The sequence below is a fragment of the Aulonocara sp. 'chitande type north' Nkhata Bay genome, linkage group LG16 (assembly GCF_057382095.1).
Source record: "Aulonocara sp. 'chitande type north' Nkhata Bay isolate Kocher_YH1m ecotype deep benthic linkage group LG16, A_spYH_male_GT1.1, whole genome shotgun sequence".
Classification (NCBI taxonomy): Eukaryota; Metazoa; Chordata; class Actinopteri; order Cichliformes; family Cichlidae; genus Aulonocara; species Aulonocara sp. 'chitande type north' Nkhata Bay.
In genome coordinates, this window is record NC_141359.1 from 22637290 (window position 1) to 22923639 (window position 286350).

At 40.0% G+C, this 286350-nt stretch overlaps 18 protein-coding genes and 1 long non-coding RNA gene across 38 annotated transcripts; 7 read left to right on the plus strand and 12 right to left on the minus strand.

Annotated features, from left to right (window-relative positions):
- Nucleotides 1-266: 266 nt before the first annotated feature.
- Nucleotides 267-30309, plus strand: gpm6bb (glycoprotein M6Bb). Of its 3 annotated transcripts, none has more exons than XM_086267104.1 (7): nt 267-421; nt 23815-24001; nt 24710-24866; nt 24974-25142; nt 25755-25828; nt 25944-26009; nt 28250-30309. In XM_086267104.1, the coding sequence occupies exons 1-7, from the start codon at nt 418-420 to the stop codon at nt 28397-28399; spliced, it is 807 nt and encodes a 268-aa protein (XP_086123230.1). In that variant the 5' UTR covers nt 267-417; the 3' UTR covers nt 28400-30309. The 3 variants fall into 3 exon arrangements, with proteins under 3 accessions (XP_086123230.1, XP_086123229.1, XP_086123231.1); XM_086267103.1 differs by lacking the exon at nt 267-421 and adding an exon at nt 15466-15927; XM_086267105.1 differs by lacking the exons at nt 267-421; nt 28250-30309 and adding exons at nt 15709-15927; nt 26422-27852.
- On the minus strand, nt 26499-39458 carry ofd1 (OFD1 centriole and centriolar satellite protein). The gene is made up of 23 exons (XM_086267101.1): nt 39357-39458; nt 39079-39194; nt 37905-38108; nt 37758-37826; nt 37633-37660; nt 37438-37542; nt 37208-37344; nt 36936-37109; nt 36453-36559; nt 36231-36350; nt 35738-35811; nt 35562-35653; nt 35202-35391; nt 34343-34473; nt 34092-34203; nt 32984-33694; nt 32633-32789; nt 32441-32532; nt 31583-31702; nt 31251-31405; nt 30951-31130; nt 30786-30856; nt 26499-30531 (listed from the first exon to the last, which is right to left on the minus strand). The coding sequence occupies exons 2-23, from the start codon at nt 39172-39174 to the stop codon at nt 30486-30488; spliced, it is 3171 nt and encodes a 1056-aa protein (XP_086123227.1). The 5' UTR covers nt 39175-39194; nt 39357-39458; the 3' UTR covers nt 26499-30485.
- Nucleotides 39459-39504: 46 nt separating this feature from the next.
- Nucleotides 39505-41416, plus strand: trappc2 (trafficking protein particle complex subunit 2). The gene is made up of 5 exons (XM_086267107.1): nt 39505-39654; nt 39881-40017; nt 40311-40453; nt 40958-41045; nt 41141-41416. Exons 2-5 carry the CDS (start codon nt 39925-39927, stop codon nt 41237-41239), a joined length of 423 nt encoding a protein of 140 aa, XP_086123233.1. The 5' UTR covers nt 39505-39654; nt 39881-39924; the 3' UTR covers nt 41240-41416.
- Nucleotides 41417-41564: 148 nt separating this feature from the next.
- Nucleotides 41565-43961, minus strand: rab9a (RAB9A, member RAS oncogene family). The gene is made up of 3 exons (XM_086267106.1): nt 43758-43961; nt 43297-43417; nt 41565-43188 (listed from the first exon to the last, which is right to left on the minus strand). The coding sequence occupies exon 3, from the start codon at nt 43145-43147 to the stop codon at nt 42539-42541; it is 609 nt and encodes a 202-aa protein (XP_086123232.1). The 5' UTR covers nt 43148-43188; nt 43297-43417; nt 43758-43961; the 3' UTR covers nt 41565-42538.
- A 713-nt stretch (nt 43962-44674) lies between these two features.
- Nucleotides 44675-55526, minus strand: egfl6 (EGF-like-domain, multiple 6). Of its 3 annotated transcripts, XM_086267995.1 has the most exons (14): nt 55414-55526; nt 55130-55308; nt 52200-52306; nt 51763-51855; nt 51497-51616; nt 51273-51392; nt 49021-49155; nt 48817-48939; nt 48301-48363; nt 47575-47823; nt 46160-46234; nt 45806-45901; nt 45449-45711; nt 44675-45259 (listed from the first exon to the last, which is right to left on the minus strand). In XM_086267995.1, exons 2-14 carry the CDS (start codon nt 55201-55203, stop codon nt 45158-45160), a joined length of 1620 nt encoding a protein of 539 aa, XP_086124121.1. In that variant the 5' UTR covers nt 55204-55308; nt 55414-55526; the 3' UTR covers nt 44675-45157. The 3 variants fall into 3 exon arrangements, with proteins under 3 accessions (XP_086124121.1, XP_086124120.1, XP_086124122.1); XM_086267994.1 differs by having other exon boundaries at nt 55130-55499; XM_086267996.1 differs by lacking the exon at nt 48301-48363 and having other exon boundaries at nt 55130-55499.
- LOC147311509 (uncharacterized) lies at nt 45505-55551 on the plus strand. The gene is made up of 4 exons (XR_015125547.1): nt 45505-45719; nt 52232-52334; nt 55065-55189; nt 55484-55551. It is a non-coding gene; the product is annotated as an uncharacterized LOC147311509 (long non-coding RNA).
- An 11666-nt stretch (nt 55552-67217) lies between these two features.
- tmsb4x (thymosin beta 4 X-linked) lies at nt 67218-68364 on the minus strand. 3 transcript variants are annotated; one of them, XM_086267997.1, is made up of 3 exons: nt 68220-68364; nt 67671-67784; nt 67218-67584 (listed from the first exon to the last, which is right to left on the minus strand). In XM_086267997.1, the coding sequence occupies exons 2-3, from the start codon at nt 67768-67770 to the stop codon at nt 67553-67555; spliced, it is 132 nt and encodes a 43-aa protein (XP_086124123.1). In that variant the 5' UTR covers nt 67771-67784; nt 68220-68364; the 3' UTR covers nt 67218-67552. The 3 variants fall into 3 exon arrangements, with proteins under 3 accessions (XP_086124123.1, XP_086124124.1, XP_086124125.1); XM_086267998.1 differs by having other exon boundaries at nt 68216-68347; XM_086267999.1 differs by having other exon boundaries at nt 68235-68268.
- Nucleotides 68365-68874: 510 nt separating this feature from the next.
- Nucleotides 68875-81044, minus strand: LOC147311511 (toll-like receptor 8). Its single transcript, XM_086267991.1, has 2 exons — nt 80929-81044; nt 68875-72243 (listed from the first exon to the last, which is right to left on the minus strand). Exons 1-2 carry the CDS (start codon nt 80929-80931, stop codon nt 69139-69141), a joined length of 3108 nt encoding a protein of 1035 aa, XP_086124117.1. The 5' UTR covers nt 80932-81044; the 3' UTR covers nt 68875-69138.
- Nucleotides 74301-81063, minus strand: LOC147311512 (toll-like receptor 8). The gene is made up of 2 exons (XM_086267992.1): nt 80929-81063; nt 74301-77826 (listed from the first exon to the last, which is right to left on the minus strand). The coding sequence occupies exons 1-2, from the start codon at nt 80929-80931 to the stop codon at nt 74725-74727; spliced, it is 3105 nt and encodes a 1034-aa protein (XP_086124118.1). The 5' UTR covers nt 80932-81063; the 3' UTR covers nt 74301-74724.
- Nucleotides 81064-92980: 11917 nt separating this feature from the next.
- On the minus strand, nt 92981-95461 carry LOC147311513 (toll-like receptor 8). Its single transcript, XM_086265666.1, has one exon. It carries the CDS (start codon nt 95300-95302, stop codon nt 92981-92983), a length of 2322 nt encoding a protein of 773 aa, XP_086121792.1. The 5' UTR covers nt 95303-95461.
- Nucleotides 95462-96890: 1429 nt separating this feature from the next.
- Nucleotides 96891-103175, minus strand: LOC147311514 (toll-like receptor 8). Its single transcript, XM_086267742.1, has 2 exons — nt 103081-103175; nt 96891-100895 (listed from the first exon to the last, which is right to left on the minus strand). Exons 1-2 carry the CDS (start codon nt 103081-103083, stop codon nt 97788-97790), a joined length of 3111 nt encoding a protein of 1036 aa, XP_086123868.1. The 5' UTR covers nt 103084-103175; the 3' UTR covers nt 96891-97787.
- Nucleotides 103176-103651: 476 nt separating this feature from the next.
- LOC147311515 (toll-like receptor 7) lies at nt 103652-108261 on the minus strand. Its single transcript, XM_086267741.1, has 2 exons — nt 107077-108261; nt 103652-106805 (listed from the first exon to the last, which is right to left on the minus strand). The coding sequence occupies exons 1-2, from the start codon at nt 107089-107091 to the stop codon at nt 103659-103661; spliced, it is 3162 nt and encodes a 1053-aa protein (XP_086123867.1). The 5' UTR covers nt 107092-108261; the 3' UTR covers nt 103652-103658.
- A 184-nt stretch (nt 108262-108445) lies between these two features.
- On the minus strand, nt 108446-147252 carry LOC147311516 (FERM and PDZ domain-containing protein 4-like). Of its 4 annotated transcripts, none has more exons than XM_086267736.1 (17): nt 147163-147252; nt 126399-126515; nt 121775-121935; nt 121395-121497; nt 120684-120729; nt 119676-119780; nt 118652-118759; nt 118152-118283; nt 117584-117703; nt 117301-117437; nt 116864-116990; nt 116534-116623; nt 116243-116425; nt 115938-116070; nt 114889-115851; nt 111861-113066; nt 108446-110319 (listed from the first exon to the last, which is right to left on the minus strand). In XM_086267736.1, the coding sequence occupies exons 1-17, from the start codon at nt 147234-147236 to the stop codon at nt 109064-109066; spliced, it is 5061 nt and encodes a 1686-aa protein (XP_086123862.1). In that variant the 5' UTR covers nt 147237-147252; the 3' UTR covers nt 108446-109063. The 4 variants fall into 4 exon arrangements, with proteins under 4 accessions (XP_086123862.1, XP_086123863.1, XP_086123864.1 ...); XM_086267737.1 differs by lacking the exon at nt 147163-147252 and adding an exon at nt 141943-142181; XM_086267738.1 differs by lacking the exon at nt 147163-147252 and adding an exon at nt 133415-133806.
- A 3040-nt stretch (nt 147253-150292) lies between these two features.
- LOC147311517 (rho GTPase-activating protein 6) lies at nt 150293-169699 on the plus strand. 2 transcript variants are annotated; one of them, XM_086266862.1, is made up of 13 exons: nt 150293-150612; nt 161250-161409; nt 161992-162063; nt 162829-163091; nt 163290-163485; nt 163967-164022; nt 164112-164262; nt 164375-164523; nt 166664-166843; nt 167338-167435; nt 167605-167855; nt 168353-168421; nt 168506-169699. In XM_086266862.1, the coding sequence occupies exons 1-13, from the start codon at nt 150466-150468 to the stop codon at nt 169072-169074; spliced, it is 2361 nt and encodes a 786-aa protein (XP_086122988.1). In that variant the 5' UTR covers nt 150293-150465; the 3' UTR covers nt 169075-169699. The 2 variants fall into 2 exon arrangements, with proteins under 2 accessions (XP_086122988.1, XP_086122989.1); XM_086266863.1 differs by lacking the exon at nt 150293-150612 and adding an exon at nt 156734-157071.
- A 1745-nt stretch (nt 169700-171444) lies between these two features.
- mid1 (midline 1) lies at nt 171445-204727 on the plus strand. 8 transcript variants are annotated; one of them, XM_086266034.1, is made up of 11 exons: nt 171445-171463; nt 192598-193319; nt 194526-194585; nt 198393-198488; nt 198930-199037; nt 201291-201439; nt 201536-201663; nt 202286-202429; nt 202979-203140; nt 203231-203438; nt 203715-204727. In XM_086266034.1, the coding sequence occupies exons 2-11, from the start codon at nt 192654-192656 to the stop codon at nt 204061-204063; spliced, it is 2070 nt and encodes a 689-aa protein (XP_086122160.1). In that variant the 5' UTR covers nt 171445-171463; nt 192598-192653; the 3' UTR covers nt 204064-204727. The 8 variants fall into 8 exon arrangements, with proteins under 8 accessions (XP_086122160.1, XP_086122154.1, XP_086122156.1 ...); XM_086266028.1 differs by lacking the exon at nt 171445-171463 and adding an exon at nt 178500-178648; XM_086266030.1 differs by lacking the exon at nt 171445-171463 and adding an exon at nt 182274-182389.
- Nucleotides 204728-207335: 2608 nt separating this feature from the next.
- On the plus strand, nt 207336-224611 carry cog3 (component of oligomeric golgi complex 3). Its single transcript, XM_086266698.1, has 23 exons — nt 207336-207542; nt 207786-207932; nt 208033-208094; nt 209925-210090; nt 211130-211204; nt 211525-211617; nt 212618-212743; nt 212845-212925; nt 213012-213055; nt 213177-213303; nt 213936-214027; nt 214300-214439; nt 216462-216622; nt 218503-218611; nt 218704-218822; nt 218927-219016; nt 219631-219751; nt 220051-220139; nt 220265-220399; nt 220839-220914; nt 221024-221151; nt 221636-221734; nt 221901-224611. Exons 1-23 carry the CDS (start codon nt 207375-207377, stop codon nt 221928-221930), a joined length of 2478 nt encoding a protein of 825 aa, XP_086122824.1. The 5' UTR covers nt 207336-207374; the 3' UTR covers nt 221931-224611.
- Nucleotides 224612-234925: 10314 nt separating this feature from the next.
- ednrbb (endothelin receptor type Bb) lies at nt 234926-241470 on the plus strand. Of its 2 annotated transcripts, XM_086266915.1 has the most exons (9): nt 234926-237105; nt 237732-237769; nt 237920-238371; nt 238497-238609; nt 238796-239000; nt 239208-239348; nt 239437-239570; nt 239710-239818; nt 240529-241470. In XM_086266915.1, exons 2-9 carry the CDS (start codon nt 237754-237756, stop codon nt 240694-240696), a joined length of 1338 nt encoding a protein of 445 aa, XP_086123041.1. In that variant the 5' UTR covers nt 234926-237105; nt 237732-237753; the 3' UTR covers nt 240697-241470. The 2 variants fall into 2 exon arrangements, with proteins under 2 accessions (XP_086123041.1, XP_086123040.1); XM_086266914.1 differs by having other exon boundaries at nt 234926-237769.
- Nucleotides 241471-250983: 9513 nt separating this feature from the next.
- Nucleotides 250984-253973, minus strand: cnmd (chondromodulin). Its single transcript, XM_086267176.1, has 7 exons — nt 253914-253973; nt 253609-253752; nt 252904-253044; nt 252673-252786; nt 252387-252540; nt 251785-251975; nt 250984-251227 (listed from the first exon to the last, which is right to left on the minus strand). Exons 1-7 carry the CDS (start codon nt 253971-253973, stop codon nt 251000-251002), a joined length of 1032 nt encoding a protein of 343 aa, XP_086123302.1. The 3' UTR covers nt 250984-250999.
- A 7896-nt stretch (nt 253974-261869) lies between these two features.
- LOC147311522 (protocadherin-8-like) lies at nt 261870-265804 on the minus strand. Of its 2 annotated transcripts, XM_086267641.1 has the most exons (3): nt 263198-265804; nt 262893-263091; nt 261870-262598 (listed from the first exon to the last, which is right to left on the minus strand). In XM_086267641.1, exons 1-3 carry the CDS (start codon nt 265661-265663, stop codon nt 262285-262287), a joined length of 2979 nt encoding a protein of 992 aa, XP_086123767.1. In that variant the 5' UTR covers nt 265664-265804; the 3' UTR covers nt 261870-262284. The 2 variants fall into 2 exon arrangements, with proteins under 2 accessions (XP_086123767.1, XP_086123768.1); XM_086267642.1 differs by lacking the exon at nt 261870-262598 and having other exon boundaries at nt 262913-263091; nt 263181-265804.
- Nucleotides 265805-286350: the final 20546 nt, after the last annotated feature.

Below are 286350 nucleotides of genomic sequence, written 5' to 3' on the forward strand. Positions count from 1 at the left end.
TAATAGCTCGTTATTCTGTATTTTGGGGCTCAAGAGTAGGTTGTTATCATGATTGAATTATTTATTTAATCAGTTAATCGACAGCGTTGGCGATAACCCATCCACTATGCGCAATATGGGGCTTTATGCGCACAAATACGTCAAGATAAAATTGCTCACCGAGAGTAAAGAGCTAACTTTTTTTTAATGCTCTGCACTGAGGAGAGATGAGGGAGGGGGCAGGCTGAGTGAACTCCGTCCTCCCATCAGTAATCCCCTCTGTGGTGACGTAAGCCGGGCTGTCTCCAGAGGGACAGCCTTGAGTTTTGGAGCAGCCAGGCGGTCAGTGTGTGCATCCCAGGACGCAACATCAGTGTAGCTGGGGCTCAACTTTCAGCTGATAGCGAAACTTCAGACAACCAAGGAAAACTTGGAAAAATGGGTAAGTTTTACCAACAGATGTTCGCGACGGATGTAATGAACGCCTGTTGTTTTTGTTTTTGTTTTTGTGATGACAGCATAGATCACACTTGGCTCTAACTTTCGAGGTGCACGGATTGTTTAAAAGTACGCATAAGTGAAATTTTACTATTGCTACTAGTGCCACAGAAGGACGTTGTTTACCTGACCCGGTTGCATGAGAATCGGCATTAGAGCAGCCTGCTGAAGCAACTTGTGGAAAGCGATTAGACAGATTAGGACTGTCAGGATTCCTGCAGTCAACTCTGAGCGAGTCTGCGGAGGTGTTAAATCCAGTTCAGTTTTCTGCCTTCACTGTTTCTCTTTTAACTTTTTTTTTAAAAAGGGCCACAGAGGCTGAACTGTTTGGGGAAAACGTTTGATTAAAAGTTTTCACTTGGCCACGCCCTTCATTATCAGTCCTCGATTATCACATTGGTCAGCGGTGATTGATCACGTTGCGCTGATTGAGGTGAAAGGTTGTCATTGTTGTCCCGTCTCCCATCCAAACAGCTCAGCGTGTTTTACTGGCAAAGCTTGATTAAAATGTACTGGAAGCAGCATATTGCATTTGTCAGACGCTCCATGATCGGCTGTTGTGTTGTGCCAGAGCTTGTAATTGCTATCTGAAGGGCTGAGCTGAGACGGTACCAAGTGTTTGCCATCTGTGCTCGCAACCTGGGGGTGCGGGGCTCCAGGGAGGAATGAGGCGCTCATGCCATGGATGTTTAATAACGTTAAAACTGTGATAAATTGGCAACACATCCAAAACAATTAAATGTTAGTTATGAAATGTTCTCAGCTTGCACTGCGCTGGATATTAAACAGCTAAATAATTGTGGCCATTAATGCCATTTTGAGCTGCTGGATTGGGTCTGTGTAACATTTAATACCATGTGTTGTTTGTCACAGTGCAGCTGAGGCCAGGGAAGGACACTGTGTGAGAATGTGTATCAGTGCTCATTAATTCGCTATGAAGCTATCACAGAAGCGCCTTTGTGCTCCTAATTTGGAGCTGCTCCTTTGTGCGACTTCAGTGGCTCTTAATGTAGAGAGAGAAGTTCACTGAATTGCAAGTTGCCTAGCGGATGCCCTGTGAACTAATTCCCCACAGACCCTTATTCAGTGTCTCACAGAGGACATTACTCTGCATGGCAATCAACCTTTATGCATTGTCCACTAGCTAAAGCTCTCATTTTATATTCAAATATGCTCTGTGGCCCTTTCAGAAAATACACGACAGCCTGTTGTGCGCATGAGGAGATTGATTTGGAGACTTGTTAGATGCTGTAAAAAGTCCCCTTTGGTTGAATCAGAGAAGTGCTTTGTGCTCCTCTCAGTGATTTGCTTTGTTTCGTGTCAAGAAGAATTGCAAACACAAAAAGGATCACATGTAAAAAGCCTCGAATAGATATCATGAACCGAATGTGTGTAAGACTACGGAGTGTAGCGGTCATAGAGTGGTTGTGTAACTAAATGTCTAATTTGGTTTTTCTGGTGAACTCCACCTGACAAGTTTTTCAGAGAGATCCTCCTCTGTCCTTGCCCCCGAATGATTTTAACAGTGAACTGGGTTGTGTGAAGACTGTGGGAGGATGACTTGGCTTTCCTCCAGCTCTATTCAGAGGAAGACAGGAAGACATTTTCCGCAAATAACTTGATAAGTTCTTGGTGTTAGTTCTGTGACTATTACCCCAGCGAGCAGTAGTTGGCTGCTATTAGCTCCCTTGATAACTAAACAGGAAGAAACTGTAGTGTTGGCTCTGCTGATTATTTATCATTGAGCCAAACATCTAAAAGAAGAGTGCTGGCATGAAGATGACAGACGTCTATCACGCATGTGATGAACACGCACTTGTTTTTAGCAAGAAAAGCATGTCATGCATAAATGTCCGGTAAACTTTCTTTAATGCAGATTGTAGGCCTTGAGCTATTGTGAACAAGTATGTCAAGCAAAGATTATTTTTATTTTTCACTAAATTTACTGGTCGGATTTAAGACATGTTTGGAAAAACATTTTCGCTTTTGCAGTTTATTTGATTAACATAACACAGTGTCTGTTCTTCTTGGAGCCTGATCCTGATAGCAAAAAAAAAAAAAAGAAAGCAACTTTTTTTTTTTCCTTCTTGTGGAAACTTGTGAAGCTTCTAGTCTCCGTGTCCTGTTTTCACTGTGGAGGCCTTGTGGAAAAGTTCATCAAGGCTGGTCGCTAAACAGATCCAAATGTTACGTCATTGTTATTGAGAAATTCAAGAAAAGAAGAGATAATCATAGCAGACAGTTTTAAATGTGTCTTTAGTTAAATTCTTTGCTGTACTTTCATGGCTCAGTTTGCACTGACTCACATGAACATTTAACGCTTTCAGGAAGTTTCCAGGCTTAAACAGAATCGATCCTGTGTTTTGATGACCCAAAAACACGGGAGCTGGGTGTGACTTGTGTGTGCTCTGTCTACATCAGACCTAGGATGCTGTTTGGAAAGTGTCTAATTACACATCAGCAGTGTCACACATACTGTCACAAACCCATGTGGTGAACTGTGTGCGCTGTGACCTTGCATCCGGAGTCTGAGGAGGGAAAAGACCCTTAAACTACTAATCCCGTGCCAGCAGAGATGTTTTTTTGCACTTTCTGAACCAGAAACTTGTCAACTGATGGTTGAGCAATAACAGAAAGTTAGATTTCTATTTTGCCCCTAATTTTAGTTGAGTCACGGTCGTGGTGGTGGTCATATACACATCCTTCTATTCCCAAGATATGCACAGAAACCCCCCCCCCCCCCCCCCCCCAAAAAAACCCCAGAGGACTGTGAGAATGAGTCACCGCAAAGATGTTCAAAGAATGCTGAGAGCAAATTTGAACTTTGCTGTTTTGTGTTTGCTTGTGTAAGCCAAAGCATTCTGCTGTTAATTCCCATAGATTTTCACTGTCTGAAGTGCAGCTCAGTCTATATAAAGTTTGTTGCTCAAACATTACAACTAATCCCACATTTTATATCACCATCAGAAATTAAATATCCCTTTGTCTTCAGCTTTCAATCTTTAATTACTGTGAATACCCTGCATAATGAGGCAGTTGCTGTCATAGTTACATGATTTCTGGGCTGCTTTCCATTTGGCGACGCATGTGACTGAGCATCTTTGGTAATTGTACAGCGGTTGAGGCCCATGAAGCTCACAAAAGATGCCTTTTTAGTGCAACCAAGACTCCATCTGTTGTCCCCTTTTCCTGGTTTAATTTGTGCCCTCTGATATCTCCAGTTCTTCTCATCTTCAACCCATTTATGTCCCTTTTTAGTTGCTTTTAGTTTGCTTCCTGACAGCCAGGTTAGCCCAGGCACTCATGTTAATTTGTTGCGCTAATAAGTCCTTCGACTACAAAGAGAGCCATTGACTATTGTGACACTAGATGTTAAGAATAGACGTTCATGAGTGGGGATCCTTGTTCAAGCATGTCCCTCGCCACTTTTTACTAAAAGCCTATTCACAGTAAAACAGAAGGGGAAGGCAAGTGTATGTGTGTGTCATTCTGCCATATGCTTTAAAAACTCTATGGCATTGAAAATACTCTCTATGTGCAGGGGGGGAAACAGCTTTTAAGATATGCACAAGCAACAGTGTTGGAAACAAAATATGCCAAGGATACAATCTGGCCTTTATCTATTCTGCTAGACTTCAGAAAGACACCCATGATTAACAAAGTTAAACTGGAAATGCATTATGCTGGCATTAGTGCATGTATGCAGAGTGTAGAGGAGATATTTGCCAGTGGAGTAGCAATCTGTATCAGTGTTTTGTTCAGAGTCAGATGACTGTTCCAGAAGGCCTTTGGGAGATAATGGCTCGGGGAAAGCAAAGAGACGCTGCAGCTGATGAACATTTACTCATTGATCCAGTAGGCATTTGGCCCCAGTGCAGCATTTTCTGCTATCTACAGTAAACCACACCATACTGCTCTAGATGGCCACATTTTCCACAGCACATTAAAAACAAAAACACTCATTGCATGTGGTTTGATACACTTTCTATGTGTCACATGAGCAGGGAATTGAAATAGTCAACAATGCTTTCCCAGAATAATCAATTATCAATGCGAGTTATGGGTAAAAAAGTGAATTGATTGTAATGCAAGTGAGGTGGAATGGTGACTGATTACTTTACACAGAATAGTATGACTAAGCCTAGATATCTACGCTAGCTCTGAACGGTGACCAATGAGCTCGTTGTTTGGAGCCATGGGTTGATCACTAAAATGAAATTTTAGAGCAGGACATGAACTCAAAGGACAAATTCAGTCTGTGCTTTAGAAGCTGTATTGGCAGTTAAATATGGAGATGCCAAACATACAAAACGGAGGGCTCATGCGTGCAAAACACGGTTGTCTTGAGTTGTTTTGACAGAGGGCTATTTTTTTGTCTTAACTAATGTTTCAGGCATGAACATTTTCCAAACAGCATGTGAAACCCATACTTCTTGTCTTGTCTCTAAAGTGTGACTTCTCACCCAAACATTGCTCGTGGAAATTTGGAACGGCTAGAAACAGTTTGCTTTCAGGTGCCATAGCTACTTTGAGCACTCCACCTTTGAGAGATGTTGGATTTTTCCAGGCTCACTGAGTTTGTGGTTTAAACAAATTTATCTTGTTTAATAAGATATTTGGACTATGTAGACATGTTTGGTTGATCACAAGTGTCTTAGCCTGCTGTAGCTTTGGAATACTATTTCCATTCCATTTGTCCAAACCAGTACAATTAACTGAAAGGTGGCAGTGGGGGACTGAACTTCAGATCTATATATATATAGATATATATAGATAGATCTATATCTTGAGTGTATAAAAGATTTGAGTTAGCAAGTGTTAGAAAGTGTACCAGTTAAGGACACTTAAGTGCAAGTTCCTTTTCTATGTTCTCTCCAAGGAGCGATCACTATAAAACACCCATTAGTTAGTGATTCTGTAATTAAAACCCTCACAGTTGCTGTCTTGGAGCCAGAAGTTACCATATTTGAAGGAGTGGGTGAAGTTATCATTTAGCTAGTGAGCTTGGTTGGTGAGCTGTTTCCATAAACCATATGGATGCCATGCACAGGCACACATACCTGATAATTTTAATCCTAAATAACAACTAATAAAATACTAGAAATTAACTCATGAAAAACTCAAGTTATTGACTGCTTTTAAATGCTGTAACTTTGGCCATTTTAACATTTGAAGTCTGCATTTGTTGACTTTTTGAGCCAGTGTTGTGGTCATTAGAGGAACTGCGTTAGGTTTGATTTTCAACCTACAGAGGTTATCACTTGGGGGAAAAGCCAATGTATGGTTTTAGTGCTATTTGCTTGCCTAGATTGTGCCAAAACTAGCAAACCAAATTTTGTGGAACTTAGTGAAGAGGTATGACATTGGTTACATTTTTCAGTGTTTTTACTTCTCTTAAACTTGGAAAGCAATTGGGAATAGGCTTTTGTGGGCCACGGTTTAAATGTAAAACTACTTAGATGAATTGAAAAGAAATAAAGGTGCCTCCAGCTAATTTCACCGTAAGATCATCTGTCAGGAGTGAGAGTTGAATATATTAGTCCGCTTTTCAACTGTGGGAGCCTATAGGGTTGAGCTGTTGGCTGTGTGCCCACTGAGTGTATTCAACCCTCCACAGATAGGCCTTTGTCCTCAGTGCTTTTACGCAGCTGCTAAACAACCGTAAGACAAAAGCATCTGGGGTACCCCAGCACACCAATGAGAAATGCTCACCATATGAAGAGCCTTGCCAGACAGCCTGGGACCACTGGGATGCAGCCAAGTGCTGCGCTTGGGATGAATTAAGCAGGAATTTAAATGAATACTCATGCAATCCTTTATGACTTTTTATTGGCCTTTTAGAATTATGTGTAAAGTCATATTTAATATACCGGTATTAAGATTTTTCCATCGTGCTGCTGTTGCAGAAGAAAATCTTGTTCAAGCTGATTATCAAAGCTTGTTGCTTTCATGTAAGATGCAGGAGATGCACATGACTCCTCTTTGCTAATGTTGTTTTGATTGGGTGCCACATGTGATAAGAGGAGTCATTCTTTACTGCCAGGAATCATTTTCCTGACCAAGTGAAAGATTTCCAAGTGAGAGTTTGCATTGTCTGCTTATTATCCTCCAGAGAAAGGCATGATAGATGGGAAGAGGCACTTCTGCCAAGCAAATGAAAATCAGCTATGGCTGATCTTTTATGAAGCGACAGCTGCAGGAAACCCAGTAGCTCGGGGAGAATGTCGGGGAAGGCTTTTTCTTTTCACACTCAGACTGATTGAAGGTTTGAAAAGATGGATTTCAATTTGACTAAATTACTGAAGTTTAGATTTGACATTAATTTAACTTGAACTACACAACTTGAGTCTTTTACCATGTGCACATTTCATTGTTTTTCAAGAAGCCAGTCGTAGCTTTACTATATGTGGAAAAACAATAGAGAACAGCAGCTTTGGGGTAGAGGAAATCCCAGATGTTTCTGTCTGAAAAACAGCTTGACCTTATAACCACACGCAGACCAGAGGAGAGATCAGTTCGCTGTATGAATATTATAGCTACACCACTGAGAGGTCTCATAAGTCATCTTAGCTTTTGGCCTCTACCGTATGGGAAAACAGTAGTGTAACCATAGAGCAGCAGAAAGTGGAAATAATGTTGGAAAAAATCCTATTTAATGTACAGAGTAAACTTTAAGCAACTGAACCTATGAGATCTCATGTGTTTATGTGTGAAAAGTTTATGAAATACTTGGTGTATGCTTAACATGCCTCATATTTGGAACTAGACCCCCTAGTCACATGGATCACATTTATATGTGTTGCATTTTCATAGCCAATATTTCTGCTTTTATTGTTGTAATTTGACTTGAATGTGTTCAATAACATGTGAGTAACTCGTCTGGTTTCCTGCTGCACTGAGAGCTCTCATATCTCCAAAAACAAGGTGCCAAAAAAGTACAAGAAAAGCACTTTAGACAGTTATTAATCTCTAAAATAATGCAAAGTTATAGAAATGAAAAGCGCAATATGTTTAATGATCAATTACCAAAGCATTATGCATTATTGGTTTGCATAGAGCAAAACATAATCATGGGATAAAACATTGGAAATGGTTAGTGTTTACTCACAGATAATAAGATAGCGTCACAAATGGTGCCATAGATAATACGCTGAGACGCATTGTAATGTCCAGTTGGATCAACAGGATGTTGCAGGATGCTGGTGGAAAACTGCTAATTAGTGCTTAAAGCAATAAAGTAATGGACTGACCCTTGCTCACAGAGGTCAGCAAGAATGGAGTGTATACAGTTACTAGAGAGATTAACTTCTCTTCCTTTCCTGTGATACTCTGTACTTACTGCATATTGTTAAGCACTTAGCCCACATAAGGAAGAACACATCTCTGCGGGGCTGGAAGTATCAGATTCAGGTTGCAACCAACTTTCACATCCTTCCAGGATTCAGCCTAGGATGTGGGACTTTGAGACAGTGGAGGAGCCTCATGTAACAATGGTATTAAAGTAGTGTGTGTTCTGGCTTCTCTGTTGTCATAGTGCTCACAGTGAATCCTGACATGAAGGGGTCTGAATGAGCTGAAAGAAGAAGGTTCCATCTAATAAGGGTTGGAGGGGGCGAAGCAAGAGAGTTTGAAAAGGGTAAAGTCTTGGGTCAGGGGTTGGAGGTTGGCAGCATGAGGCGGAGGACAATAGGATTGGTGGGAGTGATGCAAAGCAAGAGGTCCCAGCCGCCGGGGGAGACACAGAGGAGGGTAGGAACTGTGCACAGGAGGCAACCCCAGAAATAGCTGTAGAGTCTCGTCTGCTGTCTTCGTGTTTCTTTATGTCTCTATTGTGTCCATGTGCGTGTGTTCATATGCGTATACTCTATGCAACAAGTAGGAATACGAAAGTCTCCAGCCACGGTGCTATTTGCATCACAGCAGCTGAAGTGTGAGAACGTTTGTGTTGTCAGGTCCTCACCAGTTTAAGAGGGACATATGGACCATGAAACATCAAAAGGGAAAATCTATTGCTGCTTCTAGACATCCTTACAAGATGGGCTTGATTTTCCTGACAAATATCCTTTGAAGTAATACTCTAAATTTTGTGTGCATCAGCATTTTCCATTAATCTCAAAAGATATGCCTTTGTCAGTTTAGTCATGCATCTGATCGTCAATAACTAAAATAACTGTAGCTGCTTGTTCATTTTCAGGAAAAATAATTTCATTTATTTTAATGTAATTCATATAATTCAATTATACTACTTGTAATTATATTATATTACATATTACAAATAAAATGATATTTGCCAATGTCTGGCTAATATTTATGTCTTGCATGTTTTGTGTACTGACTAAATGTTCAGAGATGAAACGTTTTGGGGGTTTTTTATAACGGGGATTTCATTATTTCCTGGTACAAAGACACATGCAGATGACAGCAAATACAAAATAAACAAACAGAAGAAATATCATCAGTATCATCAGTCATCAGCAGAATTGTTCCAGAATTTCACTACCATATTAATTTCCTTATAATTAAACTTAACTGCTGTCTAGTCACTTAAGTAACAAAGAAAGCATCTTAGTAGTTTTTATTCTAGGCTAAATATAAACATGCTTACAGTGATAGGCATTGTATTTAAAGGACTAACACCCCTAAGAGAAGTCCTGTGGGATTTATTTTTAATCTTAGCGCAGTTTAATGGACCTTTCAACTAGCTTGGTTCGATAAGATTAGTAGTATACACCTTTGGAGCCATAACTGCATTTAGTCTATAAGGAGAATCTTAAAGAAGCTGCTGCTCAAGCCTAAGTGATGAGCTCAGTGATTTTGGTTGTGGTTTTCTGCCCTAGCATACTGCCATTTTCAGCAAATGGCAGCAAAAGATTGCCTGGAAGACTTGATTAGGAGTAGCTAACAACTAAACATGTAGACATTTTTACTTAAGGTTTGGCAGAAATCAAAATTAGTTTGAAAAGTAGATCAAATATTGTGATTAGAATCATTATTTTATTTTTTACTGGGGCATCTTGAACTACTACTACCAACTGCTCTTGGTCCTCAACTAACTTTTTCTATTTGTTTTATTTTGTCTTGATTTCTATGGTAATTTCCTCTTGTAATTTTTAGTTTCTGAATAGTTCAGATTTTTGCGTATATAAAGCACTTCGAATTAGAGCCTGACAGATTTATTTATTTGCTAATCTGTTAATACCGGCATTTAGAGTAGCCAATAAATTGACATTTAAAAAAAGAAGTAAAGACGGACTGGGAAAAACACCCTTCAACCATGTTATAATGCTAATGCTAATGCTAACATCAGAATCAGAATCAGAATCAGAATACTTTATTGATCCCTGGGGGAAATTATTTTTTGTTACAGTGCTCCATTTTAAACCAACATTAAGACAAGACAGACAATACGCTAACTAAGAATAGTACAATATATACATATATATACATACATACATACATAAGTCACTTATAAATAAATATTTGGAAAAGAAACATGTGTAGTTGTAGCAGCAAACAGTGTGTTAAGTGGATGCGTTGTACAGGGAGATGGCCACAGGCAGGAATGATTTCCTGTGTCTCTCACTGAACGAGCTCCTGTGACTGACCAGCATGTCATGGAGTGGGTGGGAGGTGTTATCCAACATTGTCTTTATCTTGGACAGCATCCGCCTCTCCGACACCACCTTGAGGGAGTCCAGCTCCATCCCCACAACATTGCTGGCCTTACGGATCAGTTTATTAAGTCTGTTGGCATCTGCGACCCTCAGCCTGCTCCCCCAGCATGCAACAGCATAGAGGATCGCACTGGCCACCACAGACTCATAGAAAATCCTCAGCATTTTCTGGCAGATGTTGAAGGACCTCAGCCGCCTCAAAAAATAGAGACGACTCTGGCCCTTCCTGTAAAGTGCTGTGGTGTTTTTAGCCCAGTCCAGTTTATTGTCAATGTGTACTCCAAGGTATTTATAGTCCTCCACAATGTCAACACTGACCCCCTGAATTGAAACAGGGGTCAAGTGTTTCCTGGTCTTCCTGAAGTCCACGATCAGTTCCTTGGTCTTTGCCACGTTGAGCTGCAGATGATTCTGCTCACACCACATGACAAAGGAGTCGACCACAACCCGGTACTCTGTCTCATCATCCCTGCTGATGCATCCAACCACCGCAGAGTCATCAGAAAACTTCTGAAGATCAATTTATGTCATTGAGATTACATTGAGTTGAATTTAACTATTAAAATGATTATTTCTTAAATCACAACAGCTTGTTTCACCTCCTCCCGAGGAGTCAGGTAATGAGAGGCATGCACTAAACAAAATGTTACTTTAGTGTCAAAGCAAATTGCTTAATGGTGTTGTTATTGTATCATTTGAAAACATGGAAAACCTCAACAGCTTTTTAAAACTTTTTTGTCATATAAAAATGTTCTGGGGAACTCTTGGTGTTCTCATTACTCCCTGGAATATCCGTCTAGGAAACTAGATAATGGAGGTTGGAGTTGAGACTGGACATACCTCTTGTTGGTTGACTGGGTTCATAACTTGATTGAGGCAGAACACAAAGATAGCAAAGCCTCTTCCAGACCACAGATATCATTAAAAGTTTTAGTGCACGCTGAAAGAAGAACAAACAGTAATGCCAGCACATATCGTTAAAATATGATGTGTATGTGTTTCTGTATCATTTTATCATTGGTTTAAGGTTCCTGGCACTGATTTACTGTTTTGACTCCAGACTGAAATTATAAAATTCTTAAGGATTTGATACTGCCAAGATAACGGTAGCCAAAGTACTGTACGCTAGAAAGCCTGGATAATACAAAGAATCTGTGTCTTTTACTCTACCTCCAACACTTAGGCCAAAACCACATAGGCTACGGAGGTGCCAGAGAGTCAGGGTTGTGTAGTCACTTTTAGAGGAAAAACATGGCTGCCAGGCTTCTCTGAGTGAGTGCTGCTCCATATCCAGCCCTGACACGATAGTAACACAAACATGCAATTAGAGAAGTGCTGAGTCAAAGACCAATGGACATTGTTTGCTTGCAATAAATACAGAGAGAAAAAAATAAATCTGGAATCTGTACGATGGCATTTATACCAAGATATTAAGTATGTCTCTGACAGTGTTATAAATTGAATGGCATGGTTGAGTTTTTGCTACCGTGCTGCACAAAATATGAACAGCTGTATTCTTGTGGTGGAATTCCTGCGTGAGGAACAATGCATTGGTCCATGGGATGGTATTTTTAAACCACCAATGAATGCAGGGATTGGTTTTAAGACCTTATTTTTGAGGTTTGGTAATGGTTGGTTACAGAAACGAAGTCTTGTGTTCATAAGGTCAACAAATTAAGGCTCAACTTCAACAACATCTGGTAAGAATATCATCTTAAACGCTGTTTAAATGAGATTGCAGAGTATCTTTGTTTATCAGTCATTGTGTTTAAAGGAACCTATGGATTGGTGCCATTTCTGACATTTAAAAACCCCAGGATTTGGATTATTATCAAAGGATTAATTGATACAAAGCCCTAGACACAAGTTGTCTTTGGATCTTACTAATTACTACAGACATTTGGAATGACAGAAAACATCCAAGACCAAGATGTTATTTAAGAATTGCACCATTAAAGAATTTGATAACTTTCAAATTTGAACCTGCTCAAACACTGAATTTATTAGGGGGGAAAAAATTGATTTTCATTTGTTCAAAAAAGCCAAGAGGAAGTAAAAAAAAAAACACTGTGGTTTCCCTGTTTTGTGGAGAGCATGTCTTTCTATAATGAGTTTTGGTTAAAATAATTTTTTCCACTGAGGTTTTTTTTTTTTTTTTTTTGTAGAAGTAGTAGTAGTAAAACAACTCAGAGCCTTATATAGATTGAATTGTCTCATGTAATCATAATATGGCAGGAGCAGATGTACTTTTAGATACAAAACTTTGGATTTTCAAATAAATCATATGTTTGATTGTTCAGTAAATGTCAGAGAATTTGTATGGCTTTTGTTTCTCTGTAGACTCCCAGAGCAGATGAAAATGGGTCAGTAAACAAATGAATGGATCTGCATAATGGGTTTGCTGTGCCATGCTTCTGTACCAATCAATAACCTGGATTCATGCCATACATAAAGGGACACATACAAACCAGATTGAGATACGAAGAGGGACTGCGGTTAAAACTAGGTCACTAATGCCACTAGAAAAGAGAAACTCACTGACTACAACAAATGACCAAAACAAAGTTCACAAGAATCTCAAGCTTAAAGATGTTGATTGTTGAAGTTTTTTCCATGAGCACCACAAAATACCAGCTCGCCATTTGGTTTTGCTTTTCTTCACCTTTACAACAGATGTTAACCTTCACAGTTAGTTATTTCTGACATAGTTGATGCCACATGCCCATTTGGTTTAAACTGTCTTCCTCTGTTCTCGTGTGGTGAGCCTGCTTTCTCAGGCCTTTGATGGGTGTAAGTAGTGCTTGAGCCTGGGCACAGACCTGGTTCCATGAGAACTCCTTCCATAGTGTGAGCCAAGCAGGGGTGCAGGTCTTCATGGGTGACTGAACACTGGCGAGCATTCACGATCCGAGTCTCACACCATGAAAGGTTGACCCACAATGAAGCCTCCCACATTTGTATGAGCTTCATCATCATTCAGATTGTGTCCTCAAGTAGGGGCGTGGCGCTGTGTCCACACTGAATCTGAGCTTGCAGCACTCAGGCTTTCACATGATTATTCCCACAGCCTGCTAGTATTTTAGGTAAAACTGAGTGCAGCCTTTCTTCTGGGCTTTATTCATTTGGTTCAGCTCATATACTGAGTTCTACTTTGTATGACATTTTTTTTTATTAAATTTAATTGCTGTAAAAGCACCACCAGTCAACATTCAAAGGATTGACACTATATCGTTTCTGATGATAACTGCAGTATTTAAGTAATACTAATCGTATCTCACTCACTTTGTAATGTCATAATTCCAGTACCGGTATCTGGTGGACAAACTAAATGACCTTATGGCACCTTAACACTGGTCATCGCCCAGTTCTCCCAGCTTCTTTAAGGACATTCAAATGTCTTCTTTGGATGTTGGTTGTCATTTATTCTGTTCTCTGTCAACATTCTGAAAATGCTCAGGTACAAGGAGTGGACTGAAAATGAGTGAAAAAAGTGCAGACAATGTCCAAAGAAAAGCCTTCAGAAGGCCTGAAGAACTATGGCTCAAGACCACTTTAAAAATTACGACAACGTCTGGCTCCTTGGAAGCAAAATGTAAAAGTATGAGGTGAACCTCAAGACCTTTGCACACCATCTTTGTATTTCAAGCCTCTATTTTAACATCTAGGCTCCATTTCGGAGCCACAAGTGACCAAATTTGATAAGTTATCAGCTAAGCTTGGTTAGCATGCTTCCTTAGATTTCACACGTACTGTCTGTTTTGGTATCCTCCTATTGAAGAGGCCATGTCCCCAATAGTACATAACTTTAAGCTATAATTAAATTTAAATGAGTGAGTACAGTTTTCAAAAAGATGGAATTTAGATATGTTCATTTCTGCTGGAGTTTTTAGCACTTTGCTTCATTTTTTTCGTCCTGCTTTAGATAAAAGAAACAAAGAAACAAACAAACATTACAAAAGACATGTGTCAGTAAATACTATTTATACTACTTTTTGCCCGATAGCACTTTTTCACCCAAGTAATGGATGCATTTGCTGTGATAACTATGATCTTTATGCCAAAACAAAAGTTTATTCACAGTCAGAGTTTTTAATGAAAGGCACATGTTTTTGGTACTAAAATCGAGAATTTATTAAAATAAGTCCTAAAGCACATTTTGACCTGTTCTGATCACATGTTTTAAATTTCCTTTCACACAAATGATATAAACATGTTGTTGTCCAAACACTCTTAAAGGTTTGCAGATGGATCACTGGATTGATCTTGACTTTTTAATTTTTTCTCAGTAACGTGAAGCATCCAGTGTCGACCACTCCAGTACATTTAGTCCTGCACATAATCAGGCTCACTGGATGCTTTACTTGAGCTCCTGTTATACCTAATGTGAATCACAAGTGTGGAATCCACTGAATCAGCTGTTAATGCACATATGCAGAGATCAAACACTTCAAACATAAGGAACATGTTGGTTCTTCTTGCTTTAATGGGGCTGATGGTAAAAACGCTTGAAGATTAGTGCAGCATTTGTTGTTGTGGGATCCCTGCTAAGTTCACTTCCCTGACCCCCGAGGCTCCCCTCCCCTGTTGTTCCCCCTCATCTCTGAGGTCTGGTATCCGTGAGAAGACCCCACTCCAACTCTACTCCACCAGCCCCCCCTTCCTCAGCTGAAAGGCCTTTCTCTCATTAGCATGCCCCTGGGGCTTCTCGGCCTGCTGTTGCCAAACAAACACAGCCAATATCTTCCTCACTGTCTCCTCTGGTCATCTCTCATCATTCATTTTGGCCTGGCCCTGTTATTTTCATGAGTTGTTTCTCATGGTGTCGTCGTCTTGGCTTTAATTTCTCCCTCTTTAAGTTTTTACAGGTCTTTTTTTTTTTTTTCTTTGTGATTTTCTGTTTCTTCAATTTTCACATGCTGTTTCCTCTGTTGTCTCTATCAGCCCAGAGGATGCTCTGCGTCCCCGTGTAGGAAATGTAGACGTGCCTTCCTTTCATGTGTCCTCTTTATGATTTAGAAACCACCAGATGTAGGGAAGAGACCGGTCAGAGGTTGCTAATGTATGCTGCAGGAAAGAGGGCATATGGTGCAAATCAGAAGATGAAGGGTTTACCCTTGACCACAACACAACCACACAGCATGCACTCTCGCCCTCTCTTGGACTCTGGTCACATGGGAGATAGACAAAGATGACTGTGTGCATATATGCTTTCAGCCTAAGCTATAGTTTTCACCCACAGCTAAAGTAGTGACTTCCACTTTCTTGTTGTCACCAGATTTCCTCCCATTGCTTTTCTTTCTGAGACAGAGATGCCCAAGAGGAGGAGAATGAGGAGTGTGTTCATGGCATGGGCAAAGATTTCTGTGTCATTATGAGGAAACTTTAATTTAACTGTCGGTTAAGAAACTGTTGATTTATTCAAAGAGAATATATAAAAGTTTTGGTCAAGGAAGGCATGTAGTAAGCTCAAGAAAGTGCTTACCTGACAAGATCTCAAACAAAAGCTGTGATTTACTGTGGAGAGTTGCCTTAACAAGGCAGGACACAATTAAACGATGGAACATAGCAGCAAGGCAAGTGAGAGACGGAGATACAGAAGGCAGAGCCATGCAGGAAGGAAAGAGAACGAGAAACGAGACTGTCAGGGGGAGAAAGGAAGAGAGAATCTGCTGAAAAAAGAAGAAGAAGAAAAAAAAAACATTTTTGCTGGGTAGAAGAAAAACAACCATGGAAACTCAATCAGACGAAAACCAAGACCAGAGGCAGGACAAAAGAGGTACCAATGAGCACTTACAAAGAGCCAGTTCAGTTCTTTTCATTGCTGTGTTTGCTGGGGCTTTAACCTTCTCCAGCATGCTTGGTTTCGTTTCAGCTTTTGCTCTTTGGGGGATTTTAAAATTTTAGACCAACATCCATGCTTCACTGTTTTGTTTGAACCAAAGTTTTCAGTTCATTTGCAAAATTGCCTGTGCATGTTGTGTGATCTAATTAGTTTAAATCTGTGGGCTGCTTTCAGCAGACTCCACTCCTGCAGCAGGAGGGACAATGTGTTGCCGCAGGTCATCATCGCACTAGCGTCACAGGGTGCGTTTGAGTTGTGTTTTCGGGGAGGACTGATGATTAATGAGGCGGATGAGGGGCGAGGACAAAGATAAATGAACCTGACATTAGCAGTGTTACATCAATAGCCTTGAGTAGTTTGTACACTAAAGGGGGAGAGAGAGCGGGTCATTAACTTGCTCATCACCTTCTTGTAGGAATCAACAGGACTCCTTGAATTTTCTGTCGCGCTTTGTGAAATAAGACAAGCAATTTAAAAAAAAAAAAAAAATACAGTCATATGTCTCAGGTTGCTGACAATGTGATGAGGTCAGTAGCTTTGCAAGCAGATTCAAATTATCATGTTTTTTTTAGAAACAAGAACTAGCCTTTGCATTTTTTTTAAAAGTATTTTTGGTTGATGCATAGCTTAGCTATTTTAACCCAGTTAAAGAATGAAGAAAAAGAGACTCAAACTGATGACACTACAAATGACATTATAGTTAGATGACAGAGCTTCCCAGAATTCCTTATTTCCCTTCTCCCCACATGTACATAAAAAATGATGAGCCTTTACAGTCAGCACTGCCTGTTAGCGTTAATGAACACATCCTATATGTTTGTAAGTCTCCCCTAGCATGTGCAGTCAGGGGAATTGCAATCAGTCTTTAGGTTTCTCTTCTGAAATCGGCACAGTGAGACCACCTCTAACGAATTTCCATGCTCCCTCATCTCTTGAGAATTACCATTATAGCCATTAGAGCAATTTTAACTATCGCTCCACTCAGCAGAGAGTGTGGAAAAATAAGACTCTTTTTCATAAGTGGTGTTTTGGCAGTTTGCCCCAATGGAGCAACAAACAACAATACTTAGCATTAGCTGTAAACAAACACATCTGTTAGCAATGAGCCTAGATTTTTTTTCTTCTTTTTTTAAATTGAAACTGGATGGTGTTTTTAATGGAGCTGGAAGCCAGCTTGTTGTTTGGGGAACTGGGAAGAAATTGAGGGTTTGCAAACTGTTCACTATAAATTGTGTGTATCCAAGTATGTTTATATCTCTGTGGGGGTTTTGCTTGTATATCATATGCATACTTTTCTATGTGCATATGATTATGCAGTGCTTGTTTATGCTTGTGCTGTGTGTTATTCTTTGTTTGGATAGGTGCAACTGTGTTTGTGTCTGGTATGTACCAAAAAAAAAGAAAAGTCCTCCAAAACACCGCTCACATGTGGTGCACATTTCTCTGTTCAGCTAAAGCAGAAAATAGGCATTATTCCACATTTACCAAGCATCCCAGCTAAAGATTTTGATTATGATTATGTTGGCTTGATGACTGTGGCTGAGGGATTGAGGGTGGCAGTGATGCAGCAAGGTTAGCTGAAGGGGTTAGTGATGACTCAGATCTCAGTGGGCAGTGTGTGGTAACTTCATTGGACAGATAAATAAAGGAAAGACTGGTAATGATATTACTCCCTGTATGCCTACTGGTATGTGGTAATTTGATGAAACTAGATTTTGCCCTTTATAATCCCTTAACAAAATTTACAAGTGATCAAATTATTTGTTATCCAACTCCAGAAAAACAAAAACAAACATATGAAATAAGAAAAAAATATAAAAAAAATAAAGAATCAACCTGAAGGGTAATCTGTGAATCTGCCAGTCCAGTGAGACACCCAAGTTTTCTTTCTCTTCTCATTTATTGTCTCGAGCTACTGCTGGCTATCAAACAAAGGAATGAAATGCTCAAAAAATGAAGTAAAAAACGCCCAAGCAAAAAGACAAAATAACAAAACTGACACCTAGTAAATTGTGGTGCTTTTGGACCCCTGGAGGTCTTGGACCCAGAAGCAGTTCCACACTTTACTCTCATTAGCCGTATGTCTCTGTCTGTCTTCGTCTCGGTGTGTTAGAACTTCAGATTCCAGCTTGCTTTGCAAATCATGTTGGTCTTAAAACGCTATCTCATTCACACGCTGACAATCTGAGATGCTTTGACAAACAGGATCCTCCTGGAGTGTGAAGCGGCTGCTGTGGCCCATTGTGACTACGCTGTGTACAGTGCTGGAGGGGCACACAGGATGGAGCTCAGTGGTGAGCTTGTCCTGGGCCTGCAGCCTGTGGGCCGGAAGAGCAAGGCCGTGGTTTAGTGCTATTCTGAATGGCCCCTGAGAGTCCAGTGTGATGGACAGTCTGGGGCTGCACACACTGGCTCTTTGTATCCAGCCTTCTTGGACTCTCGCTTTCTTTTTTCTTTCTTTTCATGTTTTTTTTCTATTTCTCTCACACAATGTCACCCACACAGACACTTTAAAAGAAAAATCACACAAACATCTTTTTCTCCCTGTATCCTCGTGATACAAATGTGTCAAATATAGCTTCTGTTGTAAGGCCAGACTACTACTGCTGTCGCAAAGAGATGGACAATAGAGTGAGAGGAAGTGGTTGGATGCCTAACTAGGAGTATTAGTCAGGGAGCAGGAGCATGTGAAAGTCATCAGAGGAAAAGGGTCCAATGTGATTTTCATTTAAAGTCATCCACCCAGAGCCAGTGGGATCCCTTCATTACAAGCTTGTTGTTTAGAGAGTCACCAGCTCCTACTGTTATCCCCCTGTGGAGGAGGAGGACTTTAGCTAACACAGGGATTTGCAACATCCTGTAACATCCTGTATTCAATGTAATCCCGCACTGTACTCTCAGATAACAATCTATTTTACAATAAGATACACAGATTACAGAACTCTGTAAAGTTTTGTGTGATTCGTTTGTTGGCCTTTGGACTTCTTTCATGGAGTTAGATGCAATGATCCTCTAAACTGTCCAATAACATTAAACAGGAGTTGTAGCTATGAAGAAGTACTGCTTCTTGTTCCCAGCCAAGAACTATTGTTTGTACAGTTGACCAAAACCTTTGAACACCACAACACGCATCTCCATCATAATCTTGGTTACTAACTAGTGACAGTAAACAAAAGGAAAACAAGTACTTGTTTAACATCTAAAAATAGTGAGACTCTTGTTTACTTTGCCCGACTTAATGGTTATTACTTCTTGAGAAAGCTCATAATAGATTTTCCAGTATCATTGTTTCCTTAGAGATATTTTAGAAATGCTGTTAACATTAACCACCATGAAATGCCTTCTTAATAGATTAAGTGGTTACATTTTAAAATGCATTTTACTATATATTTAGCAGCATAAATGTCCTTTAAGCAGACTCAGTTTCAAGCCTTTAACCGAGATATTTTATTTTCCACAGCAGTTCCACATAGTTATCTCAAAATAAAACAATATGAATTCACATTTCCATAGCACATTTTTACCCACTCTGCAGGATGAATTAGGTGCATAATAACAAGTGATTACATAAATCTCCAGTGATGACAAACAGGGATGCTTGCTTGCATGCCATTGGCTTGCATTTTTCAGATAAAAGAAATATCACCAACAATATTTCACCACTAAAACCAGCCTGAACCTTTGACAAAAGGCAGGATAGAGCCATGCTTTCCTGTTGTGCATTTAGAGATGCTCTTTTACATATCTTGGTTTTAAAGAGTGTTTATTTAAGTTACTATTACCTTATCAGCTCAAAGCAGTCTTACCATTCCCCTCTGACCTCTGACATTAAAGGACACTTTTGCCAAGAGAACTGCTGCTCATGGGATTTTTTTTCCCCCCAAACAATTCTCTGTAAACACTAGAGATGGTTTTGGGAAAACCCAGCAGTTTGGGAAATACTCAGACCAGTCACTAACCACGTGACATTCAAAGCCGTTTAAATCACCTTTTTTCCCCTATTCTGATGCTCAGTTTGAAGTTCGGCAGGTCATCTATGGCCACATGGTGCTGCCTTGTGATTGACTGATTAGATGTTTGGATCAATGTGCATTGGTATACCTAACAAAGTGGCCGGTGAGTGTATATACATTATTGAACTGATGCTGTGCTACTGCGTCAACAATGCTAACAGGCTGTTATACAGTTTGACCTGGAATGACTATCTCAGGATTCTGTCTAATAAGTAAAGCTTTGACAGAAGCCTTTGTGAATAGAGAAATAGAGCACTATAACAGTCAGACAGAACATAAATGACAACCTAAGTAGTTTAGCTGTGTAAATACCACCCATGATTCATTGTGTTATTAAATGGTAAATGGCCTGTATTTATATAGTGCTTTACTAGTCCCTAAGGACCCCAAAGCGCTTTACACATCCAGTCACACACCCATTCACAAACTGGTGATGGCAAGCTACATTGTAACCACAGCCACCCTGGGGCGCACTGACAGAGGCGAGGCTGCCGGACACTGGCGCCACCGGGCCCTCTGACCACCACCAGTAGGCAATGGGTGAAGTGTCTTGCCCAAGGACACAACGACCGAGACTGTCCAAGCCGGGGCTTGAACTGGCAGCTTTCTGATTACAAGGCGAACTCCCAACTCTTGAGCCACGATCGCATATTAAGCATAACTTAAGTGATAGCTTAAACATATCAACATTGTCAGTTCTGTTGGATAGCTGCTTAAGGACAGTGATTAAACAGACTGTATAATGTAGATTTTCTCTCTTTAATTGCACTTAGTTGGATAAGCAGATTCCTGCCTTGGCCATGTCAGGTTAATATGAACCTTTTGCATATATTAATTTGACTGAAGATTGCCATGATATGCCTATATGATTTTTTGCATTTTATAATTTCAGATTTCCTTATGTGTTTGGACTTTCTTCTCATTTTCAGATCTAGTAAGGCAATTAATAAAACTATTATACCATGGCATCTGGTGGTATGTTGCCAGATCTTGATCTAATATGGGGAGAAAAAGGTTCACAATATGGCATTTACTACTACTTTTGTCAATTTGTTTCTAGTATTTAGTTGGTTTTGCACTTGGAAACACCTGCATGCCACAGAACTGTAAACATTACAAAAGAATAGGGTGGTGCATAGTTGTGAATAGAGACTTACGTAGTCTTGATTGGGGCTCGGGAAGTTGATTTTTAGCCAACATTTCCCAGTGTGTCAGAGCTACCTGACAGTACCCTCTCCTTCTTTATTTAAGTGGACTGTATTTACTTTGCAGCTGGGCTCAATATCCTGTCGAGCTTTGTGATCTGACTCCCAGCAACCCACTCTCCCTGCCTGACATTTTCATTACAGAAATGTGGGCTATGGGGGAAGCTAGCGACTCTGCTGTGGGGTATGCTCATTGAGTTGTGGTTAACATGCTGCCATGGCAACTCCTATTCATTCACTGTGGGATAGAAATGTTTTTAATCGCCCTGTACTACACAAACAGTCTGACTGCAAAAGTATTGACCTAGCAGCCATATATCTGTAAATTTCTTTTGTCAAGGAAGGCAAAGCACATGGACACAAATCAGCTTTCAGTATCCCAATAGACATTTGGTCTCTTACCTCAAGAAAAAGATAAAAAAGGAAATGGACTGGTTCCTATATAGCACCTATTTACTCAAGTTGAGCACTCAAAGCGTTTCTTACTTTTCTCTCTGATATTCTCACACACGCCAATGGATGCATCGGGGGAAACTCGGGGTTCAGAATCTTGACATATGGACTGGAGAAGCCAGGGATTGCTCCAGTGACCTTCCCACTGGCAGCTGACCTATTCTGCCACCTCATCTACTGCTGCCTTTCTGTTGTTGGATGTTTACAGTTAACAGATACTCACAGACTGGCATAAATCCCTATTCTAATGAATGCACATATAAGAGCTTTCTTATCGTTTATAAGTATTAGCTTAAATACGAAAGCTAACTGGTGAAAACCAGCCCAAAGAACACTTTGCAGAAAAATGTGACAATTGCAATTCTACTGCAGAAATGAGTACGAGTAGACTGTGTTTTTTGGCTGGGGTCAGCATGTGCTAAGCTTTAACATCATTCTGGGTGTGAGGTTATAGCTTTATGCTAGCTTGTTTTTTGTAGATCGTTGTAGAGCTGGTGTTGTGTTCGCAGCAGTGGATAGATTTGTCTGCCTGGGCACAATATTCATTTTACCATCATGCCATTATCCTGTTCATATCTATCTCCCTATGCAAATACTGAAATCTGATGATTGTAGGGCAGAGGGCATATTTGTTTTTGTTTTTTCCTTCTGATTAGCCAGTATAATTGATGAATTTGATTGAAATGTTAATATTGAAAAAAAAAAATAGATCTGCAAACAGTGCTTAAATAATACCAATACATCAGTTGACCAGTAGCATTGGACTGGCGGATAATTAACTTCCAAAAAATACATCAGTCTTAGACCATATGTTGCCTAGAACGTATCAGTATCAATATATGCAACACATGCTTCGGGGAAACTGGGTATAGTGTCACCATATTGTGTGTGGTACATGGTTGCCCTGATTTCTTTAATGGACATTGTTGTGAAGATAATTAATCATCTAAATGTAGACAGTGTTAATACAGTTTATACAGAATTGTTGTTTTGGGGACTTTGTGACAGTGCAGTTTGCTTATTGTTATTAACACTGGACACATAGCAACATGGACATGTGTCTGTGGTTACCTGACATATAAATCTAAAATTCCTTCTACATCTGGTTTGATGTCCAGAAAAATTTGACTGGTTAGCTGCTAAATATTTTACTGGTTTCATCAGCAAGTCACTAATCTGGTTAGTTGCTGCTGCTTGATGCCCAATGAGTGATCGGTACTGTAAAAACATTCTTTCTAACAGCGTTAAATGTATTAAATAAAGATGGGAAATCAGGCATAGGCCCAGGTGTGGGATTCAAAACATGAACAGACAGTGACCTGGATGTCCTGTGGCTGTACAACATCCTGTCATACACATGTGGATCTGATTGTAAAAAGGCTGCGGCTTGTTTGCGTTTTTCCACAGACAGTGTGTTGTGATGACTGGGCTCCGTTTCACAAGGCACAAGAGCACATAGGATCAAACAGACTCATCTAGGTCACTTCATTTCCCTCATGTTTAGCTGCCATTGATTTCCTTTAAAGCTTGATACACATGCATCGCCCTGACCTGCTGGATAGCCATTAGTGGCCTGTGAGTGAAGTGATGAATTGTCAACTGAAACGTTACAGCAGTGCAGATTTAAAAAAAAAAACAACAAAAAAACAACCCCTCAGTGGCACCGAGCAAACTGTTCCTTTTCCTCATGTGCTTTGCATTGCAGTTGTTTTTGAAGGAAGTGCATTAACCACAAGAACATGTTTTGAAAGTTGTTTTGAACAGATGTGCTGGGACTGCCTGCACCATTTCCTTTTGTAGCAATGACGATGAAACATCATTATTTAGAAAATTTAAATTGTAATTGATTACAAAATGATTGTGGCAGACCAGTAATAAGTTCAGAGTATGCGCTGCCTCTTGGGTAATGTGCCCTGGGATAGGCTTCATGGATGAATGGATGATTAATGTAACGAATCATCTCATAATTAATTTTTCTTTGATTCGTATTCCACAAGCGAAACACGCTCCCTTTTATGGAAGTGGGGTCTGATGCTGACATTAATTCATTTCATTGCCTTTCAAAGTGAAATGATTTGGAATAAAACATGATGCTGAATAACACCCGCTTTTCTTTCTTTCTTTTTTTTTTTTTTTTTTTTTTTGCACAGGTTGCTTTGAGTGCTGCATCAAATGTTTAGGCGGCGTGCCCTATGCATCTCTGGTGGCTACGATCCTCTGCTTCTCTGGTGTCGCCCTATTCTGTGGATGTGGCCATGTGGCCCTCACTGGCACTGTGACCATCCTGGAAAACCACTTCTCCAAGGTCACCAGCGATAATGCCATGCTCACTGACATGTAAGTGGCCTCATACTCTGTGTGCTCTAAATAGCTGCATCAAATGTTTGCCAGAGTCTGACAGATGGATTACTTACTTGGCAGTTAGTCTGATTTTTTTTTTCTCTTTTAATATTATTTCCCCTTTAATATCAGATGTATTGTACGTCATGCTCACTGGTAAAAGTGTCTCTGCATAAGCATTGCAGTAAACACAAGTCCAAACCATAAGATGGATAGCGTTTTTAATGAGGTTGACTTTATGTAGGCTATTTTTAGATGACGTTGTCTCCCACATTTACCTTATCCATGAGAGCAGTCCTAATATGGACCCTTTTTTTTTACAATGCAGTCCATTAGTCCTGACAATAAAAGACGAATAACATAAAACAGGACTGCACATATGTTTTGTGTTTGGGTGGATTTAGAGTGCACTGTTTAATTTAAGACGTCCTCAGTCTGTCTCTTGGTAGATGATTTGCAGAGACACGCATCACCTGTTGTCTCCACATTTGGGCTTATTGTCTGTCCACACTGAGAAACTGTCTGTCACAACAATAAAGATGAACCTTCTCTGTATAGAATACATGCATATGCATTGTATGGAACTATTTTTAGCTTCTTTTCTTTTTTTTCTTTTTTTTTAAAGGCCGGTTTTGGCCAACGTTTTGAAACTTATCCCAGCTTTATTGGCACAAATAAACTCATATGTAATATTTCCTTTAACAGAATACAGCTGATGCAGTATATCATCTACGGCATTGCTTCATTTTTCTTCCTCTATGGGATCATTCTGCTTGCTGAGGGTTTCTATACAACTAGCGCAGTCAAGGAACTGCACAGCGAGTTCAAGACCACCATCTGTGGACGATGCATCAGTGGAATGGTATGTAAATACCACACTTTTTTTTTTTTTTTTTTTTTTTTTTTTTTTTTAAATAGAGCACACTTTAAAAAAGGTTTAATGACACTGTGACATTCCTGTGTCTTTAGTTTGTGTTCCTCACATACATCCTGGGTGTGGCATGGCTTGGTGTGTTTGGCTTCTCTGCTGTGCCCGTCTTCCTCTTCTACAACATGTGGTCTACCTGTGCTGCCATGAAGTCTCCAATGGCCAACTTCACAAACATTGATTCCATCTGCGTGGATGCCCGTCAGTATGGTGAGAGAACAGTACTGTTTTTCTTCATTGAGATACTCAGTGAATAGCTTCCTGTTAGTATACAGACCAATACCGTATTATACACACCACTGTTACTCCTTATAAGAAAATCAGGTCTGTGTGGGGCCTCATTATCATTTAAAAGGTCCTACAAGGTTCATTTATGCAGTTATTTACAAGAAAAAGGTAAGAGGACAGTACTGATAAAAATGAGCCAAATTTATTATTTTTGTTTTAGTCTACAAAGTTCAGACTAATAGACAAATAAATGCATAAAATAATATAGCCTACTTATACATACTCTCAAATGGCACATGATAACTATATAATTTATATATAATTTTAGGTAGGTTACCCCCAGGGTTATAATATGTTTCCATTATAACGTTAAGTGCACAAGTTGAGCCTAATGACTGCTGTCTTTGCAGTTCTTATGATGGTGAGGAAATCCTCATGTTTAAAGTTGAGCATGTCTCTGAAACACTGAATTGTTATCAGCTTAGTAGTACTGCAGCTCGGCGTTGTGTTTTTTAGGTTTTGATCATGATTTGCATGAGACAAGGCTACTATTGGTTGCAGGTGTAAAGGTGCTTTTTAATTTTATGACAACAGGAATTATCCCGTGGAATGCCACACCAGGCAAGGCCTGTGGATCAACGCTAGGTGACATCTGCAACACCAATGAGGTAAGGCGTGCTTGTGCAAACATCACTCATCCCGGAAGTGGCACACAGAGCAGGGTGACATAGGATTCTGTTTATTGAAGACTAAACACTGTTAACGCTGCCTGTCTTTTTTCAGTTCTACCTGTCTTATCACCTGTACATCGTAGCGTGCGCCGGGGCAGGAGCCACTGTCATCGCTCTGGTAAGCTTCCGTTTGGTCTCTCCATCCTCACGTTTTAGTCCATCTTCACATGGTTTGTATTAGCAGGTCATGTGTCCAGTGCTTTTCTTCTCATTCCCATATGGTTAATGTAGCCAAACCAATGATGATAACATAGTCTTTTCCAAAGCTCCAACTTCATTTTGCTGTTTACCCTCAGCTTAGATGGACATGACCCTATTTTGAACAGTTGCTTTTTTGTGCCATGATTAGGATTCTTTTTTAGAAATGACACTTTAAAAAAAACTGTTAGAATTCTATAAAATTATACTTCATGATCTTTAACATTTTACTGCTGCAAACTTACTGGCCACTTTACTAACTTGTCACAATATTAGTGACGAGGAGGTCACTGGCATGTACTCTTACCACCTTTTCTGTTCTCTTCCACCAGCTGATCTACATGATGGCTACTACTTATAACTTTGCTGTTTTGAAGTTTAAGAGTCGAGAAGACTGCTGCACTAAGTTTTAAACCGTTTTAGGAACACAGTGCACCATTCAAGGCTGTGCTGAGTAGACACCGTTGCCACTGACAACAGTTGAACTAAAAAAAAAAACAACAAAATCTGAGAATAGAAAAAAATCAACATCTCTCCATTAGTAATCACAAGACATGTAAATAGCTGACTGTATACTTCTCTTAGCATTTGGTATCCAGGGATAATGCTCGTCTGAGGACACCTGATGAGAGTTGTCTTCAGAGTGGGATGATGGTGTTTAGTTGACTGGTTTGTTCTGCTTTCCTTTATACTTACTTATTGAAATATGTCACCAGCAGAATTTTTTTTTTTTTTTTTTTTTTTAAATAGAAATGTGCGCAGCTAGAAATCCACAATAGTGTTATTTATATTTGTAATTTGTGAAGGTGGTTTTGGCCTGCACAAACCACATGAGTAAGTTAGATTTAAAAAAAAAAAGACACACACGCAGCATTAAGAATGCAGTTATTCACCTTCCATTAGCTGGCGAGCTTCAACTCCTGAGACACTTGTAAAACAAGTGTGCAGGTTTTAAAAAAGCTGCCATTCTGAGATCTGATAAATACACTAGACTGCACGTGGCTCATATAGACGTACAACACGTGGGCATCTGATGACGAATATTGAAGGTGTTCTCAGGCTTAATATTTTTTGATTGACAGATTAGCATTTTGGTGTGGATGGATTTTAGTACAAACAATCTGTAAAATGAGCTGTGATGGCGGCAAAAGTGCCTTGTCCTTGTATTTCTTTGGTTTATTTGCTTAGCCTTAAAATCTTTCAGAACCGATGTGTGAAACACGGAAAACCTTCAGTATTATTAATTTTTTGGGTCATGAGTTAGATTCTAAACTGAACTAAAATGTTTTATTCAATGTGTTATGCTGATGAGTATTACCACAACCAGCTGTGTATTGTAGAATTCAAAGTAACTGCACATATGGAAAGTAGCAGAAATAAAGGGTTAGGCCAGTACCGTGCATATAGATCTGCATGAGGCCCTATTACTCGGATTAATTCCATGTATTTTATAAAAAGAGAAATGATCCTATTTTAGAGTACAGTATTTTTTTTTTCTATGAGAGCTGATCCTGATATTACCCCAGCTACGAAGTTGGCGTTTTGTTTCATACATTTTCCTTTATTCTTTCTCAAAGTGCCATTAAAGAGCCATTTGTTTTTATCTTAACACTGAGCCTGCATGCTTACAGTTTTCAGATACTTTGATCTGTTTATAGTTACTTATACTCCATATTTCATATATTTAAATTTCTCCTAAGTTTTTCAAAGACTGTAGCTTTTACTTTCTTTATAAAATAAACAATCTTTGTTTACAAAAAGAATCCCCACCTGGTCTATTTATTATATATCCTACAGCTCAGATTTGCAAATTTCAGAATCTTGTGCTTTGCACTAACCTAAGCTTTTACAGCTCTGCTCATTTTGCATGTACAGCCTCTCGCTATCTTCCTCCACTCATCACCTCATCTTTTAAGTGTCATTTCTGTAGTATTGTGTGTAGCGAGGTAATAACGCCGAGTATTAGTAATGATTGTAACAGCACTGTTACAATACCCGTAACATTTCTTTTTCCACAGTGTCCTTTTTTTGTTAAAAAAAAAAAAGCATAACTTTACGTTCGTGTATGTCCGTAATGTACGTACTGTAGCTCTGACTCCTGTAGCTTGCTTTGCATCTTTGACATGCTCACCGGCCATCCACCTCACCCTTCTCTTCCAGATCCACTTCCTCATGATTCTCTCAGCAAACTGGGCCTACCTTAAGGATGCCAGTCATATGCATGCCTACCAAGACATCAAAATGAAGGAAGAGCGGGAGCTGCAGGACATCACCTCACGCTCAAAGGAATGCCTCAATTCCTACACATAAGGATATTTCAAGCTTACAATCCACACGCACACATACATAAGCACACATACTTACAATAACAGACACTGTGGCCAACCACTGTGGGCCCTCTGGACCAAGGCGACTCTCAGCTAAAATAACATGCCAACTGACACTGTGCAGTACTAACCAGGCTCCTAACAGACTAATGCATCAGTGTTGCTTTCTGCACTAATTGTTTCACAACTGCTCTGTGAAGTTTCATTCATGCTAATTTTTATTTTTCATTTTCTGTAGGGAAGAGTGATCTGAGTTCTGATGTTCGTGTGTTTTTATAACCTTTGTTGTATTTTTTGCTGGTGAAGCTTGTGACATTGCACTATTCCTACACAGCACACCAGTGTTTCACAGTCTTGCTCGATCCTTCTTTAGTTTTCAGCTAAGGAAGATGAAACATTTTGGTTTTTGTTCTGTTTTGCAGATGTATTATACAAATGAACAGCCTTACATCCAGAGTTGTGCATCACACCATACTGACCTTTTTAGGGAAAGTAAACCAGATTCTTTTATAAAATAGTTGGTAATACATGCACTATAAATCTATAATCCTTGATGATTATGAATTTACTTGCATTTCCATCTCAGTTGGTGATTGTCTGAATGTTGTTCATTAGTTATGGATTTTTCCTGTACAGCTACTTAAGTCATAGCCTACATTACCTCTACCTCAGGTGAGCACTAGAGCCTATGGACAAACAATTCCCATTGCAAGGTGTAAAATAAACCAATTCCAGTTGTAAAAAGATGTCTCAAAGATATAGTAGATGGGGGTGTAGCTACACCCCCACACATGCACAACAGTTCAACTGATTCACAGTACTATAGACTTTGGATAATGCTACAAGAAAAACTTACTCTGACCTGTACGTATTCATTTAGGCACATAGGAGGGAAAAAACAAAAACATCAGTAATTGCCAATGAAGAGTTGTGATGGCTAATAATATAGCAGTGATTATCTGCAACATGCACAATATGATCAAAAATGACTTGATTTAACGGAAATCCTATTGATAAGCATAACTATGTCACATGTGTTTGTTACAATTTGAAAACAGAACTGAAGAAGTTCAGTTAAATTTATTACAGGTCAAATTTTTTCATTTCTTACCTTTTTTCACAATTTTCTATAATTGTATATTAATGTGCAATTTTCACAATGTTAAAATAACAACTTGTAATCTTTATTAGCTGAGTTACAGGGATAATTCGAGATGTTACTTTGTTGTATAAAGACGACCACTTCTGTGGTGACCTGTGATGTACAGTTATGTACACTGACTTCAGTAGTTGGCAGTGTTTGCCCATTTCCTGTTTTTCTAACAGAATATAAAGCTATGTAGCACATTAGTTATAGATCTTTTTTTTAGGTTCTTTTAATCACTTGAGAAGTATACTTTATTGTTTTGTTGCCTGATAGTATGCCTGTATTTTCTATGTATGTCAAGGGCTTCCTCATGATTAACTGATACTTAACTTTCCAACTGTCAAGCAACAATTAGCCACAACAACAGTCCTTTAAACAGTTGTATAAAATTATAAATGGTAAATTCAGCCAAAGTATGAATGCCAGTGTTAAACAGTATCTGTTTGATACAGTGGTACAGACCCTACAGTGCTTTATGTAGGACTGGCAATAGGTGTGGTCGAGCGGATAGATGACAGATGAAGGTAATGTACGCCACATCTTGTCTTTGTATGTTGTGTTTCCTGTTAAATGAACCAAAAAAGTAAATACAAGGCTATCTATCAATCACCAGGAGGACAGTAATCAGTTAAAAGAAAACAAACAAAAACCATCCTGTCTGACTGGAAACCCCTTTATGAAACAACTTCACCGGCCTGTTGACTGTTTTTATGAAAATAAATAAAAATGTTTTTTTTAAAAACGTTCTTCCAATTGTGGTGCTTTTGTTCTTTGCATGATAGAATTGATTGGTATACAGATTTAAAAAATGCATTTATTTGAATTTCATACAAAAAAGAAAACATGTAGGACTGATAAGTAAATTCTTGAAATATCTGTTTTTATACACTTCAGATTATGATGCCACAAACTGATGGTCAGCTCACCAAAAATCATCATCTTCATCCTTGTGTGAATATGCTGCAATGCTGAGACAAAATTGAGTTTATTAGTGAAAGCCTCGAGGGACAGAGTTAAAAAAAAAAAAAAAAAGTAAAACAGTTTAAAATTAACAACATGAATCCAGAACAACAAAAAAAAAAACCCTCAAGTATAAAGTACGACCATGATAAACCACAAAAGCAATTAAATGTTATTGAAAGAGGCTTATGTAAGTCCTGCACAGCTTTTGAATTAGAAAGCGGAAATAGTTTGTCTAGCCAAGTCAACGGTTTTAATTTACCTGTCTTCTTTATCCTCAGTCAAACTCTTGGCCTCTGGGCTTGCATATTCTGCCTCTTCTCTTCGAGAGCTCTGTAGAAAAAAACAATCCCAAAGAACTCCAGTCTGCATCGAGTCTCCTGTTTCATTTGTACAGAAGCCTCAGACAAACATGGATGCAACTTACCTGTGCATGTTGCTTCCCTCTTGCTTCCAAGACCATCTTCATGTATTTGTCCAGTGGATTTTCACTTTTAGACTCATTATATTTCTCTCCACTGATTTCTTCATCTACTCCTTTCTTAACCCCGGTTTCTTCTTCTTCTTCTTCTTCTTCCTGTTTTGGATTTTCCACCTCTTGCAAAAGCTGATTAGAATGGGATGTTATCACATTAAACATTCATTTAAGGTCGCCTTTATGAGAAGTTTAGATAGTTTAGCTTATAAAAAGGATTTCTGCAGGAAGTGGGTCTAAGATAATCATTACCATCTCTTTCTCTAGTCGCTCAAGTTCTTGCAGCTCTCTCTCTCTGGCTTCTTCCTGCTCCCTTTGTCTTTTTTCTTCCCTTTCTTTCCGCTCTCTTTCCCACCTTTGTTCTTCATCTTCTTCCTTTTCAGATTCAACCAAACTTTGTGGGAGTTCTAGAAATAACATGAGTCATCCTTTGGGTTTAAAGAGCAGTTTACTGAAAATTGGCGGCAAAATGAGCCAACTGATTTTTACAGTTTGACTTATGATGTACAGTAAAAAAAAAGGCTTGTATTGTCATTGGAAGTCAAGAAAGATTATGAATCGTTGATGAGAGAACTAAGACTCACCCGTTTGGCCCTGTGAGTCTATTAGGTCTTTTGGGAGGTCTTGTGGGTGGGGGCCAGCAGGGGCCTCCTCGGAGAGAGGGACAGCAGTGTCCAGGAGAAGCTCTGGAATGTGGCCGGGCTCTGGAGGGAGACATGCACAAAGAGATCTTTTATGCCCCACCATAATGCAACAGGGCCAGAGGACCAGCACAGAATACATAATCAGCGGTCCTTCATCTTCACCATTGTGCAGGGCCACTGAAAGGCCAGTCACACACTCATTAAAAAACAGCCATCCAAAAATTCTAGGCCTCCATACTGGATACATTACACATTTTGTTACATTAGTGATTAAACACTGTCAACATATAGTTAATCATTTTCTAGAAATATATTCTAGTGACAGATGGAGCAAACAGAAATTAATCACACAGCACACTTTTCAGCACTCGCATCATGCACAGCAGTCATGGAATTAAAATAAACAGCACATAAACTATGAGTGTTTATCCTGGGATACAGTGAAGATTTTCCAGTATAAGAGGAGAGCTATACTTCTACAATAGATCCCCAGGGAACTTGTCATCTCCACTGAATGTCTTGTAGCTAGTCAAACAGCATGAAGCACTACTATAAAAGAACTTTATGTTCTAACAGTTTAAAAGTTCCCCTTTGATCACAATTTATGGCCCAGAACCTCTTCCTCAACAGCAATGACGCGACCAGACTGCTGAAGCTCAAAGTCGGTTGTATGAGTCACGTACACTGCAAACATTGGCTTCAGAAATACATGACCACATTCTATTTGATTATGCTTTAAACAATAAGGGGAAAATACTAAACAAAAATCAACTAACAACAATGAACAACACTGAGTACCTGATAATCCTCCAGTGAGATCTTCAAGGCTTATCTTCTCAGGCTGTGGGGAAGACTCTGAGCTGGAGAAGACTTGCTGTAGCTTTGGTGGACTGAAGGACACAGTGGCAACATAGGCATTGGTATTCACTGTCTCATCATAAAATGTATGCGAAACACTGCACTGTCCTTGAAAGTGATGCCAGATGATACCTGGAATGGTCGCGTGCTGTGCTCCTGAGCTGAGGACTGCGAGGTGGACTGAGCTCGGAGGACAAGTCCTCTGAGGTCACCACCTCATTGTGGAGGGCAGGAGAGAGCTGCCTGTCAGACGACAGCTGTGGAAGCAGGACTGCAGACACGACTGGCCCTAACAGAAGGAAGGACTTAATATTAAAAAACACATCTGAGGTAGAAACGTGCTCAGAGACTGATGTGTAAAGATCTGGACAGACTGACCTGAATTTTCAAATAATTTCCATAGAAAATATACAGTTTACATGCATGTGTGCAGCATATAAGCACTGAGAACATAAATCATTATTCAGTTTTTTGACATATTACCTTCTGTAAGCTCTCTTTGAAGATTATTCTTGAAGGAAGATTGTGTTGTAGGGGATGGGTGCTTGGATAGAGCCAAGCTTTCATCTGGAGCGTTTCCATTTTTTAGGAACAAAGGCTCGGTCAGCGAATAGAGACTGTGGTCAACAAAACATGTGGCCTGTGGCTGGTTATGATCTTCTGAGAAGGTAACTCTTGATTGTGCAGATGGTAAAGTCTTTCTGGTGCCATTGGAGGGGGATTGGATAGACTGAGGAGACAGTGGTCTGTGTGAGATCTTTGGTTTGTGGGCTAAGTGACTGTGTGAACGGAGAGGGTCGTGTTTTCTAAGAGGAGAGTCAGGGAAATGAGAAGGATGTGGTTGTTGTGGGGAAAGAGGTCTTGGGGGAAGCATGTGTGAGATGGTGGAGCGCACTGCCCTCTGCTGGTAGTTCCTGTAAGCTTCCTCTAAAGTCTCAGCCTCCCTCTGCAGCTCCTTGATCCGAGTCTTAGCTTCAGCTACCAACTCCAAATCAGAATCTGGTACATCACTCCAAGGCGATTTGCTTCCTCCCAGATTGCCATCTATTTCACAAACATCATAACCCACCCTGGCCCTCAGCAGAGTTCTGTCCACATAGATGTCAGGAGGAACCAGCTTGTCAGCGCCGAGCTCTAGTACAGAGCGATCAACAAGAGATGGTTTGGGATTACGCAGCACTTCATTTTCAAGAGCTGCCGGGATCACATGAGTCGCACAAAAGGAAGAGAAAGGGGAAAGGCAAACACGATGAATGTTGAGTACTACTACAGAATACAATCCACCATGAAAAATCAGAAAACCCCCCCAAAGCTAATTAGAAATAATTACATGGGGCTACACCAGAAATAGGCAGTTAAGACTAGAGTGTTGATTTCTTTCTTGCTTTTACTCAGTTTTCTATAAAGACCATCAAAAATACAAATAAAAGGATGAATCAATATGTGCAATGTGTAACTGTGTACAGAACTGTATGAGCTAGAAAAGAAAGCAAGCCTGCTTATGAAAAGCAAAAATAAAGTCAACTGTACTTAAAGCAAGATCATCTGATGTGATTAGCCACATTAACAGGGATGCCACATCAAAGTGTACCTTGCTGAGTTTGGTGAAGCTGCATTTTAATGTCCTCAACATGGTTAGCCATCCACTGGGATTTCTCTTTACACTCTATCAGCTGAGCTTTGAACTGGGCACATTGCTCCATCTGCAGAAAAAAATGGACACAAAAGTGAACGACATGTATATTTTTTGATAACCAGAGATTTGAGGGCATACTGCGAACACAAATTCTTCAAGGTGAAGAAAAATTGTTTCCCACAGCAAGGAGCTGTGATGTAGCTGACCTCACTCTGGAGCTGTGCCTGCAGCACCTGTTTCTGGTTGTCAAATTCTTCCGCATCCAATCTGCGAGCACTCTGTAGCCTCTGAAGCTCCAACTGCAAGGATAGTTGCTCTTTGGATGGTTTGCCCAAATCTGAGACAGGATATATACGACTTAAAACATAACATAAAAGTACAGCTCATTTCCCCCAATGCATTTGTCTTCAGTGGGAAAACTGTCAGATGAAAAAGCATCTGGTTTTGTATGGAGCAGTTCTTGACCAGCATGACATTACAGCACATGGGGCCCATTATCATGTCACTGCCTTTTGTTAGCATTGAGGAGAGAGGCCCACTGCTCCTTTGCCCCATCTTTAGACAAGATGAATACTGTAAGCCTCAGAGAGAGGTAAGATTTTCTTTGCCATGGGTAAAAGGACCTCTGTCTCTGCTCCCATTCACTCATCCCCCTTTCCTCATTGGCTGTCTGCAAAGCTACAAACAAGACACAGAGGCCCTACTTTGGCAGGCGAGACACATTCAAGAAGACTCAGCTCAGCCAGAGGCAGTGGGATAAGACTACCAAAAATGCTTCACAGTACACTGCACCTTACACAGTTCACAATGAGCCTATACTCATGCACTCTGAATGCAACACAGGAACTTCAAGAACCTCGCTTATGGCAAAGACTGCAAATATTCAGACTTACCAAAACTAGGATTGCATTTTAGACACAATAAATCTGGTTATATAGTCCCAGGCTATAAGATAATCAGATGTGCATTATTATAAACAGAGTATGCCTGATTGTGTTTTTCATGTTTTTAACTGAATAGGGACACTCTCCTGGTAGACACTCGAGAGCAACCACCACTCTCTACCTGCATGAAGAAGCCGTTTCTCCTCTTGGGCCTCCTCCAGCTGTTTCTTTAGCAGCTGCAGCTGCCCCTGCAGCTCTGCTTTCTCTTTTGTTAAGCGGGGGTAGTCACTCATGCTCTCCATTCTTTCCCTTAACAGCTCCTTCTGTTGAGTCAGCAGAGAAATCTGCTGCTGTGCTGTGTCTAACTCGATCTGGAAAAACAATCCCGCGAGGGATATTAAAAGCATGGGAACCGAATCGCACTGGATGGCATGCATTTATCACAGAATTAAACTGAATGCTAATATAATTATTTATCATTTTGCCTCACGTCCACTGAAAAGGGTGAAGTTAACAAGGATGGATGGATTTGGGTCTTTACCTGCAGCCGCTTCAGCTCTGAGCATGTTTTACTGTGGTCCTCCAATTTGGCATTAATTGCAGCTGACTCCTTTTGGATACGGACAGTTTCCACTGAAAAATACAAAGATGTGAAAGCAGACAAAGCACAGGCAACAGAAAATTGGTCATAAATCCTTCACTGACTGACATACTTGCCTTTGTTTCTGTTCTCACTTTCTGTGAGCTTTTCTGTTCTCTTGATGTAGTCCTCCTTTAGTTCAAGCTGATACCTGATTTAAAGACAAGATGAGACATTTAAAAGCAGGACTAAAACTAAACAGTACAAGACAATGTGACTTGTTGTTCTTTCTACATTACACAAAGCAAATACTCGACCTAGTGATCAACTACAGATTTGCAAAAGCAATGTTGTCCTCTGTCAAATACATGGTAAAGTCCTCTTGTGTATGTTACTCTATTAATTGCTGTTGCTGCTGATAGCTCTATTCTTTTGATAAAAAGAAAATCACTTAAGTTAAATAAAGGTTGGTACATTAATTAACTCAGTGTCATTGAGATATATTTACTGCTTTATTTAGCAGGAAAATATTTGAAATTCACCAACAGGATTACTGTATTGATTTTTATGTCACAGATAATGATGATAATGTATACTGTATAGTATACACACAGTACTGACAGCAAGTACCTGGAAAGTTCATTCTTCAGCTTCTGGTCATACGTGTCCTCCATGGTTTTCACAGCCAGTTCTCTCCTCCTCAGCAGCTCTTCAGCTGTCTTGATCTTCTCCTCATGGATTTGACAAGTCCTATTACCATAAAAAGACAACAGCAATAACTATGAACCTGTGACCACAATGGAAGAGTGCAGCATCATTTCACTCAGATAAATAGTCATAAAAAATTCTTACTTTTCGAAGGCTTCTCTTCTCATCCTCAGCTCATTTTCTCTGCTACGTAGTGTTTCAATTTCCTTCAGCACTGACTGTCTCTCAATGTATAAGTTCTTTTCTTCAATCTATAGAGAAGCGAAGTGGAAATAAGAGATAATTAGTCTATCTTAAATTTAAGGAGAAATAATTTGAATGTAAACTGTAATGCTCAGAACCACCCATAATCAAATTGCAGTGGGATATAGAAGCCTGATGCCAAATCATACATACAGCTCAGGAAATGAGCAGCAAGGTTTGAGGACTGAGAACAATTTAAAAAGATCAAGTGATAGCCAGTAAAAGAAAGTTAGGTAAGAAGGCCAGAATCCTCAAACTGACACCAGAACTTTAAGGTGATATTATTAGTAAAATATTCATCTGGGTGTCAGACCTTTGAAATCTTACATTACATGTTCAAGGTTTATATGAGAAAAAGAGCACCTCATTGTAGCAGCCATTTACCTCTTGCTGTTTTTGCAACCGATCAATAGCATTTTTCTCTCGCTCCATCAGGGCCTTTGTCTTCATTTCATAAGTCCTCTCCAGCTCCTGCTTCAGCCTTTCAAATTCTTTATGAAATTTGGATTTTTCTTCCATCCTCACCTTGGCAATTTCAACTTCTTTAAAATGTTCTATCTACAAAAGAAGATGAAGAAAAAAAGACAACATTGAGGCGACCCAACCTGGAGGAAAACTATGTGACCAAATAAACCATGTTTGTTACGAGTGTGTACCTTTAAGTTCATTTCTGTTTCCATCTGCACTTCAATGTCTTTTCTATACGCAGACAGTTTTGACTGTAATGGAAACACTTTGTCCTCATTGTACCCCAAACCCTCGTATTCCCGATCTATTGTTTTCATCTTCTCTACTGTGAATGGAAAGACAGGGAGAACACATTAAAACTCTTTGTTGGAGGGCATGAATATAAAAAGGCCAGTCACCGTCAGACATCAGTTCATACCAAGAGACTCTCCATAACTTGATAAACTTGTCTGAGTGTCGGCATCGTGGCACAGGTTCCGAGTATAATGATCTGTTAGCTGTGTTAGAAGGCTGATCAGGAACCCTGGTAAATAAAGACATAATAAATCACTGGAGAGACTCTCGAACAAAAGCAGTTTTATTAGAAGTAGAAGGAACAGGACACTGTACATACCCCTATCATGGTTTTCTTTATTTGAAGACTGTAAGAAAATAATAATGGCGCTTTTATTAGTAATTACACTATGTCTTAATACTTATATCAAAAAGATGTTCGAGGTTCAAAATAATTATAAATACCAATGACTTGTAAAGGTTTGATTCAGGGCGTATTTTAAGAAGCTGAAGAAGGTCTTCTTTTGTAAAAACCTGTAAAAGTAGATCAGAGACCTTCATCTCCATCTTCTTGACACCTCAAGCTACATGTACATAAAAAGTCATACACACCTTGTCTTTAGATAATCCGCTTTCAGGATAGAACACAGAAAGTGTGTACTCATACCCAGAGTTCTGGAGATGATCTGCCACTATGCTGTTACAGGCTGAAACTAAAATGGGTTCATGTTTCACATGTGCTGGCCTGGGAACTGGTTCTTGGCCTGCCAAAGCTGGGTACTTTAACTCCTGGATGAGCTGATTTCGCAGCTGTGCCTAAATAAGATCCGAATAGTCAAAGAGAAGGATGAAGACCAAACACTGAACATTGCTACAGTGCTGTGAAAAAGTATTTGGCCCCTTTGATTAACTGTAATTTAACACCTTTTTTTGTAAAGTCGAGCTCAATTTCACTATCCACACCCTGGCTGATTACTGGCAGACCTGTTGAATCAAGTAATCACTCAAACAGAAGCTGTCTCACAAAGTGAAGTAAGCTAAAAGATCCCAAAAAGCAACACATCATGCAACACGCTATCAGTGTGGAAAGAGTTACATCACCACTACTAAAGCCAGTCTCACTATCCAATTGTTAGAGCTATAAAAAGTGGTGACCTTTCTGAAGAATGCCCAGCCTACCAGAATTACTCTAAAAGCAAAATGACAACTCATTCAAGATGTCACTGAGTTCCAAGGAGAAAACCACTGAGCAAAAGGCTCAGCTCACATTTGCCAAAAAAACGTATTGATGATCCTCAAGACTTTTGGAGAAAGCGGAATAATGAGACGAAAGTTTCACTTTTTGGAAGGTTTGAGTCCCATTACATCTGGCTTAAAACTAACACAGCATTTCATAAAAAGAACATCATACCAACAGACATGGTGGTGGTAGTGTAATGGTCTATGATCTAGAAAGTCCTGAAGGAAAATGTCTGGCCATCAGTTTATGCCCTGAAGTTCAAGCACACCTGGGTTATGCAGCAGGACGATGATGAGAAACCTGCCAGGAAGTCCACCTCTGGATGCCTCAAAATAATGCCAGATGAATGTTAAATTCTAATTGCTTTGACATAACCGTAAACAGTCCATAAATGCTTAAAAACCTTTCAATGTGGATGAATTTAACAATTGTGCAAATAAGAGTGCACTATAAGTCCTCCATGGTGATGTGAAAGAAATCGAGAAAGGCAAATACTTTTTCACAGCAATGTATAATAATAACAGCACCGTTATTAACATTGCTTACCTTGAGTGTATCAAGAACTCCTTTACTTTTAAAAGTCTGATAGAGTCTTTTCCTCAGCTCGTCAGGGGATAACGCATCTTCCTTAGAGGAGGACATAGCTGGGATCTTTGCGAGACCTGACATAAAACAAACAGAAGCAGACAATTGGACGACGAGTGTGAGAATAAAAACCTTCGCTTTCAAAAACTTTCCCAAGTATTATTGGTTGTTATCAAAATTGTATTCCTCTATCTTCGCAACATGTGCACCATGTGTATCTTAAGAAGAAGAATACTCACCTGCCTGACGACCACAAACCTTCGCGTCTCTTTTCTTGTTCTTGAAACATTTAAATTCACCGTCAACGGAAAAGCTTGGTTCCGTGCATGCGCATAATTATGACGTCACGTCGAAAAACCAAAAATTTATTTATTATAATTTAATTATATGCATTCAGTGTTTCATATAGCATTGTTTCTAAAAGTGCGTTAGAAAATAATTATCATTTAAAAGATTTAGTACAAAAAAGTTTCGCTACTTTATCATGTCATCATTTTGCGACTGCTGTTCTTGCGATCCAGGAAACGCAACTAACAGGTAAACAAACACCGGTTTTATTCCTTTAAAAACAGATATATGACATACCTTTCTATTGTTTCTATTCATATAATGCTTATCTTGGTCTTACAATAGTCATGTAGTTTCTTTAAGCATCCGTGGAGCTCCGCGGTTAGTGCTAACTTGCTATCCAGAGGGTTTACAGTCATTTTAGGTTACGCTGTCACTATTTTCTACTTATAAGTTTGCTTATTTCGTTGTGGAGGGATTAATTTCAGATCAGTTTATCTTTGCTGAGAGGAGAAGACGATGTCTGGAAGCTTTTACTTTGTCATGGTTGGTCATCATGACAATCCTGTGTTTGAGATGGAGTTCCTGCCAGCTGGGAAGCCCGAATCAAAGGTAACCTCGCTTAATTTAATCACTCAATTACTGAGCTACAGCGCAGTATTTGTCTCTATTTGTGTATTTGACACACTTACACATTTCAAATAATCAAACAGGTTTCAATGTTAGACAAAGCTAATCTGAGTAAATTCAAAATGCAGTTTTAAACGATTAATTTGTTTATTAAAGGGAAAAAAGAAAGTTAATCAAACCCACCTGGCCCTATGTGGAAAAAAATAATTGCCCCCCTCTTAATTAAATCATGAAACAACTGTTCTTACTTACATTTACTTACATCATACTTACAGGATGATCATCGTCACCTAAACCAGTTCATTGCACATGCAGCCCTGGATTTGGTGGATGAAAATATGTGGCTGTCCAACAATATGTACTTGAAAACTGTGGACAAATTCAACGAGTGGTTTGTTTCTGCATTTGTCACTGCAGGACATATCCTTTTGTTCTGTTTCATGTGATAATTATTTCCTGATGCTGTGTCAGTTGCCCGATGAAAACACATTTTTTCTTTGCTCAGCATTAATTAAGATATTACTGTTTTTAGACTGATAGCAAGCGAGCAAGCAATTTATTTATATAGCACCTTCAGACAACTCCCAGCTGAAAACAAAGGGCTGTACACTTATGAAAGGGGTAAGTTTGTTAAATAATCTCATTTCAGTGGTGTAGTTTATACACAGTATTTGTAATCGAAACAGCAAGTTGAATAACCAAAATCAAGCACAAGTTTTGAATCTTCTATTAATCTACATCTTAAAAAACATGTTAATTCATTTAAATCATTGGGATTTAAAGCTATGATCTAACATGTAATATAAATATGGAAATCAGGGCCACCAGTGTGATTATTTTGGGACTTAATGAGTTTGTTATCATTGTTTCCGGGCAGATTCAGTGTATGGGCATGTCTTCCTTTTCTTTAACTATTTGCAACACATATAAGATTCATCATGCTGCACGACATGCGACAAGAAGATGGAATCAAAAACTTTTTTAACGACGTCTATGATTTATACATCAAGGTAAGTCGTTATCCAGGTGATAAGAGTATCTTAGCATGATGTGACATTTGGTATATTTTGCTTTTAGCATTTAATCTTATCCTGCTCTCTTTCAGTTTGCAATGAATCCATTCTATGAAATCAACGCGCCCATCCGCTCAACTGCTTTTGAGAGGAAAGTCCAGTTCCTTGGGAAGAAGCATCTCCTGAGTTAATCACTTCACACAAAAATTTCAATAGTGTCTTTATGTTGTATATAGTTAATGCAGTTGTTTCTGTTCTTCTTTAAAAATCTTCAATGTGTTCAGAACAAAAGTGGATTTGTATAAACAGTGTTTTGCATTGTGCGTGTTTTGTTTTTTTAATAGAGTGGATGTGGCTGCTTTGTGTAACATTATGGCTTCAAATTTCATGTGCACTGCAAAAATATCCAGAAAGAAAATATCTGTAAGTTACTGCAGAGCATAGTCCAATACGTTCACAGGAAATATTAAACTGATTTATCAGCTAGATTCCAGTCTACAAAACATGCATAACAGGCAATTTTCAGGGGGTTTATTCATCACTTGGCATGCCAGTAGTACAACTTTGAAAGAAAAAAAAAAAGACACTTAAACATATGGTTCACAGTTTTAAATAACTATGGGGAGACTTTCAACTTGAAAATATATTTAAAAAATAAGTGCATTCATTAGCTAAATAATCCCATCAATGAAAAAAAAATGTCACTACTCCATTATTTATTCTGCTTATAGTTAGATTCATGTTTTTTTCCAATGATAAAAAGAGCTTACAAAATACAAAAGTTTCCAGAAACAGAAATATTCCAAATGCCATGCATGTTAAATCTGTTTTAATATTTCAGGGAATTAATTCATCCCTCATTGCTTTCAACACACAGCCATAATCTATCCACAATGCAGAATGTGCACAAACAAGACCTAAATGTGCATTAATAACAAGCTTCCATTTGTTAGTCATACAAAGAATTTCCTTAGCTACCTCATAATTTTCAGAAATAAGTTTATTGGTAGATATATGTTATTTCAATTCTGCAGTTATTTCATTACTATCATGTCACCATTCTGCATTTCAATATTAGGGAGTGGAGTGTAGAGGCCCTACAGTAATTGCACTCTCCAGGTTGCACATATCTAAACAAATAAAAAAAAATGGAATCATTTAACCTTTTGAAAAATACTCTAATTTATAACTATAAGTTGTCTTGGGTCAACACAAAATGTTTTGTTTTTTTTCCCGTAAGCCTGACTTAATGGCCTTTGGCAGTGTTGAGTCAAGTGCTTTTAATTGTATTTGTAATGCCACTAGCATTAATTTAGTGTTTTTTCATTGTTTTTCTCCCCCAAACAAATCCAACACTTTGCATTATCAAACCATCAACAGTATAACAGTAGCGTAATTTGTTTAAATAAGATGTTACTACAGAACTGTACACCTACATCCTCATTTAATGGGCCTAATAGTGAATTCATGTTGGTGATAACTCCTGGGTGTTACGAACAGCAAGTGGCAGTGGAGCGAGGCTTTCTGTGAAGCTTGACTGTGTCTGTAGGGATGAGGTGGTCCGTTCTTTCATCCACTGCCAACACTCTACGCACTGCCTCCTCAAAGGCCACTGCTACATTGATGGCATCCTTGGCACTGGTCTCATAATAGGGGTAGTCACCATTCTCCTTGCACCACTGCTGCGCCTCCTCGGTAGACACCTGCCTCTCCGTCACATCCACTTTGTTGCCCAGTACTACGAACGGGAACTTCTCTGGCTCCTTGACATCCGCATAGTAGATGAACTCCTTCTTCCAGTTGCCCAAGTTCAGAAAACTCTGGTTATCATCAACACTGAAGGTGAGCAGACAGCAATCAGAGCCACGATAGAAAGGAGTCCTCAGGCTGCGGAAGCGCTCCTGGCCAGCTGTGTCCCAGATCTGGAGGGTAACCTGGTGGCCATCTACCTCCAGGTCCTTGTTGAGGAACTCAACCCCGATGGTGTGGAAAAGGTGTGCATCAAACTTGTTGGTCACGTAGCGATTCATGATGGAACTCTTTCCTACACCACCGTCACCGAGCAGAATGACTTTCAACAAGGATGTCTTTGTTGTCATGGCTATTTACTCCCAAATCCACCACTTTTGAAATAGTTTACCTAGTAGAAAGAGTGTGTGATGGATACTGTTAGTATTTGTACACCATTACACACAAAAAAAAAGTTGCAGCAAGAAGAAGTGTGGTATTGAAAACATATTGTTCTCACCCTAGGTTGATTTTGAGCTCATCCACTGGTCTGGATCATGTGCTGTTAAATCCCAGTCCCTGGTCACATGCTCATTTCTTTAATGTTGAAGAGTCAGGCCATTCAGGTAGCGTTCAGCTAGCTGTAATACAGAGATAAGAGCTCAGTTTTTCTGTTGGCCCGGGACAGCAGGTACACTGCAATAACGTATTATCTGCCACCAAACATGCGATAACGTTACATTAAGATGCAAACAAGGTATTAAAGTTTAGCTTGTAGTTACATGGTACACAATACGAAACATATTTTTAACGTGCTGTAACATAACAGAGTCACCAAGTTGGTACTACCGGCCAGTTAGCCAGTTAGCTGAGCTGGCTATCGTGAAGAAGGAAAACAAGATAACAGCTGGAGTTAGGTTAATGTAGGGTACCAGATCAGCTAGCCTGGTTTTCATGCAGATAAGAGTGTAAGTCACGTACCTCACAGTTAGATCCAGGCAGCTGTTGAATAAAAATAATAAGCCACCAGATAACTTAAATGATCTTAATACATCTGTTTGGCAGCTCCTTCCCTTGGCGTGTCTGGAGGTAACGTCAGGGCTCTCCGTTTCCTGGTAAAGTCTGGCGCTAACGTAGCTAGCTGCTAACAAGCTGGTAACGTCGGGTCATGTGATCTGGTCAGGACGAAACAACCAACGAGCGCCGAGATACGCTCTCAGGCCACCACTACTTATACAACATGTACATTAATATTTTATCACAGCGTACACATGACTCTTAATGTTCAAAATATCACAGACTTTAAAGTCATTCGTGTTTTTGCTTTATTTGAGTGAGATTAGTAAGCCGTAACATCGCTTTATTTTACGGTAGTTAACCGCAACATCTTTGCAGTAGTTAAGCTACACCAACAGAGGGCCACATGTAGCTGTCATCTGTTACCACACAATACTTTTACCCAGTTTGTAGAAACCTGCAGTAGATAATAGGAGTTTGGGGCTCTCGTTTCTTTATATTTTACTAGGAAAATGTGCATTTTTTTAAGGACACTACACCCCCTGCTGGGTTATGCCGGATTTTGTGATAATAGTTCTTTGGGAATAACTTTGTTAAAATTATATTGTATGCTCGTTAATCCGTGTTAGCGTTGTCCGTTTCATAGATGTAACTAAATATATGGGAGTAGATGATGTGTTTTTGTAACTGATTAAAAATGGTTAGGTACAAGGTCTGGACTTAAAATTTGTTTTAAAAAAGTAGCCAGAGCCTGAAGCAAACTGTAAAGAAATTAGTTGCAGCTCAAAACCTTTTGAACATTTGGTACTGTAAAATAATCATCATTATGGAATCTGTACATGGAAAAAAATAAATGATAGGAAGTTAGAAAAAAACATTTAATGTAATAACATGGTATAATAATACAGCAAATCTTACACAATTGTATGCACTGATAGTTTTTTTTTAATTGTTTAAACTAAACAGCCTTCAAAAACGTTGATCAATTAAAATTGCAGATATAATTAACCTAACAATTCACATTACATATTGTGGACTATTAACTTTTTAACTATTAACTTCAGAAATGCATTGTTGCAAACATAACAAAGGTTTAAGCACAATACTGTTGGACCAGACTAACAAAGTTAGCATTTTCACCTTTTCCTGAGATCTGAGTTATCTGTACCATAAAAGATGATTTTGAAAATCACAAAAAAACTATAGCAGGGTGCTTCTATGTAGCAGCTTTGTGATGACATGAATTTCTCTGCACTTAGTTTATGTATTGTTCCCTGTAGACTGTGTGTCTGCACTGAGGGAATAATGGGAAAAAATCCACAAGAAACACACCATAACATGGATAAATGTCAAGGCATATGTTCTTAAAAGACTGGATCCTCTTGACACGTTCCTGATGTCAGCACAACAGTGTCCAGCCCAATCTCACCTCCAAGACCTTTCCCGCGCTGAACTTCAAAGATAACCTGAAACACAAACCGACATACAGTTGTACATTAAGGTTGTTGATCTGAGTAGTAAATTAGTAATGTGATGGCTGCCTTTTCAGAACATCAAAGGAATTTACTTTTTAGGCCAAGATCCCATCATAGCTAGCCACAAGTATTGAAGAAGATTTTAAATATAATGTTCTAAAATGTGTGTAAATGACTTACAGACTCTGGGGCCTTCTCCTTCCAGGTTACTGTGAGAAACTCAGTCTGCCAGCCCTGCTCCCTGCTCTGACTCTGCTCCCATACTGGGTAAACATTGTTGTCCAGCAGTACCCTGAGCGTGCCCACATCAGGGCCAACCACACGGTAGTCAAAGGTAAGGCAGAGGCTGCCATACTGGGACCGGTCACCAAGAAGCAGTTTCAACCTGGCCACATCCTCTTGCTCCCCTACAAGCCCGCTCAAAGCCATGTAGTACTCACCACCTGAGAAGGTTTGTAGCTGATGTAAGTTACAGTATCTGAATGCACAAAAATGAATACCTCTCCTTTGAAAAAGTAACATTCATCAGGTCGTTACCATTGTCATGGTATGCTACACTCCAGTCCATGTCATCAGACTTGTCTTGGATCCATTCGCACGCCCCTTTGTCAAAGTTGCAATCCATGAAATACTCTAGAAAGTAAATGTTAGGAACACATTTTTAAATTAGCTGAGTAGCGATTATACAACAATAACACGTCTTAATATATGCTAAATCATCCAGGTAAGGAAATCCCAGAAAATTAATTCTGTTCATCTGGACGACTTTGGTCTTGAGACTAAAGAAGTCACTTGAATTATTGACAAAACTTTTCTCTCAATGAAAACGCAATGTGATGAACAAAATCAACTTCCTGGGAACAATGAAACATGAACACACTTTTTGATTACCTTCTTGAGCTGGCGCTATGTGGATCTCTTCGACTTCTGTGGCTGGTCCGAACACTGACTCAAAGTCCTCTGATACTGTGTTTAGAGATTAAATTTAAAAAAAAATGGAGTGAATTCATCTTAATATACACATTTAAGCTTTCAGCTATTAGGCATGCCTAAGTTAAACTGGTATTCATTGGTTCAAAAGTTTTGCTCTAAATCCTAAATTCATTTAGATTATACCTTTCAACTTTAGCTGATGGCGTGATTTCCTGATGGATTTTGTATTAGACTTGAACTAGACTAAGATAATGAGTGCAAAAACTGACACAACTCTGATACTACTCTTAAAAAATATGCAATGGAAAGAACTTAATGCATAAATAATACAGCAAAGAGATTTTTCAAGATGACAGGTAGAAAGGGGTTTTTAACCAACAGGTAAAGACCTGCCCTGCTGTCACTCATACCATAAAATGGAGCTACAACTTTAGCATATATCCCCTCCAAGCAATTTAAAGCTCTAGCAGAAAATCACCCCCATGAAATGCAGCCACAGACAGTCTGATGAGTGACAGCTGGGATTATTGAAGCTGCTCAGTCAGAGTAGGCCTGTTTTAGAGAAGTCTAGAGTGCTGATGACAGACCTTCCTACAAGGAGGCAAGTCTGTTTGCACAACAGCTGTTTTGGGGAAAACATAATAAAAGGTTTAGGGGCTTTGTAAATTCCCATCCCGCCTCCCCCTCCACCTGAGGGATGGGGAAGCAGGCCCAGGATGAGTTGTATCCTTGGGCTCTCACATGCCAGCAGACTAACATTCCTCCCTGGAGGTGATGGATGTCTTGGGGCCTGTCTCCTCTTGCTTTCTGAGTTCTTACACAGGCTCTGATCTTTCCATAAAATTCAAGATTATCAGTGAAAGACAACCTCATTCATGGGGATTTGAAGGTTTTAAATGTAAGCTGGTAAGTCTTGATTTTACAGTGTTGGGTTATTATTGGGAATTTACATTCAGTCTGTTGTGACCAATAGTTTAATATAGCAGAGTAAGTAAGAATTCAAGGATTTTGAGAAAAAAAATTAGGTTGACAATTTATTTTATTTATACCAGTATAATCATCATAGTGCCTTTGATCCTTTATAGATAAGTCAGTGAGACTGGGATAACTCTGGGTTTGAGGTTAACAGCAGATCTGAAGCAACACCCCCTTTTCTTCTTTGGTCAAGGCCTTAATCCAGAGCTGCCCTTTCAGACAGTTATTTCAGCTGAAAATCCATAATTACATTCAGATGTCATGTAAACATGAGGGGACAGTCTCTTTTGAATCACACTGAGTTTGTTTAGTCTGTTTATGGTTACTACTTACTTTGCAGACCACCCAGAATAGTGGAACTCATTTATCATAGCGCTGCCAAACAATATGCCCCTTACTGAAAACGTCTCCTCTTGGATTGAGCTGGTTGTCTTCCTCTTCCACCTCTTCCTCTTCTTCCTCAGGAAATCCCTCCTCTTGCGTTCCTTTAGTCGTAGTGCCAACATAGACCTCCCCGTCATAGTCAAAAGGTTGCAGGGGGATGTTGGGAGGTGGCGTTGCGACTGGTTCGAGGATTACATTTTTGATGTCCTCGTCAGTCAGTTTACCTCCCAGAATCCTAGGCTTCACCTGGGAGTCTGGGATGGCTGCAGGCAGGAAGAGGAATCAGAATAGACATATGGCTCTGCAATCATGACTGACAAACATAGTATTTGACTTCAGATGTCTTTCTTGTTTGTCATGTATTTTGCAGATGCAGTTCTTATTTATTATTTCCCTGCAGTGACTTACCAGGCCATTGATAATATGCTTTCCACAGGAGCAGAGCTGTAACAAACTAACATGCTAAGACAACAGATCCTCCTACTGCATGCAGATAAGACATAAGCGGGCACAGCTTAAATTAGTTTCTTAAATGCTCAAGCAATTTACTGTATAAGGCCATGCTGAGGATTTAAGGTCTCAGACTGCGGGTGCTATGGACATACATTTTCAGCCATGAGCAGGGGAGAGAGGTGGGGGAGGTGCTCTTATATATAGACAAGAGGAAGGGATGAGTGAATGGGGTTGCAGGGCAGGGAGTGAATAGCAGAAACAGAGTCTTGGATTCTATACAATCTCACCATTCAGGGAATCATCTGCACTGCCTTTTTCTCCATCCCACGAACTCTGATAAAACGGCTTAACTACAGAAAATAAAGGCATTTTCATTTACGCAGAAAGCCCTGACCTCTTTTTTGTTATTTGGCTGCATGAGATTTCACCTGTTATTATCTGGGTCTGGTTCAAAGAGTACAGCACTATCTTTATTTCTCCTTTTTCAGTTGGCTAGCTACAATGCAGTGTCGTATTTACACAGGTGTGTTTTCAATCTGTGCCTCTCTGGTGTTAACATCTGTGAAGAGGAGGGGAGTCTGAAGGCAGGAAACTAGCCTTGGCAGGACTGCTGTTTGCAGATGTTTAAAGAGTCCAAATGAAATATGTGGCTGTAAAACTTCTCCTGACCTACCTGACTGATTACCCTCGTCTGTTTTTTAAATCAAGCGTGAATGCCTTAATTTGACAAATCTCAGTAGAAATGAAAGGCTTTGCTAAAATTATTTTATTCGTAATTCTCTGCAGCGAATCTCGGATCTCACCAGAGCATTCAAAGCCATTGCCTCTGAAGCCAGACTTGCACCTGCACCTGTAGGATCCTTGAGTGTTCACACAGACAGCGTGGTGGCTGCACTTGTGGGTGCCGGCTGCACACTCATCAAGGTCTGGAATTGGAAGAAGCCTATTTGTACCTTTAGGAATTGAAGTGAGGAGATGACTCCCCTTAATGATCATGTATACCTTACCTACACAGTCATATTTGCCGTTGACATATTTCAGATCGTAGCCTTCCTGACACTTGCAGTAGTAGCTGCCAAAGGTGTTCACACATTGTCTGTTGTATGGGCAGAGGTTCTTCCCAGTTACACACTCATCAATATCTAAAGAGAAACAAAGCAGGAGAAAAAATAAAGAGCCCATGTTTTTTATAATTATCAAGAGTTCTGTAGTCTTGTGAAAAAACTAAGTACACCCTTACCGATTCCATAAAAATCAAGAGGGTAACTAGCAGCCAAAGGCTGTTAATCAAATGCACTTAATTAATTGTTCATCACTAAATGTGACCACTGATATAAAAGCAGATGGTTTAGCAGTTTGCTGGTCTGGACCATTCAGGTGTGTGTGTTAACAGAATGTCCCTGTTTTCTTAAGAGTGGATGTTCAAGCAAATTTACCCCAAGATCAGATGGTTCAATGTAGGAGAAACTGCAAAACACCCAAGAGCTACAGGTCTCACTGAGCATGTTAAATGTTAAAGTTCATAACATTAAAATGAGAAAAAGACTAAATAGATATGGCTTGTTTGGGATGGCTGCCAAGAAAAAACACCTTCTCTCTAAAAAGAACATGGCAGCACAGTTTAGGTTTAAAACAAACCACAAGACATCTGGAATAATCTTATTTGGACAGATCAGACAAAAGTGAACATATTTGGTTATAATGCATAGTGCTATTTTTCGTGAAACCTAACCATAGCATACAAGCTCAAAGGCTCCATACCAACTGCTAAGCACAATGGTGGAGGGGTGATGACTTGGGATTTTTTGCAATCATTTGCCCTGGGCAAAAGGGAATCATTGAGTTGACCATGAACTCCACTGTATACCAAAGTATTCTAGAGTCAAAGGTGAGGGCATCTGCCGACAGCTAAAGATTAGCTAAAACTGGGTCATGCAACGGGACAGTGATCCTTAGCACAGCAGCAAATCTACAACAAAACGTCTGAAACAGAAAAGAATCAACGTGTTGCAATGGCCCATTTAAAGTCAATCTACATGAAATTTTGAGTGATCTTAAGAGATCAGTGCAAAAACAGAAGCAACATTGCAAAGAAGAGTAGCAAATTTCTCCACAATGATGTGAGAGATTGCTAAAATCATACGAAAAAAGCCACTTAATAATGGGGCATACTTAGTTTTTCAAAGCTGCATAGAGTCCTTCGAAAACCTTTTCACATGCAGTCATATCCAGTACCTTCTGGTCAATAACACTTCCTCTTCGCTATTTGCTTTGCCAGGGGTGTGTTACCAGTTATTTCTATAGATTTAGTTACTGTTTTTGGGGCTTTATCATTTTGATAATCGTAAATAGGAACTCTCAAAGCCTTGTAGCATTGCTGAATTGTGTTTGATTAGGAGCTCAGCAAGCAGCTAAGCAGCAGTCTGTGGTGAATAAGCATATAATTATTAACAGCTCAACATAACAGGACATATGCACAAGAAGGGTTTTATTTTAAATTGTAATAGTAATTAATGTAAAACCTCATTCCCCAAAATTCAGGCAAGTGTGCAAAATTGAACTAAAAGCAAAATGTTTTACATTAGATTTTTTATACCCTATGTTTAATCAAATATAGGGCATAGACATTCTGCAAATTATTTGCAATTCTATTCTGCTTTTGCTTACATTTGACAAATGATTGTCTTTTACTGCTATGGCTTAAAATGTTTCTACTATATTTGTGGTTAGCAACTGAAAGTGTGGACCTAAAGCCAGTTGGGGTCTATAAAGTATATGGAATGTCACATTGAATACAATCAGGATAAATGTGTCTCATCAGAATTCATTTTTTGTACAGTACATGTGGTAAAAATAGAATTTGGCTGCTTTTGGAATAGAAAGTATGTTTTTGTTGTAAATCTGTTTCTGAATGTGTTGCATTCGTGGCAGTCGTGAAATTTAATGCCGCTGAACTTGTATATGACCTCCCCTGTGTGATCATGACAGACTGGTGCAGCCACAGCTCAAGCAGTTTTGTTGGAAGATATATAACTAAATTGCATTCAGTTGATTTACAAGCAAAACATGCCAAAACCATGTAATATAATCCTCACACAGTGTGTCCAGTATGCAGTTACCTTCAATCTGTGTGACATAGAAAGAGTCTCTGTGTTTCTTATTTCATATAAAGGCTGTTGCCTCATATAACACATTGTTTGTATAAGACTAACTTCTTAAAACATTCATTTTTCTGCACGTATGATCTGTTACCGCTCACCTACACAAGTTCTTCCATCCTGCCCCAGTTGCAGCCCTGCAGATGGGCAGAGGCATTGAATCTCTCCTTGTACTTCCTCACAGCCATACTGACAGTGAGCAAGTGCACAGGTCCTAGAATCTACATGTCCAAACACAAAATAACACAAATTATCAGATATGCATCCTGATATGCAGCTGTTCTCTGCATTTCCACTCAGTGTATGTATCCACATTGGGACTCACTGGCACAGGATCCGTCGGCCATTAAGGTGTATCCGTTGAGACAGTAGCATTTGTAACTCCCATAGGTGTTCATGCAGCGATGCTCACATGGACGAGGTTTCAGGCCGCACTCATTCAGGTCTAAGAATAAGAAAGATCTTTACTTTTTGTAAAGCAATCAATCGAGCAGATAAACATTTTCTTTCTGGAAAAGTCAATCCTTCCATAAATTAGTCTGTGTACCCGGTTTGCTTTCCAGACATTATTTAATGACCTCAAATACCCACCTTGATTACATGTCTTTCCGGAGTATCCTGGAAAACACTTGCATTTGTTGGGGCCAACGCACTCTCCGTGCTTGCACCCGTGCTCACACTGGGCTGGTAAAACATTTAAGATGAAGAAAATACCACCAGAAATATCAGTGGTGGAAAATGATGGATTGCAGTCAAAACCACAAATTTCTATTGTACAGGCAAGGTTTTTAAATCTAGAATGTAATTTCCTCCACATTTTTGGGGGTTAGAAAAATATCCCCCATGAAAAGACTAACAATAGTCAGGATACAGTTTTTTGGCAGTAAAGCTTGTTCTCTCTAAATATTTGTTTATTGAGAAAGCTTTTCGTGTTAGTTTAAATGTCTCAGCCTGCTTGCTTTTTAAGTGCCTTAATGATTTTTATCTTACTGATTATAAACTGGCCTTTGAATGCATACTGTTCTTACCCTCACACTGCCCTTTACTGTTTTTCCTCCAGCCATAGCAACACTCCAGTCTCCTACCATAGCGACACACACCTGGTTGGTTTCCAGTAAGGACTTGCCTGTAGTGCCTTTGCAGAGGAAAAAGAGAAGTCAAAGGTAAGATATATACAGTGGGGCAAAAAAGTATTTAGTCAGCCACCGATTGTGCAAGTTCCCCCACTTAAAACGATGACAGAGGTCAGTAATTTGCACCAGAGGTACACTTCAACTGTGAGAGACAGAATGTGAAAAAAAAAAATCCATGAATCCACATGGTAGGATTTGTAAAGAATTTATTCGTAAATCAGGGTGGAAAATAAGTATTTGGTCACCTCAAACAAGGAAAATCTCTGGCTCTCACAGACCTGTAACGTCTTCTGTAAGAAGCTTTTCTGTCCCCCACTCGTTACCTGTATGAATGGCACCTGTTTGAACTCATCATCTGTATAAAAGACACCTGTCCACAGCCTCAAACAGTCAGACTCCAAACTCCGCCATGGCCAAGACCAAAGAGCTTTCGAAGGACACCAGGAAAAGTATTGTAGACCTGCACCAGACTGGGAAGAGTGAATCTACAATAGGCAAGCAGCATGGTGTGAAAAAATCAACTGTGGGAGCAATCATCAGAAAATGGAAGACATACAAGACCACTGATAATCTCCCACGATCTGGGGCTCCACGCAAGATCTCATCCCGTGGGGTCAAAATGATCATGAGAACGGTGAGCAAAGATCCCAGAACCACACGGGGGGACCTGGTGAATGACCTGCAGAGAGCTGGGACCAAAGTAACAAAGGTCACCATCAGTAACACACTACAACGGCAGGGAATCAAATCCCGCAGTGCCAGACGTGTTCCGCTGCTGAAGCCAGTGCATGTCCAGGCCCGTCTGAAGTTTGCCAGAGAGCACATGGATGATACAGCAGAGGATTGGGAGAATGTCATGTGGTCAGATGAAACCAAAGTAGAACTTTTTGGTATAAACTCAACTCGTCGTGTTTGGAGGACGAAGAATACTGAGTTGCATCCCAAGAACACCATACCTACTGTGAAGCATGGGGGTGGAAACATCATGCTATGGGGCTGTTTTTCTGCCAAGGGGACAGGACGACTGATCCGTGTTAAGGACAGAATGAATGGGGCCATGTATCGTGAGATTTTGAGCCAAAACCTCCTTCCATCAGTGAGAACTTTGAAGATGAAACGAGGCTGGGTCTTCCAACATGACAATGATCCAAAACACACCGCCCGGGCAACAAAGGAGTGGCTCCGTAAGAAGCATTTGAAAGTCCTGGAGTGGCCTAGCCAGTCTCCAGACCTCAACCCCATAGAAAATCTGTGGCGGGAGTTGAAAGTCCGTGTTGCTCGGCGACAGCCCCAAAACATCACTGCTCTCGAGAAGATCTGCATGGAGGAATGGGCCAAAATACCAGCTACTGTGTGTGCAAACCTGGTAAAGACCTATAGTAAACGTTTGACCTCTGTTATTGCCAACAAAGGTTATGTTACAAAGTATTGAGTTGTATTTTTGTTATTGACCAAATACTTATTTTCCACCCTGATTTACGAATAAATTCTTTACAAATCCTACCATGTGGATTCATGGATTTTTTTTTTTCACATCCTGTCTCTCACAGTTGAAGTGTACCTCTGGTGCAAATTACTGACATATATATATATATATATATATATATATATATATATATATATATATATATATATATATAGCAAATTAAGCCTTTAAACAAAATCTCATGTCAGGAAGCAAAAAAATAAAATGAAAAATAAAACCCCCACTGATTATGAATTTAGGTTATTATAGAATCATGTTTAATTAGGCCCACACACACTAACTGAGATGTCTCAATTGCAGGCATTCTGGCATCCACTTTTAATTATGGTCCAAACAACAAGCAACCTAAATAAAGTGTCTCCTCACAAGGCTTGCTTAGCACTAGAAGCTGGGCTCCCCATGGTGCAACAGCCAGCTGACAGGATGTAGGCTACAGATGGAGAAAAACATACTAATCAGACACTGGCACCCTCACACTATATTTCCTCCTTTTAAAAATCGGCTTTGATCTTTGTCTTGTTTCTGGAGGCTGATGCATATCAACTGGAAGGTTATTCTGACTTGTGGTTAAAGAGTCAGCGGTGTGCTCAAAATAACCTGTGGTACATATAGATTACATTGCATGTGTACATTTTAACTTGTAAATTCGATTAACATTTCTACCATAACTTAGTTGAGCAAGTGATTCCAAAAATAGCAGAATCTTGCATTCAAATCTGACTGCACCTTTCAGCATCGTTAGCTTTGCTTTTAGGCTGACAGCCAAACGCTTAAATCCCAGGCAGGACAAGAGGAATCCGTGTCTTTATAGAAATCAACCAGAATAGCCCACAGGAGACGGTCTCCTAAGAGAGACAGGTGCTCTTCAGTTATTAACAGTTGCTGTGCCATATTTAGAAGTTGCACTCTCTTAGTCTTCTGTTAGCAGGGGCAAGGTTGTGTGTACATATTTTCAAAATAACAGTTTCGACTGTTAAAGGTTTATGTATATTCTACACTGCAAAATAGAGGGATTTGTGTTATTCCTTAAGCCCCACTTAAAATAACAGTGTGTGGAGAAACTAATATTCCAGTTGTTAGAGATTCCACCTTTTTTAAGAGGAAGCAGGTTGAATTGTATATTATCCGATACTATAATTAACATTGCTGTGTTATTTTTGGCATTCAGCCTTCCTGAAATGTGATTGGAATTCTTTGGTACGTAAACATCTGTCTGACATCATACTTTAACTTATTTTTGAATCTTGACTTAGCAAAGTTTTCACCTGCTGCAGATTTTTCAGAGTAGAAGCACACCATACAACATCACACGGCCTGTTGCTCGACTTGATTGACTTACCTATAGGCGTCTGTGCTACCAGCAGAGATGTGGAGCAGGAGAAAAAGAGCACCGACCAAAGTAAGTGGCTGCATGTCTGTCACAGTGAGCAGCCGTAACGCCTTGTTTCCCACGGGGCTGACTTTGGTTGCTCTGCGTTCTGACTATTCCTCCCAGGGGGATTACGCTCATTAAATTGCCTAGACAGAAACAAGTCTCAGTTTTTCACAAGACACACCAGATTTCATGTATTTCCAGAGTGCAAAGTCAAAATCTCCTCTAGGGAAAAAATATCTCTGTCATACTCTTTTCAATGCTGTTGCTATACTCTGTGCCCCATGATTTGCTTCTCTTTCTTCTGCACTGAAATTCCAGAGGTTGGCTGTCACTGTGAAATGACACTGGACTGAGACGGATGAGGTGGTGACTTCTGGAGGTAGGAGTGGGTTTGTAAGGGGGGTGGGGAAAATGTTAAGGGGTAATCCTTTCTTTACTCAAACCCTGCAGAAGCTCAAATGAAAAAAAAGAAAAGAAAATCAAATGAACTTTATTTTTCTTTTCCTTGATGAATTTTACGTGCATTAGCTGCTTTTTATGATTCTGTTTTATTTAATAATCAACTGTATCAAATAACTGTCAAACTCAGACATGCACAGGCTTGTGCTTAGCAGCTCTGTACCCTTTGGTGTCTTGCTCTCAGGTAGCACATAAAGCTTTGCTCTCTCACACACGTTTATTTCAAGTTCAGCCATAAAAGTGTTTAATGAGTTTGCACACTCTCAGGGTACGCTCTAACATCTGGTCCTGCTCGTCTGCTTGCTTGGAAATGAAAAGGTCTTGTTCCTTTTGGAGCTTCAGGCTTTAGTTTACATTTGTTGTTGAAATTCATTTGAGGGGGTTTGTTTTTCTTGTAAATCCAAAATCTGCTTTATTTACACTTTAGATTTTTGCTCAGAGTCACATCGGGGAAAGAGGTTTAACATGATTTGAAAATTGCAATGGAAATAGCTTTCAGATGAGAAGGAAGTGTGCAGTTAAATACTGTGGTCGAACAATAGAAGCCTGTGATTATTTTTCCAGACATTTGGTACTCATGTCAGGAGGGAGAAACGTTTCAGCTTGCTAAATAGATGTTATAGCTCGTTTAGCTTGCATAGAGAGAAGGGTAAAATAAATTCAGTCTGGACTCTCCAGTTGTTGCATAGATTTATTATGAAAATAATAAACATTCATGGTAAGCGTGGCTGTTTAACATAGACATATCTATGTAAACAACAATCCATTACAGAGTAGAGGATACGCAAGATTAACAAGAGGCCAAGTAGCAATGCTGGATAGGAACCAGTACAGTTTTTCATACATATTCTTCATCATTCCTCATCATTTATCATTCTTCTTCTTCTTCTTCTTCTTCTTCTTCAACAGTCTTCTTCTTTATTGCTGTATAGGGGAAAAAAAAGGCTTGAAATTTGGCACACTGATGGCGTCCCCTGATTGTGATCAATTCCACAAAGTTCAGTCCAAGTATGATGAATAAGCTTGATGGATGATCAGTTACAATCTGGAACTGACTGCTTAGAGTAGAAGACCTGGCAGTTTGCTCCAGTGGATACAGTAGTTAATGATTAGACCTTGTCCAATAACACACACTCTCACACACACACTGCCTTTCATTTGTAGTGTGAAATGTGACTCTAAATGTGACTCACATGTCAGGCATGTAGGCCATGCGTGCTATACAGGACATTAGCGCTATTTCTTTGGTGCTGTTCTGTTGACTCTGTGTTTAATTTGATAAAGCGGGCATTTCCGTGACAACAGCGCCCTCACCTGTCTTGGCAAAAACTCTGAAGTTTAGCCCAAGACACCAAATTAATCTAGTGGAAGTTTAGGGGCTGAAATTTTAAACACTTCTCTGAAAAGCTGGATGTGAATATATTTATCATGAAAAACACAGGAGAGAGAGAAAAAACAAAAACACATAAAATGCTTCATTTGTGTTTGGTAAATAAAACACACCACGCTGTTACATAATAACAGCGCATTTATGCTATTGAAATTATACTAAACTACTATAAGGCCTGCAAACACTGGCTATTTTTTTTCCTTTTTTAAAAAAATTACAAGTATAGACAATATTATTTATAGGATATAAAATTGAAACCTTTCTTCAGGTACACAGGTTTTACCAGAAGGTGGAGCCAGTTACTAATATAAAGAAGCAGGAACTGAAAAAAGATGACAAGTTCCTATGTCTACTGTTGTAATCAGAAAGTTAAAATGCGTTATCTGTGTTCCTTTGTTTTTTAACCATTACCTAAAGTCTCTGTTTGTATATGATTTGGAATGAAGTAAGATGCATTATACAAAGTTAAGGCAGTTTAAAAAAAAAGGGACAGTTATCGGTTGATCAGGAGTTTCATCTTTCCCTCTTACTAATAACAGGACCATCTCTGCAGCATATCATTAATTTGATCATTTCAAACGCATGTGTTAGATCATGCACAGAAAATAAAGACCTGAATTATTTTTACATATTGTCTTTGTTTATGTGTTTGTCTCTTAGTGTTTTAAAAGTGGTTCTGTAATCTTGCTTCATGCAATGCAGAACCTTGTTTCAGCATCGGTGATTTTCAGGAAGTGCACCTCCCAACTTCCTAAAAACCTCTCAGGCCAGCACTCCCCTCTCATTAGAAGTTTTTAGTGCTGTTAGTACAGGGCATAACAAACCCCTGTTTGACCCTCTGCCTGTAAGATACATGCCACTTTTAGAGAAAATCAGCTGCTTCTATGTGGGCACGCACATTTCATCCAGTGAGTCCCTCACTGTGGGCTATGGTGCAATAAGCACGGCCTTTACTATAAAAGGAGAGACAAGGCTGTTGAAGAGTTATTTTGAAAGTGATGTGTGTACACAACCACATCCTGCCTTGAGTGGAAGATGCCATGAGCAATGAATGCACTGCAGACAATACTAACTGCTGTAGAAATGGGCCGCTGCCACAGCGCTAATGTAGTTTGAGGTAATACATCTTTGAGCGCTGTTGTCCAGATTTGGCCAGAGTCTATATATGAGTCATGTTTAAAAACAAACATTTGCTTCCTTTTAAAATAGCTTAATTAGCTGCTTACTTTATAGTGTGGTCTCTCTAAAACTCATCAAATCTGATAACTTGTGAAGTTCTGCCACGGTTCAGGAAGGGAACTGTTACTTCCCCCTGCAGTAAGCGAAGCGATCTTGAGAAATCATTTTGACAGGCTGTGTAGAGTTCTGATTAGAGAACCTATTATTCGCAGGGCTAGTGTGATAAATTTGAAACTTAATACTGAGCTTGTGCATAAAGTATCACCTTGCATGAGTAGAAACCTAATACAACAAATCTAGGAGGTATTGCTGATGGTCACATTCCAACTAGTAGCTTAAGAAACTCAAACATTTAGTCAAAGAAACTTCCACCTCTGATATTTTGTTGCTGCAGCTGTAATTTAATGGCACTGTTTGTTTTGCGACCTGACAGAAATCTCCTTTTACTTGCAGACAGAAGATCTTAGGTGCAGGTGTTCCCCCTAAAATGATGGCTGCATATAGAATAAACAATGAACTGATGTTAAGGGAGTTTGAACCCAGTACAACTAGACAGACAGACCCTAGGGAATTCAAGCTGTCTGGGAGACACTTTCACTCATGCACCTCAATTTGATTAGCAGGATGAGGTAAATGCAAGTATTGACCTCAGCTGGACACCTCCTGTTCTCCTTTTAGCGATAATGCAGGAGCAGACGCAGCTGTGCCATGCTCTCAGGCTGGCTTGATGGGTAGCACCAGATGTCTCAAGAGGGTCAGTGTGTGCGACTTACCATAATTTATTAATGGGCTTGCCTGTTCAGAACATTGCAGTGGAATAGTAAGTCTGCCACAGTCTTTTGCAGACCTGATGGAGGTGCTTTGCATATTGCCAGACATGTAGGAAATTCATTTCTCAGTGTTTCTCACTCCTTGGCAGATGCCGACTCCACATACAACATTAGAATGAAAACTGTATGTACCTGTACTGTGCCTGCAGAAGCTGCATTATGTTCTTTTGAGTTGTTCTTCAAAATCTGTGGTTACTTAATGGGGAACTTTCCTCTTGCACTTCCTGCCATGTAACTATATTTTAACACTGTTTTAAACTGCCTTTTCTAACCTTCTAAAATAATAATTCGATACTTTAAAATAACTCATGCATTTGCTGTGTTTATTTATTTATTTTTGTGATACCCCTGACAACAGATTTTTCTAAGCAAAAATCCCTAAACATTACTCCATTGACAAAACTAGGTCATACTTGCTGTTTTCTCTTTGTAATATGAGAGATATGGAGTCAAAGGCACATGTTAATATGATAGTTACCTCTTGTCAAGATAATACGGATTTGTACTATATCCATTTTTTGCATTATTCTTTGAAGCTAGTAAGAAGTTAATTTACTGTTAAATCATTTGACCCTAAAGGTCAGAGTTTAAAGCTCTCCTTTATTCCTTTTAACTGTGGAGGTTTGTGCTGGATATAATTACACAACTATGTACCCTAAGAAGACAACAGCCTCACCTTGGTGTAGTGATTATGTAAACTGCATGCCTAACATGATAGGACATGCTGCAGTATCACTTTTACCTCCTGCTATGTCTTTGTACAAAAGCTGTAATGTTCCTGCACTATGGTAGGGCCACTGATAATACCTTAAAAATGGCTGTGCTGTTATTACAGACTTTTGTTGCTATCAGCAAAAGTCTATGAAAATGAAAACAACCAGATTTCATTTCCTGTTTCTGGTTAGAATGAGCTCTAAAGCTGTTGCTGTACGTATGCAGAAAAGACAGGGATAATAAAAATCCAGTCATGGATCTTTTCTTTTTTTTAAGCACACTTATAATTATAGTTTTGGGGGCTTGTATATAATATAATTGTTACACACATTCATTTGATGCAGACTTCATTCATTCCCTTTTTTTTTTTTTAGCCGTTTAAGCATTTAAGTGGTAAATGTTTTAATAGTGCTCGATATATGTGCAGAAAGAGGTGAGGCTTGTATGTTACTCTATGTAAATGCAGATTCCTCTGCAGGGGTGCACAGCGTGACGTGGAAACAGCCCACTAGAAACAGAGAAAAAAGGAAGAGAGACATTGTCATAAATAGCAGAGGTCGGAAATTACAGCGCAAAAACTTAAACCCTGCTTTGTCTTGACAGCTTCCTCAGACCCACTTTGAGCTGTACGCTCAAAAACACACACACACACACACACACACACACACACACACACACACACACACACACACACACACACACACACACACACACACACACACACACACACACACAACCAGAGCTTATCCATATTAATTAAGGGGAGATTAAACTAGACCAAATCTGAATGCCATGGCCTCAGATGCCTTGTTTCTCAACAAGCTGTTATAACTTCTACATAGCTGTACTTTATATGTACTTTATACATTAAACTTCCTGAGAGTTTGTGTGTGTATATGACATGGTCACAAATGTTAAAACAGCTGTGAGGCTTTTTGAAAAATCAATATATCGATCCAGGCATTTAGCCACTTTACTGTGCATCCGCTATAGGAACACTATGCACATTCCTCAGAGATGCTGTCTGAATTTCCAAACATTTGAGCTTTTGCTAATGAGTTATCAACTTTGACTTTACTTTTCACAGATCATTGTACTTCCTGGTATGATCCACTGACCTGGACATAATAGTTTTATGACTGTCTGACATTTGGGGCAGTTTGTGACATGGTAGAGAGTATAAAATAGAAGTGCACACAGTAAACATCCTGATGGCATCACTTTAAATGGCTTTAAGTCACTGCACATGCCTCTGTCTTAAACCTCGTGTGAACAGAGAACAGAAGTGTTCACAGCCCATGTCGAAGTTGCAAACAAGCACATTTTTAAAAATTATAATACTTTATAGCTACTGACCTGTTTTACAAACAATAATTACAAAGTTCAGCAAAGAGGAATCAGGTCAGTTGAAGCTTATGTTTTATTCCAACACTATATTAGTGTATTTATGCTTTAAGCCCATCAGCTCAGTTAACTCAACTGTGGAGTTTTGCTTCTTCAGTTTGGTGCTGCAGCTCTTTAACCACATCCTGTCACACACCTTTGAAACTCAGACAAATTCACAATTGAGCTACTTTAACACAGCTATAAATTGCCCAACGTGGGATGCGAAGGAGATTTAACAGTTTGGGTATGGTAAGACGTTTCTGTCTTCGATGGTGATCTTTCTTTGCCACCTAAAGTGCGATTGCTTGGCCAGTATCAAATGTCACCACAGACACAAAATAACAGGTGCCTTGCAGGTTTCCAGAAGCATACTTTGAACCATTTCAGAGAAATGCGAATCTCACCAGTTAAAAAAGCTACAATGTAAGTTACAGAAGCTTAATTTACTGTGTAAGACGTAGAAGTTGGTATGTGGAGCTCAGGGGACTTACTCTGCTTTTTTATGTGTTATCAAGTAGCTGGTCCATGACGGGCCACACATCTGCAGACATCTGGACTACAACTTGTCCAGGAGCTGCTTTTTGTTGTGTTTTTTTGCCCCTTGAACAAAAACACTCACTTCCTCTGCTTACATCCCACTATTGGTGCTGCAAAACTTCTGTCTCCCTCTTTAAAAACATGCAAACTGGCATTCACTCTATACTTAGTCCTCTCACTTCCTGTCTCAGATGTTGCACATGATTTTGTAACCACAAGTTAGCTTGATTACAGTTATCATAGTAGCCTAAACCCTCACCTTGTTCATTTATTCTGCTTATGTCACATAGGGCTGGTGGGGCTAAAGTCACAACTGGCACCACAGTGAAATCTTTCTGTTTATAAGCATTTACCACGAGGATAGTGCCGCTGAATGCGGCGACATTTGAAGTGACAGACTCACATCTGGTGAGCTACTATGCACAAGAGGCTGACTCTCCTACAGCTGCAGGGTTGCATGCACATGTCACATTGAATCACTTCTACACTCCCTACATCTCTGCACCAAATCTGTTTGCAGACACTATTCTGCAAGCTAGCATAGTCACTAGTTAGTTAGAGCTGGTTTTATGTTTTCTTTGTGCAGCTCAGCCTAAAACATTTGTATTTATCTTTAAATGTTCTGAAATAACAAATTAATATATTGTGGTCATTTTAGTGTTGATGTTTTACATCTGTTTTAGAAGTTACTTATCTACCAGAAGTTACTTTACAGATGTCTATATTAGCAGCATTTAGAATGCAGTTGTGGGGAAGACGGTTGAAACCACTTATACAATTAAATAAAATGTTAACTGTTTTGAAGGGGGTTTTTGTTTGCTTGTTCACCAGTTGGATTGACAGCTTTTGATCTATCATTGGTTTGACAGCTCTTGACCTCAGTACTTTAAAATAGGCTGCTGGATGTATTAACTGCCAGCAGGTTAATTTCAACTTCCTGTTCCTTATTTTGAGCATACATTTGTCATATGATGTCGTTGCTTTGTAAACTGTTGGTTGATATCTGTACACAGGCCTGTTGAACTAGTAGAGAAATGAGTTGATCTCAGGGGTCAGGGGATGGGTAAGGCACTGGGGGTTGGAATAGTGATACTATTGTTAGTTTGTTCTTGTTGATAAAGGAGAAACCTCTAGGTTTTCCTCTGATGATTTTTAATTTTGCTGTGTCATATGATTACTCACTCGTGCTATCAATAAGTGTTCCTTTCCATTCCTCCCACCTGTATATTTTAATTGTTTGTAGAATCTTTAAATATAATGTCAGTTAATATTTTTGCAACATTTGAACTACCTGCACTCAGTTACGGAGTCTGTGTGCTTCACTAATCATGTACATACACTCAAACTAATGATAGAAAGCCTATAAGAAATTGTAAACTATCCCAATACCCTTTTTTAACTCTTTGCCATTTTATGTGCTCTATTTCAAAAGGATTTCAAATAAATGAGTAAAAAGTCGTTCTTTTTCCTGACCTTCCTCTAAAATTCTGCAAGATATTTTAGCTATTTCCACAACATTGTTAATCAATTATTTTGTTCGATGTGCAGACAGATATCTTCTCTTGATTACAGCTATAGCACAAGACTGCTTCTGTGGGTGTCTTTGTCACGCACAAGAACCATTATTGTGTGTCACTGCCTCGGTCAGCTCACACCCTCAGCTTTTGTGTCTACCTTTCACACAACTGCTTTTTCCCACCACGGGTATAAAAAAGAAGACAAAGAAGAATTGTCCCCTCTTTTATGCGTTCTGAATTGACAACACAACGAGGCAGATGACCAAACTCTTTTGTCCCAGCTTCGGCTTTGTATAGTCAATGGTAAAAATGAAATAAAAACGTCTTCTGTCGGTTATACTGGTAGATTTTCTGATATTAAATAACAGTATAAGAAAATGAATCAAACAATTCAGATACTTTGGTGTTATCTGCTGTGTTTGCCAGTATCTGTATTCTGCCAGAAGAGAAAGACATCCATGATAATTCAAAAAACAATACTAGGTTGGTGCTACTGTGGGACTATCTAAATTACTTTAAATAATGGCTAACTCTTAATATGCTCATAATATCACTTTATGGCTGACTTTTCCAAACCCTTCTTTTTACTTTGTGCCATACTGACAATAATAAACAGTTTTATTGCCTGTAAGCTTGTCTTCCTGACTGCTAATAGGTTTTATCATTATTCCGAAATAAATCATGTTTGTTTCTTCATCTGGTGGAATACAACACAATTATATATTGACAGCAGTGTACGTAGGTAATGTATTACATAAGAGCGCAACGGTAAACTGTGCTAAACTGTGCTAAACAGTGTTTACGCTTTGCTTCATACCTGAAGCCCTAAAAAACTGCAAGGCTGTGTCTTAACATGAGAGACATGCTGTGGCATGTAGACACATTTTTACATCATCGCCTGAAGGAAGATAGTCGAGCGTTTGCTGTGAACACAACAGAAAATATTTCACTGTGGAGTTGAGTTTGTCTTGTTTTATGTCTGCTGTCCGTAGCAGCTGTTCTCAACAGAGTCGACTCATTATATTCCTAGCTGGGCATTCATTTCCTACAGGAATATCCTTTATAACCTATTGGTACACCACAATAAAAACCTCCAGGTGTGGTCATTTATTTTCAGTTCTGATATTAATGCAAAAAACAGAAAGGTAAAATAAAGCTTGGGTAGTGTGAAAAACAACACATAGAGCAAAACCATCATACATGAACAAGATAATTCCTGAAATCACAATTGCTTGCACTGATCAAGCAATACTTTTCAAAAATTAGTTCCTCTTGAGAATTGAATAGATTTAGAGCTTTGAACAACACTGTTTGATCCACAGTGGAAAATCTCATCTGCTGCCATGGAAACACAGAGAAAAGTAGAAGTTCAGTCTTAAACCTGACTGGTTTTTTTGTGAGCAGCAGAAACACAGAAACAAGTCTCACCATACAGCTGAAATTCTGTCACTTCCTCCTGAATGTAAAAATAAAACTTATAGGAACAGGCTTGTTTCACTATTTTAGCATTTCCTCTTAAAAACACAATGGGACCTAGGTGATAATTCCCTAAGTGATACAAATAAGGGGTGTTCATTATTTGTGTTGTTTTTGTGTTACATTGGTTTTAATATTATATATTCACTGAAAAATATTTTTTAAAGTAAAAGCTAAGTGCTTTGCCTAAATTCCAAAAATTAAACCAGTCCACTGTTCAGACAAGTAAAATGATTTCATGGGGTTTGCTTTATTTCCCTTGTGATGTCTCATTGTTTAGTAACTGTCTGAGGTGTGATTATTCCCATGCCATTACTTCGAGGTTCATCAGCCTATATAGACTTACAAAGGACAGCAGCATACACTGCGTCTCTTAAAATGTATCAAAGGAATCATTTGAGACAAATGTGTGCATCAGTTACACACAAAAATAAAGTCATTCAACTCTGACTGCACTGATAATGGAATTGGCTGCTTAGTTGTAAAATAAGCATAAATACAACATATTTGTCTGAAAGTAGACTTCACAGTTCATAATAAAATAGGAAAAAAAATGTGATCTTTATAAAACAGATTTTTTTTTCCCTTTCATGATACTATGTTTTCCAGCTATATGAGACAAGGGCAAGATGTGCTTATTTTTTGTGTATTCTGTACAATCCTGCATATCTTTTGTCGAGTTATTCATATCCACTCAGTCCAACAGTACAATACAGTCGTTGGCACTGTACAATACAGCTACTGGAGCAGGAACACTGTCAGAGTGGTCTCATCGTCCTAGCACATTATGTACAGTATGCAGCTATAAGCAGTCTCAGGGATATCTGTGTTCTTTGTCAGTTACCCCTGAGTCACAGCCATTTCAGAGGGTGTCCATCACAACAGTGGCAGATGGCAGTTTGGTCTCTTACGCCAAGTTCAACTCAATCAGCCATTTCATGTCACTTGCATTCCTTTTCAAAGACTTCGTCAGGTCTCAACTTGTCAGACACCGTCATGGAAACCAGAACCATAAAGGCAGAATTAGTAAAAATATAGAAAGACTTAGATTTTTATCGCATGAATATGGTGCTTTCCTTATTAAACGGACACATTTTGTATTTTTCCAACATTCGATCTAGTGCTAAACCCTTACAATTTATCGCTATAAAGTACTTTTGTCTGTCTAAGAAAGTTTAAAAAAAGAAAAACATGAAACAGTCCAGTGACAGAGTATTGTCTTGAAATCCATAAATTCTATATGGTCTGTCTCACAGTACACACTATTATAGGACACAGAGTTCTTGTCAGACCAGACTGCACATACAGATGGTAGATGGTGAAGAGGAGGGCCTGGCATCACAAATGTCTACATGAGCTCCTTAAAAACAGCAAATACAAAATAAACTAACATGTCCTGTTCCCTTATTAAAAACAAATGTAGCCTGAATATGGCCTTATGGGAAAGAGGATGAACTTGTGCCAATCCCCCAGCAAAGCCTATTGTTGTTTCAGCACAGCTGTTATGGTCTGTAGACACATTGCATTATGTAACCACTTTCCAAACATAAGAGACAACTGATCTGTGTAAACAGCATAATTAGTTCCTTTTTGTTTTAGTTCAGTTAATTTGAGAAAAAAAAAAAAAAAAAAAACACCCTTTACATTTTTTGGAGGTGACAATCTCCAAATACACCTGCCGCACCAGTACTGTGGTTTAACACATTAAACACCGTCACCATGATTAAGGGTTCTTGAATATGGTTTCCAGCTAAATGTAGAATTTGTTAGATCCTAAAGCTTTCTTTTTCATGTGCACCTCAAGGCGCAGCAGCTTCATTTCAAACACCCATTTCGCACAGACCGGTATTAAACTTCTCTTGCAAGGTAGAGATTAGTAACTGGACCTACAAGTTTAGAGTTTTGCATCTGCAGGTGTAAATAACTGGACAGTTTCAATTGCATGTCACAAAATAGAGAGCCATGGCTCTTATTCCAAACTGGCATTTTAAAGGAACTAGTCCATCAGCTAGTGGCTTTGGATGCGTTATTGCATACTTTAACACAGGGGCCTAGTGCAGCTGCAAGGTAGAAAAACCAAAAAAGTGAACTATGTAGGACTAGTCTTGAGTACAATTGTGGCAGATAGAGCAGCAATGTTTTGCACAACACCTTTACAGACCACAAGGTTGAATAACTGGCTTTTTTGGATGTTGACGAAGGCTTCCGAAAAGTTCTGCATTGTAAAGTTGTGTTTTTGAAGCCCACTGGGATGACATACAATTTCTGCAGTGCTTAAGATGCACAATTAAATTAAAAAAAAATATAAAATAAAATAAAAAAGAGACAGAGCCAATATATTACCAGCTTCTGTTGGACCGGTGCTCAAAAGGAACCGGCTGATCAAGCTTTAGTTCCAACTGTTGGTACAGATTCAGTTTAGCTAGCAGACAAGCTGAAACGCCTATAGAGAGCTTCCATCCAGTCAAACCTGCTCAGGATAAAAGGGCATTCAATGTTAGCTCCCAAGGCTGAGCAAAAGTTACACCGCCACCCCCCCAAAAAACCAAAACACCACATGCACGTGAAATTTACATTTTTTTTTATTGTGCATATTAAACAAATCTTGCGCATTTCAGGTTTTACAACAGCTTGCTTGTGAGCATTACAGGTGACCGGAGTAGGGCTACAAATTGCCAAGTGCAGATTTGTCAGTTGTTTCCCCCCTGCTCATTGATGCACACAGATGACCAGATCCTAAAGGTGACATAAAGCCACACTGCCATACTGTACAGAGGGTCATCAAGCCAAGTGAATAGTGTGAGTTGTACAGCCATTTCTCAAGTAGGTTATGAAACTTGAAGTGCATTTTGATAGAGACGAAGCTTGTCAAATGTACAGCACGTAGGAGGCCTGGTCTTCATGATGACTCTGCCTTCTCCTGTTCGATGACTGCAACAGGAGGTAGAAGGTTAGGGTCTCAGAGTTCCAGCATAGCAGACATGCTCTGGATTAAAGTCAGACGGTGTAGTACCTACCTTCTTTGGTTGGCAGTGGGTTTTTCTCTTGAGTCTCGGTCTTCTTCAGCTTGGTCTTGTCAAAGGTTGTAACCTCAGTGACGTCAGGCTTGTCAGACATGTTTGCAGAAGGTTCTAAAACAAAGAGACCCTTCTTATTAGGCTAATCAGCACACCCGAGCATGTGTAGTCAGACAGTTAAATTTCAAGGCATTGAGAATTTGAATACCGCCCCCCCCCGGACTCATACAGTCGCTAGCGATCTCGATGCACACAACACTTTCAAGTACGGATGCTGCTACGCCGAATGCACTCCACAGTGAACTTTAATTTTAAACAGGCGTTCTACAAATTCGTGTTTAAAATAATAATTAAAAAAAACCCCACAAAGCAGTATGCTCATAAATTCCGCAGCTTAGGTCATTTACACTTTTACTTTGTTAAACGTCATGATGTAGTCATTGAGCCAAGAAACTGAAACCAGAGGAAATAAGGGCACATCAAGCTAAATTTAAGCGCCGGTCAACTTTAACAAGAAACAAAAAAAAAAAAAAAAGGGAACTTACTTACAAGAGCACGACTCACAGAAATCACAGGCTGCGCGTCCGGTTGTTGCAGGAGCAGAGTGCTAACGTCAGCCTCAATCACACAATAAATACAATACCGTATGCAAATGAGCCTCTGACGTCACGACAAGGCTGCTTCGATACAAACGATAAAAAAAGAAAAAGTGAACATTTTTTAATCTTATATATAGTCTTGAAAACAAACGCTGATATCCCGAAACCATAGCGCAAGTAAAAAAAACAAAAAACAAACAAACACCTCAGAACATTCATTCAAATCGAGTGGCCATTAGCAACAGCTGTGTGCCATTAGCTTAATTAACGTCGTTTATTGATTTTCTCCGAACTCTACAAAAGGTGTCTGCATCACTACAGCGCCTTGTTTGCTCTTGTAAGGAAAAATAAATGTAGCCGACAGTTAGTGAACAATGACTTGAGGGTTTATTTGCAAACGGCACTCCCATTAAAACTGAATCAGTGGTGACACCGTATGGACAAAGTAGGTACTAACCAAACGTGGTGTAGCAGATTCCCTGGCTTCAAGAATTTGTATTTTTGTTGTTGTTTTTTCCCCCTAAACAGTAATTACTAAGTCCTAAAATGTCAGTAAAAACCCAAATGAAAGAGTAGGCTGTGCATAAGTTCAACTTGTAACCCATAAAATATTTATTTTCTTATACAAAAACCAGATGGTAGTCTGCCAAAATTTACATCCACAAAATGGAACACATTTTGAAAAGGCTTTATTTGATAATATACAGCACATAACAGTTTCACATTTACAAATATTCGGTAGGCTGTGCTCTCTCAGCAATTATTAGCAAATAAGTTTTGTAGTTTCTTTGTTTATAAGTCGAGAGAAGTTTTAAAAGAACCAAGCAAGCAATGATGCATAAATCAATAGTTTTAAAACAAGACCTTCTTCACTTGGTGGTGAAGTATTTTGAATAGGTCTTGTTGTACATCACTTGATTATCTACTCTTATGACACTTTGCAGGTTTTGCCAAAACCAGGGCTCTGCGGCTGCTGTTCGCGGCCACTCTACAACACTGCTCTCGCACAGTCGCTTCCTCAAGCGCAGAAAGTGAGAATGCTGCAGGACAGGCTCCAGCATTAGCAGTACTATCACATCCACATTTTCATCCAGCAGTCTTTGGTGGGCCAGATACATTGCTAGCTTGAAAGCACCGGTCTTAACGTAGCCCTTTGTTAAGACAAACAGAGTCTTGCGACTGTACTGGATGCTCTGGGTGAGGTTGTCCACCAGTGGGACTCCTGGGGGCCAGTCCCTCTCTTCCAGACACAGTGGATGTATCTTGTCTCCCTCTTCCTCCAGTTGCACCCGCAGATTGCTCATCACCCACTCAGAGACCTGTGGGTCTTTTGTATCATATGTCACAAAGACATCATAAATAGTATCTGGCGAGTTCAAGGATCTGTACCCTTTCAGCTTAGCTTTCATATAGTGTAGGACATAGGAAGCATCCCAGTAAAATAAGTGAGCAACTGTTGAAACAACCATGAAAAGAATAATGATAGAAGTTGTTAGAGTGTAGATCTGAAATGCCTGACTGGGATTTATACACTGATGAATGCTAAAATGTATCAATCCTTGTCCCTTTAAGTTCACTGGTGTGTTACATGTCACCTGAGTGGTGAGTCTTGGGATCTTTACATCATTCTGTTCAATCCATAAAATAAAGTCTATGGAATCACAAGTACACTCGAATGGATTTCCTTGTAGGAACAGAGTCAGGTTTGCAGGTCCTGATTTGAAGGTAGTTTCATTGACAATAGTCAATTTGTTGTTACTCAGGCTTAGAGTCGTGAGGCTTTTTAGACTCTTTAAAAAACAATTGTCTGCATGGAAAATGTGATTATGACTCAGGTCAAGGAAAGTCAAAGTTTGTGTGATGTTTGAGTTAATAGTTGTTAAAGTAGACAGAGAATTGTAACTTAGGTCCAAAATTTGAAGTTGATGGAAAGGCAGTTTGTCCCAATTAACATCACTGAGTGAGTTATGACTTATGCGCAGTGTGGTGAGGTTATGTGGCAAATATTCATAAACATCATCTGGAATCTTTGCAATGCCATTAAAGGATATATCTAAAATTGTCAAATTAGAGAGATTAGTGAAAAGTTTCTTGTATGAGCTATCCCTATCTTTCCAAAGTTTCCCTAGATGATTTTGTGCAAATATAAGTTCTGCTAATGATTTGCTATACATCTCTTTTGTTGTCAGTGTGGAAATCTCATTATGACTCATATTAAGGACTCTTAGCACAGGTAGATTTTGTGTAAAATTTAAATTGAGCGTTACCCCAAATGCTTCAAAGTAGTGTGAATTGTAACTGAGGTCTAGTACTTGTAATTTCTTTAGTTCTTTGAAGGCGTTGTTATAGGCCAGATCAACCCTATTGAAGGATAAGTCCAGATATGTCAGATTAGGCAACATCTTGAACTCTGTGCCATTAAGTGCCTGTGAAAATCCATTTCTGGAGAGGTTGAGACATGAAATATTTCCATAGCCCACAAACTGCTTTGGAGAAATGAAGAACAGATTATTTGAGCTGAGGATGAGCACTCGTCCAGAATTGGCGCATTCTTGCTTTGTATTCCTGTGTAGTACTTCATAAATTGAGTCTTTTGGAGTGAGTTTTACGAATGGTGACATAGAAACTTCTGAATTCTCATTATTTCTGTCTCTTAGAGTTGGTAGACTTTCTACTGTAGTGGGATATAACCTGTTTTCTCCGAGATATATCATTCTTAAGTGGGAAAGCTTGCTGAACACGGTAGGGTCAGAGTGAATAATGAAGTTAGTGCTTAAGTACAAATGAGACAGATTTTTCAGATTGTACAGAGGTGTGAGTGTGTCTGGTCCAATACTTTGGAATACCAAAGCATTCAAATGCAAACTTTTCAGTGACCTGAGCTGTGAAAAGTCTTTTGAAAGTGTTAATTTTTCTGGGTACAATCCGATAGCATAATTGAAAGACAGGTCAAGTTTTTCTAGCCTGTGAAGATAACTGAAAGCTTTAACCGATGTGTCCTCACCAGTTACGGCTTTTTGTAAAAAGTTAAATTCCAGAAACAATTGTGTAAGATTCGTTAGCGTTTGAAACCAAGAGGGATCAAGGTAATTTAGTGAGTTTCCTCCCAGGTTCAGTGTCTCCAGCTGTGTCAGTCTTTGAAATGCATCAGGATGTATGTCAATAGAACCGTTAGGGCAAGGAACACAAGGGTACGGAGCATTGTGACATCTTGGACAGTTGCCTTGTATATCAAGGAATTTGACATTTTCTAACCCTTGAAAATCATCTTTATATATGTTCTCTATTTTGTTGGTATCCAGACGTAAGATTGTAATTGACTGGGGTAGTCCTTTAGGAACATGGGTTAAGTTGTTATAAGACAAGTCCAGGTATTTCAGTTTTTTCAGTAGTGCAAAAGTGTTTTCGCTGATAGCGACAGACTTCCCACAAGGGTTGCGGAAGTAGCAGTTTTTAGATAACAACAGCATTTTCATGTTTTGCAAGCCAATAAAGCTATTGTTCAGTTTATCCATATTAACTTTGTTAATGTTTAGCTCAAGTCTTTCCACACTGTGGGGGAGATTGCGTGGAATTTCAGTCAGACAGTTGCCGCTCAGTCGTAGTTGCTTCAGTTTTGTCAGATTTTTGAAAGCATTTTCAGCGATCTTCAGTGCTCGGCATCCATAATCAGTCTTGGTGTTGTTTGCCCAGTTGAGATTCAGATGTGCCAGATTCAGCAGATTAGAGAGTGAATCAGCTTTAATACTCCTAATGACATTTTCTGACAAGTCTAGATCAGTGGCATTAGTAGTTATACCTTTTGGTACTTCCTCTAGATGGCGGCCTTTACAGTCAAATTTGACCGTATTTGAAGCATTGTTGGATATGACATCACAAGGAAACTGCCGTGTCATCCAGAAGGGTTTATGTGCAGCCAGCTGGACCTCATCATGGCAACACAGACAGAACAACAGCATCCAGCATTTGGTAATCTGTGAAAAATTGATGAAATCAGTTAACTGAAATAATTTAAAGCTTTTGTTTTTGGTCATATTATTTGGACTGACCCTGAATCAGTTAAGCTACTCCAGGACCCCTCGTGCCATACTAGCGCTTCTCCTTGATTACATTGTTTTCACTTCCCATTTATTTATTAGCCTTGCATTTCTGCATGCATAAAGTTTGTCTCTACTCTTTCTCAGTATTTTCTCTTGTCCTGTTTGTTGTTTTGTGGCCTCTCCATATTTCTCCCTTCCATTCAGCCCTCAAGCAGTACAGTAGCAGCAAATGGCTGCTGCTTCTTTAGCCTAGTTTACCCTCCCTCCTTTACCTAGTCCTTGGTCATAGAGTCTTGTCTGCTTGTTTGGGTTCTTGCTCTAATTTTGTTGAGTTTGTGCCTTTCTAAATTACTTCAAGGTTCAGACTAATATTTTGATCTGTGAGCCCCAGATTATACACTCACTGCAGCAAAAGATGTTCTTGGCCCAATTAGACTGTAAGTCATGACATCCAAGAACTACAGAGATGTTTTGAGAGAAAACATATTGATAAGATAAAATAAGATGCCTATTATATATTATAGTATTTGTTTGAAATAAAATATGAAGCCGACTCGCATTCCACATTCATTATATGCAGTTTATTTTTAATTGTTATTTATTTAACTGTGATAAAAGGCATTTCTTTTTTGGCTCATGATGATTTGGAGATCTGGATGGCCAAAAGAAAACAACAACTCATTTGTTTGAACGCTTGCTGTTGGGCAGTTTTAAAGCTGTTCAAGTGCAAACAGGTTTAATCACAAAAAATACAGTGGAATAAAAGATTTGTGGATATATAGTGTAAGTGAATGAGGCCCATTGATGTTACAAAGTAAGCTTGAAGAAAATTGTATGTAAGTATGGCATCACTTCTACCCAGCAGGTGCCAATAAATCGTAAATCAAATTGTAGCTGGAAAGACTGTTCCTGTTTTTTGTCACACTTGGGAAAAATATTAAATATTAAAATTACTGAACAGTTTGTGTAATTTGTGAGTAATTTTTAATGTACATTTTAATGTAATTGTCCAACAAATACCAAATACCAAAAAAACCCAAATACCAAAGGCCATTTCCAAAGTAAATTAAGTCAACTGTACAGGTTTTTAGAATCAAATAAATCTATGAAACATTTTGTCACCAAAATCCTGAAACTAGAAAAATAATCAAAAATAATACAGATAAAAGAAATTATAGCATATAAAGGTAATCAGAAATTTAATAAAATGTAAAAATGTAAGTAAATATAAAGAACAGAAACAAAATAAAACTCACCATTTTTTCTCCACTATATTGATCCCTGAATGACAATTTGCAAAATTATGCTAGTGTGCTTCAATTTTTTTTCTCAATTGTAAGACTTGAAAGTTTCTTGTCTTTTATTAATGATTTTGTTACAGATGACCCTGTTTGTTCCCTTCAAGACAAATAAAAAAGAAACACCCTGTTAAAACTACATGATAAGCTGTGTGAGGGAAGTAGCCCGTTAATTGAAGAACTGCATCTTTTTCATTTCCCTCCTTCAAAAATGCCAGTTTATTTGTCAGCCAAGATGAACACTGGAATGCCAGTAAACACAGCAACAGTGCATAGTGCCAGTCAGTTCTTCAGATTATGTGACGTAATATGGAGTTTAAAAATGACATATTTCTTAGACATTAATATGACATAAGTAATATATCGCCTCACACACTGATTTATTTTTGAGTGGGACACTGAATTTAGGGCTAATTTGCAAAATGCACTGTATTAAAACTGTGTCACTTGCACCACCTTACGGACAATCTCAAAAATTTCCAAATGTGAAATAACAGATGAAAGCATGCAAGTTATATTACACATACTGTGTCGAAATGGATTTTTAATAATGGACTGCAATTTAGGATCTGTCACTTTTGTACTAAATTTCTCTTTTGTTAACTGTTAAACCTGGTACTGGTGTCACTCAGCACAGATGTTTTCTAACATAGAAACCAGAGACTAGAGTATAAAATCTACATCTGCAAAATGCCACACATTTTATTTTATTTTATTTTTTTTTATTAATGCACTGCAGACAGATTACACAAGATTTATTATGCTTTCTCAGCAAATATAAGAAAATTAGTTTTTTATTGTTTTCTTATTAGATTCAGACAAAGAAGAAATCGTTTAAAAGAACCAAATAAGCATTGCTCTAAAGAACAGTGATTTTAAAGCAGGACCATGTTATTGTCTGCAGACTAGAATTACAAATCAGTCCCAGGCAGATAAGTGATGATTATCCTTCTTCACTTGGTGGTGAAGCATTCTGAATAAGTCAATAACTCAACAACTATAAGAAAATTAGTTCTTAAAAACAGTTCAGTCAAAGAAGAAACACTTTAAAAAGACCAAACAAGAAATGATATATAAAAGCACTGGTTATATAACAAGCTCATGTTATTATCCTTCTTCATTTGGTGGTGAAATATTTTGAATAGGTCTTGTTGTACATCACTTGATTATCTACTCTTATGACAGTTCTCAGGTTTTGCCAAAACCAGGGCTCTGCGGCTGCTGTACGCGGCCACTCTACAACACTGCTCTCGCACAGTCGCTTCCTCAAGCGCAGAAAGTGAGAATGCTGCAGGACAGGCTCCAGCATTAGCAGTACTATCACATCCACATTTTCATCCAGCAGTCTTTGGTGGGCCAGATACATTGCTAGCTTGAAAGCACCGGTCTTAACGTAGCCCTTTGTTAAGACAAACAGAGTCTTGCGACTGTACTGGATGCTCTGGGTGAGGTTGTCCACCAGTGGGACTCCTGGGGGCCAGTCCCTCTCTTCCAGACACAGTGGATGTATCTTGTCTCCCTCTTCCTCCAGTTGCACCCGCAGATTGCTCATCACCCATTCAGAGACCTGTGGGTCTTTTGTATCATATGTCACAAAGACATCGTAAATAGTATCTGGCGAGTTCAAGGATCTGTACCCTTTCAGCTTAGCTTTCATATAGTGTAGGACATAGGAAGCATCCCAGTAAAATAAGTGAGCAACTGTTGAAACAATCATGAAAAGAATAATGATAGAAGTTGTTAGAGCGTAGATCTGCTTTGCCTGTTCCGCATTTACACACTGACTAATGTTAAAACGTATCAGTATTTTGTTCCTCTGGTTCACTGGTGTGTTACATGTCACCTGAGTGGTGAGTCTTGGGATCTTTACATCACTCTGTTCAATCCATAAAATAAAGTCTATGGAATCACAAGTACACTCAAATGGATTTCTTTGTAGGAACAAAGTCTGAAATTCAGGTCCTGATTTGAAGGTAGTTCGATTGACAATAGTAAGTTTGTTGTTTCTAAGGCTGAGAGTCCTGAGGCTTTTCAAACTCTGTAAAAAACCATTGTGCACTTGGGAAATGTGATTATGACTCAGGTCAAGGAAAGTCAGAGTTTGTGTGATGTTTGAGTTAATAGTTGTTAAAGTAGACAGATGATTGTAGCTCAGGTCTAAACTCTGTAGTTGGTGGAAAGGCAGTTTGTCCCAGCTAAAATCGCTGAGGCAGTTATGACTTATGCGCAGTGTGGTGAGGTTACGTGGCAAATATTCATAAACATTTTCTGGAATCTTTGCAATGCCATTAAAGGATATATCTAAAATTGTCAAATTAGAAAGATTAGTGAAAAGTTTCTTGTATGTGCTATCCCTGTCTTTCCAAAGTTTCCCTAAATTATTGTGTGTAAATATAAGTTCTGCTAATGATTTGCTATACATTTCTTTTGTTGTCAGTGTGGAAATCTCATTATGACTCATATTAAGGACTCTTAGCACAGGTAGATTTTGTGTAAAATTTAAATTAAGCGTTACCCCAAATGCTTTAAAGTAGTGTGGATTGTAACTGAGGTCTAGTACTTGTAATTTCTTTAGTTCTTTGAAGGCGTTGTTATAGGCCATATCGACCTTATTGAAAGATAAGTCCAGATATGTCAGATTAGGCAACATCTTGAATTCTGTGCCATTAAGTGCCTGTGAAAATCCATTTCCTGAGAGGTTGAGACATGAAATATTTCCATATCCCTCAAATAGCTTTGGAGAAATGAAGAACAGATTATTTGAGCTGAGGATGAGCACTCGTCCAGAGTCAAAGCACTCTTGCTTTATTAGGCTGTGTGATATCTCGTAGCTAAAGTCTTTTGGAGTAGCTGTTATTGACGGTGAAATAGAAAGGTCTGAATTCTGGTTGTATCTGTCTGTTAGAGTTGGTGGACTTTCTATTGTTGTGGGATATAACCTGTTTTCGGCTAGATAAATCATTTTTAAGTGGGAGAAATTGGTGAATAAAGTAGAGTTGCTATAAATAATGAAGTTAGTGCCTAAATTCAAAGCAGATAAATTTTTTAGATTGCGTAAAGGCGTGAGTGTGTCTGGTCCAATTCTCTGGAATACCAAAGCCTCCAAATGCAAAGTTTTCAGTGACCTGAGCTGTGAAAAGTCTTTTGAAAGTGTTAATTTTTCTGGGTACAATCCGAGAGCATAATTGAAAGACATGTCAAGTTTTTCTAGCCTGTGAAGATAACTGAAAGCTTTAACTGGTGTGTCCTTACCAGTTACAGCTTTTTGTAAAAAGTTAAATGCCACAAATAATTCTTTAAGATTCTTTAGACTTTGAAACCAAGAGGGATCAAGGTAATTTAGTGAGTTTCCTCCCAGGTTCAGTGTCTCAAGCTGTGTCAGTCTTTGAAATGCATCAGGATGTATGTCAATAGAACCGTTAGGGCAAGGAACACAAGGGTACGGAGCATTGTGACATCTTGGACAGTTGCCTTGTATATCAAGGACTTTTAAAATTAGCAACCCCTGGAAATCATCTTTAGATATGTTCTCTATTTTGTTGGAATCCAGACCTAAAATTGTAATTGACTGGGGTAGTCCTTTAGGAATGTGTGTTAAGTTGTTGTAAGACAAGTCAAGAACCTGCAGTTTGTCCAGTATTTGAAAGGGTTTTTCCATAATAGCAACAGACTTCCCACAGGGATTCCAGAAGTAGCAGTTTTTAGATAGTAACAGGTTTGTTATGTTTTTTAAGCCAATAAAACTGTTGTTCAATTTATCCAAACTAATCTTGTTAATGTTTAGGTCAAGTTTTTCCACACTGTGGGGGAGATTGCGTGGAATTTCAGTCAGACAGTTGCCGCTCAGTTCCAGTTGCTTGATTTTTGTGAGATTTTTGAAAGCATTTGCAGAAATGTTCAATTTTCTGCAGCCATAACCATTCTTGGGCTTGTTTGCAAAGTTGAGATTGAGCTGAGTCAATTTCAGCAGATTAGAAAGTGAATCAGCTTTAATACTCTTAATAAAATTTTCAGATAAGTCTAGATCCGTGGCATTACTGGTTATTCCTTCTGGTACTTTCTCTAGATGACGCCCTTTACAGTCAAATTTGACCTCAGAGGTATTGGTGGATATGACATCACAAGGAAACTGCCGTGTCATCCAGGTGGGTTTACATGCAGCCGGCAGGATCTCATGATGGCAACAGAGACAGAACAACAGCATCCAGCATTTGGTAATCTGTGGAGAATTGATGAAATCCCTTATATGAAATAACCTTATGCTTCTGTTTTTGGTAAAATTATTTGGACTGACCCTGAATCATCACTTAATTAAGCTACTATAGGCTCAGGCCGCTGCAGGACCTCCTGTGTTATTCTACCAACTCTCCAACACTCTGTTTTCATTAACATTACCTACTCAGTCATTATAAGGTACTGCCCACACTAGAACAGCACATAGTCATGGAGCAAAACTGGGTGTCTGTTGCCAAGCAATAATTTTTTTTCTTCTGCTAAATTTAACTTTGAAAACCAAAGTGAAACTTCTTCATCAATAAAGTACTTATTTTTACAGTTGTATTCATTTTTCTTTAAGCAGTTTCAGTTTTTTTTTTGCTAAAAGTATTCATCAATTTGTCGCAGGTCTTCATTGCAGCTGAATTATCTTTAGCATTCCATATGGAATGCTAAATGCCATATGCTATATGCTTTCAATAGGGTCTTTACATCTTGCTAAAGATGTAAAGACCCTATTGAAAAGTTTGAGCTTACCTTTGAAAATTTACAATAAATATGTGACTTTGTTTTTAAAAATGAAGGAGGCTACTGATCGAGTAATCATGATGGAGTCAAAGGAGCTTGCAAAGAAAAGCGTCTGGACTTCTTTAAGTTACTTGAAGACGTTTCACCTCTCATCCGAGAAGCTTCTTCAGTTCTAAGGTCAAATGGTGGAGAGTCCCAGATATAAACCTAGTGGGAGTATCAGAGGGACAAAAGGACCCCCTGATGATCCTCTAATCGCCTGAGCCAAGGTGTGAAACTGGGTGTGGGTCCCAATCAGCCAGAGTTTCGGGTGAGCTCATTGTGAAACCTGGCACCACCTTATCATGCGAATTCCTGAGGTCAGATGGCCCAGGATGTGAGTGGGCGTTAAGGCGTCTGGGAAGGGATCTCAAAACTGGATTATAGATGGCAGAGAGTTGGTGTCGTAAACCACCGCCTCTGTTCAAAGATGGTCGCTCACAGTGGACATAGATGGCTTCTTTCACTCCTCTTTCAAACCATCTGTCCTCTCTGTCCAAAATGTGAACATTGGCATCCTCGAAAGAGTGTCCTTTATCCTTAAGATGCAGATGGACTGCTGAGTCTTGTCCTGTGGAGGTGGCTCTTCTGTGTTGTGCCATGCGCTTGTGAAGTGGCTGTTTGGTCTCTCCAATGTAGAGGTCTGGGCATTCCTCGCTGCACTGTACCACATACACCACATTGTTAAGTCTGTGTTGGATCCAGATGAAACCATGGTGTCCTTTGATGTAGCCTCTCTCTTCACTTGCATACCCAGGCAGTGGAGACTGTCAGAAAACGACTACAAGAAGACAGCTCCTTGGAGGACAGGACCAACTTCACACCCGATCAGATTTGCACACTGTTAGACCTCTGCCTCACCACTACATATTTCAAATACAACGAAGGCTTTTACAGACAAAAACATGGCTGTGCCATGGGCTCCCCCGTGTCACCTATTGTAGCCAACCTTTACATGGAGGAAGTGGAAAGGAAGGCTCTTGGCTCTTTCAAAGGAAGAGTACCCAGCCACTGGTACAGATATGTAGACGACACCTGGGTCAAAATCAAGACACAAGAAGTGGAATCCTTCACTGCGCACATTAACGCTGTGGATAAAAATATCAAGTTCACCAGGGAAGACACAAAGGACAACTGTTTGCCGTTCCTGGACTGCGCTGTGCACATTGAAGAGAACGGCAACCTCAACATCGAAGTTTACCGGAAGCCCACACACACGGACCAGTACCTCCTGTTTGACTCCCATCACCCTCTTGAACACAAACTTGGAGTAATTAGGACCCTACACCACCAGGCAGAACATGTTCCCTCTAAGCCTGAAGGAAAAAAGAAGGAACACACACATGTAAAGGAAGCACTCAAAACGTGCGGCTATCCTAAATGGGCGTTCTTAAAGTCAGCAAAGAGGCACAGAAAAGAAGACCAGACACCAGCGAGGGAAGATAAGAAGGACAGACGCAACAACATTGTCATCCCCTATGTAGCCGGTGTATCAGAAAAACTCAGGAGGGTTTTCTCCAAGCATGACATCCCGGTGCATTTCAGACCCAGCAACACGCTCAGACAGAAACTGGTTCACCCGAAAGACAAAACGCCAAAACACAGACTTAACAATGTGGTGTATGCTGTACAGTGCAGCGAGGAATGCCCAGACCTCTACATTGGAGAGACCAAACAGCCACTTCACAAGCGCATGGCACAACACAGAAGAGCCACCTCCACAGGACAAGACTCAGCAGTTCATCTGCATCTTAAGGATAAAGGACACTCTTTCGAGGATGCCAATGTTCACATTTTGGACAGAGAGGACAGATGGTTTGAAAGAGGAGTGAAAGAAGCCATCTATGTCCACTGTGAGCGACCATCTTTGAACAGAGGCGGTGGTTTACGACACCAACTCTCTGCCATCTATAATCCAGTTTTGAGATCCCTTCCCAGACGCCTTAACGCCCACTCACATCCTGGGCCATCTGACCTCAGGAATTCGCATGATAAGGTGGTGCCAGGTTTCACAATGAGCTCACCCGAAACTCTGGCTGATTGGGACCCACACCCAATTTCACACCTTGGCTCAGGCGATTAGAGGATCATCAGGGGGTCCTTTTGTCCCTCTGTGGGGGGATACTCCCACTAGGTTTATATCTGGGACTCTCCACCATTTGACCTTAGAACTGAAGAAGCTTCTCGGATGAGAGGTGAAACGTCTTCAAGTAACTTAAAGAAGTCCAGACGCTTTTCTTTGCAAGCTCCTTTGACTATGATGACGTGGATGACTGAGAACCTTCACAGACATAATCATGATGGAGCATTTTTCTAAACAGTTCTGGGTCACTTTTAATGTACAATTTAATGCAATGGTCTAACACATTTTCAAAAAAGCAAGGGCCACTTCCAAAATTGAATTAACCAAACTATCCAGGTTTTTGGAGTCAAGTAAATCTATGAAACACAACAACTAGAAAAGAATCAAAGATAAGACAGATCTCTTTACTTGTAGTAAAAATCTAAGTTACTAAACAGAGAAAATAAAAAGACTTACCATTGTGTTCCTATTGTATTGTTCCCTGAAAGACAATCTGGAAAACCTTTGTCATGCTCCAGTACTTCAAAATCTTTCAGTCATTCGTTGAAAAAAAAAAAATTAGTTTATTTTCTTTAGATTTAGTAAAGTTAAATACTGCTTGTCTTTTAAAGCATGAATTTATAACAATTTAGTCTGTTTGAAGTTTTTGCTCTTTGTCTCTAGACAGTTAAAGAAAACTCTTTAACTAAAGTCAAATAAGGAAGTAACAAACTGTTAACAACATGATAGCGTTTGTGAAGGAAGTAGCATGTTGTTATGTCCCCAAGAAGGAAGCTGATGAATTGAAGAACTACATCTGTTTCATTTCTCTCTTTCAAAACATTGTCACAGTTTCATTGCCAACTGAGCTGTACGTTAAAATCTCCAGTGAGCATACCAATGAGTGCCAGTCAAATCTCTAAAACGGTGTGAATAAAAATGGAATTTAAAATTAACACTGTATTAGTCATTAATATTAAATTAATAATCCATCTGCTCACAAACTGATGTATTTTTCAGTCGGACAATGACTTTATGGCTAAAATTGCAAACTCCATGACTGCCAGTGTGATCCACACAGAAATGTGGTCACAATTGTGAGTTAAGTGTCGTGATATATGGAGATTATTTTGCATGTTTTATTTTGCTGGTTTATTGGTGTAATTTAAAGCCACAATGTCATGTAAGTTCCCTGTTGCCAGGAGAGTGTATAACACTTTGGACAGTAGGGGGCAGCAGCGTGCTTTGGGAACTGAGTCGGGTGCATAGCTGCCGTAAGTTTTCCATTCTGGCAAGACTGACCAGGCGAACGGCAGCGTGTCTCCTGTGCTCACTTTCTCTCCTGTTTTACAGGTCAGTAACGTGGTCAAAAACATAAAGAAATACACAGCTGGACACTGTGATACTTAAACTTTCATGACATAAGACGGGTCTGTGATATGTGATGTATTATACTGTCGCTATGTGAGCTACTTTAGCTCTGTAAGATGTTATAGCTAGGCTATATGCCTGGGTAACGCTAGCAAGCTGTTGCAACTGCGTATAATACTCCATATAATAATAAGAAGCACCAACCCAGTTAGGTTTACAGTTCCTGATAAACTTGTAGCTTTGTGTTCATGACAAATGTTTTGTATAACGCGTGTGTAAAGTGTTCTGAGCTCGCCTGAAGTCATGTGTAAACTTGCTGTTTCAGTGTTAGAATCTAACTGGTCTGAAAAGGACATATGAAGCGAGAGCGCTAATAAGAGTACGGCCAACAAAAATGCTGGCAAGGAAAGTAGTGCAGTAATGTTGAAAGTAGAGTTTCCTTTCTATGATGAGACACTACCATGATGATGTGAATTATTTTGTTTATCTCATTTATGGGAAAAGAGGTGTAGTTGTCATTTGTTTCATTCATTTAAACCCTTTGTTGTTTTATGCCAGTAGTGTGGACTAATATTGAAATGTACTGGTGGAAAACAAGCCATGTGAGGGAATGAGCAGTTATTGTGAAATTGAGTTAACGAAAGAGTGGAGCAGATATGCTTGTGTTGTATGAATAAATTCTGGCAAGACTGATCAGGCGAACGGCAGCGTGTCTCCTGTGCTCACTTTCTCTCCTGTTTTACAGGATCGTAATCTGGCTACGCGCCCATCATAGTGGGGCCTGTAACAGATTTCTGGGGGCTCGTCCAGGATCGGCGGCGTCTGAGGAGCACGTCCGGCTGATCCAGTGATCATTGGACCCAAAGTGACAGTGTTGCTAAAGAGGGTGGGACCGGTAACGCCACCAGGCTGCAACAAAAGTCATGTCAGGCGACGAGAGGAGAAGACTCAGCTGGTCCATCAAAAAGAAACTCTACCAGCTAACGGCTGATGAAGCATACGACATTGCAACTCACCTTGACCCGGTGGCTGAACTGGACTCAGAAAGGCTAAACAAGGACGATGAGGAAGGTTGTATTGAGTACATCACTGCTTATATGAACAGCTCCACACTCCTACAGCTAGAGGATGAGGGCTTGGTCATGTTGTTATGTTTACAAGACACTATTGACTTGGTTATTACTAACCGGGATAAGGGTAGACCACCCCCCAAAGATCTGGCTAGTGGTGAAGGGACGCCTGTGATGCCACCAGCCAGTGATAACATTAATGGCAAACATATATCTCCCATGGGTGGCTACGCTCCCGAAGTGGCAACCCCCAACTTTGACATACACCAACTGCTCACAGATTCAGGGGAGGGGCAGAACAAATCTCACAAACACAGCATCAACGCACCTGACCCAGAGGGACCACAGTGTAGGACGGGTAGCTGCGGTCACATCAGCGGGCCTCGTGCCACTAACTCACCACCAACTGACATCAGACATCCACTGATTCCCCAGCAACACCACATGGCTGCAGGAGCACTGCCTGCCCCAGCCCACGAGAGTGTGATTGCCCTTCGCGACCTGCCCCTGTTACAGAGGAAGGAATTCAAAATACATGGTGGGCAAATAACTGATACTGCATCGGACATTAGTTTTAACAGTATCTGCAAACAGATTGATGACGGTCGCAGGGAACAACACACAGATGACGACATAATTAGAGGAGTCCTACGCATAATCAAGGGTGGAAACTTTAAAGACATGCTTGTGAACAAGGAAGACCTGACAGTTACAGAACTGAAAAGTTTCCTACAGTCCCATTTGAGAGAGAAAACCAGCACCGAGCTCTTTCAGGAACTGATGTGTGCTAAACAACACGAGAACGAATCTCCACAGCAATTCCTGTATCGCATGATCGGACTGAAACAGAGAATAACGTTCACATCCAAGCAGGCAAGTTCAATCATAAAGTATGATGCCTCCACACTCCAGGGCGTGTTCCTGAACGCAGTTTATCAAGGCATGGGAGAAAGGCACGAGGACCTCAGGCGGGACCTGAAGCCGCTCCTGGCTAACCCCACTGTTTCTGATGAAGCTCTCTTAAGACAGGTTATCCAGACCACGATGGAGGACAACGAGAGAAAACGCCAACTGGGGCGTAGCGCCAGCCGGAAGTTCACACAAGCCCACAGCACAGTTGCAGAGCCAGAGGGAATGACCGGCGTTGTGGGCGAGACTAGAGTCAAAGGTAAAGACAATGTAATTCAGAGACTGAGTGCTCAGGTCGAGGCTCTAACGGAGGCCATGGAGACACTGAGAAAGCTCACTGCTCCAGCCCTGGTGCCCGGGGCTGCCCATCAAATTGTCCAACAGAGTGCCTCTGACAAGACCAAATCGGACAGAAAGACACAAAGATCATATGGGTGTCCACAGTGTGTAGCCCAAGGCAGGCCAAGCTGTAACCACTGCTTTTCGTGTGGAGAAGTAGGCCATCGTGCTATTGGCTGCTTGAAAAGGAATATGCAGTCGGGAAACGAGTGCCGGTCAGGGCTGAGGGGCAACCCCTGACCAATCCAAGGGACAAATCCCAGCCCCATGATGCCACAGTACTAGAGTTAGGAAAGAGGGACCAGTCTATGAGCTTACAGATGGGTAACCACCTACCCCCACCTGAGAAAGTTGCCCCACTGATTGGCCGAAAATCCCTATTGAAATGCAGCATGAACGGCTATGCAGTGACTGCCATGTTAGACACAGGGGCAAATGTGAGCATCATAGACCACGCCTGGAAGAACAAGTACCTACCTGAAAAAGAGATCCGCCCACTGAGTGAACTAATGGATGAGGAACTCAGTGTAACTGCTGTCACGGGGGAGGCAGTGCCATATGATGGGTGGATGGAAGTGGTGGTAAACCTGCAAGGCAACAACGATCCAGATCTATCCATTAGAGTACCTTTTCTAGTTAGTCGACTAGATTTAGAAAGACCATTGGTTGGTTTTAATGTCATCCAAGAACTCATCAAGAGTAACGAGAGCAGACCCAAAATCATGTCCATCCTCGTCAACCTGCTGACTGGTGCCCTAGAGATCAACAGTGCAAAGGCAGAGGCTATTGTAAGCTTCATACAGACCAAACCAAAAGTAGAACAGAATGCGACTGTAAAGGTGGGCAGGAAAGGTGCCACTATTAATCCTGGTCAAGTAGCGTATATTAGGTGTGGAGTATCTTTAGACATTAGTGACTCTAGCCCACTCGTGCTGTTTGAACCTAACCTAGATGACACACCACTGTTGCCACTGAGTATAGGTGAAGGGCTATTGGCAATCCAGCAGGATGAGAGACCCTTCGTGAAGGTACCAGTTTCCAACCACTCTACCGAGACGGTGGTCCTGCCCAGCTCCACGGTCCTAGGCACCATTGAAGCTATTGATGGAGTAATAGGAACAGGCAGCCCAAGCGGCGAGCACAGTCAAGCCCGGGGCAACACTGACCCGCCACCAAGCTCCATGAGTGACCTGTCCCCTACTACACTGTGGCACCCGCCAGTGGATGTTAGTCACCTAAGTGATGAGCAACAGAGAAAGGTGAAACAAATGCTATACGAGGAGTCAGGAGCTTTTGCTTGTGATGACGAAGACATAGGGTGTATTCCAAGCCTGCAAATGTCCATAAATTTAAAGGACAACATCCCAGTACAGCGAACCTATGCTGCAGTGCCCAAACCCCTCTACAAAGAGGTTAAAGAATACATCCAAGATCTGCTTGCCAAAGGGTGGATAGTTAAGTCAAAGTCACCGTACGCAGCACCTGTCGTGTGTGTCAGAAAAAAAGATGGAACATTGAGATTATGTATCGATTACAGGCTTTTAAATCAAAAGACTGTACCAGACCGCCACCCACTGCCTCGCATCCAGGACCTCATAGACACACTAGGAGGCCACAGCTGGTTCACCATCCTGGATCAAGGCAAAGCCTATCACCAGGGCTACATGGCAGAGGGATCCAGACACATGACAGCATTCATCACTCCTTGGGGTCTCTATGAATGGGTGAGGATCCCATTTGGGCTCTCCAATGCCCCAGCCGCTTTTCAACGCAGCATGGAGGAGATGTTAGATTCCCTGCGTGATAGCTGCTGCATCCCTTATCTCGACGACATCCTCTGCTACGCAAAATCTTTTGACGAGCATGTCGAGGGAGTACGTCAGGTCCTGAGGTCTCTAAAAGCCCATGGTGTCAAGCTTCGGCCCACAAAATGTGAGCTGTTCCGGCAGGAGGTCAGGTATGTGGGGAGGCTGGTCTCAGCTGATGGTGTCAGGATTGACCCAAAAGACACTGATGCGATCAGGCTGCTGCAAGAGAAAACACCCAATACAGTGGGTGAGGTGAGGAAGCTGCTTGGGTTCCTGAGCTATTACAGAATGTACATCCAAAACTTCTCTAGCATCGCTAAGCCAATCTACGAGCTGCTGAATGTGAAAACCGCCCCAGCAGTAACAAGTGGAAAGCTCACGAAGGGAAAGGGGGCCCAGCTGCCATCAAAGACACCTATCGTGTGGACAGATGAGCACCAGAGGATACTAGAGCAGCTGATAGACACTCTGTCGCACCCACCCGTGTTGGCGTATCCAGACTTTGAACTCCCGTTTGTACTCCACACAGATGCCTCTAAGGAGGGACTAGGCGCTGTGTTGTATCAGCGCCAGGGTGGAAGAATGAGGGTCATCGCTTATGGCTCGAGAACTCTGTCCCCTGCTGAGAAAAATTATAACCTGCACTCAGGGAAACTGGAGTTCCTCGCCCTTAAGTGGGCGGTATGTGAGAAATTCAGGGATTACCTGTTTTATGCACCCCATTTCACAGTCTATACGGACAATAATCCCCTCACCTATGTGCTGAGCACTGCAAAGCTTAATGCGGTGGGCCACCGCTGGGTGGGTGAGCTGGCAGATTTCCGGTTCGATGTCAAGTACAGGCCGGGGAAGGTGAACATAGATGCGGACACATTCTCCCGGTTCCCACTTGACATCGACACCTACAGCGGGGAAAATAAGTATTTGACACATCAGCATTTTTATCAGTAAGGGGATTTCCAAGTGGACCATTGACACAACATTTCCACCAGATGTTGCCATCAAGCCAAATATTGACGTCATACAAACAAATCAGAACATATAAGTATACAAGTTAAACCACAATAAATAAAGTGAAATGACACAGGGAATAAGTATTGAATACATGGAGATAACAAGGGGCAAAATGACATAGAAAGCCAGGAGATCACCTGAAATCTGTCAGTATTGATAGAGAAATCCTGTCCCCTATCAGTACTAATTGATATCAGCTGCTTTAGTCCTAATTGATGGCCTATAAAGGCTCCTCATTACCCAGAAGGCACACAGGAAAGACTTCATGATGGGTAAAAGCAAAGAACTCTCTCAAGATCTTCGTAATCTTATCGTTGAAAAGCATTTTGATGGGAATGGTTATAGGTGCATTTCCAGAATGCTGAATGTTCCTGTGAGCACTGTGGGGGCCATTATCCGGAAATGGAAAGTGCATCAGTTCACCATAAACCTGCCACGATCAGGTGCTCCACGCAAGATCCCTGTCCGAGGAGTCCAAAGAATAATCAGGAGGGTTCTCCAAGAGCCAAGAACCACTCGGACAGAACTTCAGGAAGACCTTGCATCAGCAGGTACTGTTGTTTCAAAGAAAACTATAAGCAATGCACTGAACCGCCATGGCATCCATGCACGCTCACCACGCAAGACTCCATTGCTGAACAAAAAGCATGTCAAGGCTCGGTTAAAATTTGCGCAACAGCATTTGGAGAAGCCTGTGGATTATTGGACGACTATAGTATGGTCAGATGAAAGCAAAATTGAACTTTTTGGCAGTCATTCTACACACCATGTTTGGAGAAGAAATGGCACTGCTCACCACCCCAAGAACACCATACCAACAGTCAAGTTTGGGGGTGGAAGCATCATGGTTTGGGGCTGCTTTTCAGCAAGGGGTACTGGCAGACTTCATATTATTGAAGGCAGGATGAATGGAGAGATGTACCGGGACATTCTGGATAAAAATCTGCTGCCATCTACCAGGAAGCTAAAAATGAAAAGAGGGTGGACATTTCAGCAAGACAATGATCCCAAACACAAGGCCAAGGAAACAATGAAGTGGTTTCAAAGAAAGAAAATCAAGTTGCTTGAATGGCCCAGTCAATCACCTGACCTAAATCCCATAGAAAATCTATGGAGAGAACTGAAGATTAAAGTTCATAAAAGAGGCCCAAGGAACCTTCAAGATTTAAAGACCGTTTGTGTGGAAGAATGGGCCAGAATCACTCCTGAGCAATGCAGACGACTGGTCTATCCATACAAGAGGCGTCTAGAAGCTGTAATCACCAACAAAGGCTTTTCTACAAAGTATTGAATAAAGTGTGTTCAATACTTATTCCCTGTGTCATTTCACTTTATTTATTATGGTTTAACTTGTATACTTATATGTTCTGATTTGATTGTATGACTTCAATATTTGGCTTGATGGCAACATCTGGTGGAAATGTTGTGTCAATAGTCCACTTGGAAATCCCCTTACTGATAAAAATGCTGATGTGTCAAATACTTATTTTCCCCGCTGTATCTCACAAAGTGTACGGAAGAGCTCACGGGAGACGCTGTCCATGCTGCCTGGGAGGGTTGTGAGTCAGCAAAGACAGAGGACGTTGCATATGTTGCTGCCCTGAGCTTAACATGCCCGGAGCCACTGGTGAACGGATCACCATTTACAGTCTGTCACAGTGATCTGGTGACATCACAAAGGGGGGATCCTGTTATCAGCGAACTCATCAAACTGAAAGAAACAAAAACAGTAATAACGAATGACGACAGAAGGAGAGCCAGTGGCCCTGTGAGGAAGTTGATGCACGAGTGGGGAAAGCTCAATATCGAAAACCAACTACTGTATCGCACGGCAGGACAGCGGAGACAGCTTGTGCTTCCAACACAATACCACCCCCTAGTGCTGAAACATCTTCATGATGACCTGGGTCATATTGGGGCAGAGAGGGTCATTCACTTGGCAAGGGACCGTTTTTACTGGCCTTTTATGAAGAGGGACATTGAAGCGTATGTGACCAGGAAATGCCCCTGCATTAAGAAAAAGAAGCCGGTCAAACAGATCAGAGCCCCGATGGGATCAATCTCCACTTCTGCGCCGCTTGAACTGGTGTCTGTGGACTATATGCACCTAGAAGCCAGTATGGGGGGCTACGAGTACATCTTAGTAGTCATCGACCACTTCACCAGGTTTGCTCAGGCCTACCCCACGAAAAACAAGTCGGGAAGGACGGCGGCGGAGAAGATATTCAATGACTTCATCCCCAGGTTTGGATTTCCAAGGCGGCTACACCATGACCAGGGCAGAGAATTTGAAAATGACCTGTTCATGGCCCTACGACGCCTGGCTGGGGTTGCTCACTCGAGGACGACACCATATCATCCACAGGGCAACCCAGCCGAGCGATTTAACAGGACGTTGCTCCAAATGCTAAGGACGCTGGAGGAGAGGGCGAAGAGCAACTGGAAGGAGCACCTACCCCAGATAGTGCATGCCTACAACTGTACCAGGCATGAGGCCACAGGCTTTTCACCCCACTACCTCATGTTTGGTCGGCACCCCCACCTCCCAGTAGACCTAATTTTTGGCCTGTTAACCAGAGATCAATCTGAAACACCTCAGAGTTATGCCAAAAAGTGGGCATCACGGATGAAGGAGGCTTACCGTATTGCAGCTGAGAACAGCCAGCACTCCAGTGCAAGGGGTAAGAAGTATTATGATCGTCACATACAGAACACAGTCACTCTCCAGTCTGGTGACAGGGTCCTAGTCCGTAATATGAGTGAGAGGGGAGGACCTGGAAAATTGAGACCCTACTGGGAGCAAACTGTGTATGTCGTCAAGGAACAAGTGGGTGACAGTCCCATTTACAAAGTATGCTCTGAGGCAGGTGGTGCTAAAACCCGCATACTTCACAGAAACCTTCTACACCTTGTAAATAATCTACCTGTGGACTTACCTGACCTGCAGAGGGGGCCATTGCCATCCAGAGGGGCTCGAAGGAAAAGGAGTGACCCTGCTGTGGGACATGATGGGATGGAGACGCCCGAAAGCAGCAACTCTGAAAACTCAGACAGTGAAGCACCCAGAGTGCAGTACTGGCTCAGAGTATCACCACAGGCTCAACGCCAAACAAAGAATCTGAGACCAATGCATCAGTCCCAGAGAAATATTGAAGGAGCCCAGAATGTCCCTGGAAAACAAATATACATGCCACGGTCAGGAGGTCATATGGCAGAGCAACCCAGAGGCACTTCTCCTGAAAGAGAAGTTGAACAAGAACAAGGTGAAAACCAAATTGCAGACTGCTCTGTTGCTGATCCAGAACACCTTGATGCGGAGGAGTGTCCAGAGACAATGACTGAGGGTGATGAGGCTCGACCGCTGACTCCTCAGGAAGCCACAGTGAGGAGATCCGCCAGGGGCAGGAAACCCCCTCGGGTTCTCACATACTGTCATGGTCCTGGGCCATGTTGGCCCAGCGTTCTTAGTTTCCTTGTATGTTTGTATTTTATTCCATGCTTCCCCTGCCCATTATGTCTAAGTTCTCCCCGTGCTCTCTCTTCCCCCTGTGTGCCCTCTATGTATTTATGAGCCCTCGTCCCCTTTCGTGTTTATTCCATGTCTCCCCTGCCTGTTACGTTGGTGTTCTACTCGTGCTCTCTCTCCTCCTGTACTTCCTGTTTCTCCTCTCCCGTCAGTGTTCAGTTCACCCCGCCCTGTCTCGTTATGATTATCAGTGTCACCTGTGTTCCCCGTGTGTTCCCACTTCCCTCGTTAACCCTCTGTGTATTTCTGTCTGCGTCTCCCTCTGTTCAGTGTGACGTCGTCCCTCATGCCGTGTGTGGATCTCCCTGTGCCTCTCTGTGAATTCTTGGTTTGTGATTTCCCCCGTGTTTCCTGGTGAGCCTTATGTTAGTTTTTCCCAGTCTAGTTTTGTATCGCCTATCATCTTCTGTTACGCAATAAAGCTGCCTTTTGAGTTTATTCCCTCGTGCCTGTGAGTCCTGCATTTTGGGTCCTACTCCTGCCTGCCGCACGGCGATTCATGACACATACGAGTCCCTGGGCCAGCCATCTTACCGAGCACACGGGTCACTTAACCCCGCTGGACTTTGTACAGTACAGGCCCTGCCAGTCTGGGGAATGCCACCCCTCACTGTGCCACACTACATCCCATACCAACCATTCCCCTGCACTGTTGTACCATACACAAACCCATATTGATACACACACTGACGAAATACCTTCGCTCTGAAATATGAAGATCAAGAACTGTTTCTAGGTGAGCGAGTTAAAGTGTTAAGAAGTGTGAACTTTTTGTGTATTTTCTTGAAATGTCTGGAGCCATCTTTTTTTTGTTTGGGAGCATGTGATCCACACAGAAATGTGGTCACAATTGTGAGTTAAGTGTCGTGATATATGGAGATTATTTTGCATGTTTTATTTTGCTGGTTTATTGGTGTAATTTAAAGCCACAATGTCATGTAAGTTCCCTGGCAGGACTGACCAGGCGAACGGCAGCGTGTCTCCTGTGCTCACTTTCTCTCCTGTTTTACAGGTCAGTAACGTGGTCAAAAACATAAAGAAATACACAGCTGGACACTGTGATACTTAAACTTTCATGACATAAGACGGGTCTGTGATATGTGATGTATTATACTGTCGCTATGTGAGCTACTTTAGCTCTGTAAAATGTTATAGCTAGGCTATATGCCTGGGTAACGCTAGCAAGCTGTTGCAACTGCGTATAATACTCCATATAATAATAAGAAGCACCAACCCAGTTAGGTTTACAGTTCCTGATAAACTTGTAGCTTTGTGTTCATGACAAATGTTTTGTATAACGCGTGTGTAAAGTGTTCTGAGCTCGCCTGAAGTCATGTGTAAACTTGCTGTTTCAGTGTTAGAATCTAACTGGTCTGAAAAGGACATATGAAGCGAGAGCGCTAATAAGAGTACGGCCAACAAAAATGCTGGCAAGGAAAGTAGTGCAGTAATGTTGAAAGTAGAGTTTCCTTTCTATGATGAGACACTACCATGATGATGTGAATTATTTTGTTTATCTCATTTATGGGAAAAGAGGTGTAGTTGTCATTTGTTTCATTCATTTAAACCCTTTGTTGTTTTATGCCAGTAGTGTGGACTAATATTGAAATGTACTGGTGGAAAACAAGCCATGTGAGGGAATGAGCAGTTATTGTGAAATTGAGTTAACGAAAGAGTGGAGCAGATATGCTTGTGTTGTATGAATAAATTCTGGCAAGACTGACCAGGCGAACGGCAGCGTGTCTCCTGTGCTCACTTTCTCTCCTGTTTTACAGGATCGTAATCTGGCTATGCGCCCATCATAGTGGGGCCTGTAACACCAGCACCATTCAGGCATCGTTACGATGGAGTAAATGTGACTAAAAGTCTCAGCTTGATAAATTACAATTTTTTAAATTTGCAATAAATATGCAACTTCATAACTCATTTTCATGTAATGGATTACGAGACTTCCAAAAGAACAAAGTGTATTAATATTGCATTGTTAATATATCTACTGACAAACTGATGTGTTTCTGTGTGGGATATTGACTTTAGGGTTAATTTGCAAGCTGCAACTGCATCACTGCTGCCACCACGTGGATAATTTAATAGCAGGCAAACACAGAACATGCTAGTTCTAACCAGTCATACTGTGTGGATTCTGGGAAACTCTGTGATGGAGTAAAGTTTAGGATGTGTCAATTTCGCTCGAAATTGATCTTTTGTGGAACTGTTGAACCTGGTAATGGTGTCCCTCAGCACAGATCTTTTCTAAGTTTGAAACGAGAGTGTAGACTGTAAAATTTACATTCAGAAATTGCCTCACATTTTTATATGGTTTCATTTATTAATGTACTTCACACACATTACAAAAATTCATTATGCTGTCTTGGCAACTATACGGAAACCAGTTCTTAAAAACAGTTCAGTCAAAGAAGAAACACTTTAAAACCAAACGAGAAATTACATATAACACACGTGTTTTAAAACAAACTCGTTATTATCCTTCTTCACTTGGTGGTGAAGTATTTTGAATAGGTCTTGTTGTACATCACTTGATTATCTACTCTTATGACAGTTCTCAGGTTTTGCCAAAACCAGGGCTCTGCGGCTGCTGTTCGCGGCCACTCTACAACACTGCTCTCGCACAGTCGCTTCCTCAAGCGCAGAAAGTGAGAATGCTGCAGGACAGGCTCCAGCATTAGCAGTACTATCACATCCACATTTTCATCCAGCAGTCTTTGGTGGGCCAGATACATTGCTAGCTTGAAAGCACCGGTCTTAACGTAGCCCTTTGTTAAGACAAACAGAGTCTTGCGACTGTACTGGATGCTCTGGGTGAGGTTGTCCACCAGTGGGACTCCTGGGGGCCAGTCCCTCTCTTCCAGACACAGTGGATGATACTTGTCTCCCTCTTCCTCCAGTTGCACCCGCAGATTGCTCATCACCCACTCAGAGACCTGTGGGTCTTTTGTATCATATGTCACAAAGACATCGTAAATAGTATCTGGCGAGTTCAAGGATCTGTACCCTTTCAGCTTAGCTTTCATATTGACAATAGTCAATTTGTTGTTACTCAGGCTTAGAGTCGTGAGGCTTTTTAGACTCTTTAAAAAACAATTGTCTGCATGGAAAATGTGATTATGACTCAGGTCAAGGAAAGTCAAAGTTTGTGTGATGTTTGAGTTAATAGTTGTTAAAGTAGACAGAGAATTGTAACTTAGGTCCAAAATTTGAAGTTGATGGAAAGGCAGTTTGTCCCAATTAACATCACTGAGTGAGTTATGACTTATGCGCAGTGTGGTGAGGTTATGTGGCAAATATTCATAAACATCATCTGGAATCTTTGCAATGCCATTAAAGGATATATCTAAAATTGTCAAATTAGAGAGATTAGTGAAAAGTTTCTTGTATGTGCTATCCCTGTCTTTCCAAAGTTTCCCTAGATGATTTTGTGCAAATATAAGTTCTGCTAATGATTTGCTATACATCTCTTTTGTTGTCAGTGTGGAAATCTCATTATGACTCATATTAAGGACTCTTAGCACAGGTAGATTTTGTGTAAAATTTAAATTGAGCGTTACCCCAAATGCTTCAAAGTAGTGTGGATTGTAACTGAGGTCTAGTACTTGTAATTTCTTTAGTTCTTTGAAGGCGTTGTTATAGGCCAGATCAACCCTATTGAAGGATAAGTCCAGATATGTCAGATTAGGCAACATCTTGAACTCTGTGCCATTAAGTGCCTGTGAAAATCCATTTCTGGAGAGGTTGAGACATGAAATATTTCCATATCCCACAAACTGCTTTGGAGAAATGAAGAACAGATTATTTGAGCTGAGGATGAGCACTCGTCCAGAATTGGCGCATTCTTGCTTTGTATTCCTGTGTAGTACTTCATAAATTGAGTCTTTTGGAGTGAGTTTTACGAATGGTGACATAGAAACTTCTGAATTCTCATTATTTCTGTCTCTTAGAGTTGGTAGACTTTCTACTGTAGTGGGATATAACCTGTTTTCTCCGAGATATATCATTCTTAAGTGGGAAAGCTTGCTGAACACGGTAGGGTCAGAGTGAATAATGAAGTTAGTGCTTAAGTACAAATGAGACAGATTTTTCAGATTGTACAGAGGTGTGAGTGTGTCTGGTCCAATACTTTGGAATACCAAAGCATTCAAATGCAAACTTTTCAGTGACCTGAGCTGTGAAAAGTCTTTTGAAAGTGTTAATTTTTCTAGGTACATACCAACAGCATAATTGAAAGACAGGTCAAGTTTTTCTAGCCTGTGAAGATAACTGAAAGCTTTAACCGATGTGTCCTCACCAGTTACGGCTTTTTGTAAAAAGTTAAATTCCAGAAACAATTGTGTAAGATTCGTTAGCGTTTGAAACCAAGAGGGATCAAGGTAATTTAGTGAGTTTCCTCCCAGGTTCAGTGTCTCCAGCTGTGTCAGTCTTTGAAATGCATCAGGATGTATGTCAATAGAACCGTTAGGGCAAGGAACACAAGGGTACGGAGCATTGTGACATCTTGGACAGTTGCCTTGTATATCAAGGAATTTGACATTTTCTAACCCTTGAAAATCATCTTTATATATGTTCTCTATTTTGTTGGTATCCAGACGTAAGATTGTAATTGACTGGGGTAGTCCTTTAGGAACATGGGTTAAGTTGTTATAAGACAAGTCCAGGTATTTCAGTTTTTTCAGTAGTGCAAAAGTGTTTTCGCTGATAGCGACAGACTTCCCACAAGGGTTGCGGAAGTAGCAGTTTTTAGATAACAACAGCATTTTCATGTTTTGCAAGCCAATAAAGCTATTGTTCAGTTTATCCATATTAACTTTGTTAATGTTTAGCTCAAGTCTTTCCACACTGTGGGGGAGATTGCGTGGAATTTCAGTCAGACAGTTGCCGCTCAATCGTAGTTGCTTCAGTTTTGTCAGATTTTTCAAAGCATTTTCAGCGATCTTCAGTGCTCGGCATCCATAATCAGTCTTGGTGTTGTTTGCCCAGTTGAGATTCAGATGTGCCAGATTCAGCAGATTAGAGAGTGAATCAGCTTTAATACTCTTAATGACATTTTCTGACAAGTCTAGATCAGTGGCATTAGTAGGGGAGACCGGGGATAGTTGTAATGTGGGTCAGTTGTAACACTTCCAATTTCTCCAATCAGGGCTAAGTTTCAAATGATGTGACTCATCCTGTGCATGCCCAATTCAGTTCTGCTATCACATGTGAAAAATCAGCACATTTTGTCAAACACAGACAATTTAACATGAAAAAAAGTAATTTGTATGCCAAAAAGTAAGTTTTTCTACTTTATTTCAATTTGTAATAGCATTATCTGCTTTGCAGTTAAACTCATCAAACTTAAATTGTGTTATTTGTATGTCTATGGGGATATATTCTGTGTAGGTCTTTAGTGCTAATGTTTTAGCCGTTGGCTGGAATGTTAGCTAGTGCATGGCTATAGGAGTCTGGGTCAGTTGTAACAGCAACAGTCTGGATTAGTTGCAACAATAATGTATGTTACAACTTACCACACTATTACTTTAACTTATATTTAAGAAGTTGGGGCAACGACATCAGCAGAGAGAGGTTCACTGGTCGCATTTGTATATGCGGTTAATGCCATTGGCAACACAATTCCTCCACTGTTTGTGTTCCCACACACACATTATGCAGACCACTGTGTCAGAGATGGACCAGTAGGAAGCACTGGTAGTGGAAATAAATCAGGATGGGTGCAAGAAACAGATTTCCTCATCTTTCTGAAGCACTTTGCAAACCACACCAAGGTAAGCCATGATAAAAAGTAATGGAATTGCGATGCTGGTGAACAACTACATTTTTTCAGCTTCATTGTTATGTTCAAAATTGGTGCAAGAGTTGTAGGTTATAATGCCCACTGAGCCAATGAGGCCAAACTCAAGGAAGACCAACCAAAATTAATGAAATATTCAGTTGCAGAAAATTCCATAATTTGTCTTTTTGGGGGGTTGGAATATGTTCAAAAGCTAGATTTCTGCATTCTGTCACACACACACACAGCTACATTAATGGCTCTAAGTGCATTCATGTGTTGAATAAACAAAGATTACATGTTAATGTTTTGTTAGTACCCTTATTTCATTGTGTTACATTTTACCCCAGGATATGTTACAACTAACCCAGACTATGGGGTTAATTGTAACATTTCACTCTTTGTGTTTGAGGCCATACCATGCAATGGGTAATTGTGCTGCAGAGAAAATAGCTGCACTATTTAATAGCAGAGACATGTAAATACTTTGCATTACATTTTGAATCCACTACCTTAAAAGAGCTCCAATTTACAGACAGAAATATCAAAAATGTTACAACTATCCCCGGTCTCCCCGAAGAACTGCATCTTTTTCATTTCCCTCCTTCAAAAATGCCAGTTTATTTGTCAGCCAAGATGAACACTGGAATGCCAGTAAACACAGCAACAGTGCATAGTGCCAGTCAGTTCTTCAGATTATGTGACGTAATATGGAGTTTAAAAATGACATATTTCTTAGACATTAATATGACATAAGTAATATATCGCCTCACACACTGATTTATTTTTGAGTGGGACACTGAATTTAGGGCTAATTTGCAAAATGCACTGTATTAAAACTGTGTCACTTGCACCACCTTACGGACAATCTCAAAAATTTCCAAATGTGAAATAACAGATGAAAGCATGCAAGTTATATTACACATACTGTGTCGAAATGGATTTTTAATAATGGACTGCAATTTAGGATCTGTCACTTTTGTACTAAATTTCTCTTTTGTTAACTGTTAAACCTGGTACTGGTGTCACTCAGCACAGATGTTTTCTAACATAGAAACCAGAGACTAGAGTATAAAATCTACATCTGCAAAATGCCACACATTTTATTTTATTTTATTTTTTTTATTAATGCACTGCAGACAGATTACACAAGATTTATTATGCTTTCTCAGCAAATATAAGAAAATTAGTTTTTTATTGTTTTCTTATTAGATTCAGACAAAGAAGAAATCGTTTAAAAGAACCAAATAAGCATTGCTCTAAAGAACAGTGATTTTAAAGCAGGACCATGTTATTGTCTGCAGACTAGAATTACAAATCAGTCCCAGGCAGATAAGTGATGATTATCCTTCTTCACTTAGTGGTGAAGCATTCTGAATAAGTCAATAACTCAACAACTATAAGAAAATTAGTTCTTAAAAACAGTTCAGTCAAAGAAGAAACACTTTAAAAAGACCAAACAAGAAATGATATATAAAAGCACTGGTTATTTAACAAGCTCATGTTATTATCCTTCTTCATTTGGTGGTGAAGTATTTTGAATAGGTCTTGTTGTACATCACTTGATTATCTACTCTTATGACAGTTCTCAGGTTTTGCCAAAACCAGGGCTCTGCGGCTGCTGTTCGCGGCCACTCTACAACACTGCTCTCGCACAGTCGCTTCCTCAAGCGCAGAAAGTGAGAATGCTGCAGGACAGGCTCCAGCATTAGCAGTACTATCACATCCACATTTTCATCCAGCAGTCTTTGGTGGGCCAGATACATTGCTAGCTTGAAAGCACCGGTCTTAACGTAGCCCTTTGTTAAGACAAACAGAGTCTTGCGACTGTACTGGATGCTCTGGGTGAGGTTGTCCACCAGTGGGACTCCTGGGGGCCAGTCCCTCTCTTCCAGACACAGTGGATGTATCTTGTCTCCCTCTTCCTCCAGTTGCACCCGCAGATTGCTCATCACCCACTCAGAGACCTGTGGGTCTTTTGTATCATATGTCACAAAGACATCGTAAATAGTATCTGGCGAGTTCAAGGATCTGTACCCTTTCGGCTTAGCTTTCATATAGTGTAGGACATAGGAAGCATCCCAGTAAAATAAGTGAGCAACTGTTGAAACAATCATGAAAAGAATAATGATAGAAGTTGTTAGAGCGTAGATCTTCTTTGCCTGTTCCGCATTTACACACTGACTAATGTTAAAACTTATCAGTATTTTGTTCCTCTGGTTCACTGGTGTGTTACATGTCACCTGAGTGGTGAGTCTTGGGATCTTTACATCACTCTGTTCAATCCATAAAATAAAGTCTATGGAATCACAAGTACACTCAAATGGATTTCCTTGTAGGAACAGAGTCAGGTTTGCAGGTCCTGATTTGAAGGTAGTTTCATTGACAATAGTCAATTTGTTGTTACTCAGGCTTAGAGTCGTGAGGCTTTTTAGACTCTTTAAAAAACAATTGTCTGCATGGAAAATGTGATTATGACTCAGGTCAAGGAAAGTCAAAGTTTGTGTGATGTTTGAGTTAATAGTTGTTAAAGTAGACAGAGAATTGTAACTTAGGTCCAAAATTTGAAGTTGATGGAAAGGCAGTTTGTCCCAATTAACATCACTGAGTGAGTTATGACTTATGCGCAGTGTGGTGAGGTTATGTGGCAAATATTCATAAACATCATCTGGAATCTTTGCAATGCCATTAAAGGATATATCTAAAATTGTCAAATTAGAGAGATTAGTGAAAAGTTTCTTGTATGTGCTATCCCTGTCTTTCCAAAGTTTCCCTAGATGATTTTGTGCAAATATAAGTTCTGCTAATGATTTGCTATACATCTCTTTTGTTGTCAGTGTGGAAATCTCATTATGACTCATATTAAGGACTCTTAGCACAGGTAGATTTTGTGTAAAATTTAAATTAAGCGTTACCCCAAATGCTTTAAAGTAGTGTGGATTGTAACTGAGGTCTAGTACTTGTAATTTCTTTAGTTCTTTGAAGGCGTTGTTATAGGCCATATCGACCTTATTGAAAGATAAGTCCAGATATGTCAGATTAGGCAACATCTTGAACTCTGTGCCATTAAGTGCCTGTGAAAATCCATTTCTGGAGAGGTTGAGACATGAAATATTTCCATATCCCTCAAATAGCTTTGGAGAAATGAAGAACAGATTATTTGAGCTGAGGATGAGCACTCGTCCAGAGTCAAAGCACTCTTGCTTTATTAGCCTGTCCGATATCTCGTAGCTAAAGTCTTTTGGAGTAGCTGTTATGGAAAATGAAATAGAAAGGTCTGAATTCTGGTTGTATCTGTCTGTTAGAGTTGGTGGACTTTCTATTGTTGTGGGATATAACCTGTTTTCTGAGAGATATATCATTTTTACGTGGGAGAAATGGCTGAATAAAGTAGAGTTGCTGTAAATAATGAAGTTAGTACCTAAATTCAAAGCAGATAGATTTTTTAGATTGTACAGAGGTGTGAGTGTGTCTGGTCCAATACTCTGGAATACCAAAGCCTCCAAATGCAAAGTTTTCAGTGACCTGAGGTTTGAAAAGTTTTGTGAAAGAGTTATTTTTTCTGGGTACAATCCGAGAGCATAATTGAACGACAGGTCAAGCTTTTCTAGCCTGTGAAGATAACTAAATGCCTCAAAAGATGGTTCCTCACCAGTTATAGATTTTAGTAAAAAATTAAATGCCAGATATAATACTTTAAGATTCTTTAGACTTTGAAACCAAGAGGGCTTAAGGTAATTTAGTGAGTTTCCTCCCAGGTCCAGTATCTCCAGCTGTGTCAGTCTTTGAAATGCATCAGGATGTATGTGAATAGAACCGTTAGGGCAAGGAACACAAGGGTACCGAGCATTGTGACATCTTGGACAGTTGCCTTTTATATCAAGGACTTTTAAAATTAGCAACCCCTGGAAATCATCTTTAGATATGTTCTCTATTTTGTTGGAATCCAGACCTAAAATTGTAATTGACTGGGGTAGTCCTTTAGGAACGTGTGTTAAGTTGTTGTAAGACAAGTTCAGAGCATTCAGTTTGTTCAGTATTTGAAAGGGTTTTTCCATAATAGCAACAGACTTCCCACAGGGATTCCAGAAGTAGCAGTTTTTAGATAGAAACAGGTTTGTTATGTTTTTTAAACCAATAAAACTGTTGTCATGTAATTTATCCATGCTAATCTTGTTAATTTCTAGCTCAAGTGTTTCCACACTGTGGGGGAGATTGCGTGGAATTTCAGTCAGACAGTTGCCGCTCAGTTCCAGTTGCTTGATTTTTGTGAGATTTTTGAAAGCATTTGCAGGAATGTTCAACAGTCTGCATCCATAACCGTCCTTGGATTTGTTTGCCCAGTTGAGATTGAGCTGAGTCAGATTTGTCAGTTTAGAAAATGATTCATCTTTAATACTCTTAATAAAATTTTCTGATAAGTCGAGATGTGTCGCATTACTGGTTATCCCTTCTGGTACTTCCTCTAGATGGCGGCCTTTACAGTCAAATTTGACTGTATTTGATGTTTTGTTGGATATAACATCACAAGGGAACTGCCGTGTCATCCAGGTAGGTGTAAATGCAGCCGGCAGGATCTCATGATGGTAACACAGATAGAACAACAGCATCCAGCATTTGGTAATCTGTGGAAAAATGATGGAATCAGTTGAATGAAATAACCTTAAGCTTATAAAAGGGCTTCTACAAAATTATAACACTTTTTCATGATTATTGTGGTAAAAAAAATAGATAAAAGAACACTATTTGTACTATATATAATGTTATATATTATATTACTATAACACTTTTATCATGTCAATTAGGGGTTCACAAAATACAGTGATATTGGTCTGCAGATTAGGTTTGCTTTTAGAATCGGCTTAAAGCTTATATTTTAGATGTGACTAAAAGTCTCAGATTGATAAATTAAAATTTTTTAAATTTGCAATAAATATGCAACTTCATAACTCATTTTCATGTAATGGATTACGAGACTTCCCAAAAAGCAAAGTGTATTAATATTACATTGTTAATATATCTACTGACAGTTGTTAAAGGTTGACCCAAATTCATTCCCTCATCCCTACCAGGCTCGGACATCTGTGGGCCTTCCTGTGATGCAGTGAGCACTTCTCCTCGACTTCACTCTATTCACTCCTTATGTGACATATTAATGGATAAAAATCGATGTAATTTTTTCTGTGCATTACTGGTTTCCAAACTTTTTGTGAAACTTTTTTGTCTACTGACTTAAACTGTATATACCTAAACCGAATAGAGCCCTTATTAATGTTATCACAGTTATTTATTACACCACTGCTTTTCCTGTTTTGACATGTTAAAATATCAGCTAGGGAAAAGACAATGAGATTGTAAGGCAATCTTGAAAAAATTGTAAACCTGTCCTATTTGCAGCAGGTGGCAGTAGGTTGGAAGTCTAGTGAGAAAAAAAAAATCTTGTTCTTTCTTTTACTTATCAAAACAGCAAGTAAGGGGTATGAAATGTAAAACGATACATGTAAAATGTACAATTACCAGCCTAGAAATAATTTTAAAAATAGGAGATATCAAAAATCTTTCAGGTTGTTGTTAAAGTACTTTTCATGGGAGCACGTCACATACTTAGTGATAAGTGACATACAGTATCCCATAAATTTTCTAAATACATTTGTCCCATGTCTTCATTATACCGATCGTGGCTCAAGAGTTGGGAGTTCGCCTTGTAATCGGAAGGTTGCTGGTTCGAGCCCCGGCTTGGACAGTCTCGGTCGTTGTGTCCTTGGGCAAGACACTTCACCCGTTGCCTACTGGTGGTGGTCAGAGGGCCCGGTGGCGCCAGTGTCCGGCAGCCTCGCCTCTGTCAGTGCGCCCCAGGGTGGCTGTGGCTACATTGTAGCTTGCCATCACCAGTGTGTGAATGTGTGTGTGAATGGGTGAATGACAGGTTGTGTAAAGCGCTTTGGGGTCCTTAGGGACTAGAAAAGCGCTATACAAATACAGGCCATTTACCATTTACCATTTACCTGTGCAATTTATTGAATTGAAATACCTAAAAAAAGGGGCATCACTTTAAAATAATGTAACATTATTAAGCATTATTAAGGTATTACTAAGGTTTTACCAAGTGGTTAATTCATCATTTATATAGCATCAGTTCTCCTGTTATGCCATTTATAAATACAGGTATATTATCACTACTTTGATTATGATTACTATTAGCAGCTATGTAGTAGCAATTATAGCTGTACATGATTTCACCATGTCCAGCAGTGATAGCTGTACATGGCGTAACAGTAACAGATGGATAAACATATCTGCATCGGCATACTAAGGAAGAGCAGTGATGTATAAATGATGAATTAAGCACTTGCTAATACTTTACTAACACCGTAATAATGCTTAATAGTGTGACATTATTATAAAGTGCTACCGAAAAGAAAGTCTTGACTGCTAAATGTATCTTTGACAGTTTAAGATAAAGTGTGGCTTCATAGCTTGTGTTCTCAAGATCGCCAAGTGCTGATTTCTAAAACAAGTTAAATAAAATGCCGATAATGATGCCATGATGTTTTTCTACACATTGGCTGGCAAGTTTTATTATACCTTTTAATTGAATATGTCAACACATTTCCAAACAAGCAAAACAGATTTAAAAGCAAAACACAATAAAATGATCAGTCTGGGTTTTTGGAGTCAGATATATCTATACAAAGTTTTGGCACAAAATCATAAAATGACAAAATCATCAAAGATAACATCAGAATGCAGAAAATCAGATTATTCTGATAAGTAAGTTAAAAGTAACTATACACACACTCAGTAACTTACCATTGCGCCTGTACTGTATTAATCCCTGAATGACAATCTTGAATTCAGATTTTCTCCTCTACCATTTAAAAATAAGTGGTAGTGGTTAAAAGACAAAAAACAAAAAAACAAAACCCAAAACCAAAAAAACCCCCCAACAAGTTGCTAAAAATCTATAAGGTGCATGTCTTGTATATCATCAAGTCGAATTAGCCGTTTAAACATCTCTGCACGCTCACATACACCCATCAAAATAAGGAAGGGGACTGTTGTACACAGCAGAATGAGCTGTGGGGGGGAGCAGCGTGTGAATTGAACAAATATGTCTGTTTCATTTCCTTCTTTCATGGTATGTTGCATTTCATTGCCAACTGAGTCTGAGAATCCCCCACTGGCATCGCAAAGAGTGGCAATGAATTTCCCAAATAATTTGAATACAGAGTTTAAAATTAGCACATCATTAATTATTAATATTTCATTAATAATAAAACTGCTCCCATTACAACAGTTCAGTATTCACATATAATAATTCATATACAGGAGTACATTTAAAGCAATCTAGAGAGAAGAAACTGCATTTTTCCAGCATATTGTTCTCTTTACAGTGTCTCTTTGAAGAGATTGTTGTATTGTTTGTGACCTTCGGTTGCTAATACACTCCTCAGGCTGAACCAAAAGTATGGCTGGGCTTGAGGATTTGTTGGCCACTCTAGCACAGACCTCTTATACAGCCTCTTTCGTAATCTCAAGTACTTTGAATTGCAGGGCACTTTCTCTAAGAATATAAGCACTATAACATCATTTTTTTCATCCATTAGCCTTTGGTGAGCCATGTAGAACGCCGTCTTGAAGTTTCCCCCTTTGATGTATTTTTTGGTGAGAATAAACACAGTCCTCTTGCTCCTGTGGATGCTTTGAGAGAGGTTGTCAATCAGGGGGCATCCGGGCATCCAATCCCGGTCCTCAAGACAAAGCGTCAGTCGGCGGTCTCCACACTCCTCAAGATGAGCGCACATTTCCTTCGTCACCCACTCTGATACTGCTGGATCCTCCTTATCATAGATCACAAAGGCATCGTAAACAGCGCTCTGGGAATACAGGCGGCGGTAGCCTTTGAGCTTGGCCCTGCAGAAATGGTAGATGTACCAGACATCCCACATGAAGAGATGGCTGGAGATGGACAGCGTGACCAAGATGAGGACGAGGGAAGTCATTAGGGTGGAGAGGATGATTGACAGGTAGTGGTGCTGGCAGGCCAAAAGGTCCACTGAGATGACTGGACGACCTCTTTGTGCCCCTGGGGCAACGCAGGTAACATCCGTGCCCAATCTAGGTATGGTTACTGTAGTCCTGTTGAGCCATGTGACAAACCAGGTGGCATTGCAAGTGCACAAGAATCTGTTTTGGTGCAGAAGTAACATGTCCATATGATTAAGAACATCATCTGGAAGGCTGGATTTTTCAATGTACTGGATGTGATTAGAACTCAGGTCTAGATATTTCAAGTGGTAGGCACCCTTGAGGAAATCTGGTGTAAGCTTTAGGATTTGGTTTTTGTGTAAAATTAGTTTCTCAAGAGATGTGGTGCAGTTTGATAACACATCTGGAACAGTAGTCAAGCTGTTTCCACTGAGATCCAAGACTCGCAATGAGTGTAGAAGTTGCAGTTTCTTCCAGTTAAAGGATTTTAGTTTGTTATTTTTGATATACAGCTCAGATAGCTTCTCTGGTAGACCACTGAATACGTCCGATGGGATAAAAGGGAGGTTGTTATGAGAGATGTCAAGGACAGTCAGATTAACTAAATTCTTAAAATAGTTGACATATCTGGTGTTCCCATCTCGCCACAGTACATCTAACCGGTTATCTCTGAACTCTAACCTTTCTAGGGATCGACTCTCCAGCTCTGTGTTAGTGGAAGTAGAGATCTTGTTGTGATTCATCAGGAGTACCTTGAGGTTTTTTAAATGCCTAGTGAAATTAAGCATGTGAGTCAGACCTTCTGATTCAAAATAGTGGTTGTTGTTACTTATATCCAAGATGACCAGATTTTTCAGCTCTTGGAACGCAGTAGAGTATAGCAGGTCCAAACGGTTCCATGAGAAGTCCAGATATTGTAAATTAGCCAGGTAAGTAAATTCAGAACCATTCAGACTTTGACTCATTGCATTTCCAGACAGATTGAGGCATCTTAGCTCTGTAAGGTTTAAAAATCGTGAATGCAGGAAGAATATATTGTTTCTGCTGACGTCCAGGGTTTTGCCAAACTGACTGCATTCTTTTTTGACGAAGGATGTAATAACTCCAAGTTCCTTGTCCTTGTATTTGCAGCTTCGTGCATACTCATCATATCTGAAATAATGAATCTCTCTCACGTCTTTGTTTTGGTACTCAGCAGCGGAAGACATCGGAGACCAGTCCGAGGTTTCTCCTCCGGACAAACCAAGTTCAATTTGGCCATCAGAGGGAGACGATATTTTGTTGTCAGACAGGCTGATTATTTTAAAGCTTTTCAATTCCATCAGAATACTAAGCTTTGTCATTTTAATGAAGTTTGTACCCAAATCTACAACCTCCAGGTTCGGTAGAGGTTTTAAATGAGCGATACTCTCTGTAGTTAACTGCTGAAACACATAACCTTTCATTCTGAAAATTTTGAGAGACTTCAGAGAGGAGAAACTGCAACTCAGTCTTAGCGTTTGAGGGTACTTCTGAAGCTCGTAGTTGAATGAAAGGTCAAGTTCTTCTAGTTTACCCAGGAATTTGGGGAAAGCAGTGATTTCTAGCTCCCTTGCTAAAAAGTTTGATGAGAGGTCCAGCACTCTGAGCTCAGTTGTGGTGTCAAACCATTCAGAAGGCACACTTGTAAGGGAGTTGCTATGCAGCCGTAATGTTTTTAGTTTGGTCAGCATTTTAAAAGCTGTCTTGCTGATTTTCAATGGTGCGTTATTTGGACATGGGCTACATGGAAAAGGAGCGTTGTAACACCGGGGGCAGTTTCCGCTAATGTCTAGAATCTCAAGATTAGTTAAATTTTTAAAGTCTTCATCAGTGACTTCTTGAATGTTATTGTTATAGAGATACAGCTCCTTCAGAGTAGTGGGTAGCTGATGTGGAATGAAAGACAAGTTATTTGATTTAAGAGATAGCAATTTTAAATTGTTAAACTGTAAAAATGCATCGTCTTCTATATCATAGGAATCATTGCAGGGGTTACGAAAATAGCAGTTTTGACCAAGGTAAAGCACCTCAACATATCTAAGCTCAGAGAGGTTTGCTTTAGAAAGATAATAAATATGATTCACTTCCAAGCTCAGAAGGATCAGATTTGAAGGCAGGCCTTTAGGTATACTGTAGAGCTGATTGCCATCTAGATACAGCGCTCGCAGATTGCTCAGTCTGCTGAAAGTATTTTCCTCAATTGTCACACTCTTCAGGCACATCTTGTCCTTGGGTCCGATTTTGATGGGCACACAGTTGCACCTCATGTCAATCTCAGTCAAGTTCTCCAAACCGTAAAAGGAGGTGGAGTTTAAACTCGGAATATGGTTGATGGTGAGCGTCAGGTTTGTTGTGTCTCTTGGGATTCCATGGGGGATTTTTTTGAGGCTTCTCTCAGTGCAGTCCACCTTCACTTCACTCCCATTGTTGATCTCGTTAACATCACATGGCAGAGTTTTCGGGTAATAGATGCCAGTTGCCAAAATAGGGAGACAAGACCACAGGGTGAGCAGTGCCACACACATCTGCACGGAAACATGAGAAAGGTTTGCTAGTAGAAATCTAATAATACTGTAACAGCACATTATAAATGCAAATCATAACAAGGGATGCTAAAATCAGCAACTTTAGTAATCATGGCCAGCATATTATACTTTACTTTACTGTACAATTAGGAAATAGCATTCTCTCGCATTTGATTTTCTACTTCTCAACAGTTAACAGCACTTCTAAGCCAAACTACATTTGACAGCTTATGAATTCTGATACTATAGAGTATATAAAAATCATACTCACCAGGTGGAGAAACATTGTTTATGTGAGAAAACCAAAAAAAAGAGTCCAGCTCTGACTTGTCTTGTCTGGTTCGATGGAGTACTGAAAGAAGTATAACACTAACAAACATTCCTGAGGTGGTCGATGAAAGTAACAGGTGTCTGTGTTAGCCTAGTGTGTGTAGAATTAGCCGGCATCACTTCCTACTTTCTTACAAACCACAAACATCCAAATATTTCATCTTTTACTACATCGTGAAAAGGCTTATTGGTGCATTTATGCTATTGCTACTGTAAAGAGGTGCCTTTAATAAGATACAGCAAGTTTAATACTCTGACTCTTGTTGTATGGCAGATATTCCATGGTATTATAAAACACAGCTGGATGAGTTACAAGTTATTATTCAACTGAAACCAGTGAAAGGAAGAGTTTCATTTCTCATTAAATTTTAGGGGAAAATGAAACCTGTGGTGTGGTTTGGGTTTTATCACTGTACATGGTGGTGAAGTTATTTTAACATCAAGCAGAATATTTTTTTTTTGTTATCTGTGACTATATGACTAACATTCAGTCTCACCTACCCAAATTTAAGATAAATAAATATGTTCAGTGGTTTTAGGTACAGTTCCTACCGATTTACAGTAGCTAGACTGTTTAGCTGTCTGTCTTTACAGTGAAATGGTGTGATTTACTACACCTATTCTAGCAATACTAGGTATTCCTGTTGGTCAGCATACCTCTTGTTAAATTTGGGTTTATAGAAAAATGTCTTGAGAACTACCGATGAAGTGCTTTAAACATTTGAAGCAGAGATCAACTTCAATCATTATCTGTATTTTCCTTAAGCACAACTAACATTTTAAAATTTCCATGTATCCTGGGAAATATCCGTATATTTCAAATGGTTTGGCGTAAACACTCTGAGCTGGATAAGTGGTTTAGAACATGGTTTGAGCAATGGATGGACAGATGGATTGGTTTAATGTTTTTTCAATTCATTGCTCACTAGGTTGGCAATTTAAGTTTAGATGGTTGTTTGCCATAAAACAAGTATAAACATGCATGTCATCCTAAATCGAAGTGATCAGTGAGCATCATCAGGTCAATTTTGACCAGGAGTTCACTATGTTGGCATTTAAGCACCTTTATGCTTATAGCCTCACTGAGCTGCTGGCTGTTGTCTTTTTCGTTTTACTCAGATGCATACACATAATGCACAGTGACTCGTTCTCAAGCTGTGCAAAAACATTCTTTCCAGCCCTGTACTGTAAGTGAAATAGGCCATCATCATCTTTAATGCAAAAAGCACTTTCACCACTAAAGCTTGAGCGAAAAGTAGAAAAAATTAATTATTGAACACACTTGAAACTAAATAAAGACGCTTTATTGAATGAAACTTCAGTAACAAACTTTTGTAGCCGAGAGATTGGTAATGACCAAAACTGTGAGCGAGCAGAGTGAAACAGAAACAGACAACAAAACAGTTCATACTTTTTAAAAAGTTTTAATTTCTTTAATGACATTGACAAAAATAACAGGAAAGTTCTCAGTGTTTATGTGTAAAGTATTCATTAAATTAAGTGACTCAAGCAAATGAAAATATTGTACGCGTTACTTCAGCTTTATCATCTCTTGTCCTGTGCAGCGATTTGTTTAGAGCTTTATATAGTGTATGCATTTCTTCAGCTGTGTACTTTTTTTACAAGTTATAAACAAGATACTAATAAGTTTGTGTCAATCTACATGTTAAGCTGTCAATAAAACCAATAAATCCTGAAAATAATCCCTATGAAGTAATATTAGATAATATATTTGAGAAGAGAGTCATATGCTTTTTAATATAGGCCTTAATATAATCTATTTAAAACTTTAATTATTCGTATAATCATATATTTTCTTTACATAATAAAATACTGTATACACAAGGCAAGTTTTTAAAATTTTTTTCACAGCAGTTCACATTGGTTGTTAAACCCATGTCTCTTATGTATGGCTTTGAAATCAATAATCAAGACAAAATAACAGTTTTTTTGTTTAGCAGTGTGTTCAGTGAGTGAGTTAGTGTGTTTAGAATAGCAGACATGGTGGCAGAATAATGTGACAATGCATTCACACTTTGGTCACCGGGGGAGCCTCCTGAAGCTGCCTCAGCAGCTTTCAGAAGACACACGTAGTTCATGACGACCTCATCCACCTTGGCTACCACCTCGCGCCGTTCACTGTCGGTGCTCAGGCCTTCTACTAGTGACATGCAGGCTTGCGTTAGGCAGCACAGAGTGTGGAAGCTGTGCGTCAGCGTGAGCAGCAGCTCTTCTGGGCTACTGTACTCCACTGCCATCTGACTGCAGGCGCTGCTCAGCACTTTGGCCTGCATGAGAAGCAGCTGGGCGAACGTTTCCATGTCAGCCTCGCTGACCTCAGGCATGGCAATTCTGGAAGGCTGGCCTACACTTGAACGCAACACACCAATCATCTCTAAGGCATCCTTCCGTGCAAGTGCGAACCCCGTGTGAAGGCTGTAGGTTTTTCCTTTCATTGAGTTAATGTGAGCAAGCCGATCTTTGAGGCTCATGTTCTTCATATATGAGGCCATTTTGCTCCATTCAGCTTTGTAGTTTCTCAAGATAGTGTTTTCCTTGCCATAGAAAGAAACTGAGCTGTCAAAGTGCAGATCATGTGAGGTTATCTCTCCACCTTCATCACCGGCATGAGTATTCGACTTTCTCCTGAGGAAGCAGTGACTGAACGGCCCACGGCACTTCCATGCACCTGTATCCAGCCTCGGTGCTGTTTGCTCGGGCATCAACAGAGAGGCTCCTCTTAGCAGCTGTTCACCAGTTGAATTACAGGCAACTGAACCTTGGGACAAGCTCGTGGGTAAGGTTTTGGCAGAAAATGTCATCTGCTCTTTTGGGGGATCTTGAAACTGTAAATTCTGACTATCATTCTTCCCTGTAAGTATGGCTTTGGTCTTTTCAAACAGTACTTCTAAGCTCCTGGAACCTGGCATTAAGGTACTCCAGCTCCTCCTGAGCATCCGAACCCTTCGCAGCTTCCGGAGGCTGCCTGTTGTTGGGTCACATGAAGATCCGCTTGAGGGAAAAGCCAGGGTGTGTGGGTCAGGCTCAGGGCTGGCCTGTGTTAGCCGTTTGGGCTCTGTGCTACTTTGTAATGATGAAGGTGACATGATTGTGGTGGTGGTACTGGTCTCATTACAGAGAGCTAAAGATGACTCTTTCCCAGCCTTCTTCAGCTGTGTGCAAGCTACACTAGGGGTAGTAGGAAAACAAAGAGAACTGTTAAGCATCTACCTTAACATTAACACAATGTTCTTCAGTCTCACTGTATTATTGGTTCCAGTGATAGAAAAGACATATAGTGCACAATTAAGAAGGAATCTCTTAATCCTGGTGTAACTGATGGAAAATGTTATAGAGACATATTATCAATCTAGTCCATATGAGAATATCATAACAGCTAGTTAGCTTAGCATTGCAAAAGACTTTGGAGACAAGGAAATTGGCTCACCAAGCTCAGTCCAAAGGCAACAAAATGTACTTATGAGCAATCATGAAAAACTTAGCTTACATTAATACTTTGTTTCTTGTTTGATGAAGCTGTACAAAGTGCAGAAAGTCAAGAGGTAACATTTAGGACAATAACTTATAGATGTATTCATACTTTCTCCTTGTCTCCGATCTTTACGGTAAGCTAAGCCAACAAAGCGATGTGAAGCAACAGATATAAGAGTTGCATCAGTTGTAATATTACTGCAAGCGGAATGCGATTAAGATTAATACCCAATATGTCGAGTGGTTCGTTTAAGAAAAAAGTGCAATGTATATTGGCAAGTAATTTCAAACACATAAAAACAACAACATATTTATCCTCTGCTTGTATGTAGCTATGCTTATTGATCTGATTGTCAAATTTCCTAAATTTTGAAACATCTTTATATGTTGCAGTCCAAAGTACAGGCAAAATAGATTATGTGTGTTGTTCTCATAGCCATAATAAATGTCTAAAAGGAAAATAAAAATCAGCAAGTGCATATAACACCAAGCAGTTCACAGATATCAGTGTTTGTATTAAAAAATACTGTAAAATCTCATATGTATTTCCATGGAAAGCCTTTAAAGGCCTATGGACTATCCAGTTTAGTTTTTAATAGATCATCCTGACTGATATCTTGGGCTGTTATGGAATATCACAATTACATCAATGTCAGCATGTGTGTTGTCCAGTGGACTGACGTGAATACTGCCGAAAAGATGCCCACAGAAATTTGGTGTCAAGACACCCAAGTTTGTTCTGACTCCATAATTTCAGCAATGACTGCAGCACATGAAGCAGACTGTCATCACAGTTGAGCGGATATGCAGAGTCAAAGAGTGTCATCACAGTAAAAGGCGAACTATTTTGTCAAATATGTTAGGGGAAAGTTATTAAAAACCTGCAGTGACCCAGAAGTCCTGTATTGTCAGACACTGGTAAGACTGCTTCTTGTTACATTTATATATTGCAATCTCTTAGTGCTGTGTGTGTTATAAGCAAAATTTGATTCCCTTCTGGTTATACAGATGAGGGGTAGAAAAAGATATCATTGACACAAAAGCAAAATCTATCTATAGGCATCTGCCTTGAAAGTAAGTCAGGCAAAGTTTTGTTTGTTATTTTGGTAATTTGTGTAACCTGAGGATTTCAAACAAATTCTCAACCTTAGATTTGCCTGTTTTGATGAACTGTCTTAAATGTTGATCTTACCAGGTTACAGATTAGAGGTTCACCCTCCTGTTTAAGTTTACCTGTGGTTTCTTTTATCTTGGGCATTCTGTGACTGCTGTCCCGTGTAATTCCAAACCCAGGCTCAGCACTGGTAGCTGCATGGATCTTCCTCAGCAGGGTGGGGTCCATGGGGTGGCTGACCTTCCCTTGCCCGTGGGCCCCATAAGCCTTCTCCTCCGCAGTGACATAACTCAGCCCCTTGAGCGAAGATTCGGACAGTACATGCATATTGTCTGTGGCACAAAGGGGAGAGTCCATAGGGGTGACACAGCTGCTGCTCCCTGTGCTACAGCCTGCATCTATTGAGGAACACTGCGAGCTTTGGAGAGAATGAATGCCTTCGCTTTGAATTGATGACATGCGCTTGCTCACGTGGTATTCATATAACCGTGAGACATCTGGCTCCGACTGTGAAAGCTTCGTTTGCTGCCGCTCATTATCCTGTGAAGCAGCGTCGCCCTGTGCAGGGACGGGCCCTTTGGATGGGGAGATGAGATGGGCATTTAACTGTTGGCTTCTTTCATCTAAGTCCTGCTTCTCTCCCTTTGCTGTCAACCTGTCTGCGTGGGAAGCCTGTGAGTCACTCACACATTCTGGAGCGAGATTCTCAGCCATTTTGTTTCCAGGCACTCTCTGGTGCCATTTTTGATGCCTGTCTTTAAAATGAGTTCGCCCCAGATCAAGTTGGTTCATGTAATAGGAATCTCTCACAGTGAAAGCGTTATATTTCCCAACAAGATGAGGGAGCTCCTCCTTCGCTGAGTCTTGAGAAGCCGTGTTTGATTTGTCAGAATCGCAGGACTCTCCCTGGATTCTGCTCTCAGTCTCTCTCTGTTTTCCTCTCTGCCTGCTCATTAGAGAGCCAATGTGCATCTTAGTGAAGTATTCACTCACGGATTTTATTTCCATTGTCTCTGGCTCCATCTCGCCGCCATTCGAGTGAAATATCTGTGAGGAGGTGACAGAGGAGGATTTGGCCTCCTCCTCCTGTTGCTCCTGGGGTTTGTACTGCATAGCTCCTGCTCCACCATCACTGGGCGCACTCACCTCTGTCTTTTCCTCACTCATGGCGTGGTATCCTTCTGCCATGGCTACATGCATTCTCAGGTGGTTCTCTGAGTGTCTCTGAGCAGTGGCCAGCTCAGAGCTCTCTGTCATCTCTGAGGAGTTGGTCTCATTGCCAGAATCAGAAGAATCCGGACTAAATGCTCTCGATATTTCTACACCTGTGTACAAAAGAAAGACAAAAACCTCATTAAGAAATTCATTTGAGGCAAATGGAATATATCACAAGCCTGCAAGAGAGTAACAAATAATTATACGGATGATAGTGTAAATTACCGTGTAAATGATAGCTAATGTTAACTCGGGAATAACACATTTAGTAATAAATATAAATCATTACACAACAACATTCCACATAAGAGTCTTTAAAATATTCAAGTGTTGATTATGCATCTAATTAAAAACTAAGTAAGAAAGTAAATTAAAAAATAAATAAATCAATTCAATCAATCACACATCAGTCAATCAATCAATCATTCAAACAATAAAGACATGAGTTAATCCCAAAACAGCACTGGAATTATAAAAATATACACATCTGCATGTATTTTTTTTGTCATGTGAAAAATGCTTTTTTACAATTCTAAAAATATTTTTTAAAAATGACAAAATTATTGATACCCCTTAAAAATTTAAATTGTTGGAATTCTGCAATATATTTATATTGTAAGCATATACGTGTTTTCAGAGTTTGATGCTTTATAGCACTTTTGAAAATGGTCAGATGAGACACGAATAACTGTGTCAGTATAGGCAATGACTACCAGACTGTTTCCAAGCAGGTTAATGTCATGCTGGAATTATTATTAATAACTTTAAGATCTATGGGACTGTAGCCAATCACCCTGAACCAGGCAGCAGGTGGAAAACCGACTCAACAGAAGGAGTAGTCTGTATGGTGGGTGAGAAACCACAGAAAACTTAACATACACACAAGCTGTCTTCCAGGTAAAATGGTATCTGGTCAAATGTAAATGATTTTCTAACTGAAAGTGGGGGATCACGGAAGAATACCCAGGAAAGCCCCATTTCTGAAAGAGAAACTTAAATACATGGAACTTGCTAAAACACTTCTAAGTGATGCCGAGTCATACTGTTTCCGAGGGGATTTCCTTTAGACAAATGGAAGTAAATTACAGCTTTCACAAAAGAAAAGATGAGGCTTTAAAAGAAAAAAAAGCACCATCATCATTGTGAGGTATGGGAAAGGGTCCAGTGCAGACATTTGATATGAGGCTGCTTTGTTACATCTACCATGACAGGTTATGTTGACACTAATTTAAAAAAGCAGATTATTGAGGCTTTTAGGAGCAAAACATTAGCTGTAGCAGTATCAGAGAGCTCTGTCTCAGTCCCAGGTCATGGCTTTTCGAAGGCATAATGGCTCAAAAACATGCATCTAAAAGTAAAACATAAAAGAGAATGAAATATTAGGTTGTTCTAAAGCGGCCTGCTGAGAGTCCTGATGGTAAGCTGATTGAACATCCACAGATAAAATAAACAACTGAAGGAAAGCACCTGTGAAACCTAAGAGAACAGGAACAGAAATCGAAACTAACTGCTGAGAAGTGTTAAGGCTGCAAAAAGAAACTGCTGACTTAAATAGATATATTTGCCAATCTCGACTGATTAAAAAAAAATCGTCTTTACATTTGAGGGTACCAATAATTTTGGTGACGTCTATAGACGGCTATTTAAGATGATCTATTTTCTGTTATTTCTAATAACCAACAAAGCTTTCACGCTGTGTACTGTGCAGTTGTGAAAACAAATGGGTCCACAAAACAGGAATGAATCTCAAACTGACACAATAATGAACACAAATGTCTTTTCTCTCTCTCAAATGAATGAAGAAATACTCACAAATGGAAACATAGAACAAAATGGGCTTTATTGAAAAAAAAAAAAGACCAACAAATCAAAATGAATGGCTGGAACATGTGTAATGTTAATGGATGAATGTTACAATAGTATAAGGAGAACCTGTGCTACTCTCTGACTGTGCTGGACTCTGTTCCTCAGATGCAGCGAGGGCTTCGAGTGCCTGTAAGGTGGATACCACTGCATCATCCAGTGGCTTCCCGGGCCCCTCTGCTCCATGGGTGGGTACTGAATCTATGAGGGACACTGGGATATCATTGCAGGCCCCGTGGGCCCTTATCCCAGCCCCCTGCTGCTCCTCCTCATCAGAGCTGTCCCTGAAACCAGGAGGAGGAGCAGCAATGGCCATGTTAAGAGAGTGCAGCAGTACGTCATTGTCCTCCTCGTCATTACCCTCCGGTGGGGGAGGGAGGGAGGTCAAGTCAATGATGTCATCGCTGGACCCTGAGAGCGAGAGCAACGTAGGCTTGTCAATGTCACTCATCACCATGTCTTCCTCACAGCTGATGTCATCCTCGTCCTCTGCGTCATCTGTTGTCTCAGCGTAGCAGATATCATGCAGCAGTGGCTCCTCGATGCACTCAGTAGGACCAAAGATTTTGGTAGAGTACTGATACCCATCCTCTATCATCCTATAGTCATCCTCGAGACGTCTGTACATGGGGCTGTGATTGTCTAAAATCTCTGGGCCTTCATCCATCAGTCTCTGGTAGCCCAGATTTTGGGGGTTTACGCTGTCCAAGGGTGGGTCTCCAAAAATGAAGGACACCTTTGCACTTCTGGAGGAGTCTTGGGGTTTGGGTCTTGGGACATTCATATATGTTTGGGAACATGAGACTCTGCAGCACTCCACTCTCTCTGCATGGTGAATTGAGTGCTGGGGTTGGTGGATCTCAGTTATGTAGACTGGCTGGCCTTCACATCTGCCACGATCGAGGTAATCGCACTCTTGGTCAGAATATTCTTGGCTGCATCTCTGGTTGTTTCTGTCCTCGCCTCCTTTGTGGGGTGTACTATATGTACACTCAATGGGTTGGTAGTTCTGCTTTGCTCTCGTGGCGTGACCTGCAAAGAGGAAGCAAGACTTGATACAAGTCTATATAAAAACACCCAATTCTGATGAGTCATCTTGCGATCAGTTTTAGGCATACTTGTTTCCATGCTGTCGGTGTTTTTGGCCACGTTGAAGATGGAGCGTCGAGAGTCCACCAGCAATCTGTAGTAGCCAGCAGTCAAACAGGCCAGATTCATTGCGTCAACAGACTCCATTAGGAGAGTGATGGGCTGTGAAAGATGCACACAATCAGACAAAGGGAACAAAATAAATGGCACTAGTTGGTGGTAAAATTAGATTATAATGACTGCAGAGCAGGCTTGCTGTTGTTAGGGTTAAAGCAGAAAGTATTTGTGAAACAACATATTGTTCTCCTTTTAAAGAGGCAGAAATTTTGTTAACCTTTACATCCAGAACATGTAGTTCCACTCGAACCCTGTTTTCATCTTCTGTGTACATCTCAATGCGGTTGACATGACTAAAGTCTGCCAGAAGAGCCACCAAGTTGGTTTTGGTGTTAATCACATGACTGATGCCATATTTCGGCCCCACCAGCAAAGTTACTTCTGTGTGCTTCTCGCCTTGCTGTAAAGAGGAAGAAGGAGGCACCGTAACTACCACTGCCGTTATGTAAATTAGCACAATGTGGAACAGGGTGAAACCAGTGAGAGGTGACAAGAAAGTTTTACTCACGACTAGTGTTGATTTAAAGACGCGTCCTCCATAAAGCCTCAAATCACTGAGATACTTTAGATAGTGGACCTTTGCTTGCAAAGCAGTTAGCTGAATGGAGTAAAAAATAAATAGTATAAGGCACAAGCTGAAAATGCTTAAATTAGTTAGGTTAAAAAAAAGTGCAACACAGTCTGATCTACACAACAGCCCCGAATGATTTATTTCAAGTATTTAATACTCCACTAGGTGGAAGCCAAGAGTCAGATCTGGTGCAAGGAAAAGAGGAAGATGAATAGCCATACACTTGCAGAGAATAGACAAAAAGAGGAAAGCAGAAGCACAGTCTACCTTTTTACCAGGCGGCACCAGGTTTTGGTTGGTCTTGAGGATGTGAGTGAGAGCTTTTTTGATGTTTTTTTCTTTCATGCTAGACAGCACTGCGGGAGGCAGGAACAGCGCCAGACCCCACTCCTTCCTGCAGATGCGCAAAAACAAAAATGAAAAAAAGGTCACTCATCCACTACGACAAACAGTCAATTAATCATTCTTTTCCTGTGATTGATTTACCCAGAGGCGGTGCGGGAGTTTATGGATAGGGTGCAGTCAAAATGATCATCTAACCAGAGATGTATCTTTTGATGTTGCAGCAGTGCTTGTGAGGTCATTATATCATTTTATTGTTTGAGTGGGCTTAAGTTTAAGTGTGATTTACAGCTGGTAGAAGCAAAATAGGCTTTCAATTAGATGACATGTAGTAAAACATATGTAAAACCCAATCTACTTACTCAATATACTTCAGGGAAACTTTCTGGGACTGTTTGGTATTGATGGTTAGTATATACATCTGCAGAGCAGCCAGACGGAGAGCCATGTCGTATTTCAGCTCTGACCCAAATCTCTCTAATACCACATCATTACAGCTCTGGAGAAGACACAGACAGGGAGAGGTTACACTTCAGTCACAATTGTCGTCATGCTTAAACAAGGCCCTAATATTGTCTAAAATAACATAAATAATGTTTAATTCAATCTAATTATTATGTATTATGTGTATCTCCTGATATTTACCTGAACATATAGGTACTCAAATGCTACTGCATCTCTTCTAAGCAGGTCTACAGGATCCTTTGGGACAAAAGTGATCCGAAAAAAGCACTTCATTTTGTGGGACCCTGGCCTCTGCGTCACCTAGAGGACAAGTCAAAGATAAGGAAGGTCCTATTAGTCATTAAGTGCTTATTTCCCCAAGTACATTGTTGTACTTTCAGATAAGTACATGTGAAAAAATCCATTACATGCAAAAAATAAAATACAATAGGGTACTATGTAACATTTACAGTCATTTAATTAATAGTTTAACATTTTTGAAAAAGTTAAATATGTCTTTGTCAAAGACTTTGGTCAAAAACATTCTGATAGCTATACGTAAAATATTTAAGTGGAGCCAGGAGATGTTTAGCTTAGTTTGGTGTAAAGACTATGAAGTTGACCAAATGAACACATTTTGTTAAATCAATACAAATATAAGTGTTGCAATTTCTTTTCTAGGATTGTTTTATCATCTTTATTTTTAACTTATAAAAGAGATACACTTTGGACTGTGTACTGACGCTCTGTTTAATGGCACCCGTCTCACCTGAGTTAGCATCTCCTGCTCATGCAGGAGCATGAGTTTGCTGGCAGATCCCTCAGCTCTCTGCTCGAGCATCAGAGAGAAGTGCTCGATGCTCTTAATAGATAGCTTTTCTTGCAGGGTCAAAATGACGTCCTGTCATATAAACAATGTCATGGTTAATACAACAAGCAAACTGTGCAGATGCAGCAGCTTTCTCATGCGCAGCTCAGTGTCATAGCTATAGATCATTTTCACAGCTTAGCTTATGCAAAAAACATGAGTGTTATTGAACAATCAGAATTTTTAACTGAAGTAGAAGAAAAATAATTTGGGGAAAAAGGAAAAATAGCTAATTAAAATACATTTTCTGCTTGGAATCATATTTTCACTTGAAAGGTTTTGAAGGCTGTGCTGAAGAGAGGATTTTCCACTTTATAATGTACATTCAATATTTAAAATGAACATCACTTAAGGTTACGCAACAGCATTTCATAGTGAAGGGGCGCTCTTCCACCACCTACCTTAATGGATGTGGTGCTGTCAAATTTAAATGATTTAGTTTGCCCGTTTTCCAGGTACACCTTCAGAACATTTGGCATGAAAAGAAGGGAGTTGTCCTTCACAGTTTCCTGAGGATATAATATAACATACGTGATTAACAGATTTGACTTTTTCTAAGTGAAAGTTAGCTAATTTGATAATCCACTGTGGTGCATTAGCTGGGGTTGGGTGGGAAATTTTTAACTGGAAGACACACTCAAGGAAATCAAAGAAAAGATAAAACATTTTGAGAAACATACTTTTATGAGGTGATAAAAAGAGATTCACACCACTGTATAGAATGAATGTACTGCCAGGAGACAGTTGACTTAGCTTTATGTAAAGACTAAATGTGGTAAAAGTAAACCTGGCTCTGTGCAATGCTAACACAACTTCTTCCACCTACTTCTATAGCTCGCTGTTCATCTCGCAATAGTACAAAGACTTCAGGAGGTGAATATTTCCTAACAAAGAAATGAAGTGTAACATAACGCTCTTTAAAAAATGTATCAGTTTTACATTGTAGTTTTTGAATATTTAAAGCAAGAAGGAGGTAACTTGTAAGTTGGTGAGATTGTTTTTTAAGGTAGAGCTTCTTATTTACAGCTAAATGTCACTCACAAGCATATGCATGACAGTCACCCTAATACTTTTTTGTTTTTTTATTTCAAAATGGTGTGCCAGCTGTTGTAACAAATATGCGACTAATGATGTTTGTTTACATTTAATTTTCTCTTCTATAACATTTTTAAGCCAACAGAGTTCTGGCATTTAGAGTCAGAATAATACTGACATTTTACTTTACCTAACCCTAACCCAACAGTGTTTCCCCTTTTTTGTCAATGTTCTGTCTTTCAGTCATAAAGAATTTCATTTTACGGTTTGGGATTTCTAATATCTCTAAAAAAAAAAACCTTCCAGCCTTAAGAATTCAAGTCTGCTTCTGCCATCTTCTATTCAAAGTGCCAATGTGTAACATATGAATTAGTGTTCAATGTGACTTACTGGGACCTGTCCATTGATGATGACCTCTTCAGCGAATCGGACTTTAACAGGATTAGTCTTTAACTTGGCCTTTTTGGCTGCGCTGATGAATGCCGATTTGGGTGACTTTTAGAGGAAAAGAAGGTGGAAAAACAGGCATTAAAATGTGTGTGGTTTTTTTCACTTCACAAAATTCAAGGGCATGCTTCCTTCTTGAAACATGACACCCTCCTATTACTCTCTCTTTGATGATGCAATTAAGGTGGCACTGTGCAAAGGGATAAGAGAGAGGACACCCTCATGTCATTGAGCCTGCAAAGAAACCCCTGGTAAACAGAAGTAATTACAGACAGGATTATAAGAGCTCGGTCCTCAAAGTATTGTACACTGCTTTTCTGCAGCCGCAATCCTTGCTGTTCCTAAAGGCTTGTCGTGTTCAGGACTGAGCAAAGTGCATAAACAAAATGCATGATGACTGGATGAAATCTGAACTATAATAAACATTACGATTACTGTTTCATTGTATACAGTTTTCTACCACACAAGACATAGCACAGGTCTTGTGTCAAAATACAGTTTATATTTTGATTTTTCCTTTCCCTTGTTGTGAACATGCACTGACGGTTTGGTCTATTTTTGGAGGGAATCCAAGCATAAATCCATTCCCACTGAATTATTATGTGAACTGTAAACAAAGGCTGAATATATGCTCCTGGCACTGTGTGTTCACCGCCATCTGGTGCTCTGTGACTCTAGTAAATGCTGGAGTGGCAGGTTCACATGAGGTTCTGTGAGGATCTAACACACTACAACACGAGAAAACTTGGAAAGATTGCAGCAATCAGACTCCCCGTGAGTTCACTGGGCTCTAACACTTAGCCCAGGCATTACCGATGCTGTGCCAGAACTAACATATGGCATGATTAATGGCTTGTTTGCACAGAGTCAACAAAATAATCACCTCCAAATGCACATATAGCCAAGTGGAATGTATCGGATTTCATTCATAAGGAGGACAGGGAAACTTACTGGGTACGGCTGAACAACAGTTAGCAATATGGACTCCTTGCAGCTCCTGCGGGATAAAAGCAACAAAAAAAATAATGAAAGGTTAAGTTTCAATAAATTTAGAAGTTTTTTATGAACAACACAATTAATACAGTCAGAAAAGAGCAGAACGAACACAGTTTCAAAGTGGTGCACCTGGCAGTCCTGTCTTGGCACCATTGTGCTGAGCTTTGCTGCAGAGAAGAAGCCTATTCAAGGCCACGGGAGCTGTAGAGGAGTGGCCACATGGGCACTTTTCCCTGTACTAATGTACTGTTTACAGACTGCAGCACAGGTCACGCAAGGACCAAAGGCTCAGTGCCAGCTTCTCAGCTGTGTGAATGAAATTAATCTAATGAGACGCTTGAAGAAACAACAACACCAGCATACAGCTAAATGAAGCAGGTGGCTAGAGTAATGTTATATTGCTTTATCTATCCAGCTATGATATTTGATTTTTGAGCATATCAGAATAAGATAAAGAAATACAGTGATGGTATGCTTAGAGTGCTTTATGTTTTTTGCAGTTATCAACAGTATCTCCATAGGCAGTAAACTGTTTTATATATTTTAGAGCAGAAATTTTAAGTAAAGACAGTGCAATGAACTACAATATGTCATTTTGTACAAAAAGTATTAAATCTTTGGATGTTTGGGTGTTTTTATTAAAGTTAATTAAGAGTGCTGTATTACCTGACAAGGTCGATAACCCTCTCTCTGGGTGCTGAACTGACTGCCTCATCATTAATCATGATGATCTCGTCCCCTGGGATCAGTTTGCCTTCTGATGGACCCCCTGCCAAAACACACCAAAAAAAGACTTAATGGCCCAAACTTTGCACGGTCCTACCTTTTTTTTTTTTTTCCTGTCTTGGGCCTCAAAGCTCTAATGAATGCTTTCTCATTGAGGACTGTTCAAATCAATGAATCATCGACGTAAACTACAGTCTCACTGGGTTTTCCTCTTAGCCACATTTTAGGAGGCTTTCATCTCGTGTTGATATAGTAACAGTCATGGATTGAATGAGTCACTGTGTTGTGGTAGAGTCCACTGTGTAGCTGGATTGTGCTACCTGGCGTGACTGAGCGAACCACCACAGGTTTCTCACTGCCTGCTACGAATCCAAAGCCAAGCACTGGGTCTCGCCTCATCTCCACCTTCCGGGGCGCTGGCGGAACAAACTTGTCTCCGTCCAGACGAACTTCCTCCAGGGAGTTGCTCTGGGAGACGTGGCTGTGGGGATAAAAAGGATATTAACTGTTTTTGTCAGGGCAGGGTGGTTTTGATTGATCCTAAATAACCTTTGCTGGTTATTAGTAATCTTGACATTTTTATAAAAATAAATAAATGCAATTTACAGACCATAAAAATAAGCCAGTAGATTAATAGCAGCGTCTCTAATTGTTAAATGCTTAATATAACCACTAAAATGAATGTCCTCTGAGAAACAATGACAGCTCTTACAAGAGATAGCTATTGAAAAATTAAAATGGGAGGACAGACATCAACTGCACTGTATACAAAACTGTAATTTCTTCCAAATACCCACAATGTTTAAAAACAAAATGCCACATATTGTTTCAGAATAACGAACGTGTACAATGCTGCAGAAATAGAGCGTGTGGGCGATGCTAATCAGGCTCCAATGTTTGTATTCTCACATTGTAATGCCTCACAAAGAATCTGTACTTCTCACACCGTTGTGTTAAATGTGTTAAATAATAGGCATGTGTTTCCTTGCCAGACTAATAAAGATCCAGGACAGTTATAATATAGAGTGCCATGTCAGTGAATTTTCCTCCAGACATTGCATTTTTTTCTTACAGCAATGTTCCATCCTTTGTGATACAGTCGGACAATGTAAATATTGATGCATTCGAAGAACAAAATATTAGGTCTTACGTAGAGTCTCATTCTTTTGCATGAGTGGGGACTTACACGTCTGGCAGAATTATGTTGCATTACCTCTCTCGAGCATGAAATACTGTAGCAGCCAGTACGTTTATTACCTGCAAAGACTCATGCAAATTTAAAGGGTTTAGGCTTAAACATGAATTTATTCTTATGATGTCATGATGTTTAGCTCTATACTGTTGTGGATGCACGTTGTGAACGTGGTTTCTATGGTCTGTGTGGCTGAGAACATTGTTAGGGTTTAGCTAATGGGCCACCATGATCGAGAGTGCTGAGGTGATTAATCTAGCCTGCTTTCATTATTCACAGGGGTTGTTACAGTAAAATATTATACGAAATAGTTTGCTGTAGCTCTGCAGTGCATCCAAAAAAGCTTAATTCAGAATACATGTAGGCTGTGAACCTGCTCAGCATGAGAAATGGTGTTTGATTAGCTACATAGATGCAGTACCTTACCATTTTAGAGCAATAAACTTTTGTTGTAGATGACAGGCGCACAGTAAAACAGTTTCATTTTTAAGATTTACTCATATTGCTACCATTGATAGCTGGCTGCGAATCAAGACTCTAACCTTATCAAACGTTTTGCTTCAGTTACCATGGTAAAATGAATTTTCTCAATCTTTGTAAGAGAATCATCGTTATATTAGCTTTTTGAACTCAAAAGATGTGAAAAGCCAGCATGTACGTTTCACATATTCTGTGATCAGATTTTTTTAAATTTTTTTTACAGTGTTTCTCTGCTCTCCCTGGCTGCAAAAGCAGCAGCGGCAGCAACTCCATATGGTGCCAACAATGTTGGTTAATTAAAGCTGTGGGCAGACAGTGTGTAATTCACAGTTATTCTTGACACATGTACTGTTCACCAGTAAATACTAACAATTAATCTTTCACGGCACAAAGACACAGTGAGATCTGTCAGTTGCATTCCCAATGCAATGAAAAGGCAGCAACAGCAAGTTGCTGACAAGTTCAAAGATGTTAAATGACTGTCAACTGATATTTTGGAAGTGGAGGATTCAGCCGCTTCTTCCCAGGCTAATTAACATGTGATGTTCCATTAGGGTGAAATTCAGCTGCTGAACGGATAACAAAAGAAAACCAAAATGGTTTTGTGTTTTTCTTTGTTTGTTTGTTTGTTTGTTAGTAGTAGCAGCCTAGTCCTAAACTAGAATTGAATTCTTTTGTGTACCTTTACACAACATTTCAGATAGAGGATATTTTTCTACATGAAGTTGTAATTCTAATATAAAAGTCTATAAACTGGTTCTATAAATCATTCTCAATGGCACACTGATTCACGGTTGGTCAAGATTTTTGTATGATTTGTGTATGTATGCACTGTATACTAATTAACATTGACTGTGCTATATTATGCTGTGGCCATTATACATGTATTTGCAATTAGGAGACTATCGTGTTTGTTTAAAAAAAAAGAAATTACAGCTTCAAGTCTTCCACTGGCAATTAAAAGTCGCAAAGCCAACCAACATACAGTTATCCCATATTACACTACAAAATCAACAGACTGAATACCATTTTGCATCTACATTTTAAAAATAATTGATTAAATGACCAAACAAACACAGGGACCTCTTGTCCTGGTGGTGTGATACAGTAGTATTGGCAGGCAGAACGACTGTGGGCAGAATGTGCAAAGTCTGATGTAACAAGACTGAAAACCGAAGCTTAGTTAAAAATAATGAGTCCCATTATGTCAACTACTTGTATCGTGGACCTGGCCATTTTTTTCTAAAATCTATTTGCTTCTGCACAATCATTCCACGTTTACTTAAAATCATTAAAAGGGCAAAATGTATTCGGTTATTTTATAGCTAATTAGGAAAATGTATCTGTCACATCTACTTCCCTAGATAGGTAGTCTTTTTAAACAGAGATATTACATTTCTTTGTACAGATTGTTTAATACATTTTATTTCAGTTTGCAAACATATAATCTTAAATTAATATACTACCTCCAGTGTACTCCCATGACTCAGGAGTATAGAATATTCCATAAATTATTAAGTGATGCATTTAAAAGAAATTCAAATAAGCTTTTTATAAACTGCAGCATTTACAAGACTTACGAATTAACCGTATGCTGGCCTCCTTAGCTTCTTAACCTCGAAATTTCCTCTTAAAGTCATGCATTTTGTCCCTGCCTTTAATACCCCAAAGCATTGACTGAAACATTTTGTCTGTCATCATATGACAACTACAGTTATTACATACTGTATCGCAAAAAGGAACATTTAGTTTGAATTTATGTGTCAGTTTTATCTCAGGAATGACAACCTCAGCAGATTGTGCACAAATCAAAACCATATGGACCTGTGCATTCAGGAAGAATGCTGCCGCCTCCTCTCCATGGCCACCTGCTAAACATGGCTAGAGTCCCATTGTGCGGACAGCCATGCATCCACTGGTCTGTAATCATACCCATTAGCTGCTAGTGTAGCTCTATCGCATAGTGCACAAGCTGCACTGTGAGCTAAACAAAAAGCGACAGGAAGAAATGCTGGGCCGATTCTCACTATTGCAGTCTAATTTTGGCCTAAAAGGTCATCAACAAAAATCCCAATAACACCCTCCCATCTCAGGTTCAGTTACATGAATGAGTTAATGTAACTCATTTAACTCTCCACTTGTGTCAAAACATATCTCTATATTGTTGTAGCTGCTTTAAATGACACGACATTAATAATTGTATGTCAATCTGTCCATATTGTCTGGTAAATGCTTTATTCATGTGCTCATCCCACACAGACTAGACATGTATTCCACTGAGAAATACAACAGTTTAGCATAGGCAGCTAAGAGGCTTGACAAACTAAGATAGCCACTTGATTATTTATGAATCTTCCTTAAATTTAGAAAGGAAAGGCTGGAGCCAAAACAGCCTCCACGATCTGCCTCTTGCAGACACACTCTGCATCCTGCACTTTCACTGCTCCTTACTTCTTATATAACTCCTCTGACATCACGCTTCTCATGCCATAACCCGTGTGTGACAAGCGCATACCTCCTATTCATATATTAAATAAACATTTGTTGTTGTTTTTTACCACAACTGGAAGACGTATCTGTATTACAAAACCTGCTGTGCTAATAATGTACTCGTTACATCCCATAATATTCAATAAGAAGAATTAAAACTCCTATGAACAAATGAAAGCAGAGAATTTTTTTCCAGAAACGGTTAGTATCGATTAGGTTGTTAAAAGCATGTCTAATTTGTGTTTTGACGAAATAGTAAAAATCCCGACCAAATCAACATAACAGCAACACTTGTTACACTACTGCACACGCAAACACACGAAGAGCCAGTGAAGAGTTTCTTTTTACCTGTCAGTACAGATTTCCACAAGTGCCAGTTAAGAAGGATCAATTACGCTGATAACACTATAACCCTGCATCCTCTGAGGAATGTGAAGACTCTCAGATCAAAACAAGCCCATGCACAGGTGAATTTCTTCATCGTCATCATCAACAACAACAGCAGCATGCACACACTTGCGCTCTCAAAAGCCCTCTTCTGCATTTGGGAGACTGCATGAGGAGTATTGTGGGTGTGTGTGAGAGCGTGAGAGAGAGTGAGAGTAGGCAGGGGCAGAGTGTGCGCAGCAGCGGAGGGAGCAGAAAATCAGTATTCTGAATGCACAGATGGAGACAGTGTGGAGGCAGTGACGTGGCTGGAATAATCACAGGTTGGCAAAGCGTCTGAAACATCTGGAACAGAGCGAGCTCCCCCTCACTTTCTTTAAACATAGGGCACTTACTTGATGTAGCAGTCACGCCCCTCTCTGTTGGTGCCCATGTCCCATCCATTTGGGGGTCCCTGTGAAGCACTCCAGGTCCCTGAAGGGGGCGGCCAGCCTGAGGATTTGGTCCTGTGGCTGCGGAGGCAGAAAGAGGAGTCAAATCAAGCTTAGCTCCACTTTTTGTAAACATTTGTGGTTTCATTAAAACCTGTGCAAAAATGGTCAGATCGGCTAGTCTAACGGCAGAGTAACTAAAAACAGAGATTTTTGAATCTTAATGGAATAAATAAATTGCACAGATAAAAAGCGATTCAGCCCAAGTGATAAGAGATTGTCCGATTCCTGCGCGATAAACAATGTTCCATAGTCACTGTTCACTGAGTGCATACAAATCAAATTAATTACGTAAGCTCGACACACAGGCGGAGTTGTCATGGCTCACTCTTGTGCTTTGAGAGGCATGAAATTGGTTTTATTTCTAGATGTCAGTACATTCTTTATAAAAGAAGCCCAGGGGAATTCTGTCATGAAGTACTTATTTGATTTGCTCAACGCCAAGACGATTTGATAAAGTTTATCGGAGAATATAACCAGCCATAACCGCCATCCTCAAAACTGTTCATTTTAGCCTATTATCTGGAAGACAGCAGCAGTCTAAATCTCGGTTTCAGCTGATTTTCTGATTCTTACCAGCAAAACAAAGTTCTGCACAGTTAGAAGTTGGCAGAGTGAAGGTGTTCACGAGAACCGTAATTGGTCAAAATGCTTCCATCTGTCTTTTCCTCTGCATCCCATTTCTTTTGTTCCCTCTATCTCTGTCTTTGTGTCTGCACACTGGTGATGGTATGAAAGCAGTGGCAGTAAGTTGTGTCACTTCAAAGGCTTGTCTGCCGTGTAACAGGGCTCTTCGCATTCATTATTCAAAGCCCCTCTTTCTTTCTCTCTAAATGTTTCCCCAGTTACTGTACCAATGATAATAAAATGCGTGCGAGGTGTGCTTGTGTCTGTATGAAAGAGTGCGTCCTAGTGGGCGTGTGTGTGTATGCACATGTCTATTTCATGAGATCTTGATAAAGTATTACCATTTCATCAACACGTGTAAGCTGAAAGAAAGGCCACAAAACACTGCAAAGCTAGTTGGTGCAAACAGGTAGTCCACGACAAAGTAATGCAATAAAAGCTGGAGCACAGTTCTCAAGTCAGCTACCCTAATAAAAACACACATCTGAGTGCTGCTGGATGCATTAAGTCATATTTAATTCATTTCAAAAATTGAATTCTGCAGTGAAAATGGTGTTTTTCCTTTGGGTACCACATTTTACGTCTGCTTGTGAAGCAATGTGATTTACTTTAACAATGCAGTGGTGTGTTTTGGCGTTATTAGTATTTCCACACAGATATGGATTTATTTGACCTACAGTACATTAGCTGGGAACAGGCCTCGATGGTGTATATTTAGAACATTTCCTGCAGCTCATATGATGTGTGTGGACACAACTAGATACTGTCTGACGCTGTTGGAGCCACCTCATTGACGAGTCCTCTTTGTACCCACCATTGTACTAGCAGCCATTTTAACACAGGCATTGTCTGATGTTGAAGATTTATACATTTTTCTCAGGAGATGTTCAAAAAATCCAACAAGTGCATAATATTGTAAAATTATGATATTTTTTCCCAACACTACATCGTCAGCAGTGATCTGCTTGACATTTTTTCCAAAGGTCTACACCACAATTAAGTGTATTACTTACAGTTCCAGATGCGGTGCCTTCAAAATATATGACTGAAGTAATGATTTGCTCCAAAAAATCCATTTCCTAACTCTATGCCACAATGTATCAGCAGCATAGTGATAGATACTGTGATCTTTGATTTCTTTTGTCTGCAGACAGGAGGACCATTATGCCACTACGTCGCAGCGCTCCAGCTTAACAAAGCGTCTGAAAAGGTTCACCCACTGGTGGACAGTGAAACCGATCTTCCTCAGTGAGCATCAATAAATAATGCCTCCACAGTCACATCGGACTAAGTAATCAAGCGCTAAGTAGGCAAGCCATGCTGCACAATTCATGAACAGGTTACCCAAGAGTCAGAGTGAGGACAATTAGAACAAGAATTTGGGAGGCAAAATGTAGGCTTTCTCAGAGCATAAATTACACTAAAACCACAAAATGCACAGAGGCCTTTTTTGTATTTTGTGCATGCTTTTGGATTGAGCTCATGTTATTAGATTGAGCTCATGTAGCAGCCAAAAACATTTTTTAAAAGAGCGCCAAAGGAACACTTAAAAGGAATAGGGAAATTAGGCTCTCCTCATGAAAAACTTTGCTAACACAGAAAATAACATCAGGGTTTTATAATCTAAACTAGATAAATGCAACAGAATGTTGCTCAATTGTGAATTTGCCTTGTTTTCAGAAATTAAAAGAGCAGATGTTCCAGTCAGCAGTTGGATTGTTCTGTCCTGGTGATGGCAAAAAGATCACTTTTCAGTGCCTCATAGAAAAAAAGCATGAACAGTGTGACCCTTGCTTAATCACAGGAGTTCACTTTCACTTCATAGAAGCAATCCAGTGTTATATGAATGCTGAAGTCCTATTTATGTAGGGAGTAACTATGCATTATAAACAAGCAACAACTAAGAAGAGCATTCCAACACAGGCATTCCAGTTAGTTTAAATAATTTACTTTGACAATCTTGATGAGGGTTGGCTATGTGAAACCACGTTCTGGTGCCACACGTGGGCCATTATGCATACAGAGAAAAAAAGAAAAGTAATTATTCATGAGGTATTTGTGGTATTCAAGATACACGCACACACACACACACACACACACACACACACACACACACACACACACACACACACACACACACACATATAGATATAGATATACATATAGATGTGTTTTTGCTCTCACAAGTCTATTTTGCAACAAAGATTCCTGTTTGGAAGCAGCAGCCAAATTTTACTGATGTTTATGTGCCATTTCCCAGGGGGCCCGAACCTATTGCATTTCCTTTTTGTTTCCTACACATTTCCCAGCATGCACCAGGCAAGAGAAAGCGAATATCCCCAGGTTGAGAGAGCCATACTAATTTCCTTTGCATATGCCATCTTGAATAAATCATCACATTGTTCAGCAGCCAGATTAGTGTGATACAGGGATTCTGTCTTACAGCATTTACTGTATTAAAAAAGCATTTTTCTCTCAGCACACCGTTCAGCATTTTCTGCCAGACAAAGACTCTTAAAGACACAAGTTTCATATATTCCCACGATCAAAATGACCTTGCTAGCAGCATTAAAACAATTTTATAGCTATTAAAATTTGACATCACCTTATTCTAAGGTCAACAGTGGGGTCAATCTAACAATAAGTGGGTCTTTTTGTTCAACTCTACCTGCTTGACAAAAAGGGGAGTGTTACAAATATGATTCGAGGCACACTGTGAAGAGGCACTGATTCTGCTTTCTCAGTGCTCTTGATTTAAACAGACAGTTATGCATAGATAGACCACTAATGTGATTCTGTTTGGATATGAAATCAGTGGAGAGACAGCAGACGAGATGACCATCTCCTGGGAGAGAGCCCAGGGAGTAGAGCAGAGTGGCTCAGACAGAGTGGAACCACTCTGATTAAAGGCCCTATTCCTTTGCTCCTCTTTTAGAGACTGCCTCTTGTTCCAGTAAACATCTGCCCTCTGCTCGACTTGCCAAACCACCACCTTGGCTCTAATTCTTTGATCGATACAAAAGCACAAAAGAGCACGGTCCAGCCTGTGATTTATATTGTGTGCTGCTGTATACGCACCAAAATTAAAATGAAGGCTATTGCTACGGAACTACTAATCTTTGAACAAACTGCTCGCTTTTATGTACATAAATGCTTTCTTTGCTGCTCCACATTGCATCTATTTGACGTCACAGAAGAAATCACTGTTTTTCTACTCTGCAAGAAATGACTTTCCCATGACCACATCGCATTAACGCAGCCAAAAATCAAACTGCCTGGGTGATTAAAATTTCTTCTCTGTCCCATATAATGCCATTATACAATAATATTGAAATTGTCTGCACAATAACACTCACTCCAGAATAAGAGTGTCTGTTTTCCCCATTACTCTAAATGAATATTGTATTTCTGTGTTTGTCTTCGTAAGCACTGATATTGTTGCCATGGGCAACCGCACTATCCTGAGCAGCTCTCTGGTGCCTCTATATAGAAATGTTTTTTGGTTAGTTAATCTCCTCTGGGTGGGTATAAAAAAGCATCTGGGAAACAGCCCACCCACTGTGATCCCCCTGCTATGTTACAGTGAGTAAAGGAACCTCGATGTCCCACTGTTTACCTGTTAAATGACAAAACACCATTATCTTACAAAAGAGCTACTATTTGAAAGCTGGATATAGTCTGCAGTAGCACTTAAAATGTAGGAAACACAGAGCATATCACTAAATATCTAATCAGAATCTTAATGTGCATGATTGCATACACACAATGCGTTTCCCAGCCGAGTAGTAGACCTTACTACATTTGATTGAATTGGTTGAAATGATAAATCCAACAGTAAAAGATATTCAAAGCTAAACAAAGAAATCTGTGTTTTTTGTTATTACACTGCATTTCCCCCAGCCATCCTTTGTGCTATAGCTCTCTATAGAAAGCATTAACCAAATATAGTGATGAACTTACCCTGTGGGTGCTGAACTAGACATGAATGCTCCTGCACCTCTTTGTGCTACTCACTGCTTTTACGCTAAAAGCTCTACAGCACGCAACATAATAAATAGTTGCCTAAGACCTCATCCACCAGCCAGCTGGCTACCATTTCTGACCCAGAGTCCTTTCTGCTCTACTCTTCCCTGAGAGCTTCTGATTTGAACGCTAAGTATGACAGATCTTTTGGTCTGTGTGTACTCTGATGAACATTTAGGCTAATCAATTTGTGTCCAGACCAGTGATTTCCTGTGAATAAAGTTTGCAGTCAAAACATGTTGAACAATGGCTCACATTATAGATTTTTTTTGGGGAAAACACAGCCAGAAATGATCCAAGTGAGCAGCACAAGCATGAAGTCACACAGTCCAAGTAAATTAGCTTTAGCTGTTGTTCTGCATTACTTGGTTGCGGGAAAACATGCACATTTAATGAACATAGCCATCATTTATATAAGAGTGACTAAATATAGCTCCAACAAGATGCAGTGAACAATATTCTAGCTGTTTTTTTCATATATGAGCATGCTCAGCAAACAGCTACAGATTGCTGTACACCTTTTAGCAACCCAGTTGATTCAGGAAAGCCCTGTCTGCCTATCGCTGCTGCTTATATTTAGAGAAAATCAAAAGTGTAACTGTAATTTCCAGGAAAATAAGTTCTTAAAAGCTAAAGAAAAGCAGCAACTTCAAAGAGGACATCATTGCTTTGTATCTTGTTACAAAACCTTAAACAAGTGGAAATGCTAGCTTGATTTTTAAAACAACAGAGAAAGAAGAAAATGAAAGCTATATCAACCCTTTGTTTCTGATAGCAGACACATCTGGGGGTGTTGCAAGGCAGGAGGAAGAGACAATGAGGGGAGCCTTTCTTGCCTTTCTTGTAGCTCTCTGAATAAATACAGTGGGTTTCGCTGTGAAATACAGACTCGTGCTGACTTAAATTCCTAATGGTAGATGAGAGGGAGACAAACATCAGCAACAACAAAGGGAGGGGAATGCTTCTGTAGAAGTGGTAACTCATAGTCAGGGTTAGCATTGTGTGGCATTATTAACAGTGACAGGATGCAGTGATGGTGGTGGTCCACTGGGAGCCGCATCATTGCTGCCATGGAGGGATACTAAATAGAAAGCAGTGTTTCTGTACGACGATGGAAAATCACTGCTACCTGTTTGATTTCCAGCTGAAATGTTATGAAAAAGGGCCTCGTAAATAAACCGAATACTGAGGTGCAACGCTAGTATTTTTGATGCATGTCTTTTTCCATAAACAAAGAACTAATGAAAAATTGCCAGTGCAGTTCAGTGATGACTCATAAGTGAAATGATACGCTCCTAATATACATTTCTGTGACACACAGTAGCTTGTTTAATGTATCTTGTTTGTGATCAGCTGTTCTTCTCATCAGTGGTCCGTGGTGCCTCTAATGGAGCCAAATCCCCTAGGAGGATTAATGTCCACTGGGGGAGATCAACTCAATCTAGCAGACCCATGTGCGCGCAAGGTGAGGTGTAAGCCCCGTCGACGAATGAATTCCTCAGGACTTATTTTAATCTATGCTTTGCATTATCATTGCTTCTAATGACTTCTTCTAAAACAAAACCAATATGAAACTATGAATCTGTCACAAATGAAAATGACCCACATGAAGGAAGTAAATGTGTAAACCGAAATGTGCTGTCTTTTAATTTTAATTGCAAAGTGTCATGATTTAAACGGCTCTTTAGCAACTGTAAATGTTCTTCCTGTTCAGGGCACAGGTATTTTGATTTTAAAGATAAAAAACCACTCATATGTCATAACTCTAGGCAGAATTAAAACATTTGAGAAAGCTATGATCAGTACCCTAAACTGACTCAAAATGAAAATGACTTAAAACTCTGCTGAGAACTAGCAATCACTGCTATGACTCAATTTCCTGGAATAATCTGAAATTTTGCAACATCCTCTGCTGCTTCTTCTCATGTTTCATAATATCTATGGTTACCTTATATTACATAATACTCGAGCAGTAACCGTGTCCACTGTCTGCAATATTTATGAACTTAGATACGTACAGTTTAGACACATGAATCGCATCACCAATTGCATCCACCCCCACTGCCATCTCTCTCACTTGCTCATTCATTTCACATCATACGTGACTGCACAACTTGCTCTCTTGAACAAATCAATAACTCAGCATTTTTAATAACACTTTCAACATGTGATCTGAATCATGCCTTTGAACATACAAAACGCCGGCTGCTACAGAACGAACAGGCAAATCCACAGACTGGCAAATTCATAGCAGCATTCGTTGGACTCACCCTGACAGCTTTGGCATCTTCACAAAGCTGAACACATCCATGTGTGCTGCAGACTGCAGTCAAGGCTACAGATTCACCATCTACTTCACTCCGGCCCCATTATCCCTCACACTCTTTGGCAATAGAGAATAAATAATTTAAGGGGGAAAAAGTGGAGCTTCCACAAGTCAGGAGGAGAGATTAGTCCTGTTGTCTGTGCTTCTGCATGGCTGAGTGATTCCCGTGTCCTCGCCTCAGCAACACAAATCCATAGCCCATGGAAAAGGATCTGGCAGTGCAGCTTCCCCTGGTTACATCCTTCAAAGCATGCCTCTGTTAGCTGCGTTAAGCCACCTTCGTTTAATTTCCATCGTGCTGGAATGATGTGCAGGAGCCGCACAGTAACAACAGCTTTGGAGAGAGGCAGAGAGAGCCAGAGCGAGGGGCAGAGGGAGGGAGGGACATGTATGGCGGTGGTTGTGGGTGATGAGAGTGGAAAGAGGAATGTGAGAGGATTTGTGATGTTTGTGTGTGTGCTTAGTAGCAAAGGCACAAGAATTTCTAGTTAAGGATGGATCTGGATTCTAAGAATTGCTCGAAAAACAGTCTGATCAAGCTACATGTGGGTCTTTCCATAAAGCGAGAAAAGGTTGAAAAGAGCAGGAAGGATTAAATAAAAGCTGGCAACGCATCATGTGCACATTATATGCAACAGAGGAGTAGCAAGAGCAGCTGAAGAATTGTGAGGACCTTATGTGTCCCCTCCCCAGATGAGGTCTCTGCATCACAGCTGCACATTATAATTCCTATACTGTACAGTGCATTTGTTTTGACCTTTCAAACCAGTTCGGCAGCTAAATGCTCACTCTAATTGATGCAATTCATGTGAGGTCAAACATTTTAATAGTATCGTCCAATTCAAATAAATAAAGAGTTAATGCACTTATCTTAAAAGAAAAGCATGACTTTAACATGTCATGATAACAGGATCTGTCTTATGTTGTTAGTAATGCCCAGAGTGCCGAAGCAGGAGGCTGTTGGAATTTCAAATGGTTCAGATGTTTAAAAAATGCCTCAATGCCACATATCCATTGCATTCGCAGATCACCACAAGGTCTAGTAACCCAAGGAGGAAGAACTACTCTTCATAAATGAAATACCTCAGATCAAACACCTCTACTGAAAACCACCAAGAGCCAATTAGCTTTCTCTCTGATCCAGGGAGGCCTCACACTTATTCATGTGGATCTGAAAGTTTGGATAAAAGAAAATAGCACAATTTGCTGTTATCGAGATCAGTAAAACATGCATTTTTGATGTTAGACAAGACCAACATCAAATATATTATATAAACACCTGCTGGCATTAAAAAGAATAAAAGCTCGACAAAAGTAAATAAACTAAAAACTGCCCAATTCTCAGATTTTCCATTTTAATCACAGTATAGGCAAAATGATCCAAGAGTTAAAAGGAGAGTCTTTTATCTAGTTCACTGCTCGGAACATGAACAAGAGAATCGGAGAATAAAAAACAGGTAATAAGAATGGCAGGTAGCAAAGGATAAATAAATGCATACACAGAATACAAATAGTGTTTGATTCTAGTTGAGAAAATTCATTCAAGCTACAACTTGTGTTTCCACAATCAAGTACCAAGGATCCTATATTAAAATGCCACAACTTATAAGGCTCTTCAGAGTGAGTCAGTGTGCCTTTGCTGAGAGTGATACATAAAATAAAGTATGTTGTCACTTCCACTCAGGGTCAGGCTTAGGCATGTTTGCTGCCACAGAAAAGATACAACTTAATGGGTAAAAATGGGTGAGCCTCCCGGTGAGTGAGCGTGAGCCCAGGTGAACTGCTGTTGATCTGAATATCTACTTAAGAGTTTTAGATTTGAACATCCATATAGCTGTTTTTTTTCCTTTGGCATTTTTGTGCTACTTTGTCATAAACCATCCAACTAAAAGAAAACAAAGAAAAGAAGAATGAAAACCCCAAAAAAGTGCTTTGCCTATGATTTTTTGATCTATCTAGCTATCATTTCGAAAATGTTACTGTTACAATCTGATTCTAAATTGTTGGACTGAAGCATCTTGAGCAATCCGAACAACATTTGGCTGATGATACATGTCTGAAAAAATACAGCCAGTCCTTTTTTTTTTGGATGAGATGGTAAAGATGCACTGAAGAGCAGAACAGAGAGCGTGTCTGACAATTTGCTTCAAATTCAACTGCAGTGTCCTGTGGCACAAAGATTGAGAGACTCAGCATATTTTAGACAGTTATGTTTGTCCATTTGGGTTTGTGGCCCAGAGGCCAACACGAGTGGCAGAGAATATTAGGGTCAGACAGAAGCGTGATATAAGGCGACTATGGCTGAAGCTTTGACCGATAAAGCCCCGCTGCCCTACTGATCCCTTGCTCTCCCCCTCGCTGAGTCCCTTTTAAAACAGCTGATTTCAGCCTTTCTGGCACACTTGGCCATTTAAAACCTTCACTGCTTTAATTTTGTAAGTACTGCCTGTGGACGACTGCCTTAAAAAATAATAAAAGTAAAACCACTAAATGTTGCAAATGATTCTAGATAACACAGGATTTCTTTAAAAAAAAACCATTCAGAATACATTTTTTTCTGGATACAAGGTAACGCCTGCTGTGACATCATGTTTTCATGTTTTCTCATTTTGTACAGTGCAGTGATGTGACTGTGTAGCCTCCGCTACCCTCTGAACTTCGCATTAGTGCCCTCTGGATCACAACATGTGTTTGAGGAGCCACTACAGCAAACTGCCCTTAGACAACGCCCTCATCTGCAGAGTTTGGTTTGTTTGTGAGTGTTTGCCTGTGAGCCACCTCAGAACCTCAACTTTCGCAGTCCCTTAGTGCGACACTAATTACGCCTTGGCTGCGGATGATTTATTCAGTGAATTAAACAGCTTTTAGGGGAGAGTTTAAAGATCTGAACGCCATTTTGCTATGAATATTCAGTGGTGTGACTAATTGGGATAAGAAGTGAAGTGTTACCTGGCTGAGTTGTGCTACGCTTTAAAAAGATTACGGATTTGGTTTGCCAGTTTCACTACACCTGCTGATAAAGTTCAAAGTAATACTTGGAGGCTGTCGCCTATTTTGTGTGGAGTGAATAAAGCTGCATAATGGGGATACTGCCAGTAAGCTCATCACCATAGTTATCTGTGTGAGTGGTTAACCTGCAGGTTATTAAAACATGTTTTTGTGGGTCAAGGGTAGGTCATGTTTTGGTGCATCCATTTATTAAGAACCAGGTTAGAAATGTTTGCAGCAGACTTCAGGGACTAGATAGCCACCTCCAGGCCTGCTATCACTAACACGAGAAGTGATATGTTATATTAGCCTAAAAACAACTGCATATGAGGCCACTATGGTAACACAGCTAAAGAAAAACAAGCTTAATTCAACGGTCCCCTTAAACGTTTAGGCTCAGAGGTTTTTGAGCAGCTAAATTATTTTCTTTACTCATACTATATTTTGGAAAACTTCCAATCAGGCCTTTGGGCCCATCAGAGCACAGAAATGGCTTTAGTAGGGATAGAGATTGTAAATGGTGTTGGTATCGACTTGAATAGACCAATAAATAAATAAATAAATAAAAATCCCTGTCCTTGTTCTACCTGACCCCAGTGCAGGTCACAGTTGACTGTATTGTCATAGACGGCCCACAGACAACAGGTCCTAATTCACAGCTAGATAGCATTTTCATTGTGCCCCAAAAATACATATGCCTCAAAAAAATAAACCCATCAACTGACATATAGAAGATTGTTCCACCACTGTTGTTTTTTCTTTCGTTTTTTTGTCTGTCAGAGTTCTACAAAAGTAAGTCTACATTTCGAGACACTTTTTTGATATACCATACCATACCACCTTTATTTAGATGACTTAGCCTGCAATTTCTTTCTTTTTTTCAGTGTTCGAAACAAACTTCCATAGTGACACGAGGCTCGATCCTGGGACATTTTATTTTCACTGTTTTTCATGCTTGTTTTCTGGTGTTGTCATCAAAAGACATGCCAATAGTTTTAGATTTATGACGATGATTCCCAACTCTACATTGCTGTTTCTCATGACACTATACGGATTCCATTCAGATGGGGGTTTTTTTCAGCAATAATCAGAGCTTACTTCAGCTCAATGAGGATAATACAGCAAGATACAGTGGGGCAAAAAAGTATTTAGTCAGCCACCGATTGTGCAAGTTCCCCCACTTAAAATGATGACAGAGGTCAGTAATTTGCACCAGAGGTACACTTCAACTGTGAGAGACAGAATGTGAAAAAAAAATCCATGAATCCACATGGTAGGATTTGTAAAGAATTTATTCGTAAATCAGCCTGGAAAATAAGTATTTGGTCACCTCAAACAAGGAAAATCTCTGGCTCTCACAGACCTGTAACATCTTCTGTAAGAAGCTTTTCTGTCCCCCACTCGTTACCTGTATGAATGGCACCTGTTTGAACTCATCATCTGTATAAAAGACACCTGTCCACAGCCTCAAACAGTCAGACTCCAAACTCCGCCATGGCCAAGACCAAAGAGCTTTCGAAGGACACCAGGAAAAGTATTGTAGACCTGCACCAGACTGGGAAGAGTGAATCTACAATAGGCAAGCAGCTTGGTGTGAAAAAATCAACTGTGGGAGCAATCATCAGAAAATGGAAGACATACAAGACCACTGATAATCTCCCTCGATCTGGGGCTCCACTCAAGATCTCATCCCGTGGGGTCAAAATGATGATGAGAACGGTGAGCAAAGATCCCAGAACCACACGGGGGGACCTGGTGAATGACCTGCAGAGAGCTGGGACCAAAGTAACAAAGGTCACCATCAGTAACACACTACAACGGCAGGGAATCAAATCCCGCAGTGCCAGACGTGTTCCGCTGCTGAAGCCAGTGCATGTCCAGGCCCGTCTGAAGTTTGCCAGAGAGCACATGGATGATACAGCAGAGGATTGGGAGAATGTCATGTGGTCAGATGAAACCAAAGTAGAACTTTTTGGTATAAACTCAACTCGTCGTGTTTGGAGGAAGAAGAATACTGAGTTGCATCCCAAGAACACCATACCTACTGTGACGCATGGGGGTGGAAACATCATGCTATGGGGCTGTTTTTCTGCCAAGGGGACAGGACGACTGATCCGTGTTAAGGACAGAATGAATGGGGCCATGTATCGTGAGATTTTGAGCCAAAACCTCCTTCCATCAGTGAGAACTTTGAAGATGAAACGAGGCTGGGTCTTCCAACATGACAATGATCCAAAACACACCGCCCAGGCAACAAAGGAGTGGCTCCGTAAGAAGCATTTGAAAGTCCTGGAGTGGCCTAGCCAGTCTCCAGACCTCAACCCCATAGAAAATCTGTGGCGGGAGTTGAAAGTCCGTGTTGCTCGGCGACAGCCCCAAAACATCACTGCTCTCGAGAAGATCTGCATGGAGGAATGGGCCAAAATACCAGCTACTGTGTGTGCAAACCTGGTAAAGACCTATAGTAAACGTTTGACCTCTGTTATTGCCAACAAAGGTTATGTTACAAAGTATTGAGTTGTATTTTTGTTATTGACCAAATACTTATTTTCCACCCTGATTTACGAATAAATTCTTTACAAATCCTACCATGTGGATTCATGGATTTTTTTTTTCACATTCTGTCTCTCACAGTTGAAGTGTACCTCTGGTGCAAATTACTGACCTCTGTCATCATTTTAGGTGGGGGAACTTGCACAATCGGTGGCTGACTAAATACTTTTTTGCCCCACTGTATTTATCACTGGAGCACTTTCAGAAACAACTGAAGTCCCAGGCAATAATTCACAGGCACAATGTTCTGTCATAGGATAAGACGTGTGACTAAATACCAAAAAACAAAAACAAAAAAACAGCAGGAGAAAAGCACGCATCACACCTTATTGAAAATTCTTACACTGAACACTTGTCTGTAGACTCATTATGTCTAAATATCTCTTATTTGCAGTATCACTTAGTAGTTCATAGGGTCCGGATACCAATGACAAGGCTGCTTTCAGCCACTATGGCTCTAATATCATCATTTTTACTTTTACTAGAATAATGTGAACGTGTCTGGAATTCATGACACTGAACTTACAGAACATCCTCACCTAAACCTTCTGCAACTTCATGGAGCTTTGCAGTAAGTTTAAGCTCATTATTTGGACTTTTAGGCTTCAAATTTATCTTTAAAAAATGGTAATGTTGCTCTGTAAGTGCTGGATGATGTTAGTTATTAATTGCTATTTTAGCCAAAGTCACGATATTCCGATACTGCGTTCATGGCTTGCTTTCAATGACTACCCTCAAGTAACCAAAAAATGTCTAATTGCAGGTTTAAATTTTTCAGTAAACAAAGCCAGTGAGTAAGCTTCCATAATAACATGACCTCTCAGCTGTGTGGACTGAATTCATCAAACATACTAAAGTTTGGCTGTAAAGAAGCCCTATTAAGGCAGCGGGTCCAGATGGCATCAGCTCGAGGGTCGTCAGGTCCTGCACGGACCAACTGTGTGGGGTGATGGAGCACCTCTTCAACCTGAGCCTGAGGTTGGGAAGAGTCCCACAGCTCTGGAAAACCTCCTGTGTTGTACCAGTGCCAAAGACTTCATGCCCCAAGGACCTCAACAGCTACAGGCCGGTGGCTCTGACATCCCACCTGATGAAGACCCTGGAGCGGTTGGTCCTGGCTCAGCTTCGGCGCCTAATAAGCTCATCACTGGACCCACTTCAGTTTGCCTACCAGCCTGGCATTGGAGCGGATGATGCCGTCATTCACCTCCTACATCGTTCCCTCGCTCACCTGGAGACCGCTGGAAGCACTGTGAGAATTATGTTCTTTGATTTCTCCAGTGCCTTCAACACCATTCTTCCCTCGGTTCTAAAGGACAAGCTGGTGAACTCTGGAGTGGACCATCACCTCACTACCTGGATCCTGGACTACCTCACCGACCGACCACAGTATGTGAGGACTCAGGGCTGTGTGTCGGACAGGGTTGTCTGCAGTACGGGGGCCCCACAGGGAACGGTTCTGGCTCCGTTCCTCTTCACCATCTACACTGCAGACTTCTCCCACAATTCCACCCAGTGCTTCCTGCAGAAGTTCTCTGATGACTCTGCAATAGTCGGCCTCATCACTGATGGGGACGACAAGGAGTACAGAGGTCTGACCCAAGACTTTGTGGACTGGTGCCAGCTGAACTACCTCCAGATCAACGCCAGTAAAACCAAGGAACTGGTGTTAGACTTCCGCAGGCACAAGCATTCTCCACTGCAACCACTGAACATCCAAGGTATGGACATTGAGGCTGTGGACAGCTACAGGTACCTTGGTGTTCATCTGAACAATAGACTGGACTGGACTCATAACTCAGACGCCCTCTACAGGAAAGGGCAGAGCAGGCTGTACCTGCTGCGGAGACTCAGGTCGTTTGGAGTGGAGGGCCCACTCCTGAAGACCTTCTATGACTCTGTTGTGGCTTCTGCTATCTTTTATGGCGTGGTCTGCTGGGGCGGCAGCATCTCTGCTGGGGACAGGAAGAGACTGAACAGGGTGATCCGAAGGGCCAGCTCTGTTCTAGGATGCCCTCTGGACCCAGTGGAGGTGGTGAGTGACAGGAGAACGGCGGCTAAGCTGTCATCCCTGTTGGACAACGTCTCCCACCCCATGCAGCAGACTGTGACAGCACTGAGCAGCTCCTTCAGTGGGAGACTGCGGCACCCACGGTGTGGGACGGAGAGATTTCGCAGGTCTTTCCTCCCCACTGCTGTCAGACTCCATAATAAAGACTTTAACTGATCAAGCACACACATCCATACATATGCAATAATACTAAGTGCAATAATCCTTTCTGTCATCGTTGTATTTTTACTCAGTTGTATATAGTATTTGTATTTGTATTCTATTTTTATCTTATTGTATATTTATTTTATTTTATTCTACTGTATATAGTATTTTATTCTATTCTGTACAGTTGTGTACTGTATTTATTCTTATTGTATTCTAATTTTTGCCTCATAACTTTTGCACTGTCCACTTCCTGCTGTGACAAAACAAATTTCCCACGTGTGGGACTAATAAAGGTTATCTTATCTTATCTTATCTTAATCTATGAGGAAACTGCAGTTACATAACTTTGTGTAGCACCTGTTATACACTGGCATTTGAGTGGATAACCTCAACCACCTACTGTCACCATTCTACTACAAAATGCAAAGATGTAAAATAAAACGTTTTTATATAAGTTGTAAACACTATTTGTCTTTCACACCCACAGAAATATGATTGCAATGTATTGGTAAAAAGTAAGTTGGCCAACCCATGACCTTAAATCAATACACAGCAACAACCACAATCAATTCTTAAGTCAAGGAAAAAGCTAAAAGGTAATGAAATGCCCTCTAGAACATACAAATATGTTTATCTTTATGATTACACCAACTAGTTCTCACTGACATATGAAATACTAAAAAAAACACACCAATCCACAGCACTGTACTCACTGAATAACAGTGAAGATGCCGAGTTCATTGTCATCTGGGTCCATTGCTGGTGACAAGTCTAATCAAATTTAAAGCAGTGCTTGTTTCTGTTTTTCCTGTCCAGGCCTTTTAAGCCTTCTTCACTGATGCGTGCTCCCGTCCTTCCTCCTGACTCCAGAGTTTCTCGCTGCTTGATTTGGATTTTTAATAGTCAACTGCACTCCGCCTGACTAAGCCATTCAGTTATTATTACATACAGTGCCCCTGTCCAAGTGAGTGGCCAGTGCCCTGGAGGCGGAGACCGAGCTTGTCGCTTCTGCCTCAGTAATGAAATAACATCACATTCCGGCCCAGTGCACCAGAAAACACAGAGAGATCAATGCTGAACAGCTGGGCTCCAATGGGGTGCTGTGCTGGTTAAAGCTGCCTCGATGAGCAAGGCTCTCATGAAAAACATATTTCGTTTGGGTGATCACACCTGTGGTGTTTTCATATTTCATCCTTACTTGACTCGTCATGCCAAGTTAAGATTTTCCAGTTTTTCCCGTTCAGACTGCTATAAACATCACTGCTTGCACTATAGTCTCAGCTTACTACGAAATTACATTATCTGAAATATTTATCTTATCCCTGTTTGAGGCATTTGGAAATGGCATGTGTTTTATCATCCATGAGAGCTTAAAAATTAAGCTTCAAGCATAATCCAAACTCTATCACTAGCTGCCTGCCAACTGTCACCCCTAACAGAGCCTAACCTAAATCCTATATAAACCAATGAATTAGATCTTAACCTCAATATTATACAGTAGCACAATACAGTATTATTTTTATCTAATATATCCATTATTTCATTATTCATACTAGTCTTTCCTTAAAAAAGTACAATAATGTAGCCTGTTAAACTGTGTATGCGTGGTGTTTTTGTTAACATTTTAGGCTTTTATGGCATTTTCTCACAAAACCGCTGCATTGTGCTGTCATGATAGTTCACGCGGGATTATACCATGTTGATTCTCTCATGCATGAATGGCATACACAGTCTTCCATTAGTTATGAACCGAGGCACGTGTCTTTGCCTCTGCAAGCAAATGGAGCTGCTTGCATAACACATCCCATGGCAAGTACACACAGTGGTCTACTACAAGTGAAAGTTCAGCTTCCTAAATAACAACAAGAAAGTGCAACAGAAAGTCTGGGCCTGTTTTTCATAAAAAATATTTCTTTATATACACATATATATATATATATATATGTATGTATATATATATATATATATATATATATATATATATATATATGAACAGGCACATGGGTCAATACATGAGCGGGACACAGAAAGGAATTGGCAAGAATACCAGAGGCGCAAAACACCAGCTACTGGTAGACAGAACAATCAGCCGAGACTGCAAGACCAGACTGACCAACCTGTGCACTGCCTGGATTGATTACAAGAAGGCCTATGACTCAATGCCCCACAGCTGGATACTGGAATGCCTAGAATTGTACAAGATCAATGGGACCCTAAGAGCCTTCATCAGGAACTCAATGGGGATGTGGCGTACAACACTAGAGGCCAACTCCAAGCCCATAGCACAAGTCACCATCAAGTGCGGGATCTACCAAGGAGATGCTCTGTCCCCACTGCTGTTCTGCATAGGCCTGAACCCCCTCAGTGAGATCATTAACAAGACTGGCTACGGATACCGACTACGGAACGGAGCAGCTGTCAGCCACCTCCTGTACATGGATGACATCAAGCTGTATGCCAAGAGTGAACGAGACATCGATTCACTGATCCACACTACCAGGCTATACAGCAATGACATTGGAATGTCGTTCGGACTGGAGAAGTGTAGTCGGATGGTAACAAAGAGAGGGAAGGTAGTCAGAACTGAGGGGATTGAACTACCAGAAGGCAACATTGCAGACATAGAGGACAGTTACAAGTACTTGGGGATCCCACAGGCGAATGGGAACCATGAAGAGGCCGCTAGAAAAGCTGCAACCACCAAGTACCTGCAGAGGGTCAGGCAAGTCCTGAGGAGTCAGCTGAATGGTAAGAACAAGATCCGGGCCATCAACACGTATGCCCTGCCCGTGATCAGGTACCCTGCTGGGGTAATAGGCTGGCCAAAGGAGGAGATAGAAGCCACTGACATAAAGACAAGAAAGCTCCTTACCATGCATGGAGGGTTTCACCCCAAATCCAGCACCCTGAGGCTGTACGCTAAGCGGAAGGAAGGGGGCCGGGGACTGGTGAGTGTCAGCACCACAGTCCAGGATGAGACAACGAACATCCAAGAATACATTGGGAAGATGGCCTCAACTGACCGAGTGCTCAGTGAATACCTCAGGCAGCAGAAACCCAAGAAAGAGGAGGGAGACGAGGAACCATCATGGAAGGACAGGCCCCTGCACGGTATGTACCACCGGCAGATAGAGGAGGTGGCTGATATCCAGAAATCCTACCAGTGGCTGGACAAAGCTGGACTGAAAGACAGCACAGAGGCACTAATCATGGCAGCACAAGAACAAGCTCTGAGCACAAGATCCATAGAGGCTGGGGTCTATCACACCAGGCAAGACCCCAGGTGCAGGCTGTGTAAAGATGCCCCAGAGACAATCCAGCACATAACAGCAGGGTGCAAGATGCTAGCAGGCAAGGCATACATGGAACGCCATAACCAAGTGGCCGGCATAGTGTACAGGAACATCTGTGCCGAGTATAACCTGGAAGTCCCGAGGTCAAAATGGGAGATGCCCTCAAGGGTGGTGGAGAATGACCGAGCTAAGATCCTGTGGGACTTCCAGATACAGACGGACAAAATGGTGGTGGCTAACCAACCGGACATAGTGGTGGTAGACAAACAGAAGAAGACGGCCGTAGTGATCGATGTAGCGGTTCCGAATGACAGCAATATCAGGAAGAAGGAACACGAGAAGCTGGAGAAATACCAAGGGCTCAGAGAAGAGCTCGAGAGGATGTGGAGGGTGAAGGTAACGGTGGTCCCCGTGGTAATCGGAGCCCTAGGTGCGGTGACTCCCAAGCTAGGCGAGTGGCTCCAGCAGATCCCGGGAACAACATCGGAGATCTCTGTCCAGAAGAGCGCAGTCCTGGGAACAGCTAAGATACTGCGCAGGACCCTCAAGCTCCCAGGCCTCTGGTAGAGGACCCGAGCTTGAAGGATAAAACCGCCCGCAGGGGCGTGCTGGGTGTAGTATATATATATATATATATATATATTGCACCAGATTATTGCTGTAGTTATGTGTGCACATTGCCAACTGAGGACAGTTTTTGTTTATGTATATCAAGGATCTAGGCACGGCCATATGGCCAGGAAGGAGTGCTGTGTCTAGTTAAAGCAGACAAAAGCAGACCTTTCTGTGAGATAAATACCACACATGAATCCATCCAATCATGTGGCCGACTGCTCGCCCTTGGGCCACAGCGCCATGCATCAGTGGCCTGTTTTTCCATGACAAACAGGCCGCAGCACTTAGAGTGGGGACAGGGGATGTGCAAAGTGCAATGACCCTGCACAGTGTACATGACTAAGAATCACATTTAGCATGTTGTCTTGGGGTTATAACAGGGATGATTTAAGATGTTGATGATAGGCAGTGTGCTTTCTGTACTCATTTGATTTATTGTGCTGTTCACTGAGTGTGGGTGGCTAGCCAATCTGATTTCTTAGAACAATGTAAAATGCCATGCTCCTTTGCAAATTGCACTGGCATCTTATATGACTGCAACATTTAGTTTTTAACGGGCAAAAAAAAAGCCTAATGCATCTTTGCATTGACATTGGCCTTGGCAGGAGATTTGCTCTGCTAGTGTCCTTCTAGTTATTTAGTCCAACAGACTTAAGTGCAATGCTCTAAAATAGGTAAGAAACAAAAAGTCAAATAATAAAATTCAAACTAAGCAAAAGGTGCCGTTACATCTACAAGCAAAAGACCCGAAAGTGGCACAAGTTGGTTTCCAGTCCATCAAAGCAGATTTTGCCTCACATAATAACAATAAAAGTGACTTTTTCATTACTTTGTGGAGCAGAACAAACAGTAGATGCATTCATTTGCATAAAATGATGAGAGTGGTTCCATGCAGAACAAAAATCATATTGATATAATAAAAGCAACTGCTTGGCTCAACCTTTATGTTGCAAATCTATTTGAAAAAGCTGTCAAGCTCATTTTTTCGCGATAATGTGATTTACACTATTTGCCTGCAAATCTTATTCGTTATAATTATCTACATTGCCATATTGCCTTGCCACAGGTAATTCATCATAATTAATTAAACAAATTGAAATGGTATTAAAGGCAGTTGGACAGAGCCCTTGTTCTCATTAAGTCTAAAAGACAGTCTTGTATTGATTTATTTATTTTAATTACACAATTTAACCAATGTGCCTTGTCAGTAATACAGAGCATTTACAACACCAGCAGCTAAAAACAAGTTGTTAAATATACTCATGCCATAGACAGGAAGTACACAGAAGTCAATCGCACTCAATAAGATCCCAGGATATCACGTTCCTCAAATCAGATAGCCACTCTTGTGTCAACACACTACAGAAGCTCCTCCCTGCTGCCCGGGGAGGATAGGATTCACAGCATCCAGCAATTATCTGTAATGTGGGAGAAAAATCAATGTGCCCATGGAAAGCTGCTAAGGTCACCAAGCCGACGCTGTCACTTGAATCAGGAGCTCAGTGTTGCTGCAGGCTGGGCTCCAAGCCTCTTGGCCAGAATTTGTGAGCGCACGCATCATTTCTAATGCCATGGATTAGGGTATTATTAGCCCGACAATATGCAGCATAATTGGTTTTTGCATGTGATCATGGCTGAATAGAAATTTATCAAAAAAAATAAAAAGAAATTCAGCCATTAGTTACTAGTTTGAAATATAACTCCCTACGCAACTTTTTCAATTTTGTCACCACTGTTCCAAATAAACAATATGCATAGTACTTTGAATGCTATGCATATTAGAGAATTATTAGTTTAGTTTTCATGCCTCAGTCCAAAAGAAGTTACACATTACTGCAGGCAAAGTTACACCTGACAAGATTTACTGTCTATAGCAGAGTGGTTTGATTTGATTTGACACACAATTTTCTGTAAGAAACGTATACCACAGTCAAGTAGGTGACATATTTCAACCCCAAATAATTTGCACATAAACTCATGTATCTTTTGTTAATCACAAAAAAAGTGCAACAGCTTTTGACTCACCTCTTCTGCTGCCGGTATCTATCCAAACTGCCACCAAAACAAATTTCATGTCTGCCTGTTTTGCCAATTTCCATGTTTTCTCTCTCAGGTATGAACTCCCAACTGGAACAGTGTGAGTGTGCCCTGTCTGTGGGTGACAAGATCCTGACAGTACGCTAAGAGGAGGGAGGGGCAGGCCTCCTTGAAACATTGATAGTCTGGCGTAAATTCTATTAACAGCAACACGATATTGAGAAGAATGGAAAATCAATACCTTGTGGCCAGTAATGTTTGAAGGATCAGGCCGAGTGGAAAAGTGAGATGGCATGGTGTAGCTGTAATGCAGAGACTGCTTCTGTAAGTGGTTAATCGGGTGCTTGTCTGACATCTCGATTGCATTTTCCTCTCACCATTACGCCCATTTTCTCCCTTCGCTGTAGAGAAGATGCGCTATTAAATGTAAGAGATGGTAATCTGAGAAATAATAAAAGCCTCCAATCTGATATAGATGCACTATTCTAAAGAGATTAAAAACAGGGTTTTGTCTTCCCTTCTCGCGTTTCAGAAGACAAACGAATTTTGCTTCACTTCTGTGCCAAAGGCGTCAACACTGGGGCTGCCTACCCATGTGCCATGTACACATTTGAATCTTGAAGAGCACAGCTCAAAAATGTTGGGGCGTCCACGATGACTGGATGAAACTCTTGCATGCTGCAGCTTTAAAGTGAAACCTCCATTTTTGTGTTTTAACCTTAAACAAAGGAAACTGGATCTGCACAACTGTAACATAATCACATAGTTTCTCCCCTCTGCATCACAGGCTTAAAAAAAAAAGAAAAATCCTCGACACTATTAGAAAGCTGTCTCCCCGTTTATGCTCACTGACAGCTAAACAATAGTTACCATAAACAGAAAGAGCAAACGCACCATTTCAAAAGGTGTCACTCTATTTTTGGTTTGTCCCTTTTGGACAGGCTGTCACTTTAATGTGGATTAATAAAGGTTCATAACACAGTGATGCCATTGGGTGCTTGAATTAAACATGTGCTTCACAGTCCACCAGCACAGACAAGTGACAGAAAGGAGTTACTGCAGTAAGCTGAATTAGACTTATTATGCAATGTTTATGTTTTTGTATGGTTCTTAGATACAAATGTGCAGAGTTTATCATGCAGGAATTTGCAGCAATGCCATATTCTGCAGTGCATTTGATTCCATAATGGTTATATCATAAAGTAATTGCAGACAAAAAAAGAGACACATTTGCCTTTTTTCTAACAAAATGCAAAACTGTGCAAAATATAAATGCCAAAAATGCGCTGAACCCCTGCTTCTCAAGAATTAGATTGAACAGAATCTATTAGCCCTCTAAATGCATATTCATTTGCTATTGTGATGTATTGTGTTTTATAGCATCTGAATACCGCCACTAAGTCAGAATACACTCTTGCATATTTAGGACCCTAAGGAGCGGCTATATTGATAAATTTCTGTCTTGAAAAGAGAACAGATTTCATTTAACTGCATATTAATATTTTCAGTTGTGTTTAATCAAATTGCCCTCAGCTAACCTGAGGCTATGTGACATCTCAGCATAAATATTCTATACAATGCGCACATGTGGCTAAAAGGTTGCTAATAAGTTGCAGATACTAAATGCAAAGATGGCTAGTCTGTCCAAAAACAGTAAAATCTCCATAGAGCTGCATACCATGCCTTTACTCATTTGACAAAGTGAGTAATTTAATGCCATCTAGTGGTCTGCTGTAAAGTTCTTGTTTGTTCAAACCAAATAAAGCATATAATCTCTCAGCTCTTGCCATGCTGACTCATACAATGTGGCACATTCTTGTACACATAATTCAAATGCTTCCCATTGAAAGTCTTTCTTAAACAACCAGTAAGCCTCAAAATACAACACATATGTTTCTAGAGTTTAAAAAAATCTGCACTGTGCTCTTCATATTTTCATCACAAATCGGAGAAGTCAGTACTACAGAATCTCAGTGACCCACGTGACTTAAGTAAAGAAGTGATATAACTTGCTCTTCTGTGCATGGATGTAAAAAAAAAAACCTAAACCAAACTGTATTTTGCCAGGTATTCCAAAAGTCCACACAGCGTGTGTGACCTAAACACTTATACTTTACAAGGCTAGGTCAGTGTAAGCTGCATCTATCCCTCTGAGAAATGACAGAACGGGAAGTCTGATGAGAATCTGCAGGGAGTCTTACGCCAAACCACGCCACCACCAAATAAGTGGATCAAACGCGGGGCCGCTCTCTTATCACCACTTCCCCTGTCTGTTTGGTGGGCTCTGGTATCTGATCAGTCCTTATCGTGCCCATACAGTGCTGGTTCACATGTCATGTTATCACACAGGTCCCTTCCCCGGGGCTCCCACAGGAAGAGCCTGTTCCGAGGGCACTGCATGCCATGTATCTCAGCTGCTCTATGTTGAGCTCAGGGTGATGGAAGAGAGGATCATGAGGTGGGAAAAGATCCGTGTAATATTTCTGTCTTTATTGTTGCTAAGATGTAAGGTTTAACACAAGAGAGAGCCAAAAGCATACTTTGGTCTTTGTATTCATGGTGTGAATGTGTCCCACAGAAAATTCATCTACTGGCAGTTTCACTTTACATCAGTGTAATCAACACAGGCCCAGTTAGTGTAAAATGGACTTCACCATATTACCAGATCACAGAAAGACATATACTGTACATTTGGAGTCTTACAAAGAAGATAAATTAAGCTTCTTTCTAACAACTCTTTCAATTAAGTTAATGAGTTTATACTGTATGTAATAAATATGCAAGCAATATTTGGATAAGGTGTAAAATAGTCCAACAGTCTCATTTTTATTCTACAATAATGATTGTTCCAGCTTTCTAGGAGTCTCTTTAGTGATTTATTATTTTTGCATTGTGTTTTACGCTTGTGTACGCGATAAAAAATAAATAAATAAATAAAAATAAAAATTCAGCTGAGCCGCAGGAGGAACTTAAATGCACGCTTTCTGAGTCACAGCCTACTCTAACTCCTGAGTGTATTGGCTGTTTTGGTGTTCGGGGCGGAATTAACATAACTTCTTTAAATGGATGTTAAATGATGAAAGCAGGAAGCAGTGAGTCAGTGTTGGGAGGTGGAGGAGGCGACCTGGGACTCCAGGCGCGTATTTCATAATTCATAATACGGAACATGGTGACGCATTGGGGGACCTGCTGCTGCTGTGAAAAAGTCCTTCTTTCGCTCGTTTAGTTTGGACCTGATTATGAATCAGTTTTTCCACTTTTTTCTCCACAACCTGACAAAGTGAAGAAGATATGTCCGCTCAAGGACTGTTAAGCACTGTTTTCTCATGCTCGCTAAGCCCCAAAAGTATTGCCAAGGGGAGACTGAGGCAGACCAGGAGCTTGGACTCGGCGTTGATGCAACATTGCGGTACCGAAGCGGAGGAGACGTCGACTAAGGTCAGTTGACTCGCCAGGTTTGATTGACTGACACCACAAATATAGGCTAACCGGATTTTCGGCGTACTTCCTCTGGTGTTAAATGTATTAGAAGAGGTCGCAGACAGTGATGATGTTTGTAGGCGATTTTTGTGTGAAATGTTTTTGATGCTGACATGTTTTACTAAACTGTGGAGATGCACGTGTCCTAAAATTTAGGTTAGAATACAGAGAAATATTAAAAATGTTTTTTGTACCTAAGCGTGCAAGAGCGAAGCACAAGAGAGAACTTGTTTATACTGTTGCAAAATTCAGGAAGTAGTTGAAATTCCCATATGGATGATATATAGCCATTTATTATTTTATCTCAATTTTGCCTTTAAGGAAAACAACAAATTTATCATCATCATTATCATTTATATTATTTGATTTATTTTTGATTTTCAGGTGGGCTAAATATCATAGGAAAATCCTCAGTATTGCAACATCACCAAGTCCATGACTAACAGAGCTCTTAGTTTCATGATGAGATGTGTAGACTTTTGATGCAGTCTGTGTGTCTCGGGACAGTAAAAGTGATTCAGCTGGTTGCTTTTGTCAAAGTGATGTCAGCACAAGTCTTTGTCTTAACCAGCTCGTTGAACTTTGACACATTTGGCGAATCTGACACAGTGAGGGAAATCGGGTCGAAGCACATAAAAGGACAGACGTTTCTTTAGTATTAGTATTTTGCTATTATATTTTATTTAGCATCCTATATAAAAAAAACACCCCTGTTCTTACTTAAGAACTCATGGTAACTGTTTGTATTGTATAATGGAAATGCATTACAGATGTGACATTCTAATAGGCTTCCAATAAATGCCAGATATCTGGTCTCTCTTGCAAATCAGAGCCTCAGAGCCTTCAGAAATTCAGTTTTCAGGGAATCTGAATGAAGCTGATCTAAGCTGGAGACACACCCTTTGTCAGCGAAGACTTTAATGTGATTTATGACTTTTTGGAGTGTGTGCATGAGTTAGCATGCACTTTTTCTCTTTTTTCTACTGAGCATTGTTGAATGTTCCTTGTGTTGCAATAACAAGCTTAGACGTGCAGGCAAATAACAGAGTTACTTTTAGTAATATTAATTTAACTGAGAATGTGAGGAAGTATTTACACATTTATAGAAAGTGCAGCTGTGCAATTCCAGCGCAAAACTAGGAAGAACTTCAGTCCCTTGAGCTGAAATCTGAAGTCTGAGATCATTTCTAGAGACCCACGTGACTGGTGTTAGCTTGCAGCGACAAGTGCCTTACTGTATGCAAACTTTATTCAAGGTCACAAATCAAAGTCACATTTTCTGAGTTTGTCCGACAAGTGGTTCATTCGGAAAGAGTCGAAGTCTTCTGCAGAAATATTAGTAAAAGCAGGCTGACAGTGTTTTCGCCTTTCCACAAAATACTGCTGTATCTCCACCCACTAAATTCCCCAACTTTGCTTTTACTAGTGTTTTTAATTACTTAAATGCCAACCGCTATTGATTTTGGATAAGAGAAGATCACACAGGCAAACAGAGGGCTTATAAAAAATATAACACTGGTTGACACTGCTTTCTAATGATGACATGATTCAAATGATCAGGATGACTGGGAACTCATTGGTCCGTCAGTGTGATCCTGACATTAAAAAACACAATCTTTTCTTGTTTAAAGGGATGTGTCAGAACGGTATTTTTGATCTATGTTATTAAGTGGTTTGCTAGCTCCATAGGTTGAATATCATTGTGTTTTATTAGTGGTGTACTCACTCAGAATCTCAACAATCTGAGTGGAGATGGAAAGCAGAGACATCTGGTTTACATGAAGAAAGCCTCTCTTTCTCACAGTACAGCAGCATGACCTGATCCTTGGCTACAGTCCCTCAGGCACATATTTCTTCCCACTAGAGACTGTCCGACAAGAGACTGCATGGCATGGGGCTAAATCTGCTGTCTTACAACTGCAGCACTATAGTGTCAAGTTTAGTGTCTGATAAATGGAAACCAATGTAAACATATGTGCAAAATCATTGTTTTATATCATTTTGTCTCACATTCATCTTTCCACTGGTTACATAATAGAAAAGTTACGATCTGCTTAGTGTAAGTTAAACTGTATTCTCAGCCAAAATTCCTGGATACTTACACTGAATAACTAAAACCCATTCATAATCTTGGCTTCCATGAGCTGTTAAAAGCTTATGGATCACTTCTTTGTTTGTTTGTTTTTTTGTTTATATTATAGTTTCAGGGATTCCCCCCCCCCCCCCTCCCCAGTTCTGATCTGTGTATGGTGCTCAAGAGTGCCAATGAGAACAGCATGGTCCAACACATTCTCAGAAGACAGGACACTGAGCACTGAAAGATTTATTAAATTAAATAATTTAATAATTTACTAAAAATCTAAAGTGTGCTCAGCGCTTCAATATCATGACAGTTGGTATGACTGCCCAACGCTAAGTCTGTAACTTTTTAATATGAGTGTGTTGGTTCTTTCTCATGTCCTTATAAGTACGTAGACTCAGTTGCAGTCATGGTAAGCGTCCATTTGAGCTGTTTTTGATTTTGCCTTTTACTGGCTGCAATTGGACTGGAGATATCTGAAAAATGTTTCCTGACTTTTAAATCGGTGATGTGAAAAACTGCATATTTGAAATCATTAAGTATCTTTTTTGGCACTCAGTTTTAATATCGTTCACATGGAAAGTCACAGAGCTTTTGAAAACTTGAATGACTCAATAGAGCCAGATTAGATATCCAGCTATAAATTAGATCTAACATGGTAAATGGCAGGGTTATAACTGGGTTATTGCTTATCAAGCCTTTAGAGGGAGCCATGCATCATTTTGCAGGAGTAATGTAGCGAAGAAATGAGGATATTCATCACTGGAACAATGATTAGGGCTTGTTAGGAGATAATCTCCAAATGATATCCACACTCATCTTGAATTAATTAGTTACTTATTAGTATATATTTTACAAAATGTCTGCAATTATACTGTTATCAACTTTCATACTTGCACTGTTCATACACAAGATCATTAGTCCGTCATTTGCTTAAGCAGCATGGCTATTGGGTCACATTATTTATTAACTTCATGCCAAGTAGGAGGAGGCTGAATATATAGGTTGATAGATTTTGTCAACAACATTAAAGCAAATTTGTTTCTGATGACTAGAGAGCTTCTTAATCTATTCAGGCCTTTTGCATCATTATTTATGTATAGATACTGACATAGAGCCTCAATTCACAAGCCACCAAGCATGCAAGCAATTTTCAAGCTTTCTAAAACTGCAGTGTTTGCGGCATTAAAGTTGAAAATGAGAAATCACAATGAGCCTCAAAACACATCAGAATGGAGCCCTGCGCGCTGGGTATATTGTTTCATGTAGAAAAAGAAACAGTGCAGCTTTGGCGTCATCTGCATTCCTCTAAGCATCACAGCACAGAGATGGCCTGAAGGGGGAAAAAAGAAAAGAAAAAGAGCTTGCAGGAAACTCAAAACTGCACTCTCGAATCTCACTAAAAGGAATTAACTTTATTAAACGCTGGAGGAGGCATATTTAAAGTGAAATCGAGCTTGTTTTCAGAACACTGAAGTTAGAAAATATAGAACTAACAATAGCACTGAAAGCATGACTGCAGTTAGAGCGCATAAAGTGCCCTTTTGAGTCACGTTTGTGACTCACAACTGAGTACGAGGTGTCTCACCAAATTGTCGTAATCTTTCAGTGTGCACGTAAGCGTTGCGCTTTCAACAGGAACATGTGGTTTCTGAAAATTAGCTCTTAAACTTTGACTGTTGTTGCATTAACTTAATAGGAACCGTATTGTAGCGGGGTAAAAATTCTAGCTGTTCCAGCTGTTGTGTTCCCAATGATATGACAGTATGATTATCAGTCAAAGGAGCTTGGAAAGAAAAGCGTCTGGACTTCTTTAAGTTGCTTGAAGACGTTTCACCTCTCATCCGAGAAGCAACTTAAAGAAGTCCAGACGCTTTTCTTTCCAAGCTCCTTTGACTACGATGACCTGGATGACTGAGAACCTTCACAGACATATGATTATCAGTCAAAATATGTTCCAGTGGATATGAAAAAAGCCTTTAAATGTATTATTATTGGTTATATCTGTTAAAAACAGTGTAACAAAATGTCATAAACCACCCTTTTTAATTGTGAATCCCTGTATTCACGTCTTTTTCCGAAACTACCTAATGTGGCGTGTACAATAAACAGTTGCTTAACTAACACATGAGCACGCACACACAGCGTTCGTCTATCTGTTTATTTTTTAGCACTTTAATGATTAACCTGCTACTATGATATTCGTTTTAGAGTAAATTCGATTGATCTCAGCTGTTTCTCAAGTTTTGTGGAAGAGCTTGCCGGTGATTCAGTTATTACTGCTAAGCTGTCCGAAGAGCTCTCAAAGTGATGGAGGATTTCTCCACCCAACATTGCTATCAAAATGTTTTGTGTCTGTCTGGCGTGCTGCTTCCTGTTTATCATCCCAAAGCATTAAGAAAACTCATTTCCAGAGAATAAGTCTCAGCGCACTTTACAAGAAGATGTGGAAGAAAAATAAACAAGAAAAAGAAATTTGAGGCATGACTCTAGTACAAAGAGATCTACAGGTTTTAAGCCTTGCTTTATTGTTCCTGTGGAAGAAGTAATTGAACTAAGCAAACCTGTAGATTGGAAAAAGTTTGGAATTGCAGATGAGAATGAAACTTTGTCTAAAACACTCAAATATTTTGAGTTTGCTTCTCGCAAGAAGCCTCTGCTTTCCAGAAAGGAGAGCTTAGATTTGTTGACTTGCGTAAAGCTGGGATTATAAAGTAATTTCAAAGTTAAATATTCATTAACTCACAATTGTCTGTAAGTAGAGAAAATTAAGTACTGTGGCTATTCTTGGTAGAAGTGAGCATTTCTGTAAGATTACTCCAAAGACGCAAAGCAGAATGCTCATTTAAGTAGATGTTGTTAACATCTCTTTTCATCACTCTCCGCTGCGAACAAATCAGTGAACAGACATGTTGACGTTGAAGTGTATGGGTACTACAAAGGTGTGGTACATTGGAGGACTGCTTTGTTGCCTGTGGGCCATAACAGCTTGGCATCACCCACATGGAAATTACATTAATTTTACAGGATAAAATCACAGTGGCTGTTTATGAGTTGAAGCTCAGCATGTTAATTCTTTAAGTGTATTAACATCAGAACATTACTGTGTTAATAGTAATAAATACTTGAGTTTTCGGGAGATCATATCACACCTAATAACCGAAAACGGTTCACATGCTTTTCATCTCTGTAGCTGCTGGCCCTTTATTCTGACTACCAAGTTCTGCAGACACAATTCAGAAGCTTTAATTTCAGCACTATGTCAACGGTAGACTGCGCCAGCTGCTGTCATGTTATGTCAGTGTGGACGGGTTTCACCTAAGGAGCTGCTACAGTTTTGACTTATCATACAGTAGCAGGTAAAAGTGGAGACGTCCGAAGCAACACTAATGATGACCCAGTTCTAGTGAAGTGAGTACCTCAACCCAGCTCCTGAGGACATGAGTCAAGGGACTGTAGGGTTCATTTTCTCAACTACTTGTGCAATTCAGGATTGTGGGTGGGGTTGATGCCTTTATAAAAGACTCATATTGAGTGCAGATACAGATGAAGCCTATCTGCAGCGAGCACAGCTGTCTGCTGGATTTAACAGTCTAGCCCTTAATTTCAAGCTATTTAACTCTAGCGTTAATGTTCTCTGGCAAACGGCTAGTGTAAAAGCTTACATGATATAGGAAACGTGAACTCATCAAGCCAAAGGTTGCAGCACTGTGCACCAAGCAAAATGGCATATTATTAATATACCAATAGGTCTAGAGCATATCCCAGCTAGCAAAATGCCCAGTAAAGTAAAAGAACGAAGTATTAAAGTATTATTATACTTTAATATACTCTTTACTTGCTTTTTTAAATTCATTTACTTATTTATTTTATTAGAATTGGGTTCCCAAACTTCTCAGTAGCAACAGTGCCTGGCACGGCCTTTTGGGTAATGTAGTTCTAAGAATGATTGACACTTCTGAAGTATCGCGCAAAGCGACAAACTGGCTAACCGTGCGTGCTTCTGATGTACCTGCAGGTATGCACTTCTGTGCTTTGGGATTCGTTTGTTTACTTGACACAAAGAGAGCTGACTCTTCCTGTCGCCCCCTCCCTGCCAGGCCTAACTTTATTTATGAGGCTTGTAGCAATGTAAATCGTACCCAGAACTTGTGTCACTTGCCAGTAGACGTGAGGCCGGGCAGTGCTGGCTGTAAACATGTGGGTTGCTTGTATCAGGGACGATGGTGTGAAATCGGTTAATTTGGCACTAATGGGCTCTGAGCGCAGTTGAAGGGTCACTTCTCGTCCGCGGAGACTTTGTGATGGGGGATCTGGAGCGAAGCATCACTTACGCTGTGAGTAATGTTTCAGAAAGTTAGCGATCTGAGCTGTTGACGCTCTGAATGTTTCCTAAACAGTTTGCAGAGTACATTTGCAGGCATTAGTGTAATGACATAAACTCAGGACGTGCGCTTATGCCCGACAGACTTTAACGCTTTTGATCCGTACGATTTTAATAGAGGTAGCATCACAATATTTCCACTCATGCACCTGCACTTTTACTCAGCATACATTATGCGTCAATATTATTAGCCTTATCTTATGATGGCTCAGTCCTCTAAATAAATGTATTTTTTTGTTTGGTTGTTTCGTTTTTCAATAATGGAGGTTTAATAATGGTTGCAAAAAACTACAAACACAAAGGGAAATAACAGCTGACATCCACCCTTGCGTGCAAAAATCTGTATACCAGTGTTGAATGTAGTTGTTTCATTGCTTATTCAAATCTAATGCAGAATTCACTGTACAACTCTCCAGCAAATAATGTTGACACAGTGTAAGGGCTCCATAGAAAGCTCTTCCTGTAATGCCCCATTCAATGGCTTCCTGAGCACTAAAGAATATTCATCACCCCTCTGGATTTTGTTTAAGGGTGGTTGATTGGTGTAATCTGAGCTTTCAATCTAGCCATATTGTATGAACTACCTTGCACATTTCCTCTCATTGTATTCGAGGAAGCGCTATTGTGTTTCAGCAAGGCTTTGACTTAAATTTAGGTCCTGCACAACCGGGTGCACCTGTATTTGAGAGCTGTGTATCAGTGAAGCTGGAGTGTTTCAAATTTAAATAGATATTCAGATCAGTTGCTATAAGAGCATATAAATGGATTAAGTTAATCACTTGATATTAACGTACCAGTAAATTGAGGATAATGCCCCATCAGGGACAAACATGAGCAAACGGTAATTCCACCTTTATGATGACAGCTTCTGTAGCATCTTAAAACAGCTTTTTAGCTCTGAGGTCACTGTAATCTGACTAATTTGAAAAATTACAAAAGGCTACTACAAAAGGCAGTAATTGTCACAACCTGTTAATGATATGAAAAAGCACTGAATGAAATCTGTTCATGTTTGGACATGACAGAATTGAACCTATTGGCTAAGAGATATTGCATAAAAGAGGACGGTGAGTACTGTAACAACTGGGAGAGACTGTGGGAACCCAGCTCACCATCACATCAGATACATGGAGTGCGTTTCCACTCCCATACAGTCACAAAAGAGGAATGTGTGAACAAAGTGACATAACTGCAAATGTGACTTACTCATGGCATTTATGCAACTGCAGTGTTAATGATTTAAGGTTTTAAGTGTGTAGTTTCTGTCCAATGGTCAAAAAGGTAATGCCAAAAAGCTTTGTAAAATGCTGACAGCTAAGATAATATTTATCTACCACTCATCCATCTCAGGGTTGTGAGTGATCTGGAGTCTATCCCGGCTGCCACAGGGCAAAAGTATCTCCTGCTCATTGCCACTTTGAAAGAAAAGCCCTTTATTTTCATGTATATATTATATACAATTGATCAGAACTGTTGTAAATGGCAAGTAATGATTATAGGAATCACTAATCATACATTTTTTTAATGGAATATAGTTGTACACAAAAAAAAAAAAAAAAAAAAAATCCAAGCTTATCACATTAAAAGCGAGACTGAACGTGCATCTAACATTTAAAGCTGGCAGCAGAAAAGAGTCACAAATCTATTGTGATACATGCCAAATACAGGTTATTGACTACTTTTCTTTGCACAGTAAAGAAAATATGTTTGTCATAGAATATTATTTGCCCGTGCATTACAAAATGATTAGATGCTAAAGAGCAGCTTCTTTCTATAGTAGTTCCATAAATTAATATTTTTTATCAGTTAGAATTATGCAAGATTATGTGCTGTAAAGAGGAGGATATCTAAAACTGTTCCAATTCTAGTTGGTACACTTAAGCACTGTTTCCAGCATGTTGGGGAACTTCCCACACTTCTCCTGCGGTTTTAGGCTGTCTGCATTGCTTCTGTCTCTTGATATAATCCTAGACTGACTCGATGATGTTGGGATCAAGAGAATCTGTGTGGCCCAGGCGATCTGTTGCAGGACTCGTTGTTCTTCTTGTCACTGAGGATAGATTGTGACTGTGGCTAAAGGTTTGGGCTCGGTGTCATGCTGGTGAATGAATTAAGACTTAGTCAGATGCCTCTCTGAAAAAATGCCTGCGTCTTAAACTTTTTCACTGCTTTTATACTGCACATTGTCATACTGTATGTGTGCTAGATAATGGTATGCTACTGTTACACAGCCCTAATTCTCATTTAATGGGAGTGAGCCACTTTAGTGTAAGCCTTATCCCGATAATGAGTTACTAAGCTTCTTTGTGGCTCATATGACTGGCTTGACTGTACTGGATCAAAGCAGGGTAATCTCTGGGATGGAGATGCTCAGAGGTTGAGTATTTCAGATCAGATTATTTTCCTTGTCACTACTCCAGTATAAGACCTTTAGAATATCTGTAACAGTGTTTACTAATGAAGCATTTTTTGTGAAATGGCTTTTTAGACGATAGACAAGCACCTGCTAAAACTGTACACACTATACTAAATTGAGCTAAAAAGAAATTAAGATGATGCATTTCACATTTAAGGGGAGCTATTATTGCACAGTCAGTATTGGTGTTCAGCTGATCTAGTTAAGCTTTTGCTTTTTGTTTGGTTTCCAGCAGCTGTGCCCTATGGCAGCGTGTTTTTAGGTGTTGCACAAATCCATATGTCAGTTTGTTTCATTCAGATAAAAACAGTTATGCCATGAGGCTTTTATTGTGAAAAAGAAAGGACTTTGTAGTTCTGTGAAAAACTGAGTACTTAGTACTCAGTATGAGTAAGTATATGATGATAATCACATGCACTTGATTAATTTGTCATCAGCAAGTGTGACCACCCCTATTAAAGCCTAAGTTTTTAAGGTTTTTGTTGATCTGGTGTAATCGGCGCAATGCCGCAATCTTCACAGAAGTGGAAGTCCCAGCAAATTCATCCAAAGGTCAGACTCAGAGAGTCAAAGAAATTGGAGAAAAAAAAACTAAGAGCTACATGTCAGTCTTTACAGGCCTCAATTAGCATGCTAAATGTTATAGTTCATGACAGTGCATTTAGGAAAAGACTGAACAAACACGGCTTGTTTGGAAGGTGTTGCCAGGAGAAACCCTCTTCTCCCTAAAAAAAAACTTGGCAGCACGGCTTATCTTTGCAAAGTTGCATCTGAACAGACCGCAGGAGCTCTGTAACAATCTCCTTTTGTCAGGCAAGACCTAAGTGAAGATGTTTGACGAAAACCAAACACAGCATATCAGAACAAACACCTCATACCAGCTGTTAAGCACAGTGATGGAGGGGTGCTCTGTCCTCAGTCTGTCCGACAGCTACAGCTAGGCCAAAATTGAGTCATACAACAGGACAACGATCCAAAATCACAGCAGCAATTTGCAACAGAAAGATTGAAAAAGAAAAGTTGGGCCAGGTGTTGCATTGGCCAGTCAAAGTTCAGACTTTGGAACAATGTCTGCAAACCTCAATGAACTGCACCGTTGTACAGGATAGTGGGCCAGAATTCCTCCAAAGTGATGTAAAAGACTATAAAGTCATATAGAAAATGAATAATTCAAGTTATTGCTGCTAACGGTGCATGCTATTGAAAGATGGAGTGTAGTGGTTTTTTTCTTTCACAGGAATGCATAGAGTCTTGTGAACACTTTCTTTTTCACATGACTGCATGTGTGTGTGGACAGATATGGATGCAATCTGTAACTACACTGTATGGTGGAGGCATACGGTCAAAAGGCCTCACATTACTGGGGCACAAGTTCAGTCAGGCAGCATCACTAATGTCAGCACCTCATAATTCTTGTTTCGACATGCAGAAAAAACATTTGCGATGGATTACATAAAGTGTTTAATACAATCGCAACAAGAAATGAATAACATTTGCACATTGCAACCTGTTTCTCCCGTGCAGTCTGTCAGTTTCCCTCGTGGGAAACAGTTTTGATGATTTTCAGCTGCCAAGTGAAGCAGAACTGCAAGTGTTTGTCAGTTGATGCACACTGCCATCTGCAGAGAGTGTGACAGGTCATGAACGTATGACACAAATTATGGATGTAATTGTCTGATGTGCTTTAAAACCTGCATGTTTGTGTTTGCCCTCAGGGTGACTTCACTTGGAACAGCTTGTCAGGAGGCACTGTTGGCCTCAAACCCGTCCCCCTGCAAAGCCTCTCAGAATTGGAGAGGGTTCGTCTCCAGGATGTGGCCTTCAAGCGATTGCTTCGGTGTCATGACCTGGGCTGCCACATCACCATCCCTAAATGTATTACCACACACAGACACACACACAATTACAGGCCTCTTCTTGTCTCCCAAGTTGTTATTCTGTCTCAGGCAAGAAACTTTCTGAAAAAACACATGCTGAGCAACAGATGGGAAATGTTCCTCTCTCCCTTTTCTCCTTTTTGTTGTGTAAGGGCGTCATACTAATAAACTCATTGGTTTAATGACGTGAGCTCATCTACGTTCTCCAGTAATAGGCTGAATCATTTCTGGATTCCACTACTGCTGCCCTCTATAAAGAAAGCTTTTAAAAACTGTTTATTTTCTGGTGAGCTGTCTTGGTTTTTCTTGTTTCAAAATTGTCCCTGGAGTCTGTAGTGCTTTGAAAACGCCATAAATAGAGTACATGTGAAAAATGTGCTGTTTTCTGAAACGGAACAGTCCTGTAAATTCACGGTGAATTAAGATTTGCTTTGCATGTCATTATCTTGACATTTTTTATATAGTTTGTTTCTTAGCTCTTTTGTGTAGTGATCCTGAGAATATCAAGTGGAGCAGACATAAACAGAAACATATTATCTAGACCTCTGTTTTTTTTTTTTACCTGTGACTCTTTTTTTAGATGGCCACAAGCACAAGAAGACACTCAGGAGGAAGTTGGATTCATTATCTAAAGAGAAGAGTAAAGACAAAGGTAACATGATCAGGATATAGTCTTAATTCTGGTGCTTTAAAGGGTAGTTTTCTCCCAATTTTCTATTTACAACATGAAGTAATGGCAGCATAGCAGGAACTTTGGTGCTTTCAAGCACTTCTTAAAGATAAACACAGCTATCTTTTAGGTCTGTAGGAGAACCACTGAGTCTTGTAAGACTTTCATTCCCTTCCAGTTTCTAGTCTAGTCAGCCTGTGACATTTTAAAAAATACTCTTTTATCCCTTTTGGCTGAAGCTGTATCGACTCACTGAAGCCGACAATCTCAGCTTTTTATACCCACGGAGCACTGAGCGATCAAAATCAGTACAGAGAAGGCTGTGATCTCCAACCACCACGCTGCCCCGCCCGCTGCAACAATCCAACAGGAAAGTGATGTTCTCTGTCAGACAGGCAGTCGAGGGAAATAACTAAAACAATCTTAAGTGGTGGCTTGTTCGTTACAGCCTATCCTCAGGCATGCCCAGCCCCCTCTTTCCTCTTTTCCCTTTTTGTTTACAAAAGCACTTGGGAAAGTATGTGCTCCCTCACTCTGAATATTAAGTGTGGCTGTAGAACAGTGTTCTTGGCATTTATCTTGAGCAGGATTTATTTAAAAATATATATTAAATGCTTTCTACGGAAACTAATCCAGAGAGTAAAATGGATAATACGCTGCCGTGATTGACACATCTAAAGAGAAGCTTTCTGTTGACTTATATGTGAACTTTAAGTCTCGCTGTCTTGCTCTTCCCCCCTCACATAGACACCACGCCACAGGCGTTTGGCATACCACTGTCGCATGTCATATCCAACGACCGCATGCACAAGCTGCGGCACGATCACCCGCGGGAAGAGCACAGTGACCCCACTGAATTGATGCTATCCTTCCTTCATCTTACATCTAGCTACAAAAGGGCTAACAAAGAGCTCTCCAGCAGCAACTCGTCACTGAGCTCCACTTCTGAGACCCTTAATGAATCACCACTGCCCAGCACACCAGACATAGCCCCACGGACACGCAGACGGGTAGGCTTCCCTGTCAACAAACCTTACATACACTGATGTAGAATAACAAGTTATTTGTCTGATTATGCTTGCACTCGAGATTTCTTTGAGAATTTGTGACCTTTTTAGATGTTCCCCCGGAGGCTGATGATGTGGCCATTCACAGCATATGATCAATTGCTTTTCCAGTCATTATACTGTCACCCATCTGCTTAACAGGGCGGAGTGTCTGTGGATTGCATCACTGACCTTGATGACAACCAGTCTCGGCTCTTGGAGGCACTCCAGCTGTCTCTGCCAGAAGAGGCAGCTGGCAACACGAAGAAGCACCATGACGAAAAGCTCAGCCTTAACCCTATTTACAGACAGGTGCCCAAGATAGTGGACCAGTGCTGCCAGCACCTGGAAAAATACGGTACGTAGTGCACAAGTAAAGGTACATAAACACAGTGCAGAATACCAAATTAAATTCTATAAAATGTACAGTAATGCACCTCACAGAAGAAGGTCCTGGGTTCTAATCCACCATCTGGCTGGGGTCTGTGTGGAATTTGTGTTCCCCTCAATGTCTGTGTGCGTTCTCTCTGGACACTCTGGCTTCCTCCCACACTTCAGAAACATGTAGTTAGTGGGGCTAGGCTAATTGGTCATTGGAAATTGGCCTTAGGTGTGAATGGTTGTCTGTCTCTTTGTGTTGGACCTGCGAAAGATTGGGGGCCTGTCCAGGATGTACCCTAGCTCTCACCCTATGGCAGCTGGGATAGGCTCCAGCCCCAGCAGAAGAAAATGGATGGATGCAAAATGTACAGAATATCCCCTTAAACACTTGGTTAAATGTTCATTGTCTTGCGATGCAAATGCCTTGGAAGTAAAGGAGCATCTTTGTCTTTGTTTAGCCCTACAGACAATTGGAATTTTTCGTGTTGGGAGTTCCAAGAAGCGAGTACGACAAGTAAGACGTCAGCTTAGCTTTTTAACACCTCTGCACTTTATCCACGGGTAACCTTTTAACCATATCAGTTGTCACAATATTTTACCCAGCTTCGTGAGGAATTCGACCAGGGATGGGAGGTTTACATGGATGAAGAGCACAGCGTCCATGATGTAGCTGCATTGTTTAAAGAATTCTTAAGAGACATGCCTGAGTCACTGCTGACAAAAGAACTTTATACAGCCTTCATCAATACAATGTGTAAGAAAAAGACACACACAATAAACAATCCACTATCTTCTGATTACTTTGAAATTAATGTTAACTGTGTGTTTTTTGTTGTTGTTGTTGTTATTGTTCTTTTCTTCTACAGTGCTGAATTTTTTAGAGCAAGACAGTGCCATCCAGCTCCTGGTGTTTATGCTTCCTCCCTGTAACAGCGACACGCTACAGCGCCTCCTCAGCTTGTTGTCCACTGTGTCTGCACATGCTGAAGACAGCCTGGACAGTGAGGGACATAAGGTAGAGGCCGGTTTTTACAGCAGTCTAAAATGCTTCCAAGAAGCACAAGCTTTTGTGTGATGAATTTTATATAAGTGTGAGGTAGCACACAATGAGGTGATGATAATTTAGTTAATAATTTTGTCTTCTTTGCTCCCAGAAGACACCCAGAGTTTAACCCTTAGGAACTGCCTCTTTTGGCAAGAACTCACATTTTATAGCTTGTTGATTCTATCGCTGAATAGGAAAAAATATGTTAAATCACAAAACAATCTCATTGACAAACTGCTGATACATTGTATCCCAACTGCCATCGGAGGGAAGTCAAAAAGATATGCAGTACATCTGAGGCCTCTTATTTTTAATTTGAAGGAAGGGACATACCAAAACGCAACACCTTTATGGACAATATGGTTTCTTTAATAACCATTGAGTGAGGACATAAACACTGCACGTTGGTATCATTCTCTTCTGTCTTAGGGCCAGATTTACTGTTGTTCTGTGCAAAACCCTCAATTGGCTTTTTAAAAGCTACTCTTGGGATTTACTTAATACACACAGTGTCAATTTTGTGGCTATAAAACATGGACACATTTTGTGGATTAAATTTCCCTCTCATGGTTCAGAATTTAGAAGATGAACAAAACATAAGCATTAACTTCATAGGTTTTGAGGTGGAATAAGTATCATTCAATTAAGTTTATTTCACAACAGTCAACAACAACGGTCGCCTCGAGGCAAGCATCATTTAATGAAATTTGGTAAATGCTCTTTTCACTGCGTGGCAAATAATAAACCTAACTGGAAGGGCCAATAAGTGTAAAAAATTAGGGAGGAGATTATTTAAATGAATCATACAAATGTGATTTACTAAGGACTGTTGCAGGCAAATTAGTGCAAATTACACCATTATTTAACTCGGGAAAAAGCATGTCTTATTTTGCGCCTGATGTGGCTGTGATAGTTGCCGCTAGGAACGTTAATTTATTTGAAATGCCAACAGGAGATGTTATCAGAATGAGTGCGTAATTGCTGTGGGTGGATTAGTCAAAGTTGTAAGTGCGGTGGCAGAACTTTGGCTCTGTCCTTTGGCTCTTCGCTGTTTCCTCCCACTGAATGTTTAGAAAAGCACTTCACATATTTCTTGTCCTCAATCACACTGGTATTTCAGTGTAACAGGGCACAACTTAACATGGACACGCAGTGGAAGGGGACAATAGTTTCCTAAAACAAGATGGATACAAACCGTGATGTATGAGAGGCAGCAAACGTACTTTTTACAGTGAACAAGGTAGTTTCCAGTATTTTGTCCTTCAAGTCACATTTCTACACAGAGATCAGCCCATACAGTGATAACTGCAGAGAGTACAAAAGCCTGTACATGTCTTTACTCAGCAGTGCATACACACAGTAGGGGTAACTCCATTAATATTCAGACAGGATCTGATGGCAAACAGTGTTTTGTGTTGTTATTCTGCACATCTCACAGGACAGCTGTTACAGATTCCAGGCGTATAGGTTTGGTTGTATTAAAGCAGTTTTTCTCCACACCTGAGCTGTCAAAGCTAGCCAAAGAGCAGATGGCCCAGCATCCAAATTCCCACAAAGTTCTTACCAGTTTCTTACAAATATATAAAACGTTCTCCTTAAGCTGTCTTCAGTAATTTGCTCTGCTCTTGGCAGCTTGTGTTGGTCATTACTGCGATGAGCCGGCTATGTTTGCATGAATAACTTAGTGCCTTATTAGTAGATCACTTGCAAAAGCTTTCATGCCCACAGGTGTTTTCTTTTTCCATCTTTTTTTCAATTGCAGCTAATTTTCCCTGCAAAAAACCTGATATAGATGGATCTGCATATTTGATTTGACAGATTTTTCACAGTAGATCTCATCCTGACATAATCCTAATGGGAATTTGTGACTCCTCCTGGACTCGAACCAGCGATTGTTCATGTTTTTGCACTGTTATGTCATGTTATGCAGCACTTTGTTTGAGAATTACGAGACAGTTAAAGTGATCAGCTTATCCCAATATGATTATTAATCATCAACTCAAAAGCAAAATATGTGCAAATACATTGATATAATGAAAGTTTAGTTGGAGGATGTGTTTGTTCAGTAGTTTAAACATGTTATGAGAACTCTGTGTTCTGTTTTGTTTAGGTTACAGGCAACAAGATGACATCGCTTAATTTAGCTACCGTCTTTGGACCCAACCTCTTACACAAGCAAAAAAACTCAGACAAAGAATTTGCAGTAGAGAGTTTTGCCCGTGCAGAGGAGAGTGCAGCCATCATCGGCGTTGTCCAAAAGATGATCGATACATATGATACGCTGTTTATGGTAAGGGCTCTAACTGCAAACTAAGATGTTAAACATTCTTAAGGTTTTCTTTGGTCAGTCAGTGTTTGCTGTTGTGTCTTGTGCAAGTTCACCCAACTAGATATAAAAATCGACTTCAAATAAAATATGATTCCAGCCTCTGTTTTGTTGGTGTGATGATGCCAGGATCCTCATCTTCATTATCTACATTCTCTGTTTTTCAACTGAAACCTCAGCCGAGTCACACTTTAGTTAAACTATCTGAAAATTATCTGTCAAGAAAATCAGCAGGGTAGAAGTCAATCAAACATGTATTTACATTAATTATTTTCTCAGTGCACCTTGCAAACATCTGGTAAATGACTCACTATAAACGAGCAGTGTAGGCTTTTTTTAAACCCTTCTGGGGGGCATCATCTAATTAATATGGAGAAGAGTTTCGTTCTGATGCGATTAATCACCAAATCAATGAGTGAGGATGAAGGAGAAACCAAATTTATGTCTTTTTTTTCTAGGTGCCCCCTGACCTGCAGAATGAGTTGTTGATGAGTTTGCAGGAAACAGATCCTGATGTGGTGGATTATTTACTGCGGAGAAAGGCCTCACAATGCTCGTGAGTTTCTGCCTTTTGTCTCATTGTGCATTTATGCGCATGCATGACTACTTAAATGATCAGAATCAAGCACACATTATAGCTCGTGGTCACAGGTTTTTCTAGAATTGAGTGTTTTTGTCCAAACATACCCATCCATTAATATATTGCGTCTGCTTTGTCTTCACAGAGAGCCCAGCCTTAGGTCAGAAGAGTCGTTCTCTCTGACTGACAGACGCTTGTCCAGTGACTCACACAAGCCATCTAGTGGAGAGGTTTCCCCCTATGACAATAACTCCCCCGTCCTGTCCGATCGACCGCGGTTTAAATACACAGAGGACGGCAGTCTGCTCTCAGACAGAGTTCCCAGACAGGACAAACTCAGAGACCAATCAAAAGACAACTCTGGCAGTACCTCCCCTACACTTTCTACTGACAAAGGTGAACAAAATTCATTTCAACCATAGTTTTAATGTATAAAGTGTAACTTGAAAGATCTGTGGAATTTTCTTCCTGAGAGTTCACTCCCACATCTATGTTAGCCAACAGTGCCTTAAAGTCACATTAAAGTTCAGATATAATGAATACATTTGTAATATGAACATAAAACAGTAAACATGACAGTATATTTCCAAATAATAAAACATGATAACTTCTATTTTTTATGGTATCATTTTGATGCTTGAAATACTCCCAAGGAGGCGTTTATTTCTCTCTTTAAAAGACAAGATGGTCACATGTCATTAAACATTTCCATAACTTCCAGTATCTAATATATCTAAGATAATTTCTTTGTAAACGTCACATTGCCAAGGCCAAAAGGAAACAGAAAGAGGCTTAAAAAAGGTGAAATAGCTTTAACCTTCTCATATTTTGCATTGAGATAATATGCATTAAAGCAAAGAAAGTAATCCTCTTAGTTCTTTTGTTTCTGTTAGAGACCTCAGCTGACAGTTTCTGGGACACCTGGCATGAGCTGTTCGGAAAGGATTTCACTGGCATCGCCGGTAACTGAATCCATTTTACATGTTGCTCCAGATGGTCTTTGGATATGGAATAAATGCTGGATGCTAATGAATGTTTTCTCCCAGGATACCTTGGAGACGTGTCGGAATGTGACTCATACGGCTCATCCGAGGGGCTGAGCAGTCACCAAGGTAACAACAAGCTGCCTGTCAGTGCAACACAAATGTCATTGGGCGTTTCGGAATGCAGGCCACACCCTCCGGTGACTCGCTGCAGCAGTGGTCCTGATGACCAAAGAGAGCAGAGACATCCAGAATCGTTATTATTACATCAGGCAATGAGCAGCCAATCGGGAGCTGTTAGCTCAGACAACTTAGCACAAAGGACAGGATGCACTGAATGTCCATTACTCCAGGTCAGGACTGACAGTTTATCTTCCCTTAACTGCTCTCGACCTCTAAGAGAGACTCATATTTCTCACTCCACACCCTCCCTCTTAAAATCTCAGCATGACCCCCAAATCCCACAACAGTCCCAGCAGAGCGCTGACTTCAAGATTGTAGATACAGCAGATGCCACTGGGCCTGGAGAGGAAAAAGGCCCTGATTCTTCAAACTGGCAGAAAGAGAGGTGGCATATATGGAAGATGATGTCAAAAGAAAATCCAGAAGCTCTACCAGAAACGTTGGTGTGACCCACTCTTAACTGATAAGCAGACTGTGGATCAATGTTTTATAAAAACATGTGCACGTCTCCTGTCACATCATCAGGTTATCATTGTGTGCAGTTAACATTATCAGTTGATTTTAGTGTTTTATACTGAATATAAAATGCTAAATGATATATACTTGTTATTGTTATTTTGCACTAACTATATAGTTTAAGCATGATTGTGTATGTTTTTGTATTTTTTTTAAAAAAGAACCATGAAAAACTTGTATGTAGACTTGAATGTAATAATTGGACTTGAATATTGTTTTATATTAATGCTGAATGTAAATATAAAAAAATGTTTTTTAATATTTCTTTAAATTTATAGCAACCTAATCTTGACACATCTGTAAATGCTGCAATAATATGTGTGTCTTGAGTTCATGGCTCATTGTTTTTTTGTATTTTTTCTTTCAAGAAAATGCTTACATTTTAACAGAAGTTCGTCAGCTTACCAACACTCCTAATTTTGTGTTTGCTACAAAAGAAATTATTGTTAAGCAGCATTATTTGCAGATATGAATATATTTAATATAAGTTTACAGTCATTTGTAATTTAATGAAAAACAACTTTCTCCAGGTGTCTCCTAATAAACAGACTAAGAGTTGTCTCTTTGTGGTCACATTTCCTGCCTCACACATTTGGCTTCACTCAGATTCCAGAGTCCTATCTATCTAGCAAAGGTTGTGGGCTGTACCAGGAAGTGGCACGTATCAGCACCGAACATTGAGATATAGTATTAAATTACATTATATGATATGAATATATGTATATATTCATTTATTCATTTATTTTAGGTTCAGGTTTACTAAAATGGCTACTGGTAGGCAGCAGGAGTTCAGAGCACAGTGAAACAATTTCCTAATCTGGCCACAAGAGGGAAGCATAAGACCAGGAAACTTTTGTATAGTTGGTTTCCTTGCTGTTTCGAAACCTTGAACATCAATATGGATCTGTCAGTGGCTATAACAATTCATTACATATTAAATAGAGTTTTATTAACTTTCATTCCTATTGCTTTTCTTCCACCACTATGATTGGTGGTGGGGATTTCATGTGTTGGAGTTGAGCTATGTTCATGTTGGAAAAGATGAGTGATCTTCTTGGGCCACGGATTTTGCATTAATCTTACTCTGTGCTAATGGACATAAGATCTGAGACGAGCTCATATTTAACATTAAATGGATGTTTTGTTGGACACAAAAAAATCATCTGTCTATGAAATTTGGCACAGATTCCAGACAGCTGTGCTTCATTATGATTAGTCAATGTAACATGATGGAATGATTGTGATTGCTTGAACTGCCTATTTTAGTTTTCACGTATCAAGTTTAGTGGTAGGTAATTTCTCACCTACATAGCACGCTCTTCTTTTATTCATCAAAGACAGCAGATTTCCTCAATACAAAGATTTGTGGTTAAACTTTGAAGGCTCCACAGCTGTCGGACTCAAGCTGTATTGGCTGCCATGCAGTCCAATTCTGATGAGACCAAGAAAACAGAACAGGATGTCTGGATGTGTTTCACAGAGAATCCACTCTCACTGCCATTTGTCTTCACGACTTAAAAATAAAAAAATCTGTGCTGCAAATGGAACCATTCATTGTTCTAAACACTACCAGGCCAAACACTGAAGGGCAAAAACAAACAGACCACAGCTACCTCCTGAAGCAAACGACTGAGATCAAATATTTAATTCCACGTCTTATCTTTGCAGTACTGGATGTAAATTGATCCTCTGCTTCTGTTCCCAACAGGAGGCCCATCCTGTCTGAGTCCGCTCCTTAGCATCAGGAGCAGCTGCAGGGAGGACAGAAGAAGGTCACAACCAAAATGAGACTCAACAGTCAGAAACAAGAGAGCCCTGGCCCTGCAGTTTCAAGGTCGAGATTGATACACAGCTCTCTGCAGAGGAAAAATAGAGCTCAGTGGAGCTCATTAAAGTGTTAGTCATGCACAATCACTCAGTCCTCAGTCCTTTTTCCGTCATTTTAGGCACCAATTCTGGACCACTTAATATGCAGCTGCACTAACTGCTTTTCAGCTATTCGCCATATATCTGAAGCCATCTAAAGGAGATATTCCCTGGCTTGTTAAAGCAGTCGTGAGCACACGTAAATGTAAATGCTTCCTCTCTCCTTGTGAAATTTAACTTAAAATTAGAGGGTGTGCCTTGAAGTCAAATCTTGTGCTCAGTCACTTGTCAGTGCCAAGGTAATGTGCTGCATTTGCATTCCCAGGAAGGTGAGGCAAGAAGCTGTTTTGCGCTGACTTATGATTCGACTTCTTTGGATTTCGGTAACTTTAGCAGAACTGTAAATAACTGATGATGCCCAGCATTTCAGCTAATGGAAAAATGGATAATACACTGGTAAGTAAATGCAAGAGTTACACACGGCCCTAATGTCAATAAAAAAGAGGCTTATGGGAGTCATAGTCCTGACTGGGTAATGAAGTTTATTTCAAAAGAAAAAGAAAAAGTTCCAGATTAAAGGGATTAGCAGTGATTGCATTAAGCCTCTCATCTTAGTCCACCTCCACACTTGATGACCAAAATGTGATGGTTTAGATACCAACTGAGTCACTGATAAAACAAGCTTAAGCAGTTTTGTGCAGTTCTTGACTTGCTTTGCATTCTGAGCAACTATCTTCTGTGGAGGGGTTGTTTGAAGTAATGCTTAAAAGTTACTTTTCTAAAATTTTAATTTAACATCAATGCTTTCCAACTCAATTAATCTATGTCTGATTGCTATGATCGGGCCAGTATACTGAGAAAAAGTCTTCCCCTCTCCAGTTTGCCACAATCTCCGTGAAGCAATGCAAGAGCAGCCTGCAAAATCTCATTTCATTCTTGCCATCTGTTCTGCCTCATGTTCCAATTGGAAATAAATGTGATTAATATTTCCCCTTTTGAAACAGAGACCACACTGCACCTAGAGTAATGGATGAAATTTGTGTTTTTCTTTTTTTTCTCATTCTGATGTTTGTATTCAAGTCCTATATACATGTTTGTCCCGAACAAATAAGTGCATGGACCTGAATTTGTTTGTGATGTCCGAAAAATTATATTACCAGCGATTCCTCTTCACTCCCTGGGTCTACAGGACACAGCAGAGGGATGCAAGCTGTATATAGGGTGGGACAAGGGCTCGGGTTCAAGTCAGGTCTTTGGCTGTGTTAGACTGTGAATGATTCATTGTTGAAGCTGCGGTTACAATACCTTTTGGGAAACAAAATCCAGTTTTCACAGGCAGTTTTGTTCAGTCTTCAAAATTGCGCAACAAACAGAAAACTGCGTGGCTGGAAAAAAAAACCCACTTCCATGCAACACCAGGCATCAGAGCAACCAGATGTTTTCCTCCATAGCTCATTGTTATCAAGCTTGTTTTATGGGACAACTACACACATACTGAATCTGTCTGCTTATTAGTATTACTGCCATCTCTGTCTCTCTTTTTTTTTGTCTGACAGTCTACTTGAGACTGTCAGAATGCCATTTAGCGGTTAGCATATGCGCAGAGATATTTCACAACATATGTTCGGTGAAAATATGTGTGTGTGAGAGTGTGTGTGAAAGACATGTGACTGTTAAATTTAGACGGGGAACTATTTTAATAATTTCCAACTCCTTTCACCTCTGTTTATGCCCTCTTACTTCTGACTAGCTGCAGTTTGCAAACACAATATTTGCTTTAAGTCTGAGCTGTGTGTCTGAGATGACCATATTAAATATATTGTCTGTCTGTTATTTGAGCCAAGAGAAGAAAAAGCTGAACTGGAGAGTTTAGAGCACTTTGAAGCTAGAGCTTTGGGCTCATAGGGATTACTTGAAAATGTGACTCATGTTTAATATGAGCATTCACCACTGCAATGTAAAAAAAAAATATATATATATATATAGATATATAGATAGATAGATAGATAGATAGATAGATAGATAGATAGATAGATAGATAGATAGATAGATAGATAGATAGATTCCATTTAATATGTTTATTTTTAATCATAGTCTTATATGTAATCCTTATTTAGGTGGCAAAAATGGGGGGTGGGGTGGGGGGGAATCTAATTATTTTCTGGTAAAAGTGATCAGTACCAGAAAATGTCTTGAAGAGAAAGTGGTCATTATCAATACTCTGCAGGGCAATTTAAAGCTCTGTTTAATTCCCCTATGTACACAGGCTGCACGCAGGCAAAGCTAGTACACACAGAGTGTAGAAAACATGTTAAAACAAGCTTCAATTATATATAACCTTTCTTTGTTATGAATGAAAGAGGCTGCCAGCAGTTAATGATTAGGCAGAGAATGGACCGTGATAATTACTTCAAAAATGTCAGTGTTAAAGTGCAAACATCCAAACACCTGGTAATATGACTGTGTGCCAATAAAGAAGCCGAGCTTTTAATCAGCACCCTTTAAGGTTTCGCACTCTCGTCTCAAAGATGACAGGGAGCAGCAGCTCCGAGGCGAGTTTTCTCTGCAGCTTTTTTTTTTATCGCCGTGTCCTCCTATTTCCTTCTAGACGATTTTTTTTCTTTCTTGTCGTCTTGGTTGCATCCTTATTCCCTCGGGTCTTCATTTTCAGATATAGCAGATTCTAGTAATGTGCTATCTCATATGTTATTCAGTTTGGCAGTCATTTGATGTATAGGATTTGTGGAAATACTGTAGTAATCATCATGGGGAACTTAGCAGCCAGCTAATAACAACCAATACCGCCAGATACACTGAGCCAAAGCTACCAGACACTTACAAACACAGCAACAAATAACAAACGCCAACACTGTCAGGCTGTAAAATTGATTTTTAAGCTCTCCAGGTTTGATTGAGGTGCTCGGTTTGTAAACAGTCTCTATTCTGCTCTCTTCCTTAAACATAGTGAAAATACAAACCAAACGAGTTTGAATGGGAAAACAAAGACAGCCAACGTGTTTAACAAATTCTATGTTAATACTTATTTTATTCCTAGACTACAGGATAAAAGCCATGTTCCCTCGCTCCTAAGCCTATCTTTTATCAACTGTAAGCTGCTAACAAGTGCCCATTGATGATAGTTTTCTTATAAAACATGAAAACAAACATCCATTTATTTTCTTAACCGCTTATCCAATTCAGGGTGGCAGGGGCACTGGAGCCTATCCCAGATGTCAAAGCACACAGGGCAAGATTATTCATCTAAAGCCAGTCTAAGTATAAAGCCAATTACCAATTATAAGAATTACCAATTAACCTAACAGGCATGTCTTTGGACTGTAGGAGGAACCCAGATTATCTGGACAGAGCCCATGTGGACACCAGGAGTACACATTAACTGCACATAGAAAGGCCCCAGCCACTGAGAGGATTTAAACCAAGGATCTTCTTACTGTAAGACATCAGTGCCAACCACTGAGTCACTGTACTGTTAGTTAGTTGTACAGTACTGTACTGTAAAATGTCTTGAACCACCCCTAAATGGGAAATAGATCCAGGAGTGCAGTATGTGCAGTATGACCTCATTCATGTAAACTGTTTGAGTAGTCTTCAGTCTTTTGTTCCAGTGATCCCACACTGCTTCAGTAACATTGCTTGGATTCCAGAGAGCTCAATCCATGACCTTATTGGCATTGTGTCTGAGGTCATTGCTTAAGATGGTATTGCATGGTGAATGAAAATCTGATGGTATTTTACTGTGTTCCCCAGTGGTGCACGCCAATGGCTGAAATGCACCCCGAATGATGTCAGAGCCTGCACCGTGGTTTACAGATGGCTGTATACACTCACTGTTTTACATCTCGATTGACCTCCAAACATATATATCAGTTGATTTGAACAAAATAATTCAAATTTGGGTTCATGGTGCCATCAGATGTGCTCCCACTGTCTTTCAGTTTAGCTCTTTTATAAATTAGCATAGATTCAGTCTTTGCCACCCTTCCACTGAGATCATTTCTGATGAAGCTTCAGAGAATAGTAGATGGATCGACTGCAGTTGTTGGTGACAAATGCAATTTTATGCCTCTCAAAATGTGTTATTTTGGTCATTTTATTCATGGATTCAACTAAAGAAACAGGATACAACTATTACTAACAATTACTAACAAAGTACATAAAGATGCAATTAAAAATTGTCTCTTTGCTAACTTGCCTGTTATGTGCAAAACTGGTTCATTCATTCATTGGGTGCCCTTTTTTATGCTTGACTGAGATATAGGTCAGTGTTCAGTGGATTAACAAACAAACAAAAAATACTCTTCTTCTGAAAATGGTCAGGTACAAAGACTGGACTGAAAATGAGTGGAAAAGCAACCAATGTCTAAAGAAAAGATTTGAAATACCTTTAAAAAGCCTTTAAAAGCTGTTGCTTAAGACCACTCTAAAAATGACCAGAAATCCTGGGTCCTTCGATGCAAAAAGCTCAATACTAAAATGTAAATGTTTTTATTTAAATTATTTATTTATTTCACTAAAAATATGATTGTGGCATCTTTTATCTTGATCCGAAACATTCTGGCATTTTATTCTCAAAAGGCAAGCACATTAGCTCCTCTTTAATCCTATACTGCTGGTAACCTTAAAACCAAATTTTCAGCAGTATGAAACACCATCTCACACTTCAGGTGTCTCATACTATGTCTGATGCTCCACAGTAAATGTTCTGCATCCCTGCCCACTCACTGCTATATTCTGGAAATTTGGTGAAGTCATCAAACTGTATTCTGCTCAAAGAAATCATAAAGGTGTAATCATCCCACCTCAACAGGTGTGTGAAAAGTCCCTTGTAATTCCTATAACTTTTTCCTGGTTTCATCATATGTAGGCAGATCTAGGGAGTCAGCTGGCCTGTGGAAAATGCTCTCTTATCATAAAAGCACACAAATAGTAGATGTTTTCAAAGTAGATTGAACCTTTCCCCCTTTACCAGCTTTATGATGATTCTAACTATTCAAATATTCCATCAGTCCACCAGGCACAGTTAGATCAATTCACTACAGAGAGCCTAAACTTAGTTTTAAATATTTAGTTACGAAACTCCAGTTCAAAATTCCTGAACATCAACACAGGTTGGAACAAGAATCCGTCCCAGCAAAATTTTCCACCTCTAATAAGTGCCACTTTCGTACAGGAAGGGTAATTATAAGAGAATGAGGTGCTAATCAGAAGATGGAAGCAATGACAGATGGAAAGAGTGAGATTTAAATGGTGTGCCGGTTCGGGGAGCAACTCATTCATCAACTCTGTTAGATGCTGAGTTAGCTGATGAGCTGTCAGCTTGATCATTCTGTGTTCTCCATCGTGATCATGGCAGAGTTAACAAACTCTGATCATGTTCATCTCATCCTCGACCGAGCATCAACCTTTGCCTTGTAATCCAGCGCTTACAAAAGCTTCCTCTTGAAAGCACAAAGTCACAGTGCATGTTACACAGACAATCAAATCAGTCTGATGTGCCACAGTCGTCACTGAAAACCTCATCAGAGGCGTCTCGATCAGATCCAAGATTTTCAAAAAAGGATCATTGCTGTTAAAATCACCAACAGGCAGATGCATCATAAGATTGAAAACTCAGATGACTTAGTAAACATATTCAGAGCAAGAATTCAGTCTATGTTCTGCACAGCAGAATATATTACATTATTATACTATATAGTAGTAGCAGTAGGTAACAAGAGAGGGCATAGAGGGCTATCCTAAAATGTTCATGCTTTATGAAGTTTTTATCACAACATGCTGATGTCCGCCTGCTTTTATAACAACACGGTGATGTCTGACCTTTAACCTAAGACCTTGAAGCATTACTAAAATTATGTATTTTTATTATCTTTCATATTATTATATGATTGGAGCAGAATTGCCTGAAATCTTTGGCTTCTATAAGCTATAAAAACTTTAGCTTTTAGGACATAGTCATGCAGTGTGTGATTATTTCAAGAACTTTGGCATGTTTGTGATGTCGTAGCGCGTCAAACTGAAAAAAGAAAACGTGTGTTCTCTCCTTGCCCTTATATATCATATATTACACTCGATATGGATTCTTGAAATTTGTTTTCAAGAACAACTTTGACCTTGGGCACTAACAATGAAGGTCATGGTTAAATTCTTTTAATTGACATAGCATGTCCCCTAGGCCTAGTATATTGTTCGAAGGCGATTGATAAAAAGTTGTTTTTACTGATTTTCACATATGGTGTGAACCTGACTTTGACCCATTTTACCAAAATTGAATCAGCTCGCACTGTTATTGGTATCTACCATAACACAACATTTTTAAAATGACATCTTAAAACCGTGGATGTTAGCCTCACCTTCACACCATCAACAGGTCAAAGTATAGGAGATGTGGTTGCGTTGACAGATATCAGTCCTTTGTCCCTGCCTTATTTTTTAGGTTTTCCCAAATCCTTTTCTATATGATACACAACCTAACCGAACACTTCCCCCAAAAACTAAAGCGACTCTGACTTTATTTGAACTCCTACATGATTTGTAACTTTCCTTTCTCTGATCCAAAATAACCTGCGTAGGCTTGCAGTCTTAGGTTTCTAAGTTTCCTCTAAGTGGCAGCTTCCAGAACTTTCCAGTCCATTTTTCAGTTTTGTTTTGTGTGGCCTTTTTTTTATTACTTGACCAGATCCTAGCCACACACGCTTTAAAATCTCTACCTCAGTAGAACTGGGTGAAGAAAAGCAAGGTTCTCTCTCTGTTTTTTCTTCCTTCCTGTTATTCCTTTTCCTTACAGCACCTTGTTTGACATGTGCGTACTGTGAATGTTAATACTCAGTGATTTTATTATGAGTTGAAAAGTGAAAATTTCATAAGATAAGGTGAGGTCTAGCTCAAACCCTTGACTTTTTCTTCCTGCTTGAAAGCCGTACACCCAATTCCTCAAATATGATCTCATTATTGCAAGTATGGAATTGTGTTTTGAGACTGACTCATCTATCTCAAAGGATGAATTCTCATTAGGGTGGAGGAAACCAATTCTCTCTTGCTTAATAGCGAGAAAGATTTTTTTTTTTTTTTGCCTTTGCTGCTGGCTGCTGCAAATCCTTAAGCTTAAAACTTATTTTCTCTTCTTGCCAACACAAGCCACCCATGGTGAAGAAGTAGATCTCTTTATCAGCATTGTTATGATGCTGATTTACACTATATCTGGTCACCCTTTACACTCTGTTTTTGAAAGCTGGAATGCTACTCATTAACGGCCATTAATATCATTGCCACTATCTTAATGGACCAAGAATAGAGTCCACAAGCTTTTGGGTTAGGTTGGATTTTCAAGATAATCAGTGTCTTTAATGCCAACTCATCAAAGGGTTAAGTTTCTTCTCAGGAGCTTTCCGTGCTCCTGTGCAAACCTGTACAGCAGATGAGAAGCAGAGTGAGTGTCAGTGAGGTATGTGTAGGTACACACCCCAAATGAAGGGGAGTATACATGCAGACAGAACACCTTCAGCCTTCTGTCTCCTGTTTTACCTCAGGGGAAGTACCAGCTGCCTGACAGTAACACTCAGTTTTAGCCTAATATTTATTCACCAGACAGAGACACATACCACTGCAGCCATGGGGAAGCAGGTAAGATCTGTTAAAGAAACACTTAGTGGGACTGGATCGGGCGACTTTAATTAGTGCTGAGTCTTGACTTTAGATTTTGTTTTTTTTTTAATTGCATGACCAGTGCTAATCACCTCAAACTGAACAGCAGGGAAATTGACTAGCACTGTGCTAAGTCACAAAGGGTGAAAGTTGGGGCCTTTATCCTTTCGTAAAAGGTTTCTGGCAATTTTTTCAGCTGTTCCTTGGAATCTGCTATAGTCTACATAAGAAACTTACACACTGCAGTCTGCACAGTGAAGGAGAATACACGCATGGATGCACAGGATTGCACAAACAGGTTTGCATAAGAAGAAGACGTAAGACACTAAAAGTGTGGGTTGTTTGTGCTTCTCAACATAAAAGTTAATTTAAAAGGGAGGGAGGCCAGATATGTTGTCTTAATATGAAGTTCACTCATGCGTGCACATGCATCAAATCTGCTGACAACTGAACAAAACAACTGTTGGTAAATTATTCAGCTGGCAAAAATAAATAAATAAATCTTTTGCTATTCACAGGAAGAAATGTGGTGCTAAGGTTTTGTGCAGTTTTGTGTATTTTTCCTGGATCGCTCATAAGTTTCGACGAGAGGCATTTCCCTCCCTCAAACTTTTATTTTGGTGGGAAGTGAAGCAATGCCATGTTGTTTCAGACAGACCAGAATGTGCAATTGTGCCAAATAACTGCGGATAGGGAACTCTGGTGAATTCATTTAGGATTTTAGTACTTTCCTACATGCAAGCATCTGGATCTGTTTTTTCTCTGAAACACCCTGCTTGCTACAGTTTTAAGCGACCGAACTATTTCTTAACATCAATCTTTTGTGCCTGAGGTATTGAATAATAATCATATTATAAAGACACAGAAGAAGATAGCTTGAATGTATTATTATTCCCCTGAGTGCTTTGGATGTCTGCTGATTTTAATATATGTTTTAAAACTCCCTCTCGCCTTCATTATATAGCTCTATTTCGTCAGTCCTCACTCCAAATGATAAACAAAACAGTCTCCATCGGCTCAGCAGTGCCAACTCCATCAGCTGTGAATTCTCTGCGCCTCGTTGTTGTGACAGAGCGAGAGCTGATGCTAGGTCACTCTCATTGTCAGAGCCAATAACTGTAAATGGGAATGGGGTCTTGTGGGGAAATGGGGCCCGTGTGATTGTAATGTGTGCGCATGCATGTGTTTGGACTCGCTGCACAGTGCAGCTGAAGCATATCCCTCTATCAGTGATACCTCTGCAAATGTTCATCCAGTTTAAAACCTTGAAGAATGCGCTTCACAGGCCAGGGTTGAGTAATGTGTCCTAAACTAACTCGAAGGAATGTTTTGTTGGTTTTTTGTAGGGCCGCACCAAGCCAACATATACAGCGGAGCAGTAACACCTCAGTGACAGACTGTTATGTGTACGTTCTCTACACGACGGCGGTTATCATGGTCAGTGCTAAATGAAACGGCGACGGTAGTGTCAAAATTTAATTTAACCCGCAAAGATAGGGTGTTGAAAACATCGCTCAGCTCAGACGCAGCTGACCCAGATCACAACAGCTGCACTTCTGCTTTTGGCTCCAACAGTCTCTATGAACGCATGAACACAGTGCACCAAAACAGATGTTCAGAGCTCCTCAAGCATATCCTGGCGTAGGATGTTTGAGCACAGTGGCACTGTGTCTTTGTTTCTCTAACGGAGAACTGGAGAACAGATAAGTGTTAAACCTCTTCACTGGAGAGTAGACGGTACACTTTTATTCCTTCCTGTGTTGGATAAGTACTGTCTTTAATTGCTGCCTCTTGTGTTTGTGGGGGTATTTAGCTCAATGCTTCACTATCTTTGATAAGATAACTCCAGTGTTGTCAGTGAGAGTATAATGATAAAGACGTGACACTAGTTTTAGTGGGTCCCTCAGAAGCTGGAAGCAATTACAGATTCCTCCAAGCAGCAAGAATGTAGCAGGCGTTCACCATGCACTCTTTCAGAAAGATACATTTTTGTCAGGAAAAATAAAAAATAAAATAAAATACAAGCCACGACTTTCAGGCCTTGGGGCTGTGGTGTGGACTAAACATAAAACATGACCTTACTTTTCCAAAAAAAAGGGGGGAAAAAAATCCTCAGTGTTTCAATTCAATGAGAAAGCACCAGACACAGTAGGCTTTGAACAACGCAGTATAAGTAGTTTCCTCTGTAAATGATATATGAACGTTTCCTTTGTTCTTCCACTTTTTTCTTTTGATCCCTTGTCATAATTTTCAAAACTTCATGCTCATCATTTCAGGGTGGAGTGTAGTAAATATACGCTTTATACGTGCCGAATAAGGTTATTACTATTCAAACATTAACAGAGTCTCTTAAAAGCATTGCTTTAAAAGCACTAAACAGACATGCTCTGTAGGGAATCCCTTAAAATATGCCTGTTTATGTCAATATTTTATAATAAATTCAGTCCCACCACTTAGGATCACAGCATGTATTCGTTTGATACACTATAGTAGAGAGCAGAACAGGGCTGATAATTGATTCTGTTGCTGGCATAACTGAACGTAGCATCAGCGAAGCCGCAGAAAACTAAGAGGACAAGAATCATTTCTAGGTCACGGCTCACAGCGGCTCTATACGTTCTGCCAGTCTATCATAAAGCACAGTGAATGTGCGTATGTAGATGCTGGATCTTCTACAGTTTATATCCTTAAACCTCCTACACTCTAAAAATGAAGACGTGCAGATTTTCTTTGAGATACCAGCTTAAATTGCACAAAATAACACCTCCGTTGAAAGCTGAAGATAAACTGCAGTGAGTGTTAATTGGCCTGGTACTAACGGGCTCGTTCATTTGGTTGATGTTTGGATTGATTGTGTGTTGCTTTGTTGTGGGCATCATGCCTTGGGGATGAAAGCAATTAAAGTGTTGAACCTTTGCCATGGCGGGGGCAGTCTACGCTTTCATCTTATTGTTTATTGGCAAAATGAGAAGTGTTTTGGACTGTCCTAGTTAGGAAAATAATTATTGCTGCTTAGATCACTGTTTGCACTCAAAAGGACAATCTGGATGCCAAAGCATGCGCTAACTCAATTGGGCATGTACATTCAGACTTTAATTACCGTCATTTCTGAAGGCTTAATGGCAAACATAACATTGTAAAGATATTCTCCTTTGTGTTGCCTTTCACTTGCATGTGCTCTATGAGGTGATGTGTGCCATTTAGTGAGCAGACCTTAACAATTGTGAGGATGTATATAGCTGTGTATTAAAGCCAGCCATGCAGGATAGCCCTGGAGACTGATCCCATCTGTTCAAGGCCTGGCTGCTTAGTTAGAAACTCATCAAAATGTGGTCCCCCTAGGTTTGTGGACCCCCCTTTGTCTCTCCATTTGTTACCTCTTTGTCTCATTGCTGAGAGGGTGGGGTGCCAGGGGCAAGAGCTCAACCCCGGAATAGGGGAGGGGTTGGTGGGCCCAGGCATTAATGGAGACAGTATCCATGAAATAGCCCAGTGGAAGTGACGCTTCCTGGACATGTTTTACACTTGCATGAGCATACGGCTGGGGTTGGGGTAGGGTAGAGAGCTTTACCAATGAGGGAAGGAGTGTGGAAAGAGACTAGCCAGGATGCTACTGTATGTTTTGTTTAATTTCCCATGTGCTGCTGAAAAACAGAGCTGAGCTGTCAGTGGGAGTTGCATCTTACTTCTGCGTTTTTGAAGATTATTCTGCTATACCATGTAAGTCAGATTTACTTGTTACTGTTTGGCTGCTAATGAAATACCCTGACTCTTTAATTAGTCCTGATGCTTTAGTGAGCATTTCTCATCATTGTCAGAGCATTGTTTGGAGCATATGGTGTCTGTCCTCTAGTTCCAAAATGTCACCTTAAATTTTATTCTCTGTTTAATGTATATTTAAGAATTTCTTTGTTAGGTATGAAAGAGGTTTGAACTTGGGAAAGAATAAACACCAAGATGAAACATATGATGATGATGATGATGCAGTTTAAAAATGTCTGCTCATTTGTTCACTTGGATAGATCCTGTTTTTTCCCTCATCAAAGTTTATGTAACATTCAATTTCACAGCCTATTTTTTTCTAACTTCTTATCTGCTTTTTCAGGAGGGTATTTCTAGCCCTTTTCAGGGCTTTCCCCCCCCCAATTTATAGAGCTTGATGTGCCAGCCATCATCAAGAGAACTGCCTCAGGCTGTAAATGGCCTTATTTAGTGAGGATGAATATTCATTTGTTTAAATAATTATTCCAGCCATGCTGTTATTTATTGATAAGGAAATATATGGGCGCTATAATATGACCTTTTTTTTAATTCTAGTAAGATTACACTAAGAAAACAGTTCACAAAAGGTCACATATACAAATGCATTAACAAAGCATAAACAAAATTGCTTCTGTTACTCCTCAAACATTTGGAGTCCAATTTGATATCAGCTTGATCGAATGAAACTGCCAGTTTATATTTCAGTCATGTTGATGCATTATGACATAATCCGTGGTAAATATTTGGATTTATACAGTTTATTATATCTGCTTTTAGTGGAAAGCAGAGCTACTAAGTAACAAGAAGATACCAAAATAAATATGGATCAATTTGCTGGACTTGAAAGCCCCTGAGAATTTGTGTGTTAACAAGGATCAGATTGGGTTTCCAGTGGGTGAGGTGGGGACAGTTGTTAAAACCACAGCCCAGACAAGTTTTATATTTATGGGATGAGTAAAACAGAAACAGACATTTTTCCACTTCGCGTTTATTACAGTTCAGAATAGGGCGTGACTTTAGACTGACCCTGAAGTAGCAAGTCATTTTCATCTTTAAAAAGCACTGGCCGCAAATGTCAGGATGACTCTAATGTCCTGAGTTTTATTGCCTTTTACTGCCCTAATATGATTCTCAATATGAGAGCAAGCAGTGAACTAATTATTCTGCAGACAATTTGTGGATATATATATAGTACTCAGAGCAATAGCACTTTCCTGCTGATTTTCTTGCTATTGGAAATTATTGAAAAGGTCGTGTGCATCTAAGGACTGATATGAGGAATACCTTTGCTGTGTTTTGCACCCAGACTTAACTTTAGCATTATTATTGTTTTCTGCTCCCAGAAAGAAGAGAATGTAAGGAAGGAGTGTTAAAAGAGTGCTAAATTCTCAGGAAATAATAGCTAGCTTGTTTAGCAAGGTCCTTTTACAGACTTTCTGGTCGCACAGTCACATACAAATAAAATATTTTAATTGTAATCACCAACTGGACAAATTATTTGTCCAACTGCAACAAGAAGTCAAGAAGAAGTTCAGTGACTCACATTAGCGCAGGTAAAGCTTAACAGCAAGCTAGCAGCCTTATTGGTACTAGCTCGCTGTACCACCCAGAACAGCCCTGCCATTAATTTTAAGCCATAAAGTGAATTATTTAAAAATGATGCCATAAATGTGTTTATTTCTGCTCTTTGGTTTGGGAGCCGGCCTTAAAATGCCACTAGGTTTTTGTGACAGTCATATTAGCTTCATCTTTATATGCCGCTTGGTAGTTTTTTATGTATTAAATTGATTTGTCCTGTGAAGTTTCACATCCATTAGTATGTTAGTTACATGGCCATAGGAGTCACCCGCTTAATTTGCCTTTTGTTTCTCAATTTAGTCATGGTCACCGGGAGGAGAGCGACCTCTCTCAGGTATTGTTGTCTCGCTAACAGCGTCTTTACACATTTTTGCTCCTTACAAAACGTTGCAGACTTTAGATTGGCATGGGTTGCTGGAAGGAACTGGACAGTGACAGACAGCAGTAGGCTTGACTGAGAAACAAACAAGCTGTGAAGAGAGAGCTGAAGGTTTGCCAGTGAAAAGATTAGAGTGGCATTTGGCTGGAGCGCCAAGATGCACCGTTGCTCTTGCCACACTGTCATGGCAACGGAAGCTTTATACTTGCCTCGCAGTCCCCCCGCTGAGTGTCCAGACTGTACCAAAGAGTCATTTAAAGATCCTGGGATTATTTGTGTTGACAGTAGTTAGCCGTTTACAACATAAATTACATTTTCCTGAATTCAGCTGCATTAAATAGACATTTGCTGCCCTCTTTGATTATTCATTACCATGGCTTTACATTCTTTTGACAGGTGAATGAATAAGACGCAAAAGGTCTATTATAAAAGAGCATGTAAACTTCGCTGAGCATCTTCACAATTCAATCTATCCCAGAGCTCTCATTTGTCATGCAGAGCACCTCTGTTCCCTGGTGACCAATCAGGAGTTCTTCCCTGTTGGCTAAAAGCACCCCCTTCACTGCCTCATCATCATTTGTGATTGACAGCCTCCCACAGGAAGGAGGGGGCTTATTTACCTCCTTGTGTTCTCATGGGACTAAGTTAATGATCCCAGCCAACAAAATAATACAAAGAGGGAAAAGCCTGAGAAGTCGGCGCCTGGTTGAACCATTTGGAGCAGTTTCGGCTTCTTTTATAGAGGATTAGAGAAAAAGAGGCTGTGTGAAGAGAATTTCAGAGATAGCAGTGAGACAGATGAAGCAGCAGAACCCAGACAGAAAGTGGGAGCTGAAGGGAGGCTTCTGAGGAAAGCCGGTGTTTTGAGAAAAATCCCTTCCTGGGCTTTATTTCTGTATTCATCTGTCACCCTGGCTGTGAACTGTGTGCTTGACTGAGTAACAGACAGCGAGGTAAGGCGTGATCTGTATTTCCAGTGGATGACACTTTAAAAGCTGTTTAGGTTTCTTTTAGACTTTGGAGTTTGGCTTTGAGGGAGTTTTAGTGTGCTAAATTAAATACGGTATTCTGCATATTTTTTTTGTCTGCATGTTTGAAATGTAGATATAAAAATGTAAACAAACATCAATGGTGATTTTATGGCCCAGTGAATTTTTCTGTGGTGCTCAGTTAAATATTTTTGCACTTTATTGCATGCTTCCACACTGCACATGGTGCTGACCTAACTGCAGCTGCAGTTATGATGCATTTCAACTCATTATTTGAGTTAACATATATAAGAATCTAAGTGTTTTTGTCATTCCCCTACATTTCTTTTGATCCTTTTTTATACTGAAAAATAAGATCTCACTGCTCCTCCTCCGGGGTTTTGGCTTAAAGTTAATCCAAACCAAGCCATGCCTTATATATTGTGGTTTAACCCCACAACATAAACGTCTGCTTTATATGGATGCCATTTAAAAAAAGAAGAACAAAAACCACTCTGACCTTATGTTGTTGACAAGGTTGTTGCAGGTAATGCCCTGCCTCAAAAGTAAGCTCGAATTCAGTGCTAATAAACGGATCAAACTTGATGTTATCAGTCTCACTATTTGGATGCCAATCCTGTCAGCCAGCACATGTTTGCGTTGGAAGCGTTTCTGTGAGACTGGTGAACAGATGCCAACAATCTGAGAAAACTTTCAACAATATCTAAGTCAGCTGTCGCAGCCACATTACATTCCTGTGTGTTTCCATTTCAGTGAATGTGTTCACAAGAAAAAAAAGGAAGAAAGAAAAAAAAAGGTGTTATTGCTTTAAGAAATAAGCTTTCTTCTGAGCGTTTTCCAAGCTAACATAAAGTAACCTTCCTACCTTGAGCAATGTTATTCATCAGCATTGAGATAATGAAGATAGCAATTCTTAATAGTTATATGGCATAAATGACTGACAGTCTATTAATATACCTCTGCTTAGCCATGATAGCATTTGCAAAGTGTCGCTCTTGTACTTTCTGAACAGTTGATTAATAATTGATTACTGTGTTTCATGAGGCACTATTCCATTTGGCTCCATTGAACCGTGACTTAGGCGTGAAGCTGCATTATTCTAGACTAATTTTAGCAGGGTTAACTATAAAGCATTGCAAATTTTGGTTTATATTATATGCAAATCTCATCGTACGAAACATGCAATGAATCTGAAATGAATCTGTTTATTAATGCAGTGCATGTTGTTTTTGTGGCATGCAGCTCAGCTATTTGGGGGGAAAAATCCATTGGAGGATGACAGCAAACCTCTTTCCGGAGTTATGGTAACACCCTATGCTCTAACAGTTCCGAGAGACAGACCAAACCAGTGAAAGGCCTGCCCCTTTCTTATGATTGGCTATCTCAACAATTTGCAGCCCACTACTTGTAGATGGGATAGGTGCAGTTCTCAGTGAGGGAAGAGAAAAGGGTGGTAAGTTTTGATCTTCCTGCTGTTTTTTCAGTAGGCTAGAAGGAAAGAGTTAGTGTCAGAAACTCACAGAGATTCAGGGGGCGAGTGACTTTGCTTAAAGTTCAGACCGCTGCAGTGGATCAACTTGGTAGAGCCTAACTATCTGCTTGTTTATTGCTGTAATCATGTGGCAGGTAAGTCAGAGGGTCATTCTTAGCTCTGTTCACTGTGTTTCTGTGCCTCTGTATTTTTCTACCAAAACAATGAGTCATATGTTTCTAAGCCTGTAGGCAAGGATCTGTGCAAGAGCTGAGGTGGTTTGGCCTTGTGGTGCTCACAGATTCCTTCATGTTATGAAGTGTGGGTAGAACTTGTGGAATAAGATGACTAACTTGGAGGGCCAACAGGGATTTTGTAATTAAAAAGCGTCAAAGAGAGTGGGAGCAGACAAAGTCGATTTCCAGTGTTAAAGCAGCAATTCAGTGTAGCATTTCCTAAAACACACACTTTTACATGGCCTCTGCCTGAAAGAATATATCTTTTAGCCTTATTTTCTTTTCTCCCTCCCTCTCTCTCTCTCTCTCTCTCCTCCCACTTCCCTTTTTTTTTCCAACCCTTGCTCAGACTTAGAGATCCACTGCAGCACTGAGGAAGATAAAGCCACTCTTCCAACCACAATCTTGTGGCCTCGTGACCTACAAAATACCATTTACGGAGCTGATAAGATAAAGGATACAGACATTTTCCCTCTGCAAAATCTATCTCTATATATATTTATATAGTGTGTGTGCGTGTTTGTGCGTGCATGCGTGAGCCCATTTGCATCAGCCCTGCATACATAAAAACAGAGCAGAGCTAATGAAGAGTGAAGCTGAGTTATCGCATTTGAGTCTGTGGTTGCCCCTGTTAATAAGTAACTTATCTCATTCACTTGAGGAGGAATGTTAGACATCTTCCCACCAGAGCACTGCTTCTGATCACTAGTGTGACAAATAGATATCAAGCTGTCACCATGGTAACTCACGAGGTCTTTTTATAATGTATAATAATTAGAGTTTAGGAGAAGGAGCTGCAAGTGGTGGACGCTTTGGGAACAGAAGTATTAACTGACTATTAAATTTTTACACGTTTCTTAAGATTGCAGTTATTTTTTATTTTGGTGGGAATTTATAGGTCACCATTTAATTTCAACGTCAGACCGGACACTGTGCTTGCTGTAGTTCACAAATCAGCCACACGATGTCGCTCTTTGAATGTTTTCCACAACAGTTAGACTCATTCTTGTTGAATGACGTCTGCAAACTGGTTGTCCTTGCACAGGGGACAGACGGTAAACAAGAGCAGGTCTAAACATTATTTATGATTTCAGCAAAAACGTGCAGATTGAGATAGATCCGAAGTGAATGAGACATTTCTTCTGTGTGGACGTTTGAGTCACAAAACCACAGCTGCATACTTGGAAAGTCACATTTTCTAAAGTTCCTGTGGTGGTGGAAAGGATACAGTGTTTCCCCGCTGATGCCACCTGCCAAGCCGCCGAAAGGAAATGAGAGTTTGGTGCAACTTCTGATGTTGACCGGGATGACCTGTGTCAGTAAACATGCAGAGAAGTGACAGGCAGGAAGAATGAACATATTTCAGCTGACCTCTACACCTCCGTTTCCATTTCTTACGCTGTGAGAATGCCATTGCTAACATTAATTGGACCTGGTTTCCAGCTAAAGCTTTGTTTGCACAGCCACAACACCAAAACTTATAACGCTGTTATTCTTCTCCGTGCAGTTGTGCTTGACAGATGCGTTTTGAATTCAGTTGCCGAAATATTTAGATTTGTAATTAACTTGTCCTCCGTAATCATTTAAATAACAGCATTTGTAGCCCTTGGTCAGGGCCAGTTCCCATTAAGCTAATCTCAGTAATGTGTGCAGCTGCACATCAGGTAGATTTGTCAGTCTAATCAGCTGATTTGTGCTGCTGCAGCTGTAAATCATATTAGGCCAGAGTGGGCCGCTGCTGAGCTGGCTGCTTCAGGGAGCAGCAACAGGCCACACATTGGTCACAGCTACGCTGTGAAGACAGGATTATAGATAAATATGTTAGGTGTGTGCCCCAGGAAGGAAGACAAAGAGCAATCACACTCTTTCAGACTCCGAATACAGGGTTCAGAGCTATCATTAAGGGCGATAAAAGACCATAACCAAAGGGATTAGGCAGTGCTTGAACAGGAAATTGTCTTCATATCTGAGACTTTGTAATTGTTTCATCTCTTAGTGACCCATTAGGCGACTTCCTAATCAAATAAAATTACACATGTTCAGTTAATACTTCAGTTTAAAGACAATCACACATTTAATTTCTTATTTCCCATACCTGTGACTCTTTGGATACCATACCCTAAGCATCTTCCTCAGTATAGAGTATGAAGAGAAACTGTCAGCTGAAAATGCTGCACTTATCCAAAAGCAATCAGTTTGCCAAATGTAGCTGTTAAAGTGATGTATAGAGTCAGATGTTTTTGTACAAGGTTTTATGTAGTATTCTGGTTGTATGGTCGTATTACTCTCCAAATTTAAGGTCTCATCTTATTTAACCATTATTGTTGAGAGAACTGAACTTTGGATCTCATTTGTTTTCATATTTAATGCTTTATGGTCTCAAAGTATGTAACTTCATAACACCAGAATACTCCCATAGCAATATTATATCAATACAATGTCTGTCATTATTAATGCATGTTCCAATTGGTGTGGATATGTGATATAACCTAATACAAAAATCCCAAAAGGTAATGAAATTTTATGTAGGCAATGTTACAATGCCCCATAGACAGACAGTAAGTACCAGAATTTGACTGTTCCCCTTTTTCTCATTAAATGGGAACAGAAGTCAGAATTTTGCCTTACACTTGTGAATACTTTGGTAAAGAGAAAAAAAAAAAGAGGTTATTTTTAAACTTAACTTTGAATCTTTTCAGTCATCAATGTGCATTTTTCTCCTGGTTTCCCTAAGCGCTGTTTATTCAAACTGATCAATTCTCTGTGCGATCTTATGATAGACACCAAATTCCCTGGCAATACCAGTGACATTCCAATATGTATCTCGCAAGCAATGTACCTTCTACCCAGTCCTTTGTACGAACTGTAGCATGCCTTTAATAGTTATAGTGTACCTCTCTCTCAGAGAGAAAAGTCACCCTGGGGACTCTTTTGATTGACAGAAGAATTCAAATGGAGCGCAGCAGGGGTGTGTCTGGAAATAGAGGCACATGGTAAGCAGATGGTACCTCAGTGATTCCCACATGAGGGCCAGCTGGTACAGACTGGAATGTAGCACATAATGTTAGAAAGTGCCAGTCTTTATTTGTAATTGTATGGCAGATTCTTCGTGCCTCAGCATTTTTTTTGCTGAGCAACTTTACAGTTATTTTGCAGCCTGTAAAAATCCATTGCATCAGATTTGTTGCATATTAAATAACAATGGCCTCAGAGAGGAGGGATAACAGACTCCGATAGATGGTGAACCAGCGATTCCACATAATTTTCTTGACTGGATGCTGCGGGAATCCCAAACCTCTGTCCCACATCACAGATGAGTCCCGCTGCCTCCCGGGCTCCTTCTCATCTGTGTTTGTGTCTTCAGCCTTTCTTTTTGAGTCTCCGGTGGAATTGCCAAGTACCTCAGCATTGTGCTGCTTGAAGCAGAGGTACAGTCACACAAGGGAACCTGAAACTGATCCGAACGCTTTGAATTTCTGAATGGGCAGGGCTGAGGGGACACTGACCTGCCTGTGAGGATGTGAGCTAGGGCTCTACATGATACTGTGCCTCTGCTTATTTGCTGATTTTGACTCTCGCTCTCTTACACGCGCACTCTCTCTTTCTCCCTCTCTCTCTCTCGCTGTTGCCTGCTCTCTCTCTCTCTCTCTCTCTCTTCTTCCAGTACTGGCCTGAGCTCCAGCTGTAGGTGGAGCTGGCTTTCCTGGAATTGTCGGGCAACTTTTCCTGTTGTGCTTGCTACCTCTTTCTCAATCACTTGCTTAATGACAACTCTGCTGCAGGACTTATGGGGCTCTGAAAACTTGTGCCATCTGGATGCATATCTCTACAAGCATGCTGGAGTTAATGACTGGTGCATTTTGTGGTATAAAGATATTTTCATGATTCGAGTCAGAAGTTCTCCTTCAGCAAAAATGTCTCGGCAGTACAAAGTGGGGCGAAATCCATCGGTGGGTAAAGTAAACTGTGTATGAATGGGAGCACTTTCAGGAGTGCGTAATGTACTTGGGGCTGTAACGCACTTTGCAAGGGCTCTTTGCCACAGTGTTGTTTTACAAGCTTTTTATAATGTGTGGATATTTTATACCATAAGCGATGACATCAGAGGATAAGTGTCTTTTTGCTTTGTGTTTGTCACACAAAGCCCTTTATTTAGTTTGTATTTAGGGCATCCTATTGAAAATAACAACTCGCAAAAGCATTATGTTTATCCAGTTGCTTTGCTAAAAAAAATATAATGTGTGATTTTGTCTTTTCTCTTGCTGCGGAAAATCTAACAAGTGGATGAAATTTTGAACAAGAAGTTGTTGTTTTTTTACCATGTTTTACTATCATGTTGTTACCCTGTAGAGGTTTATTTGCTTTAGTACAATGCAACAATGACTTCATATCATCTGTAAAGTTAACATAATATGGTATTGTTATTAAATAACATTTGTTCCTGAAAGCATATTTTGTTCACACCAGAGGGGTTTGGACAATGGAGCGGTATCCCTTGATTCTCAATTTCTAGGCACCTACATTTGCTGCTTTGCCTTTAAAGAACAAAATAGCACTGAAACAAAGGCCCGCAGATGCATCAGAGTCACAAGAGACACAACAATTGCTTCTTTTCTTGTGCAGTACAGTGGGATCGCTGAATGTCTGCGAGGATTTGAATAGAATAGAAAGAACAAACCCAGGTTTGTAGCTCATAGGTAATTGCTGTATCCTCATAACTTCAAAAGGCTACTTGTGCCCGACTGTCCTGATAATGAGCTTTTGCCTTCTTCACACATAATGAGTGGAGGTAGAGAGTTCACATAGAAAGACGCTGTGAGCACAGTGTGTCCACTCGCAGCTGGGGTGTCTGACTGGCCGGGAACAAAGGCTTAGTGTCTGTGATGGTGTGTAGCCCCAGCCATCAGCAAGCAGGCCAATACACTTCTGCTTGGCTGAGTTGTCAGTCCTCACTGGCCTGCTGGCCTACGGGCTACAGTATAGATAGGCTAGACTATTCCTGTGCCAAATTAAAAGGAGCTGCTGCTGCATTCTTTAAGTTCTCAGTTGAGCCACACAGACCAAACTGAAAGCTGATACATGTTTATGTATTATGTGCAAACACGTGTTTTTGCCCGAGAATTCTCCTGCTTGCTTGTTTTATTTTTCCAGTATTCTTCATTTCCATAATCAGATATCTCTTACAAATATTTATGTAATAAAATATTAATGTTTTTTACGTTCAGTCGATTTCTGGTGCATGCTGAAACTCAAGTAGAGATGAATAACTTTGTTTTTATTATCATAAATACTGGTAATTAGATCGGGTATGCGTAATGTGTTTTTTATTGTTCCTTCCAAAGAATATGTTGGATTTGATTGTGGACATTAGGACTCCAGCTAACTATTGTTTCTCCATCAGTTAATCTCAGAAAAATAACTTGATAGAAACTAATAAGCAACAGTCTATCATTTTTTTAACCTTTGTCGCTGCTGCTAGCATTTCCTGATTTATTTTTGTGTCATCTTTACAGATAGCTGATCAGCTTCCCTGGATTTCGCTGAACATCCCGCTTTGTTTTGCTTGAAAATGGAAACGCTGGAGTCTGAGTTGACCTGCCCAATCTGTCTGGAGCTTTTCGAGGACCCACTGCTGTTACCCTGCGCTCACAGTCTTTGTTTCAATTGCGCCCACCGAATCCTGGTCTCCCACTGCACCCCCAGCGAGCCAATTCAGTCCATCAGCGCCTTTCAGTGCCCCACCTGTCGCTATGTCATCACCCTCAATCAGAGGGGCTTAGAGGGACTCAAACGCAACGTCACTCTGCAGAATATCATCGACCGCTACCAGAAAGCTTCTTTAAGTGGACCCAACTCTCCTAACGAGACTCGGCGTGAGCGAGCCGTCCCTGACAGCACAGCCATGACGTCCCCCTGCAACCGGGTCCAGTGTCAGTTCTGCGAACAGGACCCTCCACAGGATGCCGTGAAGACTTGCGTCACCTGCGAGGTGTCATACTGCGAGGAGTGTCTCAAGGCCACCCATCCAAATAAAAAGCCTTTCACGGGACACCGTCTAATCGAGCCCTTGCTTGACTCACATCTACGAGGGCTTATGTGTCTGGAGCACGAGGACGAGAAGGTCAACATGTACTGTGTGACGGACGAGCAGCTGATCTGCGCATTGTGTAAGCTAGTTGGCCGACACCGAGACCACCAAGTCGCAGCCCTCAGTGACCGATATGACAAACTCAAGGTAAGAAATAATTTTAGAGAAGCTCAGGGATTTAGGACACAGTGAGAACAGATTTTTCACTAATGTTACCAGCACATAATTGAGAGACGGTTTCTGAATTTTTCAAAAACCTCTTTCAGCTTCTCAGCATGACAGGTTGGCAAGCTGATAATGAAAATATTGAATTTCCACATTATGATAAACTTAAGTGGGCTTTTTGCACAGCTCGATTTTGGCAACGCACAAACACACAGAGATAAATTAAGAGTATTGATTACAGGAATGTGAAACTAAATCTCATCGATTTATTTTTTAAGTCGTTTATCTGAAACAGACAGTCAACAAGAAAGTACTCCATGACGGATTTGCTACTCGAAAAATACAGATGATTTACAAGAATAAGTGCAATAATACTTCGCAGTTCTAGTAAGAGAGATAGAAGGGTGTTTTTCTGAAGCAAGTTTAGAGTTGAGTTTTTCTGTAGCGAATTAGCAAACACTACAAAAGCTCCTTTATTCGGCATTGTGAAATAAATAATTGTACGAAATGACTTCCTCTCTAAATTACGCTTAGCGATAATGTGTTTACTTTGAAGCTGTTTCCCACTTGGCCAGTCAGAGACTGCTTTCACACTTTTAGGTAGTACTGCTCATTGTCAGTAGATGGGCCGACATGAATAAGACATAAGAAGATGCTGTTTGCTGGAGTATAAAAGGGCGGTTTGGCTTTTCTTCACAAATAAGCTTCTATCATAAAAAAACTAGCTTAGGTAGGTGTATAAAGTAACTCGCAAACTCAACAGGATGATTTTATCGTCCACTATAAGCCAGTTGTTCCATGGAACTTTAACACAAAAAAGAAAGTTACCATACACAAGGGAACATCAAACATTTACTGTTTTAATTTGGGAAAGTCTTAAACTCGGCTGCAAAAAGCTTTTCAGTTCAGTTAAAGTTCACCTTAAAGTTTGTCTGCATGGCATAGGCTGCATAACAAAAAAAGAGCACCCTTATTCTTTTCACAAAACACTCCCTTAATGCATGACTCACAAAAGGATAGTTTTATGTATCACACGCAGCACTGAAAGCCTTTTTTGTCCCCATTCCTTTCTTTCACAATGCTTGGTCACAGTGGAAGTGGGATATAAACAATCTTTTTGCAACATATTGGGAAGATAGGACCAGCCTTAACCTCTCTCCTTTGTTTGATCGTGCTGTCATTGTGCAGAAATCTCCCGGCCGCTTTCTCTGTGTGGGGCGTGATCATTCGTTCCAGGAGGCAGAGCAGGTGATCAGCATCATTTCTTTAATTACACATTCGGGGCAGATTTACTGCGTAGATCTGCCTGGACCTGAATGTAACTTTTGAAGGGATCGATTACCAAATCAAGACCAGTGAAATGAAAGTGAAACGCTAGTTGCAGCTGGTCTGCATAACATGAAGTAATGAGGCATGGCAATATGGCCTGGATGGTTATTAATGCTAGAGTTAAAGCACTCAGCATTGTGAGCCTGGTGTGTTTTAATTATTTCACGAAGTAGTTAATGTGTGCTGTGACATTGTTACTTCCCTTTTAATGAGAATAAAATCCTGCAGATGTTTGCAGACATTAGGATTGTGGGTGAATTAAGGCGAACCGAATCATTTTCATCCTCTTGCAGACTGTTATAAGCAAAGGTCTATTTTCTCTCTTGAAAAACATTAACCAATTACCTTTTTCGGTATCCTATCGCCGTATCTCATATTTTACTATTTCATGTGTTTACTCTTTTTTTCCCCCCTTGATGCACATGCACTGTTAGTTGCATTGTTAGCCCAAGTGAAAGAGGAAATGACAATTTTCAACAAAGAGAGAAATAGTTTTTTTCTCATGGCATAGGACAGGACCCAGGTGGCATGCAGCTTTGCTTGTTGATAGTTGTTGGCTTTTTTCAAGCACATGTTTATAGCCACAGTGCCTCACATTTCTCGCAAATTCCCAGACAAAGGGATACTGTGACTTGTAAAGGCACACATGTGCGTCTTTGTGTGCGTGTCTGTGTTTCAGCCTTAATTATGTGACATGATCCCAGTTAAATAATTATAAATCTTATATATCCATGTTATATTTTCTTATATCGCTGCATTCCTATTAAAGTCATAGGAAAGGCAGAAGCATTAAGGAAAACCCCCTTTTTTGCCAGATAATCACAGAGCTTATATGTAAACATACGAAACAGTCATGCAGACGTTGTAAAGCTTGAGCTGATCAAACCAGCTAGATTAAAACCGTGGGAAGAAACCCATGTAAACACGTGGAAAACAAGAGGAGGAAATGAAATTAAGACCCAGGACTACTCTATAACGAGGTGACGGTGGGATACTCAACCACAGCGCTGAAATGTTTATTTTCAGTGATAGTAGGAAATGGATAAGTTACATTTTCTTCATTTCACTGTTATGACCTTGTGCGCGCCTAATTAAAAAGAGATTGCACTCATGTATTCCGCAGGTATTAGTTTCACCTCTTGACTTTGACGTACGCCTCGCATGTTCTCGTGATATAAATTTCCAAACATTGTCATCAGAGAACTTATACTAGAACAGCTCGGTCGCACACAGTATGTGGGTACTTTTAAAGTTCTATAAAAATCAAACCAACTGATATTTAATGTGGTATTTTTTGTGAGGAAAAAAAATCTGCATCATTACAATCAGTGTTGGAAAAGGTCTTTTTGAAAGGTTATAGAATAAAGACTACTAGTTAACCTGTTCAAACATAAATATGATTGTATTAATTACTAACTTACTACATTTGATGTCTTCAGTAAAACTAGTTCAAGTCCATTGCATTTTGATTTAGAAAGCACTTTCACAGCTGGTGAAGAAGCTTTATTCTGTTTAGTGTCAAAGCCTGTTTCTCATTTTAGAAGGAAACCATTGTTGAATTTTTAGCAATATCCAGCCCTGAGAGGCATTCTTGTTCGCCAGCGTGGTCACTCACTTTGGTGTGGTTGGCTGGTCGCAGGCATAGCAGGCTCGGTTGCTTGGAGCAGTACGCATTGATTTGACATTTGGCAGAGAAGAGGTGGTTTAAAACTAAAACAAGAACAATCAAAAACAGCATTCAAGATTTCATATTGCCACATGAATGGAGCCTGTTAAGATGTAGAGGCAGCTGACCTGCTTTTTCTGGAAATCTTCCAAGGCAGGACTAAAGTGAACAATGAAAAGCAAAAAATGGATTCTACTTACAAGCTCATCAAAAAGTAATTAATAAATGTATAAGTTGATAACTTATTACAATTGCATCTATTTTTGATTCATTTACTTAAATACAGCACAGATTATACACATGTATGTATACACCAGAGTTACCACACACACTATGGTACAAATACAGTTACGGTGTTCTCCAGCAAAGTAATGCAAAACACGGCCTGTGTTGCTCACAGGATGAGGAGTCGCACAGTGAATAAAATTTCTAATGTTGACACAGGATAAAAGTCTGAGTCCTGACGTTGACCTTTCAGGACTCTAAGAGGAAGGAAGAGAGGCCAGCCAATGAAAAGGTGTGGAACCAGAAGCTTTCCCATACAAAAGGAAGCCACTATTCTTTCCTCTCATCAGATTTAAATGATTTTAGGAAAGAGACCTCCATTAGACAGAGCTGTCTAAACATGTGAAGAATATTCACGCTGCAAGAGAAGTTATTTTAGCTTAATTGAAAATGCCTGTACAGCAAAAATTTTCGCTGAGGTGATTTTACTTTGTTGTTTTTAACGGTCATACTGTATTTTGCTGTATTCACCATCAGCTGAATATCTTATGTTTCGTACACCACTTAGGAGGTTTCAAAGCCGCCATAACCTGGACCTGCAACGGATCATCTGAAATGGCTTTCATCACATTTTCTTTTCCATATAAATAAATTATCTTTGTAAGAGCAGTAAAACAGAGGCTCTGCTATTTTAGTACAGTGACTCACACACCTTATGAAATCACAATGTGAGACTGAACTAACATGACAGAGCCTCTCCCACCATCTATTTGCTTTAAATCTTTGCAGGCTTCTTGTGCTTGTTTGGTCTCATCTCAAAGTATTTGTGGGTTCTTTTTTTTCCTTTTGAATAAAGGGATGTTAGTCAGAGTTATATTTTTGTGATTAGTGTTTATGGTTCTCTACAATAATTTCTTTTAAATCAATGTTTTAGGAACCAGGTGCTATAGTTACAAACAGTGAAATTCAAAGGCAGTTTGTAACTGTTTGACTGTAAAATTTCAGATCCATTCACATGTATTGCTGAAGACTTAATAATAGATTGAAATACGTTGTTCTGCTTGTATTTGATTTAGCTGGAAATGCAGGTTTATTTTATTTTAATGTCTGGTGTCAGTTTTTTAAATGATGCTAGTATAGAAGTACTTTTAACTGCTTTTTTTCCCTAATGGGAAATTTGTAAATCATGGTCCAATTTGGAATAAAATAGAGATCATGAACACACTATAATTGACAAGTGGCTACAGCATGGGTGTGCAGTATCCTTAGTTTGCAGTCTAAATCTGTCATCCATATTTGAAGTTACAACCTTCTCCACCCATCTGCTTTTGGTTTTGCAAGACCACAGTTTTGTTTGAATTGAAATCATTTTAATATAATCATGCATTAATCTTTTACTTCCTCTGAATAATGCTTATAATATTAGACATTCTGTAATGTCACAGGACACCATCATCATGCTGCCCGATTATAGTAAGAGCTTAAGTTCAAAACATCACCCTTTGATCTGACTCGGTGATTAGCACACCCTGGGTTCAGTTGTCCAAATTACTGGCAGATGCTCTGCTTAGCTTCATGGCCTCAGTGGGCAGTATGATGGGATCTTTGGCACAAAGCTAGGACTTGGGGGGGGGGGGGCTCACACTGATCAGAGCCCAAATCTGGCTACTCATATCCAGGGGCAACCTTGTGTGTCCTCTCACGTGCTCATTACACTTGATATGGTCCTTATGTTCCTATTCACCTAACTCTCTTCCAGGATTTATTCAGCTGTTTACAGTTTGATTGGGGAGGCAGTGTATAATGAAATGTTCCCTTTCAATTTTGTTTTGCAGCAAGCCTTGGATTCCAACCTCAGCAATCTAATCAAGAGGACCAGTGAGTTGGAAAGTCTGATGGGCAAACTTATCCAAACCTGCCAACATGTGGAGGTGAGGTTATTTGTCTGTTCCTTTCAGGTTGGGGGTTTTAGCTTTCCCGGCAATCCGTGGGCAACAACTCATTAAATTATTAACACCGTGATGAATTACTGTATCCGAATGTGGAATTGTATCATGTCAACAAGACTGAGTGCTCATTACTCACAAGCTCAACAATTATTGTTAAATGACTGCAAATTTGGTATTTTAACAGCATGTGTAAGCTAAATATGAATTTATTTATGTCTAGATATAAATAAATAAATATGTATAAAGTAAATAGCATGTGATTCATTGAAAAGCCTTTCAAATAAAGGATTAAGATACTGCATTATGTCAGTTATCTCAAAATGACTGTGCTTTAAATGAATGTGTATGTGTGTGTGTGTAAACAAGGACAGCTGATTGCAACTCTGCTCTAATGTATGTTACCTGTACCCCTGTTTTGTCTAGGTAAATGCATCGCGACAAGAAAACAAGCTGCAGGAAGAGTGTGACCTGCTGATTAATATCATACAGCAGCGAAGACAAATCATAGCTACCAAGATAAAGGAGGGCAAGGTACCGTTTATCACACTTTGTATCTCGATAGCTTTTGTTTGTTTGTTTATCACCTCGTCCATGTTGATAACCTTGCTTCTTCACCCTAGGCTGCTGTTCTTATTAGAATACAGCAATAACAAATCACAGATGATGGGTAAAAAAAAGACTCTTCACACGTCTACTGCTCAAAGGGAGAGTATGTAACGCACGAAGGACGCATAAGTGATGTAATGCAACGTCTACAAAGGAAGATAAAAAAAATATGAAGAGTTAAACATATATGTATTGTCTAATACAAATCAGCAGTAGGAAAAGCATTGTAATTGAAAAAGCACTGTACAGTAGTTTAGTATTAAAAACACTATGATTTACTGTATTAATGATGTCCCAGGGATCTTCCAGGAATGGTGATACTATCTTCCAGAGAACTGATTGGTCAGTGGAACTGATTGGTCAGTAGGCAATGATTTCATGCCTGCTGATCTCTAATCTTTAATATAACCTGCTCTAGAGGCAAAAAGTGAACTGCCTTTATCATAAAGCAAACCCATGGTAACCCTGAAGTTACCTGGATAAGCCAAAATCAGGCTTTCACAGTGTAGGCCTCTGATTTGACTGGTGGCCAGTGTTAGCTAATGTGGGCAGACACATACTGCTTTGTAATCTGTACTGATGTTAGTTCTCTAAATGTGACATTTGGCTCCATCTGGACACATGTTACACTACATAAAAGCAGGTCTTGATACATAGTTTGATTTCCAGGCAGCATAAACTTTTGTATAGTTCTAATAATTCATGGAGGAAGGATGACATTTTTTCCGGTTTCTGGTGACCATAATGGTTCTCAGAAGTGTTTTCTTTGTTAGTAGCAGGGACTTTTCCTGCCAAGAGGAACCGTGGACATCAATAAAACAAAACAAACAAAAAAAAGTGAACATTAGCTAAACATCAGCTATGCAAGCAACAATTTTTTACAGTCTAACAAATTTGCAATGCATGGAGAAATGAGGAGTCTGTGAAGTGTTTGGCTTATTGAAACTCACACTGTGTTGCAAAGTAGAGAAAAAATAAAGAAAACTGAAACAGGATTATGGGAAAGTGAAAGTAAAGGAACACAGAAAGCGTGGATGGTGCTGTAGCCACCACTGGTCAGCTATTAAGTCCCTTCAGAGTTCCTATTAGCCATGTAAATGCAAACAGAAGGCAGGCCCTGAAAATGTGTTGTTCTCAGCGGGTAGCTTCTCTCCCCTGCCCCCCAGCAATCACCACTGGCTTTTCAAAAGCAGCTTTTATCAAAAATATACAAATAGTAAAACGTAGCACACATTACCGTGATGTTTACTGTTTCCTGCTTCACATCTTATTGAGTATTCAGTCAAGCTGCCTAACAGTGGGGCTGTTTTAGCAACTGACTGAGAAGAATCTTCAGGGAAAGAACAAAAAACATATGTGGCAAAGAGACATGCTTCAAGAACTAAAATGTAATTGCTTGCTATCCTGTTAATGTGAACAATTATAGGGCAACAAGCAAATATATTTTTGCCACTGTTTAGGAAGATTTAGGCACAAAAACAATTTACTTGGCTATGTTAAGGTTAAAGAATACAATATAGAATAGTTAAAAGAAAAGCTGACTTTGGATTCTAAAGAGAAAACAAATTGCAGTTCTCTTCTGCAGTGTGGACCTGTGTTTCAACATATTGATGGCCACTTATACTGACGAGAGTTTATTGCTTTGTTTTGTCCTCAGTATCAGGAGCGGGTGTCCATAATTTTAATATGGAGGTGTTATGCCTCTTGAATGGTTTCCCTTCCTTTTCCCCTGTCCGCCTTAGAGAAGCGGGAGCATGCTGTGCCATGTTCAGTGTCAGACTAAGATGAGTCTTGCTTCCTGTGATGGTCCACTCTGGAGGGGGCCTCTTTCCTTCCACACCTCATGGCTCATGACACAGGTTGTGAGGTTGCTTTCAGCCACTAAGCCATTGAGCCACAGAGGGGGGTTAGAAGGGTCTGGTTTCTATGACAATACTGTGTAGGATGTCTCATGAATACCCCTCTTATGCAAGTATTGCTTATAAAACAGGTTGTAGGACAGACTCTTGTGACTATGACACTACTGAAAAATCAGAGTTTTTTTCTCCCCAGCAGGATTTCCTTATTGGCAAAGTGAAACCCAATTTTACATTGGATAAGTTGCCGTCTCATAGGTCATGCATCGGTTGGTAGTTTACTAAGCTATTCATCTGTCTGCATATCCTATTTTCTGCCCAGTCTGTGAGGCTGAGGAAGCTAGCCCAGCAGATAGCCGGCTGCAAGCAGTGCATTGAGAGGTCCTCCTCGCTCATCACCCAGGCTGACCAAACCCTCAAGGAGACAGACCACGCTCGCTTTCTTCAGACAGCTAAAAGTATCTGCGAGAGGTGAGACACCAGCGAAAGGCAGACACGGGAACAAACAATAGAAACTGTGTGTAAAACTGTCGCCACATATTAATGTTAATATTTTCTTTGTACCAGAGTGTCTATGGCAACAGCATCCTCCCAAATCCTGTTACCAGAAATTAACCTGAATGACACATTTGATACTTTTGCTTTGGACTTCACAAGGGAGAAGAAAATGCTAGAAAGCTTAGATTACCTCACAGGTGAGTCGGGCCACGCATGTTAAGCACAGAGCATTTAATTGTTTGAAATGAATCCTCCATGTAAATTACTATAATCTGTTTGCTTGTTTAGTACCGCCTGATCAGTTTCCCCAAAACTTTCTTTTTCATACGATTTGCCGGCTTCCTTTATTGAAAGATGCACTTAAAATGAACCACAGCTTATCCGTGAATTATGGATTTATAAAATTACAGGCTTCGGCAAGCATAACAGCGGTGAGTTCATATTTAAACTATGTGATTGTGAAGGAGTGGCAGAAAACTAAAAAGCTCATATAATTTACAGCAATAGTTTTTTTGCTGCTGAATGAAACAGGTTTGATTGTTTATGCACGGCTCCTGTTGTGCACTGTGAATTTAACTCAGCGTGGGGGATGTAGCTGTAATAGCTGGAGGAACTCCAATATAGATTAATTACACTTGTCAGAATAAAGGACACATGCAGACACTCACACAAACACACACGTGCATACACACAAAGGGCTGGTGCTGTTTATCCATCACTGGTCTCTGTTTGTTATTTTGATGTTGTGTGCAGAATGAAATCAACACTGCTTTCATTATTTTCTCTGGGCAACATTTACCTTTTGTTTTGTGTTTGAAGCGCCAAATCCACCAGTAATCCGCGAGGAACTCTGTACAGCTTCATATGACACGATCACGGTTCACTGGACATCAGATGATGAATTCTCTGTTGTATCATACGAGCTACAGTATGCCATCTTCACCAGCCAATCTAATGTTGTCAGTAAGTCCATATGTTGTTTTCTAAAGGAACCACAGTCAAATGTTTGGGGTGGAAAACACGATAGTGGTGGGATTTGAAAAGGATTTCTGAGAAAGATTTTCAAATAGTTCGAGGGGGTATGCTACAATATCCAAACATAATATTGTGTTTTAGCTGCTGGAGTGGAGAGCATTGTCCTGGCTCTCGTGGGTAATGAGATGTTTCCAAAATGCACTGTAATTTTTGCTGCATCTCAGAAGGGAAAGGAAAATAACAGTCAGACTGGATTTACATCCAGATGCACATCGTAAGCTGGATATTATCTCGAGGTTGAAATAAAGAGCAGACTGCTCGAATTGATCGCCCTAATTAGCCACAACATGCTCGATCAAGCATTTATTCTTATCTGCCTCAGCGCTCGAGCACACTTGAGTAGCAGTGCAACTATACTTGATGAATTAAAAATAGCAGCCTTAGATTGAAAGAGTTCATGTTGTTATACTGTGTTGTCTCACTCCTTAGTTTAAACTTAGTAATAATTCTCATGGTGAATTTGTGCTTTGTCTATAGGTTTGTGTAAATCTGCTGATAGCTGGATGATAGTACCAAACATCAAGCAAAATCACTACACGGTGCACGGACTCCAGTGTGGCACCAAGTACATTTTCATAGTGAAAGCAATAAACCAGGCTGGAACCCGCAGCAGTGAACCAGGGAAACTCAAGACAAACAGTACGTCAGCAGCTGTTCAGAAATGCTTGTGTTACTAAATAATTATTAATACTTGACAATTGTAATTAATACTTTTTTTAAAATTGTAAGGTCAGCCATTCAAACTGGAACCAAAGTCTGCTCACCGGAAGCTGAGGGTGTCCCATGACAACCTGACAGTAGAGAGGGATGAGACATCGTCCAAGAAGAGCCATAGTCAGGACCGCTTCTCCAGCCACAGCAGCTACGGTGTCACGGGAAATGTCTACATCGACAGTGGGCGCCATTACTGGGAGGCTCTGATTGGGGGAAGCACATGGTAAAACATTTAAGTTCGTAGCATGGCTCACAGGTAGTTCAGTGTCAGACTCCTGGTTGGCTGGACTCAAGACTAAACAAAGATAAGCTCGCTAGTCATTGGATAGATTTCCATGAAATTTGCTACATTGCTACAGTTAGAATGTCTGCTCTTATTTCTGCTTAAGTCTGTAGATGTATTGTTTTTATGTAAGCGTGAATGATGTTTCAGATTTAGAATGTTACTACTAAACCTGTATTTATGAAATGTAATTATTTCCTCTCATTGGTTACGCAGGTTTGCAGTAGGAATTGCGTACAAGTCAGCGCCGAAACACGAGTGGGTCGGCAAAAACTCAGCCTCCTGGGTAATGTCTCGCTGCAACAACTCATGGGTGGTGCGTCACAACAGTAAAGAGATTCCCATCGAGCCCTCGCCCCACTTGCGGCGTCTCGGGGTGTTGTTGGACTATGATTCTGGATCTCTGTCTTTTTATGACGCTGTTGGTTCTCAGCACTTGTATACGTTTGACATTGACTTTGCTCAGCCAGTCTGCCCTGTGTTCAATGTTTGGAACAGATGCCTAACAATCCTGAGTGGACTGCCTATCCCCGATCACTTAGAGGGAACAGACTACAATAACTGATAAACCTGCCCCGTCTTTCCTGGATTTTCTTTTTTGTATCCAGAAAGGGACTTGATAGTGTGCACCTTTGAAAAAAAGAAAAAAGGATACAGTGACATTGGTGTAGATTTCCAAAACTAATCTGAGCTATTTAATAAATGTTTTCTTTGCTTTGCACACTTATGTACATTACTCTTTTGGTTGGTGACAATTCCAAATTCACTAGCTGGCTCCACATTTTTTTACATTCATATTGCACACTTTTTTATTAATATACTTTTAAGGAAAATGGCGAATTTTTAATGACATCTATTAAGGGGGCTCATATGTTTGTGGAAGGTTGATTTAGAGGCCATTGGAAATTTTGTGTTTTTGAACTTTTTTAAGTCGTAGCACTTTGATAAAGTTGTCATTATAATATAAATGATTACTTGTCAATGTTTCTAAGAAAAAAAAACATGTAAATGCAGGATCTAAGAATAATAGTTAAGAACGGTTTCACTTTTTTTTAATTCTAATAAGAAATCAGTCAATTCAGGGGTTTTTATGTATTTATTTCTGAAAATGTTCTAGTATCTCGGGAATATTCATCTCCTCATTATAGCCGTTTTAAAATGGATCTTCATCATAATTATGCCATTTTAAGTTTCTCTGACAAGATCTAATAAAAGTGACTTCGCATGATTATTTGCGTGACTATCCTCCTTGTGTCATGAATAATGCAATCCACAAATGTGTTTCAGTAGGGCTGTCACCAAAGCAGATTTGGACAGGATAATAGCATACTGAAAAACAACTGACAACAAAGGATTCACTGCAAGTTCTATAGAAATTTTGAAGAAAAGAACAATTAATTTTTTAAAAATCTGTGCATTGACTTTTCTCTCTCTTTCTGACTGACTGATAACCCCCCCCCACACACACACACACACACACACACACACACACACACATATATGTATATATGTATATAAACGCACCATTCTTTACAATTTTGTAAAATGTGTGCCTCCTATAATATATCTGCTTTTCTACCTCATTTAATCATCAGTAACAGTACATTGTAACTTAACACAATGCACCATCATTTATTTTTGAGTTTTATTTTAACATTGGAATGCTTTTTTTTTATGAAAAGATAACACAGCCATCATAAAGAAAAGTGTCAACGTTGCTTTGCAGGACTGACTTTAACCTGCATTGAGCCACAACACAATTTTTGACAAGATTTGCTCTGACATTTCGTTTTGTATTGGAGTAGCGTGGCTTGAATTCTGCAGCGTTTCCTTTCAACAAAGTACAAGAGCAAAAAAAGAAAAAGAAAAAGAAGAAGATCTGAACTCTCTGTGACCTCCCCATGAGACACCCTGCAGACAAAGCCATAATAAGTGAGCACTACCTCCTCCATGTAATGTCACCAGAGCTTGATTTTGTGATGTGTTCATTTTTTGCGTGGGAAGAAATACTTGAAGCTATTTGTGAAGAGGATCTAGTCAACCAGAAGTATACTAAATGCTACACATTGCCAGTTGTCACTTCACCTCCTCAATTAAAAAATAAATCGTTAAATTAAAATTAATTATTGAAATTTGTCAGTAGATTTGTTAGCTGTAAAATAAACAGTGGTATTAAAGTTCCTTCCTGTTAAATAGTAACATTTAACTTAAGGACAGTTTTTTTCTACTGATTAAAAAAAAATAGTAAAACCTGCTAAGCTTATATACATCAACTTTAATAAAGAAACGCTGTAGCATAAAAACACAAGTAGACACATTATTGTTTTTACTTTTACTTCTGCATGAATAAATGGACGCAGACATAGAAGAGTTAACGGAGTGAAAATATCCCGGAGCCTGAATTTTTGTCTATTAAAAATGTTTCCCAGGGCTCCACCTGCTGGATTTATTTATTTTTTTCTGTGATAGATTAACGTGTTGCTGGGTGCCATTTTTTGTCCCGCCCACAAATTCCATCTGCCACGTTGATCTGTTTGTTTTGTGGTGTTTGTTTAGTAAAACCTACAATGGGCCTTCACCATAACCTGGATGATAGCTGAAATTTCTGGTTAGGCATCTAACATTTATTTATTTATTTATTTAACGATCAAAACCAGCTATGCACGAACAGTTACTTTCAAGTGGTTCTGTTATGACCAGTACATGCATACACACACTTTTCCCAGAGAAACAAAATGCAATAAAACACACAAACAGGAGTGTTCCCAAGATTTTTTGAAATGAGGTGGCACTGGGGGACCAACAATCAGCTGGCAGGGGGCATGAGAAAACAGAAAATTCTATGAGAAATAAATATCAAACCACATCACTAAAAGACAAACTGAAAATTCAGCACATTAGAAAAACTTTAGTTGTTGCCTTAATAAATGTGCATTGGATGTGGGTGACCCTTGACCATGGAACTGAAACAAAACATTAAACACTGAGTCCCAAGGTAATGGAGCTCACAAATTGCAGTCTGGTTGCAACCATTAATGTCTATTGTTCTGCTGAGTGGTAGAATTAAAGACAGATCTCCCATTATTCCTTTGTTTTATGTTAACCTGTGCAAGGTAAAAAAGTAATGTTAGGCAGTGGACCAAGTCACTGTGAAGTACATATATGAGTCAGTTTTTTATTAGCACACCCTTATTATTCAGTTGCATATCGTTATATAGCTGTATTACGATAACTCACTGAGGAGCACAATACTGTTTTTCCTCAAAAACAGATGATGGTGTTGCAATGTTATGACAACACAGCTTTGGAGAGGTGACACAGGAGGCCCAAAACTGTAGCCACGTCCTTGAACATGAGTAGTTATAACTTCTATCCCTCCCTCCATCCATCCCTCCATCCATCCATCCATTTACTTTCCCTTATACAATTCAAGGATGTGGAGCTGGATGTCTGGAGCAGCTAATCCCCACCTGGCAGCAGGGGTGCATCCTGGCTGGGTAGGTTATCAGAATCCATTACGGACAGAAAACCTCAAATTCACTGTCAAATCCACATCTAAACCAGTTCAGGAGAATGTCTTTGGACTGTGGGCGGAAACTCATATGATAATATCTTCCATTGTACCATTTTGCTTAATAACTCGTTTTTTTAATACTGAAAAAATGTCATTTTGTAATTTAAAAAAATGAAGACAGAGAAGTTCTGTATATTATCCTTTTCATGCTTTTAAAATATATTTGCAAAAGTGTTTTAAGACACGGAGCGAAACTCACCATCGCAGTGGGATCACCGACCTCTTTATCAAGCCCCGCCCACACTCCCGGAACAGGAAGTACCAGCGCGTTGCTGCTGACGTTGGTGCTGTCTAATCTAACGATGGCGTCCACAGATCAGTCCCTCTTGGACTTAACAGATAAGGAAACCCGGGAGAAACTGTCGCTATGGGACCGCCGTGCCGATGCCACGGCTCCCCTCACGGAGAAACAGATGGACTCCGTCCTGGAGATCCGAGCCGCGGCCGAAAAGCTCTCTGTGCCCTCTGAGGTGAGCTGGAGCTCTGGACTCTGCTAGCTAGCTAGCAGTGCTGCTAACTTACTTTCTAAACGCAAGTGATGTCAAATAAAAGTCGAGGCTGCCACTGTATGACCTTAATTCCCCCTTTCATTACGTTACAAGTTAATTTATCTGGCATGTATGTATTTGTGCTTCACCACCTCGTCAACATGTCCAGGTAGTTAGCTTGAAATCAAGGAGCTTAGAAATAATGAGCCTTGTTTTGTTTTGCAGCTACCCATTGAAGACTTGTGTAGCTTGTCATCTAGATCCTTGCAGTCCCCTTTCACTGCGACTGTTCCCGATTCAACAGAAAACATCCTGCTCAAAGGATTTCAGATGCTCAACATGGAAAACAATAGAATAGAAACTGCACAACAGGTGTCTGACCCAGTCAGCTTTAAGCAGTTATGCACCCAATCAGATTTATCATACCTTAATAAGATGCATGGGTGTAATATAATTCCTTTTTTTTTTGTAGTTTTTTGCCTGGTTTGCCAAGCTGCAGGCAAACATGGGCCAGGACGAGAATGCAAAATACAGGTATGTAAATCTTATACTCCTCTGTAGTGTCATGCTGTGTGTAGGGCTGGATATTGATAAGATTATATACAAGTTATAGGCTGGATCCTTTACCAGTTGTCTAATTTATTCCTGATCAGCTTTCCAAAAAGATAGGCCTTAATAGGTCATGAATCAAGTTATGTATTAGTCTCAAGTGTACAGTACAAATAACCTCACTGAGGTTCGCATATGCTTCACTGCCATGTGTTTTTCATAAATTTTAATATTTGGTATTGCTCTGCTCCAGAACACCAGGCATTTTTTTGTTTTCAAACCAGCTCTTCATCTAAATAATCATCATTGCATGTCTAAAATCACAGTTTTAGTCACCCATCATGCTTGGATTGAATTTTCCCTAATATCGGTTTTCCATCACTTTTATATCAAGATGAAATCTTTTTGCTTGCTCATCGCTGACATAACCTAAATTTGGTGGAAAAAATTAGAGATGAAAATGTAAAACGTGCATCTTCAGTGAAATTCTGGCCCCCTACCCAGCATGTTGGCCATAAGCTCAGCGTTATTCTCTGCTCTGCAAAAATTCTGGACAATGTGCACCAGTGCTTCCAAAGCTGCAGATTCATTTGGTGTCATTTTTCTTTTTGAACTTGTCACCGAGTATCCGTTCAGTTTTCTATCCAGTCATTCTCGTTGTTGACTACTTGGAAAATAATAACTTAAAAAAAAGAACATATACATGAACCAGCAAGTGAAATTTGTAAAGGTGTTGGTGAAAGTGCTTGTTGAACAGTGTATCAGATGTTTGCATTCTGAATCAGAGAAACACATCAGCTTTGATTTAAAGGCATTATTAAACATGCATAATTCTATTTGCAAGGTTCAAGCTTTCTGTTCGGTCAGACAGTCAGATTTATGTTCACCAGTCATGTTTGAGAAGACATTTGCATGCAGCTTAATAGTTGGTGAGGGCAGCAAAAGAAGAAACGATTGAAATGAGATTTCTAACCATCGGAGATACTCCAACAGTTTTGTTTTTTAAAATCACTTTTTATAAAAGAACTCATTGGCATTTTTAAACAATGACTGGCAGACTGAACAGGAAGGTTTGACCCGGATATCCACTAACTCTGCGAAGGCCAGCAGACAATAGCCAGAGGTTTTCCAGATTGTGTGTGCGTTGACTGGGTGTTTGTTTAGAGGAGGACAAGGTCAAATTACATGTTTTTGAAAGAATAAATCAGAATCAAACATGATGCTCTGTGATGCATCCATCCTTCGTCTGCTTATCCAGTTGAGGGTCGTGGGGGGCTGGAGTCAATCCATCCTACTGTTAGAGGCAGGGTACACCGTGGATAGGTCATTAATCAGGTGTAACACACAGAGACAGATAGCCATTTAAGCTCACATTCACATCTACTGTCAGTTTAGAATCACTGGCCTAACGCCATGCGGGAGGAAGCTGGAATATCCAGAGAGAACCCATGCAGACAGATGTGTGACGGTGCTAAACACTGCATCACCATTCTCTCCCACCTCTGTGCTTTATAAAATGCACCATCATACACTACTCACTCAGTTTTCAGATCTCTTAATTGCAGCAAAGTTGTTTCAAGAGTAAAATGAATGAAGTAAGAAATGACAGCTCACAGTGTGCGCTGCTTTCACATATCATCAGGCATGCGCCGCTGTGTTAGTTTCACTCAGCCAAAAAAGTGCAACCATCAAGTGTCACCTTACTGTTGCTGTTGTCAAATCTTCTAAAGCATGAAGCCAATATTTAGCTTCAGTGCACTATGCTGTCAAAGTTGAATGAAAGGAAGCAAAAGATAATGTCTGCTTTCCACTTAGGAAAACCAGAGATGATCTAAACTGCTACCAGGAACACTGTGATGTTATACTAAAAGATGTCAACACAGCTCTTGAGCACTTGGATTCCCTTCAGAAACAGTACCTGTTTGTGTCCAATAAGACTGGCGCCCTACATGAGGCCTGTGAACAGCTTCTTAAAGAACAGGTGAGATGCGCACGGGCACATCAGACTGTGAGCACTTTCCTTTATTAAAATCAGAAGATCCCTGGTAATCAGAAATTGTATGTACTTTGATGCAATATAAAGCATATATAATTATTAAATAAAGCCATTTTTGGTGTCATTTTGTAAAGATTATTCTTATTTTAAGTTAATCAATATGTGCTTGAAATACTGATTTCCTGCTTTAATTCAAGTTGTTTTACAATAAAATTGTATTAACTGTTTATGAATTCAAGTCAAATTTATATGAAGTCCCCAGTTTTCAACATTAATTGAACACTCACAACTGCCTGAGAAGTAATTTCATGGAAAGATGAAGCCTGTTCCCTCGTTATTTCATGACAAATGAAGAAGATAAAAAAAGCTGTTTTAAATTTGTAATTAAAAGCTTTTCAAAGGAATATGAGGGTGTCAGAGAGATGATGATGATTCAAGGGAGGGAGATCATCGTTAGGATAAAAAACAAAACAAATGAACCTTCCAGAAAAATAACATCATCTTTGGAAGTGGTCAAATCAGCAAACTGGTGCATTCTTAAAGATAATGAATGCACTGGCCAGCTCAGCTATGCCAAAGAGCCTGAAAGACCACAGAGAACTAAGTGCGTGATGACAGAATTATTTCCATGATTAAGAAAAACTACTTCAAAATATCTAACCAAGTCAACAACACTCTTAAGGTGGTGGATGTATCATTGTCAAGGTCTACAAAGAAGAAAATGAAATTATGGACTATACCAAACCAGGGATGGTAATAATTGTTTCGCCGTTCTCTGAGGAATAAATTAGTACATTGTTGAGTCTGCTGTTAAATGTCTTATAAATGTGTTATAAACTCGAGCTTTTTGCTTTTTGTTCTTTTTTTTTTCCCCCCACAAGTGTTGGAGATTTGTGCTCAGGCTCGTAGAGACTGGACTGTTGTTAGAAGCTGAACTGAAATTATTAAGCTTCTTATAGCATGATTTTTATTATCTATTTTTGCTTGTTTTAACAATGGTGTTTTGTTTTCTCTCTGTTTGCAGGCAGAACTTGTTGACCTGGCAGAAAGCATACAGCAGAAACTGTCATATTTTAATGAGTTAGAAAACATAAACACGGTAGGCTGTGTCTGTTTGTTTGTTCGTTTGTTAAATGACTAAAACTATGCACTGAAATATGTTTAACTGGTTATTAGATATAGATTTTATTTTCGCACTCAGTTGCTGTAATTTTAAATAAGAAATTATTCTCAATTTTTACATCTTGAAAAATAAGACGAAGTAAAATCTGTAGTTTCTTGTTTTTTTTCTAGATATAGATTTAATTTTTACTGATCTGAAATTATGAATAACACACATAGCAGTGTTTACCAAAAACATTTTTTTTAAATTATAAAAAAGTATTAATTAATTAAAATCGAATGTCTTTGCCTTTGCAGAAACTGAACTCGCCAACCTTGTCTGTAAATAGTGAAGGTTTTATACCAATGCTGTCTAAGTTGGATGACTGCATTGAATATGTTTCATCACATGTAAGTACATTGTGCTGTCAGTTTTGCCTTTGAAGATCTCGTTTTACCTTTTTGTAGGAATATCAGGGATAGAGTAATCAGTAATCAGAAGGATGTGACATTTTTGTTGGAAGCGAATTTCCTTTTATGTAGTGAATGCACATTTACAGCGTGTGATGGAAAAGTTCTGTAAAAAGATCCATTAAAATCAAAAACATGCCCTATATTGTGTTAAAGGTCATATTCTTTTACACCTCTAAAGCATTTTTAGTGCAGATGGTATTTTTTACAACTTTTAGTGGAAGTCTTGTTATTGTCCCTTGCACTTGTGATCTGGATCTCTACCAGCGTGTCAAAACTGCAGACATTGTTGCTGGGAGACAAATCTCATGAGTGGTTCTGATGGTGAGGGAAAATTGTTTTGGTATACCTCCAAAAAAGTGCACTGTGAGCCATCCCGCCGTGCACAATACTTTAGATTGTTTCCTCAAAATGTTCTCCGTCAGACACCTCAGGATGTTACAGTAGAACTCGGCATTGATAAAATTTATGTTGAGCAATAAGCTGCCTTCAGGCTTGGACACTCAGGAGTCATCAACTTAAAAAAATGCTTGCTCATACCCAGAGATCCAGATGTCTTGATGAGCCTCCAGATGAAATCATGTTGAAACAGGAATTTGTGCTTCCTCTCTGTGTGAGTTTGAGGTCCAAAGTGAAATTGCAGAGTGCACAGTGCATGTGGTCAGAACAGGATTTACAGTCTAGAAATAGCACCATGGACACGACCAGCAAGGTGACCTTGAGCGCGTCAAATCTTTTGATTATCATGGAGGTGCTCTCAGAACACTTTAATCACACCTCATATGCTCAGTGTACATTTACAGTGAGTAATCGGGCACCGGTGAGTAATCAGGGATGTAGACAAGGGGGTGGGGATCAGGGAAACGCAGACCAAAATGATAACCTGTGATAACTCCAGAATGAATGATGTTTAACACTTGCTTATCTCTTTTCATTCCAGCCAAGTTTCAAGGACTATCCTGTTTATTTGGCCAAATTTAAACAATGTCTCTCTAAAGCTATGCATTTCATGAAGATTCACATTGTAAACACTATGCAAAACCTCACAAGCCAGTTAACAAAAAGGGTAAGTAAGCATTCTGTTTTTCTTTAGTGCTATTGACCACTGGTACACACACTGTATGCGTTTAGTGGAGTTTAATTTTGATTTCTTTTTGACTCCCACAGGATCCAATGGGTTTAACTAATGCAGACAACGCCTTTACCCTTTACTATGTAAAGTTCAGAGCAGCTTCACCAAAAGTTCGGGTGAGTTTAACGTTCTGTTGCCTGCTATTTATGCAGATCATAATTTTCTACAGTAAAAATCAAAATTTCTTTTTTCCCCTCTTCAGTCATTGATTGAACAGATAGAGCAGCGAGCAGAGAAGATTCCAGAGTGAGTATTTCTTTAGAAAAAGGCAGTAGTGGCAGCGGTAGCATTAACCTTTTATAAATGTATATTTTGTTATAGTTAATGTGCTAAATGAAGTCTTCTATATTTATATTTATGCAAACAGATACCATCAGCTTCTTGATGAAGTTCATCAGTGTTATCTTGATCAAAGAGAGCAGCTCTTAAGTCCCTGCATTACATCCACCATTACTGACTTGACCAGCCAGAACAGCAAAGACCACTGTGCTTTGGTAAGTCTACTTAAAGGCTGGAATGGCTCTTTAGATATAGTAAGGTGACATTTGAGTTTGCTAAGAATGGACAGCTTGGGGCCCTCTGGGATATTTTCTGCACTGTGTTGAAGCACAAAGCTGTGCACATTATAAATGACCTTAACTTGAAGTTGTGAACAGCAGGGGTCCAGAGATTTCTCCTGTTTTATTTAGAAGTGGATTGCTTTGGAGACTAGGTGTTGTCAGTGTATCCCTAGTCATCCATAACAGTGCTGATTATTACGCTTTGTGTCTGAAATTTTAATAGACCCAAAAATTGGCACAATAAAAGTAAAACTTTTTTCTTTTAGTCATCTCCAATTTCATACTTCCGACAAACCTGATCCAGTTTTGAAGCCTGCAAAGGTTCAGTATTTTGACACTATCATGGCATTTGAAGCACTTCTCTAATTGGCTTGATGGGGATGCTATAATTAAAGCATTTCATGCAACAGAACGTCATAACAGCCGCACCATCTGCTCAGGTTATGCATCTTGTTAATGACTGCTGTAATAGGTGGCTGTATCATTTATGTGTGTTTGCTTGTTTGAGGTGAAGCCAAAGTATTTGCAGGCAATACAGCATGTGATCATTATGTGTATTTGTACAGGTTCGCAGTGGCTGTGCCTTTATGGTTCACGTGTGTCAGGATGAACACCAGCTGTACAATGAGTTCTTCTCCAAACCTACACCTAAACTAGAGTGAGCGGTATTCACATTAGTGTTTAGTAGCTCATGCAGGAAATGTGTGTTTGTTTAAGGTGTGGCATTTTAAACAGAACAATAGGCATTTCCAGTTTTGCTTATTATGTGCAGTGTTATGACAGTTTGTATTGTAGTTTAAGGGCTTTTTTTGCATATTTAAATATTGAAATGCCATTACTTAAGTCTTTGATTCTGCCAATGGAAGCTTAGACAGAAAGTATTGCATATGTTTCTTACAATGCATTGAAACAGTTTTTAATATCTGACAGTGAGCTGCTGGAGAAGCTGTGTTTGTCCCTGTATGATGTCCTCCGGCCTCTGATAATTCACATCATCCACCTGGAAACCCTGTCTGAGCTCTGTAGCATCCTCAAGAATGAGATGTTGGAAGATCATGTTCAAAATAATGGTATGTTGGAACTTGGTTCCTTTTTCTTCTTTCTGTAGGCGATTATTTGACTTGCACAGTCATGAAGAGAAGTTAAAAAATAAATTCTGCCAGCTCATCAATATTTCTGACAGTCTTCTTCAGTGCCACATCTCATATCACAACATGTCAGCTGAGTTATTGTCAGGACTCTTTTTCAGCCACTGTTCTGTGTTGTTGATTGATAGACTTGTATCTTGTGGATCGATGTTTTTGTTGCATCACCCAATATTTCTTAAGCTAGAGTTCTTGTACTGCTTGGCTGAAATTCTCCCATAAAATTTAAAATTTCTTTCAAATAATTGCAAAGCCTCTTGGCTCCTGCTCAATCACACTCCACAGTTGGGATGAGGTTTTGATATTGGTGTGGAGTGCCTTTTTTCTGTCCTAATACAGCAGAAATGTTGTGCAGCACCGAGGCAAACTTGAGACATGTTTCTTTTTTTAAAAACTCTTGAGAGCAGTGGTATTTTTTTTTTGTAGTGTTCTTTCATTACCGTCATTTTCATTTACTGCTTTTCTTCTTATGGACATGTGATCAGAGACAAAGCGAGCTGTGAGTGAGGGTCCTTGGGTCCTTTTTCACATTGTGCTTTTGGCTTGATTTTTGCCAGACACCCACTCCTAGGTAGAGTAGCAACAGACCTGATTTTCTTCATTTTGTGGTGAGTTTGATAAACTCCCAGGTCTGCAAAATTCTGGGATAATTCTGGCTGGATTTGTAGAGTTGATTGATATTGTTTAGTTTCCTGACACCGACCCAGCTTTTAAACATAGTCAGCAAGTTTTCAATAGGGTTGAATTCAGGGCTTTTGGAAGGCCAATCCAGAAGCTCAAGTCTAGGCTGCTCTATCCATTCTGATCCCAGTTTTGATGTGTGTTTGGGATCATTGTCCTGTTGGAACACCCAACTTTGTCCAAGCTTCAGTCATCTAGCTTTTGATTTGAGGTGTGAAGTTGAAGTTTGAAACTTTCCAACTTGTATAAATCTATAATTCACTTTCTTAGATCATCACTGGGTTTCACTGGACCTTTCCATTTTGTTTCGGGGGTTTTTTGTTATATCTGTCAGCCCAGTGAGAAGTGTCAAATAAATTCTTTTTATAGTGTTAAAAAGAAACTGACAGTTATAGTCAGTCATGATCCCAAATAAGAAATTAATATCACTTGGCCTTGATAAGTTAAAAGACATTGTAGAACCTTCAGTACTACCTATTAAAAGACACTTATGTTTAGTTTTGAACCTGTGTGAATGACAGAAAATCCAAATAAAGGTGTTTGCTGTAAAATCACTCCACCCCACCTCCACCACACTTCAAAGAAATCAATAAAAGCCCCAAATAAATTACCATGAGAGTAATGCCCATGGTGAGAGTATGGAAACATCTGACCACAACTCTACATCCTGAACTTACTATATTAGTATTTTAAACTTTTTAATATTTGAAATATTAAAAACTATTTGACGTTTTAATATGAGCGCCTGCATCATTCCAGCTGCATACTGTGTATCTATCTTACAGACAATAATTAAAAGTATTAAAGATCCCCTTTAATGAAAATCCACATTGTTAAAAACGGTAAATTATTTTAAAATTACAAATTAGGTGCATTTATTAAATGAGATGTATTGTTCCTCACAGAGCTCGATTGTATTTGTTGCGCTATCGAGGCACTGCACATGGATGTGTAGGCGAACGGAGGCACAGCACACTTTCTCGAATGGATTAATGAATCATAGCAAATACATTTCAGAGCAATAATCAGCTATCGCTCCAATAAGTTTATCATCCCATGGAGGAGCTGCAAGAGAAGATAGGATTTATTTGAAGCTTATGGGGCAAAGAACAACTGATTTTCCCTTTGTGCGAGACCAACACATTTTAAATCTTTTTACATAATATTCAGGTTATAGTTCAGACCCTAAAGGGACTTGTATTTGTTGAATCTTTTCACAGCAAAGTAGTGGTTGAACTGTAAACTGACCTGCGTGCTTTCATGCAGCTGCTCAGCTGGGGGCCTTTGATGCCGTTGTGAAGCAGATGCTGGAGGACGTTCAGGAGAGGCTGGTCTATAGGACTCACATTTATATCCAGACCGATATCATAGGCTACAAACCAGCTCCAGGGGATCTGGCTTACCCTGAAAAACTGGAGATGATGGAGGTAAGGTTTTTATATGTTCCTTTTTAAGATCTCTGTTATGTAGTTTTGCAGGCAAGCTTTAAGGGATAATTTGGTTTGGTTCTTATTCAAAGGCAGTGGTCCAATCCAAATATGTGCCCTAAGACCTAAACAGTTCACCTAGTATGTGATTGAGTGTTAAAAGATGCAATTGCTCAAAATATTACGAGTAGGAGTAAATAAGACTTTTGACATGTCTTATTACTTTTGTAGTGACCAAACATGTTATATACTGTTGTTGGTTTGGGACTTTATACTTTTTTTGTCTTAAGAGTAAAGATACTTGAGAAATAACAATAACTTGAGGTTAAATTGGTTCCTTTGTGTTTGTATAACTTTGTCTAAATCTTCTGGAGCTCACCTAGTTGGTGCTTTGATGTCTGGGTAACATCTTGCTGAGTGGGGACTTTTTTTTTTAAACACAGTGCTAACCTTTGGCATAAAGCTAAATGTATCTCTCCCTATAATTTATGATATTTTTGCCACTTAATTTTCCATTAAAGGTCTATTTTTAAAAAGGTTTTGGTGGAACTGAAGTCATTATTAGTCATTAACCATCTGTGCCCTCCTCAAAACCACCAGTCAGAAACAGTCATTTCACCTTGCAGAACATAGGAGTTACCCTTTAAAACATCACAGCTGAGGCAGCTGTTTTAGCTGCTGATTGGAAAGGCCTGTCTAACAAAAAGAGGTGTAGAGGTGAAAGTATTCCTGAATACGGCATGCACTTTAACTGATACAATTTTTGGGTTAGCTGGCTGAAGCACATTTTGCTGCTGATGTCTTTCACAGCAGTAAAGTGCTTTTGCTTCCTTTTTTTTGTAGGGAATACGCTGTGAATGAGTTCCTCATACAACGTCCTTTCAAAGAACCAGAACTGTCATTCTAACTTATAAATTCTGTTATGTGCTGTGGTGTCATAGTATATACTTGTCCCTCTACATATGCTTTTTTTAAATAAATAAATACTGCTGTAATACTTTCAGCTTCTATGCAGTTAGCTGCTATGCAACCTCGATGTAATTAGTGCTGCAAAAATAGTATTTTCATATACTGTGTATGTATTTTATTTATTTCTTTTTTTATTGTTGATACACTAGTTTAAATTATATGTCAGTAGAAAGGAAAAGTGGTGATCACAAGCTCCCACGTAAGTGTTTTTTCATACGCACCATTAGCACTGTCTGCAGGTCCATGAAAATATATTTTAAGTGTGAATTTAAGCCTTAGAAAACTTAAGTTTCATGAATGTCTGAACGTGTTGTTAAATATGCCTTTGAATTGTTACTAATGTCTTAAAATCTTCTAATGTCTTGCATACATACACTTTCTCAAACTCACACATTCTCTGATATTTCCTCTGATATTTATGAGTCTTTTTGTCTCGCTTCTTTGACTTTTTAAGTTTTATTTTATGTTAAACTTTCAAAGACCCATAGATTTCTTCTGTAGAAGAGACATCTAACGCTTTCTGTCTGCAGCTTCATAATAAGTTTGAATGTTTTAAGCTGAATTATGCAAATTTATTACTGTGGAATTTCTTTGGTCTTGTGAATACTCAAATGCCGTTAGATATGCCTTTGAGTCCTAACTTTTATTTAATGACTTTTAAATGTTTTGCACCTACACTTTTTTTCCCCATTAACATCAGATCACCCTGATGTTCTTAGTATTTCTTAGATGTTTATCTGACTTCCTGTTTGTATACAAACTTGTTTTGCAAGTAAAATTTTATATTCATTTAGCCTTTTCGAAACCCGTGGGCCTCCCGTTGAAGCAAAAGTGGAAGAACATGACTTTCCAGAATCTTAAAATGTTCCTGCCTACCAACTCTCGCGTTTTACTTTCCCTGTCTTCAATAGAAAATTGCTCAGAGCTTGAAGGAAGAGCAGATGAAGCAGATGTCACAGGAGTCCGTTTTTTCTGATGTACAGCTTGACGATTCTAGTGGAAGAAGAAACAGCAGCGCTGGTCTGTGTTTCCAGATTGTGACACTAGCTTCCTGACAGTGTTTGGTGTTGCTGTCATTTATTGCCCAATGGCTTCTCCTCTTTTGAATATAGGCAAAGTAGAAGCATCTCGCCTCCAGACATCCGTCTCTCCTGCAGATCTGCATGGCATGTGGTACCCTACCGTCAGACGAACACTGGTTTGTCTGTCCAAGCTCTACAGATGTATTGATGTGAGTTCTTTGTGTTATTAGTTGTTGTTTTTTGTATGGAAACGTGTACAGCGTTTATTTTAACGCTTTTAAATTTCTTATTCGTGCATTTGGTCTTTTTCCAGAAAGCAGTCTTCCAGGGTTTATCTCAAGAAGCCTTATCTGCCTGCATCCAGTCCCTGCTTAAAGCTTCTGATATCATCCTTAAAAACAAGGTTGGCATGCAGCGTAGAGTATGCCTTTGTATTTCTTCTGAGCTTTTAAAATTGCATTTTTATTAAAAAAAATAGTCTGGAAAGTGCCTTTCTTTTTACGTAGTAAATAAGATGTGGTCCCCGCTAATGAAAAATTCCTTCAGGCTACAAGATCCTTAACTAAAGCAGCTGGGATGTCATTTAAAGTTTATTTTAATCGGTACTTTATTATGCTCCACAGAGTGTTCAGCAGACCATCCCTTATTTATGGGCTTCTCTCACCTTCAAATTTGCTGTCAATATCTGTGCTAACTGGCCCATTTCAACCTAACGCTTTAAATTAAAGCAGCAGCATCAGTCTCAGAGGACACATTCCCACCCCTTGTTGATGTCTTTTTCCAATGTTTTAGTTGCTAGTTGAGCAATAAATGATTTCAGATGCCTTTTTCCCCCCCTCACAGTAATATGTCTCTTTCTGGCTATGGTTAATCAGCAGTTATTAATTAGGCATATTCCCTTATCGTCACTGAGCCCATGCTTTTTATGTTCTCTGTAGTTTGGATAGTCATCAGATGTCCTTTTGTTCTTGGCTGCCTGCAGTGTGGATTTTACCGTGTGCCTTTTACGTTCTGTAGACACAAATAGATGGGCAACTTTTCCTGATCAAGCACCTGCTGATAATGCGTGAACAGATTGCCCCATTTCACACCGATTTTGCCATCAAGGAAATCTCACTGGACCTGAAAAAAACGCGAGGTAAGATAATTAAAGGTGGAGGGAACATTGACGTTCAGCTCCATAAAGCCACTCATTACATTTTCATGCTCATTAAGCAACTTGTGCCTATCACATGCACCGGTGGCAACAATTAATGTGGAAATTGTAATCCAACACTATAATGTACATTAACCAGTGGCACACAGGGCAGATTTGCTCCCCCATCACCCTTCTCATAGTCAGTAAAGTATTACATGTGGCCACTAGAGGGCAATCTAATTCTGCACCAGCACAGATTTAGCGTCTCTTCTGTTTTTTCTTCTTTTTTTTTGGTTAAGATGCTGCCTTCAAAATCCTGAACCCTAAGGCTGTTCCCAAATTCTTCCGACTTAACAGTCACAACGCCATACTTGAATTCCTGTTGGAGGTAGTGTTTTTTTTTCTTCACCTTTTTTGACTAAATATACCATACACTTTATGTACTTTGATAGCACCCTGCCTGAGGGAAATGCCACTTGATAGTCCTAAAGCCTTTTTCTCTGTGGCCCCCAGGGAACACCAGAGATAAAGGAGCACTACATTGACTCTAAGAAGGATGTGGACCGACACCTGAAGTTCAGCTGTGAGCAGTTTATTCAGCAGCAGACTCAGATCTTTGTGGGGAACCTTGAGGAGTTTCTCACCAAGGTAACTGTTAGAGCGAAGGCAGAGTTAGCCTCAGGCAGCAAAGGCTCATCCTGACCTTCATTTTTTTCAGCTTTTACCTTTTACAAACATTATTTGCTTATTCAGTGATCACTGAAGGTCTCGGTACTTAACTGACAAGCGAAGATAAAATGACAGTTTGGTTTTTTTTCTTCATCGAGAAAATCTAATTCAGCGTGTGTATATATGTGTTCTTGTGCTTTGTGTTCTTTAACTGCAATAATTCTACCAGGTAACACACTGCCTATGCCTTCTTTCTACCTACCAGACTCTGTTTTGTGCTATTATTTATGTAAATACCGCTGTGATTGAATTAGTTTAAATGGCAGCAGACCCTCTTGTGCTTGTTTTCTTACCATAAATGACACAATTTAAGCCTTTTCAAATTTTTATGTTTTACCTTGGCTGCGTCTGCTTTCAGGTTGCAGCTCTTAAAACTATGGCCATCCAAGGTGGTCCCACGTACAGTATGTCTCAGCAACCTTGGGCACAGCCAGGTAAGATTTGTCTCAGGAAATGCCATAAGCATCATACTGTAATTCATCAAAACCTGTATAGTAAATGCTAGAGGGCATGTCAGTGTTTTTTTTCTTTCTCTCTTTTCAGCAAAGATCAACGATATAGTGATGGCTACCTACCGCGTGATGAAGAGCAAGCTGCCAAGCACTTTACAGAGCATGTCCTTGTACTTGGCCAATAGAGACACAGAGTTCATCCTTTTCAAGCCTGTCCGGGTGGGTGGCAGCAAACCAAGGATATAGCATGTTACTACATGAGTCACTTTCTTTTTAAGCCATTGTTAAAGCTCGAGGAATCCAAGAATCCTTTAAGACTGTCTTTACAAAGCAGGGATATTATGCTCCCCAAGGTCCAATCAGCAGTTTTTAATAATATAAATAACACTGTATTTGCATGTATCATTTTTCGAGAGCTATAGAAAAAGGTCACGTTTGAAATCTACTTTTGGAATGACTCTTGTTTAAATTTTGGCTTTTAGATTGTGCCTTTAGCTGTAAATTGTTAGTGAGATTGAACTCTAATAGAGAAATCTTTGTGCTGCCTGTGTACTATTCGTCAAGGTGCCAGGTGAGGCTGAATGAGAGAGAAACAAAATTCAGCGGTTGACATGGAAACAAGATAGCGAGGGGACATAGGCCAGATGGAAATGCAGTTTTAATTTCCTTCCAGCACTCAGTAATAGGATGGCTTTTTCCACAGAATAACATCCAGCAGGTATTCCAAAGACTGCACGCTTTGCTTCAGGAGGAATACAGTGGAGAAGACCTTCAAATCATTGCATGTCCATCTATGGAGCAGGTACAGCACTGTGGGATTAGCACTGCCTAAAGGCATCTGACTTAGTTTTAATAACACTGCTGCAGCATCCAAAACTGCTGAAAGCAACTTGAGTGAAGAAACATTAAATAAGGTATATCAGCTAAGGCACGGTGAGCACTCATCATTTTTCACGGCTCTCTTTCAGATTAACCTGCTGCTGTCTGTGAATAAGTAATGTGGGGTGTAAGGATTCTGATTTAACTGCCTCTGGATAGTGATGGGCTGCTCCAGCGCCGGCCATGACCAGGAGCTTTGAGGTTGAGTGGGCGAGATGACCAGATGACTGCACCTGAGCTGCATGCTGGACCAGGAGAACTGAACCAACAGCAAAAAAAAGAAAAATCAGCACAGGGCCAAAGAATTTCCTATAGAAACTCAAGTAGCTACAAGTATGAAGGGGGTTCAGGTGAAGTCTACACACAAACTGGGAAGTGGAGATTATCCTGTGGGTTACTGAGTTGATCATTTTGTTTGACTAAAATTAAATGTGGTGTTGGGGGTTTTAAGGTTGCTTTGTTGTAGAACAAATCCACTTTGAAAAGGGCGGATTTGTGATTACAGTTGCATCTCTCTGTACACCAAATTGAATTTGCACACTCTGTGATGGTGGGGTGCAGGCAGCGGCGCTTCAGGTGCACGAATGGAGCCACTAAGCAGTCGCTCATCAGCGCAGGTAGCTAACAGCCAGTAAAAGGGGCTCACATTCAGAGCTCCCTTGAGTGGTTTGGAAGGGTAAGAGAAAATGCTGCAAAATGTTTTATTCATCTATTTTAAACTGTAAGAGTCTTTGTAACACAGTTAACAGAAATATGATGACCTGTAGTACGTGTGTCTCAGATCCAACAAAGTTTTCCCCTCTAATCAACGCAAAATCCAAGCAGCTGTTTTTTCACCTCCTTACAAATTGTTTTCTTATTTCTATTGCAAGTGTGTAAAGACAATGGAATGTTATGTTTTATACTTTTTCCTTTTATAACTAAGTTTATTAAAACAAATATACTTCTACTCTATCACAATAATAGACTGTTGGGAGCTGTGCCCTGCACATGACTTGTGGGTATGTTTCCTGCAAGGTAACAAAAGTAACAGGACATTATACATGTAACTTTTGCGTAGCTCTGTCCGATGTAAAATGATGTGTACAGTTATTATATTTAAGGACATTCTGATTTAAAAAAAAAAAAAAAAAAAAAAAAAAAAAAGGTTGATGATCTTCGGCTCGTTTTATAAAGCTCTTTGTCACTGAATTCAAATTCGGAGCACACTGCAGCTTTAGTCACTTCAAACAAATGAGAAACTGCCATTCAAGGACATCATCGGCTTTAGGGGGTCTTCTTGGCAGACCGTTGCTGTTTCACTGGCAGCTGCCGTCTTTCCATGTGAGAGATGAAGCTTTGCTGGGGCTTGACCTTCTGTGGACTGACAGGCTTTTGATAGGTGATGAGGGACTGGATGTTCTGGAGCAGGACATTGATCTCTGCACTCTTCTGCTGCAGATACCTCTGAAGCATGTCAGGCTCTGGCAGCATTAGACCTTTGCCTTGATTCAGCTGCGACAGCAAGGCAGTAGAAAGGAGAATCAATGCTTTGGTCTAAAATTAGGTTTGCTCTTCGTATCTTGTATTCCTGCAATTCCTAAAAAACTATAATAATAACACAAGCCACACTAACTTACTTTCAGTTTTGTCCAAACTTTACACTGACTTTATCAGTGTTTTGGATTGAATGCAGTTGTGTTGGGCAGAAGTGCTGTCACTGTGAAACACTACATGATGCTTATTGTCAAGACAGCTCCGGTGTTTTGCTTTTGTTTTGTTTTCCTTAAAATGTTTTGAGTTACTACAGTACGTTCCTCCACATGAAGTCAGATTTACCCTTATAAAGAGAAGCAGCGGCTGAACAATAAACCCCTCAGGGGTCTTACTGTCTCTTCCAGATCGTTTGTCATTTCCTTCTGCTGCCAAGTTTGTCAATAATTGAACAGTGAAACTTGAAATTCTTCAACAGAAACATGCTGAGAACAAAACAGAATTTAATTATATAGTAAAATGCTCATTTTATACCAATTACATTTCCACTATGAAGAAAAATAGGAAAAATATTATAGAACCAATTATAGCCATCTCCTTGGTAACCAGTAACCTGTCCTAAGTTGCTTCAGTGTGAAGCTGCTAATTTGTGGCTTTAGAGGATCACACATAGAAGACCATTCAGCTGTCAGAATAGCTGATTTTATATGTATTTATATAGTTAAGGCTGGTAATCAAAAGGATGTGCGATTGTTTGGTGAATCTCTGATCTTCAATTAGATATACACTAAAGACTCACATGAATTTTCTATCTGAAAATTTTTTTTTAAAATGTTTCGTAAGTGGTGCAACCCCTGATGAGCCAAATTTATTCATCAAAGAAGAACAAAATTAAAGGAACACACAGAAAACACATCAGATCTTAATGGGGAGAAAAAACAATATTGACTGGGTAATGTGTTAGGAACAAAAGGATGCCACATCATCTGATGGGAATGAAAATGAAAATGGGTGTGTTTGATTTCTACAGAGAGCAGAAATCAAACACACCCAAAAAATTCAAAGTGAAAAAACGATGTAGTAGTCTACTCCATGTTACAAAATGGAACTCAGTAGTTTGTATGGCCCCACATTCATTGTATGTGTATTGTGTGCATGCCTGACAGCGTCGGGACGTGCTCCTAAAGAGAAAACAGATGGTGTCTTGGGGGATCTCCTCCCAGGTCTGGACCAGGGGACCACTGAGCTCCTGGAGAGTCATTCCAGCTGCTGGATGGTAAAACATAATGTCACAGAGGTGCTTTGTGTTCTTTAGATTTTGCAAGCATGGATGCCAGTCAACAGTATCTAATCCTTTATCCAACTGGAACTTTCTCCATACTCTCTTCACATAAGACTGGGCTTTGTTATGCACTTGGAGAAACCCAGGACCTTCTGCACCAGGTTCTAAGCATATGGAGAATTTTTATACATGCAATCAGGACATAGAGGTCTATGCATCCCTCCAGCCATCACACTGGTCATGCTGATCGATATTACAGACAGCATAATGTTCTCCACGGCTTCCTTGGAGCCTTTCACGTCAGTCACATATTCAGGGTGAACCTGCTCTCATCTGTGAATAGCACAGGGTGCCAGTGGTGAACCTGCCAATTCTGGTATTCTATAGGAAATGCTAATTGGGCTCCACAGTGCTGGGCAGTGAGCACAGGAGCCACAAGAGGAGGTCAGGCCCTCAGGCCACCTTCATGAAGTCTGTTTCTCATTGTTTGGTCAGAGACATTTTGTGCCTCTGGCAGTGCTCACTTTGTTCCTCCTTGCACCAAAGACTGCTGATGGGTTAAGGAGCTAGAGTAACTGTCTTGTGGAATCTCCTCCATGGTTTTGGGATCGCTGGAAGTCACAACACAACCTTCTGGCAATGGTTCATATTGATGTGCGTTCTTGGAGGAGTTGGACCTGTGTGTGCTTCCTTTGCAGTGTCGAGGTAATCACCTCATGCATAGAAAGGTAATACAAAAATGTAATGTTGGAAGCCACCAGAATTGTTAGCAGTACTGACCTTTGATCTATCTACACCGCTGGGTCCCCATCAGCCACATTTTCTTCAGCAATAACTACCGCAGGCTTCAGGAAATCCTCTGATATCTCACAAGCTGCCTTCTTCACAGAAGCAGTCGTTATTTATTCATTCACTCATTTTTATTATCATTTGTTTGTTAGAGAGGCAGAGAAGAGCGTTTTGGTAAAAATCTAAGCGGAAATGTTTTTATTTTAAAGGCCACGAATCTGGATTGATGTTTTTTGAGCTCTTGTCTTTTAAGAGTAATTTCAAATGGTGCTTGATTTAAGATTTTATTTATCCAGGCAGACAAATCCAAATTATTCCAAAAGATAAACAAATGGAGGTGATTTAATTCTAATCTAACAATCATTGTTTGGTTAAAGCAGACTCAAACAGAACTTCTTGGGATACCTCATGTCTTTTAGTGAATTTGGATGGTTGGGTCACAGAGAATGACTGAGAGGACATGCTCACACCGCAAAAGCACTAAAATTTGACTTATTCAGCCTTGATAGCTTACTTCTGAACCTGAATCACAGGCTATTGGCATTGTAGCTTACATAAGAGTGCTCCAATCGAAAGCTGCCAAATCCAAATTCAAAACTTGGAGTAAACTCCAGATCTGCTTAATGTATCACTGAATAATGGGGGAACAGGCTTCACCTGGCTATAAAACTGTTAGTCAGTTGTCCGATCATCTTTGAGGCTCTGAAATAGTGCACGATGTATAAAAATGGTTGTCTTTTCTAAATGGCTAATGCATTTACTTAGGTTAAACCCGATGGATTAAAGCTGAAAGACTTATCCAACCCAGTTTACTGTGTGAAGCTCAACTGAGGCTCATTGTTAAGTCACAAATTCACTAGGTTCTAAACAAAGTAGTGCTCATATATCAGAATTGGATATTTGATGTTTTAAATTACCTCTGTTTGTTTGATATCCCCAGTAATCGTAACTCACTGCTGCACACAGTGACTTCTGTGAGCAAAATCACTTATTTTCACTTCAGTTTTTATTTATCATGAGCTGCACACACACACACTCACACACACACACATTCTTACCTCTTTTGGGTCATTGCTGTTGACTATCAGATCGCTGGTCACCGGGGGTTTCTTCAGCGGCTGGCAGCACTCACATCAAATGTTCAGCACGGTCTGCGGCAATGCCTCTGATCCACTTGACGTTGGGGGTCTGAAGACATTATTTGAATAGATGCTTTTCATTCTCTTCTCTCTGTCTTTGTCTCTAAAAGACACTGTCAGAAACACAGCATCTAAATATCCCAGCAGCTAATGAGGTATTCAAAGACAGGGTCGGAGACGGACACATTTTAAAACAAGCAAAAGCCCCTACAGGCAAGCTTTGATGCAAAAAAGAAAAAGAAAGAAATGCACACTAATTGCATGGTCCATAAATGAATTCACATTTATAGCAGGGGATGAAAACCAGCAGTTTAAAAGTAGTACTTTCTTGCATACCTTGTCCAGACTAGTTAGCAGCTCATTCGTTTCTCGTTGGCAGGCTGGAGGAGCTGGGGGAGTTTCCGTGCTGAGCAAATCCAACACTTCATTATCTGGGGATATCTCCACCTCAGATTTCGTGTTTTTAGGAACACTCTGAGGAGAAAAAAAAAAAACAAAGACACTTCATAATTTATTAAATTCTTTGAGGTCTTTAACTTGTGCTTCATGAATAAATCAAAACCGTGAAACTCGGTCTCTGGATACCATGTCATATCATCTTTCACAAGATAAAACTTACACTGTGACAAGGATAGACAAGGCTCTGAAAACCCACATTCAGTATTTCTTTGGCAATAGGAAAAAGATCTCTGAAAAACACAAAAAAGCCTCCGTGTATGCTAATTGTATCAATTCACCATTTATTTCTCGACTCTCCAGAAAAAAAGGGTGTTTTTAAATGTTGGTTTAATAGCATAAAACACTAGAATCTAGCTACACTAGGCAAATTAGACAATTCCTCGAGAGATTATTGTTGTAAACATTCTCCGTAGTATATATCCTGATTATAACCTTCCTTTTTGTACAAATGTTGATTTTTTTTTCTTCTTTCTTTTGTTGTCTCCATCTCACTTGATTTGCCTAGCGAGTCAGGTTTTTGCATCATTACTGTGATACTTTTGGAGATGCGCAGAGAAACCACAAAAAAAGGAAGAAGCAGACACAGAATGGACGGATAAAAACAATTTTCACCGCTAGTGTAAGCAATTGTGTCTATAAGACACCACAACAGGGAAAAAACTTTACCTCAAGTTCTTTAAATCCTACCTCATCTTCTGTTTGATCTCTCCTGTTCTCGCCACAGCCATTAGTGTACAGGACTGTGCACAGTATATGGTGTGGATAAAAGCAAAATCAAAAGCTTTACAGACTTTAGATGTTTAGAGTCTTATCCATCAAACAGGTACCATTAGCTTGGTATATTTGATTGGTTCCAAATTCATCCTGCTGCATGACAACAAGGCAAACACGCAGCCAGAGACATAAAAGACTATCGTCAGTGACAAGCAAAACAACGAAGCATGCAACAGATGGTATGATCCTCTCAGAAGTCTGATCTTAATATCTACTTAGTAGGAAAGAACACAAAGAAACTAAGCAACCGAGTCAGTCTGAGTGGGCCTACCGTCTTCAAAAACCATGTGCATATACAACTAAAGCACAACAACTGCATTATTCTTAAATTAAGATAATTAGTAGTGTCTTATGTGTAATTAAAAGCTAACATTTTAGTTAGAATACACTGCCTGGCATGTCAGTGTGTAAGATTTTTCTACAGTGATACATTTTTCATTTACAATTTCAGTGATTTGCACAGGATATGCCAGTTTCACTACATGCTGAACACTTTTCCAGTTATTTATATATACTGTATATTTAAATATAACATGTGATAGTATGGATCCAGTTTGTTGTGCATTTCCAATGACACTGAAAACCTTGTTAAATATACTTTACACTACTGTACTTAATCACGCTCATGCCAACAAAGCAGAGGAGGGAAGAGCCAAAAGAAAAAGACATTGCTACCAACATTTTTGCCTCAGCGCTGTGTTGTGTGTCATGATCCGTACAACTTGGACAAGTTAACACGACGTTATGGTCATGGTTAGTACATGCCATTTAAATCTCTGGGGAATGTGTTAATTGACAGTCTTCTTATGGGCCATTTTTATTAGCGGGAACAGGAGGTTGAGATGGACGTGGCAGAATTGATGATGCTGAGCTTTTCACTGGGAGTGACCTGGAGGGACAGGATTAGACATGGGTAGACCTGAGCTGTTCTTCTGACAATTTCCCTACAACTTGTCCTTCTGACAGCTCAGGTTGAGTGGATTGGTGACAAAGTAAGAGCGGTAATGTTGAGATGGGTTGGACATATGCAGAGGAGGGATAGTGGATATATTGGGCAAAGGCTGTTGAATATGGAGCTGCCAGCCAGGAGTAAAAGGGGACGAGCACAGAGAAGGTTTATGGATGTTGTGAGAGACGAAATGGCGATTTCTGGGGTGGCAGAAGAAAATGCTAGTGATAGCAGGAAATACAGGCAGAAGATCCACTGTGGCGACACCAAAAGGGAACAGCCGAAAGAAGAAATGGTCAAAATCAATCTTCAATTACTGAAAAAATAAGTTTCATTTTAACAGAGTGAAAAAAATGCAACGAATTTGAGACTCATCTATTTTCAGTGTACATTTACAGGAATGTTTTGACACAACATGTATGGTAGTATGGAGACTGAAAAGTTTATAGTTGCCTCACAATGTATGTATTGGGATGCTACGGACATGATTAATTTATGAAAGGATTTCTACAAGTTTGATTTTTATATGCTCTGCACAAAAAACAGCCATCCCTTATACCTTTCTAGAAAGACTCCTAGATAACAAATGAGATGAAAAAAATGTCAGAGAGGAACCTAAGTGGATAGCAATTATGATGAAAATAAAATCTTTAGTATTTTTTTGTTTATTAACTTTAAAGAAATTGCACAAGACTGGCAAGTATGACCTATTAAGAATTAATTCAGACTGACTCACTACAGCTGGGCAGACAGAGCAAGAGTGCATGCAGTTTAACCATTTCATATAAATTAGAAATAGCATACAGAATGTGAAAAAAATAGTATTGCGATGTGTCCGGCTGAATGGTAACGTATTAGCAGTCAACAATTTATTGCAAGATGACCGGTTGTTATCTGTTATGTTTAAAAGATTTCGTATAAATGGCGAATAATTCATAGAGCTAGGAAGAACGAGGAAAGACAGAATGGACTGTGTTTACCATTTAATGTGTGTGTGTGTGTGTGTGTGTGTGTGTGTGTAGCTGCTGATCAAATCTTTTACAATCTGAATGCAACCGTGAATGACTTTGCATCATATTATTCAAACAAATCTGAAATAATGCAATGCTGTAAAACGCCATCGCTGCCATAAAAGAGGCGAGCTTTTTGCCAATTCTGTATTTCTCTCTTAATTTACATCGGCCTTTATCTTTCCGGGTCACTTCTCCTTCTCCATTTGTTTGTTAAACCACTGCATCTGGGGAAGGAAAATGTAATGTGGCTTAATGTGGTGCAGATTTGCAGAGTGGTGGAACTTGCAGGTCTGCATCAGGCCAAGCAGAAAGTAAGTCTCTGTGCTTGTCATTTGGAACACTGTGCTCTGGCTTTTTATGATTCTTTAGAAACGAAAGACAAAAAATGCTTCATTAAAATCAAAATGACACATTATCCCTTTTCAAATTTATTTTTCTTTTCTTTACAACTAATGATTATCATGAATGGCTGCTCTGATATACTGCGTGGTTTATAATGGAGGCTCCCGCTGTATATTTTTCACGTATAAGAGCGGCATATCAAATCATCGCAAGCACAGTTTGTAGTGCATAAATTTACCATTAACAACTTTAAGCTTTGACCTCAGATGAAGCTTAATATTTCCATGATGTGCGAAGGTGAAATAGGTTACGTGCATTTTTAGGGGGATATGCACACACACAAACTGATGTGCAGCCCAAGAGTGAAGGTGAGAAGCTTGAAGGGAAGGTTGCATACTTGTGGATAAAAATACAGCCAATTCCTGCACCTCCTCAGATCTCCGGTCTCACCAAAGCAGAGACCTCTACCAGGGGTCAGATTCAACCTTTAAACATACCACAGAGATTAGTGAGGCAGCTGGTCCAAAGGTCTTTAAAGAAACCTATCAAAAAAACTGCAGGTTTGAATTGGTTTTCAACATTAATTTTATATTTGGTTAAAAGGAATAGTTTTACATTTTGGAGATCGCACTTCTCCTCTAATAAAATAAATTAGATGAAAGCTTAGGTAATCTTTTACTGAGGTCATATACCAGACTATTTATGTGGGAGGAAGTTTTACTACATTTGGAGACAGGAGGCAAGTTGCAACTAGTATTTTACTGAGATGAGCTAAGAAGCTGCATATTTGCTATAAAGACAGGAGAGTGGTATCCATCTGCACATCTTCTTCTAATTCTCCACCACAAAGCAAATATGTTTCTTAAAATGTCAAACCATTACCTCAAGGCCTCATTTTTAGAAAGCCCTCTGTTTAAATCCATTTCATAACCCTTATAGAGTAACAATTACCATATCATTCCACTGGGATGATAGCATGTGGAACAGCTTTTATTTTGCAAAAATGCCTTTGATGCTGGGCGCTACGTCCTTTCTACCAGGATTATGTAAGTGAAGTCAGCAGCTTCTGCGGAAGATATTATAATGGCTGCTTTCCCAGAAGGACAGCTTTGTCTATTAAGGATCATTAACACTGTGCAAACCTTTTATCAAAGGGAACAAATGTAGTCTCTCATTTGTACTTTGACCTTGTCCTTGATCGTCCACTTTCAGCACTGCTTAAAAGGATGCAAAACATTATCCGTTCCATTCACGCATAAGGTCAGAAAACATTTCCCACTTTTGTGGAACTTCTTAATTAGCCTGCCTCCTTTAGCTGTGACACGAAGCCAAATAAACACAATCGGCTCAACACTTTGGTCTGCCCTCCTTTTCCGAAGCGTACAGAGCTTTTTGAATTCTGCAGTGATGTCCTTTTTTTTTCTTCTCAATTTTGCCACAGATGATCAAACACATATGCTTTAAGATGGAACACAACAACAGCAATGTCATTACAAATGCATGAGCATACCTTTGGATCATCATCATCTGTCTGTTCTTGTAGACACAATGTAAACATGCTAGTAGTAATTTTTGTTTTTAAATATTACCCCAGGGATGAGGCTCATCAATGATCTTTTTTGACATCCATTTGAAGAGTTTGTTTGATCTTAATACAACCTTAAGAAACAAAGGATACTATCTATGTATTCGTATCATCTCCATGGGAAGCATAAAAGACCACATGCTTAATATTGCTGTAATTTATCTTGAGAAGTCTCGAGGTTGCATACATAATTATACCTTTGTACAAGTCTTGGGTTTTCTATGGAGCTTCAAATGTTTCAGCCTACTTAAAAAAAAATACAAAAAAATCTGCAGATAGGGGGAAATAGTACTCTAGTGTTGCCAGAAAACTGTACCAATTAGAATTATTAAGGAACCTTTCAGGTCTAGTGTTGCTAAGTGCAGGGCCAAATGAGTAGGGTTTAATGTAGTCCAGCTAAATCTGTGTGGACCTGGCAACAATCTGTTACATCTTATCATATTGCGAGTTTGGAGCTACTAAGTGCCAATTTCTTTCTCAGATAGATTCTAATGGGAAGGAAATTGCAAGAACTACAATTAATTCTATAGATAATGCTTTCAAAGCTTCTTAAACAGTTTTACCTCTCCCTATGTCCTACATTCCTATGGCCTATAATTTCATGATCAAATTGGTTGGTTCTGGTAGTTGGGTAAACACTGATGTCTTTTTTTTAAATTAAATGTTTTTAAATGACTGCTTCAGTATCCCAAAAGGACTTTACATATGATTTTTACTTACAACAGCTGAACACAAATAGTGGCGATAGCAATCCATACCAAAACAAAAAAAATATGCGGAAGAAGACAATTTGCCAGCTACACAATTCAAGCTTCTCCACTAAATAAATATTAGTAAACTCGACTAATAGAACCAAAATAGGACTGCCAAAAACAGCACTGCCAGAAACTCCCAAATTAACTAATAATTAATAAACAACAATGAAAAAGCAACTGAGGGATAACACTGTTGATGGACTTAAGGGAGAAAGAGAAAGAGAGAGTGAACCTTGCCCACCTTCATGCACCAGCTTCTCTGATTACATATAAGAGTGCAGTCAGCTTTCTGCTGCCAATCATTACTTGGGATGACTCAAAGAGGAGAGAGCACCTTAATAAGGATGACAGAAAATCAATGATGATATCAATCTATCTATCAGTGATGATAGATGTGCTGGTGCGCTGAGGCATGTAACAGGCAATCACTTCTTCTGCGAGAAAAACCTACAGTACTGTAGGCTTGGATAACTTGGAAAAGAGCTTTTTAAATTTACTCTGGTTATCTGGTTGTCTAATATTGATGTTTTATGATCTGAAACATGTAAGCGTGACAAATATGCGAAACAAATACATAATAATAAAAAACTTATGTTGTATCTGCCGCTACCTCTCCCACATGTTTGGACCCAGAGCTGAAGGGGGTGGCTGGACCAAGACAGCTAGAACCTATCGCTAGGTAGAGCTAGCTGGCCATAGATAACCCTGAACCCTGAGTTGAATATGTGGAACTGGATAGATGGATGTCTCTCCATCTGTCTGTCACTCTGTCCATCAGTCCTCGGTGGCACTAAAGGTTCAGGAAACTGCTGGGGTGCTTTTGTCTCATGGGACACTGTGTTCCTTTCTCTTTTGCCTTCTACCACCATCAGACTTGTCGTCAATGAAAGATATCAAGTAGCTTAGCACAGACAACACAAGACAGTCAAAGCAGCCACTGATTTAACAACGGTCTTATTATTTTATTTAACACACTGAAATGTACTGGGCAGCTTACTAGATGCCAATTAATGTTGTTTTAATTTATATAGAGTTTTGTTTTCCTCTTAAAATATAAATTAAACACCAAATGCTACTGAACATCTGGATTTTGTGCAAAAACTTTATTTCTTATTGTTTATATTGGTATGCTGCCTGTCTTGTCTTCCTTTTGACTAATCGCTTTGCCATCATCACTCTCAGCAGTGACAGAACCATTTAGTTAAAGAGGTCGTACGTCACATTTTGTTAAGCTCTTGTTTTGTTTCTTTGTTCAAATTACTCTTTAGACAAATACTGTGCGATACTGAGGTGCGGAAATAAAGTTATTTGATTTTAATGGGCGTTTTTCCGGCAACAGTTGGACAACATCATATTCAATAATAATTACAAGACTTGTCTTCATCTCTGGTTGCTGTGGGTTCATGTGTCCGCTGACAAAAATATCTGTAATGAAATGAGTTGGGATGAGTTGGGGAGGGCGAGAGAGCTCCCTCAGATTGTGGTCACGTCCATTCTGTTAACATCCAGAGGCCGTAGTGGTGCAGTTATAGAACGAGGAATGTGCAGCTTACTTTTTGAGTAAAGCACTGTTAGAGTGGAATAACCACAACGTGGTGATTGTGAAATTAATTTACCCTATTTTTGTGTAAGAACTGTAACCTGCCCCAACAATTGGGGAGGTTTTGGTTATGCTCTGAAAGCTTCCTACAGCCACTCGTACAGTGGGCATGAACCCTTTCTTACCAGGTGAGTCAGTCATTCTGTAAATATTATCAGAACCGGAGTGCTTCCCAATTCATTGACTTTTAATTAACAAAACTACATCCACACTCTAAGAATATGCCTCTTTTTCTAGCAGTTGCCAGTAGTTTTTTTTTTTTAACTTTTTTCATGGCATAGATTCAACAGGGTATTGTATTGACGTCACAGCATTGTACAATTTCTGCAGACTTGTTTACATCACATCAATGATGCAAACCTCCTGTCTCACCACATCCTAAAGATGCTATATTGTATTTGAGACTGGTGAGGTGGAGCCCACCATGATCAACTCACCATCATGTTCAAGAAACTAGTTTAAGATGATTTGTGACATGGCGTTTGTCTTGCTGGAAGCAGAAGACGGGTACACTGTTGTCATAAAGGGATGGACGTGATCAGAAGCAACACTCAGGCTGTTTTATTTAAATGATGGTACCAAGGGACATAATAGTGTGCCCAGCAAAAGCCTGAAATGTTGATACAAGCCTGGATCTTTGTCTAATTCTGACCCTACCATCTGAATGTTGCAGGAGAAACTGAGGCTTGCCCAGCTTTGGTGAGTCTTTTGCTTATGTAGTCAGTCTCCTTCATAGTTTAAGGTGTTGTGTAATCAGAGATAATCTTCCATATATCTTGGTTGTGTTGACGGTTTAATTGAGATACAGTTGAGTTACTTCCTACTAGCTCACAAACATTCTGGCCAGTCTCCTCTGACCTCTGACGTCACCAAAACATTTTCCTCCAGAGTATTGTCGCTCCCTGGATGTTTTCTCATTCTCTGTAAACCTTAGAGATGATTGTGTAAGAAATTCCCAGTAGATCAACAGTTTGTGAAATATTTATACCAGCCTGTCTGGCACCAACAACAATGACACATTCAAAGTCACCTAAATCAACTTTCTTCCCCATTCTGACGCTCAGTTTGATTTTCAGCAGGTCATCTTGATCCTGTCTACGTGCCTAAAAGCACTGAGTTGCTGCCACATGAATAGCAGATTACATATTTGTGTTAACGAGCAGTTGAACAGGTGTACCTAACAAAGTGGCTGGTGAGTGCATGTGAAGGGCTAATAGAAGTGCTGGCAATAGACAGACTGAGGGGGAAAAGGGCCATCTTTTTTAGATTCAACACCTGGAACCAGCAGCAAAAAAACTGATTGATAATCACCTCTGCACCTCTGATATTATAGCCACCACATGCAGCTATTACTGTGGGGAAAAAGCCATCACTGTCATTACCAAGTTTGTTTTGGCCTGTATGCTAGGAAACAAGAATGACCCACACGCTTTTCATCATCTGTCTCCTAACTCTGCCCTTGCAGAGGAATCTGGCAGTGGTGACAGTGGTGATATCTGATGCATTAATATACAATGTAAGCAGTGCTTTAATGCTGGTGGGCACTTTTCGAAGAAGAAAAAAAAAGGCTCTATATATAGAGAGATTTGCAGTTTATAAATAAAATGCAATAATCTCATGACGTTTACAGTGTCTTAAAGCAAATATGAAGAAAATTGTATAAGATATCATATCAAATGTCAACGTTTTTTTTTTTTTTTAATGATTATTATTATAAAAAATGGTGTTGGTGAAAAAAGTGCTAGAAAAGAAAAGTTGGGTAACAACAAAAGGTGAAAAATGTACAACTGTCTTTGAAAGACTGTGTTGGCAATTAGTTCATTTTAAGAACATAATTTCTCAGTTTAAAAATGTCAGTAGTTACCATCTAGGTTCATAATTTTATTTCAAGATTTCAGGAATGCTTAAAATATCCACAAAACCACAATACTGAATGGCTTTGCTGTTAGAGCCATCAGCCAGAACTGCATTAATAACAGCAGCTAATTGGGGACACTGTCCACGTTCACCTCTGCATGCATCAACGGGATTCTTCAATTTCCTTTTGAACTACACAAGAGAGAAATAATTAGGATTTTGACAGCTGTCTAAGTCATGAGATCCAAGAGGGGGCTGGAACAGGTGACTCAATCTTAGCCATACTGATGACACAGCTTACCTTGACAGCTGAAAGAGGGGCTCTGCTCCACCCACTCCCAATCTGTGTGTGTTTGAGTACTCATCAGAGTAATAAATCTTCCATCCAACAAACAAACCTTCATGAACTCTGGTGGAACTGAAGAAAACAGCGATGGGAGACAAAAAAAAATGCTTCACGAGAGCAATTTTATTCAGTATTTTTGGTGGATAAGCTACAAAAGAGCTTCTTGCTCACATGACTTACCTGCTGTGATAAGCCATGTAAGCGTGGACACATTTCACAGCTTAGACCATAATCATTGCAAATACCGAGGCTGCAATCTGTAATAAACCCAAGCATTTTGGTTTCCAAATTAAACTGTGTCCAGTGCAGATATGCAGCTGCGGTAATGGTGGGTTTGGCGAGTCATTACATCTGACAGCAGTGGTAGGGTTTGTCAGGTAAAAAGCTCTTTAGCCAAACCGACCACCAAGATAACCGTCATATCCATTAAAGCACAACTGAGGCCAAAGACCAAAAAACAGCTGGTTTCAGATCAGTTTTACCAGCAGTTTGACTCAAAATGGAGTTAATTAAAGTGACAAATGAAACAGAAATGCAAGGTGCTGTGTTTAGAAGTCTTTACATATTACCATAATTACTTCTATGGGTCCTGCATGAAAAAGATACCAAAAAAAATGTTGTATTTATTTGGAATATACCGAAAACTTAGCTGCGAACAGTTGTCACAGTCTTTTATTCTCAATTCACTTCTCATAATCTGTACTTCTTGCAAAAAAACATGCCAGCATGTAGTTTCCCAAGGTCATCTGTGAGCAGCGAGGCACAGATTTCAATGTTGAAATGAGTAGTTGTCAAGTATGTTATTAACAGTGGGATCTTTCTTGTCGTCACGTCTCCTGCTCCTCCAGGCTCTTCAGGTTGTCGTTAGACTGTCGAGGGGGAGAAGTCACCTTCACCGGGACCCTCAGGAGAGGCAGAAGCAGTAACTCTGGTAGGACTGAGACCGAGTCATGTTTTCAAATTGATATGTGTCAACTGAGGCAAAAAAATGTCAGCTGAAACTCTCTAAATGTTGTAGTTAAAATTTGCATCATTTTCGTTATTATTCAAGTGCGTTTGCCTGTCAGTATTTGTGCATCAAGCTCATGTACATCCAAAATGTAATATAGCTGCAGAAGATATTTTTCCAGTTCCCATTGCATTCATTAATGATGACTCGATAGAGTGTGACTTAGTGATAAAGGCTTTGTGGCTCTAAGCAAAGAAAATCTCTTGCTTCACTAAAATAGACATTTTGCTACATTTAGATTTTGTGAGGATATGTCAAATAAGATAATGGACAAGTTTTAGTAACAGAGGGAAAAACTGTAACACAATATCCCTACTGAAGCCTATAAAATGATCTCACTCTGCGATAGCAGACAATACACTTCAACACCATCCTTTCATTCAGGGTGATGCATCAAGGGAAGTAATTACAGTCACTACTGACAGATCGATGACTAATGCTGACAACAGTACCTTAGTCTATAAAACCCTGATTTTCCTCAGCCGGGTTATAGCAGGCAACAAAGAACCGTCCTTTGTATTAAACATACAGCCTGTTTATTATTACAGAGACTATCTGCAGGCAGTGTGTATGTGTTCATCTGAAGGTAAGCTGGCAATCATAATCAATGCTATTATTAATATTTTTTCCCTTTTAAATAAATAAAAATAAGTTAAATGAATCATTTACATTGCACTAAATCGTAAAGCTAATTAGCTGTGCTGATTATAACAGCTTTCATTTTTCCATTCCACAGTTGGCAAAAAGGCGTTTTTGAGGAATTTTACAACAATGTGGATTTTCACTCTGGTTCTGTTTTTGGGAAATCTTCTTGTCGGTGAAACGGCCAACAACCAGGACTCAGAACCATCTCCTGTAATTGAGCTCTCTGCAACAACCTCCCCTGGTTTTTTAATACTGGAAAAGGAGAAATCCAACAGCTCAATTCATCCACCTCAAGTAGCAGGACCAAAAACATCACACCCTCCTATGTGTTCAGAGTCAGCTGGAATCAGAGTCACCTTCAAATATGTCAATATTATAGTTTCCCTGGTTGTTTTCGTTGTTGGAATAGTCGGGAATTCCGCCTTACTTCGAATTATCTACGTAAACAAACGCATGAGAAGTGGCCCTAACATTCTCATTGCGAGCCTTGCTTTGGGAGATCTAATCCACATTGTGATAGACATTCCAATCAACGCTTACAGGGTGAGTTATTTACCACATGGTGTGCAATTATTGTTTTCTTTTCTGCACTTAATTTCAGCTGGAATTGATTGTGGGTGTTTTTCTTTTTTTAAATTGCCAAAAATGCCCTTTTGTTTTTGTTGCAGCTCATGGCAGAAAATTGGCCCTTCGGTTTAGTACTTTGCAAACTCATTCCCTTCATACAAAAAACCTCTGTTGGAATTACTGTGTTGAGCTTATGTGCCTTGAGTGTTGACAGGTAAGGAGATAAACAGCACTGTCCTGTGCCCTCCAAGAAAATAGTGTTCCGTGCCTCCTATCTGTATTTCATCAGGCAGACAGATTTATTTAGCATTAGCCCTTGAAATGTTCTTGAGCTGAAAATGCATCATTGTTACAGACAAAAAGTTCCTCAAGCCATAACATTTTCTCATTGATTTTACAGATACAGAGCTGTTGTGTCCTGGAATCAAATCAAAGGCATCTGGGTTTCAGTGTGGACAGCAATTGAAATAGGTCTGATATGGGTTATTTCTATCCTGCTGGCTGTCCCTGAAGTTGTGGGCTTTGATATGATAACAATGGACTATAAAGAGAAGCGTCTCACGATATGTCTACTACACCCAATGCAAACCACGGGGTTCATGCAGGTAATGTAATTGTCTTCATAACATTTAAGTTTTCATGTCAATTGTCAAAGATAACTAAAAAATGTAACAATTATCATAGTTTTTCTTCTGTCTTCAGCCAGCAGATGCAAAGTACGCTTGTTTTCAACCTACACGTGTGTCAAATATTGTTTCTTGAATGGTGCTCTCGCATCCACGACTGATAGCCTTGTCGTGTTCAACCAACAGATTTATAAAGCAGTGAAAGACTGGTGGCTCTTTGGCTTCTACTTTTGCATGCCACTAGTTTGGACTGCAGTGTTCTACACGCTGATGACCAGGAAAATGCTGAGAAAAACTGAGACTACATTATGCGAACACATCAAGCAGGTAGCATTGTGGTTTTTGGCAGATTTTGCATCATTCTGGCAATGTTTCCTTTTTAAAGCTTATTTTGATCATGTCCTTTCTTTTGAAGAGAAGAGAAGTTGCAAAAACTGTCTTCTGCCTGGTGATTGTGTTTGCACTCTGCTGGTTGCCTCTGTACCTCAGCAGAATCTTGAAATTAACAATTTATGATGAAAAAGATCCTAATAGGTGTCAGCTGCTGAGGTGAGCACAAAGTACTAAGAACCTTTAATTTAAAGTTTATATATATATATATATATATATATATATTATTTTATTTTTTTCTGCTGTTCACTGGCCAGCCTATGAGCTTTCCTGACATTTTCTGACAACTCTTTTTCAGTGTCTTTCTTGTCCTTGACTATTTTGGCATAAATATGGCATCCCTGAACTCATGCATCAACCCTATTGCATTGTACATTGTCAGCAAAAGATTCAAGAGATGCTTTAAGGTAAGCGTCATGCTCTTATTGTTATTCTTATAGATGGCACTATTTAGTTTAAATAAATCGGGTATATCTTGAAAACATATTGGTCCACATTGTATGAGCTATCAGGGGTGTCATTAAGGACATATGGAGTCATGTCTGTAAAATAGCCAGACTGCAGCAAGTAATAACCTGAGGGGGTAATAAGTGAAAATGGTCTGAGAAAAAAACACATCATCAGACACTTGGCAATCTACCAGACAGTTGGTCACTGAATCAAAGTGACGTGCTATAAAAGAAGAAGAAAACATCGCTTCAAGGCAATTTTTAAGGGAAAAAAAAATCAAGAGCCTTTATTGTACCACAAGTTCAGAAGAAGATACCTAAAACATTCTTTCATTTATTTTATCTATACTTACATTTTTTTGCACTGCACAATACATGGATTTCTTTCTTCATAGCAACATATTTTGTTTAATGTAATATTTATGAAACACCCAAAGCTGAAGCTTGCTTTAAACAACTGTCTTTCCAGACTACATTTCTATTCCCGATAAGGTTTGCGCTCTCTGAATTAATGAAAACTCAATCTGTGGATCATTAGCGATTGCTTTACTGTAGATTTGGACAGGAAATACTTCACATAAAAACGTCATAATAGGCAGTTTTTGCCAGGTGAAGCTGATGGGAAATGTTTGTTGTCCTCTGACCAAATTTTCCGGGTGGTCCTTCAGGCATGTCTGTGCAGGTGTCTACCTCTTCAAGCTGTTGCCCATGACGAGATGCAGTCTGTTTTGAAGTCCAGAATGCAGGATCAAGCCTCAGAGCAGAGCTGCAACATCAAAGCTCACAAGCAGACTCCTGTACCTGAACCTGAGCAGGAGAACACCTTACTGTGCTAACAAAACTCACTTTGAAAACACTTTGTGAGATTGTCGATATATCTTTATTAAATATACATGGCCATCAAAACAGCTACAAAGGCAGCTCTATCGGCAGCTCGGCAACCTTGACATGCCATCCTAATAATATAAAATACCTTCTGAATAACATGGAGCCCTGTCTTTTGTAATGCTGTCGTCAGTTGAACATCTGCTTTGGCATGAGCAACCTGGAGTCAGACTGTTCAGACTATTTGCCCTCGAGGCTTGACTCACTCCCTAACATTACATCAGATTTTACCTAGTACCTATCCTGTATCATGCATCACAGTTCTCAAATCACTGTTTTGGGCACGATGTTAACCTGGCACCCATCAACAGAAATCTTGTCACGGCTTAGCGCCTGCATATATATATTATCTTAATTCTGTTTCTGGATTCTGGAAAGACACTATGCCAGAGGAAATTAAGCGAAGGGGAATTCAGAATTATCATGGTGGGTTTTATGAGGTACGGTGTATTATTATCTCATACTATTTACATATCTGTTAACTTTCATATGCCGCACATCATTTCAAGAGTTTATGGCATTCTTTTCCTGCATGAACCTTGAGAAATATATCAAATTGGTGCCACAAGTAGATTTCGTCTCCACTACTGAATGACTGATTGATGGTGGCCTATTTTTAATGCATTGTTAAATGTGTAATGCATGGAGACACTTTATGAAAGACCTGTGAGTGGGGGAGAAGAAAAACGAAGATGACAGAATGAGGTCAGGAAGAGAGAGGGATTGGGGGGAGTCTGAGGGGGGCACCTGATAGGTCTTCCTGTCACAGGACAAGGCAAGCACAAATAGAGTGCTGCTCTCCCAGCTAACGCTGTATCAGTCTGCAGAAGTGTCTCGACGCTGTGTGCTGGAATGCCTATTAAAAGTTTATCTCGTGTAAGTAAACTTGACTGTTTGCAAAAATGGAGTCGTTTGTTTGAATAAAAGCTTCTGACTTCTTGTTATGCTTTGTGACGCTTATACAAAAGAGAGGTGCATACTGATCAAAGAAAGCCTTTATCTGAATGCTTTTTATTTTTTTGAACTGTTGTATACACCAGCGAAAATAATAAAAACAGTGACAGGTTAAATGAATTACAGTGATTATCCTATATAATCATAAGCAATATTTTTTAAACTGTCCATAACTGGAGTTATGAAGCCACAGGCTGAGTGTTTTTGCAGTTGCCATGTTGGTGTTTTGAACAGGACGTGACAGGTGATGGGTAAAATCAGTGTTAAACCGAGGACACGACGCGCTTATTGGTTAAGGACTTGTCAATCACAATCACAAGTGACTGACAAGTCCTCTTTGGCTAAGGGCTTGTCAATCACAAGTCCTTAGCGAAAGAGCATTTCCTGGATTATCCTCCTGTCTGATTCTAACAATGGCATTACAAAATGAACTTCATGTTTTATTCAATATGACCTGAAACTAGTGACTGAGCCAATAAAGTCATTGGAAAGTGTTCACTGAGGTCATAGAGCTGTGCTGTTTTCCAATATCTATCCAGCTCGTCTTGTTTTTGTAAACAAAGGAGTCGCCCCTTGCTGGACATGAAGAAGAATGCTGGCTTAAGTCAAATCTCCTTTCAGACCTTTGCTACAGTGCCACCCCTGTAAAAATATTGCCAGGAAAAAAACGCATCACAAATAATTAATAATTTGCAAAAATATAACTTGCAATACAAATAAGTACATTTTGTTTATATAACATGTGTGGTTGCCTTCACGTGTCTGCCAGAATCGATTTTCTACTCAAACTTCACCACGTTATGTGTTATGAATAATATAATTATGTATCGACTTGCTTGTACGGACAGTGGTCAAAAAGGACAGACTGAAAGTTTTTCAGTAATAAGGGTCTGAGGGTGAGTTTTATTTGAAGCTTGGAGTTCAGCCGTCGGGGCGCAATTTTGTGCATCCGTGACCAATTGGCGTTTATGGATTTCCTTGTTTATTGCCTTGTTTGAGAATTTGATTGGACAATTTAACATCACACATCCTGACAGCACAGGCACTCTTGTCTTGTAGAGGAAGAAGAGGCACTCGCTAGCTAGCTAGGATGGCAATTTCGAGTGCTGCTTGTGTTGAAGTGTTCATGTTTATTCAAGATTTGTGTTTTTAAAGGTTTTTTTTATAGCAACGGTTTAAGAAATATTACTATTGGTTTATTGATTTGTGTTTTTTTTCCCCTTATCTGTAAGATGCTTTACATTGTCCTGTCTGACCCAACTGCGCCCCCACCAATATTTTTACCTCCACTTATCACTGGGGTTAACCACTGGAAGCTGCATCTGTTTTAATTTATTGTTTTTTTAAATTCTGTTGTTATAATGCAAAGCTCTGCTTGAAAACCGTGTGTCCTTGCATGTCAGAACCAATGGTGATAGCAATTATTGTGGACTGAAGCAAGACCCCAAACTCTCAGTGTGCAGTTTAAAAGGTTTATTTGACAGGAATTCAAATATAACAACAAAGACTTGCAGCTGGGGGATTATGGTTCTCCACACAGGAAGTGACTTCTGTCAGAAAGACGAAGGAGGTTAATCCGTGTTGCTGGTAAGTTCTGAAGCCTTTAATGTTTGAACTGAATTGGATTCTTACTTGAGTATTCTAAGCAAAGAGGCAGTGAGGGAAGTGACCGGCCAGGAGGCAGGTGTTGGTGGAGGGTTGAGAGGCAGGTGAGTAATTCCACAATTCCTTTGTGCAGGAGCGGACAAGTCCAGAATATCAGGTAAGTATTTTCCACAGGGGGAGAGCTCTTTAGTCAGCATGATGATGTTAGCTCAGGCAACTTTTAGTTTTTTCTCTCAGTTTTCCTTTTAATTATTTGACTTTTTCTATTTGTTTATTATTTATATCCTATGTGTTTTTATTATTTAGTTTCAACGTACAGTACTTTGTGTCAGCTGTGGTTGTTTTAAAGTGCTCTATAAATAAAGATGGGTGGATGGGGTGGAACCTGGACATCAGAAAGCCTGATTTTAACAATCAAACAATGATAGTCTGGCAAAGAATCAAATCCTGAGGTGGTCCTTAAATACTGTTGAGTGATGATCAGATAAGAAGCAAGCACATTGGCTGAAGAGCAGGAAACCAGTAGGCACTGCCAGCAGGAGCCCAGAGTTTACTCTGCCCCCCTCCACCTGAGAGAAGAGGAAAGAGCGTGACGAGAGAGAGAGAGGGAGAGAGAGAGAGAGAGAGAGCAACAAAGGACAGCAACCCTGACCATTCTTGGACAGTGACAAGACATTCATACGGCCCTTACTTTGATATGTGTCACTCACCTGAACTTTGTTGCATACTTACCAATTAATCCACTGAACTGGTCTCAAAAGTCCCCAGATCACAGTCCTTTTAAGCATCCTTGGAATGTGAATGGAGCAGCTACCCAAAGGACCCAAAGGATAAGTTGCCAATGCCCTGATTTCAGACAATACGAGACACCACCAGAGGTCACCTGTCCACACCACAATGGCTCAAAACTGAGTTTAATGTTGATCATCGAGTATCTTATATATTTACACTTTTGTGAAAGCCTGCAGTTTAAAGCTTTGTGTTTGTTTTGTAGTCAGGCAAGAGACAAATGAAAAGTTTCGGCATTTACTCTAAAATTTCTGTTTAAAATTCTGAAAACTTAATTACATTGGCACTGGTACCAATTAACTGAGGTCAGCATCCTCCTGTTTGTGCTAATTTTTATTGCCAGCTAACCGAAGCCAGATCTGTGCACTGTAGAACAACTGCTCCCTAACGTTTATTCCGAGCAAAATGCCGTCTGACTATTTTTTCTCTATTTACTTTTTCTTTATCCGTCTGAGGAAATCAGTCTACAGGCTGTCAGAAAAAGCCATGTAAGTTGGGAAAGTACTTCTTTTTAAAAATCCATTAGCACACTATAAAAGTTAAAACATAAAGGTTTGACATCCTTACACACAGAACTTTGAAAATAGAAAAAAAAAAATTTTTTAACAGTGTGTTCCTTTAATATTTCTTAATACATCATATACAGAACACAAGCAACTATTTATTCCCACACCACATACATTCAAACCAGCAGGCTGTCATCATTATGTGTCTAATCAAATAACTATGAATACTAGAATAAATCAATCAAAAATTAGAATCAGGTTTCGATTTTAAAGCCGATTAACTTCTATAATATTTTCTGTTGTCTATGTGCAAAAACATAGAGCATCAGAAAAATGCTTATTTAGACTTATTTCTTGTAATCTTTGAAGATCACCTCATTTTTAAATTGCACTTTATTAGAACCATCTGACTCTAAATGTGTTTGTTTGTGATTAGAGATGCCAAAAATATGCTTCAAGAGAACAGAGAAAGTAACGTACACGCTTTTCAGCCCACACAGTCACAGTGTCTGCTATGCTCATACACTCATGCATCTCTTTCTGTTCTGACATAAGAGAGACCGTGTCTCTGAGGCTTGGACTGTTGGATGCAACAGCATTGGACAGGACACAGGAGTTCAATATGCTCATTTATACTGAAGCCAATTTGTACAGTTTTTGATCTATGGCCCACATTTTTAAATCACTCCTGTCTGGGTCTCCTGTTTCTTCTTACTTTATGTTTTATGACCCCCTCAATTCCACATACCTTTCTATAGCAATGGATTTGCCATTATAATTCATCATTATTTGTACTGGTAGCTAACTTTAGGGCGATGAGGTTTGCATATATGCAGTAGCACACTCAATCAGATGCTCCTGTCAAATGCTAATTTGTGTCCAAAGCTGTCAAATGCTCAACTCTCTTTTGTTAATGTAAACGCCAGCAGATAATTAACAAATGGGCCATTACTATCATTTCCCAGCAGTAAACGCTCACAACTGCCAGATGACACTGACACAATCAGGCTCCGGTATCCAGAGGAGGGTGACGTCAGTGTCAACATCAACCGGAGAGCACGAGTCTCAGACCTTCTTTAGTAATCTCTGTGCACACACGGCTCAAATATGGCTCCCCACAGTGCTTCCCAGACTCCCCAGACTGTGAATTTAATTAAACAGTGTGAAATTAATTAATCAGTGGGGTGGCAGGTAAAAGGACTTCTCACTGGAACTGCTCACGCAACCAAGACAGGCATTTCATGTGTGCTGACAGTTATTAATTTGCTGTATGTTTGATTATAATGTTTCTATATAGAGATGCTGAAATTCCGAGAGATTAAAAGAGCTTGGCATGGGAAAAAAAAGTCATGCAAATTATCAAAATAACAGCTCCCGAAAATCAAAGTGTAAACCTGTGTTTGATCTGTTCTATCAATTAATTAAAAATTTCAGTTCTGTATAATAATGTGGTGCAAATTAGATGGAAATGAGATAAAATATTCATTTAGTTATCTGGGGAATCTGCCTGGAGGGCTTTTTAGTCTTCAGTCTGGCTCAAAATGCTGTCCATATGGCAATTATGTACAGTAGTGTTGCAGGAGGATTGGTCTGATGCCTACTGGCAGAGAGGAGCCTGCCTGTGACAAACTGCTGCTAGGATCTGATGTGAGTTGAGGGAGATAATGAGGCTGTTGTAAGCCTTAAGTATAGAGCCTGCCCCCGGGGTGGCATATCTAAGTGCTCAGGCTTCTTCATTGTTGCACGTGCTGCTGAGGATTAGAAACACATTTACTTTTTTCTTCATAAACTTTGTCAGTACTTCCTGCAACTCTTTAGACAACTTCTGCTTTCATGTGGAAAGCCTCTTGACATTGCTTTGTGGAGGAGCTTTTTTTTCTTTTTCTTTTTTTTTTTGTGGTTTGTAGATGTGAAGTCTTGATTTGATTCTGCTTTGAGCTATCTATAGCTCTTTTTAAGCACCCCACCAGAGAATGTGAATGTTCTGGGGTACATCCTACGGTGACTGAAGTTGAGACAAACGGCATATTTCAATTGAGAATCTTTTTAATATTTATTACATTGGCATGGCATTTCAAATTAAAATTTACTGACAAGGTAAAAAATGTGATATGGGTGAGGTGGTTTAATTTATATTGTTGATTATACAGGATCCTCTCAGGGAGCCCGTGCCTGCTGTGATTTAATGATACCTGCCCACCTCTTGTGAGAAACATCCACTGCAGGTTGGATGCCTCCACCACCGCACTAACTGTCACATATATACAGCGTGTCCCCAGGAAACCATTGGTGCAAACTCCAGCACTGTGTCCAATTTAGACCTACAGCACACTACAGGTTTTCTATTTGAGTGTAACAGGGACACCATGCAACCAAGTGCAATACACAGAAAAAAAGAAAATCCCTGCAATGTGTGCAGAGTACTCGAGTGACCCAGGAGAATTGCCGTAATGTTTCATTACATAGAAAGCAATTTGTGGAATGCAGGCAAGTCTGCAGACATTATTTACAGACATTAACTTACTGAAATAAGCAAGACAGACTTCTTTAGACAATATTAGCAGGCATTTAATTAATAGCCATTCGGGAGTTGCATAGGAGAGTGTCTTGAAAGAGAGGGAGAGAGGCAAGCAGACAGTGTAGCCAATGGCAAGGAAACTTCAGAGAGACCTACTGGGCAGAACTGCAAGTGGTCACTCAACCATGGGATTAAAAAGCATTTAAGCCTTGTACCAGGACACCCCAACCCCCACTTCATCCAGCCGTGTATATCTGACCATTCAGGAAAAAAGAAAAGACAAATGTTTGGAGCCTGGTGCAAAACTGTGGGTTACAGGTTTTTCACAACGCCAGCATCTATAAATGTATTGCGGTGCCTTCTTGGAGAAAAAACATAATGAGCCAGCCTAAAAGGGTTTCTGTGTTCTGGTTAAGGTGCAAAATGGGCTGTCACTACTGTTTATTTCATTCGTGTCTGCATGTAATGAAAAAACATGCAATCAAATGTAGGACACGTTGACTAGAGTGGTTCACTTCACACTCCTGTTCACACTTCTAATGCCTCTTGGGTAACAACTGGCAATTTATGACAGGCTATTGACATATTTATAGGGGGCTCTAGTGAGCGCACGGGCTTGATTAGTACAAATCCATGCAGCAAACTAAATTACTAGCTGGGTTTCCCAAAGTGATTTTTTTTTTCAGTTCAATTTTGGTGCCAAGAGGATGTTGGAGAAAAAAAGCTTTTGATTCGGTGATCACCAGCGCACCACAGCACCCCACCTGCCTATACTTGTTTTGATGGGCAATGATGAAAGCGCAGGTGGACGCGAGAAAGCTCCCCTCCCTCGTCAGCTACCGACTCCTCATCTCTGTGGTTTCCTATTAGCACAGGAGTGGAGGTTTGCAGTCTGGCTGCTGGGCACAGTGGGTCAGTGCTCACAAAGCTCTGTTTGTTCCCTGGCCTGCAGGGCTCCCAGGGTAAGCTTGGCTCCAGAGGGGAGACAAACAAAAAGGCACCACTGTCTCGCACACTGAAGTGATCTCCAACACATTCGTCTTTTCTTCACAACAGGGGTACATTTCTCTTCTTAGGAGAGGAATGGCAAAAGGAAACAAGTTCTTTAGAAACAGGGCCTGAGGATAACAAAACTGCTGTTGTTCTGAGCTATGTATTTTTCTCAGTTTAAATGCCATTTTGAGTTGTTGCTTGTAATATATATATATATATATGTGTGTGTGTGTGTGTGATACATACATATATATGTATATATATATCTATATATATATAGATATATATATATATATGTGTGTGTGTGTTTTCTTTGGTTGTCATTTCTATTTGTCTAGCTTTTTATTGAGCTACAGTATCAACACATTCTGAGTGAAACCAGTGGAAAATGACAAAAATACCATGCACATCGCCTGCTGTACCTCTGTCTGTAGAAAGCCTATACGTATTATCTATTGCCGCATTGAACTATAGCAGGTGGAAACAGTACACAAAAAGGTTCCTCCTTTGATTAATAATTTCAAGGTGTCTTTTACACCCGTATGTGCTGTCTGCCTGTGATTTCGAAGGATGAAATAATGTGCAGGATAGTCTTACAGCTGCCGTCAGGTCAGACATTACTGTTGTGCAGCAATCTGCAGTCCAAGTATAACTCCATTATTGAGGGGACTTTAAAATGGGAGCTGTGTGACACACAGCGGGATGATTTAGTTTAATGACCATGGCAGTGACAGCACTGTGATGGAAATTGGACTCCCCCTGCAAATTTACATCACTTGAGGGTAGTTGGGGCTCTTTTAGCGGCTGCACTCCAGAGCACGAGCCATCAGGAGGTCCTGGATATGTCATGCTTGTCACCTTCCTTTAAGTGTATCTGTAGACGTGGGAGAGGGATTAATATTATATTGCCTACGGAAGCACAGAGGCCGTCTTATCAGCACTGCAGATGTGATAAGCACCTCTACCCCCATGAAAACCAAAAAGAAGGAAAAAAATCTCCAAGCAAAAAGACAAGCATCTCTTTGTGTTGTTTCCGCACACCGCTTCTGAGTTTCAATGCAGCTTTAGTGGCAGATATGGTGTAATTTCACATCTGTTGTAATTTGATGTGCCTGGATCAACCTCTGTGAAATCGTCTTGATCACAACATGGCTCCTCTCAATTATTTAGAAAGTGGGCATATGGCTTTAGAGATACTAATCTCATTTCTTTTGATTTTTGAGGTATTCGGAATAGGATACTACACCACAAGTCCCAGAAAGAGGTACTAAAAAAACAGTTTCTGTGATCATGTTTTCTGGAGGCTTTGCATTCTGCCTTTTTTCATAGAAAAAAAATATTTAATAAAGAAAAAATGTCACTTTTATGGAAACATTTTCCATCATTGCCATGACACTCATCTCACATTAGTTCACATCAATGCAGATGTCAGTGTGCACAAATTGTATTGCCCTCAAACTGATTCTGAGCTGTGAATGGAAGTTATGGCAACCATTGCTGTCACTTCAGTTTTATCAGGAAAACATGCAGTGGAACCATGGTAACAACATGTGACACAAAAAAGCATCTACATCAAAGCCAGCATATACTGTAATTAGAATTTATTGAAGCCTGTCAGAAAAGGTATATGATCTGCTGAGCCTTTGGATTCAGTCCAGTGCCTTCCATTAAACACAGTACAGTGCATTAAGCCTGGTCATGACACGATACAAAAATGAATGCACTGATTTCTGAATCCGCATCTGCAAATAAGAACATTACATGTATGCATTTCCGAATAATTGTATCTAAAAAAAAATGTAGCATTCCTATCAAGATGAAAAACTTGTCATGTATAGTATACGATCATTGGCCACTTAGGTACATGCATTCAGCTGCTTTGTGCTAAAGAAAATTTCTAATCAGCCAATAGTATGGCAACAATGGTCAAGATGACCTGATGAAGTTTAAACTGAGCAGTGACTTTGAATGTGGTATGGTTGCTGGTTACAGGTTGGCTGGAACTGTTGATCTACTGGGAATTTCCTACACAATCATCTTTAGGATTTACAGAGAAGGGATTTTTTTTTTAAAAGCGAAAATGTCCAGTGAGCATCAATTCTCTGGGTGAAAATGCACAACCTGAGTCTCTGTTTCTGCTGATACATTCGGATCATAGGGTCAGGTGTAAGCACACATGAAAGCATGGATCTATATTGCCTTGAATCAATGGTTCAGGCTGTTGCTGCTGGTGATGTAATGGTGTGGGGGATGTTTTTTTCACACACTTTGGGCCCTGTAGTATCAAATGAGCTTAACTGATCAATTAAAGACCAGAGCCTACCTGGTCTTTAAATGCCAATCTCTTTATCTTTATCTTTCTTTATCTTTTAATAGCTGCTTCCAATAGTATAACACCCAATGTCGCAAGGTTAAAATCATCTCAATATGTTTTCTTTTTTTTTTTTTAACTGAACAGTACGTTTACTCAAATGGTCTCCACAGTTACCAAATCTCAATGCAATAGAGCAACTTTGGGATGTGGTGTAACAGAAGGGATCACGGATGTGCAGCCAACAAATCTGCACAAACTGTATGATGTTGTCATGTCAATATGACCAAAAATATTTTAGGAATCTATGCCATGAAGAATTAAGGCACCTCTGAGGGCAAAAGAAGGGTCAACCATGTACTAGTAAGGTGTACCTAATAAAGTGGCTGGTGATGGTATATATGCTACAATAAAAATGGTCACATTGAAACACTTTGCATATCACGCTAGCAGGCATAGCTTTCTGGTAGATGCTAATAAAAAGAGAAATCTGATATTTGTGTGCAGATCTGAAAAAGAAGCTGAGCTGCAAAGCACACATGTGCACACACATTTGCTCACATATGTTGTGTGTTCTTTTACACAACTCCAAAAATGCGTGCCACCCACCAGCGACAAGGCATGATGACTCGACAAGCTACCTGGCACCCTCTGTAGTTGTAAGGCCAAGGCCAGTAGCCCCGCAGAGGCTCACACACTTTCTGGCAGTGAGTGTAGCTGCGTTGGCATTCGGAGCAGCAGATCCCCTGGTGGTCTAACATGGTGTCAAAGGTCAGGGCGCTTTCCTCTCCGGCCCCTCTGCTGCGCTGCATTTAAAGGAACCAATGTTGATTTTTAATAGCAATCGTGTTTAAGAAAAAAAAAAAAAATATATATATTTTTTTAATATTCATTTGCAATTCAAATGTTTTGAAGAACTTCTCATCCTCTCAAGTATGTGACTGCAGTTCTTGAAGGCAGCATGAATTTTTATAACCGGTGGGAGTTTTCACTTCAGTTCATAAGTTCATCAAGTTGGAACGGCAGATATTACCCAAGTGACCTGTAATTACAGCTGCCAGTATGACACCTTAACAACAGCAGCAGTAAGTATGTACCTCCTACAGCCAGCAGAAATACAGGAACCACTTAAACACATTTCCACGCCTTGAACTTCTATCAGTGTGAAAATACATTTAACAAGGCTGCCATCTTCAGAGTCCTGATGTAGTCCTCTATTAAAGTGTTGACAAAACAGAGTGACGTAAATTCATAATGAGCCTTAAAGGGTTGCTTCAAGGCTCTATATAAGCTTCTTGATCAAAAATTCACCAACTCTTGAGACTTGTTTACCATAAACAGCACTGTGGATGAAGAGACTCACTTGATAGGGGTTTTCGGGGTTGTCTGCTGACCCCACAGCTGACTGCGCCCCCTCCTCCTCTTCTTCCACAACTCTGGAGGTGTCATTCTCTGCGTGACTCACCAGGTCCCCCTCCTCGGCAGCTGCCTCAACCTCCTCCATGTTAAACTGCCGCTTGGCTCGATGCGTGTCTCTCTTTTTCCTCTCCCCATCTGTTAGAGCAGTCGCAAGAGGCAAGAGTATTGGGTCAACATACACAGGAAGCCATACATGTCCTCAGAGCTCAATCCTACATAGCTGGAGCTGTCTCAGATGTCTTGAATAATTAAATTAGCAGCAGTGATATCAAGCAGTCTTGCATATTTCAAGATCATTCTTTTTTAATACAAGACTCTGCGAGTCTTTTTTTGGTGTTGGGCTCTGAATGTGGTGTATGTTCAAGATGTTCGAGTGCTTTTCCAACTTCTAAGACAAGACTGTAAATTTTACAAGTGTGTCAGCAGATAAGCAGGGCAAACATAACTAAGGTTTTAATAAGCAATGAGCAACATGCAGATTGATCGAAGGCCAGTCTTCCTAGATTATGATGCTGTGTACAGCAACTAAACAGAACAGAAGGAAACCTTTTAGATATGTCGGTCTGAGCCAGTAAATGGGAAGCTCCCCACAAAGATCCAGAATTTTCTTGCTCAGAAACCTGGTGTCCTTCAGCGGCTGCTCTGCTGCAACCCAAATAAGGAACTCCTCATCAAAGCTCACTGGCATTAATTCATCTGTCTGACAGAGGGCGAAAAAAAGACAGACAATGTCCTTGAATTACTTTGAAGGAAAAAGAAATTTAAGCTGTAATCTCTCTCCTTTTTTTTCTTTTCAATATACAACGGTCTGTATCAAGTAGTTTGCACGTACCAGGTCAAACATCACCATCTCTTTGTCGTGAGCTCCCATGGGAGGAAGTTTGGCTTTGATTTGGGATTTTATATAGCACTTGTCTCCTCCAAAGAAGCGGATTCCAGTCACTCCCTGCACCAAATCACAGAGATGCCATGTTTACACTCAAGGCTTTGCGACTTTGCTAAGCACACAGAAGGTCTCAGCTGAGCTACCTTGGGAAGCGAGAACAAGGACAAACTTACTCACAATTTGAAAGTCATGAATTTCCACAGCTTCCTCAGCTCCACTCCCGGTTTTAAATCTCTCAAGATTGTTGTCAGAATCAATTTCCATGGAGCCCTCCCTCACCTCCCCGTTGATGTTCATACTGTAATGAACATTATAAACCTGGCAGCATTCAAAGTGGGATGTTAAAATGACTGATTAGTCGAGTTATGTAAATGACACAGTAGCGAACACGAGAGAAGAGAGATAGAAAACAAGCTTCACGTTGCTTGTGTTATTCCCCAGCACAGTCATCAGTCACAAAATCCTCTGTAGTTTTACCACACTGAGAATTTGAGTAAAGCACCACAGGAGATGCTGTTACAGACCTTGATGGGGATGTTTGCCCTACAGGTGAGCTCATTAGTACACAAATAAACATTACACTATTTCTTATAAGATGGAAATGAATTCCAGGATCAATTTATGTAGTTTCTATGTGTTGCAAACAAAATTAAAGATGCATTTTTACAGTCCGAATTGTGATGGTTGTTGACGGCGCTTCCAAGAGATTAATATACATATCACAGAGCTGAAAACAACCATGCCCATTTAAATTTCCATCATTAAAGGATTCTGAAAAGTACTCGCGGCGTGCTCCTCACCAAAAGCATCCCTGTCACATTCACTCACAGATATTTGTTATTGAAGGGGCAATGCAATAACTACCTTTTTTTCAACGCTTACATTTTTATCGCTCCCCTTCTGCAGATAGAGAGTAGCCACGGATGCACACAACATTAAAACTGCACCAACAATGACAACCACGGCTCCAAATCTCAGGGGACGGCTGAGTGTAGCAGAGGTTGGTGTGCTGCAGGTGCTTTGTCCCTGAAAGTTCAGAGTAAGCAAAGTAAGAAGTGACACACACACTGAGCCAGGACAAGAGAAACATCCCTGGAAAGCTTTAGGTTTTCCTTAGTCGACAGCTTTATTAAAATGTCACAGATGTCAGTTCTATTTCTAATAAAAAGCTAATAAGGTTTCCTTACCGGAGGCCTGCAGTGCTCAAAACACCAAGATCCACAAGTTGTATTTTGCACTTTTTCCATAATCTCTCTTATTGTGTCTCGTATGAACCGTTCTCTGCTTGCTTCTCCTCCGAGAATAGGTTTGTCCACCAGAAGAGTTTTTTCTAGCCCTTAGGTGTGAATGACGTAGAGTTAATTTACTTCACTTGAGCAAAATTCTTCATCTGACTGTTACCTGTATTTCCATATTGCTCAAAGCAAGGTGGCCACCCTGTGGTATCAAGCTAAAACAAGGCTTAAGCAGCTCTGAGTTCACGACAGACGGACTGGTGCCGTGTTTTATGGACAGGGATGCAATTGTTGGTCAAAGGGATGTTATGTGACCTTTGAGTCAGTGATTGTTTGGAAAAGAATATATAACCTGTCACGACAGCTACAGATGAGGGACAGATTAAAGGAGGGAAAAATGCCTTAAAGTCACTCAGTCGGGTGTTGGTACACTGTGTGACACCACAGTTGCATCAGAATTCCTTTGTGTTACAGGTTTAAATGAACTTAAAACACCTGAGTTTCCTAACGTGTTTGCAGCCGGTTATAATTCTAGACAACGGGGAGTAGCAATTTTAATACATAAAAATGTTAATTTTACAGTACTCGATACAGTTATAGATCCAGAGGGTAGATTTCTAATTATTAAACTATCAATATTGAACAAAAAACTATGTATTGTTAGTATATATGGTCCAAATGTTGATGAACCCTCATTCTTCCACGGTTTTTTTAGTGCACTCTCTGAACACCTTGATTGCACACTCATTCTTGGCGGTGACCTCAACCTTGGACTAAATGAAGAAATGGATAGGCTCAACACAACAGGAACTCAGCGTAATTGGCAGTCCACAAATATAATCAAACAGTATATGAACGACTTTGGTCTTTGCGATGCATGGCGCTCTCTTCACCCCACCAGTAAGGAATATACTTTTTTCTCGCATGTTCATCACTCTTACTCTCGTCTGGATTATCTTTTGGTCAGCAGCTCACTGCTGTGTGACATTTCAGACACTGAGATTCATCCTATAGCTGTCAGCGATCATGCTCCTGTATCTTTAACACTAATGCACAAGAATAATACTACGCCAAGTAAAAACTGGAGATTTAATATATCACTACTTAAAGATGAAGACTTTATTAAATACTTTAAAAAGGAATGGACTTCATATTTAGACTTTAATGACACTCCCGGAATATCTGCTTCTGTTCTATGGGAAGCAGGGAAAGCTGTGATGAGAGGTAAAATAATTTCTTTCTCATCACACAAAAAGAAAGAAGAAAACAAAAATATTCAGGAATTAGAAAAAAACATCAAATCACTAGAAGAAGCCTACGCGTCCCACCAAGATCAGGAAACATTGAACAAAATATGCAAAACAAAACTAGAATTAAATGAAACTATTAATAAAAAAACACAATTCCTTATACAAAGACTTCGCTTGCAGAATTTTGAACACAGTAACAAATCAGGTCGATTTCTAGCAAACCAGCTAAAAATAAATAAATAAAAAATAACTATATGTGCTGCTAAAGATTTATCGGGGAACACAATATATGATCCTGGAAGAATAAACAACATTTTTAGGGACTTCTATGAAACTTTATACTCACCACAAATAAACCCATCTAAAAATGAAATTGATCTGTTTCTTGACAACGTAACTCTTCCAAAATTACTAGACAGTCAAGCAATGGAACTGGATTCGCCACTGACGCCAAGTGAACTCCAGGAAGCCCTGATAAGTATGCCCAATAATAAGGCTCCAGGTCCAGACGGCTTCCCTGCAGAATTCTACAAAGAATTCTGGACAATTTTGGCACCAGTATTCCACAGCATGTTGCAGGAAATCGAGGAAAAGGGCAGACTACCACCAAATATGAATTCTGCCAACATTAGTCTCCTGCTAAAACCAGGCAAAGACCCTTTATTTCCCTCAAGCTATCGTCCAATTTCTCTTTTAAATGTAGACCTTAAAATAATCTGCAAAGCTCTCTCAAAGAGATTAGAGAAAATGACCCCCCTCTTAATTCATCCTGACCAAACTGGTTTCATAAAAGGTCGGCACTCCTCAACAAACACTCGTAGATTACTTAATTTAATAGACTACTCATACGATAAAAACATCGAAACCATAATATTATCTCTAGATGCAGAAAAAGCATTTGACAGAGTTAATTGGAAATTTTTATTCGCAACTTTACACAAATTTGGTTTTGGAAACTCTTTCATAAACTGGATAAGAATATTATACAATTCCCCAACGGCTCGTATCAGAACAAATGACCAGACATCCTCCAGCTTCTGTCTCCTGAGGGGCACCAGACAGGGATGCCCACTCTCCCCTTCACTTTTTGCAATTTTTATCGAACCTCTAGCAGCAGCATTTAGACAGGCTACAACAATTAAGGGCATAAAATGTAAGAACATAGAACATAAAATCAGTCTCTATGCGGATGATGTGTTGCTTTTTCTGCAAAACACACAAACCAACCTCTCTGAGGTAATTACTTTAATAAACTGGTTTTCAAGAGTTTCAGATTATTCAATTAACTGGCCAAAATCTACAGTTCTCCCCATTAACTGCTCCTTCCATAATTCTTCCTCTGCCCCACTGCAATCCGGAAATATTAAATATTTAGGTATTAATGTTTCTCCTAAGCTTTCAGACTTAACTAAATTAAACCATATCCCACTTCTAAAGAAAGTAGAAGGCGATCTGACTAGATGGAAATCTTTACCCATATCACTCATGGGAAGGGTCGCCACTATAAAAATGATGATCTTGCCAAAAATAAATTACTTATTTTTGATGATCCCTAACAAACCATCACAAGATTGGTTCAGATCTCTGGATTCATATATTTCCAAATTCCTTTGGAAAGATAAACCCCCGCGTATTAGCTTAAAAACGCTACAAAGAACCAAGGATAGAGGAGGATTAGATCTGCCTAATTTTCACCAATACTTCTTAGCCAACAGGCTTCAGTTCATCTCAGAATGGTTAAAACATACCTTCTTAGTTGAGCCCTGGCTAGATGTTGAACAGGCACTATGCAAGGATCTAGAGATTTCAGACCTACCATTTATTAGCTCAAACATCAAAAGACATGAATGCTTTAAAAGTATCAACATCAGCTTTTCTCTAACAGCATGGTGGGAGTTTCTAAAAATAACGGAGTCTTCATTAATCCCATGCAAACGTACACCTATCTGGAATAACCCTGACATATTACAAAACAATAATATGATTAATTTCCCAGAATTGAGTTGTAAAGGAATTAAATACTTAGAACATATATTAGAGGGAACAGAATTTATTCCATTTGACAGACTAGTTGAACAATATGGGATCAACAAGACAAGGTTTTTAGAATATCAACAAATTAAATCCATAGTAAAAAAGAAATTTAACCTCAGTCAAGTTGAATTACAAACACCACTAAGTGCGGCACATTTTCTTACTCTTAAATCCCCCAAATTATTATCTAAAATATACAGAACACTTTCTAAATTAGATGAATCAATATCCCTTCCTACTGCAAAGTGGGAAGCAGATTTATCAGTCAGCTTAGACCAAAACTTCTGGTCTCAGATTTGCTTAAAAACTTTTAAATTAATTAAAAATCCCAGTCTGCAATTAATACAATACAAAATACTTCATAGAGTGCACTATACAGGTCATCGGATGTTCAAGATGGGCTTTACATCTTCCAACAACTGCTCACACTGTCAAGGCAATACACCAGACAATTACATCCACGCTCTTTGGTTCTGTCCACCAGTGCAAAAGTTTTGGCGCGAGATATGTGAAGACTTATCAAAGTGTCTGAAATGTAACATTCCAACTTCCCCCTTAGTGTGTCTACTGGGCAGCTTAGATAATGTCACTTCAGAAAAGAATATAGCCCATATGATCTTCACTGCCCTATGCATAGCCAAGAAAACAGTCCTCATGAACTGGAAAAATAAAAATAATCTTAATTCTAACCAATATAGAAATTATCTATTAGATTACATTAGTCTTGACACAGCCTCTGCCACCACATTAGATCAATTGCTCTGGGCCCCTTTTATCAGCTCCATCACCTAGTGGGGGTGGGGGGTCATAGTTTGGTCCCGCCTTCACTGTTGTGATTGGTGAGGGGGTAGGGACAGGCTTAGGGCGTCGGGGGGTTCCCCGGAGACATCTTCCTTGGGGGGCTCAACCCGGGGTAGCGGTCACGTCCGGTTGGGGGCTCTGTTGGCTCTCAGGTGACTGTTTCCTCGCGGCTGCGTGCAGCGGGGCTAGGGGAGGGTCTGTGCTGACGGACGTGGGTTACTGACCTGGCAACCTGGCTGCCCCTGGGTGGGTCCGGGATGGGCGTGAGGTTCTGGGGGCGCTCCGTCTCTGGGCTGGGGCCCGGGCCGGGCCTCGGGGGCTTGGGTCCTGGTTGGTGTGTTGCCGGGGTTGTGGGCGGGTGGGTGCATGGGGGCCCGGCCCTGGAGCAGGGTGCCGCCGGTGCGTCGAGCCGCCTGGGGGGCTCTTCAACTGGTGGGGGGGATGGTCACATCTTGCAGGAGCTTTCTTCTCTTCAGGAACTCTCTGCAGGAGGGGGAGATACAGGAGAGGTGGAGGAAGATCTCAGCCTGGGCGTTTACCATCTTATGTAGTCTGGAAGATGTGTGGATGGTGGGGTGGGTGCAGTTTTCTCTGTGGTGGGGTTGGGTGGACTGTCCAGGGCTCTGTGGAGCCGGAGGGCGCTACTGCACTGGGCCCCGGTCTGATGGGCCTGGGCCCCCCTTCCCTGGTGGGTCGCGGAGGGTGGGAGTGCCTACTGGGGTCAGCGGGGGAGCTGGCCCCAGGGAAGGGTTACCTGCCCCTCCCTTCCTTCCCTCCCCATCTCCAGCTGCCTCCCTCTTCCCGCTCCTCCACAACCACCCACACATGCAGGGCCTTGGAGTGGGGGTATGTCACCAGGGTGCAGAGGAGGCTACCCCCCCCCCCCCCCCCCCCCCCCCCTGTCCCCTGTCCCCTTCTGGCTGCCTCTGCCTCAATTTTATCCCACAACTTAGACATTCACATTATTCACACTCTCATTACACATACATATAGGATCTTGGGGGTGGGCACAATCACGGAGTCCAAATTACCATCAGGGTGTACACCTCACCCTGACGTCGTTGCCCACCTCTCAATTTTAAATACACTTAGTCATTGAGGGCTAGCAGGAGGGACCATGCGCTTACCTGCTGCTCCTTGGCAGGTAGCTCCATGCCCTCCTGGGTTTTAATTGCACCTTAGAACACATATGCATCAACACTACAATGAGCGGGTGGAGGGAGGTTTGGAGTCTTCTCCCACCCCCATTCTCTGCGGCCTGCTGGAGCGGGAGGGCTAGTAGGAGGAGTTGGCCGTCCGACTGCGGTCTGGGGTGTGGGGCCTCCCTGCTGCTGCGGAGTCGGGGTGGTCTGCCTCTCCCCACCGCAGGGAAAAGGGAAACACCACCTGGGTCTGGGTGCAATTCCCCCCTCCAGGGGCAAGGGTACCTAGACCCGGTTTGTAGAGTACGCTTGGGGAGTGTGATTGTGTATACAGCGTCTCTTTATGTCTGTCTCCACGTTGGTTGAGTGTGGAGTGAGTGCATATGAGAGCATGAGGGTGGGAATGGATGTTTGTGTCTGTGTGTGCCTGTATGTCTGTGTCTATATGTCAGGTTGGGTATCAGACGCCACCTCTCTGGGGACACCTCAGGCCCTCCAAGGTTTGGAGGCCTATCTCCACCCACCACCACTTCCCCTGCCGGTGGCGGACTCCCTCAGGTGTCGGTGTGTTGGTGGTTCTTTGTGTCTGGGGGTGGGCGTCCGGGTACACACCGGCTCACTCCTTGGCGGCCGCTTGTCGGGGCCTGGGGCCTGGGGCTCGCTCGGGCCCCTTTGGAGGTGGGGTGCCCCCGGCCTCTCGGCCTGGGGCTCGGTCACTCAGGCACAGCTGGGGGCCGGCGGAGCTCACGGGCGCGTCACTGCAACTCCCCCTGACTTCTGCTCCGCGGCTGCTGGGCGAGCCCTCATCTGGGACTCTCCTCAGCTCTTACTGGAACAGTGGCGCGGCTGCCCCTCTGTTGGTCTTCCATGGTCTCTTGTGTTCTGAGGGCCTCTGGATGTCTGGAGTTTTGATCTCCTCCATACCCGCTTCACACCCTGGAGGACGGGGCTGTGGCCCCCCCACACTCCCTAGCAGATCATTACATGGAGAAACCTTTGGAATGCAAGCATGCTGATCCACACAGGTATGCACACATGGGTATTCACAGACGCGGACTAAAGCTTTCTTGGCTGCTACCTCAAAGCACACTGTGCGCTGTCTATCTTGCGTGCTGCACAATATCGTTTATTATTTAGTAAATATTGATATCTATGACTAGCTAGTTTATTGTGATGGTGCTTTGTTTTCTCTATTATTATGTTGCTCTTTGTTGTTTGCTGTCTCCTCTGTTTGTTTTTTTTGTTTGCTTTTTTTTTTTCTCCATACAGGTGACCCAGGAGTTCTTTTTTTTTCTCTTCTCTCTCTTCCCCCCCCCTTCTCACCGTCTCTTCTCCCCTTTGGTTTTCTTTCTTTCTCTCCCCCTCTTTCTCTCATTCATTCCCCCTGTCCTATTTATTAAAAAAAAAAAAAAAAAAAAAATGACAAAGGATGAACTGAAGCTCTGCCATCACGTAATGTCGCATACTGCTGTTTCTGATGTCATTTAGAAAAAAAAAAAAAAAAAAAAAAAAAAAGAATTCCTTTGTGTGCTCATTTGAGTTGAAATCTGGTGATTACACTGGCCATAACAAGAACACATTGATGATTTATTGCTTCCTAAATAGCAGAATTATTTTTAGATGCTATGAATATATTATAATCATCAAACGATTCACTGACATATTGCCATTTTGGAAGAGACCACCCAGGATGGAAATGATGAAATTTATATCCGAACAATGTCTTAGCTTTAATTTCTCCCCTTTTCTCACCGTTCTGTGTTCTTGTATGTGTTTGCTGCCGATTTTCTGCATTTGCTTGGCTGTTAGAGATTCCAGATTAAAGTAATGCACTATAATTCTAGTAAAACTTGGATAGAGAAGCTTTCATGCTCTTTGTAAGTCTTTATATTACGAGATGATACAAGAGCACACAGACTGGAAGTAATGTACACATTCATGCACGCACACACATAGACAGAACCTTTGCTGAATTATGAATTGTTTCATCTGACTAGAGGAGAAAGGACATTTTGCGGTGATGTAGTCTTTATCACAGCTTAAAGAAAATTGCATGAAAAGAGATTTAAATGTAAAGTGCTGCTGTTTCTTAGAAAAAGATAAAATCACAGTTTTAAAACCACATAAGCTGAGGGGCAATCACAAAAGGTGAGGGGAATATTTGACCATTAAAATAATGCGCTCACGGAATAGAAAAAATACTCTTATTACTTTAGAAACAATGATAAATCACTGTGTTCTTTACAATAGTTGACAATATCTACACAAAAACAAATATTGTTTGTTATATAACACTTTTATTTTTAAAAAAACAACCTGAATAATGGGGGTGTTGCTTTTTTAATTCCCCGAGTGACTGTAAGTACATTTGACTGGCAATGCATTATTTGCATGCTAATTGAGGCAGCACAGTAAGTATATTGTGTACAATGACAAGACAGTGACATTGGCTTGTGCTTGTCATCAATTTTGCTGTGATGGTTGGAGAACCTCATTTTATTTATTGCAGCCTATAAGCCTTTAAGGGAAATTAAATGCATTCAGTTGGCTAATTGAGGTTATTCTGTATGCTTTGTGAATAGGACAAAAGGTTGTACTCTGCCTGTAAGATTACAGCTAGGCCCTACAAGCCCAGGATTTTTTTAATAGTACTGAACAAAAAAAACAAAACAAAAAACAACTTCTCTTTATTAAATTGAAACTGTTTATTTGTGCAACAATGTGATAAAATCTACCACAAACATGGTAATCTTTCACGTTGATTGTTTTCCACAGCAGAAAGGCCCTTCTCAGCCTAAATGTCCACAGGTCATGCCCCTTAAATATTAACACATGCTTTTAAAAATTCATAATAAAATTCCTTTTTACATTGAATCATTATGAAAAATATATTATTAATAATGTAAAAAATCTTGCATATTACACATGATACAATGAACAGTCTTATATGAGTCAAAAGACACATGACTTACTACAAAACACTGCAACAATCCAACATAGAGTCTATTAAGATTAAGAAGTATTATACAGTATAGAGACAGCACAGAGGAAAAAAAATCTCCCTTAGTGACTGTTTGATCTGTCATTTAAGCTTTCTTAAGTTTTTGTATACTCTGGGATGGAAATTTCGTCTGTTTCCTGTATTCTCGCTGGTGTCGGTGGACCAACGAGAATGTAATCAAATTCCTGGTGTTGAACTTTTTCATACACACTCTGAAGACCGCTGGTTTTGGGCATGTGAGGTGGGTAGTAGTTTTCCCTTCTGGTGTCCCTGGGAAGTGAAGCTGTCTTGGAAAATGTTGACAGATGGGGACCGCAGGCCAGGCTCGTGTTTGGTCTTGTAGCTGAAGGGCTCCAGCATCGGTCCGAGTGTCCCAGCACTTTGCACTCATTCGTACATGCCCAGAGACCTGTGAAAAACAGTGGTGCTGTCAGGATGTGATATGAATACAGTTGCTGGCTCACCTAGTTGAGTGTGTTTAATAAATGAAAGATCTCAGCTCAAGTCCAAATGATTCGTCACAATGCATCCAGTGTACAGTTAAATCAGTCAAAATGTTACCAGTGAAGTGGTAGAGAGGTTATGTTTTTATTATATCCAGTTATAAACCACATTATCTCCTTTTTTTTCTTTGTACCTCAAGAAACTGCTCTCATATGCTGTTATTTGACTTATTTTCTCTCTAGATATATGTTTCACTTACTGTTCGTTGGGGGTGACTCTTTTTTGTGCACATCTCCACTTATATCAGAATCGCTGTCATTGAAGTCACTGTCTCCTTTTCCACTGTCCTTGCCGCTGATGTGGGGATCTCTTGCTGAGATTGTTGTGAATGAATTGCCCTTCCATATTGTTATCGGCCTGACAGTTTCTTTCCCATATCCTGGTAGTGTAGAATATCCCTGCAGAGATTTAAACACATTCATGGAGATTTTGAGTCTAAATACAAAGAAAACAAAAGAAAACAAAGCAAGAAAACAAATTAGATTACCTTTTAAATGGACATACCTTTAATTTACCCTCCATAACCCTGTTGTTTGAATCAAACATCCCTGCTGTCTGTCTGCCATCCTCGCAGCCTGTCTCCATTGTGTTGCTGCTGGCCAATGGAGGATTCTCTGGAAATGGATGGGCATCAAACACTTTGCCTTTGTGGTTTTGATTTAATGAATCAATGTGTCCACTTTCAACTTTCTCCACATTTGGAATTTCTTCTTTATCATCACTTCCCCCATCCCCTGTCTCCTTTTTCCGGCGGCTGCAAATGGTTGTGATGAGAATGATAGCCACCAGGAGAACAGAGCAACTGCCTGCCAGGACAATGATTATGGCTACGGACATGTCCCATTCAAAGGGCTCCTCATTGCCATTTTGAGCTGAGGAAGGTAAACTTGGTAGAGCACCTTCTACGAAACTGAAATGTATTGTAGCTGTGGAGGTAAGTGCGGGGGATCCATTGTCAGCGACTGACACTGTGACTTTGACATTGTCTGCGATATCATACGTCAGCTGTCGACTCACATGCACCTTGCCTGTGTCTTTGTTGATAGAGAAACCCAGGTGTCCCCCCTCGGTGATTTTATAGGACAGCTGTGCATTTATGCCTTCATCAGCATCTGTTGCCTTTATCTGGGTTACCACATAACCTGCAGGTGCATCTTTAGGCAGGAAAACTTCAGCAGATCCTTTGTAAAGGGGGGGCTCTATGATAGAAGGCTGGTTGTCATTCTGATCAACTATTTTTAATCTGATGACAGCTCTGCTCTGAAGCTGTGGTGACCCCCCATCACTTGCTTGAATGTGTACATCTAGCTGTTTCATAACTTCGTAATTAAAGCTTCTGAGTGCATATATAGAGCCAGACACTGAGTTAAGAGACACAAATGTGTTCACTGGGGATCCCATGATAACGCTCTCCACAAGCCTGTAAGTAATTTTCCCATTGTTGCCCAGATCCGCGTCGGTGGCCTCAACTGTGGTGATGTAAGCACCCGGAGCGTTGTTTTCTACCACTGAAACTTCATAGACAGCTTTAGCGAAGTGAGGGGCGTTGTCATTCTCGTCCGTGAGTCTTATGGTGTACTGAGTGATTTTTCTCAGTGGGGGTGACCCGAAATCCTCAGCCATGACTGTCAAGTTATACTCACTAATCCGCTCTCTGTCTAGGGCTACTGCTGTAACTATCATGTAGCTGTCCTCGTACGCCTGTCGGAGTTTGAAATGGTCGTGGCCGTATAACGTGCAGTAGACTTGGCTGTTAACTCCAGAGTCTCTGTCCATGGTGCTGATGAGCGCCACCAGACTGTCCTTGTCTGCCGCCTCGCTGATGTATGCAATGCCAGTTGTAATGGAGGTCATAGGGGTGATGCTGATTTCTGGGGCATTGTCATTAACGTCGGTGACGTGAATTATGATTTTGCACACGGAGGGGGTGGGGTTGGGTCCCAGATCAGTCGCCTGCACGTCTAGCTCATAGGTGCTTTTGTCCTCAAAATCCACGGGGCCCCTGAGAGTGAGGCGACCTGATTTGTTATCCACTTGGAAAAGTTGTCGGATCTCATGAGAAACCTGTTTTCCGAACCCGTAAACGACCTCTCCGTTTAAGCCCTCATCAGCATCAACTGCGTTTAAGTCCAGTATAACAGTGCCGACAGGCGCGTCCTCTGGCAAACTGACTGAGAAACTATTTTGGTCGAAAACTGGACTGTTGTCATTAAAGTCGGTCACTTTTATAGTTATCTTTGTTGACCCCGATCGGTACGGATTTCCTCCGTCTGTGGCGACCAGCTCTACAGTGTATGATGATTGAGTCTCCCTGTCTAGCTCTTTCATTAGTACCAATTCCGCATATTTAACCCCATCCGCTCTCAGGAGCACATCAATGGTAAAATGACTGTTTACGGAAATTTGATAGCTTTGGATGTAGTTTGACCCGACATCAGCGTCCACAGCCGGGTCTAAAGGGATGCGGGACCCAACAGCTGCATTCTCTGAGATTTCCACTATAGACTCCTTGCTTGGAAACTCCGGAGAGTTGTCATTGATGTCCTTTATTTCCACCTCAACGTGAATCAATTTGTAGCGATCTTTTGAGAAATTAACCACGTCAAAAGCAATCAGACACTGTAGAGAATGTCTGCAGATTCTCTCCCTGTCAACTCGTTCTCCGACAGTGAGTTCCCCGTCGCTTTCTCTCACCCTGATGAATGAATCGTTGAATTGTTTCATCATCCTGAAATTGCTCTTGGAGGAATGAGACAGACTCAAGGACATGTCCTTGGCAAGGTTTCCGATGACCGTACCTGGTGCGTTCTCCTCATTGGTCTGATATCTGATAGTATTTCCCTCGGACCGAACCCACGAGGCAAATAAAAATTGATGGATTGAGAATATTAAAATCCACCGGTGCCAATAAGTTTTAAATTTGCCCCCTATCATCTTCGTAGTAATCTTCCTCTCGGTAAGCAGCCTCATTGTGTGCAGGAGAGAGCAGTTCACCTCTGGAGCGAGCTCTCCATACAGCTCCCGCTTTTATGAACTGAAGTGTGCTGAAAGTGAAAGTTGCTTGCTCCTTGCGCGCAGCCAGTCAGATACGCTTGTTGCCTCGCCTTCAACAGCTCAAAATTCTGCAGTGGCGGGGTTTATACAGCTGCTGATGCTAATGAGACGAAGTGTGACCAATCCCTCGCTTTAGAATTAAAAATACCCCCTTATGAAAAAGGAAAAAAAAAAAGCTCTGAGCCTTTTCTTTTTTTCTTCTTCAGAGTGCACACTGAAGGAAGTTGCAAAACAGAAATAAGGGCAGAGAGATATGGCAGTCCTTGAAGATAGTTCCTGTTTATCGTCTTATTACAGCCATTACCGAGTGATGGTTTTATTCAGCGAAAGCCTATTTCTTTTTCTTTTGATGTCTAGTGTATTTCTGTTGAGCGTGCCTGTGCGCGAGCAGATATGTGCAAGTGTGCGCGCTCTTACACAAATGTCTGCATACACTCACAAGACCAGCTCAATTGTTTTTGGTGAACTGAGCAAGGTTTTTCTTCGGGGCTCAGTTAACACGAGAACAGTTTAATTATCTAGAAACAAATCCGCATTAAATTGTCTACGTCTCCCCTCTGAGTAAAGGGTGGCGCTATATTGATCTCTTGGTGTGGCAGGAGCTGAAATATCTTTTTCTTATATCTTACTTGTATAAGGGAAAATAAGAAAAGAGGAATATACAACCGCCGGCACCCCTCAAATTTGTCAAATCAATCAATAAAAAGATACCAGTATACATTTTAGGGGTCTTTAGTCTTCTTTCTGTTGCTTCAGAAAGACATCTTAGCAAAAAAAAAACAAACAAAAGCATTTTAAATTGTATCTACAGGCACTTTGTTGCTAGCAGAAAAACACATCATTTGTTCCAATTTCTTTAATTGGATCTACAAAAATGCCAAAGATAGCACCGTTTGACAGGGATAAAATTTTATTTTTGCACCAACAAGGTGACTCCCAAGGATCTGCTAGGTCAAAACGCGGCATATCTTGGGCATATATCAACATGGTGTGCACTGTGTATTAAAAAAAAACAGAGGAAACTGGACAAATGGGAAATAAAAGCATATCTGCATCGCATCTAAAAATATCTACAGAGATGAGCAATATCTAAAGTCATGTCCTTAAAAAACCTGACATAATACTCGAGAGATGCATCTGCCCCTTTAGTTGATCCATCTATTGTTCCCTGAAAGCTCATCAGAAATGTTCTCAGTGGAAAGGCAGCTGTCAACAAGCCATTTTAAAGCAATGGAACCAGAGAGAAAATCTTTAGATATGCCAAATTATACAACAACTGGGCTGAAAATCAGTGTTAACAAGTTTTATTGAGTGATGGATTCAAGTTTGAAAGTCTTGGTTTGAAACATCATCAATATGTACAGAGGAGGTCAGAAAAGAGATACAATAATGAGTTTCTACTGCTATCTGTAAAACATAGTGGAGGCTCTGTCGTGGCTCGGAGTTGAATTTTTGCCAGTGCTTTCAGGGATTTGTCGAAACTGAACATTACAGTAATCCCACACAATATTAGAAGCAATAATGGCAAACATAACTGTTAAGTTGTTTGGTATGGGAACACTGTTTAGTTATACAGACCTATTTTTACTTTACACTATGCTAAAAGCAGCAACGGCCCAGATGAGCATCTATTCTATGCTATTCTATTCGTCCCACTCCTTTTTCAGGCAAGTTTTGTTTTTTGTTTTGTGTATTTTATGTTCAATATAGGTATTTGTTGTGCCTGAAAATAATAAATGAATGAATGAATGAATTCTGCATCTAGTTAGCTAGCTATTATCATTTATTTTTGTGATTAGTGAGATTATATAAAATATTAAAACTTAAGTAAGTGCTGAACAACAAAGCATAATGTTAATACTTCTGATGTCTGCATCTATGAAAAAATAATTTTGGAGGGAATATTTATTTTTCCATTTGTCTCCCCTGCAGGCAGCCAGCAGCTACATTCAGGTACTTGCGTCACATTACCTCTGCAGATGTTCCTTAAAATTGCAACTAAAGCATTTCAGCCTCATGTGCTTCCAGTTGGATGCTTTTAGAAGAGTGGCTGTCATTTTCAGCTGGTACACAACATTTTAGTGGACATAACCACAAAGTCATAAACAAAGCAGAGAAAACAATTTAGATAGGGCTTCAATTTTCTTCTTCTTTTTTTTTACTGCTTCTATAATCGTTTGAAATTCATTTCTTTCCCTCTAATAACACAAAGACAGAGTTAACTGTAGACAGTACTTTCTGTGCAATTTAGGTTTGTGGCTCTTCATGGCACAGGCTGCAGCTCCTTAGTTCTACTTAATGGAAATTTTATTGCTATAGCATACACTGGTATTTTAGACCACAAGGCAATACAAACATTATGGCCACAATTTGGGAAAAGGACTTCCATTTTTCAAGATGACTGCACAAATTTCTGACCATTAAGCAAGTGTTTCTCTATGTCTGAAATGGAAGCACTTGAGTGGACTGCACAGAGCCCTTATCTCAAACCCTTCCAGTATCTTCGGGGTGAATGTGGAATGCCGAGTGTGAGACAGACCTTATCACTCACTATCTGTGTCGCATCTCAGCGATAACTTTGTGGCTGAATGAGAACAAATCCATAAGCCTTGTGAATAGCCTTTCCAGATGAGCAGAGGGAGATAAAGGCATGATATTAAAATCAATGTGCCCCTCCCCACTGTTCGTGAGTAACTTGTTGATATGATGTTCACATGGTTTCTTTAGGTATCCACATATTTTTAAACATGAAGTGAACTATGTAAGTATTTTAAGTGCTAATGTTTTGCACAGTACAACAACACTTTAATGTTTAACCCCAAACGTCAGCTTTTATGATTGAGTCTGTAAACTATGACTTTGATTTAGTTTCCATATGTGTGCAACCATATTAACTGTTTTTCAGTGTTCTGCCCAGCTCCCGTGGGACCTTATTAATTATTAGAATGATAGAGTGCATTTTTGCAGTATAATTATGTTCTTGCATTTCTTTAGAGGATACATTGATTGGAGGATCCCTTGGAAACACAGTGCAACTGTTCTATTATCCAGCATCTGGATAGACATCCAACTACAATTAGTCTCTGACAATTTATAGCACTTCATGCTTATAACAAATCATCAGTCAGCTACGGAGTCCACAAGTGGCTATGGTTGAACTCCTTATAATATAATCTTATTATTATTATAACTACAAACCTGGCAATACCACGTTGACTGAGGGTAACGCGGAGCTTGCAGAGGAGCTGAACCACTTCTTCGCACGCTTTGAGGTGAAGGGACCAGAGGCAGCAGCAGCAAAAACATCGGTCAGCAGCAGCCCAAGCCTCATAGTGCAGGAATATGAGGTGAGGCGCACACTGAGGGCAGTGAACCCCAGGAAGGCCACCGGACCAGATGGGGTAACCGCAAAGGTCCTAAAAGAGTGTGCAGACCAGCTGGCTGGGGTCTTCACTAAGATCTTCAACACTTCACTGTCCCAGTCCTGCATCCCGCCGTGCCTAAAGTCAGCCACAATTGTCCCACTGCCAAAGCGTACTAACATTAGCAGCCTCAACGACTACCGACCAGTTGCTCTAACACCTGTTATAATGAAGTGCTTTGAGAAACTGGTCCGACGTCACATCATGTCCTGCCTGCCACCCACACTCGACCCGCTCCAGTTTGCATACAGAGCTAACAGATCAACTGAAGATGCCATTGCTACAACGCTCCACACCACCATCTCTCACCTGGAAGTGCAGGGCCGTTACGCCAGGCTGCTCTTTGTTGACTTTAGCTCTGCTTTCAATACGATACTCCCGGACAGACTAATAGATAAACTGCTGGAAATTGGACTTCCTTCCACCACCTGCCGCTGGATCAGAGACTTCCTCTCAGACCGTGTACAGAGAGTTAGAGTGGGGCCTCATCTTTCCTCAGCCCTCAGCCTCAACACCGGCTCTCCACAAGGCTGTGTACTGAGTCCCCTACTGTACACTCTGTACACACATGACTGTGTTAGTTCCCACCCAGACAACACAGTCATCAAGTTTGCAGATGATACCACTGTGGTGGGGCTCATCTCAGGGGGAGATGAGACTGCATACAGAGCTGAAGTTCAGAGGCTGTCAGATTGGTGTGCAGATAACAACCTGGACCTCAATACCACCAAAACAAAAGAACTGGTAGTTGACTTCAGAAGGAGGAAGTCCGAGCTGCAGCCTGTCAGCATCAACGGGGAGTGCGTGGAAAGGGTGTCCAGTTTCAAGTTTCTGGGTGTGCACATAGACACAGACCTCCAATGGAGCTCTAACACCTCTGCGGTCTTAAAGAAGGCCCAACAGCGTCTCCACTTTCTGAGAATCCTCAGAAAAATGGACCTGAAGAAGGATCTGCTGACCTTCTTCTACTGCTGCTCCATTGAAAGTGTGCTGACATATTGCATCGGTGTGTGGTTCTCCAGCTGCACCACAGCACACAGAAAGGCACTCCAGAGGGTCATCAACATGGCCCAAAAAATCATTGGACATCCTCTTCCCTCCCTGAAGGACCTGTACAGCACTCGCTGTCTCAAGAGGGCACGCAGCATCCTACGGGACTGCACACACCCAGGACACCGGGTGTTTAAGCTGCTGCCGTCTGGCAGGAGGTTCAGGCTGCTGAGGTCCCGAACAAATAGACTCAAGGACAGCTTTTACAACAGGGCAATAGCCCTGATCAATGTAAATAGCTGACCTGACTGGATACCTCCCTGGACTTTTTAGGGGGAGGTAACAATGTTTAAAACGATAACAATAATATTTATATTTATAACAAGGTGCAATAATAATTAATGTGCAATAATAACAGTGTGCAATACACATACACTTATTCTTCTTTTTTATACTAAGTTAATATACTGTGTTGTGTTGTTTGTTACGTTGTGATGTGTCATATCGTGTCGTGTTGTGTTATATGTAGTGCCGACGTAGGACAGTTTTTTCCAATTTCATTGTACTACTGTACTATGTGTGACTGTGCAATGACAATAAAGAGTTATCTTATCTTATCTTATCTTATACAGTAATGCTAAAAGTGTGAATAATGATCAGAGACATTGCAAAGAGCCCACACAGACACAGTTAAATAGTTGCGGCTATAGTAAATAATAATGATAGATGGGCAATTTCATACTATACGCTTTGCAACACAGGGAGAACAAGTGTGACAGAATGTTTTTCGCTCTTAAGGCAGATGGCACTGGAAAATAAATCAGGCTTATATCATGCTTTGGTGTAGATGTTCTATTAAGACCGCAGTAAATGCAGATGCTGATTTACTTCTCCATCCTCTAATCAGATTCACTCCAAGGCTGCCAGTATTCTTTTTAACCTGACATCATAATGTCATTTCTACACACATCAGGTAATAGTTTTTACTAACAAACAACACACACACACACACACACAATGAACAGCCAACGTTAGAGACGATCTTTAAGACCGCCCCCAACAAATGGTAAATGGTCTGTATTTGTATAGCGCTTTACTTGGTCCTAAGGACCCCAAAGCGCTTTACACTATACACAATCATCCACCCATTCACACACATTCACACACTGGTGATGGCAAGCTACATGTAGCCACAGTCGCCCTGGGGCGCACTGACAGAGGCGAGGCTGCCGGACACTGGCGCCACCGGGCCCTCTGACCACCACCAGTAGGCAACGGGTGAAGTGTCTCGCCCAAGGACACAACGACCGAGACTGTCGGAGCCGGGGCTCGAACCGGCAACCTTCCGATTACAAGACGAACGCCCAACTCTTGAGCCACGACCACCCCTAAACAAGGCAGATACTTCCTTCAGGAAGAGACAAAATTAGATTTAAAAGGGAAGTGCATGTGGCCTTATATTTGTCATGGTGGGAAACAAGATAACAGAAAACAAGAAAGGTCACAACTATTTTCTTGACAGGACGTGGCAAGTTAGCCATATTAGTTTTGTATGGTGTTAATGCAATAGGTTGCTGAAGTGATATTAATGCAAGGCTATGACTATGAGGTGTGCATTTGTTAACTGTCCTCTTGTAGGACAGTCCTGTCCTTTTTATTGACTCACTCCATTAAATTTGAATCCAGAATCTGTGAGAATTTATAGAAGTTATTCTTCCTCCTAGATACATAATGGGTTTTTTTTGTATTATTAGCAGTTAAAATGACTCAAAATTGATTTTTTAAACTACAATGCTGAGCAATTGGAAGGTCCTCATTTTGAAATGCTGTTTCTTCTTCTTCTTTTCTATAAACCTGCCTGTGCCGTGGATATGGTCCAAAACTAATTTTACCTTGTTTTTTCAACAGCGCATTGTTGCCTTGCTACTTTTAAACAACACTGGCTGATCCAGATGTTGCTTTGCAGACTTCATACATTGAGTTTTTTGATGAGGTCACAGGTAAGGCTTTCTTCTGGCCAATCTTACATGATGCACCATTACTTCTGTACTGGCTAAACCTTCCCTCAGGTCCTTCATGGTTTTATGGAGGTTTGCTTGCCCAACAGACATGCATGCAGTTTTAAAGGTCTTTCCAGGTCCTTTCTTTGCTTCCACACTTGCCCTTAACCGGTATTTGTTTATGACATTTTGCACAGTGGAAATTGCTACCTGGAAGAACTTTGAAAGCTTTTTTAGTGACTTTCTCTGCTTTGGAGACATCAGTTAGCTATATTTTTAGACGCTCAGTCAACTCCATAAATGTATGAATTTTGTAATATATGTTTTCAGTAATTGACAGCTCCTAACCTCAATTCTCGATTTGCTTTATAAGTCATAACAAGTCAGTTAAAGCAGAAGAAATTACTGTGTTACAGCAACCAATAAAGTGAAAAAAGTGATTAATTTATATATTATAAAACTATTTATTATAAAAACTATTATAAAAAAAATATATGTTAGAGACCATGTCAGAGAAAGGGTTCAGCTGCATGTCCAGTAAATGGTATGGTGTAGGGCTCCACATCCCTTCACAACAGCCACAGTCATTTGGTTAACCTTTTCATGTGATAATAGAGGACACCAAACACTGTGTTGATTTACACTGGTTTCAGACAGTAACAACAATGACGAATTCCTTCCGTGAGTAATATGGAAACATTCCAACAGCTGGCAGTACAATATTCAGGCTCCGCTTTGCCACAACATGTCCAGGATGACACCTCTTTTTAGTCGAGTCTGTTAAAGCAGAAAGGGTGTCTGAGACTTCACAAGTGGGTAAGGTGCCCACACCTTTGCAATGTATGTTTTTAATTCATTGAACAAAAGCAAAAAAACAAACAAACAAAAACAATTTTTTTTGCATGCACTAAGTTGCATAAGAAGGTTGAAAAATGGCTAATCTGTGTATGTTTGCTTAGAGGATTAAATTAGCTTGAATTTACTTGAATGTATATGAATTGGTGGTTGGCAACCATTGGTTGTTTTAGAAAAATTTCCCAACCAGATGCAAGTGCTTGCTGGAGGTTGCTCACAATCACTTATTCCTTAATGATTACTTGATTAAAGCCCCAGTCACGCAGACAAATATACCAGTCAGTGACCCACTTATAACCCCCGTGTATGTGTTTTCCCCGACCAACTGGCAATTAAATGGTCAGTGGTAAATGGACTGATCATACTCTACTTGAACACTCAAAGCACTTTATATCACATACCTCATTAACCCGTTCACATCCAATCATGCACCCACTTTTTTCTATCCTTCTCCTACCTAAGTGCTTTATATCTAACATTCACATCAGAAAGCAACTTAGGAGTCAGTATCTCATCCAAGGATGCTTTGGCAGACAGACTGGAGCAATGAGGAATTACTACTGCTTGGTGATTAGTTAACAAGTGTGTAGACAAGTTGGAAACTTCGATGCAAACTATGGACGACCACAGCAATCTACAAACAACCAAAGCAAACACAATGAGGTTTTTAGTGCCGTAGCCTCTTTGCAATAGATTACAAGTTTGTAATCCTCTACCACCACGCATCCACCACAAACACTTGCATAAATATTGTAATTGTTATGAATTGTAATCCATAATTACCTGACCTATAAGTTTAGACCAATACGGTAAACTGACTGACAGAGCGCTGGACTCACATTATCCTCTCTGGAGCCTTTACAATATTTCATTATCTATCAAATCTTAGTCTCTTACTTTGAATGCCACAGTTTTAATGTTAACTGTCAAAAAATAACATTGTAATGCATTTTTAATACAAGAAAGGAAAGAGTGAAAAACTACAAACTGTTCACTGAACTTGCTGATAAAGTCGTTCCATCTCTCAGCTCAATTCAGAGGCACATGTTGGACAGGCTGATTTTTACTCTAATGAGAACAGAGGTGACCGTGGATTCAGTGTGGGCGATTCTCTTTGGATTTCATTAAACCAGTTCAAATTGTTGTTGTGATAGATGGATTATTTCACGACAATACAGCATTATTTGAACTGGCGTGCGGAGGAGTTTATGTGACTATATAAGTAATTGGTTGTTTACGTCTGTGAAAGGTTATTTAGCAGATGGTTGTTATTCATTGTGATTTGAATATTCCGCAGTTTGTTGTTGTTTCATTTGCATATTATATTTAATTGAATTTCCTAGGGAACATAAAAGACAACATATAGTTTGTTAAATTCTTTTTAGTGCTAGCTTTTCTGCTAATTATGACCTGTCACTGGTTCAAGCTTGATATGTGAGTTTCTGCCTTAGGGTTAGATATTAATAACCCAGGCAGCAGAATGAGATTTTACAGTATATCCTAATACATGAGTAAAAGGTCAGTGCTGCAGAAAGATTGCACTGAAAGGCTCTGAATTCTTGTTGCATTTTATATTAATATTTGACTTTACTTCTTTGTACAAATGGCTCTGTTTTTATCCATAGTAAAAGCAATTCAAGTGTCAAGAATCATCAGTAATAACAAATGTCTGCACGATGCTGATTGGAAAATCGTGATAGCAATTTTGTGATTGATGTTATATAATTATGTCGGGCGTAGCTATTTCCATTAAAGTTACTGACGGATTATTCACAGCCTCAAACAGATTCACCAAGAGAGTGAAGGAAGCAAGCAGCAAACTGAAAAATGCATTAAAAAAAAACTGTTGCAGGCAAAGATATTTCAAAATTACTGTTGGCCCACAGACACAATTCCATATTTAATGGGATTGTAAATGCATTCAGTTTCAAGGGATGCCTGTGCATTTTAAGTTCTCTAATCACTCTGGTCCATAATGTGCCCGAAGAAATGCCATGATAGCGTGCATTTTTGTGAAGGCGTTTAGCTTCGCATTCTTTCACAAAGATTAGAAATCAGAGGCAAATTACACTGTGGTGGAGCTCAGCTTCAACTGAATATTGCTCTGGTGGGAGATCGCTTGCCTTAAAGAACTCAATATTCAAAGTCTTTGAGAACCAGACTCTATTCTGCCTCTGAATATGTCTCTTTCTCCAACTCCTTTTGCTTAAAGAATCATTTGACATTTTGGGAAATACACTAATTCATTTCCCTGCCAAGGAACTCATAAGATGATACCACTATTGCCAGCAGCTGGTTAGCTTATCTTGGCAGAAAAAAAAGGCTGGGGGAGACAGCTAGCCAGGCTCTGTCCATACCAAATCCAGTTATGAACAACTCCACACGTAAGAGCAAAAACAGATACTGTCTGACCTCATTCGTTTGTTGGCTCTGTGATCAGGTGGTGACCTGTCCAGGAAGTACCCCACCCTGTCACCCTAGTCCATCCACAATTGGATAAAGGTTTGGGAATGAATGTATGGATGGATGAGCTCTCAAGAAACTGTTTTTTTTTCTGCAGATTAGAAATTCATGATCTTAAGATGTGCTGGCTGAAGAATCTTTTTTTAGAGCAAGGCTAGTTTTCCTGTATTTTTTTCTGTAGCTTCACAGTTTGAGAATGAGACTGGTATCAATCATCCAAACGAATTCTCTGTAAGACAGCTTTAAAAAAAAAACAAGTCTACCAACATGACAATTTATCACTTTACAATATTTTAATTGACACTTTGCTGACTGAAACCTGAGTTCTTTCTTTCCTTTACCCTTTTTGTTCCTCGAACTTATATATATATTTTTTATATAGCCTTGAGATAACACTGGCAATGGGGTCACGCTCCCCTCCCATTGAGCTCTTCCCTTTGTCTTCTAGTAGTAGCTACATATGTTGACCTGATCGGCCTCATTCTATTACAAGAAGTGACACACTTCACAGTTTAACCTTCACATGAAAGTGATGTTTTAACATGCTATGCAGTGAGGCTATTTCAGTCAACACTAATTTTTTAAGTCTCTGAGGTCAGTCAGTTCTGTCCACCAAGGGAATAGATCAGTACATTTAAAACATGTGGCATGTAAAATCGGGGGGAAAAAAAGACAGGCTGAGTTTGGCACACCACATGCGAGAGGCACAATGGATCATCTTAGGTTATTATGGGCTGTTTCTTCAATGCGTTTCTTCAAAACACGCTTTTAAATACAGGCTTTGAAATCTCTGATGGCCGCAGATCCCACAGGCAACATCAGATCTTTTTGTTCTGAAGATGCTCTCTGCTGATTAATTCAAACATCAAAATAAAACTCCAGTGTTTTCATATGCGAGAATAAAGCCTCCAAAGTCACATGGGGGTTTCAAACCCCACTGGAAGTCTTAAACTCAGAGTGGAGACGGTTTTATGTTTTATTGATTCCTCTCCTAGAGTTTGGAGACAATAAGGCAAGTGAATATTTCATTTCTATCTTTATGTTTGGACTGAGAGCTGTATCCCAGTGTTCAAGGTGTCTCTCTAGACATGTCCCATAGCAGACATAAACAAAGTTATTAGATGAGCAAGACATGATTCTGGGGAGATTCAATGCTGGGAGCTTTGGAGGAGCCCTCTGACAGTACCTTTTGGCAATTCAGACTGTCATGCTTCATTGTTCTTTGGGGAAGATGGGTGTTGTTTGACTTTGAATATTACCAGAGAGCTTATGGACTCACCGGTGGCGTGTCTCTTTTTGCAATATTGTGCATCTAAATGAGAATTTATGTTTTGGAATGAGGTGGTGCGCTTTGGGTTTTGCATATTGAAGACGGATCAACTTAAATATGTACACTAACTGCAAAGCTTTGTAGAAATGTAGGTCATCTTTCCCGGGCATTGTGAATTTTTTTCTCTCTCTTTGTGTGTGTATGTTTTAAGAGGATGGGGTTACACATGTGTGTGCGCATATGGGGAGGAGAGCGCTGATGGTGGGGGGTCACATCTTTAATGTAACAAAACCATCATGTCTCATACAATGCAGATGAAGGAAGGCGCTTCGGCGTTCAGTGTTTTCTTGCCAAAAGCGTTAATATGTCTTTATTTCCTCGTGCAATTTTTCTGCGAGCAACATAGTGTTTAAGGCATGTGCTTCACAGGCCTGGATGAGGTATAATTATGTAAATTGCATTCAAAGGAATCAGCAATAGCTCATGTGGAATGGATGTGTCAACAAGGTGTCCACATTCGCTGTGAGAATTTGCTAATTAAACTTGACACCATTTCTCTTTCAACACATGGGCACGGAGAGACGCGGTGGGATTAAAAAAATACCGGGGTGTATATTGTATTGCTGTCTGAAAAATGATCTTCTCCCTAAAATAGACTTTCATTTTGCTACTTGAAGTGTAAAAAAAATTGCCCTCCAGTTCACGGCAGGACCATTAAACTTTGTACATGCTGTTGACATGTGTGTAATGAAAGTGCCTAAACTTCAAAAAGCCTGTCCGTGAGGCAGTCTCTCTGATGCCCTGCTACACAAAAATGGATGATTTATTACACTGGTTATTTGTCTGGCCCACTAAATGCCTGAATTCTATTTGACAGCATGTGTAGATAAACTACTTTGCTTGAATGTCTGAAAAGCAGTGTACCTGAAAGGGAAAGATTAATCCAGTCTATAAGGAAACAGAAACACATTTTCTCCCCTTTTTGTGTGATATCTCACCCACCTATTACTTATCTTTGTGAACTTATCAACACGGAGAATGGTGCAGTGGGGCACAACCAAGGTACCATTGCGCCTCAGCTTTGGTTGTCGTCAAGGCACGTGACATATGTGAAGCCCTGAGACAATTAATGAAGGAGTGCTCTGAAAGCTTGTGAATGACAATCGAGTGCTGGCAAGGAGTGAAAAAAAAAAAGAGTTTTGAAGTTTTTCTTTTTCTCCCTCCTTCTTATGTGTTTGCCCAAGATGAATTGGCTTTTAAGATTTAAGAAAGTGCATGGCTGAAATACAGAGAGAGGCTCATCTATCAGCCCCTGAATAGTGAGAGAAAATCCTATGGCACTGTGGAAGGCGGGGGCCCGGGGAGGGGTATGTTGTTGGTCTCTGATTAGACCCTGGGCCAGTTCTACTCAGGAGCTTGCAGCGTAAACATCAATCCTCTCTTCTTCCGCTTCAAATTCCTTGAATCTTTTGAGACAATTTCTTAAATGTAAGCCCCTCCTTTGAAAGATTTTCTTCATCAAATGGGGCAGCATATGTGTCAATGATCACTTATCGCAGGCCGCTTTCTTTATCGGTGAAAAAATTCCAACTCGACAGAGGAAAATCAGTAAATAGAGTGAAACAACTTCCAAGCTCCATTTCCATCATTCAGATGCACGCTGTCCAGAGTCAAGAGAGTGAAGACAGTGAAGCTGCAGATGAGGCTGTTGGAAGAAAAGGAAAAGAGTGGTTTTAGAAATGGCTCTACAGTATGTAACAGTATGTCAGTCTAAACACAGAATAGAGAAAATAGTGATAAATTTAAAAAAAAAGCCTGCTATCCTCTTAATGCACTCTCACAAAAAGAGCCAATTACACACAGAGCAGCATTATAGAAAGCTTTTATAATGTTTCCTGGGCGTCAAGATCTTAATTTTTGATGCTGCTTTATGTGCATCCAGAGTATAAATTGGCCTCTCCAGTTTGCTGAAGTGATAAGAGGTAAACACCAAAAACCAATAACTGTCAGCCGAACATTAAATCAAACTGACATGTCTCTTAAAAGGTACGGCCATGAAAAATTAAGTGGAAGATTTTTGAGAAGACTTAAAATATGGAGTATTTTTTCATCTATCTTGGCTGCTGTGATCTACAGTTTTTTCCCCCACTGTGACTGGCTCTAGTCTGAGCATGAATACAAACAATTTGGCTGACATTGCTTTAATCAGCGCATCTGCAGCAAAGTGAGTTAAAAAAGACACTTATTCCACACAAGATATTAAGGTCATCCTTTTGATGTGCTTTGTGACATTTTTTTTTATTTGCTTTGTAATATTGACGCGTGTTCCATTAAAGCATGTCGAAAAAGGTTAACTTGACATGGATGCACTACCGACTCGAGCCGAAATGGTCACCTTGACTTCCTTTCACTCGGGCTCTGAACATCCTGTTCCTGCAGAGAGTGAGTCTGTGACCCGTGAGAGGAGACTTTAAAGATTTCATGGGCTCAGTCAATCTCAGCTGCGTCCCGAGTTCAGGAAAACTGAGAGTGAATCAAGTAACACTCCGGCAGAGAGCAAGTGACATTAAATCCTTAATAGTTATTGGTGAGATATTAAAGGATTACAGCACTGTGGGATCCTGTGACCGAATGGAAAACATTCTGTCAAATATCCTCTCTCAGATTACCGTGTCACATGCGGATGTAACTAACAGTCCCTCTGCATATACCATAAATCTCATCAAAATGTGCATGTATGGCAGTTCAGGAAATGCAGACTACAATAAGAGAAGGGAGAACTTCATTGCTCTGACACATGTAGGTCTTGAGTCACTTGGCTTTTCCACAGAGCAATCACACTAACTTTGAGCAAAGGTATGGCAAATTTAAACATGTCAGCCAATTTCCAATGTGTGAAGCAACAGAGTGCTTCACCAGCGCTGGCGGCTCATGGCCTTGGGCCTTGAGATGTCTGAATCTGAAATTCACAGTTCAGAGCACACCCGGAGATGGAGCCTTAGAATCCTTGATGCCCTGCACAATGAGGCCATTTCATAGTAGTTCGCGGTAGTCTCTTGCTGGTGTTGAAGGGAGAGGAAAAGGGATTTTGACAGGCCAATGAAGAATTTATTTGAAATGTCTTGTGGTGTTGAGATTTGCATGCTCTTCAAAAATCTGAAACACTGGAGAGAAGCACATAGATATGAGTTTATACAACTAGTCCTCCAGCCTGAATTGAGCTCTTTATCAACGTTTATGCCAACTAGAACCGAAGATGATCAGCCCTTCATCCATATAATCTTGGGGTATTTTTTTAATGTCTGAACTGTCACTTTGATGCAGCGCATCACTGTTGACAGTTTGTCCACATAGCCTAAGCAAACTACACAGATTTTATCGTGTCTAGCTGCGCACAGCAGTTTGTATGGAAACATGCAACCGAGAGAGATGCTGAACATGAGGGAGCATCGGAGAAAGTGATTTAGGTTGACAAGAGCGTTTTCTGCTTGATTTTTTGGTGACAGGCTGTGACAGTGCTCACAGTGTACAGGAAACAATTGTGGAGAAATTTGCTTTGACTATTTGTACAAAGCGCTCTCCTTGCCAAATATAAACATGAGCAGACTATGTGGTGCTTTAAAGGGTTAGTTCGCCTCATAAATACATTTTCTTACTTTGAGGCTGATTATGTTGCTGTTTTTTGTTTTTTTTTGTCAGTCAACCATGTGGAAAGAGCAAAACCAAACACTGTTTGGAGTTGTCAGCCATGCCATTCATTTGTTTAATTAATTAGAAAGCAATCTTGGCACTTAGTGCAAAATAATATCAGCTGGTTCAGACTGAACTCATAGCCCATTAAAAGATGTTATTACCAAGGTGTCACACAACAACACAACAATCTCATGATGGGTAAAACCAATGAGCTCTCTCAAGACCTGTCCAACCTTATTGTTGTTGTAAAACATACTGATGCCATTGGTTGCCCAAGAATTTATAAACAATCGAAGGTGCCAGTGAACAGTTTAAGGACCATAATCCAGAAGTGGAAAGAATATCATTTCACTATAAAGAGGCCTCGACCAGGTGCTCCCCACAAGTCTTCAGACAGAGCTGAAAAGAATTATCTGAAGACTTGTCCAAAAGCCAAGGACTACTTGTGGAGAGCTACAGAAAGACTTGGATTCAGCAGGTACAATTGTGTCAAAGAAAACAATGAGTAATGCATTTAACTGCAGTGAACTGGATGCACGTTCAAGACTCCATTTCTGAAGAACATTTTATATTTGCTGACCAACATTTAGACAAGCCCATGAAATACTGGGAGAACATAGTCGGGACAGATGAGGGCAAAGTTGAAATTTTTGGATGCCATAATGCACACTGTGTTTTGAGGTCAAAAGGTGCTGCATATCACCCCAAAAACACCAGACCAACACTGAAGTGTGGAGGTGGGAACATCATGGTGTGAGGCTCTTTTTTCAGCATATTGCACTGGTATGCTTTGTATAATTGGAGGAAGGATTGATGGAAAAATGGCTGCCATTTACCAGGATGATGATGATGAAACAAAGGTGGAAGTTTCAGCAATGATCCCAAACCCACAGGAAATGCTCATTTGGTTTCAGAGAAGGAAAAATAAAGTTGCTGGAAATGGCCCAGCCAATCACCTGACCTGAATCCAATTGAAAGTTCAGGGAAAGAACTAAAAGTCAGAGTTCGTCGAAGGGACCCAGAAAATCTTCAGGATTTGAAGACTGTTTGTGTGGAAGAATGGACCAAAATCACACCTGAGCAACACATGTGACTATTTTTTCCATGGAGGAAGTGTCTTGAAGTTGTCCTCACCAACAAAGGCCTTTGTACGAAGTTTTAGATCAATTTCAACAAGAGTGTTCAATACGTTCACCCTGTCTCATTATTACACATAACTAAGATCAGTAATCAGTAACTAATTTATGTACATCTACAGTTTTGATTTCTTTGTGTGGATTGAAGTGTTGTTACCAACCATCTGGTGAGAATTTCATATCAACAGCACCTTTAGAGCATTTTTGGTGCCCTTTGCATGTTATTCAGGCCAACCCATAACTATCCAAAGATTAAAAAAACATCAATACCAATCCAAGACCTACAAGATGAAGTGAGGTAGTGATTCAGTACAGCTGTAAAAGCAAAGCTTAGGTCAAGAAGACCTGTTTTCTTGCAAGTCAAGAAAAATGATGCTGCATGAGTAGAAATCCTTTGTATCATATTCCCAACAGGAAAGCTGCCGATTTCACATAGTGAGTCCCAAGTAATTATTGATGGTGCCTCAAGAAAGAGACATCCTATTTATTCCATATTAAGTACTCTGCATTGACTTTGCAGAATTTGGTTTCAAATATTTCTTCTAACATAAAGAATTCAGAGTGATGAGGCCTCATAAAACCTTAAAGATCTCATAGCAACCTGTTATCCTAGTAGAGCACTTTGCTCTCAGAAAGAGGCTTTCCAGCACTTTCCGAAAGCAGACTGGAGGGCAGAGCCGTGAGCTTATCAAACTCCCCTCCTGTCATAGGCTCGGGCTGCTTCTTCTACTTCTGTATTTTCACTTACTGTAAATGCCATTACTGCATGTCATGGACTTTTTACTTTTTCACATAGTTTGTGTTTTCTTGTTTGTTTTTTGTGGTCTAGTTTCTTCCTGTTAAACTAGAGTTCTTCCTCCCCACTGTTTCTCTTAGGGAATTTTCTGTACTTGTATTTGTTTTCGCTCTATTACTGTAGGAGCTTTACTTTACAATATAGTGCCTCAAGACAATTGTTGCTGTGAATTGATGCCATAAACAAAATTAAAACTGAACTGAATTAAAAGCTAATTATCCCTGCAGCAGCTTCTTAAAGATAATAATAGCTGTTTAACAGGCTGTGTTAACCCGTAATAAAAATCTAAAATCAATCTAGCCTATACGCGGAAGTATGTTGCAAATATGAAGTGTTGGTTGGTTTACTATTTTGCTTCTTCTATAGTGATTTGTGAAGACCGGAGCTGTGCCTTGAGGACATGCAGACCTGTGGCTGCCTCTGCTGGGTGAATATCTGTGAAACAGACAGTATGTACAAGCCAGAGGGCATGCGAAATAATTTACTTTCATGCTGTACTTCTGTCTAACTGTCAGTGTCTTTTATTTCCAGTCAGGCGCAGATCATTATCTGCTAGATTGTTTTTTGGCACTGTGGTTTTTAATATTTTAAGGCCAGTTCTTCTGTTAGGTTTCCTGGTGGCAGATTGTGGTTGCTCTAGAGACAGCTTCCATTTTATGTCTTGCACATGCATTTACTGAGAAGTGTTTGGTAGTAAATGTGGGTCACATACAGATGAGTGTTTTGATTTGTAGTGGTAGGTACACTCCCTGTCAGAGTCACTCTTTTTAAACCAGTTTTCTCGAAGTACATTTTTTACTTTCAACTAATCAGTAAATTTGCTTGTAGCAACCCTCCAATTGGTATTTTTAATTGCAAAAAGGCTAATGGTTCTCTGGCCACTAATGGTTCCTAACTAGTACTAATTATATCATTGTATCTTAAATTACTGAATTACTTAAAAAATTACTCTTGCAGATCTTAGGGTTTAATATTTTGTGTTAGTGGTGATATATAGGTCTCTGTGTGTGTTTCTACACAAACAGACACACATGCACAAAACATAATTAGGCACAGGTGTGCTTTGCTGACCTGCTGGATTGCTGGTGGCTCTTTCCTTAGCACAGTCTGTGCCCTGCTGGCCATACAGCTTTAACCCAAGACCACCATCTCCCAGCAAAGATTGAGGCAGCCTCCAAATGTCAGATTTTCTCCAGAAATATGAACCATGCTGTTCTCCACTGCACAACTGATTTAATAGTACTCTAAAATCTAAGTAATTCTTTTGTTCGTTCATGCATGTTGCTGTTAACCTATCTCTGTATCTCTAGCTGGGGTTATTGGATTAAGATTTACACGGTATGTGCAGCAAAACCAGAATAAATGAGGATTATAAATTCTACAATGCATGCATTCTGTTTCAAGTATAAAACACTGGATAATCGAAGCAGGATTTATATGCATTATGTATGGAAGTCAATAGCCTTTCTCATGTGTCTGTCCAATTGATTGTCATGTCATGACCATTCAACTTACTGGGTGTCATTGAAACCAAGGAGGAGTCGACAAGGCAGGGTGAGTAGTATACTGAGAGCTACCGACTGTGGAAGGTGGTTTAAATATTAAAGTACATTTCTGCCTGTACTCAAAACATAAAACAGATCTCCCTCTGTTCACTGTCTCTGTGCGATGTTGAATATATTCATGTGGGCTGGCTGACTGTGCTGATAGCAGGTGCATAAAAATCTAAAGTTTATGATTGAAGAGAGGGGCACGGTTCAGAGTTCTCCTTGATAAGGTGAACAGAATTAGCTCACGCACAGCTTATGGTTCTTTCTTTTGAACAAATATCTTCAGGGCTCAGTTTATGGCCAAGGACAAAACATTCAGTGTTAACCTAATCTTAGGGTTGAATTAAATATTTATTGTGCTTTGCAAAGATGCTCGTTTCAGTTTTGCTCTCGCAAGCTCCTCTAGTTTATTTTCCGTTGCATAACTCACAATGGAAAAGCTAACAATAGTTCATTTGCTGCTCCTGAAGCACCAAAAATGTACTCCAATGTTTATCTACTGCACTGTTTCTGGGTTTACACATGAAAATTGTAAACCGGCTCTGCTGTTTGTCCATGGCCCGTACTTTACCCTGTATGGTAGTAACATCTATAACTCACAGCCTCAAAGCCTCCACATTCAGCTTCTGTATGGCAGGCACATTGATTGCTTGGAGGAAAACGATGCGATGCAGATATTGCTCTCGTGCGGTATTTGAAATGTAAACATGTCCGACGTTTAAATCAGATTTCAGAAAAACAAATCATGAATATACCTACATTTCCGGATTTGTCAAACAGTGTGTTTTTGGCTCAGGATTCAACATACTAATTAGCCCCTAGGAGATTCATCTAACAGTTTGTGATTTTTCCTGATTTTTAATCAGTCTAATTTCTCTCTCCAACACACAGGCACGTTCAACAGCATACACACAAAAGCCTCTGTTTGCATAATGTGTTCGCTGTCTGCTCCTTTGAGACTAGCCATGTTTGTGCATGCCTGCATCTATGTGTATCTATGGTTGTGTGCTAGAGAGAGAGAGAGGGAGGGAGAGAGAGCACGCGTGTGTGTGTGCAGGCACGAGATTGTTCAAGTTCATTTGTATGTGTTTTGGGAAAGAGGGCTCCACCCCCACCCGACCAACCCCCACTCCTTTTAGTCTGCTGCCCTGGCTGTGGCTCGGCCGTGATTGCTCTGACAATTCAACAGCAAAAAAAGGGGGAAAAAAACCCACCTTCTGCCAGACTGTTTTTCCTGTTCTGTTATGGAAATGAGATTTTCCATCTCACTTCATCTTCAGTACTTAAATACCTCTTTGCTCAGAATAGGGCTGTCTAGCCTGTTAACACATTTCCTCCCATAATAGTTCTCTGTTGTTCTGTAAAGCTTAGTTGAATTTCAGCTCCTGAGCCTTCACAAAGAAATAGATTTTCTACAAATTGTGCGAAATGTGAACTGTCCTATTAGGCATGCGCTGATTGCGCTCTAAATCACAGTTAGTGTATGTTGTCTTGAGGGCAGACTGTTGAATATCCTGTTTGCATTATTCACAGAAGCCATGTCCTGTTGTCTTGTTCATTCAGTTTTCCTCACAGACGTGCTGCATTGTGACTTTGATTGTGATTCATGCTAAATATTTTCAATCGTAAAAGCACATTATGTAATTGTATACTCCATAACACTCGCTTATTTATAGTGCACTTTTTCAGATTGCATTTTAAAGCGCTTTAGCGGATAAATATAAAAGACGAGATCGGGGAAGTTAAATGGACCTAAAAAATAAATAATAATAATAATAATAATAAAGTAGGAAAAGTAATAAAACATTAGCAAGTATAACATACAATTCCCTTGTGTTACTATAATCAGCAGTAGATCCTACCCTGAAATTTGAGGCACAGGAGACATCAACTGCCCTGTCACAAATCTGCAGATTCAGACAAGAAGCACCATTCAGCAGCCTCCTAATCTGTAAGGTTTTCAGCTGAATGTGTGAGTTGGGGTATGCTGGTGGTGTTATCAAGTAGTGCCTGCCTTATCAGATATCTTCTTGAGTTGAACTCACGAGAAAACCAAACTTGGCTTTTAAAACATCCCGGAGCTTGTTCACTTCCAGTGCCAAACCTCGGTTGTGCTGTAGATGAGGGTTTCATCCTTAGATGGTGCTATCAAGTCTGTCAACAGACCAACACAGCCATTTAATAAGTTACTACAAGGCAAGCTGAAAATTGATTCATTAGCTAAAACAAAAGAGTGCCTGAAAAGTTTGTTTAGCAATGTGTCCTGCTTTAATGACAGGAGGGCGATAACGTACCAGCTAATTTGTGAAAGCAGATGTCATTGACTCACATTGTAAAATTAATTTAATACTCAAAAATCAATTAAGCTAATCTGCCCTTTACAGCAAACAACGCAGACATGGGGGAACATAGTGGCGGAGCTATAAGA

Bases quoted from the DNA above. Each gene is read 5' to 3' on its own strand.
- gpm6bb (XM_086267103.1), top strand. From the start codon at position 15,879: ATGGAAACTCAATCAGACGAAAACCAAGACCAGAGGCAGGACAAAAGA. The intron at 24,867-24,973 runs GTATGTAAATAC...CTGTGTCTTTAG, and splicing joins GACGATGCATCAGTGGAATG to TTTGTGTTCCTCACATACAT. The intron at 25,829-25,943 runs GTAAGGCGTGCT...GTCTTTTTTCAG, and splicing joins ACATCTGCAACACCAATGAG to TTCTACCTGTCTTATCACCT.
- ofd1 (XM_086267101.1), bottom strand. From the start codon at position 39,174: ATGTCCTCCTCTAAGGAAGATGCGTTATCCCCTGACGAGCTGAGGAAA. The intron at 35,812-36,230 runs GTACTTGCTGTC...TCTTTAAATCAG, and splicing joins CTGAAGAATGAACTTTCCAG to GTATCAGCTTGAACTAAAGG. The intron at 33,695-34,091 runs GTACACTTTGAT...TGATCCCGGCAG, and splicing joins GCTTCACCAAACTCAGCAAG to CTCTTGAAAATGAAGTGCTG.
- trappc2 (XM_086267107.1), top strand. From the start codon at position 39,925: ATGTCTGGAAGCTTTTACTTTGTCATGGTTGGTCATCATGACAATCCT. The intron at 40,018-40,310 runs GTAACCTCGCTT...TCATACTTACAG, and splicing joins CTGGGAAGCCCGAATCAAAG to GATGATCATCGTCACCTAAA. The intron at 40,454-40,957 runs ACATATCCTTTT...ACTATTTGCAAC, and splicing joins TCTGCATTTGTCACTGCAGG to ACATATAAGATTCATCATGC.
- rab9a (XM_086267106.1), bottom strand. From the start codon at position 43,147: ATGACAACAAAGACATCCTTGTTGAAAGTCATTCTGCTCGGTGACGGT.
- egfl6 (XM_086267995.1), bottom strand. From the start codon at position 55,203: ATGCAGCCACTTACTTTGGTCGGTGCTCTTTTTCTCCTGCTCCACATC. The intron at 52,307-55,129 runs GTAAGTCAATCA...TCCTCTGCAAAG, and splicing joins GGTAGCACAGACGCCTATAG to GCACTACAGGCAAGTCCTTA. The intron at 45,902-46,159 runs GTAATCAAAAAG...TTTACTTTCTAG, and splicing joins CATAGCGCCAGCTCAAGAAG to AGTATTTCATGGATTGCAAC.
- tmsb4x (XM_086267997.1), bottom strand. From the start codon at position 67,770: ATGTCTGACAAGCCTGACGTCACTGAGGTTACAACCTTTGACAAGACC. The intron at 67,585-67,670 runs GTAGGTACTACA...CTCCTGTTGCAG, and splicing joins CCCACTGCCAACCAAAGAAG to TCATCGAACAGGAGAAGGCA.
- LOC147311513 (XM_086265666.1), bottom strand. From the start codon at position 95,302: ATGGATAAACTGAACAATAGCTTTATTGGCTTGCAAAACATGAAAATG.
- LOC147311516 (XM_086267736.1), bottom strand. From the start codon at position 147,236: ATGGAAATTGGCAAAACAGGCAGACATGAAATTTGTTTTGGTGGCAGT. The intron at 115,852-115,937 runs GTATGCCTAAAA...TCCTCTTTGCAG, and splicing joins CACCGACAGCATGGAAACAA to GTCACGCCACGAGAGCAAAG. The intron at 113,067-114,888 runs GTTCTCCTTATA...TTTTGTACACAG, and splicing joins ACAGTCAGAGAGTAGCACAG to GTGTAGAAATATCGAGAGCA.
- LOC147311517 (XM_086266862.1), top strand. From the start codon at position 150,466: ATGTCCGCTCAAGGACTGTTAAGCACTGTTTTCTCATGCTCGCTAAGC. The intron at 150,613-161,249 runs GTCAGTTGACTC...GTTTGCCCTCAG, and splicing joins CGGAGGAGACGTCGACTAAG to GGTGACTTCACTTGGAACAG. The intron at 164,524-166,663 runs GTAGAGGCCGGT...TGTTTTGTTTAG, and splicing joins TGGACAGTGAGGGACATAAG to GTTACAGGCAACAAGATGAC.
- mid1 (XM_086266034.1), top strand. From the start codon at position 192,654: ATGGAAACGCTGGAGTCTGAGTTGACCTGCCCAATCTGTCTGGAGCTT. The intron at 198,489-198,929 runs GTGAGGTTATTT...TGTTTTGTCTAG, and splicing joins AAACCTGCCAACATGTGGAG to GTAAATGCATCGCGACAAGA. The intron at 201,664-202,285 runs GTGAGTCGGGCC...TTGTGTTTGAAG, and splicing joins AAGCTTAGATTACCTCACAG to CGCCAAATCCACCAGTAATC.
- cog3 (XM_086266698.1), top strand. From the start codon at position 207,375: ATGGCGTCCACAGATCAGTCCCTCTTGGACTTAACAGATAAGGAAACC. The intron at 210,091-211,129 runs GTGAGATGCGCA...CTCTGTTTGCAG, and splicing joins AACAGCTTCTTAAAGAACAG to GCAGAACTTGTTGACCTGGC. The intron at 216,623-218,502 runs GTAAGGTTTTTA...TGTCTTCAATAG, and splicing joins AAAAACTGGAGATGATGGAG to AAAATTGCTCAGAGCTTGAA.
- ednrbb (XM_086266914.1), top strand. From the start codon at position 237,613: ATGACTAATGCTGACAACAGTACCTTAGTCTATAAAACCCTGATTTTC. The intron at 238,372-238,496 runs GTGAGTTATTTA...TTTTTGTTGCAG, and splicing joins TTCCAATCAACGCTTACAGG to CTCATGGCAGAAAATTGGCC. The intron at 239,001-239,207 runs GTAATGTAATTG...TTCAACCAACAG, and splicing joins AAACCACGGGGTTCATGCAG to ATTTATAAAGCAGTGAAAGA.
- cnmd (XM_086267176.1), bottom strand. From the start codon at position 253,973: ATGGAAAAAGTGCAAAATACAACTTGTGGATCTTGGTGTTTTGAGCAC. The intron at 252,787-252,903 runs GTGAGTAAGTTT...GATTTGGTGCAG, and splicing joins AAATTCATGACTTTCAAATT to GGAGTGACTGGAATCCGCTT. The intron at 252,541-252,672 runs GTACGTGCAAAC...GCCCTCTGTCAG, and splicing joins AGATGGTGATGTTTGACCTG to ACAGATGAATTAATGCCAGT.
- LOC147311522 (XM_086267641.1), bottom strand. From the start codon at position 265,663: ATGAGGCTGCTTACCGAGAGGAAGATTACTACGAAGATGATAGGGGGC. The intron at 263,092-263,197 runs GTATGTCCATTT...AAATCTCTGCAG, and splicing joins TTATGGAGGGTAAATTAAAG to GGATATTCTACACTACCAGG. The intron at 262,599-262,892 runs GTAAGTGAAACA...TGTTTTTCACAG, and splicing joins AGAGTCACCCCCAACGAACA to GTCTCTGGGCATGTACGAAT.